The sequence below is a fragment of the Nycticebus coucang genome, chromosome 1, assembly GCF_027406575.1.
Source record: "Nycticebus coucang isolate mNycCou1 chromosome 1, mNycCou1.pri, whole genome shotgun sequence".
In the NCBI taxonomy this organism is placed as follows: Eukaryota; Metazoa; Chordata; class Mammalia; order Primates; family Lorisidae; genus Nycticebus; species Nycticebus coucang.
In genome coordinates, this window is record NC_069780.1 from 146,375,887 (window position 1) to 146,664,244 (window position 288,358).

The 288,358-nt window shown below is 40.0% G+C and overlaps 1 protein-coding gene, 1 non-coding gene and 1 pseudogene across 2 annotated transcripts; 1 reads left to right on the top strand and 2 right to left on the bottom strand.

The window, feature by feature from the left end:
* Positions 1–22,443: 22,443 nt before the first annotated feature.
* On the bottom strand, positions 22,444–235,382 carry ZSWIM6 (zinc finger SWIM-type containing 6). Its single transcript, XM_053590125.1, has 14 exons — positions 234,710–235,382; positions 102,509–102,865; positions 81,552–81,700; positions 77,009–77,159; positions 51,883–52,062; positions 47,198–47,374; positions 46,777–46,923; positions 38,168–38,314; positions 36,566–36,826; positions 32,520–32,655; positions 29,422–29,579; positions 28,575–28,738; positions 26,972–27,053; positions 22,444–25,169 (listed from the first exon to the last, which is right to left on the bottom strand). The coding sequence occupies exons 1-14, from the start codon at positions 235,365–235,367 to the stop codon at positions 24,307–24,309; spliced, it is 3,630 nt and encodes a 1,209-aa protein (XP_053446100.1). The 5' UTR covers positions 235,368–235,382; the 3' UTR covers positions 22,444–24,306.
* Positions 221,139–221,245, top strand: LOC128592128 (U6 spliceosomal RNA). Its single transcript, XR_008381774.1, has one exon. It is a non-coding gene; the product is annotated as a U6 spliceosomal RNA (small nuclear RNA).
* A 25,742-nt stretch (positions 235,383–261,124) lies between the features above and the next one.
* On the bottom strand, positions 261,125–264,394 carry LOC128591269 (small nuclear ribonucleoprotein G-like; annotated as a pseudogene).
* Between the last annotated feature and the right edge of the window lie 23,964 nt (positions 264,395–288,358).

Consider the following 288,358-nt stretch of genomic DNA (forward strand, 5'->3'; position numbering starts at 1 on the left):
TCTGCCCTGAGTTGGAGACTCCTAGGACAAAGGGGTCTCTGAGGAACCTCCTCGGTAGCCTTTTAACTCCCCAAGCTGAAGCAGCAAAGAAGCGTCAGTGGCTGAGTCTCCACAACATCTGGGCCATACAGGCACAAGCCATTGCCCACACACTCCCCAACTTCCCTTGGTTCCCAACAGGCTGGTGAGAATTTCTGTGGCTTTGCAGGGGCCCTTACTGTTGGGGCTCTGCTCCGCAGGAGGAAAGTACAGAGAGAAGGCCAGAGGCAGGGCAAGAGAGGAACCCTGTCCCAAGGTGGATTTCCCAAGGACAGAGATTAGAGTGCAACGTGTTAATTAGGGCACACTCGTGGGACAGATGCCTGTAGAAGGGACAGGAAAGGGTCAGAAGGGCAGAGAGTGAAGTTGTGCTGTGACACAATCTGAGCAGAGGCCTCAGCTGACCACACAGGAAGTCTTGGAGCTGGGGTGATCCTACAGAGTTGCCCCAAGTCGGGAAGGCAAGCCAGGCCTTCCCAGCTCCCCTGAGGATCAGCCATTGGATATGGGTTGCATTGAGAAGGGGTCCGGGCTCCCAGAAAGGGTCAGTCTTTGTCCTTGGATCCCAAAGGGAGCTGTGGGCAGCACATCACAGTGACCACCACAAGCCCCAGCAGGACCAACTCTTTCCTCATAAGCAGAAACATTTCTCACCACATTTGGGGAGCCAGAGATCTTTAAGGATTAGTAACAATTAAGAAAGGGAATTTCATTCCCAGGCCTATTCCTGCCATTCAAGCTGGAACTGTGCCCAGTCACCCACTGCACTAATAAACAGCAAGAAGATTTCATATCACAGAGTTGCAGAGTCAGAGAAAAATAGGGAGATCATCTGATCGAACTCTCACCCAGGTGAAGACCCCCACAGCTTCTCCACAGCATCCCCCACCTCTGCCTAAGTGTTCTGGTGCTGGGGCTGGGGGCAGTGGGAGGGGGGGATGCCTCTACCACATGCTTGACACGCTATTCATTAAACCTCTCAGGAAGAAAGATCACACTTGTAACCCACAATAAAAACCCCTCAGTTATAGATCATACTTCATCCATTAGAAGACAAATATTCTGTTCCTTTCCGTGGTCACCACCCACGTGCCTCCTGAACCTTCATTCATTCTTTGGACAAGCTTTGCCTTCTTACCTCTTCCTCCCAACCCCTTTCATGCACATTGAGTGATTCAATCTTCCTAAGAGTCTTTCCAAGGATAACATGGTCAGCATCGTTATCTGTGGTTCTTGCCCTCGGAAATTATGGAAGATTTTGCAGAAAAGGTCTACAGTGAGTTGGATATGGAAGCATGACTAGGAAGAGTCTCACCCTAGAGGAAATGGCATTCCAGGCTGGGGAAGGACTTAGACACACCTGGAGCACCAGAGAGCTTAGCAGGTTTGGGGAAAGCTTTGGATGTAGCTAAAGCAGTGGTTCTCAACTGGGGTCAGTTGCTCCCTGGAGACATTTTTGTCATGACTTTGGGTGTGTACTACTGGCATCTGGTAGGTGGAGGCCAGTACTACTGCTAAGCAACCTAAAATTCACATGACAGTCCCCCCCTGCCCCCCACCACACACACACACACACACACACACACACAAATTAATCCAGTCAAACATTTCAGTAGTGCTGAGGGTGAAGAATTCTGAGCTGGATCATTCGAGAAGGGCAGGAATGGTGAACAGGTAAATAGGAACGAGATTCTGAAGGGCCAAGTTAGGTCAGCAGGGTTTTAAAGCCTGGATTTAGTAAGACCACTGAAGCATAATTTCGAGCATGCTGAGTCAGAAATCGGGGAGGCTCTGGAAGGAGGAGGCTATTGGCACTGTCCATTCATTCATTCTTTTGCATTAATGAGCGTCTATTATATACTAGTCTCTGTGCTAGTCCCTAGGATGTAATGATGAGTAAAACAGACCCAGTCCATGCCTTTGGGGGGTTTATAGTGAGGAAGAGAAATACTATTTTCATAAGCCCACAAATATGTCACCACATGGTGGCAGATGAAATGAGGCAACAGGACCAATCAAGGAAGTTTCCAAAGAAGACAGGTTGCAGCCACTGTCAGAAAGATGAAGAATCCAGGCCAGAGGTCAGGTGAGTCTTTATGGGCAGAACGAAAGAAAGGATGAGCCGATTCAATATAAATTTTAGAGGCAGAATCCATGGGACTCTGTTGGCGTGCTGTCATAGGTGAGTCAGGGGAAATCAGGGCCCTGCCTGGTGCTGGATTCAGGGGGTGAACGTGTTGAGGGGGAGTGCTCATCCAGGTGAGAAACACAGAAGAAGGAACTGGGGGCTCAGAGTGGCACTGTCCACCTCGCATAGACAACTTTCCAGCACATGGTGGTTCCTGGCAGCCTTTGGAGCCTGTAACACACTGAAATAGTCCAGTGACAAGCCACTTGTCAGAGCTGGTGCCTTTTCTCACTCCCATTTATTTCATTTCAACCTTGTTGCTTCTGGAAGAGCCCTTGGAGATGAAACCCAACTCCATTTTACAAATGAAGCCCTGAGGCCAGAGGGGCTGAGGGGCAACCACAAGGTCCCCGAGCCTCCCAGTGACTAAAGCTAGTTTAAATCCCAGCCCTGAACACAGCACAGGGAAGGCAGAGACCTGCCTTCCGCCCCCCACATTTCATGTTTCCCAGACTGAGATGCCCCAACCAATCGGGCTCAACTGATTCAAGAAGCATTTCAGTACCGTGATGCCTCTGTCCCAAAAGGGGGGGTCATAACAAGAGAATGCAGAACTCACAGAAAGGCTGAAGTCCACCCAAAAAGCAAAGAGAACCTCTGAATGAGGCCCAGGCCTCTCACCAGGGAGAGGGTGCGGACAGGTAGCCCACGCTGCCCTGTAGGCCAGCCAGCACCCCTGGGATGAGAGTCTCTGTGGATACTCCTCATCTAACCAGCCGTTCAACAGGCCCCTTCCAATCTCCAAGGGCTTTCCAAGGCCCCCAAACCAAGAACAATGGGTGCTTAATCCCCACCACCCAGAGGGAGATGTTGGATTGTCTAGCAAATAGCCTTCTCTTACCCTGGTCTAGAAGGGGGGTGGCGGGGCAAGTCTGAAGAACCAGCTGCAGTCTGAGTTCAGGAGTGTGAGGAAGCTGGTAGAAGGATTTCTTCAGAGGGGCTGAACTGTGTCAGAAACTGTCTCCTGGGCATGGGAGACAGAGGGAAGGTCCTCAAGGAAACCATAGTCTGACTGGTGCCTCCTGTACTATGGTGAGACCATGTCACTTCTAAATGGGCCCAAGAATCCCTGCAGAAAGCCTGAGAGGGTTAGGAAGGGATGGGTTTCTGGACCCCAGGAGAAGAAGGTGTTGCCCAAGCAAGTCACTACAAATGGGAGCCTCCCCAGAAAGGAGTAAGTCTCCAAAGAACCCACAGAAGCACCCACATGTGGGCCCCCTGCAGGCCCAACCTCAGATTACAACCTCATCACCTGGACTCTGTGCACTTTGCCTCTTCTCTCCTCAGACTGGACCCCAGAGGGCCAAATAAACAGCCTTGTGGGGAGTGAGAAGGAATGTGAACACAGAAGAGAGATCTTCCCACTGATCAGGGGAATCAATGCATGTGTATGTGAATGGGTGTGCATGTGTGTGGCATGTGTATAATGTGTGGGTGTGCATGCACATGTGTGTATGTAGGTGTGCACGTGTACACATGTATGTGTGAATAGTGTGTGGGCATGTATACGTGCAGGCATGTGTGGAGTGTGTACACACATATGTGTATGCATGTGCATGTGTGTGCACACATATGCATGCAAGAGTGTACACAGTGTGGGTGTGTGTGTGCGCGTGCATGCACTGTATGCATCTACAAATATTGTGTTCATGTGTGCATGTATGTGTGTACATGTGTGCATGCATCCTTGTGTGTGTGTGCAGTTGTGAGAGTCAGGCAGCACTGAAGATTTGAAATATATGAGTGATAGAGCTTTAATTTAGATGCATTGCATTTTTAATATTTGTGGAAAATTAAACTACTTCAGATGATGAAACAGCTTGAGTGGAAAAGTCCTGTGACCGTCACAGATATGGACAGAAGAATCAGACCGCAGCACCCCAAAGGCACCTCAGACAATAAACTGTAAGCACTGTGGCAGGGGCAAGGGAAGGCCCACCAGCGTCAGCAGGGACAGGCCTAGTCCTAGACACATCGTGGCCTCTACAAGTACCAGGGAGCCTGCCCAGAAATCTGAGCCTTTGGGAATGAGGTTGAGACGAAAGGGCTGGGCTTGCTAAAAAGGAAATTCCAGGCCTCAGAACTAAGCCTGTAGCCCCATGGGCCCCTGTGGCCACAGCTGGGTCCAGCCCACCAGGAGCGTCTCTCCAGAAGAGCTCAGTCCTGGCCGGGATGTTTGTCCTTTCCCCGGTCCCTCCCATATGGAGGCAGTGGAAATGGCCTTGCTTCCCCGTGCTGGCTGTGAGCTGCTGCAGGTGCATTTCCTTCCTGGAAGCTGCTGCTGTCACAAAGGAAGCCCCTGTCCCCCCATCTCGCCCTTATCACTGAGGGCAGAGCTGCCGTCTCTCCTCACTGAGACCTGTCCTTGCTGGCACTGTGAGAACAATGCCTGGGTCTGTAGGAACTGGTCCGCTTAGTGCCCAGGGAAGGGACGGGCAGGAGTGGAGAGGGCCCCGGCTCTCAGGGATACCACCGTGTGACTCCAGGAAGGACTTGGACTGGGGAGGCTGAGAGTATGGAGGGAGGGTCAGGACCTGCGATCTGACAAGCCCAGGTCTTGGGCGGCATCCTCTACTGAATGCCACAAGTAAGTCTCTTGGTATAACCAGCAGAGTGAATCACCAGGAGTGGTCACCAGGAGAGGTGACCTCATGTTGTGAACCCCAATCTCTTCAACTCTGAAGTGGGGACAATAATGTGAAACACAGTGGATTTGGGGGGACGATTAAATAAGGAGAAACATGGAAAGGGCCAAGAGGACAGCAGCAAGCAGAAGGAGGCAGCCAGTGTGCAGCTTATTACCCTGGTCACCCCACCTTGTGTCAGCAGCAGGGGATTCTGGGACAAGCACCTGGCAGCCCCAGGGCTGGACCCTGTCCCGCCAGATTCACAACAACCTTCTCGCATAGTCTTAGCAACCTCCTGGGGAGGAGACTTAACCCAAGGCCAGCCACATATGGCCCACGGCTAAGCCGGCCTGCAGATGTAGTGATACCAAGGGGTGGGGCAGGAGGAAGAGGCAACTCCTTTCCAAAGTTTGGGGGACTCCTGGGCACTCTGCCCAGGACTGTGATGTCCCCAATCATGAGCTCTCTGTCCTCCAGTCAGGGGGACCACGCTGCCCTTTCTGCCCATTTTTCTGAGTTCCGCTGCAGATTAGACCGCTTTGTGCTTTCATCAAACGTGTGACTATCACAGATTTTGTGCCATTATGAAGTCCATGTTTCTATGGGCTGGGACAGATGTCAGTATCCCTGCATTGTGAGCTGGTTTACTTGGTTTGCCACTTGCAGCCTCCAATGGCAGAGTAACCAAGAGTCCTGCTTGTGGCCCCAGCCTCCCAAAGCCTAGGATCAGCCAAGGCCTAGGATCGGTCCCACTGGATCTATGCAGACACCTCCAGTGACCAGAAGGTGCAGTGAGGGCCTCTGCCCTGCACAGGACAGTAGCAGCATAGCCATCTAAAGAAATGCACACCTCTGGTCTCTTCTGCAACATTACCCCACACCTGCCATAGCTGAGGGGAGATAAACGGGCAACTCAGAGTGAGAATTTGGGGGACCAGGGAGCAGCTGCTGAGAATTAAAAGGATGTAAAGATGAGAGTTTAGATCAGAAGCTGCTCAGGGTGGAAAAGGTTCACTTGAAGCCAGGTTATCTGGCTGAACTCTACTGCTGGAAACAAAACATGCATCTGCCTAACTGCGGTGACAGTCCAATTCTGGGCCAGGGGGGCATCCACATGTCTTCATTGTTCAATCCACGGGGTTTCCCCAGGTGGATCAACAGGCTTTGGGGCTGGGGACAGGATATAGCATAGGCCAAGGCCACTGCTTAGCACAGAAAACTCAATGAGCAAGGCTGTGTCCCCTTCAGGTGCTACCAACATGGTAGTCCTCAGAGGTGACTAGTCAGGAGGGCTCCTCCCTCAGGAATGAAATTAAGGGCCCTCATAAAAGGGACTGATGGAGGGTGTTCTCTTTGGCTCTTCTGCTTCCCACCATGTGAGGACACAGCCTCCCACTGGAGGAGGCAGCATTCAAGGAGCACCTTGGAGGCAGAGACCAGACCCTCACCAAGCAATGAAGCTGCAGTGCCTTGATCTTGGACTTCCCAGCCTCCAGAACTGCTCTTTATAAATTTCTTTATCTCAGATATTCTATTACAATAGTACAAAATAGGCTAAACAGGTGTGGTTCTCCAAGCAGAAGTGAGGGTGGTGATACATAGCATTCCTGACAGCTCAAGAGCTCTAGAGTTAGTGCATAAACTATCCCCAGGGGAGAACGCTGACTTGGGGCTCACTGTAACCCAAAGCCTACTCAGGCTGATCAAAGGGGCCTGTGCAAAGAGACTCAGGGAGAAGTAGGAAGAGGGGGGAAGACTGGAGAAGCCCAGAGCCACATTAGAGAGGAAAAGTGGTCTATGAGTTACAGCAAACCTAGCAAACTTCTAGTTCCAGCCAGGGTGGATCCCTAAATAAGCAGTATTTTCTGAGGTACCAAGATATGTCTGTGTTTCTGGATATGGCAGAAGCATTTCATTCAACTATCTCCAGCCAAAGCAGCAGCTGAAGGCTGAGAACTCTCTGAGCACGTGGTAGCTTTTTGTGGCTGTTGCACTGTGAGCTGTGCCCTTCGTTTGAGACTCCAGAGCCCCCATGTATTGAGCGAGCACCTCCTCCATTCCAGAAACTGAGAGGTAGGTTCCTGTTACACATGACATTATTCAATCCCCACAGAAACCAGGTAGGGTAAATACCACTAGCTCCATTTTATAGAAAAGAAAATAGTGTCAAAATGGCTTAAAGCAGTGATTTTCTACCAGTATGCCATGACATGAGGATCTTAGGTGTGCCATCAAAATGTTTAAAGATTTTTGAAAGAAGTTCAAAGCATAGTGAGTACATATTTTTTATTTACTTCTATTTTTTTATCAGCATAATTTAAGTGTGCCACAGGACCTTAACCATAGGTTCAAGTGTGGTGTCAGGTTAAAAAGATTGAAAAACAGGGCAGCACCTGTGGCTCAGTGGGTAGGGCACTGGCCCCATATACCAAGGGTGGTGCATTCAAATCCGGCCCCAGCCAAACTGCAACAAAAAATAGCTGGGCGTTGTGGCAGGTGCCTGTAGTCCCAGCTACTCGGGAGGCTGAAGCAATAGAATCACCTAAGCCCAGAAGTTGGAGGTTGCTGTGAGCTGTGTGACGCCACGGCACCCTACCAAGGGCAAGGGGATAAACTGAGACTCTGTTTCTACCCAAAAAAAAAAAAAAGAAAGAAAGAAAGAAAGAAAAGGTTGAAAAACACTGGTCTGAGAAATAAAACTCTATGACTGCAACCCTCATGCATGACTACTAGGAATGGAAAATGGTACACTTTGGAAAATGATATGATGGTTCCTCAAAATGTCAAACATAGAGATGTAACCCAGAAATTCCCCTCCTAGGTGTATGGATGAAAGAATCTAAAACATATATTCACACAAAATTTATACGTGAATGTTCATATCACCATTATTCATAATAGCAGAAGTGAAAAACCAAAGTCTACCAACTAATGAATGGATCAACAGAACATGGGTTATCCATACAGTGGAATATTATTTAGCAAAAAAAGTAATAAAATATTGATACATGTTACAACATGGATGAACTTGAAGATATAATGCTAAGCAAAAAACGCTCGACACCAAAGACCACATTTGATTCCCTTTATATGAAATGTCCAGAATAGGCAAAATCTATAGAGACGAAAAGTAGATTAGTGGTTACCTATGGCAGAGGATGGGAATAAATGTAAAATGACTGTTCATTATCATAGTTTCTTTCCGTAGTAATGAAAATGTTCTAAAATGAGATACTAATGATTGGTTGCATGATTCTGTAAAATATACTTATTAATAAAAGGTATGGAACTGCATAACCTAAACAGAGGTATCTTAGAGCCAAAAATTATTTCTCAATAAAACTGTTTTAAAAAATAACTTCACATGGCTGGTTAAACCCTGTGGATACCTGTGCCTACAAAGTAACCTTTGATTTTAGTGTTTAAAACTGCTTTTCAAAGGAGAGCGAAAACAGGGTTATCCGTGTGTTATGGTAGAAGGCGCAGAGCTCCAATGACAGCCAGATCTGAACTGTGTGACCACAAGTAAGTGATTTAGTCTCTCTGTGCCAATTTCTAAGACTTTTATGAGGATAAAATGAGATCACATCTGTGACAAACTCCTGTATATGTTACTTATAACCCTCCCATTTCCTAGGAGGGCAACTCAGAATAACAAGCCAGAGTCTCAGCCCTGCCGAGGGAAGAGGCCATGAGTCATGGGACCACAACAAGAATTCAGGAGCAGAAATAAAGCTGAAGCTCATCATAACTCCTGGGGCCTAAGAAGAGGATCCAGGCTCAGTCATGACTCTGAAATTGAGACTTGGGTCTGACAACCAAGCAGTGATACTACTGAGCCTTGGGCTGGTAGAAGCTAGCACACACCTTTCTTCTCTGGTTAAGCGTGGTTCTGCCATTTCTGGGAGACCTGAGGAGGGTATGCAAGCCACAGAGGTAGGGTGTGGAAGACATCAGAAACAAAGATAGAAGGTGGACATTTTCAAAGAAAGCAATAGGAGACGTGAGTTATCTCGGTCCTTTAAAGATTTTCCACCTCCCAAATAGCCATTTAAATCTATGAAGACCTATTTTGTTCTTGCAAAATAGTAAAAAAAAAACAAAAAAACAAAAAACATCCAGATAGGTAGAGATAGTGGTCCTACTGAGATTATCTATAGATTCAAACTTCTCATTCATTTACTCCTAGAATCCCATTCCCGAATCCAAATTCTAAGCCAATGGCCCCAGAACACTCCTTGTCCCCCAGGCCATAAAAGGACAAAAAAGGAAGCATCTCTCTGTTCAGTCAACAGGCTCTGCTGATTCTTCTGTCTTCTTTAGCAGCTTTAGCACTTGTCTTTTTTTTTTTTTTTTTTTTTTTAGAGAAACTGGGAAAGCAGAGGAAAAAAAATGTGTGTATGGTTAAAACCTCAGCTCCTGATTTTGAATTCAGTCAGCCCACTTAAGATTCAAGAATAGTACCGTGCTCAGTGATGTCAGAGCTAGAAATACAGATAATAATAAGTACCTCATAGGATTACTGTGGAGACGGAATAAGATGGTGACCCAGGTGAAAAAAGGGCAGATTCAGAGTCAGGCTGAAACAGGCCTATGTCTAAAACTTCTTTAAACTTCAGATATCAGCCTCAAAAGGCTGTTGGGAAAGATCAGTTACAACTGTCCCGTGTAGCACCTGACGTTACTAGGCCTTGGTGAGCAGGAGGAAGTGGGAAGCACTTTGCACTGTGGTGGGGACAGCCAGGGGTCTTGGGGACAACAGGATGTGAGTGAGAGGAGAGCTAGAAGTCTCACTCTGGAAGAGCCAAAGGAAGACCTGCCGGACAGGCTGGTGCCCGGGGTGTGCTTCAGGAAGGAGCCAGGCACTGCATCACAGAAACTGGGCAACCTGGTGGAGGAGAGGGGCTGGGGTCAGAGGAGGGCGCGTCCTGACACGTGCATTTACAAATATGAGAGCGTATTTCTAACCATGATCTGTAGTATTTGCCCCCACTTGGTGGCAGCTACTCTATCCAGCCCATTCACAAAGTCCAGAATTCTGCAAGACCCATAGAGACGCAGCGGTTTGGAAGAGTTCCCCACCCAACTCTTCTGCTATCTCAGTCTGAAGCTTCTATTGAGCTCTTAGATTCGCTAATAAAGAAAGAGGCCACTGCTTACATCCCGAGCCTTTTGTGGGTACTGTCTCTGCCTCAGTGGGTTGCGGGTTTTCTGCAGAGAAAAAAGACAGCCACTTCTATTAAGCCTCTTTGTGGTCCTCAGCTTTGTCCCCAACCTTCTTGATGACAAGCTTCTCTCCCCCTAGTCACGCACCTTCATCTCAGAAGCCAGAGTGGAGAGGTTTCCATATCAAGGCAAAGGATTCCTGGGAAGAGGCTATAGGTGAGGTGGTGGGCTGGGGTAACGCTGAGGACTCGGGAGGATATCCTTTTAACAAAAGGTGATTCTCACTAGGGCATTAAAGAGTGTATGATGAGAGGGAAATGGTGCGTATTTCTTCAGGTGGACGTAAGATGCTAATCTGGAGGCAAAGGGAGCTCAGAGCCAAGTTCAATAAGCCAGAGAAGCCAGAAGATGGAGCAACCCAAAGAAATGGTTAAAGAAAAAAAGTGGTGTAAACCTGAGGCTCTTAAAGATGTATCAGAGCTTGGGTTAAAAAAAAAAAATTAGTTGATCTAAGTTCATGGTATAGAACATTAAAGATACAAGTGAAAAGTCTCCTTCTAACCCTGTATCTGAACCAAGCAGATCCCTTAACTAGATTAACAATTTCTTGTTATTTCTTGCCGTTATTAACAATTTCTTGTAAAGTCTTTGAGAGATAATCTACACGTCTGTAAGAAAATATTATGTATAGAATATGTATTATTTATATAGAGAGATTCTTCTCCAGTCCACAAACAGAAGTCCACTGTGTGTCTTGTTCTGACTTCCTTTTTCTCCATTTAACAATGTATCTAGGAAACTATCTAATATCACTAATTATTTACAGTTAAATATATCTATACTATTGTCATTTGACCTCCAGCTGTAAATATTTGGAAATCATTACATTTGCTTTTTTCTTTTTCCTTTCAGAACCTTATATCTTGCTCAAAAATATTATTTCTACACAGAAATGGCATATGACACTGAACACCCACAATTTCTGCAAGTGTTTTAATTCTTAATCCTGCAAGTGAATGGATTCAAAGCTCACCATCTCTCCTTTTGCCAAAATATCTCCATTGATCTCTTGGTTGAAAAGGTTTGCTATTTTCGGGTGGCGCCTGTGGCTCAGTCGGTAGGGCGCCGGCCCCATATGCAGAGGGTGGCGGGTTCAAACCCGGCCCCGGCCAAACTGCAACCAAAAGCCGGGCATTGTGGCGGGCGCCTGTGGTCCCAGCTGCTCGGGAGGCTGAGGCAGGAGAATCGCTTAAGCCCAGGAGTTGGAGGTTGCTGTGAGCTGTGTGAGGCCACGGCACTCTGCCGAGGGCCATAAAGTAAGACTCTGTCTCTACAAAAAAAAAAAAAAGAAAAGAAAAGGTTTGCTATTTTCAAAAAGAAGTTCTGTCCACAGAGCTATTGGTCCCGTCTCAACAGGTTTCCTGGGTATAAAATTCTTGGACCTCTCATTTTCTTTTCATGATTTGGAAAAGTATTGAGTATTGTTGAGGAGAAGTTTAACATCAACCTGTTTTTTCCTGTATAGGCGACTTTTCCTCTTTTTTAAGATGCTCTCAGGATTCTTTACCTTTGAATTCTCGTTACTTTTCCATGATTCACGCAGTGTGTCAATTTCTTTGGAACCTGCTATGTCATCGTAGTGCAAACTCAAGTCTTCTTTTATTTCTGTAATGAGTCTTCAGTCCTAACTTCGCGTACTCTCTGCTTGCTTCACTCTTTCCTATAGGATACCGTCTGGATCTCATTGAACTGACGTCCTTATCCATTATTTTCACATTATTCTTGCCAGACTGTTGTTCATTTCCAACTCATGTTCTTTGCTTTCGATCCTTCCCGTCCTTGTATTTTCATCCGTGTTCATTCCCTTGTGTGCCTGCTCCCCTGTGGGCTTCATTCTCTCTGTCTTCTCCCAGGGTTCCCCTGGCTCCTTGGCAGTATAGGGTTAAAAGTGAGAGCTCCACAGTCAGGGTTACCAGAACCCTGGTACTTCACCTTTCAGTACTTCATCTTTAAAATGAATAAATTGAGAGCACCTACCCACCAGGGCTGAAGTGAGAACTGAGGAGTTAATACGTAAAAGCATTTTGAACCATGGGTATATTTTAAGGTCTGTTTGTGAGTAAATAAAAGGAGATAATAATGGTAAAACATAATAATAGCTCGTTCTTTCTTGAGCACACATATCTCTGCTTAGAGATCCTAGATTGATACCCTGTTTCCCCGAAAATAAGACAGTGTCTTACATTAATTTTTGCTCCCAAAGATGCGCTAGGTCTTATTTTCAAGGGATGTCTTATTTTTCCATGAAGAAGAATACGGTACACATTTATTGTTAAAGGAAAATAAAGGAAATTTATTACCTGTATACGGTACGGTAGTACGGTAGCTGTCAACACAAACCAGACAAAACGTGAGTCCTACCTTCAGTCATCATGAGGGCGGCCGCGAGCAGCAGGCAGTGTCACCAGAGACAGACCAGCACTCACCACGTTCTCAGGTCCCGTCTGCTCTGATCCTCCTGTTCTTCTACAGGCACCTGCGAAAGTCTCCTCCTCTCTCCCACCCCACGCTCACGGCTCACTCCGACCTCCGCTCCGCCTCCACACAGCAGTGACGTCAGGACTCCGCTTAGGTCACTGGTTGCTAGACGCCAGTTGGGGCGGCCCTAGCAACCAGTTTATGGTAAATTAATTTTCATTCTGAGACAGAGCCTGGGGGGGCCTTATTTTCGGGAGGATGCCTTATATTGCACCCAGAAGGAAACCTGTAAGTAGATCTTAATTTTCGGAGGATGTTTTATTTTTCGGGGAAACACGGTATGTAATTTTTTTTTATATATTCCTTTTTTTAATGGAGTCAGGATTTTCACCTACTTGATGGCCACACTTTTATGGTTCCTATTCCTTTTCACCATTTTCTTTATTTACTCCTTTTTCTTGTGTTTCTCTTGTGGCACATTGGGCAGATCCTGTACTGATTCTTACCTTTCAGTGGGGCTAATTCTCCCTGGCCAGCCTTTTGCAGGACACTCGTATGGGACAGCCCAGCCTGGGTTGTAGGCCAGCAGAAGTTCTGTGTGGTCACCAAGTTGTGGATGTGAGTGAGTTATTTTATCCTTGATAGAAATCAGCAGTTACAAGGCTGTGCCTCATTTGGCATCTCTCCTCCCCATCCTCTCCAACAAATCGCCTCCTTCTGGGATGAGTCACATGTGCTCCTCACTTAGCCTCTTTATCTCTGCCCCTAACTAGTATCAAACAGGGGCCAGAGAAGATCCTGCCACCTGCTGATGAACCCCATTGCCACCGATTCCAAGAAAGGAGGCTGATGGTGCGCTTTGGGATGCGACATTGCTTCTTTATTTCCAGCAGGGTTGTGCCTTTCACAGCTTGTGAGAGGAGAAGGAGTGCCCAGCAATGCATTTGTCTTCAATAACGTTTGTGAAAAGCTGAGACCCCATAACACCCCCATGTGGAGGGAAGGAGGCTGCACAGGACTTACCAGGTGGTTGAAAGGTCTATGCCACCTGCCCCGTAGAGCAAAGCCCACCTCACTGTGGTTTTAATAATCAGTCAGAGACCCAGACCCTGCTGTGGGTGAAATAAAGCGTTTCTACCACGTCACACAATCTCCTTCCTTCACCTCTGTGCTTCACAGTCATTACAACCTCTGTCATAGCTTTAATTGGAGAATTGAGACAAGCCAATTTTGGCGATTTATTGTCGAAAGGTTGCATTCTCTCCCTGACTAACAGACATGGAGGCTTTCTCCCCTCAGAGTTCCCAGAACCAGAAGCACCAACTGACTGGGTAAAAGTCAGATGGGGATATTTTTAAATGTCTCCTTAATTAAAAACAAAAAGGCAGCGGCATCTGAGGGCTTGTCTAATTTGCTCTTCATTGCACTTGGGCAGGCCAGTCGGGGACTCCTGAGTGACCAAGTCAGCAAGGCAGAAAGTCATTTGTTACCTGGAGTGAGAACATGGTTGGAAAAGCCTTGAAAATACAGATGGTCCCTGACTGACCATGGGTCCACTGAGGACTCTGGAACTTGGTGACGGGGTGAAAGCAGTATGTATTCAGTAGAAACTTGCTGTGACCACCTATACCACCATCCGGCGGGTCTTTTTTTTTTTAGTTTCAAATTAATATGAGGGTACAAATGTTTAGGTTTCATTGTTTTCAGTTCTAAGATGAAGTTCAAGGTACAGTCAAGCCCTTCGCCCCTCACAGTGGGCACATTAGGTGAGACCCACCGATTGCCCTCGCTCCTCTCGCCGGTCGCCCCCTCTCCTCCCAACCATCCTGTTTTTTACTTTCAGCAGAAGATTCACTGAATTCCGTGAGATATTACACATTTTATAAAATGGACTTTGTGTTAGATGATTTTGCCAACTATAGGCTAATGTTAAGTGTTCTGAGCACGTTTAGGGTAAGCTATGATATTTGGATAGATGAGCAGTGTATTTTCAGTTTATGATATTTTCAATTTATGATGGGTTTTGGGGGGACATAACTCCATCATACATGGAGCAAGCCATCTGTGTAGGAAGCCACTTTTTTTTTTACTAAGGTGCTTGTGCATAGCAAGACCAAATCCCTTTAGAAAGAGGGAACAAACCACTGCTTCAGAGACCCTGACTTCCTAAAGTGTGGGGGGGGGACTTCAGGGCTGCCGGACCAGCTGCTCCTGCTCCGGGAGAGGCACTTGAGAAGGTCACCGAGACAGAAAGAGACACACCACCCCCACTTCAATTTCACCTGAACCACTGGCAGGATACTCACGAAAGCCCAGGGGGACCTGAAGGGCAACGAGACCTTGACTGTGCATTCTCTACCTCGCGGTTTAAAGAAATGTTTTCACACATCATCATCGGTTCCGAGCCCCTCCAATCTCCTCGAGTGACAGCAATCAAAATTGATTTGGGGAATTTCATCCACAAATTAGATTTCCTGGTTCTCAATATGGAAGCTCAGTGGCTTGGTCTCTACGCCAGTGAGGGAACCCGAGGGTCTGAGTGTCACACGTAAAGACAGAAAGGCGTCTGATAACCAGCCACAGCGGAGTGACTTCCAGGTGTGCGCGGGGGCAGCTGCAGCTCTGGGAGCGCCTGACCTGTGAGGGCCACTCATTCTGCATGTTTTCAGGGAGACTCATTCTCCCAAGCTGGCCCCCTGATATTCTCCAGGCTCACTTGTTCTCTTTAGGTACTGTGCACATGGGCTAATGGACTGCTTGCCACAGGAGGCCGGCCTTGTGTAAAATTTTGCTCCAAGAAAGCTCCTTCACTGAATGACCTGTCCTCAGGGTTCTCACGGAGAGGCGGCTCCGCCAGTGTCCAGCCTGTGGTGCTCTCTCTGTCCTGACTGTGCAGCGCACTCCCTGCCCGCGGCCGCACGTGCGGCTCCCCGGGTGGTAGATGGGGACTCACAGAGAAGCGTGGCTGTGAAGAGCTGCTGGCAGAGAAGAAGGCAGGGTTTGAGGCTGGGGGCTGCGATTTGGCTTTGCCCAGACCCCACCCTCCAAACTTGCTTTTCCAATTGCATATAATTAGCTTTTTTTTTTTTTGCTTTCCTGGTGGCTTTATTTACATGCAAGTAAATATGAACATTTGTTTTTACTTTTCACCCTTTTTTTTTTTTATTGTTGGGGATTCATTGAGGGTACAATAAGCCAGGTTACACTGATTGCAATTGTTAGGTAAAGTCCCTCTTGCAATCATGTCTTGCCCCCATAAAGTGTGACACACACCAAGGCCCCACCCCCTCCCTCCTTCCCTCTTTCTGTTTCCCCCCCCATAACCATAATTGTCATTAATTGTCCTCATATCAAAATTGAGTACATAGGATTCATGCTTCTCCATTCTTGTGATGCTTTACTAAGAATAATGTCTTCCACGTCCATCCAGGTTAATACGAAGGATGTAAAGTCTCCATTTTTTTTTATGGCTGAATAGTATTCCATGGTATACATATACCACAGCTTGTTAATCCATTCCTGGGTTGGTGGGCGTTTAGGCTGTTTCCACATTTTGGCGATTGTAAATTGAGCTGCAATAAACAGTCTAGTACAAGTGTCCTTATGATAAAAGGATTTCTTTCCTTCTGGGTAGATGCCCAGTAATGGGATTGTGGGATCAAATGGGAGGTCTAGCTTGAGTGCTTTGAGGTTTCTCCATACTTCCTTCCAGAAAGGTTGTACTAGTTTGCAGTCCCACCAGCAGTGTAAAAGTGTTCCCTTCTCTCCACATCCACGCCAGCATCTGCAGTTTTGAGATTTTGTGATGTGGGCCATTCTCACTGGGGTTAGATGATATCTCAGGGTGGTTTTGATTTGCATTTCTCTAATATATAGAGATGATGAACATTTTTTCATGTGTTTGTTAGCCATTCGTCTGTCATCTTTAGAGAAAGTTCTATTCATGTCTCTTGCCCATTGATATAAGGGATTGTTGGCTTTTTTCATGTGGATTAATTTGAGTTCTCTATAGATCCTAGTTATCAAGCTTTCGTCTGATTGAAAATATGCAAATATCCTTTCCCATTGTGTAGGTTGTCTCTTTGCTTTGGTTATTGTCTCCTTAGCTGTACAGAAGCTTTTCAGTTTAATGAAGTCCCATTTGTTTATTTTTGATGTTGTTGCAATTGCCATGGCAGTCTTCTTCATGAAGTCTTTCCCCAGGCCAATATCTTCCAGTGTTTTTCCTATGCTTTCTTGGAGGATTTTTATTGTTTCATGCCTTAAGTTTAAGTCCTTTATCCATCTTGAATCAATTTTTGTGAGTGGGGAAAGGTGTGGGTACCAATTGCATATAATTAGCTTTTTAAGTAACCCTTGGGGAGGTTGGATGTGAGGGAAAAATGAAAATGATCTTTAAAACTGTGTTGCTTATACAAATTTCTGCATTTCCTGCTAAGAGTCAAAAATCACTAGATCTGGGTTGGGAGCCCAGAATTAGCCTCGTCTGGACGTCCCTCAGCTGGTTCTGATGTAGGCAGCCCACAGACCAGGCTCAGACAAACACTGCTCTACTAGGGCCTCAAATATTATGTAGATTAAAAAGCTCATCAATGGGTTTGTATTCCCCTTCCACTACTGGCTGGTAACCAATGGCCAGAGAGCAGATGTGAAGACAGAATCTGGATGAGTCAACTCCGGCGCAGAGGTAGGAAAGGCAGGTGGGTCCTGGACCGCCCATCACTGCGCTGTGAGGTGAGCTATTAAGCTTCTATTTGACATCAAACACACACGTGTAGACAGACATTGCATAAAGTTGCGTTTCCTTGACTCCACTGAGAATTAAATTGATCATATTGTGTCATTCTATGGAGCAAAAATGTGAAAATTCAAATAGTTGTTCCATCCACCTTGCTTCATTCATTTTTAAATTAATTTTGGTAACTTTTCTTCAGGGTCAGAACTGTATCTTCTATTTCTTTGGATCCTCTGCAGTGTTTGAAAAGTAAAATAATTCCATGAGAAGCAGGAGAGCCTGACTGCTTATGCGTGCGACTCAGAGACAGTTTCTTGAGCTTAAATCTGCCGCCTATTTGCCCTGTGACTTTGGACAACCTTTTTGGGTCTCAGTTTCTTCACCGGTGAAATGAGGAAGACGATAATAATACATGCCTCAGAGGATGCTGTGAGGAACGAACGACTTAATCCATATAAAAGTGCATAGACACTGGGCCTGGTACACGGTGAGCGTGAAACGTGGCTGCCAAGATTATTGCGATGGTTATGACGGTGATAATAGTGAAAACCCTATTGGAGGACCAAAGTGTGGTCCCTGGTCCCTCCTGTCTTTTCAGAGTCTGTGGCTGTAATACAGTGTGCTGTTCTAAAACAGGAGCAATGTTCATACCATTCTGATGGCTGTTTCAGCTTTTCTATATTTTGTGTTACTCCAAGGAGCATATTCACAAGGCAACAGCCCATTTAAATACCAGAGAATGGCTTCCCATGGAGGAAAAACAAAATTCCTCTATAGTGCCTCTCTTTCAGGGTCTCACATTCTTTAAGTTAGAATTTATCAGTGGACCGAAAGAATTGTTTTTCCCTGAATGTTAATACATATAGTAATATAAAACCATTTCTTTCAAAAAGCAGATTTTCCCCCCCTCTTCACACTTCTACCTTGATAGGAAGGTGTTTCCATTTGGTTCTGACTGCACAGAGGAGAGAAAGGAGGCTGTCTTCTTCCTTTCCCGTTTGAGAACTGGGTTCTCCGTACAGGAGCGATTTACCTCATTATAGCCCAGACTTTTGCCCAGAGGGGTCTAGCGTCCAAGATGGACTCACCAGGCGTGTGAAACCAAAACACACCTCAAGGTTCACAGCGTATGTGGACATTGAGGAAGTCACATTTCTCATTTTGCTACCCTCTCAACTTTTCTGTATTTTAAAAAGTTTCAGAATAAAAAGTTAGGGAAAAGGGAAAAAAAAACAAGAAAAATTTAAAAATAACAGTACAGAAGAATAGGGATTATTGCTTTCTTATCTAACTTTAAGTCACCAAGATTCTCCAAAATGTAGAAAATATAAAATTCTTGCCAAATGACAGCACAGGGTAGGCGAAGTTCAAAATATTCATAACTCAGTTATATTTGTAAGGCTGCCCATCAGTAGGCTATTATTGTTCCTGGCATGGAAGACACAAAGTGATGATTACACAGCTGAAAATAAATCTCTTCCCTGGAATCCCATATCCCATTACATACAGGTGCCCTGCCTGGCCCCATTGCACCTTCCCAGGCCATGATGGGGTCTTCTTTGGAGTTTTCCAAACTAGGACGCAAGAGTAGACAGACCTTCTCTGGTGGAGAAGCAGTGAGATGTAAGGATCCAAAGCTTGTTTTCTATTCATGGAGAAACTATTTTAAGAGAATAAAGTCAGTATGCAGAGAATAAAGGTAAGAGCTCAGAGGACTGAGGGCTGGAACAAGCCACCAGTTAGAGGTCAGGGAGATGGAGGACTGGAAATGGTGTCTGTTCTGGGAGCCATTCAATCAGGGGAGTGATTTTCAGGGCTCTCTATTTTGAATTAAATTATCTTTATTCATTCCCTGTCTCCTGGTTATAAATAACATTTTAAATCTAAAGACTCCTGATGTTTAGATCTAGCCCTGAGCTTTTTCCTGAACTGACTCCTTTCTGACAGTCCCACTTGTGTGTCTTACAGGCATCTCAAATCTAAAATGCCCAAAACCGAACTCCCAGTCTTCCTCCAAAACATTCGCTACCCTTCTCCATTTCAGTTAATAGGAACTTTTCCTTCCAATGGTTCAAGTTTAAAACTCTGAAGTTGTTTTTGATGCCTCTCTTTCTCATGTGCCAAATCTGGTATTAGGAAATGGCTTGACTTTCCAGATATGCAGACTCTGGTCACCATCCCCATTGACACCACCAGGCCAAGAGCCACAATTCTATTTTTTTGCCTATTCTAATAAGGGTATAATTTGTCTCTCTGCTTTTTTCTTGCTGCCCTAACCATGCAGCAGCCAGAGAATGGCTTCTCATCTCACTTGTAAGTCAGATTGTGGGATGCCTCTACTTCGGATCCTTCAGAAACAAAGAAAAGTCCTTACTACGGTCCACAAGCCCCCAGGGGAGCTGCACCTTGCCTGTCTGGCTCTATCCTACTTCCTCTTCCCCTCTCGCCCTTCACCCTGTGTGGCTATGGTTCCTTTGCCGGTCGGTGTCAGGTGAGGCTAACACATTCCCACACCACACCTCTACTTTGGGGTGCCCTTGCCGTTCCTTCTGGCTCAAACACACATTTGCCAGACAGCAGCACAGCCAGCTCCCTCCCTTTCACTGCATTAGAGGTCCTTGAACTCAGAATCGCAGCCCTCTCCCTGCTTTTCCCTATCACAGATGTCACTAGGTAACACATTTCATGCCCTCCTCCTACTAGAATGCGTGCTCCCTGAGAACAGGCATTTTGTTTTGTTCATTACTTGTTCTCTTGGCAGTTGGCAACATGCTCACCACATGGTGGGCACAAAGAAAATGTTTGCTGAAGGCACCATTCAGAATCTAATACATTGCCTCTTTGGCCCAAGCTAGACTGAATTGGTCCACAAGCTGGTATAAAACAATTCGTCTCAAATTTTACTTCAGTCACACATTTTCTTAAATGTATCAGATTACTTAGTGTTTTTTCTTACATTGTACTGTGTGCTCACTATTTGTTCCTGAACCAGATGCAATTTAACAACTTTTTTAGCCATTTAGAAAAATCTCAGTTCTCTTTGGCTACTATGTTGTACTATTAGAATACTGTGACTGCTAGCCGGGCGTTGTGGCGGGCGCCTGTAGTCCCAGCTGCTTGAGAGGCTGAGGCAAGAGAATCGCGTAAGCCCAAGAGTTAGAGATTGCTGTGAGCCGTGTGATGCCACGGCACTCTACCCGAGGGCGGTACAGTGAGACTCTGTCTCTACAAAAAAAAAAAAAAGAATACTGTGACTGCAGTGACTTCAGTTAATTTTTATTCAACTGACTTATTAATATTTGAAAGCAATGAAACATTCATTTCCCCCCTGAAACTATAGCCCTTCTTCTCAAGTGAAATCACAAATCAAGAGTAGAGAAATGGAGAATTCCAGTCCAGGCCCCAAATTAGGAACAAATTCTCTTGCCTTTGAATCATCTAAGCTTGGCTTTCTGCTATTCCAATTTTAACTACCTCAGGACTTTCTCTAGCACTGACTCATTGGAAGGTAAGAAAACATGTCCATATCAAATCCATTTGTCTACTTGGCCACAATCAAAGGCTTGGTGGTTCCAGCATGTTGGCTACAATGGGGATGTGGAAGTCATCTGAGTTCATTTGTCTGTCAGCCTTGGTCTTCATTTCCATCTCAATTCTGAAGGTCCTCAGTAAGTGTAAGGCCTCGCTGCAAAAACAGCCAGTGAACACTGAATAATTTCCATAGGGAAACCTCAAAGTCCCGGCTATCAGGAGTCAACTTTCTTCTTCCTTTGACGGCACTCCTTCTGACTTTTTAGCAGTCCACTTCATCATGAAATACCCTAGCGCTTTAGTGGGCACACACAAATTTGTATTTGCCTTTGGGCAGCCTCAGCTTTCAAAAAACCACAAATAATCTTACAAAAACGAACCAACCCTCACACCATTTTATAATTTTTATTTTTATTTCTACCTGGCATTAATGGAATTTTAAATGTCACCGTGGATTTATTTATTTTAACTTTCACCTATTGACTTAACCTCTCGACGTTTGGAATTTGCTAAGACTAGATGTCAAAGAAAAAAAATATTTCCAAGGACTGAGTATTCTGAAAACTGTAGCTTTAAAAAAAGTTATTTGTTATTCTCACTTCTGGGTATATATCCACAAGAATTGAAAGCAGGTCTCACAGAGGTATTTCCATACCCATGTTCACAGCAGTATTAGTCACAATAGTCGAGAGGTGGGAGCAGCCCAAATTTTCATTGACGGATAAATAAACAAAATGTGATATGTGTAAACAAATACATACAAGGAAAAACTATGCAGTCTCATAAAGGAAGTCCTGTCACATGCGACAACATGGATGAACCTGGAGAATGCTGTTAATTGAAATAAGCATTAAAAAGACAAAGACTGTGTGATTCCACTTGTGTATCTACAGTCAATTCAGAGAAAGAGAAAATAGAGTGGTGGTGGTAACAGGGGCTGAGAAAGGGGAGAAAGGGCACTCATGTAATGGTAGAGAGCAGTGGTTCTCAACTTTCCCAAGGCCGCGCGGCCCTTTAATACAGTTCCTATGGGTTGTGACCCACAGGTTGAGAACTGCTGCTACAGGGAGTTTAGTTTTGCAAGATAATTCTGGAGATCTGTTTTAGAACAATGTAAATATACTTTACTGAACTATACACCCCAAAATAGTTATGTGATAGGGTTTTTTTACCACTCACTCACTCACACACACACACACAAATATTTGCATCATTTTGCATACAGATCTTTGATAGAGAAGGGGCGATCTACATGCCCCTCATGTACACATAGCATTTATCTCTAACGATGTGTTTTCTTTTGAAACCCCCCACACACAAACCCCTCACAAACTTAGCCTTTATTAAGTGTTTCAAGTATTGAGCATCCTACGTTATAGTTGATTGGCTAGGGAAGAATGACGGTGTGTATGGACTGGAAACAAGTAGGATATTCTGTCTCGTATTTTATCTTTGTGACTATCTAGCTCATGCTTACATTCTCCAGGAAGCAGACAGTAAGCTGCCAAGATCTGATTTTGTTCACCGTGCTTATTTCCTTGGAAAATGGCATGTAAATATTTACTGGATGAATGAATACAGTATTAAATGAATACAGTATTAAAATACAGTACTAAAACAGCCAGGTCCATGATCACCAACTCAAGTGTAACAAGAGATATACCATAAAGGAGGCAGAATCAACTTTCAAAAAACTAATTTTAATCAAAACAAAAATTGTTGATCATTAACAAGTTTATAAAACAGTGATTTAGTTACATAAATAAATTGATATCAGTGTATCAAATCTTAATTACTTTCAACTTCATGAGCATGTTTACATGGGTGATGAAGTACAACCTTTTTTTTTTCTTTTTACCTATTATAATAAATAAAATGGAGCGCATGAAATAGTTCTTCTAAACAAAAATACCTACAAACATACCTCTAGCATGTTCTCTAATGAAGGGAACAAGAGACACTGGACAACTTTTGCACCAAAACATAAAAATTGCTTTAAAAAGCACAAGGTTACAGAACCATCAGCTAAAGTAAAGACACTATACTGTAACCAAAGTTGGTATTTAATAATATAATGAACAGTTTGGTAGTTAGATCTCCAGTTTGGTTATTTTAAAGCATTAAGACAAGGCAAGATAGAAGGCTGCTTTTGTTTGAGTAATTCTAGAGAAAATAAAATATATTAAAAAAAAAAAAAAGAAAGAAAACTGAAAAGTAGAACAGTCATACCTACACAACTTTCTGTCCTGCACAAAGTCAAAATACCTATGCAGAATAGATATATAATATATATAATGTTATTTGTGCACAAAGGTTAGCTTATTATTAGCTCACTGCAAAGGCGTAATGTATCATATGTCAATTGTTTTGGAAAACATTTTGCGTTTTGTGTCAAGGATATTTCTTTTAAGTTTCCTAGGCTAGGAGGCACGAACCCCGATTCCGGCATATTGTATATTCTTAATGCTAAGGCTTGCTGCTCCGGCTGTGTACTTTGTTGTCCCTCTTCATTCTGGTGCCTGTTACGAGCATGTGTGGTGGAGTAGTTGTTGGTGTGTGTGTGTGTGTGTGTATACATATATATATGTATACATAAGTTGTATAAATATATATACATATATCATTCCTCCCCATAGATCTCAGTCCAACCGTGCAATCCAAACGGCGGCTCTGCACAGACGCCCAGCGTGGAGTCCACCGGCTGAGCCAACCCTGAAGCAAGGCGCACTTTTAGTCCTTCTGATAGGTTTTCTCTCAGTTTTTTTTTTTTTGTTGTTTGTTTAAAACCAAGCTACTGCAGCTTCAAGTATTTTGCATTACATAGAATATTTTTTATAAATTAGTTAATGTTATATTTTCAATATTCAGACATATACTATAATATATATACAGTACAATAAATGCTCTCATTCTTTTTTTAATTTTTTTTTTTTTTGGATAAATCCCTGAGAATGTATGTTGACAGTCGCTAAGTTTCCACATGCACAAGCATCGTGTGCCATGCTTCTGGACGAACAGCACTGCAAAGCCACATGGGTCAGCCTTTTACTATTAGTATTTCACTTTGTCGGTTTGTTTAAATATGCTGAGAATGTAAAGATGAGTTACAAAGGAGTAAAGCTGAATCCATTCGAGGTACTTATCACAGGATGGAGGTGTTTTGTTTGGTTTTTAAAGCCATTTCAATTATTTTTTTTTTTTTTGAGGCTGTGAACGTATACAGAAAACAGGAGAGCTATGTGGACTTTTGCCACTTGACAACATATACTCAGTGTAAACCAAACCTTTTTAACCTCTCTCTCATACGAAACCAAAAAAATAAAAAATAAAAATTTAAAAAAAGGAAAGAAAGAAAAAGGGAAAAAATTTAAAACACACAAACTTTCACAACATGACAATTTAGTCTGCAAACGCAATATAACTATACACATATAATACCGGTGTGGCTCTGTTCTTTAAGTTAAAAAGGGTACAAAGGCAGGCTCAAGTAAAAACAAACCATCCCTCCCACCCCACCCCCCACCCCATTCATACAAGTTCTATCAACCAAACCTCTCCCGAACCAACATCATCAGTTTCTTTTTGCCTTTGTAGATTTGTTTCAGGTTGTCAATAAACTGTGTAAACTGGATGTGTCCATCATGCGCCATTAAGAAGGTCTCTCGGGCCTTGCTGAGGAACTCTATGAACTCACTATAGTGCCGAGGACTGATGTGTGTGAGCCGTGAGTGCGTGGTGTTGATGTAGGCCCCAATCGTGGCATCCAAGAGTTGCCTCAAGGGCGCTTTGTCCAGTGACATGAGCTTACCAGAGTTCCTCCTTCCATGAAGTCCCACCATGCCAGGAGTGGTCAGAGTGCACCTGCGCAAAATGTCTGACAGTACCGTTGCACACTTGACACTCTTGACCACCAGAGGTATTATAGCTGCAAGCTCATTTTTACCAAGGGAGTGGCTGAGTGCACAGGCCCACAAAACGTCATTAATGGCAGGGTGTGTGTCCTGATTGTAGCTCAGGTTGAGATGGGTCATGGCCAGGGTGGCCAGCTTGTAGGCCCTCATGGGGTACCCGCGGTGCTCCATGTACCGTGCTATTGTGAAGAGCTGTGTGTAGCTCATGCCGGTTGTAGCAGCATCGAGAACAATTTGGTACGCCGTCTCGAAAGCTATGTGATCCTTTTCACAAAGGGTTAGCGCAGAGAGGGCACAGTTCTGTGGATCCTTCATGGCACACTGCAATGCGAGTGTCCGGGCACTGCTGGCCAGCTTTTCCTGCTGGTGGCAGTCCAGGTGGAGGCGGACAATGGTGCTGTTGGACATCACGGTAGTTGCAACTATGCTCGTGGCCTCAGTGGGAGTAAAGAGGGTAAACCAGCTCTGCATGATGCTATCCAGGGCATAAACACCTGCAAGGAACACAAACGGGCCCTATTACTGACAAGGAAGCTGCCCAGAGGTCTTGCCTTACTCCCACTTTTATCACCAGTGCTTACATGGTTGACTATCACGGGACATAAGCCAGGCCAGAAAATCCTGTAAGGTAATGTGCCTGGGAGCAACCCTTTGGAATAAGGTCATAACGGATTGTTATTCATCAAAATGCCTGTAACAAACATGAACTTCCTATAATAAAGGACTAAACCTCAGTAGCTGATATTTGTACTGTGCAGCTTGCCATTTCAGATGATGGCTGTTTGCTAATGAACTCTAGTTCACTGGAGCCCCCTGTCAGTTACCCACTACAGAATATGAGGAGGAAAAACTGCAGTCTTCACCATAACAAGAATTTTACATGTTGTGTATGTTTGTTTCTAAGTTTAAAGTACACATAATATAAAATTGTATGACACACAAAGAAGCAAGAAAACGTGGCCTGAAATCAAGAGAAAAAGTCGCTAGAAGCAGATCTATAGATGACTGTGATGTTGGAAATGGTTGGCCAATTCTCTAAAATAACCATTGTAAGCACCCAAATGCACCCCTTGTAGGAAAATTCTAAAAGTGAGTGATTTGAAAAGAAAAGTACCAAATCTCAGAAAGAAATTGGGTACAAGGATAAAAGAGTTGTGTGGCAATTCTTGTGTGTGTGTGTGTGGGGGGGGGCAATTCTTAAACTCGTATTGTCTTACCAAAGCATGACTTTAAGAATCTAAACATAATATTTACATTGAGACCAAGTTCCCGTTTTCCAAAACAATAAACCATTACCCATTAATAAAAGTAAAATAAGAAGAATGATTTTACAGTATCTGCTGTGTCAGTATCTAAATACTGAGATGGCAGTGTCTTCTCAGCAAGAGGTGTATATCCTTTTCTGATGCAAATAGGAAGAAAGAAAGATAGTTTAACCAACATTTATTTTAAATAGCCACCATTAGTTTCTGTTGGCATTCTTGCTGGAACTGTACAATTTGCTTTCTTATTGACCTATTGTCGCAGAGGGGAAATACTTGGCTGAAGGGCCTCGCAAATTACAGCTTATGGGGAACCAGAGGATATTCTTACGGATAACTGCAATTTCTCACACATATCAAAGCTAAACCATACCTACTGGACATCACTTCCCTGCTGGATACCATGATGTTTGGATAATGAAGAAAAAACTCAGTACAACAAGGCAACTTTATATGAACAGAATTAAATACTCAGTGATTTATACATTCATTTTTAATTTAATTTAATTTAATTTTTTGAGAAAGTCTCACTCTGTTGCCTTGGGTGGAGTGCCATGGTGTCGTCATAGTTCACAGCAACCTCAAATTTCTGGGCTCAAGTGATCCTCTTACCTCAGCCTCCCAAGTAGCTGGGACTTACAGGTTCTCACCACTACACCCAATTAGTTTTTCTATTTTTAGTAGAGATGGGGTCTTGCTCTTGCTCAGGCTGGTCTCAAACTCCTGAGCTCAAGCAATCCACCCACCTCGGCCTCCCAGAGTGCTAGGATTACAGGAGTGAGCCACCATGCCCAGCAACTTATTCCATTTTAAATAAGAGGTTAGAGCTCCACAAATGTGACAGTTTGTATGATAAACAATGCAAATGTGTAAAAGTGAAGGTTGTGGGTGGGAACGAAGAAAGCCCCATAGGTTGCTGGAAGGAACAGCCTTGGAGAAGTCAAGGTAAGAGAGTGAAAATGTTCTTGTATCTGTAAATGACAAGTTAGACCCTACTTTGAGGTGCCTGAGAAAGCTTCTCAGAATTTACCTACCCACTTCAGTAGCACACGTCACCAGCCACCTCACCATCTCCCGCCGGCGCCAATTTAAGGTTGACAGTGTCATTCGCATAACCTGTTAAGAAAGGGTAACAAAGTGTTTTGAAAAATTATCCTACGTCAATGGGAAAAAAGTCTATCCTAAGATAAAACTACTAGGAAGATGAAAAGCATCATTTAGCTTTATATATAAATTTGGGGTTGTCTATGGCTTCCTGAGGTGGCCTTTGTAGCCTGGGAGGCAAGAACTGCTGTCCTGCTGGGCCTGCTGACCAGATGTGGTGTACCGGGCAAGTCTTTCATCCCTTTTCTCATTCAACGGGCTAGACTCAAGCATTAAAGATGGTCCATGCCCTCTTCCCCTCTCCAGCTTTAACATTTCCCATGTCAGTTTCATCTTTGGTATCATTAGGGATCCGATTTTGTTTTTTTTAAATAAGAAGTCCCCAAACAAACTGATCTACCTTATCCTACTTCCCCCATGCTTTAAGATTCAAATGTCTGGGAAGTAACATTCCTGAAGCCTCAGAAAGGCCCTGTGGGATCCTTCTTAGGTTCTACAAAGAAAGACCCCGCCACTAAGGTCTGCTGTTTACCCAGAATTCCAAATAACCGGAAAGCTCATATTATGGTGCTACCTGCATCATAACTTTAAGATGAGGCAAAAGATAACAAAGGGAGCCAAATAACAAGAACTTATTTTTAAAAAGAAACTTCTAAACTGTCACTGTACAACTTAAAAGCACTATCTTATACTTTCTGCTTATCCAGTGCTCTCTGTCACAGTGGCAGGGACAGTTTCCACTTCTTTAAACTCTATGAATCACTATAAAGGAGAATATGTAACTAAAACAACCAGATGAATCACTGAACCCTGACATTCTGTTCCCCATCCTGTAGGGACTCAGGGTATAACAATTTCTTTCACTGCTTTTTAGTAGGAAAAAAAAGCAAATGTTCATAGAGACTCCAGGAGAAAAGCAGAAATGCTTTAGTTCCTGGTTTATAGGGTCATCTGTTCAGAGACGATACGGAAGCAAACACCTAACTGCATGACTAGCTCAAAATGCTCTTGGCATTGTGTTCTACTGAAATCCGAAATTCTGGCCCCACAGCCCTTCCTTTACTTAATTTTCCTTACTTTCCTTCCTTACTTTAATTTTCTCAGAGTTATAAAAAGGAGCTAGAACGGTCCATCCATTATGAAAATGCAAACATCAATAAAAATTCATACTTCCTCTAAAAATTTAATCCTAAAAATTCAATCTTTATTATAAGCACTAGCTTTATTTAAGTCTCTTGCTAGCAATAATTTTTCTCCATTCACTCCAGGGAGAAACAATGATGTTAAGGCTGTAATTCAGAAAATGATTTTTTGATTGAAAGACACAAATAAGGAAAGTCCCCTCCTCACACAACGGTCTGGTTCAGGGGGGAGAGACCACAGCTCTGAAACACAGTGCTGTCCCGCAGACTAACGGACATGTGCTCCTGAGTCATTTACCTGCACAAAAAAATCCAAACAAAGAAAAACAACCCTCAAAGGCAACTTCACTTAGCAGTCTTTGAGGCCCAGGAAAGACTGCCAGTTGCATACCTGCAGGCCCAGTTCCAGAGACACTTTCAAAAGGGTGATGTCTGGCAAACTGTCCATGAGAGTTGCTATTTTAAATGCATCTTGGGCAAGCTTGAAGATGTGTGACGAGGAGTGAATGTTTTTCTGGATGGATTCTAATACTGTTTCCAGCCTCCGAACATCGCCTGCAACGAACAAGGGAAAACCAAACCAAATAGAATCAACGCAACACAAATAGACCAATAAAAAAGAAAAGTGTGTGTGTGTATATATATGGATATGTATGTATGTGTGTGTATATATATATATATATATAAAACCATACACACACATACGCACAAAGAGAGGGAAAAAAGCAATCAAAACAAAATTTAAAAAGTGCAAGTTAACCTACCTAACATGCTCACAGACGGCACAGATGTTACAACTAAGGGTCCCATAGTTACTACAATGTCTATGAATCTCAGCTCCACACACCCTCCATGACCAAAAGCGGGTATGAACCAGAACCAACATAAGATAGTAAACAGTTCTTCTAGTTCTTATGTGTTGGTGAATATTTCAGGAAGAAAAAAATATAACCACATTATTTTCTCTGCTTCTCAATCTCAACCATTTCCATTTTCTTGGCACAACAGCTCATCTAAACTCTGTTGGCCGCAACTTTAAGGATGCGGGTAAGTGAGGAAAATGCCAGGCTCAAATTAGTAGCACCTGTTTTGCCTCATAAGCTAACATCTAAAGAAAAGGATCCCTTACAACCTGAAATTAACACCACTATCGAGAATTTGATAGAAAACATGACCCTTAAGAAGGCAAAAAAGGCAAACTAACCCAACAAGTAAGAGGCCCCAGGACAATATATTACCTTTGGCTGCAGTTAGCATGGTGGACGCCAGCTCACACTGCTGGGATTCGATGTGGCTTAGAGTGAACCAACGAGGGTAGCGGTTGGGAACAACTGATGCAATGTGGTGTGGGCGAGTGAGGTCTCCTGACGGAGCAGTAGATTCCAATACTAGTAACCTGCCATAAAAAGACAAGGAAGGTGGCCCCCAGTTATTACCTGTCCACTGCCTTGGCCACAAAGACTGGCCGGCAGAAGCCAGAGAAGGGGGTAGATGCTGGGAGAAACTGTCCAGGCTCCAGGTTCAGAAAGAGCTAGAATGGCTACACTCTGCTATCTGCATGCCGAACATCCGGATTATTTATTTCCTTTTAATAATAATTAATTGTTCATCATCCAAACCTTGTTAATTGCTTACCACCCAAACTCAGGAGATTTCCCTCCTTTCACATCATTCAGAAAGTAACAATATTGGGAGAAATCAAAATATGTAACAATTAAGCCTCTGAAACACAAGTCTTGATGTTTATCTACCATTTTTAAATCTTATCATTTAAAAATAAAAATCAACAGAAACCAATAGTGAACAGATATTTAAGACTGAGACTACACATTTCAGGGAGCAGGGGATAATTGAGACCAATACGCTTAACCTATTAAAAAATAAGAGGGGAAGTAAAACACAAATGACCTGCTTTCCATAAATTCATACTTCATGCAGAATCATTTCCTTAGGACTTCAAAAATTTGAAGTTAGTATGTGTTCTGCAATCATATTAGAAAAGATGAATGCAACTGATCCAAGCATCTGTCCCTTAACAGTTTTGCATAAATTCTGTGCAATTTCTCATTTTAATCAATCTATTTTTGATTAAGAATATCTTGACAAAAAACAATTCTTGAAAACAAAGTACATGCTTAGTGATCTCTTTTAAATATAAGTACCAAAGAGATAGGTAAAGTAGCTACAACAGAAATAATTCCTATACAATGATGAAAACACTGGCCTTTGTTCAAATACACATCAGTGTCAGGGACTGGGGACCAACAGGTGTTAGCAGGTCATGGAGTCATGCTGGCCTCCAGGCCCCACCCCAGAGCAGTCAGTACTCTAGTGAGCCAAATGACTCACCTTTCCCTTTTATCTAGGCAGAAAGAGATGTCAGCACTAGGGAGAGTGGCGAGGTAGGCAATTAAGTAATAAGAATAAATTGGCAGGCTTACTATTTTAGCTTTTTAAAAAACTCAGAACGTCCCTGTATTCACAGGCAGATCTTGCCAGAGATGCCCGTGGAGAAAACTAGTCAACGTACCTGGGAAAATGAGAAATGAGTGCCAAAGATGCCCTCGCTTGGCCTCCCCTTTCCAGAAGGACTAAGAAGCAAGAAAGCAAGCTACACCTCTCCTTTCCTTCTTACTGCCCCAGCTGCCTTGAAATGCTCTGGTAGGTCACACTGCCTCCATTCCATGGCAGGCCTTTGGCTGGGTTAGTGGTGGCAGGTGGAAGAGAAGGGTGGAAGAGAGTCCCCTGCACCCTGCTAGTATTCCCATCAAAAGCTGCCTTGGCAGCAACTAAGATCACGTGAGCTTCTGAACATCAGAAAAGCAGGCCTTTCTGCTCGGCACATACCCTTACATAAACCAAACCACACAGAAACCTTATTTTGTCCTTAAACATTGCCAGTGGCAGTAGCATCTGGCGGCATCATAACATTAACATCTTTCCTTCTAAGACAAGAGTAGAATTCCTTGGATTTGAGTCAGTATAGAGCTGAGCATATGTCTTCCTAAGACAACTTCCATGTTAGCTCCTAAAAATGGGAAAAGGAATCTACTTATTATAAAATAGTCCTCTAAAATACAAAGTGAGTGGTATGACACAATTTGTTGGGAACTCTTGCTTATGTTATTGATTTACTTTGGGGATTTTAAAAATAAGCACAAGAGTTTTTACAAGGATTCTCTAATAGGTTGGTAAGATTTCATGTTGCCACAGAAAGCGTTATCAAATTGAAGAACATGAGCCTTAACACACATGGACACACAAGTGTACACACGGACACACAAACTACCCCCCATCATTGCACACAGAGGCTTCCTGATAGATATAAACCATACTCAATACTTTCAGTGCAGAGTATGGGGACCACTGGTAATTTAAAGGGAAGGATTTGGTTTTGAGTTTATTCCACTGATTACAGAGATAGAATCTTTGATGAAAAGGTTCTTAGGAGGTCAAACTCAGCTTTTAGGTCAGTACGTGGCTTGTCTTTAGGTAACAATAAGGCTGTCAACCTGCAGTTTCTGTTAGAAATGTAGGAATGTGTTATCCTTTTTTTTTTTTTAAAGGAAAAATAGAAAAAGCTGACACTTCAAGAAAGGCAGATATTCCTTTTAGGTCCTTAAAATTTAAAGGTTACATAGAAGATTAAAAAATATAATCTTGAACTCAATAAAACACTCTTCCTTGGACAAATTTAGGATAAAAATAATTATTCGGTGAGTCAGCTTTAAAAAGGAATGGGCAAATAAAAAGGCGAGTGGCAAAGAACATCTTCCAGTTGTTATTACTGAAAAGGAGGCTCTGATGAAGAGCAGGAAGCAGTCAGAGCTGAGCCGGCAGATCTGAAGGCCCTTGAACAGTGAATCCTTCAACCCACACCCATCTGTTCTCAGCCCCCACAGACTACCCATGCGTCTTCTTGCACTGCTGCTGGAATGTGGGACTACAGCAGGCATGAAGGTCTCCCCTCAATTATTATACTCACTCAAATGTACTTACTATTTACCAGTTTCAAAAATCTAATTTTTTCAAAACAATTATTTTGAAAGGTTTCGATGGTTGCTGTCTCGTGATTCAATGTGGCCTAAAATTGTGCTCTATTCCCAATGCTAGCTTCAAGAAAAAGTAGAAAAAAGTAACACATGAGTTTGACAGCAGTCAAGGACACAATTCTTCCCTCACTTTAAAACAAAAGTAAAACAAGCAAACAAATCACCTTCACAACAATCCAGGAAGCGTAAATAGTTTCTTTAGATTTTCTGCTGCCCATAAGAAAGATGAATGAATGAGGAAATCAGTTGACAGCCATGCTTCCCAGTGGGCTGTGAGTACTTACCGCATTGCTCTCAGTGCAATTTTGTATGCCAATTCAGCATCATGAGGTAGGAGAGAGGTGAAGAGATACTTGGCAAATGTGTGCATTGGAACACTCTCCCGATGGATTATTTCGCCCAAACCACTATATGGTCCGGCTGTGGGAAGAGAGCACACACACTTTACATTACTGAAAAATGAACTAAGACCTCTTCTAAATTATACTTTAAATTTTTCATGTAAAGTTGTAATATATATAAGCTAATACATCATTACGAATTTAATCTAATTAACATAGTAGAAATTAATACAATTCTTAGTCAAAAAAGATTCTCTAGGGTATAATGTACAATACAGTCTTCATGAACCATCAATCTCCCAACTACCTCACAGCTAAAAGAGGCACAGCTTGTTCACAATACAGGTTTCCCAGAGAAAGGAACCCCGCCTGAAGCAGAAAACTTCATTGACTCTGAGAAAAGTCCTCTCTCAATGTGTCCAACATCTGGGCATCCAGATTTGCCAATGTCCAGATGATCCCACAGTGTAACTCCGGGACCCACCCCTGGGTGTGGGAGGATTCCCAACCACAGCTTTCAATACAAAGCCTTTGTACACTGTTGCTTCTAATAAGCAACATATAGATATCAATAAACAGAAATAGATATTAATTTCCAGAAAGTGACTGTTAACAAAAAGAATAGTCACCCATTTGATCCACACCACAGGCAAAATATGAGAATTAAACTAACTGGAAATTTACTACCCTTTGGGCTCTAGAAGGCCAATGTTAAAAGCAAAATTACATTTAAACTGTCAAAATTCACTTCTTAGTAAATTCTGACAGGCATGGTGGCAGAGCTGACTTCCCCTGTGTGCTCCTTGAGAGCTGCTCTGAGAAGGGCAACACAGACTTTTAAAATAAATTCTGAAAGGAAACCACAGTAGTTAGTTCAACCACTTTGCACTTAGGTACTTTGAGGTTTAGTTACCGAAAGGGTTTAATAAATTCATTTCCATGTCACCTTTGGGTAACATTTGTTTCACAATTTCTAGAACTATGAACCATGACACCACTGCTCAGAGGATATGCTATATTTGTTTTCCATGAGAAAAATGATTCTGGTGAACAGTTTAGAACGCAAGAAATGCAGTTCAGAAGAAATGGGAAGAGGAGTTCCTGAACTGAGTGCTGTGTGGGAGCAAGATACATTCTAGACTATTTTAATGGAAGTTATTTTGTAAAATCCTATTGGCTTTTTGGTTAGCATTTTTTAATTATTCAAGTATTTTAAAAGTCACATAAATTATTCATTTTTTACCTAGACAAATTAAAATTCGATCTAAATTTCTAATTTTACTAAATCCATTAATCCTTTCCTTTAAGACATTTTAAAATGTTTTGGTAATTTAATATTCTTTAAAAGTTGACATGACATTACACTTGCACCTCAGTTGACTCAGGAAGGCTACACTATTGGACTAAGTATGTGTGTCTACCCATGTGTTACACGTTGAAGCCCCAAGCTCTTAATGAGACTGTATCTGGAGAAAGGACCTTTCTGAAAGTAATGAAAGCTAAATGAGGTCATACGGATGGGGACCCTAATCCAACATAATTAGTGTCCTGATAAAAAGAGATACCAGACAATGTCTCTCTGTGTCATGTGAGGGGGCCCTTACTAGAAGCCAAATGGCCAGCACTATGATCTTCAACTTCTCATCCTCCAGAATTGTGAGAAATAAATTTCTGTTGTAACAATCACCCCGTTACAGTATTCTGTGATGGCAGCCCAAGCAGGCCAACACACCAATTATAGCAAATTTGTAGATTGCATTATTCACTTCTCTGTCTTTGTTTTTCAATGTTTCCCTTTAAAAAACCAAGTTACCTTTTTGCACTATTCAGGGTAAGCCAGGATACATAATCAACACTTTGCTACTATGCCTCCCAACAACCAAAATGTTCAGATGGGTATCACAGAATTATTTATGAATTAATAATTAGGATAATCCCTGAACTCTGGTGTACTGAATAATGAAAAACAGACATTTGCACTAAGTTTCCCCAGAAGTGGTTTTCTAAATAGCCCAATTGATTCATCCAATATTGTGGCCAGGAAAGATTAACATTCAGCAAAAATACTGTTTACTGCTTCTCCTTTTCAGATATCTGGGTCGGCTAACTAATCTGCCCCTGAAATTTTCAAACATTGTACACACAAGAACTTAGTGCCCCAGTGCAGTCAGCTTAATCACTGAGCTCTTCCTTCTGGGATTTACAGAAATGGTCCCTTAGCCTTCCCAGTTTGGGTGGCCTCCTGTCCTGTACCCAACCATTCTTCGTGGGCCTTGCAGGTTTGAGAAAAGACAGGAGGAAAAGATGAGGCAACACTGAGCTTCGGCTTCCTCGGTTTTCATAAAAATATTTGATGGGACAGATAGACTAATCAGAGACTCAGACAAAGTTCAAAAATATTCATGAGAAATGAACATGAAGACATACTTAGAAAGGTAAATTATAAGCAGAGATCACAGACTGTCAGCCTTGAAAGCCATATATCCTCTTCTGAAACTTCAGTATAATTGAAATCAAAAGTTAGTTAAAAGCCGGGCTTGGTGGTTCATGCCTGTAATCCCAGCACTTGGGAGGCCAAGGTGGATGGATTGCCTGAGCTCACAGGTTCGAGACCAGCCTGAACCAGAACGAGATCTTGTCTCTGTAAAAAAATAAAAAGTAGCTGGGCATTGTGGTGGGCGCCTGTGGTTCCAGCTGCTTGGGAGGCTGAGGCAAGAGAATCACTTGAGCCCAGGAGTTTGAGGTTGCTGTGAGCTGTGGCGTCACAGCACTCTACCGAGGGCAATATAGTGAGACTCTGTCTCAAAAAAATAAAAAATAAAATAAATAAATAAAAAAAATAAAATAAAATAAAATAAATTTTTCAAAGTCAGTTAACATGGCCAGACATTAAAAAAAAAATGCTTGTGGCCAATGAAATTGCTTATATATATTAAAAAAAATTACATAGAAGGAAACTACAGGAGAAAATAGTAATTAAACTAAACACAGGATCAATCTTGAAATTTGTCAAGATAGAATTTTTACCTTTAGGAAAAAATAAAAACTTCAGGAGAGTGATTCAAAAAATTGATCTTAGAAATTTTTACCAAAATTAAGAATGCTATTAAGGTTTCCTTTAATATATTTGAAGAAAATATTTTCTTTCAAATAGGTCTTTTGCTTTAGATAAATAAAAAAGGTTTTAAAATGCTATTTTCTCTAAATCCCTTCCCCCTATGGAGCAGTTCTGAATATCCGATGAAGATACCCCACTTATGACCTTATCCCAAAGAATCCCAGAATAACACACATGTACTTGAGAGACAGAAGGAATTTCATCAGACACCAACTTATTAATTTGCAAAATATTAGGCTACTATATTCATTATATTTATCCTTTTTGAGAAAAAAAATATGAAAAATAGTGTCAGCCAAAATTACTCAGGCCCTTCAACTCTTGACCTAATAAAAAGGAAAATGAGACTTTGCCTCAGAGATGCTATGAAGCTCGTCAGCACAGTGGAAACTCACTTCTGCAGCCTTCAGACTTGGGTCTGTGTGTGCACACGACATATTCAAAACCCAGATATCCTGGAGCAGCCATTTAACTCAAAGGAATGTCAACCAATTTCTATTTTGTCATTTAATTGATCAAACCAATAAGAACATGGCTAACAATAGTCACTATCAAAATTGCATTCACCTCAGGAAGAACACAGCCTAAATAAAAGTGGTCCCTTTCAAAGCTTTATGGCAATAAATGGGGCTGATTTCCAATAAGCTACCCTACGTAACCACCTAAATCAAATGATACAAATCTAAACATCCACACTTTTTCATTCAGCGACACTATGTTTTAGACAGTGAACATGTTTCTGACACTCCATGACCACATCAATCAGGATAACTACCATATTAAATGCATTCAGACAATACTCTTAATATAAGAAAAACTAGCCCCTAAATCAAATTGGCTAACTAAGTGGAAAACTTCTTTATCAAGCTACCTTCTAATAGGAAGACTGCTTGCTTGCGGAAGATTTTCACCAGTGTGTCATCCAATTCAATTTCCTGAAGCTTGGAAATGAGCTGCTCCTCGTTCCGGCAAACTTTCTCTTGTGTGTACAGCCCATCAGGCATGATACGCTGCTGTCCAAGCCCTATCAGGGCTACTTCCACAGCCAGCGTTAAATAGGACTCCCCTTCTTCTAAAAATTTGTGTGCAGATAAATGCTGGTATTCCAGAGACTTGCACTGTCCCATAGTCTCTGTAAAATGCCACAAAAAAAAAAAAAAAAACAGAGTTCAGAAACAACCTCTGCAGGTACTATGAAAGGTACGAATATTTCTTCTACCCAGTACTAGTAAATAAATTACTCACTTAGTGCTGAGAAAGCCTGGAAACCATGTTTTCTGTGTTTTGTTTTTTAGGTTAAAGTACATAGCTTTCCAATATCTTTTTTTAAAAAATGACCAGGAATAATTGAATATATATGTTTTTGGAGCTAAAATATTATAAATATTTTTCTCCCATTGAAAATGAATCAAAGGAGAAAACTATAAATCTGGAGAAACATGATACCAAGAATATTTATTTAAGAGAAAAAAATTTAATAATAGTAAAAATGATAATAGCAAAAAAAATACAATAATAAAATTGTAAGACAATTGTTATAGTTAACAATACCTTTAATACTGGTATTTATACATTTTCCATATTTTATTTTAATGTTGACATTTATAATGAAAACAGTAGAGAACACACCCCATGTGTAACCTGACTTGAAGGGCCTTTTTGTTATCCCAGAGTGATCAGTTACAAGAGGGGTGATTTTTTCAGCATTATCTTATCTCTATTAAGGTGCTTCTATTTGCAATTATAACTTCAACCATCAAACTCAGAAGGGCAACTGAATTCAGACTCGTACCTGATGGTTTGGGCCACCCATAATCCAGGAAGGCGACCACCACAGGGACAATTATGAAAGGGCCAAGATAATTAACCATCTGAGCTCACCCAAGTCATGGAAGCAATAAAGAGGCAACCCTTACTCCCTTCCTTATTAGGTCTACCCACTGCCCTTGGACAGTTTATTGAAGGACGATGCTTAAGTCTTAAAAGGCCAAAGAGAGAAATCCAAAAACACAGCTTTAAAGGAATGTGTGATGTAAAACTCTTTTAAATAGCATTTAAAATAGACTAAAAATTTTAATTGACAAGTCACTTTCAATGCAAAGACAAATTTAAAATACACCTGAACTAAATTTCCTAGTACTAACACATGCTATGATGCACAGCTCCATTTTATATCTTTACGCTTGAAAACAGTCATAAAGGAGATAATTCTTACACACAGAATCACTATTAGAATAGAATAAATATTTCTAAGGTTCACGACACATGCTGCCAACTGTTAACTCTGAGGTTTTCCCAATCTGTGGCGTCCTGCCTAAAACGCATCAGGGTGCCCATTTTCCTGCTTTCGTGCTGACCACACGTACTGTTAACTACACAGACCCATAAACCATACTGTAAGGAAAAACACAACCTAATGCCATTCAGCATTTAGAAAAAGAAAAACACATGAGACAAATGTCAATGGCTTTACCTGTAAAATCCGAGAGCCCAGAAAAGTTCTCATCATCAATGCGGCAGGCTTCCATAAGGCTGCTGAAGAGAGTACCCACAGGGTCCAGGGGGTGTCCGACCCAGCCCTCCAGATTGGTTATCGAGGTTATACTTTTGTGGGGTAGCTCTGTGTAAGAGAAGGGAATTCAGGCATAGGGAGTAGAAATATTTACGCTTTTCCCAATTATTCCATGAACTTCTTATTCCTACTTTTATGTTTCTTTGGCAAGTTTGTTTTGTTTTCAATTCTGTGATTTTGTTTTTTATTAAGGAGTATATTTTATTTTATTTTTTTTTTTATTTTTTTTTTATTTTTTTATTTTTTTTAATTTTTTTATTAAATCATAAGTGTATACAATGATATGATTATGGGGCATCATACACTCACTTCATAAACCATTTGACACATTTTTATCACAGTGGTTAACATAGCCTTTCCGGCGTTGTCTCAGTTACTGTGCCAAAACATTTATATTCTACATTTACCAAGTTTCGCAAATACCCCTGTAATATGCACCACAGGTGTGATCCCACCGATTCCCCTCCCTCTACCCACCCCCCCCTTTCCCACTTCCCCCTATTGTTAAGTTGTAGTTGGGTTATAGCTTTCATGTGAGAGTCCCAAATTAGTTTCATAGTAGGGCTGTGTACATTGGATATTTTTTCTTCCATTCTTGGGATACTTTACTAAGAAGAATATGTTCCAGCTCCATCCATGTAAACATGAAAGAGGTAAAGTCTCCATCTTTCTTTAAGGCTGCATAGTATTCCATGGTATACATATACCACAATTTATTAATCCATTCGTGGATCGATGGGCACTTCGGCTTTTTCCATGACTTAGCAATTATGAATTGGGCTGCAATAAACATTCTGGTACAAATATCTTTGTTATGTTGTGATTTTTGGTCTTCTGGGTATATGCCCAGCAGAGGAATTACAGGATTGAATGGCAGATCTATTTTTAGATCTCTGAGTGTTCTCCATATATCCCTCCAAAAGGAATGTATTAATTTGCATTCCCACCAGCAGTGCAGAAGTGTTCCCTTTTCTCCGCATCCACGCCAACATCTCTGGTCTTGAGATTTTGTGATATAGGCTAGTCTCATTGGAGTTAGATGATATCTCAAAGTAGTTTTGATTTGCATTTCTCTGATGATTAAAGATGATGAGCATTTTTTCATATGTCTGAAGGCCGTGCGCCTGTCTTCTTCAGAGAAGTTTCTCTTCAAATCCCTTGCCCAGCCTGCGATGGGATCCCTTGTTTTTTTCTTGCTGATGCGTTTGAGTTCTCTGTGGATTCTGGTTATTAAACCTTTGTCAGAGTTATACCCTGCAAATATTTTCTCCCATTCTGAGGGCTGTCTGCTTGCTCTGCTTACTGTGTTCTTAGCTGTGCAGAAGCTTTTTAGTTTGATCAAGTCCCAGTAGTGTATTTTTGAAGCTGCTTCAATTGCCCGGGGGGTTCTCCTCATGAAATACTCACCCAGACCAATTTCTTCAAGGGTTTTCCCTGCATTCTCCTCTAGTATTTTTATAGTTTCATGTCTTAAGTTTAAATCTTTAATCCAATGAGAGTCTATCTTAGTTAATGGTGAAAGGTGTGGGTCCAATTTCAGTCTTCTGCAGGTTGCCAGCCAGTTCACCCAGCACCATTTGTTAAATAGGGAATCTTTTCCCCACTGAATGTTTTTAATTGGCTTGTCAAAAATCAAATAGCGGTAAGTAGCTGGATTCATCTCTTGGTTCTCTATTCTATTCCAGATATCTACTTCTCTGTTTTTGTGCCAATACCATGCTGTTTTGATCACTATCGATTTGTAGTAAAGTCTGAGGTCTGGTAGTGTGATTCCTCCTGTTTTGTTTTTATTTCTGAGTAATGTCTTGGCTATTCGAGGTTTTTTCTGATTCCATATAAAACGAAGTAATGTTTTTTCAAGATCTTTAAAATATGACAGTGGAGCTTTAATAGGGAGTGCATTGAAAGTATATATTGCTTTGGGTAGTATGGACATTTTGATAATGTTGATTCTTCCTAGCCATGAGCATGGTATGTTTTTCCATTTGTTAACATTTTCAGCTATTTCTTTTCTTAGAGTTTCATAGTTCTCTTTATAGAGATCTTTCACGTCTTTTGTTAGGTAAATTCCCAAATATTTCATCTTCTTTGGCACTACTGTGAATGGGATAGAGTCCTTAACTGCTTTTTCAATTTGACTGTTGTTGGTGTATATAAAGGCTACCGATTTATGAATGTTGATTTTGTAACCTGAGACGCTGCTGTATTCCTTGATCACTTCTAGGAGTTTTGTAGTAGAGTCCCTAGTGTTTTCCAGATACACAATCATATCATCTGCGAAGAGCGAGAGTTTGATCTCTTCTGACCCTATATGGATACCCTTGATCGCCTTTTCTTCCCTAATTGCGGTGGCTAAAACTTCCATTACAATGTTGAAAAGCAATGGAGACAATGGGCAGCCTTGTCTGGTTCCTGATCTGAGTGGAAATGATTCCAATTTAACTCCATTCAATATGATATTGGCTGTGGGTTTGCTGTAGATAGCCTCTATCAGTTTAAGAAAAGTCCCTTCTAGACCAATTTTCTTGAGTGTTCTGATCATGAAGGGATGCTGGATATTATCAAAAGCTTTTTCTGCATCAATTGAGAGAATCATATGGTCTTTGTTTTTTAATTTGTTTATGTGCTGAATTACATTTATAGATTTACGTATATTGAACCAGCCTTGAGACCCTGGGATAAAACCAACTTGGTCATGATGTATAATTTGTTTGATGTGTTGCTGGATTCTGTTTGTTAGGATCTTGTTGAATATTTTTGCATCTATATTCATTAGTGATATTGGTCTATAATTTTCTTTTCTTGTTGGGTCTTTTCCTGGTTTGGGGATCAGGGTGATATTTGCTTCATAGAACGTGTTGGGTAGTCTTCCTTCTTTTTCTACATTTTGGAACAGGTTGAGTAATATAGGTACTAATTCCTCTTTAAAGGTTTGGTAGAATTCTGACGTGAAACCATCTGGTCCCGGGCTTTTCTTTTTAGGGAGGTTTTGTATAGTTGATGCTATTTCTGAACTTGTTATGGGTCTGTTCAACATTTCCACTTGATTCTGGTTAAGTCTTGGAAGGTGGCGTGCTTCCAAGTATCGGTCTATTTCCTTCAGATTTTCATATTTCTGAGAATAAAGTTTCTTGTAATATTCATTAAGGATTTTTTGGATTTCTGATGAGTCTGTGGTTATTTTGTCTTTGTTGTTTCTGATTGATGATATTAGAGATTTTACTCTTTTTTTCCTGATTAGGTTGGCCAGAGGTTTATCTATTTTATTGACCTTTTCAAAAAACCAGCTTTTTGATTTATTGATCTGTTGTATTATTCTTTTGTTTTCAATTTCATTTAATTCTGCTCTAATTTTGGTTATTTCTTTTCTTCTACTGGGTTTGGGGTTGGAATGTTCTTCCTTTTCCAGTTGCGTGAGATGTCCCATTAAGTTGTTAACTTCCTCTCTTTCCGTTCTCTTGAGGAAGGCTTGCAGTGCTATAAATTTCCCTCTTAGAACTGCCTTTGCAGTGTCCCAGAGGTTCTGATAGCTTGTGTCTTCATTGTCATTTTGTTCCAAAAAATTGGTGATTTCTTTCTTAATCTCATCTCTGACCCAGCTATCATTCAGCATAAGGTTATTTAACTTCCATGTTTTTGTATGGGTATGCAGATTCCTGTTGTTACTCAATTCAAGTTTTATTCCATGATGGTCCGAGAAGATGCATGGAATAATTTCTATTCCTTTAAATTTACTGAGGTTAGACTTGTGACCTAAAATGTGATCAATTTTGGAGTAAGTTCCGTGGGCTGATGAGAAGTATGTGTATTCAGTTTTGTTGGGATGAAATGTTCTGTAGATGTCTGCTAAATCTAAATACTGGATGGTTAGGTTTAAATCTAAGATTTCTTTGCTCAGCTTCTTTCTGGAGGATCGATCCAACACTGCCAAGGGAGTGTTGAAATCTCCAACGATTATGGAGCTGGAGGAAATCAAGTTACTCATGTCTGTTAGAGTTTCTCTTATAAATTGAGGTGCATTCTGGTTGGGTGCATAGATATTAATAATTGAGATCTCGTCATATTGAGTATTACCCTTAACAAATATGAAGTGACCATTCTTGTCCTTCCTTACTTTTGATGGTTTAAAGCCTACTGTATCTGCAAATAAAATTGCAACACCTGCTTTTTTCTGATTACCATTTGCCTGAAATATGGATGACCATCCTTTCACCCTGAGTCTGTATTTGTCTTTTAAGTTGAGATGTGACTCTTGTATGCAACAAATATCTGGCTTAAGTTTTTGTATCCAGTCAGCTAACCTATGCCTCTTTAGAGGACAGTTTAAGCCATTCACATTGATGGAGAGTAAGGATAAGTCTGGTGGAATTTTGGGTATCGAGTTTTTCAAAGGTCCAGTGGACATTTTTAATCCTTTCGCCAGTGTGGAAGTTGGAGTTTGATCCGAAGTTTCTGAGTGAGTTTACTTTTGTGGTATAGGATTGGGTTGGTCATTGTGGAGGATAGGTCTGAGAACATCCTGAAGAGCTGGTTTACTTATGGCAAATTTTTTCAACATATGAATGTCATTGAAGTATTTAATTTCTCCATCATAGATGAAACTCAGTTTAGCTGGATACAAGATCCTGGGTTGAAAGTTTTTTTGCTTTAGGAGATTAAAAGTTGATGACCAGCCTCTTCTTGCTTGAAAAGTTTCAGCAGAGAGATCTGCAGTTATTCTAATATTCTTACCTTTGTACGTTATAGTTTTCTTTCGCCGGGCTGCTTTGAGAATCTTCTCTTTCATGTTAACTTTAGTGAAGCTAATTATGATATGTCTGGGAGATGGCTTTTTGGGGTTGAATCGTGCTGGGGTTCTGAAGCTGTCTGCTATCTGAATTTCAGATTCTCTAGGCATGTCTGGAAAATTTTCTTTCATAATTTCATGTAGAAGGGCCTCTGTGCCCTTGGCTGCCACATCATCAGCCTCCGAAATTCCTATAACCCTTATGTTATGTTTTTTCGAATTATCTGAGAGCTCTCTGAGTGAGTGATCCGTTTTTGCTCTCCATTTCTCTTCCTCTTTGAGAGATTGGGAGCGTTCGAAGACTTTATCTTCAATGTCAGAAATCCTTTCTTCTGCTTGCTCCATTCTGTTACTGAGGGATTCTACTGTATTTTTCATATCTTTGAGGGCTGTAAGTTCTTGTTTCAGTGTGTCTAAGTCTTTGGTGGTTTTGTCTTTAAATTCGTTAAATTCTTGAGACAACTTTTGAATTTCTCCTCGAATTCCTAATTCCATTTTATTAATCTTGTCTGCAAACCAAATTCTGAATTCGACTTCTGACATCTCAGCCAGTTGTTTATGAATGGGATCTTCAATCACATCTGCCGTATCTTTTCTTGGGGGGGTTGATCTATTCTGGTTATTCATGTTACCAGAGTTTTTCCGCTGATTCCGCCCCATGGTTTACTCCCTTTGGTTTTTCCCCTGGGGTTTTATCGAGGGCCCGTACAGTGTTGTGGCCTGAGAAACTGGGGCCCTGTCTGGTGTGGTGGAGCAAAGTGGTTCTGTCTTGTTTTCAGCTGGTTTCTGTTCGATCCTATTGCAACTTCTACTCTGGCTTGAAGTCTCAGCTGTGTGAAAAAATCAGCAATTAAGTCACCCCGCCTGCCCACCTCTGGCCCCAGTTGGAAAAGGAGAATCAAACCTTCCTACAATCGCACACCCAGGGCACCACCTGAAAAGTCCTCAGTCTATTAGCCCAGTTCAAAAGGTCCGAATCAACTGTCTCAATCGGCACTTGTCTCGGGTGGAAGGGTTCAAGAGGTCTCTGGGAACTGGATCACAGGGGCCTGGTGACTCCTCTGAGACAGCTCACCCCAGTGCAGCGTGGAGTCAGGAGGAGCCACCCCGCAAACAGAGCAGTCTGGGAAGGTTGACGTCTCCTTCCCCACTTTGCCCCTCCGTCGGACCCAGTCACTGGTATCTCTGCAGATGGCTAACCCAGTTGCCTGCAGTGAACAGACACTCCAGGGGTTTGCACCTGCCTGAATCGCGAGGAAGTCTGCCAGGCCCCCGCAGACTGCCGCTATCTAGCAGGAGGAGATGGGGCCTGACATCTTTGAGTGTTTGATGCAGGTGTTGGGAAGGAGGTGTTCACTCAGGCTTAGCCCCGTCCCTGATGGATGCTGCTAACAGAACAGAACAGAACAGACAACTTTGTGAGGTTCTGTCTCTGTTCCTGTCATCGCCTACAGGAGACGGGCTGTTTTGAGTTCAAACGTCTTTGCTGCTGGAGAATTGCGTCTGAACACCTCTCTGGGTCGGCCCCGCCCTGGAGGCTTCTGGGTTTGTGAGCCGTGACACCGGTGGCCTCCTCTGGTTGCCCAGGGAGACAGGGGGTGTGGCCTCAGAATATCCAGAAGTGAGCGTTCTGCCGTTAAAGAAAAAACGGCTGTTGATCTACCTCCAGGGAACTGCTGCTCTGGTGTGGGCACTCAGGCGACCCTTTTCTCCTCTGTCCCGTGCACCAGAGTCAGCACTGAGCGGCTGCAGTTTGTGCTGGGTCCACACCCCTTAAGAGATCCCCCAAGAATCAGAACTCTTGGGGGATGGGCCCCCAGACCCGGATTGGGAGTGGGGCGGGGGGAAGCTAGAGTTTCATTCAGTTTCACGCAATACTACGGTCCGGGGAGGGCTCCTGCACTGCACCGCAGGGAAGTGCCGCCAAGGCTTGATTTCCCCTCAGCGGAGTGCCCTCTCCTTGCTCACGTGTCCCAGAGTCAGCGCTGACCTGACGCAGCTCAGGCACTGTGCACTCCCCTCGAGAAATCACCCAAGGAGCCGAACTCCGGAGGGATAGGCCCTCAGACCCCGAGTGAGAGTAGGGGCTCTCAGCTCTCAGCGGGGAGGCCAGAGTCTTATTCAGTCTTGTGCCCGGGGAGGGCTCCTGCACTGCACCGCAGGGAAGTGCCGCCAAGGCTTGATTTCCCCTCAGCGGAGTGCCCTCTCCTCGCTCACGTATCCCAGAGTCAGCGCTGACCTGACGCAGCTCAGGCACTGTGCACTCCCCTCGAGAAATCACCCAAGGAGCCGAACTCCTGGGGGATAGGCCCTCAGACCCCGAGTGAGAGTAGGGGTTCTCAGCTCTCAGCGGGGAGGCCAGAGTCTTATTCAGTGTTGGGCCCCGTATGCCCGGGGAGAGTTGGTGCACTGCACCGCAGGGAAGTGCCGCGAGGCGTGACTCCCCCTCAGCCCGGTGCCCTCTCCTTACTCGCGGGCCTCAGAGTCAATGCTACCAGTCGCAACTCGGGGACTGTCCACTCCCCTTGAGAAATCACCCAAGGATCCGAAGTCCTGGGGGACAGGCCTCCAGACCTCAGTGGGGGGGAGGGGGAGCGCCGGGGATTCAGGGTTGCCGGCAAAGGATTCCCAAAGTTTTATTCAGCCCTATGTCCGGCAGGAGAACGCCACGGCACCCCAGTAGGGGAGGTAGGTCCAGTTTTTAGAAGGTCTTTCCCGTGGAGTGTAGTGGGAGGGCCTTTAATTTCTGCCCGCTTGTTAAATTGTGGGGCTCCAGAGCCGGTCTCATGGGGGAGGGGGACTCCCGTCCGCTTGGTGGTGGATTTTGTACCTTTTGTTTGCGTCCTTGTGATCACAACTTGCCTCAGCGGTGTTGATGTGCGTTCTTCAGCCTTCTCTCTTGGTGAGGCTCAAGTCCACCAGGATACTTACTAAATTCCTGTCCCTTAACTCTCCTTCTGGACGGGAGCCTTTGTTGAAAGCTGGCTTCAGTCCGCCATCTTGTCTCCCTCCCCAGGAGTATATTTTAGTTGAGGGGTTTTGGTTTATTTTTAATATGCTGAGATAAAGAGAAGATAAATGTGTCCTGCCAGCTGAAAGCTCATCAAATGTCATTTTACAGAATCCAATAGTTCTCTTCTGGTCACTTTAAAATTTAAATAACACGTCCTAATGTACTTATTATTACAACTAAAAATTTTTAGAGTATATATACACATTGTGCCAGGCTTCATTTTAAGTGCTTTACAGAAATTAACTTGTTTAATCTCTTCAATAACTTAAGAGACAGGCCCTCTGCTGAGCGCCATTCTACAGAAAAGAACTCTAAACCACAGAGAAAGTCATTGCCTAAGGTCGCCCAGCTAGGAACCTATTGCTGGGATTGAAGCATGGGCAGCCTACCCCCAGTCCTTACCGTCAGAATGAAAGTGCACTTTCGCAAAATAAGGTATTTGACTAGCATGAATTTTAAATTATACTAAATAGTTATTAAAACATTAATAATTCTCTCCCTTAAAAGTTAACCAGCTTAAGAGATTAAAACAAAATCTTTTCTTAGAACATTCACACAGATCAGCTCTTAAGTATTTTTAAATGAGAGGTGAATAAAGCCATCTCTATAGGTCTAGTTTTGAAAGCCTCCTCTCCCTGAGAAGAACACAAAACTCAGTGATGTCGTCACCCAGAATCCCATTCGAATGGAAACAAACTCCTTCACATTCACCTTTTTTTTGAGTTCGGAACATTTCCAGCTGTTTCTGTTGCTGCCGTCTTAATGTATTAACAATAGCAATTGCGAGTCTCAGTGCTTCTCTGGGGTACCCATGAGAACGTAATGCATCCACTCTCGCACAGGCTGTAGGAACATGTTCTAAAACGCAAAGTTAAGGGAGCAAAGTTGCCACTGTTAAGATGTATCTTTAGAAAAAAGATTTACTAGTAAGGTGTTTCTCCCAAAATAATATTAAAAAGACACAAGAAATCATTTCAAAATCTGGACTTGAATGAAAAACTCAGCTCCTATTGCCAAGCATTCATCCATCTCCCATTGAATCCCTCAATTCTCCACCTCCCACTCCAATAATGCTATAGAAACTAAACAAAGAAGTAAGTCATGGAAATGTCTTTCCGGTTTGGCCACTTACCATGCCAGAGGGGCCACCCGCGGGAGTCAAACAGGGAGTTTTCAGTGTCGTCATGGTAACAGTAGTTGGTGTGTAGGTCACTGCTGATAATGTGCTGCAAGTGGCTGTCCTGCCAGTGGAGATCACATGCCTCGATGGCTCGGGTGAACACTGTCCGATGTGGCCTGTTCGATGAATCTGTTTTTTCCACAATTCAGAAAGCCGTGTCAGCTATTATTCACATGTGAATAAATCAGTCATCCCATTCTGTGGCCAGATGTTCATGAACACACCCACACACACTGTCCTGCACCCCTAAGCAGAAGGGTGAATACTCTCACATCCTAAGTTCTAGAAGGCAAGTCAGCCCAAAGAGCCACCATTCACTCACTTGTTTTTATCAAACACAAACATTCTGCAGCCATTAAAGCTAAGGTTAAAGGCATCCTGCAAAAAGAATCATCAAATCTAGTTTCCATGCCAAATACACTGAAAGGAGGCAATCGGCACAAAAAGATCACATGAAAACTCACTGCTCCCCACTTCTGAGGTGCTGTGGTGGGCTGCCCTGAGGGGATCAACAGCTCTCACAAACACTATGCAAGAGATGCGACACCAGCCATGGAACCTTTCAGGAATGTGCAGTCAGCCTTTAAAGATATGCATAAGGGTTGTGCTTTTGGTTGTATTTTTTAACTATATTGTGCGGTTTTGCACAATTAAAACTATTATGCTTCTTGGGATATAATGATTAAATGCCACTCTATATCCCAAAGGGCATAAATGCATATATTTAACATTTCACAAAGCCACACAACATAGCTACAAAACAAACCAGCGCACTTACCTTGCCCCTACAGGCTGCCTCCTGACTCCTGGGCAGGTTCCATGACTGGTGTGATGTCCCCAGCATAGTGTATGCCGGGGCATCACAAAAGAGCAGAGGCATACACTCCGAAGAGGGTTCAAGTTTCAGGACCTGACGGAGAAAAAAAATGTTTGGGGAATAAAGGATGTTCTCACCCCAACTCCTGGGATTATTCAATTCCTAAGGATAATATGGTTCACAATCTACCTGAACTCCCACCCCTTTGGTCCTTACTCCAAACTTACCTTCACAAACCTTAGTAAGCCTCAACTGGAAATCAAGGTAACGAACTATTTTTATTTATGTGTATCTAGCTCAAGCCTAATCCTTTACTTTTCTGAGACTTAATTAAATAAGAAGCAAAATCTGGAGCTTCCTTTGATGGTAAGGTTTCATCTTCCTGTCACTGGGCCTTTGGTTGAGCACAAACATACGGGAAAAAACAAAAATCAAAAAAAAACCAAACTGAGGAGACTGGAACATTCATTTTGTCCAACTCCTTTATTCTGCTGGTAGAACTGAAAAGCAAAGGAAGGCAAGTGACTTGCCATGGTCACACAACCAAGCGGTGGCAGTCGAGATCAAAACAGATATCCTTACTGCACATTCAGCTAATTCAGCTGCTCATAAAGGCTTTGGACAGGCCTTTAACAAAGAGACATTACTTTCGTCTGGTCCAGGTCAGCTTAGGTATCTGCATCTGAATGGCAGACATCTCAAAATGCATGTGTGACAGATAATCTGAGAAGCAGAATTCATGATGCATCTGTCACGGTTCCTGCCCAGACCGCTTGCTAGCAGTAGACGGGTGTAGAAACTGCAAATGGGAAAGGTGAGCCCTACACTTTAAGGACCTGTGAACCTATTAGGACTTTTTGGCTGAACTGAACATATATGCCCATACCCAGAAAGAAACTGGTTCCAAGACCTCTCATAGTCACTTGATGAAATGTTCCAAAGTCCAAGTCTCACCAAAGTATTTTCAAGTGGCTTTGTCATTCCATTTATTTTATTTAGCTCAGATCATAGAATCAAAATTTAAAACTATAACAAGACTTTACAAGAGCAACTCAGTATCGTGCACGTATTAATGAGTTAACTTCTGATGATCTGGCTCACTACCGGCAGGCACCAATAGTAACAGCAAGTGGTAGAATATGATTTAATTTTCACAAAATACAAACCTGAACTTCCCATGTGTGTATATGTGACTAAACAAGCAAAGAGAAATGTGGGGACACACACACACCAGGCTTTTAAAATTGGTTAGCTCTGAGAGACTAATAAAAGCAACGATAACAAAAGAAGTTAAGTATGCCGGAGTCATATTTAAATGAGAATGTAGGATGTAAAGCCCTATAATAACACGAGAAACACATGAAAACTGAGTATGCATTTAGACAATGACTAAAAAGACAAACAATTAAGAATCTGGTTTGACTAGGTATCAGACTCAGCATCAATTTTTTTTATCTTAGATGTCTATGGTTACTCAATGTTTGCAGTAAGATTGAAAAAAAAAAAACAAGACAAAACACTATTTGGACCAAAATTCTAAAATTATAAATATACAAATTTGTAAGAATGTTTGAAGTATGTGTAATATTAGTACACACTAATTAAAAAACACTTGGGAAATTCAGAAAAGTAGAAAGGGAGGAAATTCTTGGTTCTCTTGTCAAAAAAAGTTAAAATTAAAAATTTAGTTAGCATTCTGATATAGCCCCAAAAAACTAAATTACTCTTTCAAAGAATATAGATTTTAATGTTGTTGTTGTTGATTAATCCTAACCAATTATATCAGCAGAGGTGGGACCTGCTAAGCCCTTCACATTCACTGTAATGTGTGAGCACAGGGGTTGAGCTCCTGGTCTGTACCACATACACACTCAGTCCAGCTGCAACAGCACGGCTGCTGGATTCTGCTGGCCACCTCGGGCTCTCCTCTGCTTAGTGGGGGCTCTACAGGTAGATGCAACACATCCTTTCTACAAGGATGTCCCTTCTGACAACCCCTCTGAAGAATGTGGGGATATTCTGCTAAAAGCAGGCACCCTAGTGCCTATAGGCTTAAGAGCTATAAATGCTGCTAGGTTCTGATTCTTTGGCAAGTTTAATTTCAAAGGTCATAGAATATTAGTTGTCTAGGCCAGGCATGGTGGCTCACGCCTGTAATCGCCTGCACTCACGAGTTTGAGACTAGCCTGAGCAAAAGCAAGACCTGTTTCTAAAAAGAGCTGGGCGTTGTGGCAGGCACCTGTAGTCCCAGCTACTTAAGAAGCTGAGGCAAAAGAATTGCTTGAGTGCAGGAGTTTGAGGCTGCTGTGAGCTATGATGCCATGGTACTGTACCAAGGGTGTCAAAGTGAGACTCTGTCTCAAAAAAAAGGAGAATATTAGTCTCCAAACAATGGTAGCATAATGAATGGAATATAAAAAGCAAAAGTGTAAAACGTTAGGTGGCAGTCCCCCAAATCAGGGGGAGTGAAACAAAGAGAGACCTCCAAAGTACAAATAGAAGGATGTGGCCTATGTAGATGTAGGCATAAGAATAAATGTTGAAAAGCTAAATTTAATAATTCTAAGCATTTGAAAAAAATTGGGTATGAGGGGTATATTTATTTTCTTTGAAGCTACTAAATAAAATCATCATAGGCAATGAAGATAGGATAGATTTCAAATACTGAATTCCCAAGACAAATATCTCTACATAAAGCAGGGCCTGACAATCATCTTTCCCAAGTCCTGAAACTTCTTTTTGATTCAACGAGTCCCCGTGGGGTAACACATATCATTTTCTTTCTTTGTAGAGAATGAAAAAACGATGCTGTCATATTCAAACTCAGCACTGTTCTGCTCTTTCTGGGAGTACCAACTCCTATGTGGCCAGCACACAGAGAATGACAGTCTTTATTCTAGGTCTAGCTAATGTTAATCCCTGTATTGCTTCAATCACTACTTAAAAGTCTTTCAAATTTTCTCAAAAACAAACAAACAAAACCCCCACAAAATTGCGTAAAAAAAGTGGCACGAATTAGTGAATAAAATTTTTATTTGCAACAGTTAACTATTTAAAAAATATAGTTTTTTGAGAGAGTCAAATATTCTGCAATAGACAGGGGAATCCAAGGAAGGAATTTTTAAAACAATGTGAGGGACTTAAGCTAAACGAAGCTTCCCTTTGGATCCAAAAGGGAAGAAAAGCTTAAAAAAAACAGCATAGAGAGACAAAGTTTCTTTGGAAACATCTGGGAGTATTTCTTGGTTGTCCCAAAGCTTGGAGGGCATTATTAGCTTATACTAGGTGGGGATGAGTATGGTAGCCAATCATTCACAAATGAAGAATTTTCCCAGTCCAACAGCCTTCCATGCTCTTCAGTCAAGTCATAGTTTTGCTTTTAAAATGTAGTGACTGGTTAGATTACACAGAAGCTCAAATATGAACTGACCAACAAAGAGAAAAATCCCACAGCTCCTTAAGCCTCTCAATATGTTATTTTATAAAGTAATATATGTAGTATTACCCACTCTACACCATTATTTTTCTAATTAAAAAGGAAAATTAAAACTAAATTTTTAATAGGCTATTTTAACACATATGAATATAAATAATATTATATTCATCTGTATTCTGAGAATTATAAAAAAAAGTATACAAATATCTCAGGTAAAGTTAAAACACACACGCACATTCAAAATCAAAACATATCAAACCCTTGAGTAATAGGAAGTTCTAATGTAGGTAAAATCACTTTCCCACATACATTGTAAATAACCATTACAAACATATATGCACAATTAAGTAGACACAAATTGAGCGGAACATAACTGTGACTCACCTTGGTTGGCATTTGCACCCTGAGGCAGAGCGTTGGTTAGGTTGGGTAATTCACTGCCGTGATTGCCATCTTCCCATGGACAGACATCAACACTGTTCCACTTTTTCAGCTGTTTTAGCCAACTGGCCTTTTGCTCCAACTTGCAGTGGGGGTTTAAAACTATACACATCCACAGAGCACCTAATTTAAAGGGGGAGAAATAAGTAAAGTTTTTTAAATTACAAAAACATCCAATTCTAACAGCTAATAACATATTTTAAGCCATTTCAAAATAGACCAAACTATTTTTTTTTAATCTAACCTATAGTCTCATACAGAGTTCAATAGGAGAAGAGTAAACAAACCTCAAGTTTGAACCAAAGAACTAAATACTGTTACCATATGAAGCTGAAATATATTTCACAAATGCTAATTGTAATCACCTTCCTACAAACAGATTTGGTCCAATTTACAAACAGATTCTATGAATAGATGCTGCAATCTGTCACTCCAAATGATTCTCCACAAAAATTAAATTTACTTTCTAAGATTACTTTTTATAATAAAATCATAAAGACACATAATAGACATAAAGAAATAAATTCATAGTCTAAGAATTTCAAAATTTACTATATTTATTTATTACTATACACATCTATATGTGAATGAAGTGTGAAGAGTTTTGGGCAAAAGCCACTAAAACAGTTCTTTTCTTTTTTTTCTGAGACAAGAGTCTCACTCTGCTGCCCTTAGAAAAGTGCTGTGGCTCACAGCAACCTCAAACTCTTGGGCTTAAGCGATTCTCTTGCCTCAGCCTCCCAAGTAGCTGGGACCACAGGCACCTGCCACAATGCCTGGCTACTTTTTTGTTGTAATTGCCATTGTTGTTTAGCTGGCCCAGGCTGGGTTCAAACCCGCCAGCCTCAGTGTATGTGGCCAACACCGGTAACGACTGCTATGGGCGCTGAGCCTAAAATAGATCTTTTAAAAATAAAATTCACTTAAATATACCTCCCCAAATGATTTCATCAAGAATTAATCTTTATATTAAAAAGTCACCAGATTCATGTCTTTATAGGAATTAACATCACTAAATAGTAATCAAAATGTCAGTAGTTTTTCAAAGGAAAGGCAATAAAGGATTTAGAACAAAAGCATAACTTGTAATTTGAATTAAAGTACTGATAAACTCATTATTCTTTTCTCTATTCTTCAAAGAGGTGGCAAATACCCCACAAATTTTAAAAGTTCAAGTTCTACCTCACTCATTTCAAAAGAAAAGAGACACCAGTATTCCAAAGCCATGTGCAAGGCTTTTTCTTTGAAAAGGTGTGTGTGCATGTCTGTGTAAGAGTCATGTTAGCCAGGTGAAAAATAAAGGTAGGAATTATCACTGTTTGTCCAAAAGCAATGTTTTATATTCTTCCTTACTGAAAAATCAGAAAGCTTCTTCAATTAAAACATCAGTTATTTTAAATGATAAAGCCTTTAAATGATATATTTTAAATGATAATAACTTTTACCAACAGAAAATAAAAATGGCCTCAACTTACTAGGCAAATATTTAAAATCTACGTTTCTGTATTTTAAAATGCTAATTAAAACTAAAACATAGCTGGTCAAGATGGAGTAAGCTCACTATAGCATATCGCTGCCAATGATTACAATAAAAAATTCTGGACAAAATACAAAAAACACTCCCCTGAGTGTTTACTCTGAAAAGTAAACAATGGCAAGCAGATTGGGGAAGAAAAATAAAACTTTAAGAAGCAGCCCAGATGGGGATGATTTCCCCTTACTTTTTCTCCCAGGACTTTGACATAAAATTTGCTCCATTCTGAGAATTCTGTATAGGTCACATACTGCAAAAAGTTAAGCGAAACCTGGGGGAAAGGACCCCAAGCTGGAGAGAGGATTCTGTGTACAAACTGGCACACGTCCTGGCCCTATCTCATGTGCATGATACAGATCCACGGCAGCATAGTTTTGAAAGACTGACACTGGAACCATCACCCAAAGAAGGTGAATCAATTTATGGTCTAAATCTAAATCTATCTTGGTTGACTGCATTCTTCAAAAAAAAAAAAAAAAAAAATTTTTTTAACATCTCCAGAGGATTTCAATAGCACCCAGATTCTCACAATACAAAATTCAAAATGTCTAACATCCAAAAATACTTCACTTACAAAGAAACATTATAATATGATCAATTCTCAAAAGAAAAAAAGACAACATGCCAAGCAAGATAAACCAGATGTTAGAATCATCAGAGGCTTTACGGGGACTATGATGATTATGTTCCATGAAATGATGGTAAACACTATTGAAAGGAAAAGAAAGGCAGTTCTCCAAAGTTAAATATAAAGGATTAAAAAAAAACTAAACAGAAATTTTAGAATTGAAAATCAGTATGTGGAATAAAAAATTGACTACATGGGGTTAATTGCAGAATGGAAATGACAATGGGAAAAGTTTGGAGACAGAAATTACTTCATCTAGGTGGGTGCAGTGGCTCACGCCTGTAATTGTAGCACTTTGGAAGGCCAAGGAGAGTGAAGAGCTTGAGCTCACAAGTTTGAAACTAGCCTCTGCAAAAGTGAGAACCCGTCTCTGCTAAAAACAGAAAAACTGAGGCAAGAGGACCACTAGAGTCCACGAGTTTGAGGCTGCTGTGAGCTATGATGCCACAGCACTCTACCCAGGGCAACAGCTTGAGACTCTTAGTCTCAAAGAAAAAACAAACAAACAAACAAAAAAACTTCACCTGAAGAATGAGGAGAAAAGTAACTAAGTGGAAATGAGAGGTTTAACATTATGTCACTGGATTCCCAGAAGATGGGAAAGAGATATACAAAATACATGGAAGAAATATTGACTAAAACCCCCCCAATGTTGGAGACAGATATGAATTTACAGATCCAAGAAGCTTGGCCAACCTCAAAAAGGGTAAACTCAAATAAATCAGGTGTAAACATATCATAATCAAATCACTGAAAAGCAAAGATGAAGGAAAAAAATGAAATACCATATATAGAGATGAACAGTGACTCAAATTCAGATTTCTTGTCAGAAATCACACAGGATAGAATACATTATCTTTAATGTGCTAAAGAAACTGAAGTATCAATCAGAATTCTATATCCAGGAATGTGGTGATGTGTAAACATTCTCAGATCAGGGAAAACGTCTAGAAGAAATGAATGCTAAAGGAAATTCTTCAAGCTAAAGAAAATAATACCAGAGGGAAACTTGGAACTTTAGGAATAAAGAAGCAAAATAAATGGTAAATATTTTGAGTTAATAGACTCTTTTGCCCTTTTAAGTACATGAAAAATGACTTAAAAGGTGTGTTTACTGTAATACTGATAGCACAATTTCAATCAGTCTTTGCAATGTTTTTGTCAGTTCTGCTAGCTGTTGCCCACCTCTTCATCAGTTGATGCTTTCTCTTCCCTCAGAAAAATGTTTAAGCCATTTGTACACTGCTGTTTTCTTTATGCCATCATCCCCCTAAACTTGGACTATTATGTCTCTAATTTCACTTCACTCTTGCCAAGATTAACAAGAAATTTAATGTTTGTTCATTGCTACAATTCAAGCTCCGACGTTCTTGAGATGGCACACAAAAACAGTCAACAGTAATGAATGACACTCAGGAAAGCACCACCACATACTGACAGGAACACAGCTGTGAAACAATATACATCAAGGGAGTGAACCTTACAGAGTTATTTGTACAGTGCTGCCAATATAAGGACACAGTGGCAAGTTTATGAACTTGTCAGTCCTCCTAATGTATAAATGGTTTAAACATACCAATTAAAAGAGATGATCAAATTATATTTAAAAACAAGACTCAAATCTATGCTGTGTATAAGAAATCCACTGTAACACAGATTAAATGTAAAAGTATGGAAAATATACCCCATAAAACACTATCATAATAAATCTGAAGTAACTATATTAGTATCAAAGTAGACTTCAGAACAAGGAATACCATACAAGAGATGTGACATAATAAGAAAAGGGTCAGTTTTCCAAAAAGATGTAGCATTAAATGAATATGCTGTACCTAATAAGACTTCAAAATACAAGAAGCAAAACTGACAGAATTCAAAGGAGAAACAGACACATCCACAATTATATTTGGATACTTCAAAACCACTCTCTCAATAACTGAACAAGTAGACAGAAAACTGCAAATAACCTAAACAACATTGCTATAGTTTCAACATGTCCCCCAATGTTCATGTATTAGAAATTTAATATACAAGGCAACAGTGTTAAGAGATGGGACCTTTAAAAGATGATCAGGTCAGGTGGAGCCTGTGGCTCAGTGGGTGGGGCGCCAGCCCCATATACCAAGGGTGGCAGGTTCAAACCCGGCCCTGGCCAAACTGCAACAACAAGAAAAATAGCCAGGCGTTGTGGCGCACGCCTGTAGTTCCAGCTTCTTGGGAGGCTGACGCAAGAGAATCACCTAAGGAGTTGGAGGTTGCTGTGAGCTATGTAATGCCACGGCACTCTACCAAGGGCCATAAAAGTGAGACTCTGTCTCTTAAAAAAAAAAAAAAAAGATGCTGAGGTCACGAGGGCAGAGCCCTCCCACCCTCAAGAATGGATTAATGCCATTATGGCCAGAGTGGGTTAGTTGTTTCAGGAGTGAGTTCCTGATAAATGCATGACTTGGCCCCTACCCTTAATCTCTTTGTCTCATATGCTTTTCTCGTCCTTCCACTTTGTGCCATGGGATGATGCAACAAGAAGGTCCTTATCAGATGCAGATCCCTCAACTTTGGACTTCCCAGCCTCCTGAACTATAAAAACTGTATCTCTGCTCTTTACAGATTACCCAGTCTCAAGTATTCTGTTTTAGTAGGACAAAAAGGACTAAAACAAACATTGTCAACCAACTAAACCTAACTGACATTTACAGAACACTTCATCTAACATTAGTAGAAAAACACACCCTATTGTATGAAATATACATCAAGATTATGAACAAGACAATATACATCAAGATTATGAACCTTACCGAGTTATCTGTACAGTGAACAAAGAACATTTACCAAGACGGTCCATATTCACAAACACATACTTTGTGTCCATAGCACAAACTTTGACAAATTAAAAAAAAAACAACTGAAATCACACAAAGCATATTTTCTGACCTAATAGAATTAACCTAGAAATCAGGTGATAGAAAGATATTTGGAAAATATCTAGATATTAAATAACATACTTCTAAATAACTCATGAGTCAAAGAGGAATCAAATACAAAAGAAATCAGGATATATTTTGAAATGAATGAAAATGAAAATAAAATATACCAAAATTTGTAGTATATGGCTAAAAAGTGTTTAGAGGAAAATGTATAGTAGTAAATGCTTATACTGGAAAAGAAAGGATTGAAATCAAAAGTCTAAGTACCCATCTTAAGAAAATAGAGAAAGAATGAGAAAAGAAAGCCAAAGAAAACAGAAGGAAGTAACAGATCAGAAATCACTAAGACTGAAAACAGGCAAGGAAAAAAAAAAAAAACCAACAAAACCCACAGCCAGTTGGTTAATATGTCAATAAAATCAATAAAGCTATACCCAGGCTCACTGGGAAAAAAAACAAAAAAACAAAAACATCTATACACACACACACACACACACACACACACACACACACACACACACACTACCAGTATTAGGAATAAAAAGAAAGCACATCATTAGAAATTCTAGAGGTATTAAAAGGCTCATTAGAGAATACTGTGAACAACTTTATGCCCATAAATCCTACCACTAAGATGGAATTGAAAAATTCCTTGAAAGTCACAAACTAGCAAAGCTTGCTCAAGAAAAAATAACTTAAATAGTCGTAAATTTATTAAAGATACTACATTTTCAGTAAAAATCTTGAACAACATAGATCAATATGTTTCCCTGGGAAAGGCACCAGACATTTAAGAAAGAAATAATGCCAATTCTACACAAAATCTTCCAGGAAACAGAAGAGGAAGGAACGGTTCTCGCTCACTTTATTTTATATAGCCGACATTACTACCCTGATACTAAAAGCAGACAAAAACATTGCCAGTAAATATATACAGGTAAGTATCTCTCATGAACAAAGAAATAAAATGGCTCAACAAAATATTAACAACTCTAAGCAATATGGAAAAAGGAAAACACACTACAACTAGAGTTTACACCAGGAATGCAAGGTTGGTTCAAAATTCAAAAATCAATCAATGTAATTCACCATATTAACAGACTAATTAACAGAGGAAAAAGAAGCATTTGACAAAATTCAACCTCCCTTCATGATAAATAAAGCTCTCAGCAAACTAGAAATAGCAGAGACCTTCACCTGATAAAGGGCATCTGCATAAAAACCTCTGTGGTTAACATCAGAATCGCAAAACACTGAACACTCTTCCCATAAAATCAAAATGAGGCAAAGAAGTCTGTTCTTACCAGTGCTATTCAACATCACACTGAAAGCTCTAACTAGACCAATTAAATAAGAAAAAGAGTATTAAAGACATAGATTAGAAAGAATAAAACTAAAAAGCCTCTATTCACACACAACTAACCTACCAAAAAAGCTCCTAGAACTAATGATTAAGTTCAGTGAGGTCATATATATGTGTGCAACCTCAAATGCAAAATAACCCCTCAAAACAAACAAAAAACTGTAACTCTACATGCTAAATGAACAATTAGAAATCAAACCTTACCCAAAAGCTTTTGGTATTATGCACCAAAAAAACACGAAATACTTAGCTTAATAGTCTAACAAAATATGTGCAGTCTCTATGTGAAAAATTACAAAACACTGATTAAAAAGTCAAAGACGATCTTAAAAAGTAGAAAGTTACTATGTTCATGAATCGGAAAACTAAGTATTGTTAAGATGTCAATTCTCCCTAAATTGATGTACAAATTCAACACAACCTCAATCAAAACCGTAGATAATGTTTGTACATATATATTGACAAGAACAGAAATAGAAAAGCCAGGACAAATTAAAGAAGAATGGCAAAGCTGGAAGGACAAAGGTGGACTCAAGGGTATCTGAATTCAGTAAGCAAAATAGTACACAACTGGTGAGAAAGTAGGCACACAGATTAATGGAACAGAGAGTTCACAAGTATGGTCAATTCAAGGTTCAAAGTCAATTCAATGAAGAAAAAGTAAGTCTTTACAACATCTGGTGCTGGAACAATTAGACATTTATGTGAAAAAAGAAATGAACCAAAATCTATTCCACCTACCTTATTAAAAAATTAACTCAAAATGGACTATGAACTTAAGTTCAAAACTTAAAACCATAAAACTGCTAGAAAAAAATCTAGGAGAAAATCATTGTGACCTTAGATTAGGCAATGATAATGTTAGATATAGTACCAGAAACACAATCCAAAAAAGGTAACATTGGCAAAGTGGATTTCATCAAAACAAGAACTTGTGCTCTACAAAAGAGGCTATTTAACACAATGAAAGACAATTCAATTTTCCTTAAGACTGGGAAGAAATATTTGCAAATCATACATATGCCAAAAATCATGTGTCCTTCTGTATAAGTTTTATGCTTTAAAAAAGCTTATATCCAAACACGGAAAAACTTCTCAAAACTCACTAAGGAAATGAACAACCCAATAAAAGTAGCCCCGCCCCTCCCCAAAAAGAAGAGCTATCAAACCATGAGAAAACATGGGGGTAAACTTTAATGTCTATTACTAAATGGAATAGTCCAATTATATACAGTGTGGTTCCAACTACATGACATTCTAGAAAAGGCAAAACTGTGGAGACAGTAAAAAGATCAGTGGTTGCCAGGGATTAGGGGCAGAAAGGGATAAATGGGCAGGGAAGAGAGGATTTTAGGATAGTGAAACGACTCTGTTTGACACATAATAGTGGACACACTCATGTCATTACACATTTGTCCAAACACATCTAATGTTTGCCACTAAGAACCAACCTATGAGGTCAACTACGAACGCTGGGTGATAATGATGTCCATGTTCATCACTTCTAACACATATCTATCACTCTGGTAAGGATGCTGCTTATTAGGGGCTACATATGAGTGGGTACAGACAGTAGCTGTAACTCTCTGCTCAACTTTTCTGTAAACCTAAAACTGTCCTAAAAAAAATCGTCTATTTTTTTAGAAAAAGTCAAAAAAATTAGAAAAACCATTCACCAAAGAAGATACACAGATGGCAAATTGTAAACAAAAACATGCTTGACATCATTAATCATTTTAAAAATGCAAATTGAAACCAGAGTGAGATGCTACTATACACCTATTGTAATGGCTACCATTCAAAAAAAATTTTTAACTTGATAACAACTGCTGGCGAGGACGAGGAGCAACTGGAGTGCTCACAAATTGCTGCTGGAGGTGTAAAATAGTACAGCCACTCTGGAAGACAGTTTGGCAACTTCTCATGAAGTTAAATGTGTATTTACCGTATGACCCAGCAATCTCACCTCCAAGAAAAATAAAAACTTAAGTTCACACAAAAACGTGTACAAGAATTTTTCTAGCAGCTTTCTTTGTAAGTACGAAAGACAGGAAACACCCTGAATATCCTGAAATTGGTGAATGAATAAACAAACTGCAGTACATTCATATAAAACCACTCTGTATAATAACAACAAAAACTGCGTTGATATACATATAACATCTCAAATGCATTATACTAAGTGAAGGAAGCCCGAATCAAAAGGGCTCACATGCATACACACACACACTCTGTTTTTCAGTTTATGTGATATTTTGGAAGAGGCAAAATTAAAGGGATTGAGACCAGAACAGTGCTTGCTAGGGATGGGGAGCAGGGATAGCATGAGGGAATTTGGGGAAGGTGACAGAACTTTCTGCATCTTGATTATGGTGGTGATTACGTAACTGTATGCATTTGTCTAACCTCAAAAATGTACACAAGAATTTACAGTAAAGTAAGATGTGTATAACCTTAAAAATTAAATAATCTTATTACCATTAATCATCACCATTTATTAGGTGCCCACTACATGCCACAGGCACTGTGTTTAGGGCTGTGCAATCATTTCTCATTAACTCATTACTATCTCCATTTTAAAGATAAGTGTCTTAACCCATTTAAGCTGCTATAATACAAACACCACAAACTTGATAGTTCTTAACATTCATTCCCAGCATTTCTGGACGCTGGGGAGCCTAAGATCAAGGTGCCTGTAGATCTGGTGTCTGGGGAGAGCATGGTCTCCACAGATGGTAGCTTCTTACTGTGTCCTCACGTGGTAGGAGGGAGAGACAAGCTCCCTGGGCTTCTTCAGAAGGACATTTCCTAATCTCATTCACAAGGGCTCTGCCCTCATGATCTAATCACATCCCAAAAGTCTCACCTCCCAATACCGTCACCTTGCAGATTAGGATTTCAACATATAAATGTGGTAGTGGGGCCTGGGGAGACACAGACACTAAGACCATAGCAGTGAGGAAACTAAAAATCAGAATGCTGAGGTCCATAGAAGCAAGATCCTAAATAGTTTTAGAACTTTGAACAATGACATCTGTGACACAGAGGGAAAAAGAAATCCACAAAACTCAGATTTGCATGCTTACATTTCTCTAATTAGAAAATTTTCATTTTGCAGAATGAGAACACTTTTTTAAAGTCAAGCCTTTATTAATTTGCCTGTAACATTCTTTTACTGCTCACCTCCCTGAAGAGAGGTTTCATCCTGAAAGGATGTTCTTAATGTTAGATTCAAGTTCAGAGCTATAATAGATATGGTCTTTTATCTTAACAGTCATCACTACAAAAGCCGTAATTAGCCCTAATAACCAAGTTAACCAAATTGAGTAAGTCATTCTCCAAATTTTATTAATTCCAAATCCCACTTTGGCATTTATCTCCTTCCCCTTCAACATGCCCGAAACATTTGCAGTTTAAAAATAAAACTCTTTGAATGATTAAACACTTCATTCTGCTGTCCCTCTGAAATATTAACCATTTTAAGGACTCAGCCAAAAACAGGACAGAGAGCTCAGCATTTTCAGCACTTAGGAGAGAACCTAGCACCTAGTAAGGTAGGACTTACCTCCTTACTAGGTGCTAGGTACTACTGGTCCTTTCACAAAGGATGCTTAATTATTTGCTATGAATTACAATAAAAACAAATTCAATACTTTTAAATTGCTTTCCTAGCTGCAATGCCTCAAAGTATATAAAGGCAATTACCGAATCACTGTTGTGTGCATCATCAAGTTTCTGAATTATCTGTGGCACATACGAGCTTTTCTCCATTGCCTAGTATGCATTTACTCTCCAATACTCCACCTACTCCATACTCAAAGCTTTTAGCAAAAAGATGCACTATAAAATATGAGGTAAAGTAAAGAAAAACTAGGAAGGCAACTCCTCCAGGGAAGGAGGAGGGGCAAGCAGTTTTCACATAAGGTAAACGGCTCCAATCCACCTAGTGGGCTTACACTTATTTGCAGCCTATGCCTGACCAAATAGAGAACATGGCAGAATCTTGCTGAGGCAGAACCAACACAAATCACGGTGACAGCCTTTTGGTTACTTCTACATCCCACCAATAGCAAGTGCCAGTGTTTGAGAACCTATACTCTTGGCAAACGTGAGTATCAAGAATTAATTTTATTCTCCATAGGCCAATCAATCGTTTCCATCGAACATTTAGATGCACAAATTATCGCCACCATTTTGCCCCACTTCATACACTCATTGTTTTACATTTCCAACTAGAAGAATTTGTTTAAATCAACAAGCTCTGATCTAGAAAGGGCAAGAAATAGATCACCAGACATAAGACCCTGGGAAAGCATACTAAGTCTCTCCTGTGATGAGAGGTACCTCATAAACAGGGACAATAATTTCTACCTACACAGAGGGCTGTTTAGACTTGAATGTTTGTACTAACTGTTTAGTCCACCCAGGTCCAAAAGGTGCACTCTTGTGAACCACTGTGATAGGAGACTTCGATGTTGAGGAAATTGTGACTCAAAGGTTAAAACAGAAGTAGAGGGCTCAGATTGCAAGTGATATTATGAACAGCGTTGTAGTATTAAATTTTTATATTTAATTAAGTAAAACAATTAAGACAGCATATTAAATAAACAAAAATCAGTGACATTAAATACTTTTCTAAACTAGTCATAAGGAGTTCTCCTACAATTAATCTCACGTGCCATCCGAAGACATTTCAGTTTCAATAAAACCCTTTTAAATGTGTTGTCTTTTCCTATAAACATTATTCACTCTAGCCTCCCAGGCCTCTTACTCTGGACCCACGGGCAAAGATTCACTTAGAAGTTTAAGATGCTTTGGGTAGTTACATTTTTACCTACTCCTACAAGGAGGCATTTCTCAAAGTTATCCCCAACCCCAAAGGGTTATTTAACGTTTTCTCTGCTAAAGGATGGATAAAGGATGCAGAGCTTAAACCCTGAAGTGACTCTTCCTTCAGGCTCCCTCTCCCCGGGCCACCATCCTTCCCTGCAGCACCTTTGTTGAAACACTTCCAGTCTACCATCCACTCCGCCCCTCTTCTTAGTTTCAATGCCCAAGTTCCATTGTCTTCTATAGAAACTCAAAATTAAAAGTTATCAGAACTTATTATTATGAGGAGGAGGAGGTTAAACCAAGTGAAATCTGGCACAAGAATTTATGAAAAATAAAGATGAGTAATATTCTAAGACAGTGTTATATCATTTCCTATTTTATAGATTCAAATTGACAAACATCCAACTTGGTCCAATTCAAGGGATAAGTTTAACTAAAACAGGACTTCAGTTTCACACATTATATTTTACATTTCTGGGGACATGTGATTTTTACAGAATAAACATTCGAAGCATGAAGTATTGTCAGAATTGTATCTACTGTTCTAGTCGTTTATTAAAACTACCCTAAAATTTAGTGGCTTAAAACAACCATATGTCATTATATCTCATGATTCTGTGGGTCAGAAATTCTCTCTCCTCCCCACTTCTACCCTGCCCCAACATGGCCTCTCCACTCACAGCATGGGAGCCTCAGGGTAGCCAGACTTCTTTCACAGAAGCTCAGGGCTCCAAGATTGATCCTTTGAAGAAACAGACAGTAGATGCCTCGAGTCACTTAAGGCTTTGGCCCAGAAATTGGCCCTCTGCCATCTTCTGCTGGTCACACATTTATAAAAATCACCCAGATTCAAGAGGAGGGAACATAGACTTCCCATCTCAATAAGAGAGTAACAAAGAATCTGTGGCCATCTTTAATCTATCACAATTAGCAAGAAAGATTATAAATCTTCTAGATCACAAAATAGAAAAAACTAAATTATTTTCCAAAGAGTATGAGAATGCTGTTAGTTAAAATAATAAAGTTCAAATAGACCATTCACACATGAGAAGAGCTATTCAGTCAAGCCAAAAAAATAAAAAAGTCATTATAGAAACTTAATAGTATAAAAGGTATCCCGACACACACAGCAATATTAAGTGCTGGTTTGTATGCTAATTTTTATCCCTTGAAGGAAAATCGGAACAATATCCCAGGTAACACATGTTAGATTTCTAATTAGATTCTACATTTAAAGTTTTTAAATGTGTCTTTAGGGTACAAAGATTGCTCCAGTTAATTCAGCAAACATATTTCTAAAAGTAATGGCATCGACACTAGCCTCCTGACAGTAACTGTTGCCACTGATTGAATGCTTACCTCACACTAACCCTGTGCTAAATACTTTACATACATTATCATCACATTTCACCTGCACAGATAAACCCACTTCATAGATAAGGAAACTGAGGTTTAGAGAGAAGTAAAAAGGTTGTGCTGCTGCTAAAGAAGGGTGCCAGGGCCCACGTTACCCCAAAACCAATGTTCTTAATTTAAACACAATGCTATTTAAGCTTTCTATCCAGCTACGCAGTCAGAAAGCTTTTCTATAAATTAGGATTTATGTGTGCAGCTGAGCATATATGAATGCTTAGATAAATGATTTTAGTCTTCTGACAGAATCATCCTTCCATTCCTCATATTTGAGAAGTATAATACAAATAGTACATTATCTAAAATTATGGCATATCCTCAAATGTGTAGCTAATAGCCCCTGTAACTTAATTTAAACTAAGTGTTCATATGTACTTAGAACATGTCTCTCTAATATGTAAGAAAATATATCCAACAAAATCTTAACACAGGTCCATCTAAAATTAGAGCCTAATTAAACAAAAGAAAACTGTATTTTTCAGGACTGACAAGCATAGCAAATAAGTAATTTCATTGTAGATTAAAACAGCAGATAAATAATCAAAAGCTCAACTTATGATTCAAGATAGATTATTCAAGTCAGAAGAAATCTGTTTTCTCTGCAAACATTGTGATTAGGTCTGTTAGAGTCAAGCCCATGTCAGCATTTCTGGAATAATGCACATATATGTGACTGAATATGCTGGGTTGTGTTGTTAGATAGGGGATTATGATGTGTGACTGAATAAATCAGCTATCTATTACTTTTCCTCCACAGTCGATAAAACTTATTTATTGATAACTTGTTTTTAGAGTTTCTTCTCTTTCACGATTTTTTAATTAACATCAAATCAACTTAGTAATTAAAAGTGCATGTTTTGGTAGGGTTGTTTTTAAAAAATGAACTGATTAATTAATTAAAATAAATGCTATACATTTTCTGTAAAACATATCCTTGAAATTTCTGATAAATGTTGCTCTCCTCCATATTTCCCAGGAAGATAACTACATGTGAAATGCTACTGGAGAAAGTGAGGGGCAGAGGAATAGGACCACCAACACCGCCTTCTCTGAAGGTGAGCAAGAAAAGTAGTTGGTTTCCTTTTCCCTCTCAAATTCAGAAAAATGAAAGTTATTATAAATGGTTATTCCTATGAAGTAACAGCCTGCAAAGTAAAACAATCACTTTTGGTATTTCCCAGGCTCCCACAGTTATAAAACAATTCATAACGCTTATCATATTTATTTTTGTTCTCAGAGGCTATTAAAAGAGTCTAGAATTTCATGCGTGATACAATTAACTAATTATACTTATTTAGAGGCCATGAAATGCCTACTCGCAGTCACAAATAGGAGATCACTGGCATAATTAGTTGTGCTAGCAAAACTATAGTCACAAAATTTCTTGGGTCAAACTACACTAAAACTGTGCCCCTAATTACAGTACTGTTCTCAGTACAGCGCAGTCTTAATACATTAGTCACCTCATGTTTGGAAAGTAAGTAAGTAATGTAAATATATTCTCCTTCAAATTTGACAATTCTAGCTTCTATTCATTAAGACATTTCTGGGAAATTTTCAAAGCAAAATCTCAAAAATATTGTAAAGAGACTTTCTGAGATTGCTCAGGTCAATCAGGGATAACTTCTGCTAAATGGCACATAATCAGTTATCATTTAACCAGGCTCTGAGAAAATTCTTAAGTAAGATCACCATCTTTTTGTTGTCAAGAAAATAACCCAGGGATATTCCCAAACAATTAACTGGTATTCTGGTTAATGCTCCTACTCCTAACCTGTGGGCCTTATCTGATATGCAGTCTTCCCAAGCACTTCATTTGTCAGTGCTGTTACTCAAGAAGCAAGGTTCATCCAAAACAGCATTACCTCATTAGGAGCCAGCTCCTCCACCCTTCACCACGCTTCACTTTCTCAAGGAAGGGAGGGAGGGAGGAGAGGAAAGAAATAAATCAGAGAGGAGAAGAGAAAAAGGCACCAACGGCTGATGGGATGATTTATTTTGAAATACAAAAAGGGCAGTCACTGGGTGGTGAGGTTGAAGGAATGTGAACTTTGGTAACCTGCAAGAATATTTTCCATTTGTTCTGCACTCACTGGCTGCTTGACTAAGCCATCTTCCTGAACAGTTCTCCATGGTTCGTTCAACAGTCCTGACTCCAAGTCTATATAAATCTACTTCTGAAAAGATTCAACTGATACATAGCAGTGACTTACACTAATGACTTATTTCATTCTCTCACATGAACTATATTAGGTCTACGGTCAAAATTTTCCAAAACATGTCCTATATTATATAATCTCATTTCTGTAGTTGTCTTCTTATGCTGTCTTAGGTTGCTTCTCATTTTTTCTATTTCCTGATCAGACTTAAAGTTCTCAGTGACAGTGCCTACCACATGGCACTATGAACAGTAGGTTTTTATTCATTTATCTGCTATTTTGGTAAGGTACTCAGCTGTCCACCATCCATATGGAAACACAAATGCTTCCCTGAGCCATACTTTCATTTGCCATGGAGAACCGATTTAGGACAAAAGACAATCCAGAGCCCTACTGAAAAATAACAAATTTACCAATGGTTGTAATTATAGAGTGCCAGTTGTCAGGTAAACACATTAGCACTATACTTGTGTAAGAATCCCAAGAAAACAGGCTTGCAATATTCTGTAAGATCGGGACTGAAATTTTATTCATAAAAATAATTTCTTAATGCACTGACTTTTTTGTGGAGTTCAAAAAGAACCTATAATGGGTATTGGGTTTCTTGGAGAACAGAATGTTTCATTTTGCTCTAATTCATTCTATTACTGAATTAAACTTTGATGTATTGGTCTTGACAAGTGCTTCATGCTGACTGTATTGTGTATGATAGTATAATCACTCCCCATGCATTTCCCACTGGCTGGCTGATTAATGCAATAGATTACCTGCAGCACTGATGGCAAGGGGGAATCATTGCCCTCTGTACTCTAAACTGTTTGTATTTCAGTATGTGTGTGTATATGTATGTGCGGGTGTGTGTTTGTGCACACACAGGGGCCCATTAATATCACACATATGGGCTGGACAAGGCAGAGGAAGGGGAGCAAAAGAGAACTGGGGACTGAGTGAAGATCAATGCCTTTGAAGCATTGTTTTCAGTACACCAGAAACATTTAACTTTTAATGCTTCCAAACAGGGTTGAGCAGTATACTTCAATTATTCATTCATAAATATTTACTGAGCATCAACTATTTGTGGCACATTTTTTGCCTTAGAAGGCAAACATTAAAAATATGTTACTTTTGGTACTCTAATTAGTAAGAGGAAAGAGAAAAGGGGGTGAGATTATCAAATGTGCACCAATACAAAGAGTAAAAGAGGATTAAAAAAAGGACAGCTAAGAAATTAGTTTAAATGTACCAATACAACTTATAGCAAGCCTATTAAAAATACAATGAGTGGTTTAATGGCTTCAAAACAAATAAACCTCTAAGATTACTTGGTCTACAAAGACCTAATGTTTAGCAAAGAACATCTTCTAGTGCAGCGGTTCTCAATCTGTGGGTTGCGACCCCTTTGGGGGTCAAACGACCCTTTCACAGGGGTCACCTAACACCATCCTGCACATCAGATATTTACATTACGATTCATAACAGCAGCAAAATTACAGTTATGAAGTAGCAACAAAAATAATTTTATGGCTGGGGGTCACCACAACATGAGGAACTGTATTAAAGGGTCGCGGCATTAGGAAGGTTGAGAACCACTGTTCTAGTGTATGGTAAGTCCTGTTTTGGTGAATCAGCTGCTGGCTACAGTAATCACATCTTTGCTGTGGTAAGGGGAAGGGGAAGAAGACTTTCGTGCTCTTGGTGGCATTTGAAAGCATTCTTCCTAGCAGCCTTTTCTCTCAGTTCCAGGCTGTATTTGACCCAAGTGCCCTTGTTTGGGGATTGTCCCACCCAACTCTCAGCCCTTGCTCCAACCTAAGCCATTTCAAGGCCTCCATCTGATCCTGCACTCTCTTTTCCAGGTTTGCTGAAGTGAATTTTGAAATTTACTAACGTCCCCTAGGATGAAAGGGCCAGGATCAGGACCTAGAGGCAACAAGGTCCAGCTGGTCATAGCTCAAAATCACAGAGATTTGGTTTCTATTTCAAAGGTTATCTTTGTAGCAGAAAGCACAAAGAGTTGAGTGAGTTAGCCACGTTCTGGACAACTGCTATCACTACTCCTGGCCAGTCTGTGACCAGATCAAAGCCTGAGAACACAGCCCTAGGACCAGTTATTAACACACTTGAGCAAGTTATTGTCAGAGGCACTGGCACTTTACCATAGAAAGGCCATTCTTATTTCAATTTTGAAATTTTAAAATAAAACAATAACAAGCCACTATCACACAAGTTTAGAGCAGTCTCACAAAAATTCACTTGTTGCAAATCACTTCCCAGCTTCCTTTCTCCTAAAGTATTTAAGAGAATGTTAATATATAACATGTAAATAAAAGTCATTGGCTGAGTGCCCATAGCTCAGTGGTTAGGGTGCCGGCCAATGCTCCGGAGCTGCTGAGTTCGAACCTGGCCCAGGCCTGCTAAAATAAATAAATAAATAAATAAGTTAATAGTCATTCTTCATTAAACTTCTAACAACAGTGGCTATATAAAAGCCTATTAAAGATAGAATGTATTTTTAATATCAGAATCCTTTGTTCTAGAAAAATCTTAATGAAAAGCCTATATGAAATGTGGTGAAAGTCACACTGCTCTGATAGAGAGGGACTTTTCTTCCTCCCCCTTTCCCCCCAAGGGCTCTGCAGGGCAGTATCTGAACACCCCATCTGATTTCCTTGGGCTCTCCTCCCCCTCAGGAGCCGCCTCAGCTGGAATTAACTATGGTAACATTTGTAAAGCGCCTCACTTGGTGTTGGCACACGTGGACGCAGCCTAAGGAGCTGGCCCAGCCATCCCTCAGCTCCCACTTCTTTCATTCTAGCTCCTGGCATCTCTGATTCCCCATGAAGCCCCTGAGAATCCCAGATGGCTTAAAATGAGGCTTCTCAGACCTCGTTAATTTTTGTAAGCTGCCATTTCAGGGTAAAAAATGGTGAAAAAATTTTCCCTGGCTTGTCTTTCTTCATTTTCACTCTCCCTCCACCCTACCACTGATAGTACTCTCTAGATCGACAATTTAGCAAGGAGTCTTCTCCAGCCAGACTTCCTCTGATGGATGGTTCTTGAAGGCAAGTGCAGTCAGTACTGACTCTTAAGAAGCATGAAAAGTAGGGAGAGAACTTTCCTAAAAATTGTTACGAGGAAGACCTACTCCTGATGAACTTATGTTATAAACAGAAAGATAACATAAAAGAAAGTAACTGGAGCCCATTCTTAGTACAAATAATGCTGCCAGCACACAACATACCTATTACAGTAACGCGAAAGTGTACTGCAATACCCATAAGGCATCTTAACTTCCAATCAAATCTCTATGGTCTAATATTTAGAATAGGGTTTATATAATAAGACCGCACAATGGGGTGATCTTCAGGTATTGTCACAAATTATTAATTTCTGGCTCTATCCCTAAATAATTTAAACAATGCATACTATGTACTGTTAAGAATTTCTAATTGGTTAGATAAAAGGATCGAGTGACCCATAAGGACCTCTTTTAATCCTGAGAATCTACTATTTTCTATTAATGCATATTTTACATTTTTTCCCTTTATTTCACTCTTCTCCATACACGGTACTGAATGGATAATTAAACCCGAGCAGCTGTAGTCAGGAGAAGGATAGTTGCTAATATTACGCTGAAAGTATTTACCATAAGGTTTGCTCACTGTACAGAAATATGCATTCTCTATTTTGGTTAACTTCTAGCCCAAATTAGAAATTACTCTACCTACTTAAAGAAGCAGAGAATAAACCCCTCTTCCCACCCCCTACAACAGGGCAAAACTCAGAGGCCTCTTAACCCAAGAATATAGAGCTCTCAGTTTTAAGAGACAGAAAGCAGTAGGCCTGCACAGGCAAAGAAACCAGGCCCCAGTGATGAGGATCCAGAAGTGGACAGGCCTTCTGAGAACAGTGCTGGAGGGAAGTAAAGCCTCCTGAGCAACACAATTGACAAAACCTCTGTATTTAGAGGCTGCTGTGAACAATGCGGGCAGAAGCAGAACCAGACTGGAGTATACAACTGCTCTACAGAACCGGACAGCTCGTGTGGAGGAGGGGTCTGCAGAGCCTACAGACTACACGAGATAAATAAGTGTTGGCAACTGTGTTGTCATTACCAGGGCCTGGTACAGACCAGGGCAATGACAGTGAGCTAAGGGTCTTCACAGGCTCCTGATCATAAGGAACTGGAAAATAGGATCAAAATTCCATTGTATCCCATGTACAGCATGTAGTCTCTGTATTTATGAAAAGTTTAAGTTTATTGTACAATACAGTTCTCAGGCAATAGCATGTATTTGACTATTCCACATCAATGTGTTTTCTGAAGGAATCTAAAGTTAGTGAGTTGCTGTACACATGGGTGCAGATGGGTGACTGGACCAGGTCAGCTCAGCTGACTACTGCAGCCAGGACCACGACGCTGTGCATAGACAGCCCAGGCCAGGCAGCTGTCACAGGTGTATGGTCACCTACATGAGCGTCACTTTGCCCCTGCTCTACTCTGAGCAGAGAGACTGCCTGGGAGATAGGCATATAATAATCTTTTAAAATAAGCTGAGGAGGTTGCTTACTTTTGCGGTTAAGTTTTTGAAGTCACCGACACCTGGGATCAGATTCCTGCTCTCCTCCTGTCACCTGAGGCCGGTTATCAAGCTTCCTTAAGCCTCAGTTTTCTAGGCTGTAAAATTAGGGCTAATAAGTGTACCTATCTCACAGGGTCATTTTATGGATTAAATAAAGTAACACAAGCATTAAGTGCTTAGCACAGTGCCTGACAAGTAAACGTCAGCAACTGCGTTATCAGCAGGAGCTCGACCAAATGGGAAATAAAACGAGCACAAGTCTAGGTCCTAGGATGCTCATGTACCTCCCTTTTCCTCCCCTTTTAAGTAACAATAAAGAACTGCAAGGTTGGGTTGAAAATCTTAAAGACAACATTTTGTGACAATGAATTTGACTGTTGTAACTTATCATGTCTCCTCATGTTTGCATCTCTCTACTTTCTCCATAGCATCATTATTGTCACCAACACTAACACCAAATAACCTAATACGTCTGTTCCTCTGGACACAGCAAGTGCTTAATACAGCCTGATGGAGAGGCCTCAGTAAGACTTCCGGAAACAAAGCTAACAATACGGCACCACCAGCGGGATGAAGTGGCAGAGGTGCATTCTCCTGTGCCCAAGGAAGGCGAATTTCCAAGACAGCAAGCAGTCCCTGATACGTAATTCACTAGGACTACATTCCGTACTTACGACTCTCCAGGAGTTTTAAGTCTGTACTGACACCCTTTTGCTGCAGGAGAGCTCTGGGAATTTGTTTTCTCCATGGCACTAGCAAAGAGGTATGACTACTTCTATGGCAAACTATAGTATGCTTCCTACTTCTCAAAAAGAAGCAGTTACTCCTTAGCCATTCATTAATCACTGTTGACTTTAAAATGTGGCAAGCTTGAGTTAGTCTGACTTTACCACAGAAACTAAGTAAGGAGCTCAAAACAGTGAGGAGAGTTATTAAGCCAGTTGCTTTCAGAGATGTAGGATGGCATTCCCCAGAAATGTCTGCACAACTGCCTCCAGGGCAGATCCTTTAGAATCCGATTTCTGCGTACAAAGACCCAAAGGCTCTCCTAAATTACTAAGAGCTTCATTTTGAATATGTGACTTAAGCATATGTTTTTCTTCTTATTCGAAATAATGTGGAGGGTACAGAAGAATCACTATTTGTATCTGGGATGGGAGATGAGACAGCATCTGGGTCCATGGACTCAGGTAATTTTTAGTATTTTGTGGTAAACGTGGTCCAAATGGGTGGGATGAATTCTCTACTATTGAACATACTTAAATTTATCCTAATTCCAAGCACCCTGAATCTGTATACCATTCAATCCAGCAACCTACTACAGAACATTATAGCTATTGCTTAATAACAAGTGCTGAAAGTAACCTTACAGTAAAATGCAAACTAGAGAGAAGCATGGCTAGCTCTGGTCACATAGAGTTAGGTCCCCAAACAGGAAACTGTGGAAAGAACTCTAAGAGACACCACCTTGTTCTTGTCAACTGCGTAAGCAGAGCTCAGTGCAGCAAGGCTCTTGCAGTAGCAGCCTGCCCCCTCCCTGAGAAACAGGATTTACATCCTAGAAAGCATAGCACATGACTCAGCTCAGAAAGAAAGTGTTTAAAAGTTGGGGGGAAAAAGGTATTATGTAATACTTGAAAATGAAAATTTAAGAATTTTTCCCTGTGATAAAACTGTAATTAAACGTTATTTAACTGTTTCCTCTAATGACATCTATTTTAATTAGGTTTTAATAGACTGGCAGCCACAACCTATAGTTTTATGAAGCAAAGTAAAATTACAGTCTAGAAAGACATTTAAGGAAAAAGACCCATCAACACAGATGAAAGGTTACAACATGATCCTCTCATCCCTAAAGACCCCCACAGTAATTAAGTGTGCTGAACAGACAGCCATTAGGGCTAACGGTAGGTGTGCCCGCCGCCAATCAGCTCTGGGTTGTTCTTTGAAATCCAAGGGTTATTTCTGTGATCAGCTTTCCAGAAAATCTGCATGTCACTGAATAAAAAAAGCAATTGAAGAGGTATGTGTTCTACAGCTTCCATTAAACGTGTAGCCTCTATCAAATGTGCAACCCTTACATTCTGAGGGGGCTCTGTTTTAAGGTTTTCATATATACTTTTTCTCATAGCCGATTATGTTATGGCATCACTCATCTTGAGAACACTGCCTTATATTGGGAAAATGAGCATCATGGAGAGAAAGTAAAATTACTATTTGAAAAACTGACTTATGCACCAGATAAATGTGTCTGCAAATGAGATCACTAAACAGCATCTTAATAGTATGCATCTGTATCCAGTTTATACTACATTATGAAAATCAGGGAACAAATCACAAAAATTAACTCAGACCAAATGAATGTCCTAGGCACTCACAGTAGAAAAGAAAAACTGGGAATAACCAGCCCCATTGTTGGCTGGAAATGGGGTGGAGACAGTGGTACTGTTGCTACCACAAATAAGTTTTCATACATTTACTTGAAAGAGAGAAAAAGTTAAAATGAGTATCTTACTTTTGAAACTAATTCTAAAACATCAACACTGTTAAATTTTCATAAAGCACATGTAATCACAAAATTGTAAATCTTAGGGAGGGGGATATTTGGTCCTGTGAGAAAGATTTTGTAATCTTCTGGCTGACAATCTGATGGCTCCAAATCCCTCTGCCAAGAAGCAGAGTTACTTGGCGAAGATACTCTCCCTTGTACACTTTCATCAGATTAAGGCTTTCATGCCAGAATCTTTTTTTTTTTTTTCCTGGTGTATTAGCCACTGCCAGAAATGGACCCATCGAATCCACTGGTGCTAAGGAGTTAAGCATCTGAGATTTAATTTAACAGTTTCAGCTTTATTAAGCTGTCACAGAGCGGCCCCACTTTGATAACAGTAGCTGCTCCAATTATGGCTTGGTTTAGGGTTGACAAGTATAATGATTCATTCGTGGCACATGAGAAGCAATAAAAGGTTGTTTTGCATTACAGCTTTAAAAATGTGGGCACTTTTTTCATTTAATTTGTCACTTAGCTTTTGCTAAGAGGACATTTAAATTGCAGTAAAAGGCAAATGGGGCTTTTAGTTTAAATGTAATCCCCATATTTAAATGATCTGTAATGGCGCAGTGTTGGAGTGGGAACACTATTGTCTCACAGTGGGTCCTGATGGTGACATGTGACATTTGTATTCAGGTCCTGTATTATCCATGTGGCTAAAGGGCTTCCAATTTCATTTCACAGCCAGAAGCCTGCAGAAAACACCAATTAACTTGCAGATCCCATTTGCCGACAAAACTCAGCCTCTTCTCAATGTCTGGCATCTGGCAGTGCTCAGCATTTAATTCCAAAGCAGAGCCTTGAAGCAATGTGAGCCCTATGTAAGGGCACAAAGTCAAATTCCCCCATTTTATTAAGAAGCAAAAAAGCCTTTCCTTTTGTAGTCCAGAAGCAACTTTTAGTTAATTTTTTGGTGAATGAATATTAAGATGTGATAGTTACTATTACTTCTACATGAGATTCCTCACAGATCTTACAGCCCGTTAAAATGGCTAGTGATCTCTGATCAGATTGCCATCAGAGAACACAGGAGAATTTCTAGCAGTCTAGTAATGGGGCACAGAGCGGATAAAAAAAGAAACACAGGGCAAGAAGTTGTGCTCTTTACCCTAGACTTAAAAAAAAAAAAAAAACTTGTATAAAGCCTGGCCTTTAATTAGAAAGTAGCCTACCAGAGGGTACAACTAGTATCAGCTGGTGGAACCTTCCACCTAATGAGAAAATTTAGACTTTTGATTGAAGGTTAATGTCAAAACACACCTGGAAAAGTAAAATGTGGCTATGAATTAAACGCAAACACCACAAATTTTATTTGACTACATCACTCATGCTTTTTTGGTACCCCAAAAATTTAGTTGGTATTTTCATCCTAACCAATTATTTGTAATTCTAAGTTTCTCTAAGCACTAGAGCTATTTAAATTTTATTCATTTAAGGCCAGGTAAGGTGGCTCACACCTATAATCCTAGCATTCTGGGAGGGTGAAGTGGGAGGATTGCTTGTGCTCAGGAGTGCAAGACCAGCATGAGGAAGAAAGAGCAAGACCACATCTCTACAAAAATTAGCTGGGCTTTGTGGCAGACACCTGTAGTCCTAGCTACCCACGGGAGGCTGAGGCAAGAGGATTCCTTGAACTCAGGAGTTTGAGGTTGTTGTGAGCTAGGCTGATGCCACAGCACTCTAGCCTGGGCAAGAGAGTGAGACTGTATCGCTGAAAAAATAAAAAGTTTATTCATTTAATATTAATCCAATACTTTTTTCCTTAAATGATTCCCTTCATTATTGTTTTTTAATGCTAGTCCTTTTTACTTTCATAAGCTATTTAGTTAGTTCAATATGTACTACAGAGTTACAAAATAAAGAGGATTTACTTAAAAAGTAAACAATCCGGTATTCTATAAAAAATGTCTGAACTGTGCATTCCGCTGTTTTCCCTAATCACCACACTGTGCCCCAAGCATCATTCCAAACACACTGTAACTACCTACTGTAGCTTCACATTGGTTTCAATGTTGACTGAGAAAGACCCTAGAAAGGTACCAAGACCAAGGTATCACAACAAACTTAAGTAAAAATGCCAGAGAAAAGGGTTTAAGAAAGTCTAACAATTGTCAAAGAACAGGCAAACTTCTGAACTTATATCCTATTAATAGGAAAAAAAGAAACTTGTCAAATTCTTTACCAGCTTGCTTCATAACCTTGGATCACAAAATGTCATCTTGTAGAAGTCTTCTAAGCTCCTAATTTAAGTTTCTTTATGCCTAAAACAGTTAATCTCAAATGCCTTCCAATTATGATAGTGTGGTGTCCTCACAGACCAGAGCTCTGTTGATCTGGACTAGACGTGGAGCCAGTCAACATGACGTGGTCCATTACCAGTCAAAAAAAATTTCATCGACGCTAGGCTATTCTAGTAAATATAACCAACGTTTTCCTCTCCTAAAATTAATATAGGCACCGATATAATGCTTGTCAAAAACTTTGTTTCTTATAGATTTCTTAATAGAAAGATAAGATAGCAAATAGTTTATCTGTATTACTTCTCCAGCAATGAGCACTGTGTAATAAGATTCATCTCATCAAAAGTGCCAGTATCCTCTTAATGAACGTAACTAGTGGACTTCTCGTTTTTTCAAATACCTGTTATATTTCTACCTTTAACTAGCAGGGATATAGGATGTATCTTTTCCACTCCGAGGAACAACGGTTCATCTAAATCTATTAGCAGCCCAAAATAGTATAAATATCTAAACTACTTCTGGTAATTCCAATGTGGGGAGAAAGGAAAGACAGACTCCAAATTTTAGCTGAATTGATAACAAAAGTACTCTAGAAATAAGTAACCAGCTGCATAATACAAAACAGCTATTTTAAAGTACTACAGCTTTTTTCCTGAATATTTAAAATGCAGATTCTGTGCTTACTTTCCTCAAGATCAGACAATTCACCCAAATACGGGCTACAAGTTCCAGGTATGAGCCGTTCTCTCTTCAGCAATGCAATGGCCGTGTTCTCAAAACATTCAGCGAGGGTGTTTATCCACACACACACAACTCAAGGCCAGTGTCAGGAAGCGCTTACCCAGCTCATCCCAGAGTTGCCTATACTTGTCAGTCATTGCAGTGCCTTGTTGCCTCCAAAGTGACAGGCGAGGGTCAGCCATGAACTGCTCTGTTATCAAGGTCAACATGCGAGCCCCATTGGAGTCCCTCATCTTCAGCATTTCCCGCACCTATTAGGGAAAAACAGGACTTCAGAGAAGCATTCAAAACAAACAAACAAACAAAAAAAACCTCTCTGCCTAAAAGCCCACATAACACAAGAAGAGACTTTTTCTATTTCTTCCTGAGAGAATGGGGGTTAAGCGGTCACACCAGCACTCTGAAGCAAACAAAAGTATGTAAGTAAAAATCACTCTGTACTCTAAAAATAGCAATTTAGTCAAAGAAGCCACTATTCCTTATTTTTTAAGTTATGTTTTAAAATCCATACAAGGAAAAGATGTCTCCCTAGCCTCTTAATTCCAAAAAAAATTTGGATGGGTCTCAGTTATCTGATAAAGATAAGTAATTAAGACTTGTTTCATGTGTTCAGTTCAAACTTTTTTCTCTCTTTCTTTTTACACATACATGTGTTTATTAGGTTTCCATTTTTTGCCTGCACAAAATTAAAGAGGCTAAAAATTTAATAACAATAACAATGTTTAAGATAAGGACTAGAAACAAAAACCTCGTAAGGAATGAATGAACATTAATACGTTCAGAAAAGAAATCAAAATTGCTGCATCGAAATATTAAGCAATAATAATAATAATGCAAAGAAAATAACATTCACATTGTCAAATAAGAGTATGTCTATTATAGAATGCTTTGACTCTGAGATTCAGTGTAGAATCATGAGTTAACTTATTATTTTTTTTAAGTCTCAGAAAACAGACAACTAATATTTATAAATAAAAGTAAAGGATCGGGCGGCGCCTGTGGCTCAGCGGGTAGGCGCCGGCCCCATATGCCGAGGGTGGCGGGTTCAAACTCAGCCCCGGCCAAACTGCAACACAAAAATAGCAGGGTGTTGTGGCGGGCGCCTGTAGTCCCAGCTACTTGGGAGGCTGAGTCAAGAGAATCGCCTAGGCCCAGGAGTTGGAGGTTGCTGTGAGCTGTGTGACGCCAACGGCACTCTACCGAGGGCCATAAAGGGTCTCTACAAAAAAAAAAAAAGGTAAAAGATCATTTCAAAAAACAGATCATGCCAAATCTTATAGACAACAGAAAAAGAAGAAATACTTCAAAATCATTCTACTTGATCTGGGTACACCTGATATTAAAATTGGATAAAATATATTATTATAAAGGGAAAATTACAAACATATTTCACTTATAAATTGCAAACATTTTTTTGAGGTCTTCTTCAGAGTTATCTCTCTTATCTAAACCAAGTACACTTTGTGATATAAGATTATATTCCAAATAAAATGGAATAAAATAAAAGTAGGCATTTATGCTTCGACAAACTATAGAAGTGAAAATCTGGCGCTGGAAATAGGTATCTAACTTAACAAAACAGGTTTTAGCAAGGTGCTCCTGCTTCCTTGCATAAGATGAAATGCCATAACTTTGCTAGCCTAAAGAAATATAATACCTAAACAAATACAGCAAATAGGTTGGCACTCAAACTGATCGCAGTTACCACCAGAGAAGCAGGGCCTGAGTGGAGTCCATTGAGAACTCTTTAGAGATCTTCTAAATAGATTTGCTAAGAATAGCATCTATCTGTCCTTTGGTTTTTTAAAGAACAGTTTCATTGAGACATAATTCACAGACTATACAATTCACCAATTTAAACTGTACAATTCAATAGTTTTTAACATATTCATGGAGTTGTGTAAGTCCTTCAGTTTTCAGATAAATTGGTAATTTCACTAATTTCTCACTGAAATTTTTTTACATAAAGAACATCAGCATACTTCTATGCACTCGAATGGGATTGTTTTCACAATGGTAAAAGGAAACAGAGCGAGTTGTAAGTTCAAGGAATCTCTTGCTTTATATGAGTGATCCATGAAGCAGAATAACCACTGACCTAGTAAGTTAACTTGGCTTCTCAAGCTGGAACCTCAAGCTCTGTCCATTACTTTTGTGTTACATTTCCCAAATAAAAGAAAGGAGAAAAGAAACATAAACATAAGTCTTTGTGTTTCTAAGTGTCTTTGTAGGAAACCCTAAAGGAAACCATCCATTCTAAAAGTGGGTACTATGTATTCAACAAATGAGAATCTCAGCTGAATACCAGTTATCCGGTAGGAAATTACTGGAAGCAAGGTAATGGGGGGGTGGGGGGGGAACGTCCTTTTTCTAGGATACTCTCTAAGTGAAAGGCAAGGAAAGGAGAAAATGACCTTGAAGCAGCCCAAATGGAGGTCATCAGATCTTGCCTCAGACCTTTCCTCTGACAAGCAACAGCACTCCCTCGCCTGCTTTAGAATGTGAACTTTATCTAGAACTCAAAAGTACTTCCATCCAGAATCACAAAGGTTGTGTTTCCAGGAGGGTTATTTCAGTAATCCTACAAAGAAGTTTATTCCCAATACCGAAGCACTAAAAAGTCACGAGCAGGTGAAGACTGGGAGGAAGAAAAGGAGTTGCCATTATTGGATGTCATTGGGTTTTACATTTATATTTACGATCTAATCTTCACTACAATTATGTAAAGAAGGCCAGATTATAACCTCCATTTTATGAATTATAAAACCAAACATCACAGAAGTAAAGTAACTTGCCCAAAGGACAAGGGGGAACAGCTGGGATCAGAACCCTGATCTGTCTTAATTATGCTATTTTCAAAATTAGATGTTACTATTAACTCATATGGCATACATAGTGTGTACCTAAAATACAAGGATAAATACAGCAACTTCAGACCAGCGTAATAATACAACTTTCACATTGTTTCCCTAGTCACAGTATACTCTCAGCTAGAAATAGAATACATGAAATACTTCCTATGTGTCTAAATATACCAAACCTTTTACCGGTATATCAATAAATATTTACCTGATAGATTTCTAACCTACTACAAAGCAATAGCAATGAAAATAAATGCTTTACTACTAAGCATGTAAACTAGAACTCTATATCAACCAGCAATCAAGTATATCTATACCCTAACAGTAATTTATTCTCAAACTGTTGACTCTGAGGCATTACATGAGTTTCAAGTGCCTGTGAATTACCAAGGAATGATTAAATCACAAATAAAATAGTTTTAGAGTTATATGTATTTTATTATAATATAATTATTAGAAAATCGTCAATCTACAGAAGGTACAAGTGATAAAACTTTATTAATAGGGTATTGATTAATCAAAATAACTATTTTCTAACTACACCTAGTAACAGAGTTTATTCTAATTCTGGGTGTGGTGCCTCATGCCTGTAATCCTAACACTGTGGGAGGCTGTGGAGGGAGAAATGCTTGAGCTCAGGCATTCGAGACTTGCCTGGGTGAGAGTGAGACCCCGACTCATGGAAAAAATCGAAAAACCAGCTGGGCACAGCAGCAAGTGCCTGTAATCCCAGCAGCTTCTGGAGGCTGAGGCAGCGGGATGGACACAGCCCGAGTCTGAGGTACCAGTGAGCTGTGACGCCATTGCACTCTGCTCAGGGGCATAGGGTGGGACTCTGTCTCAATAACAACAACAAAAAAAGCAAAGAAATAAAAATAAAAAATAAGCAAGGAAATAAAAAAAATTAAAGAAGCTATTTAACAAAAGTATCAATTAACACAGTTATCTGCTCTCTTTAAACCACTTTAATACATTATCCATAATGGTGACTATACTCCCAATGAAAATATATTGATTTAATACTATTTAAAAGGCATTTATTCATTACTTACAAATGTGTTTATGGTATTCAAAGTTCGTTATAAAGCAACAGACACAGTTTCTGCTCACAAGCAACTTATAACCAAAATAATTTTAATTCTTGGGCCATCAATTTTTGGTGATACAAGTGAACAGCAAACACCATCATTTAAATTATCACAGCAACTTTAGGAGATATGTTACGATTAGCTAATTTTATAAAAGACGAGGACACAGACTTAAATAATTTGCTAATGTTCATAGAAAGATCAAGAATTTAAGACTTAAACTGAGAACTGTACAACTCTAACACCCACACTTTTGAAAATAACCAAAAGATACTGACATTATTAACCTAAATATACAGAGCCCATTCTGTGGATTATACTTAAAGCTATGCTCCTCTCGGGAAAATTTACTAGAAAAAGAAAAAAAACTGGGAAAGATGGCATTTTAAATAACACTATGACATTTTATTTCATTTTTACAATTGAAAGAACTTTTCCAAAATTGTATAAATTATCACTATTTTATTAACAGAAACCGAGAGACAAAAATGGTCTGCGTCTTGTGTTAAGGTCATCTAAGCAAATAAAAGCTTGCATTATAACATCAAAGTTTCTATCAGTCAATTAACTTAGACCCTGGTTCTTTAATTTTTTTTAAAAAAAATACTTTATCCTGTTGTAAACATGATCATATATAGGCAGTTCCTATAAATGTATATATTTAGAATATTTCTTTAAAAATAAATAATCATACCTTTGCAAAGAGTAAATTAAGCTGCTTCCCTGATCCGTGGTACCCGCCCTGGGAAAGGAACAGTTTAACCTGTTCTTGAACCTGCTCTTCATCTAAGTGCCAGCAGTTTTCATCATCTATACTAGCACCTGCTGTTGGATCAGGAGCACCTAGAAATAGAAAGAAAAAAAAAATAACACATATGCCAGATAAAAACTCTGTGCTAAAAGTATTCTGAAAATAACTTGACAATAATTATGATTCTCTATTGTTGCCTACACCTTTTAACCTGATCTCAACTTCAATTATACGTACAAACATATGACTGAAAATAAAAACAGGAAATCTCTCTTTTATTTCCAGGGCCTTTCCTAATTTATGCTAAGCCAAATGTGGATTACTTTAGAAGTGAGATATTTCCGTTTTTTTAGGATCAGAGACTCTATCTTCAGAGTTGAGTTTCTAAATTCCCTAAAGAATTAAAAAGTCATAAAGTGTTTCATTGTAAATACCGGATGTTTATAAAGCTCTACCAGGTAGGACAGGCTAGAAGAATGTTTTTAAAAAAGACATTAGAAAAACATGAAACAAGTAAACTTAGCACAGTATTTCTCTCTTTTCTATGTTAATTCAAGAAGTTTTCACCATTATGTGCCATATAAACTACGTGCTGACATAAGTCTTTAGTTGCAGAAAACCAAGGATTAAAAAGGGAAATCAAGCCTCCTGGGAACAGGCAACACAGCTGCTGTACTAACCAGGTTGTGTATCACCTTGCCAAACTGCATAAATATTTTATTGCTGAAGTACACACAAAAGATAACAGCTATATAATAAGCACTATGCGTGCGGACTACTTTGGAAATTCAAAAATTACAGATATTTAGGCAGGTAAAAATTAAGTTTCATTATTTGTTAACAAAATAAAATGGAATTTTAAGGTTTTAGATCCATAAGTAATACCAAATATTTTAAATCTAAAAACCATTCATCCCTAGTGTTTATCAACCCTTAAAAAAAAAATTGTAGGTGTGGTTTTGTATTATTTTCCCTGTCTTCTAATGATCTAATGCAGACTCAATTAACCAAGGAAATAATCACTAGCATCTGCTTAGAACCAGGGTCTACTAGTCCCTACTAGTTCCTGGATGGCAGGGGGTCTGTAACGTCCCTAACAGTGTGTTCATTCATTCAGCTACTCAGTGTATTTAATGAGGGCCTGCCTTGGTACCAGCCTCTCTGCCAGACTTGGGGGTACAATGGTATAAAAAATAGAGTTCCTGGCTTCGCCAAATGTACAGTTTAATTCAGAGGATTTCAAACTTTTCTAACCAAAAATCACAATAATAAATACATTTTATATAAACTTCAACACTTAAGTGACTAAGTGCTTATGTGATTAAAGCTATCTATTTACCTGCAGCAAAATTTTGATGATTAAAAAAAACCTTAATGGACAGTCAGGAGAGGCGGAGCAAGATGGTAGCCGAGTAACAGCTTCCTTGCATCTGCGCACCGTGAGTCTGGGGATATAGGACTCCAGGCATCTCTGGCTGGTGGGATCTGCCTATCATCACCCCTGAGAGGATACAGGGAGTCAGCGAGAGACTTCTGGACCCCAAGAGGAGGACTAAAACAGTGGAAAACCGGCAAGTGGTCGCGTGTGTTCAATCCGTCTAAAACCGCCCGCAACTTCCACAGGCACGAGAACTTAAAGAGCAAGAGGAAGTGAAAGGAAAATTAGGGCAAGGAAACAGATAAAAGAAATCACCCATGAGGAAGAATCAGCAGAAAACTCCAGGCAACATGAAGAACCAGTCCAGAACAACCCCGCCAAGGGACCATGAGGTAGCTACTGCAGAGGATTCCACCTATACAGAAATGTTAGGAATGACAGAAAGGGAATTCAGAATACACATGTTGAAAACAATGAAAGAAATGATGGAAACAATGAAGGAAACTGCTAATAAAGTGGAAAATAACCAAAGGGAAATCCAAAAACAGAATCAAATCAGAGATGAACGATATGAAGAATATAAAAAGGATATAGCAGAGCTGAAGGAAATGAAACAGTCAATCAGGGAACTTAAAGATGCAATGGAAAGTATCAGCAACAGGTTAGACCATGCAGAAGAAAGAATTTCAGATGCAGAAGACAAAGTTTTTGAGATAACTCAGATAGTAAAAGAGGCAGAAAAGAAGAGAGAGAAAGCAGAACGTTCGCTGTCAGAATTATGGGACTTTATGAAGCGTTCCAACATACGAGTTATAGGAATTCCAGAAGGGGAAGAAGAATGCCCCAGAGGAATGGAAGCCATACTAGAGAATATTATAAAAGAAAACTTCCCAAATATTACCAAAGATTCTGACACACTGCTTTCAGAGGGCTATCGGTCCCCAGGTCACCTCAACTCTAACCGAGCTTCTCCAAGACACATTGTGATGAGCCTGTCCAAAGTCAAGACAAAAGAAAAGATTCTGCAAGCTGCCAGGAGTAAGCGCCAGTTGAACTACAGGGGCAAATCCATCAGATTGACCACAAACTTCTCTAATGAAACTTTCCAAGCAAGAAGACAAGGGTCATCTACCTTTAATCTACTGAAACAAAACAATTTCCAGCCCAGAATTCTGTACCCTGCTAAGCTAAGCTTCAAAATTGATGGAGAAATCAAATCATTTACGGATATACAAACATTGAGGAAATTTGCCACAACAAGACCAGCTCTACAGGAAATACTTCAACCTGCTCTGCACACTGACCACCACAATGGATCAAGCAGCAAAGTAATAACTCAGAAATTAAAGGACAGAACCAAACCTCCACACTGATGCAAAAGATAAAACTAAGCAATGGACTCTCACAAAATAAGACGAATAGAATACTACCACACTTATCAATTATCCCAATAAATGTTAATGGCTTGAATTCCCCACTGAAGAGACATAGATTGGTTGACTGGATTAAAAAACACAAGCCACCCATTTGCTGTCTGCAAGAAACACACCTGGCTTCAAAAGACAAATTAAAGCTCCGAGTCAAGGGTTGGAAGACAATTTTTCAGGCAAATGGAATTCAGAAGAAAAGAGGAGTTGCAATCTTATTTTCAGATACATGTGGATTTAAAGCAACTAAAGTCAAAAAAGACAAAGATGGTCACTTTATATTGGTCAAGGGAAAAATACAACAAGAAGACATTTCAATTCTAAATATCTATGCACCCAATTTAAATGCTCCCAGATTCTTGAAACAGATCTTACTCAGTCTGAGCAATATGATATCTGATAATACCATAATAACAGGGGACCTTAACACTCCTCTTACAGAGCTGGACAGATCCTCTAAACAGAAATTAAACAAGGATATAAGAGACTTAAATGAGACCCTAGAACAACTGTGCTTGACAGACACATATAGAACACTCCATCCCAAAGATAAAGAATATACATTCTTCTCATCACCACATGGAACATTCTCCAAAATTGATCATATCCTGGGACACAAAACAAATATCAACAGAATCAAAAGAATTGAAATTTTACCTTGTATCTTCTCAGACCATAAGGCACTAAAGGTGGAACTCAACTCCAACAAAAATGCTCGACCCCACCCAAAGGCATGGAAACTAAACAATCTTCTGTTGAATAACAGATGGGTGCAGGAAGAAATAAAACAGGAAATCATTAACTTCCTTGAGCATAACAACAATGAAGACACAAGCTACCAAAACCTGTGGGATACTGCAAAAGCACTTTTGAGGAAAATTCATCGCTTTAGATGCCTACATTCGAAAAACAGAAAGAGAGCACATCAACAATCTCACAAGAGATCTTATGGAATTGGAAAAAGAAGAACAATCTAAGCCTAAACTCAGTAGAAGAAAAGAAATCTCCAAAATCAAATCAGAGATCAATGAAATTGAAAACAAAAGAATCATTCAGAAAATTAATGAAACAAGGAGTTGGTTTTTGGAAAAAATAAATAAAATAGATAAACCATTGGCCAGACTAACGAGGAATAGAAAAGTACAATCTCTAGTAACCTCAATCAGAAATGATAAAGGGGAAATAACAACTGATCCCACAGAGATACAAGAGATCATCTCTGAATACTACCAGAAACTCTATGCCCAGAAATTTGACAATGTGAAAGAAATGGATCAATATTTGGAATCACACCCTCTCCCTAGACTCAGCCAGGAAGAAATAGAGCTCCTGAACAGACCAATTTCAAGCACTGAGATCAAAGAAACAATAAAAAATCTTCCAACCAAAAAATGCCCTGGTCCAGATGGCTTTACTCCAGAATTCTATCAAACCTTCAAGGAAGAGCTTATTCCTGTACTGCAGAAATTATTCCAAAAAATTGAGGAAGAAGGAATCTTCCCCAACACATTCTATGAAGCAAACATCACCCTGATACCAAAACCAGGAAAAGACTCAAACAAAAAGGAGAATTTCAGACCAATCTCACTCATGAACATAGACACAAAAATTCTCAACAAAATCCTAGCCAATAGATTACAGCTTATCATCAAAAAAGTCATTCATCATGATCAAGTAGGCTTCATCCCAGGGATGCAAGGCTGGTTTAATATACGCAAGTCTATAACGTTATCCACCATATTAACAGAGGCAAAAATAAAGATCACATGATCCTCTCAATAGATGCAGAAAAAGCATTTGATAAAATCCAGCATCCTTTTCTAATTAGAACACTGAAGAGTATAGGCATAGGTGGCACATTTCTAAAACTGATTGAAGCTATCTATGACAAACCCACAGCCAATATTTTACTGAATGGAGTAAAACTGAAAGCTTTTCCTCTTAGAACTGGAACCAGACAAGGTTGTCCTGTCACCTTTACTATTCAACGTAGTGCTGGAAGTTCTAGCCAATACAATTAGGCAAGACAAGGAAATAAAGGGAATCCAAATGGGAGCAGAGGAGGTCAAACTCTCCCTCTTTGCTGACGACATGATCTTATACTTAAGAGAACCCCAAAGACTCAACCACAAGACTCCTAGAAGTCATCAAAAAATACAGTAATGTTTCAGGATATAAAATCAATGTCCACAAGTCAGTAGCCTTTGTGTACACCAATAACAGTCAAGATGAGAAGCTAATTAAGGACACAACTCCCTTCACCATAGTCTCAAAGAAAATGAAATACCTAGGAATATACCTAACGAAGGAGGTGAAGGACCTCTATAAAGAAAACTATGAAATCCTCAGAAGGGAAATAGCAGAGGATATTAACAAATGGAAGAACATACCATGCTCATGGATGGGAAGAATCAACATTGTTAAAATGTCTATACTTCCCAAAGCAATCTACCTATTCAATGCCATTCCTATCAAAATACCAACATCGTACTTTCAAGATTTGGAAAAAATGATTCTGCGTTTTGTATGGAACCGGAAAAAACCCCGTATAGCTAAGGCAGTTCTCTGTAACAAAAATAAAGCTGGGGGCATCAGCATACCAGATTTTAGTCTGTATTACAAAGCCATAGTGCTCAAGACAGCATGGTACTGGCACAAAAACAGAGACATAGACACTTGGAATCGAATTAGAAACCAAGAAATGAAACTAACATTTTACAACCACCTAATCTTTGATAAACCAAACAAGAACATACCTTGGGGGAAAGACTCCCTATTCAATAAATGGTGTTGGGAGAACCAGATGTCTACATGTAAAAGACTGAAACTGGACCCACACCTTTCCCCACTGACAAAAATTGATTCGAGATGGATAAAGGACTTAAACTTAAGGCATGAAACAATAAAAATCCTCCAAGAAAGCATAGGAAAAACACTGGAAGATATTGGCCTGGGGAAAGACCTCATGAAGAAGACTGCCATGGCAATTGCAACAACAACAAAAATAAACAAATGGGACTTCATTAAACTGAAAAGCTTCTGTACAGCTAAGGACACAATAACCAAAGCAAAGAGACAACCTATACAATGGGAAAGGATATTTGCATATTTTCAATCAGACAAAAGCTTGATAACTAGGATCTATAGAGAACTCAAATTAATCCACATGAAAAAAGCCAACAATCCCTTATATCAATGGGCAAGAGACATGAATAGAACTTTCTCTAAAGACGACAGATGAATGGCTAACAAACACATGAAAAAATGTTCATCATCTCTATATATTAGAGAAATGCAAATCAAAACAACCCTGAGATATCATCTAACCCCAGTGAGAATGGCCCACATCACAAAATCTCAAAACTGCAGATGCTGGCGTGGATGTGGAGAGAAGGGAACACTTTTACACTGCTGGTGGGACTGCAAACTAGTACAACCTTTCTGGAAGGAAGTATGGAGAAACCTCAAAGCACTCAAACTAGACCTCCCATTTGATCCTGCAATCCCATTACTGGGCATCTACCCAGAAGGAAAGAAATCCTTTTATCATAAGGACACTTGTACTAGACTGTTTATTGCAGCTCAATTTACAATCGCCAAAATGTGGAAACAGCCTAAATGCTCACCAACCCAGGAATGGATTAACAAACTGTGGTATATGTATACCATGGAATACTATTCGGCCATTAAAAAAAATGGAGACTTTACATCCTTCGTATTAACCTGGATGGACGTGGAAGACATTATTCTTAGTAAAGCATCACAAGAATGGAGAAGCATGAATCCTATGTACTCAATTTTGATATGAGGACAATTAATGACAATTATGGTTATGGGGGGGGAAACAGAAAGAGGGAAGGAGGGAGGTGGGTGGGGCCTTGGTGTGTGTCACACTTTATGGGGGCAAGACATGATTGCAAGAGGGACTTTACCTAACAATTGCAATCAGTGTAACCTGGCTTATTGTACCCTCAATGAATCCCCAACAATAAAAATAATAAATAAAAAATAAAAAAAAACCTTAATGGAAGAGAAGTCTGATATTTTCTATTCCATTTCATTTTTTAAAAGGGGCTTTGCACAAATTTTTAATACTAATTCCATAACTTATAATGGGTTTGCAACACACTATTTGAAAAACACAGTTTTAACTGTTTGAAATAAATATCAACCTAATAATCACACATAAAAATGTCTAATAGTAAGTGGTAATGATTACATTTAAGACAGAGTGCTAGAAAAGTCTACAGCAGAGAGAGCTCTGACTCGGCCGTGGATCACTAGTGTAAGCACACCTTGAGGAAATGGCACTGAGCCAAGATCTGCCTTAAGTAGATTAGAAGTTAATTAGAAGCTAACCAAAGGCAGAAAAGGAGGGGACGGGTCTGCATGTGAGAAGAAGAAAAGAACTTGGACAGAGGACTCAGGAACTCAGGAAGAAACACGGCACATGGAGGGAGCAAACAAAGATGGTCCAGGCAATCTAGACGGAGGATGAGGGGGAGAGCAGTTGAGACAATCTTGGAGAAAGACGCAGGGTCTGACTTCTCAGAGGGCCTTGGCTGAGGAGTTTTACCCCTAAGAGTAATGAACGGGAATTCACGACAAGAGTATCCAAAGGAGAAGAATGGACTTCTCTAGATAGTGGATGTTTTCTCCTGATGTGTATCACAATTTCAACATTCCTACCATTGACTATTATGCAGCCATAAAAAGAAATGTGGAGATTCTCTGGGTAGTATAATGGAAAAATGTCCAGGACATACTGTTGATCGAAAAAAATCAAGAAGGAAAGTTTACATAACCTATGACCTTTCTGGTAAATAACGAGGTTTTAAAAAGAGGTATGTGTATCTCCTTACATATGTATAAAACATCTTAGAAGGGCATTTAAAATGAGGATGGGTAACCTAGTTATATCCTCATGGGGGAAGGAGATTCTTCCTGGAATACTTTCTCATACTTTTAAAGATTTGCAACTATGTAAATTATGTATCTAAAAAATATCACTATCTGAAATGCAAAGGATGAATTATGGAGTAAAAATACATAGTAACAATATGCTATTTTGATGGTCTGCATCCAGGATGATGATGATAGCTTGAAAAACAGATTAAGACAAAAACAGAGAATCTGAAAGGATTTTAGGACACAAATGCAACAAGACTTGAAGAAGTGAGTACCTGACGGATGGAGGTCAGAGGTGGAGAGAGACATGGGTTTGGACAGAACACTGGGCATCTTGCTGACACTCAGACCACCAGGGAAGGACCAGGTTTGGGAACAGGAGGGGAGTATTGTCATGAGTTCTGTTTCAGACATGGTGAATAAGAAGTACATTTGAGACAGCAGAGAAGAGGGTTTCAAGTAGGAAGCTGGACAAACTATGGGAAGCTGTATTGGTTAAGAGCTTCTAGGACCAAGCCCTAAGGAAGGATGACCTTTAAAGGCTGGGGAAGTTAATGAGTTAGGATGACAATGGGAAGGAAAAGTCCTTAGGAAGAACTAGAGACCAGCTCTTTCAGTAGTAAGAAGGAAAAAGATGTTCCAAGCAGGGACTGGACAGCTAGGTACACGGAGCTTGCTTACCACTGTTTCCTAAGACACAGCCACTATCAAGTAATCAATTAATGGGAGGAAGTGGGGGAAAGAGGGGAGAGAGAAACACATTTTCCCCCCTAGAAAAATAATTCTTATTTAAATAGTTAAGAACCTCTATAGGAAAAGTTATGAAATACTGAGGTAAAAAAACTGTACAGGATGTAAACAGATGGAAAAATACACCATGCTCATGGATTGGCAGAATCAACACTGTTATAATGGCCATGCTGCCCAAAGTGATTTATAGATGCAATGCAATTCCCTTTAAAATACCAACACCATTTTTTGCAGACCTAGAAAAAGCAGTTCTAGGTGCCATATGGAACCAGAAAAGATTCCAAATAAACCAGACAATCTTACATAATGATACCAAAGCAGGAGACATCACTTTACTAGACTTCAAGCTATACTGTAAGGCTATAGGAACCAAAACAGCATGGTATTGGCACAAAAACAGAGATACAGGCCTATGAATCAGAACTGAGAACCCAGACATGAAATCATTCTTGACAAAATAAATAAAAACATACACCAGGGGAAGAATTCCTGTGCAATAAATGGTGTTGGAAAAAACTGTATAGCCACATGCAAAAGACTAAAATAGGATCCACATCTCTTACCACTGACAAAAATTCACTCATAATGGATAAACAAAGACTTAAACATAGGGCAGAAAACTATAAGAATCTTAGAAGAAAAGGTTGGAAAAACTCTTACAGATACTGGCCTAAGCAAAGAATTCATGAAGAAGACCCCAAAAGCAATTACAACAACAAAAACAAACAAATGAGACCTGATCAAATTTAAAAAAGCTTCTGTGCAGCCACAACATAATCAAAAGAGCAAACAGACAACCCACAGAATGGGAGGAAATACTTGCATGCTGTACATCTGATAAAATACTGATAACCAGAATCTATAAAGAACTTAAGCAAATCAGCAAGAAACAACCAAACAACCCCATTATAAAGTGGGCAAGGGTTGGGCATGGTGGCTCATGCCTGTAATCTTAGCACTTTGGGAGGCAGAGGTTGGAGGATAGCTTGGGCTCAAGAGTTCGAAATTAGCCTGAGCAAAAGCGAGACCCCATCTCTACTAAAAATAGAAAAACTAAGGCAAGAACATCACTTGAGCCCAAGAGGTGGAGGTTCCTATGAGCTATGATGCCACAGCATTCTACCCAGGGCACAACTTGAGACTCTGTCTTAAAAAAAAAAAAAAAAAAAAGTGGACAAAAGACATGAACCGCAACTTTTCAAATGAAGATACACTTATGGCCAATAAACTCACACAAAAAATGTTCAACATCTCTAATCATTAGGCAAATGCAAATCAAAACCACAATGAGATTATCACCTAACTCCAGTGAGAATGGCTCATATCAAAAAGTCATTTTATCAGATGTACACGCAAACAACAGATGCTGGTGTGGATGTGGAGAGAAAGGAACTCTTATACACTATTGGTAGGGCTGCAAACTAGTGCAATTTTTATGGAAAATTGAATGGAGATACTTCAAAGAATTTAAAAAAGACCTACCCTTTGATCCAGCAATTTCACTGCTGGGTATATACCCAAAGGAAAGAAAAGGTTGTTTTACAAAAAGGAAACCTGCACTCGAACATTTATAGCAGCATAACTCACAACTGCAAAGACGTGGAAACAACCCAGGTGTCCTCCCATACACAAATGGATTGGTGAAACGTGGCATAGGCATTCTATGGAGTACTACTTAGCCATAAAAAATGGTGAGCTAGTATCTTTTTGAACCACCTGGACAGAACTGGAAACCATTCTTCTAAGCAAAGCATCGGAATAATGGAGAAACAAACACATGTACTCAATACCAAATTGGAATAAATGGATCAGCACGGAAGTGCACATATGGAAGTAAATCTCAATGAAAATCACCCTGAAAGCAGAGAAGAGAGGATGGTACATTTACACCCATTGGCTACAGTGCATACCATCTGGAAGAAGGGCACACGTACACTGTAACTTTGACTCAATCTGTACAATAACAAAGTATGCAAACAAAATATGTGTACCCCCTCCTAACATTCTGAAATTACAAAAAAGAAAATATTACAGCTAACAGTGAATAAATATATAAGAAAAGGTCAAGCACACCATAAAGCATCCTCGCAGACATTATCTAATTTTCTCCTCCCAATGTCACCTGGAGGCAAATAGAGATCATGAGCCCCATTCAACAGGGGCTGTGACTCATTCACAGTCTCACTGCTAATCCAGCCTCCTGATTTCCTTCCTGCCACTGAACGCATCCCTGAACACCGGAACTAAAATTGAGCCCTGAGGTCACCAAGGCAGCAGCAAAGATGATTTTAAGTAAAAGTACTAGTAAATTTCTAGGCATTAGTTAGCATGTTTCTCTTTAACAAGAAGCTTTACAGACACACAATGCTATTAAAAGTTAACGACTAGGTCTGTACCTGTATGCCACAGAAATCCACAGCCCCAATCCAGCCCACCTCTTTCATTCTAGGGAAACACATGCACACAGACAGACACACACACACACACACACACCCTGCACAAAGACAGCTACGGATTCTTTACCTGATTGTATCAAGAGACTTTTCAAACAACTAAACTACAGGAGCCAGACTTGTTTTTAAGTTCTTCTCAATGTCCTCCTTGGAAATCTGACACCTCCATCCTTCCTTATCCTCTTCTTAAGGAAAATTCATTCATTTCCACTGTTCTGTTGATAAACTGAGCTAAATAAATGCAATTTCTATCTTCATGGTGGTTATTTCTCTCAATTTTTGTGATTTTTAAAGTTGTTGTCTGTTGGGCACTGAGGGCCAAAATCCGGAAGCTGTCTTTCTCTAGACTGCTTAGGTGGGGGCTGACTCCTGCAGCACGGCTGAAGGCACTCAGCTGCTTGCATCATTCACAGTGTGGGAGACTTTGGGCTTTTGTTTGCCACAAAAATTGCCAAACATTAAAATATTTAATTAGGATGTCAGTTGGACATCCTACGTAAAAGTAGATCTGAAAGTAAATTGGGAAAATCTCAGTCTTGCTCTATGACCTAAATTTGCAAAGAGGGCTACATTCGAATGCTCTCCAAAAACTTTATAATACGTTATATTTTTTCATGAAAAGGAGAAGTGATATAAAGAAGAATCCATAAATAATCTTTACTTGAATTATATATTTTTTCCTTTAAAATCTGGTTAAGTTTTAAACACACTATCTTTTTTAAAAAAATATGATAGATTTTGAAACTGCTATAATGAACCATTTAATTTACATACCTACAGATTTTGGTTGTCCAAGTGGAGAAATGCCTAACAGCAAATGTGTAAATAATGTGTAAATTATGTTTTCTCAAGTTTTTAAGGAAATTAAGTGCTATGATTTGAAAACTGCCCCCTCTAAAATTCATGTTGAAACTAAATCCCCAATGTGGCAGTTTTGAGAGGTGGGGCCATTACGAGGTGAGTGGATCATGAAGGCTCTGCCCTCGTGAAAGGATTAATCCATTCATAGATTATTGTATTAATGGCTTAAGAGATTAATGGGTTATCATGGGAGAGGAAGCGGCATCTTGAAGAAAAGGAGGGACCTGAGTTAGCATGTTACCGTGCTCAGCTTAAGGCTGTCACCAGATGTCACCCCTCAACCTTGGACTTTGCAGCCTCCATCACTGTAAGAAGTAAGTTCTTTTCTTTATGAAGTTATTCTCTTATAATCAACAGCAAACAGACTAATACATCAAGGTTTTGGTTTTGATTTTTTGTTTGTTTGCTTTTTGTAAGCTAGTCTTAGAATTAACTTACTTCTTCAGAGTACTGAGGAATGGAGGAAGGCATTGGAGAAGAAAATGTCCCGAAGTCTACACACAAGCTGGAAGGGTATGCAGAGAGCTCCTAACTTTGCATGAGAAACTCAGATTCTGGTTCTAAGGCACCATTTGGAGAAACTACACATCCTCCAGCGAATCACTTAAGCTCCTAAGGCCTCCATTTCCTCAATTCTAGAATTCTATAATGTAGGAATAAGAAATTAACTCAGGAAAAAGGAATAAGAAATCTGCTCATGTGATATAAAAAACTTCCTAACTTAGTATTAATAATGCAAGCAAAGATAACTAGTGGATAAATAAAACATAAATTTACTCTGTGTACAACTCAACATTCTAGAAATAAGACCATGTACACTATACATTGAAGACGAAAAAATTAAAATGTCTACACCAACAATAATAACCCTAAAGTAAAAAAGTCACATATTTAACTTTAATGCTGAGATTTAACTATTTAAATCCTAATGTTTTTACTACATGCATTTACAGTCTTGCCTAAGTCTCATTTAAAATGTAAGACTTGCCAAATTAATTTCTACTTGTTAATGGCTGTTTAAAATCAAAGACAAACCTCTCAGCATTTAGCTTTGGGAAGGGAATGAAAAAAGAAACATAATGCATGTATTCATACATTTGCTATTAGATATTCCCCACGGTGGGCAGGAACCAGAATCTGTATATTAAGTAAATTAAATGGTCCACTAAAATGTTTTAAAGCCAATCATGTTTTTTATCCTTATTTATATTTATAATTATAAAGGCTGTAATATTTACAACTGTATAATTAATCTTTGTGGATATTTTATTACAGAGGCTTAATTCTTCTGAGTTTCAAGCCTTCAGGGAAAGTGAAATTATTTGTTGAAAAAAAGCGAAAGTGTAATTGTTTCTTTTTCCTAGACATGATGTACAAGTCTGATTCACCTTCCTACCTTGATAATGTAATACCACAGAGAAAAGCAAAAGAGAATTCAGACATAAAGGGCCACCAAACAAGAGTCTATAGCTTTCCCTCTCCACTGTGTGATCTCATCTGGTTCTGAATTAGTTTTGATTTACCCCAACATCAAAACTCCTTACCCCAGAGCTAGTCATGGTGCCAAGTGACTGTAGTTCTAGCCACTGAGGAGGAACACTTGAGCCCAGGAGTTTAAGTCCAGCCTGGGCAACATAGCAAGACCCTATACTTTAAAAAAAAAATTCCTGAGGCATACGGTGAAAAATAGACACCGAGACACCACTTTGACCCCTTGAATCAAAGTATATTTCTGGGATACAAAATGAAAGTGGAAATTCTGTATTTGGAAACATGCTCACAACTGGCTTATACTGCGTCTGGGTTTGAATGGGAGGTTTAATTTTTTCTCTTCCCTTACTGTGCTGGAAAACAGATTCAAAACAAGAAAAGAGTAAAAGGCTCTACTTTACCTGGTTAATATTTTTATCTTGACTAGTACCTAACTACAGTAACTCTGTTGTCCAAATAATGCTTTTAATCATTTATTTTTATAACAGTGTCTCTTTTTGTTAAAATTAAATTATGAAATTCCGTCTGTTTAGGCAGAATACAGGCAGCAGATGTCTACACTGCAAAGGTGATTAATTTAGCCTCTTTTGTGGAACCTGCAGAAGAATGCCATCTCCTACAGTTGTAATGTTTGTTCAAGCTAGGAAACATTAACTTGGTGGCTTACAAAGCCAGTGGTATACCTGTCTTAGAAGACGAAAGCAAAACTATTGGCGATGAGAGGCAAAAAGAAAGACTTTAGCGATTCAGACTTTAACAAAAGTCTTTCTTTAGAGCAAAGAGGAAAAGAAGACTGCTGAAAAATAATAAACACTGAATAAACACTCTTCAGAAATACTTTAAATTTTATCCTTAACTAAATTCTCGTTTCGAGGTAGTGACTAATGTGTTCATTTCAATTTATAATCTTGCTGTAGTTGAAACAGCCAGACCCCTCGTCACAGTCTGTCCTCTATGGCCAGTCCATGTGATTCTACTGACATGATACGGTGGAGCGTCCTTGCAGAGAGCTGTAAGAGGACAACCTGTGTTCTTCCTGATGTGGGCAAATGGCAGAGGAAGCCCCGGCATGCACCATGTTCTGAGCCCCCAACAAACCACCTTCTTTCAGCTAAATGCCAAGGAAGTAAAGCAGCAGCACTGTCATCAGCATCCATCTCGGGGTACTCCAATAGACCGGTCAGGGTTTATGGCCCCTCCTGGATTATTTTCCTCTCTTCTGACTTTATTACTCATCTCTTATATCATTTAATTTACTTCAGGAGTTCAATAGTATACTTATTCATGTACAGAAATAATCATGTTTTTATATAGAAAAAAAAAAAAATCAATGAAGTACTTCTATATTCTCCAATGCTTATTAAAAAACGCAGAGTACAAAAGCACAGAGTGCAGAACAGGGAAGTCACTTTCCATGACTTACCTATTAAATGTATTAACGACTACTGGCTATACAAATGTAAATAATTAAATGGAAAGTTCGCAGAAAGTCTTATTTTTTCCATAATCAAAGTCTTCAGATTTATTGAAAGATAATCACTATATTTGTAGGCGCTAACAAATCATTTTAAAGGGCCTTTTATAAAACTTGTTCACAAATTATTTTCCTCAACTATTTACCACTGCCCTTGAAGACTCATAGCAAAACAGCAACTAACATTTTACTAATTTAACTGTCCTGACCTTAGGAAATAGGCAGTCTTTATTGCCCACATTTTACAATCAAGGAAACTGAGGCCTGAGGAGATTCAGTTACTTGTCTGTCGTAACAAAAGTGGCAGAGAAAGGGCCGGTACTCCAGCCTGGGCTGTCTAACTGTAAAGCCAGCACTCTTCTGTACAGGTGTATTCTCAAAGAAAAATTGCTCACAGAATATAAACCCTGCAGTCCAGTCAGCAATGGCTGCCTTGGGAAGGAAGGGTGCTGCTGGAGGCTAAAGGAGATACTGGGAATAATGGGGAACCAACAAAGACTTGCCCTTTTATATACTTCATATACATCTAAAATTTTCCCAATATGCATTATCTTTTTTTTTTAATTTCTCTAGGTTTTAGTATAGTTTGAATTCTCTCCATAGAATATATTTGCTAATAATAGTGACCATCAGGAGATTATACTTTTGTTTCACCAACTTTCAACACCAAAATGTTCTCCAATAGAAAGGATAAGCTTGTAATCAAGCATACTTGTAATTTAGGATACTTCCAAAAACTGGTTGCTAAAGCAAGCTCAACTATAGTGAACACAACCATCCACAGGGAAATAAAAGGAAGAGAGACGTGACATGCGGCCTCCATTAGATGACTCCCTCTGCGAGTCACGGGTAGATACAGGGTGTGTGTGTGCTCATGTCCTCGAAGAATAAAGCTCCAAGATTCTACTAAGAACAAAACAGAATGAAAGATGGCGGAGGGTAACTTTTTGTTTAACAAATATGAGTGCTTATTAGGTCTTAAGTACTGTGCTTTGGGAGGCTATCAAGATACACAGCCATAGTTTCAGCCCTGGTCGAACCTACAATCATATGGAAATTCAGAGCTGTGCAATGAAGATAGGACTGCTGAGTAGATTTGCTTATTTATTTGCAAATATCTGGGAAAGCCTGAACAGACTCCTATTACATAAGGTGGCTGGCATACAAAGGCATTGGGAAGCTAAGTTAAGCAGGACAGGCACGCATGAATGGTATTCCTGGTCTTAGTTTTCTAAAAACCACGCTCAAACAAATTGAAATGGAAGAATAACACCTCAATGTACAACCAGGGAGAAACTCTAAGGAGGTACCTACACCTTTGCAGTAGGGGTCCTAGGTTCCTCCTGTGTTTCTGCAGATGTACTAGCAAGGACACAGAGTCAGAGGTAGAAGAGATCTTAGATGCCAGGTGTGAACCCCCATCTGACGTGTGAATACATCCCTCTACATTTGGCTGAGATGGCATCTCTGGCCACATGAAAGGGAAGGAAGAGACGAGCCCAGCCTGCTCTGGGGATTGGCCCCGGCTGTGGGAGTAAAAGGATCACTGAAATGATCCCCCCTTACACTCCCCTCTGCTCCACACAGGAGCCAAGGCCGTAGTTTCCCCGCAATCTATGTCCCTTTACTGGAGGCTGCCGAGGATAAGCTAGCCCATAGGGAAATCAGGAAAAGAATAACAAGAGAGAAAACAGAGGAAGAGAAGTAAATAGGTGCCAGAAATTCAGGGGAAATCAAGACAACCTCCAACTCCAATACCGCCCATCCCTCAACTGGTCTTTGCTGTCTTCTTAACAGTGAGTACGTATGTGGATACCCAACATGAGGCAAGCTCATTTATCTTTTTTTATTATTACACCTGTATACCTCATTAAAATTCCCTCAACACTGTTAGAGAAGATTATGAGTATTTTAAATATAATAAATAATAAGTTCCATCCAAAGTCACACAAGTAAAACATAATAGAGACAACAATGGTGTTCAGACCTCCAGATTTAAAGTTCAATGTTCTGTCCCTACACCACAATTTACCAACCTTCATACATCTCCTTTAACAGGAACCATAAAAGACAAAAACAGATCAAGCTGACTAAGAGAGTACAGACTTTGAAATCAATAAATAGTATTAGTACTGGGCGGCACCGGCAGCTCAGTGGGTAGGGTGCCGGCCCCATATACCGATAAGGGTGGGTTCGAGCCCAGCCCCAGCCAAACTGCAACAAAAAAATGGCCAGGCATTGTGGTGTGCACCTGTAGTCCCAGCTACTAAGGAGGCTGAGGAAGGAGAATCGCCTAAGCCCAAGAATTGGAGGTTGCTATGAGCTGTGACGCCACAGCACTCTACGGAGGGCAATAAAGTGAGATTGTCTCTAAAAAAATCTTAAAAAAAAAAAAATAGCATTAGTACTTAGAAATCAATAAATCTCTAGGTTTAAGTACTTAGCAAAGATACCACCTTCTTTTTTAAGAATATGGAAGCTTTTAATTAGAATATACAAACTGAGAGCAAACAATTTTGCTAAAAAAAAAAAAAAAAACCCACAGAGCTATAACTGGCAATCTCCTTGGTGGGCCATTAACATGAACTGTCTTATAGCCATTTTTAGCATACAGTGGTTAATTTTATGATCTAATTACGATTATGTGGAAAATTTTATGAAAACACATTGCAATGTAAGAGGACTAGTGACAAGTACTAAACTATGACAATGACTAAGTCTATCTTCCAACAACCTTCACTGACTCTATGACCTTGGACAAGTCAGCAACCCATTCTGCCTAGTTTCTTCATGTACAATCTATCACAATTATAATTTGCAATATCTAGCTTACAAATAAATTGTGAGAAACAGTGTCCATGAATGAGACTTGAAAGAAAGCTTTCAATTCCTCAGGTCAAAATTCTTTAAAAAATAAAATATTTCAAGATAATAAGGAAAAGCAACTAATAGAACTTTAAGGAGCATTAGGATAAGTTCACAAGGAAAATGGAAAAAACAAAATTATCAACATAGTTTGTATTCACTTAAATTACATTACACCTTGTTCCAAAAATTATTCCAAAATGCGAACTAAACCTCACTTTATGATACCAACTAATCAAATCTAAATCATATCTTAACTCTATTTACCTAGCAAGGTAAAAGTGATGCTCTTCCTTAGAGAAAAATTAAATCCTTCCAATATTCAAGACATTTTTTTTCCAAAGAAAAACGTTATACCCAGAAAACCATACAAGTACTGCATTAGAAACGATTTAAAAAGAATGTTTTAGGAAGCAGGTGGGACCACAGAGTCAAACAACTGCAAAACATTTTTATTCCCACCTCCTACTAAGTCATTAATCTAACAATTAAAATAAGACCCTCCAGGGAACAGATTTCCCATTTCATCACTTAAGGTCATGGCCTGCTTCCTAACTCTTCTTTTTTACCCCTTGTCAAACTAGAATGGAAGGCAGAAAGCAGCTCATGTAATTGGCCCATTTCCAGGCAGGGAGCAAATCTGATGATAAATTAAGTGAAGAGAAATCTGGTGGGATAAACTGCTCAAGTTCACTGCTCTGATGAAGGCTGCTCTCATACATAAGTTATCTGAAAATTACATAGAGACTAAAGTTGATTTGCATTCTGTGCTTGATAGTCCCTTAGATATCTTTTCTATTTAATTTTCGAACCTATGAAAGAAATGTCATGTGAACATACAAGTTTATGCTCTCCCATACGAGTTTAGGGTACGTACATTGCTTCATTAGTTCCACATTTCAACACAGAAACAGACTTTGAAATCTTTTAATAAGGAACTTTTGGGGTCACTATTCTTAAAAAAAAAGCAAGACCAATGCAGAATAAGCAATCGATTATTGATGTAGGCCTTTGGTTAAACTAAAACTCAAAAGAACAAAGTAACCCTAATAGATTACATGACCCTGGTGAGGGTAGGAGAGAAAAAAAAAAAAGAATACATAAAAGTTTGAAGAAATGGTATATCCTATTCTTCTGCCTTCACTAAACAATTTAATAAGATGCCACAAATAGGCTCCTGAGAAATCTCTGGGATGATTGTTAGCTGGGCTGAATCTTCACAAGGCTGCAAGATTTGAGACAGATGGTGTAACAGAGAAGAAGCCTTCTTGAAAAGCTCTTGAATACATGTGCTTTTGGTGGCTTGAAGGTACTTCTGTGCCAGAGTTGTTTATACTCTTGTTATTTAACATTGGCAGACGCTATCAAGTCAAATACCTTATGATAGCTACTTTAATAAAGCTAAGTCTGATATGGGGAGCACTAGAAGAAATATAAATACATGGATTTTTCTCTGACATAAATACCACATTAAAAGTATCTCAAAGCTTCGAGAGACTTGTAAAAGAATGCTCAGAGCAGCTGTATTCAAGGCAAGGCCCACCAACAGGAGAGTGGACAGACAGTGGTGTTCTCACACCCTGCATACTCCAAGGCTGTGCTGTCCCATGCCACATATGGCTGTTAAGCACTCAAGCAGTATGGCTGTAGTATGAATTGAAATGAGTTGTATAGTATAAAACTGGAATTCAGACTTAATATAAAAAAATAAAAATATCAGTATTTTTCTTGAATAAAAATTTATGATTATTATTAAATCTATTAATGAATGTTAAATAAATTTTGAGGATATACTAAGTTAAAGAAAACATACTATCAAAATTAATTTTACTTGTTTCTTTTTACTTTTCAAAACATGTCTATTTAAAAAATGGTCTCAAACTTCTTTCTTTAAACATGTTTATTTGCTGTATCAATTAACGACCTTAAAGAAAACCTAAAAGAATAGGGTTGAATGATTTGTTCTCTATTCCAAATCAATATAACTAAAGAAGTGTAACAATCTTTGGTCCCTGAGCTGCACAGTCAAGACTGCATTACTTTCTTTTTTTTCTTTTGTAGAGACAGAGTCTTACTTTATCGCCCTCGATACAGTGCCATTGCATCACAGCTCACGGCAACCTCCAACTCTTGGGCTCAGGCGATTCTCTTGCCTCAGCCTCCCGAGTAGCTGCAACTACAGGCATCCACCACAATGACGGGCAATTTTTTTGTTGCAGTTTGACCGGGGCTGGGTTTGAACCCACCACCCTCGGTATATGGGGCTGGCGCCCTACTCACTAAGCCATAGGCGCCGCCCAAGACTGTATTAACTTTCTTCAACATATTTTTAAATATTTAAAACATCATGTCCCAGTATTTTAAAAGCACAAGCAACCTACATTTTAACAACATAGTTTATCCTCATTAACGTCCTATAGAAAATAAGTGGTGGGTATATTTCTAAAAAGTTGCACATACCAGGGGTGCCAAAAACTTAGAATATATATATATATGAGAAAGAAAAAAACTGTTAAATTTATAATACTTAGGTCGCATTTAACTTCCACAATTAGAGGTACTTAGCATGATTTGTATTCATCTTTTGTTACCAGTATATGTTATTAAATTTTAATATAGTATTTTCTTGCTTAAAATGTGTATACGTTTCTTTGGCACCCTCTGTACATACATTCTTGTGAGTTGATGTATTTGCACTGTATAAAACACTTGATAAATGTGTTTGTAAATAACTGAGATAACATATTCTATGTATAAAAATTTTAAAAGAAGTGTACATACCCTAAACTCGTATGGGAGAGCATAAACTTGTATGTTCACATGACATACAAGAAGTATTCTTTTGTGGTTTCTTATACAAAATAGTACATCTACAGTCTCTCTAAACAAGTAGTAGTATTTTTCTAAAAATATTTTTTTTCTTAATATGAGGCACCTGTACTGGAAAATTTTAAAAGAAAATGAAAAAATTCTGAATATGCCCAAGTCAGTTAAATGACTATACAAGTGTTTTGCATAACTAATACCTAGTTTTCAGTGAACTCTTACTAAATGTAAAGGAAGCTATAGAGTCTAGCTTTAACACGAGCAATTTTTCTGAGCACAAAAGGCTTGCCGCCTAGCATGAAGTAATTCTAAAGAAATATTTTAATATAACTAAATTTAAAAATCTCTTTCAACTACCTAAGAGCAGTGCGAAAGACCTATTTCACATTTAGTTCATTTCATGCAGAAGAACTAAATTTATAAATGAAAACAGATCCAGAGATGAAATGTATAAAGTCTATACTCACCGTGAACTTGGTTGATTTCTGAATTTTGGGAGAGAATTTCATCTGCTAATTTTTGAGCAGTTGGCAAAACTTCTGTGTGGTGCACTGTGATCAAATACTGTACAAACTTTTGTAGTTGGTCTCTATTCATTTGAAAGAGAGTCTCTGAAATGGGAAGATGCAGCTTGACCTGGTCTGGCTTGCGGATGCGGTATAAAGACAGTGCCACAACATGGGCACAATAAAATATGTCCTTGTTTCCACAGCTGCAGGTCACTGAGGTAATCTTGCAACGATCAAAGCTGATGGCCACGTTGCAAACAGTTTCTGGCTCCGATTGTATTGCAGGTTCTGTCACTGTGCCGCTCAAGTGGAAACCTATGTGAAAGAAAGGGAGAGTTCAGCTTCTGCCTTCAGATGCTATGAAATGCTCTAATTCTTTGAAACATGTGGAACTTGACAGCAGCAAAGAAAAGAATATGATGGGTTTTATTTTCAAGTACGAGCATTCAGGCCACTTCTCCAACCCCCCCACCCCCACTCCCATTACAGGTAAAATAAATGATATCCAACAGACATGCTAAATTATTTTATGCAACCACATGAGTGAGTATTGTCACACACCACTGCCACATACATAGGGAGCTGTTAGATCACAGCTATCGTCATTACTCTGCTCTGACTCTGTGGTATATAAGACAAAAATGGGCTACATCAGTGGGATCAGTGGGTTTTTTGTTTTTCCTTTTCTTTTTTAGAGTAGAATCAGCCAGCTCAGCTTATACATAGGGAGCTGTTAGATCACAGCTATCGTCATTACTCTGCTCTGACTCTGTGGTATATAAGACAAAAATGGGCTACATCAGTGGGATCAGTGGGTTTTTTGTTTTTCCTTTTCTTTTTTAGAGTAGAATCAGCCAGCTCAGCTTTCTTCTCAGGCCACCCCCCAAGAAAAATAACCACCACCCTCCTTTCCCTCCACCTTTATTCCAGGCAGCCACCAGCGGGCTCCGCCACACTGCATCTCTGAGAGGCTTCCTTTCACAAACTTTGACCAGGGAGTAGCACACACAACACACGCCCCAATATAGCAGTTTCTATGAGGAATGGTTGTGGAGAGAGCTGAAGAGCCCACCAAATTCTCATACACACCACAGCCCAAGTCAGTCAGTGATTATTATTATTATTTATTTATTTTGCAGTTTCTGGCCCGGGGCTGGGTTTGAACCCGCCATCTGCGGCATATGGGGTCGGCGCCTTACCCCTTTGAGCCACAGGTGCTGCCCATCAGTGATTATTTTCTTTCACATCACACAGAGGAATGCTGGTATAAATGTAAGGTTGCTAGACACACATGCACTCTCTTAAAAACATGGTATAAAATCATCAAGGGAGAAAGGACTTCAGAGGCCTTGTACCTTAAACACAGACCCACACAGCAGTCCTCTATAAGCTCCATAACCAATGGCCATTTGGCTACTTTTTTTAATGGCCCAGAGATAAGATGCTCACCCCGCCTGGGCAGCCATTCACCACTGGACAGCAATAGCTACAGCTATAGGCAACTGAAAACTGCCTCTCACCACCACTGCCGACCAGTCAGTCCTGGCCTACTTGGCCAGAGGACAAATCCTCCACATTCCTTTTCCCTAAATGCTTAGGGAGGTTATCCTGAATTGTTGGGGTTGGGGATGCACCCATGAAGCGGCCTGAAGGTTATGGGAAGGGAATCCAACCTCCAAGACTCAGATTTACCTCAGGATTTCAGGTGTCTGGCAGAAATCTGAATGACACTGAAGCCCTGGGCCCACTCTCAGCCTTCCACTCTCTCCACTATGTTAGCACAACTCACCCATCTCTGACCTCCAAGATCCCCTTCAGAATCTTTACCATGTGGAGACTTTGGGAGACATGGAGCTGCAGAGATGAGACTGAAAGTGACAGATGATGCCAAGGATTCACATATGGGGCATTCAAACCAACTTACTGAAAAGTCGGAAAAATCACAGCTCACAAGAAATCTTTCAGAGTAATGTAATTCATAACGAGCAACACTTAGTGTAAAGGAGAAAAGTACTGTAATAATTTTAACCAAATGAATAAATTAAAAGAGAGCATTCCCTAAAAACAAGTCACTATAAATGCTTTATGATAAGAAATTTGAGAACTGTCATGATAGATAACCTTTGGTTTTCTTCCTGAAATACTATGCTTGTTTCAGAATGGATATTCCAGTCTCCTCTTTTTTTTTTTATTTTTTATTTTTGGCTGGGGCTGGGTTTGAACCCGCCACCTCCGGCATATGGGACCAGCGCCCTACTCCTTGAGCCATAGGCGCCGCCCTGGTCTCCTCTTTTTTTAACAAGAACTTTTTTCTAGAAAACCACATTTAAAGAAAGAATACATAGTAAAGAATAAATTTTTAAATGTCTGTTTTCCCATGAAGAAAAAGTAAACATCCCAGCAAATCTTAAAAATGAAGAATAAAAGCAGTCTTGCCTAATAGGGGCACTAGAAAGTTGCAACAATTAAAAGTCCACAGGACAAGCACAGATCAAGACAAAGAAATATCAATGGATCACAAGAAAGAGTCCAGAAAGTTTCCAAGTACATTCAATTCAAGGCAAACTCTTTTCCACCTGTCACATATATGCTTACATGGGGAAAGGAGTTATCATAATAGGAAAACAGTTATCATCTCTTCCCACTTAACACAGTCCTAGCTCTCCTTGCTTGCCAACTCAAATGTCTTTGTCTCTCCAATAGAATTCTTCTAATCACAGGCAAAGCCAAAACAATTTAGGATCCAAAAGAGTTAGACTAGTTAGTATTTAAAGATTCTAAAAGGAGATTACATAATAGGTGCTTCAAAAGACTCATTTACCTATCAAAGAAGAGGCCATTATGAAAACCGATGAAGCCCTTAGTTTTTGCAAAATTGACCTCCTTTATTCATGTGAGTTATGCTGTATGATTCAGAAAAAAATAAGTATGTTGAATCCTGATATCATACAATATGCTGGGAGAAAATTCCACATATTCTCTAATTTTATTAGTGAACACTTACTATTCTTGTAAGGATTTTTACAAAGCAAACTACAAAATATTGGGACTGCCAAAACAACTTATTCCAAGAGATATGTGAGGACACAAATGAATACAGATATGTCTAACAGAGCAACACTTCATTAACCTGATATCAGCAAAGATTAAGGTATTTCATGAGTGTTCATTTTCCAAGTAACTCTAAATTATCTTTCAAGTACCCACACTCCTTTACAAATTCCAACCATTTTTGACTGAAATAATGATGTGAATTCTACCCCTCCACCCTAATCAGCCAATCATGTAGGGTGTTACCAAGTGAGCTAGGAAAAGCAGGCCCTAGACCAGACAACCCCAAGTGGCAGTATTTTTAAAGTAGGCTATTTCAGGCGGCGCCTGTGGCTCAAGGAGTAGGGCGCCGGTCCCATATGCCAGAGGTGGTGGGTTCAAACCTAGCCCTGGCCAAAATGCAAAAAAATAAATAAATAAATAAAGTAGGCTGTTTCTGTTACTTTTGTCCACTACCAGATGACTTCTCTCCTCCACTGTCAGCCTTTCCTGTAGAAATTTCCCTGCTCTCAGGTCAGCTGCATGTCTAATTCGATTAGCTTTGTGGCAGCTACTTAATACTCAGAGGCCTATTTGTTCTGTGGGGAAGGGACTTCCCCTTACTTTTAGGTGGGAATGCTAGAGGTGAGAGACTTTACCTTCAACACAGGAAAATTACATACACGCACAATAGGCAGCTGGCACATGTGTATTACTTTCTAAGACCAAACAATACTGAGTCGATATGTAACCATTCCACCAGGCCTTACTTCAGGACTATACAGTGGTCCTGTGCTGTGGACCCTCCAATTTCAGAAACCTTCTTGGAAATTCCACCTCACTCTCTGTGGGTCCTAGTCATACCAGAGCACCCGCAAGAAAAGCAAGGAGAATACTCGGCCCCCAACAATACGAAGAAGGTCGTAAGACATCACACACACACACACACACACACACACACACACACCCTCACCGCCCCTATCCCCTAACTGGTCTTATCTCTTAGGTTTTGTTTCATAACAAAACAGTGCTCCTGAGAAAGGATTTTGCCTTTCTGGAGTGCTGACAAATTATGATAACCACCTGTTTTAGGACCACAAATGGAGAATTTTCTGGGACAGGTAGCTGTGTAACAGAACTACGCAAACAAAAAGGGACAATCCCCACTCAGGAGTAAAACACGGATCATTAACTGCAGAATTAAAACTGAAGAAATTATAAACCCTTTTCTTAAAAAATATTTATTTCACTTTATAAAATATAATCTGTGAAAGACAGTTACTCCCACAAGAGCAAACCTCACAAATTGTTTTATCATGACGCTGTCACGGAACCCAGTAAAATGTTAATATCCACATTCTCAATCTGGACGAACTGAAGAATAACAAAATTGAAACCAAGCCCTGGCGGCGTCCTACAGTCAGGTCAGGTTCTGCCACTTAAATGCTGTGTGCCTTGTACATGTTAAATATTTAACCTCTCTGAATCGGACTTATTTGTGTGCAAAAGGTGGCTAGAAATACCTCCTAGGGTTGTTTTGGGAATTAAAACAAAATAACGTATGTAAAGCACCTAGCACATAGTAAAAGTGCTCATTAAATTTTATTTCCCTTTCCTTCCCTTCTCTGCTGGAGAAACAAGGGAGGGTGTCCAACACATTCCCTTCCATCCATAACACTTCCTTTTTCTCAGCTCCTGGAATCTTGAGTGGAAGAGGTCTAAGTCCTGAGATGGTGTGCTGAGAATGTCTGAGGGCAACCCTACAAGAATCACTGCCATTTGATGGCAAAACAAAAAAACTTCAGTTATTTACACTTTTTGACTAACCCAACCGTCTTTCCCCATTTTCTGATTAAGTTCTGCCAACTCACAAGTAGTTAATTTTGCGAAAGAGTATTACTTTCACACACACAGACAGTAGAAAATATTAGGAAAGAGATTTTCTTAATAATCATATACATTTCTTTTTTTTTCTTTTTTTTTTTTTTTGTAGAGACAGAGTTTCACTTTATGGCCCTTGGTAGAGTGCCGTGGCCTCACACAGCTCACAGCAACCTCCAACTCCTGGGCTTAAGCGATTCTCTTGCCTCAGCCTCCCGAGTAGCTGGGACTACAGGCGCCCAGGATTTCTAAAATGTTATAATGCAATGATTCCCAAAGTATGGTCCTGAGACCCTAACCACCAGGTTCCCAAGTGCCTTTCAGAGAGTCTACAAGATAAATTTTTTTTCATAATTCTATCTAGACATTGACCCTTTAAAATCTCTTTCATGAGTGTACATTTAGTTTTCCAGAGGCCACTGGATGTGTGATACTGTAACAAACCGAAAACAGAGACAGACAGGAAAAACCAGCCCTCTTCAATTAAGGTAGACATTAAAGGAAATTTGCAAAAAATGTACAACAATATCACTTTTCACTAACTTATTTTTATTTGGGGGACTATAGTTGTTTTATTCATAAAGGTATATTATTTATGTTAGCATGAATTTATTATTGTTATTTAATAAACATATTCTTATTTATTTATTTAAGACAGAGTCTCACTATGTCGCCCTCAGTAAGAGTCGTGGCGTCACAGCTCACACCAACCTCAAACTCTTGGGCTTAAGTGATTCTTTTGCCTCAGTCTACCAGTCACTGGGACTACAGGCGCCCACCACAGGCACCCGCCACAATGCCCAGCTATTTTTGTTGTTGTTGTTGTTGTTTAGCAGGCCCAGGCCAGGTTCAAACCCCTGATCCCAGTGTATGTGGCCGGTGCCCTAGCTGCTGAGCTACAGGCACCGAGCCAACATATTTTATTTTATTATTATTTCTTTTTTTTTGTAGAGACAGAGTCTCACTGTACCGCCCTCGGGTAGAGTGCCGTGGCGTCACACGGCTCACAGCAACCCCTAACTCTTGGGCTTCAGCGATTCTCTTGCCTCAGCCTCCCGAGCAGCTGGGACTACAGGCACCCGCCACAATGCCCGGCTATTCTTTTGTTGCAGTTTGGCCGGGGCTGGGTTTGAACCCGCCACCCTCGGCATATGGGGCCGGCGCCCTACTCACTGAGCCACAGGCGCCGCCCCCAACATATTTTATTTTTTTCTTAGTTTTCATTCCATACACAGTAAATATCAGTCAATGGATATAATCCTCATAAGTAAAAGTGCTCTGGGATGCTCCATTACTAAAAGTGAGACCAGAAAAAAGGTGAAGAACTGCCATTACAATGCACTGCCAAGACGGATTAGAAATAACTCCTCTCAATTGTCTTTGACGTGGCATTATTTGCACGTGGATTTATAGTAGGCCAATAGTTAACAAGACTCAACACTGACCTCCTTTACACTGAAGGAGCGAATTTCTCACAAGTGAACAAGATTCAAATCATCTACATTAATTTCACATTAACAAAGATTAAGGTTTCTAAGAAGCAAGTATTTAATTCTTCACTAATATTCCAAATTAAGCTTTTCTTGGAATTTTTATTTTTCATATCTTAGGTTAAACTTTCGTTGAATTTTAAAGGAAACAAAGAGACTGAAGCTATCAGACTGGAGAGAAAACTACTCTAAAATACACAAAGAATTTCTAAAGGTTGGCCATTTTGTGCATATATGTATATATGCTCAGTTAACTGAAATATGGTTATAAACTCAAAGCATTAAAAAATTTCTAAGCTAAAATAAACTGGCAGACATGAAATAAACATACACAGTAAAAACCATTGCTTTCATGGCACATTCTTTTTAGAAAAATATGCGCTCTGTGCATGAGGCCGTCAAGTAACATATTCTTTGTTGAAAGAGAATTTAACAGAAGCACTGGTGTAGTGCTTACACAAATACATCTTTCACCCTTTTCCTAAATAAAAAGAACCCTCAGGGAAATTAAAGGCAGAAACCAAGGCAATGTAATGTTATGGCTGAAAGGGTGGCAAGGGCTGTGAGAGGTTTTTCTGTAATTTTTTAAAGCCAAGTCTAAAAATGCAAAAGTGTTAACAATGAACACTCTTGTGACAATGTATTCATTGGTTAACTAAACCCCACTATCTTGGCTAAATGTATAGTAACTAATGCTTGATTATTTGGCCCTGGTAAAATAGATAGGTTAATCATTGCCCAAAAAACCCTACCTTTTACCTTTCCTAACTCTGAAAACTATTGCACACAATCCAACATCCCACACATTGCAATGGTCAATGTTAAGAACAAAAATTTTTAATTCAAATAATACACAACGTCCACATCAGCACTACAGATAATGTAAGGGCCCAAGATGGAGGCAATAAAGGCAATTTGAAACCGAGTTGTCTGAAATATAATATTCCTTTTTCAACTTCATAATTTTCTCAAAAGGAAATCCTAAATTAAAGAGACTGCATCCTGTGAACTGGCTGATTAAATCTTCTAGCCCTAATTTCTAATACTAAGTTTAAACAGCTTATAGAAAGACATTGGGAGATTTTGCCAGCAATCACTAATGAAGTGGTTTCCATCTTTTGGAAAGATTATATTTTAAAGGAAAAGCTTTAAGTCCACCTTAAAAAAAGCCTATTTGGAATAGAATCACTCCCACACTTCATTAATATTTGAGAGAAAGACAATGGCAAATTAATGCAAAGGCCAGACTGTAAACCACAGCACACCATATAAACAACATAAAAATTTACGGAGCATACATTGGATGGGCCCGAGCACAAGTTCCCAGCGGCATTCTGTTCAGTATCAGTTTTGCTTTCTAGTTAATGTAGATTCTTACACTATTTCACACAAGGTTCCATATGATCAGAATACCTGTGTTGGATATAAGCAGCATTAGTGCAGTAGATAATCTAAAATTAACTTTGAAAATAGGACACTTATCTCCTAATTTGACTATCTGCAATGGATACCTAGTTGCAGCCTTAGTTTAAGGGCAAAGCATCTGATTAATAAAAAAAAAGTCATCACTCCATGTCATCCCAAATCCTGAAGGACATAATGGCTCCCCCACCCCCATCACCATCAACTAATTTTCTCCCACGTATGTGTATTGTAACATGCATGTTTGAGGGAAAGAATCATTGCCCAAGCCTCAGACTCTGGATCTGGAGAGAGGAGGTAATAAAAAATTTGTTTTCTTCCTCTTCTTTACAAGTCAGTGTTCACTAAAAAGCATGGAAAAAAAAATTTGACTTGTTTTCATCTCACAAAATGCTTAGGAATATAAATTATTCGCCCCATTCTTCTAAATTTAAGCTGCTTTCTCTGATACCAACCTTTCCTAATATAAGCAAAGCAGCTCTGGTCCTCCACTCACCTTAAAGGCCAGCACTGCCCTGTGCCCTTAACCCTCTTAGCTTGCAGCCCATTGCATCCCACTGCCCCACCCCCTTGCCTCTGTGCAGTTCAGTGCTCCCTCCTTTCCCCCTCACTTTAGCCTCTCACTTGGGCCCCCAACTTCTGAAGTGCAGATGAAGTTTATCAGAGCCCTTTGGTGCCCAAATTTATATACGCCTTTGTCTTGCCTCCCAGGGCCCAGGTCTAAATGAAAAAGTGACAAAAGATCCTTTTACCTATTTACTTCCTGTTGTTGCTCTCAGCAAAACAACCTTGGGAAGTGCTTGGTTGCTAGCTTTAGGAGCAGTGGTGAAGGGGAAACTGGAGAAGAGTTATGTTTACTAAACAGAGCCAAGAGGTAGAAAGTGTGGGCAGACCTGCAAGGGCAGGATGCAGGCCTCAGTAGCCAATCTTCCACCACACCCTGGAGCCTGAACCCTCACCCTAATATGAGCCCCCACATTTTGGTCCTAACTAATCCTAATGCCTTGTTCCAGGCCCAGGCTCTAAACCACTTAATTCTCACAACCATCCTGCAAAGTAGACATCTTCTGTAAGCTGATGGATCCAGCACAGCTCTTTGAATACTCCAGGCCCCTGAAAGTATATCCAATGGAACTCAAGGGGTTCCCCCAAGCAATGCCCATCCTGCATTGTAAAAGTCACAAGTTAACTAAATGCTCTGGCCCTAAGCCCAGGGTACTTCAGTCTATCTCTAAGAGTCCACTCCTCCCTTAAAATACAATTAAAGTGGAAGTTCCGCGATCGCCATAGCAGGGGTCTGTGGCATCCTGTCACAAAAGACTATCGGGAGGAGGAACTCAAAATGAATTTGTTAAGATGAAACACACAAACACTCTTGGCATATGGAACATATAGACTGGTGGTTCTCAAACCGGAATATGCATCAGAATCACCTGGAGGGCTTATAACACAGATTGCTGGGTCCCCCAGGTACAGTTTCTGATTCATCCCAGGTGATGCCGATACTAGGGATTCAGAGATCACAGTCTGTGAACAAATGACCTAGATAATCAGAATTAACAAAGCTTTTCTAGTCAAAATATTTTTAGGTAAACACACTTGGAAAATAAGAAAATTTATGTATAAAATTTCTAGCTTATTACCTAAATGTGCTCATTCTAAAAAGTCACGTGCGGGATATTAAATTGCTCTAAGCATTACAAAGATAAAATTAGTATTTTATAGTAACAAAAACTATCCCTATCAAATTGTTAATACTTATAGCTATGCCATCCATTTAAAGTAAAACCTTCATTAAAAAAAATCTAAAAGATTTTTAAATGGTCAATCAGAGAGTAATTATTTTTGCAAAGACATTGTTTTACAACATTCCTGGGATTCCTCAAAATGCATGGTTTTGGGTGTATTAGAAACAATACAAATAAAAACCTGGCAATTATTTTATTACCACATTTTTTGCTTGAGGCAAAATTGTACCCTACATAAGGAAGTCAGCAGCCAATAGAATGCACACGGTGGAGAAGGAGCTTAGAATAGGAACCTTCTAAAACAAGATCAGTCTTCCTTCAAGCTCCATCACTATCTCAGTTAAATGACGTTTAAAAAGTAATTAGCCTTAGCCTTGATTTTTTTCATCTATAAAAGGGCTAATAATACCTAACTTGCAGGGTTGCTACAAGCATGAGAACTGTCTATAACGTCAACCACCACCACGATTCCTTTTACAGAATGCCTGCTGTCATCTTCATTGTAATAGAAATGGCACATGCTCTGGGAAGCCTGGCATTTACCATGTGCTAAAACCCTAGCCTGTTAGCGTGCGTGCACAGGCTGCTGGAAATGCCAAGCTCCAAAGAGCACGCTGGCATTCTATTACAATAACGGACAAGAGTTTGTTGTTGTACTAATCTATATTCTAATACATTCATACTTCCAAACTAATGGAACTGCTATCATTTTTTCTTTTGTTCCTACTTCGCATAGCACATTTTAAAAATGTGATTTGCTTCCCAACAGAAAAAAAAGGAGATTTAGAAGACTTAATTTTGCTTCAAAATAACTTTTAGTTTAAGTAAGACAAGTTTTCACTCTTCACTTTAAAAATCACTCTACTAAAACATAAAACATCCTTTTTATCCCTAAGGTTCACCTTCCACACAAGGTATGTAAAATTACTTTCATGGCTCACGTCCTTCTCATCACTGAGCTAAAGACTAACTTAAGGTTGGATGCAACAGTAAGGGGACCTGCAATTCTTGTTGTGGGAAGAAAAAGTGACCACAGCTTTTCATTTTCAGTAATTTATGGCCTGACAAGAAAATGAAGTCAGAGCTCCTGTTCTCCTCAAAGAAGCCCAACACACTGGCTTGAGGCAGGGCCCTAAGTTATTTCGATTTTCCTGACTGTGAAGATCAAGCTGAGAAGAAAATCCTCCCTGGCCTGCGTATATGCCCTTTAGGAGCAGGGAGGCAAGTGTACTTATACCTTATCTAAATGGTACACTGTTTTTTTAAGTACATTAGTGATAATCAAAGACACGGCTCCATCTATTCAAAACATAAATAAAATTTACTATGTCATTCCCACCTATAACTTAGAGCAGTGCAATTATAAATGATTTTTTATTTTCCTTGTTTTAGTTGATGTGCGGGAAATGTTTTTGTCCTAAAATTTCTACAGTGAACACATATTATGTGTAAGAAAAAAAAAAAGTGCTTTCGCGAACATTGACAAATGTGCTCCACGTCTTCCTGAGTAAAGAATTTGACATATAAACGACTTCCAGCACATGTTCTCGGAACCTGGTTATTAAGGACACCCCTAGTACAAACACTGGTGGTCATCAATGCAGCTTTACCTTCCTGACTGGTCCAGCCTACTATGGCAAGAGGACGTGCCCAGCCTCTCCATACCCACTGGGTGCCACAGTCTAAAAAAAGGGCTACACAATTCAAACCCAAGGCACAGAGAAACGGGGCTCTTGGTGCTAATTTCAGCCATTATGTAATTTTAGCCCTATGAGCAAATTACTTAATATCTATTCTTGTTCCCTCTTCTTTTCTCATTTATTAAATAAGGAATAAAGATGTTAGATGATTTCTAGGAAATTATGGAAGTAAGCAGCAATAATGGAGAGCCGCTCATGAGAAGATGGGGATGGCAGTTGACACACTCACTCATCTAACCAATGAGACTTTTGACCTGCCCTGGCTACTCAAGAGGGTTGAATGACCTGGGAGCTTTGGCTCAGAAAAGGGAAGAAACAAAGAATAAATACTGCTATAATTGAAACCACATTTATGTCACTGGCATTAGAGGAAATTTTGTAAAGCTTTTAAATTCAGTATGAAAACAAGTAAACATTTAGTTTTCATCTACATAATTTTTACCAACTGCCTAAAACTGAGATTCTTAGGGCATTTTATCTTTTTTTTTTTTTTATTGTTGGGGATTCATTGAGGGTACAATAAGCCAGGTTACACTGATTGCAATTGTTAGGTAAGGTCCCTCTTGCAATCATGTCTTGCCCCCATAAAGTGTGACACACACCAAGGCCTTTTGTTGTATTCTACATAGCTGATTAAATGTCCAGGTGTATAAAAAAAATTCCATTACATAAATGTAGGTAAGACTTGGATATGTAAAACATAAAATATATAATAATATAGAAACATAAAAGAAACCCCATTTAAAAATAGAATAAAACCAACAGATCATCTTGCCTGCCTATCCACCTAAAAGGATGAATTCTTTCTCACACTATCCATTATACACTGTGGATATGAGTGGCCACACCACTCAACAACCACTTCCCTAATCCCCTACTTGGTAAGAGGAAATGTACAAATCTCCAGGGAAACCTCCATGAATAACACAGGATTCTGGTTCTGAGAATTCACCGGATTATTAAACACTTTTGAGTTAAAAAGTCAGATTGGAATTGAATTCAGAAATAAATAAGAGATAATACCTAATACAATGTAAAACTTAAAAAAATTAAAAGAGAAACAGAGTACAGACCCCGTTCTCCAAACTGTGTTTTATTATGGTTAACAAGAGGAGAGGGTTCCCAAGGTCATATAAATTTGGATTAAGTTGCATCTAGCACCACACTTTCAAAGATTCAGAAAACACATGAAAATGGTGACTGCTTTAAGAACTCACACAATAATGGAACTCCTCCTGAACTTGATTTACTAGAACTTTAAAGAAGATCGTAGTCAAAGGTCTAGAATAGCAACTGTACTAAATAAGAAAGAAAACACAGCTCATGATAAGCACTAGAGTTGATGAACGGGACTATGGGTTCAACTTAAGAGTTTAGAGATCATTAATCAGCATGAGTCAACTGGCAAGCTTTAGTGATTTTTCTCTAGGAGTTCTCCTGAACATGATTGACTTAAAGGCTAGAGATATCTCATCATCAATATGTCCCATCTATCATGGAAAAACCAATTTATTGGGAAGAATAAGCCTGTTGTTGAAAGTCAATCTTCTTATAATACAATACAAAAGAAAATACACCATTGTTGTTCTTGGCACCACAACTATAGTCAAAAGTTCATCGGGCATACTCTCAACTAGAAATATGAATTAATACTTGATTAAACAAAATACCATACACTCTCTATCCACATGGTTGATACAAGTGTTAACAATATTTTATATCCAAATCCTTGAAACTTGAGTGGCAACACTCAAATATCTCTGTGGCAGGACCTGAGAGAGTCTAACGTGCAAATGCTGCGTTAGATTTTATTTTACGATACAATGAGAGAAATACATGGCCCTGTGAAAAAAGAACTGCTAAGATCTGGTGGCACTTAAAAGTACCTAGAACAATGTTTAATATAAAATACATACCCCATATTTATTAAGTGAATAAATGAGTGAACGGATCAGTAAAATTTTTATTTAACAAGAGGTTAAATGAAATCTGAAATACTATAGCAGATTGTGGGAAGCTGCAAGAGAGCAGAGACTGAAAACACGTGACCTACAAGTCTTACCCAGGAAGCATACGTGAAGAAGCAGTTACTGAGAACTAAATCCTTATTGTAGACGATATCCCTAAATGAAAGGACTTTTTCAAAATCAGATGAAAACACCACTAATACTGTATGTCATACTACTATACACATATAGGAATTCGTTTTCATTTATTTCTTCTGAAGGTATAGCATTATAAAGTAGATGAACATACATATCACATGTTACCCTCAAAGAGCATTTCTATTGTACATTGGTGATAAAAACGCCAAAGGAAAGAATCAGAAACATTCAGCTATTGGCCCAGATAATCACAATTTTCCCTTCCATATCAAACAATTATTAAATAAAGCTATTTTTGAATATTGATGATCTTACGTTGCTAAACTTTTGAATTTAAAAAAATTTACCGTGGACAGTAGACGCCCTGTGCCAAATTTTTGACTATTGTTCTTTTTTAACAAGAAATGTAAACCCAAATGGCTTTAAATGTGTTAATTAAGTAACAATTATGTACATATTGGCTTAGGTTTCAGAATCAAAATATGTCTGAGGAGGGGCAGTACAAATGGAATGAGAAGTGACCTGGGAAAGAGACTTGAGTTTTAATCTCAGCTCTGGTCCTAATTAGCTGTTTAACCTTGAGTCTTTAGCCTCATTTTCATACCTGTAAAAGGCAACTAAAGGACTACATCAGTGGTCCCTTACCTTCTTTTGCCAGATGAGAGGGTAGTCATAGATCCCTGGAGAATCTGAAAAAGGGCAGTAGATGCTCCTCCCAAAATGCACAAAACTATGTGGAGTATCTCAGGTTTTAGGATCTCTGTTATCTACTCATTTATTTAGGTTAAGGGCATCCTTGTAGATCTCTCTGCAAACTCTAAAACTCCAAAAGTTTTAGATTCTAAGTAAGTCAAAAGAAGCCAAAATACACACAGTCACATTTAAAATATACAGTGAAAATTAATTTTTCTTTCATTTATAATGAACTGAAGATATTTAAAAAAATTTTATTGTATTTAAAATGTACTTTCAATATATTTCCAAATGTCATTGAGAGGCAACTGGAATACTTATCTGAGTATCCATATTCTTGAAGGCAAATATACTTATCCAAGCTCAAAAGGGACTGTATTATCCAATCTTAAGAATAAAGGACTTATTTAAATAGAGTCCACATAATATGCAGCATCAAATGGTAAAAACAAGAAAAATTCTAGAACAGGCTTTGAATGGGAAGTAAAGGGGAAGAAATGAGAAATAACGGACAGAATATATGTGATTCAATGATGGATTACTATCCTGTTCCATCATAAAACTAAAAAAAAAAAACATATCAAATACACACAGAAATATAGTACTTCAAAATAAGATAGCAGTCAAAAGATACATGGGCCACTTCTTCAATCACAATTGTTATGTTAGTAAATCTCCTTTAATTCCCTAAAATATAAAGGTATTGAATATATGATTAGGAAAAATTCATAGTTAAACCCAAAACAAAACAAAAACTGCCTGAGAACTGAATGAACCATGTGGCTAGTTTTCAAATTCTGGAATTATGAGGAAAGGCAAATGGCCATATATTTATAAATCAAACATATTAGTTCAACAAATGTTTCGTAATAGTTCAAACTAATTTCTTTGGCAGAGTATAAACTCTGCTACTTGAGGTTGAAATAAATTTGCTGCTGCTTCTCTCTGAGGTAGAAAAGTAGTCATACTGAAAAGGTCCAATCTCCAATAGCAATTTATTTCCCTGCTTCAGAAACCTATAAATGCTGGGATTGTAAAATCTGACAGAAGAGGAGTGAAGACGTAATAAATGACAGCTACAGCAGTTATCTTACTGGTCTGTTTCTTGTTTCATTTCTCTCTCTTTCTCCTAATATTTGTTCTTCCAAATTCTTTTTTACAATTTCAACCTGGGCTAAACACTTTTGTACCTTGCCCCTTTCCCTTATCCTTCGCTCCACTATCACAGTTACCTTTACAATATGCACAGCAGGAGGAAATCCATTTGAAAAGGCTGAGAGAATCTGTTCTTGGAAGAGCTTTATTCCGTAGTAACATCTGCAGTTATTCAAAAAATAAAGTTTTTATCTTTGAGGGCAGCTCTGCAGGTCTACTCAAAAGACAGGCCCAAATTTACAAATATTTATTTTATATATCAAAATTCAGCATATTGTTAAAAAAAGAAAGTAAAAACTCTAACCAGAAAAATATTAGCCTTAAAATATTTTCTAAGAAACTAGGGAATCCCACTTTATTCTCTTTGATGACCCTCCTGAAACAAATTTTGATTTTTGTAAATAAATATACATGTTAAAAATTACAAATTCTTTTTGAGAAAGCCTCTGATACATAAAATCTTTTCTGTGAAATTTAATTCTCCTGATATAACAACGACAACCCTGCTAATGATTAATTTTTAAAGGAGAAAATCTAAAATTTATACCTTAAAGGAAGATAATGCTAACATAATGAGATTAAATGAGGATCCAAATTTCAAGTTCACGACTTCACCAGTAGTACCAAAAACACAAAAACTTTGGTTCTCAATAACTGTGAAGAATACAAGGTTCACACTGCATAACTAAGGAAACTGAGGGAAGGTTTGTTCTTGAAACCACCATTTTCATTTTACCAGGGATTGATGAAAGTCTTCTGAAATTAGTTTCCTAAAAAGTATTCAAAAACAGGGCAGTGCCTGTGGCTCAAAGAAGTAGGGCATCAGCCCCATATGCCAGAGGTGGAGGGTTCAAACCCAGCCCCGGCCAAAAACTGCAAAGAAAAAAAAAAAAAAAAAACAGTTGTTTTGATGGCTCAAGGTTATCAACATGAACACATTTTTCATATGAGGTCCTCTCAGTAATACCTTCACACTCGCTCAGCTGGGTTACTGGCCCTGTCCTCAGAGCTCTGCCCCTTCTCTGCCACCTAAACGCCTGGTCTCTGCTCTCTTTCTCTCCCCTTTCTTGCAGAAGTCAGGTGCCCTTTCTCACTGTGGACATTTTGCTTGGTAGATGAATTCCCTCTGAGACTTCTAGAATGCTGGTTTAAATCTTGCAGGAATTTGGACACTAGATAACCTTAGTTTTTAGAGCTGTGTATAAGAGTAAAAGAGGTCTGAGATTTCCATCTGAGTTAAGACTTGAGCTCTAGTGTGGGGGTATTGGTGAATTTAGCTTGGCAGCTTCACAGGCCCTTCCTCTGTCCTTGTTTCATTGTTCTCAATTGTATCCCAGATAGAAAATAATCATTAGAGAAAAAAATACTGTTTTTCAGGTTTTCCATGAAAGTGCCATGAACTTGAAAAGGTAAAATCTAACATTACTTTTCATTACTAGAAACATACAATGTAGTACATGTCTTTATTCACTACCGGCTCTATATTAACAAGAAAGAAAACTAATTTTCCTATCTGTCACCATATGAATTTCACTTTTCTCTCAGAAAAAAATGGCTTTGAGGAAAAACCATTTAAGCCTAACATAAGAAAGTTAAACGTTTTTTTCCTCAAGACAAACCTATATTTAAAAAACAAACATGCCCAGGTCTTAGTTACTAAATACCATTCACCAATAAAAGGAACTAAGGCTCCTTGGAGAAATGGCTGGTTCCAAGGCTAGGACAAAGAAAATACAAAATGAGCCTGGAAAGTCTAATACTGCCAGAAAGGAAGTGCTTAAAAATTCTTAGGGAATTGTCCCAACCTGCAACAACTCCTGATGGCCCTGCAAATATTTGAGCAACAAAATAAATAATGACAGTATTGGATTATAACTCGAAGCAAAAAATAATTATCTATGGGTCTATATTCATATAAAGTATTGAGTAATAAACAGATGAGGGAGAAGAGACACAGCTTCCTTAAAGAAGAATTCCAATTAATAAATGTAGAAGGAATGAGGGAAAGAAAAATCATCATCAGAACACAACAGTAGGCCAAGCTCAGTGGCTCACAGCTATTATCCTAGCACTTTGGGAGGTGGAGGCAGGAGGACTGCTTGAGACCACAAGGTAGACATCTGTCTGAGCAAAAGCAAGACTCTGTCTCTGCAAAAAAAATAGAAAAATTAACCAGGCGTGGTGGCAAGCACCTGCACTCCCAACTACTCTGGAAGTCAAAGCTGTTCAGGGTCGCCTGAGCTGAGGCTGCTGTGAGCTAAGATGATGCCACTTGCTCTGTAGCAGGCACTAGAGTAAGACTTTGTCAAATAAATAAATAAAGGACACCATAGTAATGACTGCTGCAGAGAAGATACGCTGATAAACAATAAAATTAGTGGGTGAAGCCTTAAAGAAAACAGTATTTATATAGCGTCGAAGTATTTCCCTTCCAAATATTTAATAATAACTATGGTAATCAGGATTCTATTTTTAAGGTGAATAGAGGGTACGTAAGTGTTCCTTTTATCATCATTTTGCTTTACAATCCACAAACACATTGATTTATATATTTTTTAATATTTAAAAGGAAAAGGGAGGCAGTTCACTTTTAACATATAGCACATCCTCCCAAATAAAAATCGCTTCAAACTAAAAAGTTTACACTTATCTTTCTTGAATGTATGTAGATAATAGCCATTGCTAAAAACCACTACAGAAAAGTGTGGCACATCCATTCAGAGTCTATGACTTAAAGCAAGTTTAACTCATTAATGAAGTTATAGCAAATTGGGAAATCTGCCCTCTCCTGTTTAAAGGGAAGAACCATTTCCCTTTCTTTACTCTCATCCTAGAATAAAGTATTTTCCCTCCACAAAAACAAGAAGTTTGTGAGTTTGTGTACGTTGGGAAAGATAACAAAGAGAAATTCATTTGAACTGCCTCACGTAATTCTGAATGCCCTTACATCCCTTATAGACCAAAGGTAACTCAGTATTCAAAGTAAAATGTCTTTGGATTTTAAAGTAGTTTGTGCATTTCATTTTCAAAAGCCTTCAGAAGTTATTCATCAAAAGCCTTCAAAATTTAATATCAAATATTAGGATTTTTCTTTTTTTTTAACATTTATAAAGTAACTGTTAGTTATCGCATATGGGTATAAAAATGCATTAAAACATCAAGGTAAGGGTGTTTGCTATGTAACTTTTTAAATATCTCCATGATCAATAATAATTAAACCAGTAGGTTTGCCCTAAATACGAAACAATAAAGTAGCCTTTGGCTTCAAACTCACTTAAGTATAAGTTAAGCTTTCTTTCTCAAGAAAGCTGATTGGCTAAAATTGATCATTATGATAAGATCAAAATGACAAGACATTAAAAGTGTTCTTATAAAGTGCTAACTTTGGTTAGCATTAAACAGAAGTTAACTCACTCTAGGTTTCCTATATCCTTGCTCATTGAGAAATACTTCATTCTGCAAGAAGATAATAGTTCACCTGATGATTTCCAGTCAAATTCTAATTTCAGAGAAAAAATTTCAATCACCCACAGGGCATAAAAGTAAAGCTTAAAGCTATATTTTCTTTAATGGGGGGAATTCATACTCCATTGGGAAATAAGGCTTTTGAAAAACTATAAAATTGAGGAATAAAGGCTACTGAAGAAATTAAAAAAAAATTAAAACTCATAAACGGTTTTACTACTTCCTACAGGCCTCTTAAAATATGAATAATAAACTTCTAAATAATGTATTTAAATATGATAATTATTAAAAGCACAATTTGGATTTTAAAAAACAAATACTCTAGTTATTTTGTCAATCTAAATTACTCTGACATTTGTACCCTGACTTCCTGAATCCAACTAAAACATTCCTGCTATGATGCCAGCATCCTAGTCAGGCTTTCTGAAAGGTCTAAAGAAGCTCAAGTTCTCCTGGCTGAACAGGAGCCAAAACATAAACCACTGCCTCTTCTGTGCAGTTGTAAGCAGAATAAATCACTCATAAATCAAAGCAGTCTTTATTGATCATAATGACAACAACCACACTAGCCAGACGGTCAATCTTCAGGAGTCAGGACATACTTTTAAGGTAACAGGAGCTTCAAACTATAGACTCTGGAAACAGACTTCTTGGAACCATATTATCTTTAAATAAATAAACCTCAATTGAATAACATAAAATTACAAATAGCCCTAAGAAATACACTTGACTACTCAAGTGTCCCCAAAATGACCACAGCAAATGTTCCTAGGGTTCCTCTTAGCTGTCCTCATTTATTTCTCCCTTGAGTGTAGGCTTATCCCTACCCCAAGCTTTACCTTCATAATTTACTCTGCTTAGTCACAGAGGTAATAGTCTTTGCTATGTATATAGCTTGCTGATTTGGAGTCCTGTAAATATTTAGTAACAACAATGATAATCAACTGATTATATAAATGAAGCATTCACAGGTCACAGAAGTGCAAACCATTCACCACCAGGAAGTGATGTTTTAAAAATCACCCTTTGACTAGCCTACCTCCTATCAGAAGACTTATTAACCCACTTTAGGGAAAATGTGGTAATGTGGCAATTCAGTAATTCAGTGGAGTATATACTTTTTAGCAGCCCTTAGTTGGTATAGTTGTTACAGCAATTATTACTTTTTTTAACAGATCACACAAATGAGACATCATTTAAAGCCGAGAGTACATGAATGCACTCCCATTTGGTCCCTGCCCTTCCCTTTCCCAGCAGAATGGGAAGGCTGATGAGTCACTATTAAACCACCCACAGACACTCGTTTTCACTGCCTTAGGCAATACCCATTTCAAGTATGAGGCAAAGAAGAATTTGAACAAATCACCATTCTTCCTCCCACCTTCCTACTATAGTTGGAGGACAAAATGAGTGGAAAAGATCAACAAAAACAGACCAGAAAAAGGGACTGAGGATGTCCAAAGGCTCAAGAGACTCCTGCACTGCTTTTTTTTTTTTTTTGTAGAGACAGAGTCTCACTTTATCACCCTCGGTAGAGTGCCGTGGCGTCACACAGCTCACAGTAACCTCAAACTCCTGGGCTTAAGTGATTCTCCTGCCTCAGCCTCCCGAGTAGCTGGGACTACAGGCGCCTGCCACAACGCCCAGCTATTTTTTGGTTTGCAGTTCAGCCGGGGCCGGGTTTGAACCCGCCACCCTCGGTATATGGGGCCGGCGCCCTACCGACTGAGCCACAGGCGCCACCCATCCTGCACTGCTTTTATAGTCACAGTTTCTACTAAGGGGGAAGAGGGACAAGGGGGACAGTACACATCCACGTGGAACACAGGGAGGGGGAAGGAGAGTGGGGAGGGGAGCAGTAGTGTGCTCCCACTTAATGGGCACAACGTAAGGGTGTATGGCACACCTCTTGGGTCCAGGACACAACTACAAGAGGGACTCTACCTAACAAATGCAAACATTGTAATCTATAGTTGTTTGTACCCTCACATAAAGCTGAGATTTAAAAAAATAAAATAAAAAGGAAGCTGTTCTTTCATTTCACTGAGGTACTGGGTTTAGCAGGGTCAGTCCAAACTGTTCAGCACCTCATCCCACCTCTGCGTGTCTTTCTGAGTAAGCTGGCAGTGAGGTTGACTCATTGTTCATACTTACAGTCAACCTTCCTTTTTAACTACTGCCTGATCACACCTGGAGATGGATCAGTCAGGAACATGTGTTTCACTCAAACCGCCTTTCCATCTGCTTCAACCCTGTTCCTGCCCTAACGTACTCACACTTACAAACAGAAAGAAAAAGAGTAGGAAAGGAATGGAGTGAGTCCCCTGCGAAGCTTTCTACAGTCAGCATTACAGTACACTGTCAATCCCATCAATGCTGGACATGTGACTTCTAAAACTATTATAGCAAATCCCAGTAGAGCCAAAGTAGTAAACACCTTTTGAGGTGTAAAATGATATAATTTTACCAGAGGAGAATTGTAAGCTAGCATATATGGCCTGATTCAAATGTCACCTGTTAACAATCAAAAAAGTACTGCCAGGCACAGTGGCACAAGCCTGTAGTCCCAGCCACTCAGGAGGCTGCAGCAGGTGAGCTTGAGCCCAGAAATTGAGGCCGGCCTGAGCAACATGGTCGAGACTTTGTCTCTAAAAGATAAAATAAAATAAATAAAAAATAAAAAGTAATTAAATCTCTGGCAACCCAAAGAACTAAAATTTTAAAAATAGATTGCTATAAAGTTGTATAATCCTAATAAAGAATACTTTATTACACATCTTTCAGAATTTAAAACATGGAGGTCAATGTGTAACCTGTTTAAGCAAAAAACTGAGCCTAGAACTCAAAAAAAAATAAATGGTTTTCTCTCACTAAACTCAACTTGAGAGAATTAAAATAAGAAACCAACATGACTATAAAAAGAGAGGGCATACCCTACTGATGTCAGCACTATATTCTAAATTACCACTCTACTCCATCATTATGACTAATACAGGACTACACAAAATACCATCAGTCAACATTCTTATATGTAAATATCAAACAGCAATTTTACTGGATGCCCCAGGGGTATTAAAGGGGGAAAGGAGATGATTTGGTTATAAATTATACCAGGCTGATGATACTGCTACCATCTTGTGAGGTATCCCCAAATGTTCCCCCATACAAGTGGCACGTCAAGTAAATAATGTCAAAATCTGGTGTATACCACCATTACTCTCTTCCTCCTGGCCCTGTGATTCTCTCAGACTACTTTACTGTTTCTAGTCAAAGCTAGTCTTAATTTCCACACCCAGCTATGGCCTTATCTTTCCTCTTCATTCCTAAAATATGCTCAATTTTGACTTCTACATAGCAAAAAACTTTCTCACCATACTCTCATGTATTTTGTGGTTCAGTGTTTTTATTTTACTATCTCTATGTGCATTGGATTATTAGGACCACTATGTTTCAGGATGAAAATCCCTTGAATAATTTTTTAGAATTCCTAGCAACACCACTATCCTCTCCTCTCCCCCAAAGAGAAAAATTTTATGATCACATACACTATCACTTACTAGAATCCCGTGGGATTTAGTAAAATAAAAATTAACTTTCTAAATTACAGCGAAGCACAACTCAATAAAACACATTATTTTTCCACTTTTTATAGACAGGGAGAAGGAAACTCAGGTCTAGATCTGGATGTCAATGTGCTATTAAGTGGCAGTTCATCTGACTCGACTATACCATGTTGCCTCCAACAAAAAAAGGTAAGTTTTCTAAACCATAACTACATAAATATAGGAAGCCTGGCCTGTGACACACTCAAACCCTGGGCATACAAAAACCATGAGTCTTAACTACATTAAAAAACCTGAGCCTGGGCAGTTAGTAAACCGAATCCTTATACCATTTTATCTCCATCCAGCCCCAGACTGCAGATGATTGTGTGACCTTGAACAAGTCATTTAATCGATTAGGCCTTAGTTTCCTACACATAAAATGTAGGAGGTTGATGAGATCGTTTTTATGGTAATGTCTGCCACTATTGTATTTCTCTCTGATAATAATATTCAAATGTATAGGTTTAATTTTTTTTTTTTTTACAACTGCAGAGGTTGGGGGACAAAAATCAATACCCTAAGAAAGCAAAGACCATGTTTATTAAGATTCTCCTTAGATACTCCTGAACAGATAATTTAATAAGTAGCTCTGAAAGATGAAAGATGAATGACTGGAGTCTCACCATAAAGCTACCCTCACATTCAGGAGGGGCCCAACTTGATTCTGTATATTACCAAACTCTGGCTGAGAGAAGTAATGTGCATTTGGGTGATTAAAAAAAAAAAGGAAAGGCTATCAAATTCAGTTCAAATTTGAACTGCCTAAACTACCATGACATTTTAACTTTTACACATAATGTAATTTCCTGTAGATTATCTGTAATCTAAACGAATATAAACCCATTAGCTCATGCAATTTTCTCTACCAAATAGACCCCTTCTCTTCTCTAAGTCCCTGTCACCTGTGTGATCTATTTCAAATCCATTCCTCGACACAGTGAAAGGCCAAACCTCACCAGCCCCTGTACACAAAAACGTATTCTTTCCTTTGTGCACCAAAGTGCTTTCTGCAGACTGTTATTATATCGCTTAGCACACAATGCTATAGTGAATTGTCTTAGATGCCCGCCTGTTCCATTGGACTATGAGATGTTTTATTCATCTTTGTGTTCCTAGTATCTAGCAGGACCAGGCACATGGCTGGCATGCATTAAATGTTCACTGAATTGAAATGAGTAAAACAGAAAATTTCCCATTCACTCAACCAACATAGCTTTGGGCCTGAACACCCCAAACATTCATGCTCAGGGATGTTTTAGGTGGCAAAAGAAAACTGCAAGCACCCTGTAAATTCAGTTCTCAGACCAGTGGGGAAAAGTATCAAAAAAGCAGTTTTCAAAAATCTTTCATATTTTTTATGAATTTGGAAGCCAAGAAAAAGTAAGTTAAATGCCCCTGGTATTCTGAGTGCCCTGCCAATTATTCTAATATTCATGACATTATTTCTCCTGTCTGTGAAGCTAAGAGAAGTTGACTATGTGAAATATCCACTACCTCCGATTCCCCTACTATATGAAGGGTTAGTACTTTACCCTGAAGTTCAACAGTATCTTTTTTTTTTTTTTTTTTTAACACCAATGGATAGCTCTTAATAGACTGCCACTTTTCTATTTCACACAAAATCTGAAAAGAGATCTGGGCCTTATGCCAAATTGTTGTCAATTTTTCCAAAAAGATTACCCTACCAAATCAGTCATCTTTCTTCTTCCATTAGAAAAGAAATTAAAATAGAATTACACTTCAAAATGTGAGCTCAACATTTTAAAACCACTAAGCTTTTTGTATCCTTGATATACTCTAGCTTCCCCCCTCCCTTTTCTTCCTAGCATTAAATAAAACTGTGGCACAGTTTCCAATCTCAAAGATCTTTTCCATATTCCCATTCCTGATTTATCAGACTCTTTCAATTTCCAGAGTAAACTAATAAGTCATGATGTGGCATTTCAAGCATATTCCTGCCAATCTAAATTGGGTAGAAAGGACACTCCAACTACATGTTAGCTACATATAACTATTCCCACCACATTCTCGTAAGAAAACCAAATTCCGGGAGAAAATATATGACCTTTTATAAATGACCAATGTGAAAAGCCCTTGAAAAGCCTTTTAACGCTGGAATAATGACTTAGAACAATAGTTTGCCCTTATCTAGTAAAGCTAAAGAACAGATATTCTCTATGACACAAACATTCCTAGGTATATATTTCTAGTTTATGTACACATATATCAAGATACATAACCGAGGGCACTCTGAGCATCATTATTAATGATAGCCCCAAATTGGAAGCAATGATGTCCATCAACAGATAAACAAAGTATGGCTGCAATATAAAATAGGTTACTATATAGTAATAAGAATGCTACAAGCAACAGCTCAGATGAATAGCAAAGTGCTGAATGGAAGCAAACATAAAAATACAGAAAGTATAATCCCATTACTATCTGTTCAACTGCAGACATATGTTTTATGCACTGTTCTGCATGCATTTTATATTTCACAACAAAAGCAGTCTTTTAACTTAAAAACTCTCTCTCTACACATAAAATTTTTCAATTATAGGATTTATAATTCTGTCTTTTTACCAGACTACAAACTGCTTGAGGGTGGAGATTGGTTTTATTCATTTTGGCTCTCAGAACATCACGGCACACAGCAGATTCACAAAAAAATATTGAGACAGATGGATAGATGGGATAAATGAATTACGGACACAGAAATCTCAAACAGCAAAGGAATCTCCATGGGGTAGAAGAGTAAGTCATTCCCCTTTTGCTATATACACATAAAAACCAGTTTTTAAAAGTCAGCCTCCAATTTAACCACCTCACTACCTTCTCAAATCTCTTTTTCTAATAAATCACTCCATTTGGACACTGGATAGTTTTTTAGTATGCATTTTCCCAAAAGTGCAAGATATTCCTGAGCTTTAGTTCAGTCACCAAATTTTGCTTTTCCCTTCTGCAATATAGCTGCCAGACTCCTTGCTGTCCAACTGTATTAATAATTCCTTAATTTAAATACAAAAACACATGCACAACCCTCTTTACGAATTTACCCCCAAGAGTTATAAAATGTTTCTCCATTAAAAAGCACATCTCAGCAGATCCTGCTGTTCTTGGAGTTGGAAGGCTTTCCTCCTCTCAGTCCTCCATCAGTCTCCTATGGACCATAGGCCTGAAATTAGCTATTCATTACATGTGAAGGAGCGCTGGCTGCAGTGGAGCCCTGCAGAGAAACAGTGCCATTTTACATGTCAATTTCAGAACCAAAGCATCTGCTACCTTACTAATATGTATATTTAATGTCTCCGTATAACGTACAGAATTATATGCTGTTCATTGCCTGTTTGTTCTATTATTATATACTCTTAAGTAGCATTATTCTAAATTATTCTCTTTGAAAAACGTGGGACTTTTTATTAGATCTCGTAACAGAAGACACAAATGAACAGAATACAGAATGCCGAACAACAGAAAGATCATTAACTGGAGTCACATAACCAAATATGATAAGTTTCTCGATCTGCAATTATGGATGCGATTTACTTTGTGTTCCTTACTCCTGTATCTAGTTTTACATTAGATTGCCAAGAGGTAGAGGAATAAAAGCAGAAGAGGTATAAAATTTTCAAGTGCTGCTGGTAAATCCAGAATATTGAAATTGTTCTTTTTCTGGAAAATCTGTGTGCTTACATTAAATGTCATGTTTCTAGCGTATCTATCTTTAATCTTCAATTCATTCTATATTAAAGATGTAATTTGTCTATAAATTCTAACAATATATGCCACTGAATACACTTTTACATGGAGGGGAATGGGTAGCTGAATAGGGGTATTTGAGGAAAGAAAAAATATACAAAGCCAGGTTTAAGTTATAGTCCTCACAGAATAAATTCTAATTACTTTCGTTTACTAACCTTCATACTCAACAAGAAACTGAGTATGATCAATATTTAAGAACTACCCTGATTGGTAATATATTAGTTAGGCAAAAGTGATACTAGATTTACAATAAATAATTAAGGGATATGTTAAGTAAATTAAAAGTGCCACACTGGCACAATAATCTGGATTGATTCACTACAGTTTGTATTGCTGTGTTAATGACTTGTTCAGGTAAATAAGATTACTTTAGCTTTACAAACCATCCATATGTATAGTGAACATCCCCTTATATTTCTAGGAGGCAACTAATGGATTTTGTTTTCATATGTGGTCTGATACAGACATTGGCTTGTTGATGTGATGTGGACAAGCCGTCATCTCCAGTGACCACAGTGAATAACTGGCGTTCTACCATTGGCTTGTACTCACAAGTTCCAAAACATGAGGCCTCAAAATTCAGTAATAAACTTTAAAAAGGTTATTTTCCTCTCAGATACAGAAGTTTAGATTTCAGTAAAATTTATATTCCAAGTTTAGATTTTAAGAAAACAAATCTACAAGTGAATGTTCATCACCACCCACCCCACACTACATTTTACAAGCTCCCATGCAGTCCTTTGGCTGCTGATGCAAACTTAGTGCCTCCACCCCCACCCCCCGCACCCCCCGCCATGTTGTGTCTTTGCTTGGTTTCAGCGGGACTTCGTGCCAGCTAATGTAATTGAGAATGGGTGGCTTTTTAGGCAGATGCTAACACTCTCAGCTGGAGAAGGTAGCAAGGAAGAGAGTCTCTAAGTCAACAGGCAAAACACACGTTAGATGAAGGGCTGTGGAAATGACTGCGAGATGATAAAAGTAAAATCACTATAACCCGAAAGACAGACCAGTTACACTGTTTTTATATTGAGAAATAGAACCAACTCTTTCTGAGAACTATCAAAGTATCTCTACTTTCTGACACTTTATCACAACTGCAATTTTACATCTGTCATATATTTAATAACTTATTTTCCATTAGAAGGCATGCTTCAGAGAAGAAGAGTCACCTGCTTGTCCCAGTACAATGCCTAATACTGAATAATGATGACTCCAATATTTGTTGTAAAAACATGTGAGCATGCATGCTAGAAATAAGTAATCTCAGAGTTGATAGGAACTATCGTACAAACCCATGGAGGTGGACAGAACCCATCAGTAGACCAGAAAAGCTGGTAGTGATTAGGGCTTCACTGAATAACCACCTCATAGTCTACTGTCATTATCTACAGGGTGTATTAATAGGTTTACATATTTAATGAACTACATGGCATCTACACAGCAAAGATCTTACATAATCTATAGCAACAACATAATTAATTGGAGAAACTACGTTAAACTGGAGAAAATATTCTCCAAGACTTGTAATCTGTAATGTTTACAACTAAGATTACCACTACTGTGCTACTTTGTTAAAGCACAGGTCAGCTGATATCCAAGTTGCTACCAACAGCTCACTTGGTAAGGATTAGTAACTGAAGTTTTTAATATAATAAATAATTGCTTGTCTTAAATATCCATTGTTGACTAGAGGTCAGAAAATAATTATTAACTGCTGATATCCCACCTTCAATCAGGTTTCAAAAAATAAAAATTAAAACTGAGTTCTTCATCATTTAAAACAACTACCAAATAGCAACAACCTTAGAAAATATAATAAATCAGCTTCCTATTTAATCAACAATGATTTTTAAATGTAATTCTTAACAGTTGTTTAAAATATGCATAACTAGGTTTGGAATAGTTATCCTGATTTAAAGCAAAAGCACATCTGTTTATGAGTAAATAAATATAGTCAGACAGCAATTTGGAACATCTATCAGAAGGAATCAACTGCAAACTTAATAAGCATTATTTGTATTCTACATAATACTCTATTTGTTCTTTCTAGCCACTGCAGTAATAAAACACACTCAAACTCATTTAATGTGTACTAAATCCAAAGTACCTAGGCAAAACACTGAAAATTACATTTGGATGGTTCCCAGCCCATATAGCCCAACTTTTTAAAGTATTACTACCATCTGGTTACTAGTCTGTGTTTACCAAAACAGTAGCTGTGCACACATTTCTTAAACAGCTGTGGTCAAAAACTTTAAATCAATCCATTTGGCTAAATGAAAACTCTTCAAGGGAAAAACAAATAAAATATTTTGAATATACACTTAAAATAAATTCTATTACTGGCTTTAATATTCCCCAAAGACAAAAACGGTAAAATTTTAAGTGGTATTTGAGACAGCTTTGTATATTCAATCATTTATATCAAATAACGAAAGGTCCACAGAAGTCAAGTGAATTGCCCAAGGTCAAACTCTAGTTAGGAGCTAGGAGTCTGTACATAACATAGGTATTTCATCTCCTGGTTTCCAGTACAAGGGTCTTTTCACAAAACCATCTGAATACTAGGGTGCTGAGAGTTAATCTGTGTCAAGGGAATACAGAATTTAATAAATGCAGGTTAGGCCAGGTGTGGTGGCTCAGGCCTGTAATCCTAGCACTCTGGGAGGCTGAGACAGGTGGATTGCTTGAGCTCACAGGTTCGAGACCAGCCTGAGCAGGAGCTAGACCTCATCTCTAAAAATAGCCAGGTGCTGTGGTGGGCTCATGTAGCTCCAGCCACTCAGGACGCTGAGGCAAGGGAATCACTTGATCCCAAGAGTTTGAGGTTGCTGTGAGCTGTGACGCCAGGGTACTGACTCTACTGAGGACAACAAAGTGACACTCTTATCTCACAAAACAAAATAAAATAAAATATAAAATAAATTCAGGTTAAAGTATTTTAGGAGCATATGAAATTTTCATGAAATATTACAGGTCATTATAAATTACAAAACTTAACCTATATTTGTTTCAACATTGGAGCAAAGAGCTTAAAGCATCCTGTGAAAATTAAACATTTTCCTTTGTTTTCACTTTTTCCCCAACTCTTTTCATAAAAACTAAGTCTAGAAACCAATTTTATTTCTAGTCAAAAGGCTAAGCTATTACATATTTTAGATCCAAAGTTAATTTATTAGCTCCTACACATGCCATATGTTATATATAAGTACACTTTGCAAGCTTTGCAAGCTTTCTTATAAATAAAAATCATTTTTCTAATAAAAACTTTCAAATGACACTTTCCTCCTAAGAAACAAACTAATTCCCAAATATAAATCAACGTAGAAATGTTCTATGCTTTGTTTAGAAAGGGGGAATGAAAGGTAGTAAAGCCAAATGCATTCTAAATAAACTTTTTGTTGTTGTAGCACTAGAAATTTCTCTAATAAAACTTAAGAGAAACAAACTTTCAGGACCTATTATAAACTTATTTGTGTTAACAAGCCATTATCCTTCTTGCATAGACAAAAATGAATTCAGTTCCCTTCTTTCTTCCCTTACAATGATTCCTAAGAAGAAAAAGTAAAATAAAGTAACAACCCACAGAAACAAAGCACGTATTCCACCATTCCGCATGGAGTACTAAACTTCAGAGGAAATAAATGAACATTAAATTATTTTGAGGGAAGGGTACGGAGAGGTGGTTTATATTTACAGGTAAACTTGTGGGTTTTTGGCTTCCTGATTCCCAATCATTATTTTAGAACATGAAAACCCATGAAAAATCCAAACTCAAAATTTTTATCTACTTTCTTACATCATACCCAGGAAGAGAAAAGTCAGTGCCAGTAGATAAAATCTAGAACAAAGTGGGGGTAAGTGAATATCACAATTATTGAGGCAAAGGCACAAGAGGCACCGTTATCTCACAGATGCCTCAAAACAGTCTTATGAGGGCGGCGCCTGTGGCTCAGTCCGTAAGGCGCCGGCCCCATATGCCGAGGGTGGCGGGTTCCAACCCGGCCCGGCCAAACTGCAACCAAAAAATAGCCGGGCTCTGTGGCGGGCGCCTGTAGTCCCAGCTACTCGGGAGGCTGAGGCAAGAGAATCGCTTAAGCCCAGGAGTTGGAGGTTGCTGTGAGCTGTGTGAGGCCACGGCACTCTACCGAGGGCCATAAAGTGAGACTCTGTCTCTACAAAAAAACAAACAAAAAAAAAACCAGTCTTATAGAGTTGTTAGTGGGGCAGGATGAACAGTATTATTCTCCTCTGACATACAGAAATTCATGGAAGTTACACGATGCATCAGGACCCAAGGGTTACTAGTAAGCCAGCTGTGATAGTGTGTCCAGTAGCATTTCACAACACTGCCTCCGTTCTTTCACCAGTTTCAATTAATATGCAAAAATAGTAATACAAAGTTCACTCTGCTCACCTACTACTGTTAGTCTTTTTTTCTCTCTTCCTTTTAACACTCAATGAACTCCTGGCTCAGCTCACAAGCTGAATCCTACTCATTTTGCAAAGGTGGTCAGGATTCCATCTAACCACTGGTATATACAAAATTCTTTCTAAATTCAAATCTAGCACAGGCCGAAGTTTAATTTAATGTTTTAGAAAAGAGGGAAGCAAAATTGTTTCGAAATTCTCTGTGAAAAACAGCCTGTTGTATTAGAACAAACAGCAGCTTGTTCCTATCAGTCCTTTGTTTGACAAGTCTGGGCTGGCTAGAAAGGTCATTTATGCCTCAAAGCATCAAATTAACATTTGAAGACATGAATTTTAAAAATGGCTATTTGCTTCTATTCTGTGAATGGCTAATGTAGTTCACAAAAAAAAAAAAAAAAAAAACAGAAATGAGAAAAACCCACTACAGTCTTAGCCCAGTCCCAAAAAGATCAAAAAACAGTAACAGAAACAGAAAGAAGAAAACCTACAATTCTCCTTAGGCACACAGCGTTGATTTTTATGTCCTTGTTAACACACGCTTACTATGTCTTAATTAAGCCTCACCCAAGAATTAGGAGGATAGCTGAAGTAGTCAAACGTTTAACCAGTACAGGAAGAAAAAATGTCACAATTAAACTACCCTAAGATAACTTTTTGGCACAAAATAAAGACCATTCATTAAGTAAGTCTCTTCCCTCTCATCCATAACCCTGTGCCCAACACCAGTAATGACTATAGAGGATAACCTCCCTCCTTAGTACAGTCTTCAAACCAACACAACATTTTTTCCCCTAAGTTCTTATCTATTTTTTTTCTCAGCAAAAGTCTATGCCCTGATGTATCTGAATTATAAGCCATCATTACTGCAACCTTCAACTATATATAGTTAAATAGGGCCGGGCATGGTGGCTCATACCTGTAATCCTAGCACTCTGGGAGGCCGAGGTGCGTGGATAGCTTGAGCTCACAAGTTTGAGACCAGCCTGAGCAAAAGCAAGACCTTGTCTCTACTAAAAATATATATATATAAACATATATATATATATTTTTTTTTTTGTAAAGTAATGATCAGAAAATAGTTTGGTGTGATTGAAATGATCAAGATTTCTGAGGTCTTCATTCATTTTCATTAGAGATCATTTCTACAGACACATACTAGGAATAATTAGTTGTCCTTCGGTATAAGCAGGGATTGGGTCCAAAACACTACATGCACACTAAAGTCCACAGCTGGCCTTGTGGAATCTGCATATACTCCAGACACACAGGTTTTGCACCCACCAATACTATATTTTCGTTTTGCATTTGGATGGAAAAAATCTTGTAAGTGGACCTGCACTGTTCAAACCCCATGCTACATGGTTTGTGGCCCAGGGTGAATTGTACCACAAACAGCTTCTATAATATGGAAAATATAAGATGTAAGATTTAATATAATATAAACATAATAGGAAATAAAATTTGAGAATCTTACTAATTTCCCAAAATATTATAGAAAATGTTTGAACTGGGCGGCGCCTGTGGCTCAGTCGGTAGGGTGCCGGCCCCATATACCGAGGGTGGTGGGTTCAAACCCGGCCCCGGCCAAACTGCAACCAAAAAATAGTCGGGCGTTGTGGCGGGCGCCTGTAGTCCCAGCTACTCGGGAGGCTGAGGCAAGAGAATCGCTTCAGCCCAGGAGTTGGAGGTTGCTGTGAGCTGTGTGAGGCCACGGCACTCTACCGAGGGCTATAAAGTAAGACTCTGTCTCTACAAAAAAAAAAAAGAAAGAAAGAAAATGTTTGAACTATGAGAAAAATTATGAAACATCCACTATCAACTGTACAAAATAAACTCCAAAATGCAAAATTATTTTCACATAATTACCTTCTCTAGAAATGTTGTATGATGTCAAGTAGTTAATAAAATCATGTCTCAATAGTTCTGTTTCCTCCAGCCACTTCCCAGCTCTCTTCTCGCTGCTTAACCCTTTGCAGTCTGGCTTCCCTTTCAAACATCCTACTGACAGGATCATAAATGCAAAGCACAAAGGTTTCCTTTCAGGCTTCATCCTCCTTGACCCCTCTACACCCTAAAGCCCTTGACTAACCTTCTGCAACACTGCACTGTCATGATCCTCCACTGACCTCTCAGTACTTTTCACTTAACCATTCATGTAATCTAAATGAAAACGAAGTTTAAGTTCCCTCTCTGCAGAGCTGCAGACTGCACAAATCCTGGGGACACCATTCACATGGAAGACAATGTGACTGGTACTCTCAGGAGCTGAGCAATGAAAGGAATGGCCCTGTCCTTGGGTGGTCTTCATGTCTTACCACAGGTAAGGCTTCTTCTTCCTGGACAACAGCCTTCATCCCCACATCTTCCCCCACAACAAACACACGTACATGCATACCCGCACACTCTGGGCTGGCTCTCAAATCTGCATCTTCATTCCTATTTTTCTTCTGATCACCAGTCCTCCATGACCAAATATTTACTGGCTCTCTCCACGTAGACCATCCATATTTACATCCACTAGGACCTCACTCTAACATCTCACACTTGAAATGTACACAGCTAAATTTTATCTCCTGCCAAAACCTGCACCACTTTTACGTCATTATCCTGCTGGCCACAGTGGATCTTGCCCCTAAATTTTCTCTTTTCTATTGCCTCTTCATTCTCAATGTTCTGTATATCAGGCCTCACCTCTCACCTTAAGCAGATAAGCTCTCTGCTCTACCATCTTGCCCCCCAAATCTAGCAGTGCCATTAAAACACAGGTAAGAGCACAGTATTTCCCTGTGCTAAGACTAATGCTATACGCTCTGCCAAAGTTGGCACTATATTCTATAGGGCAATTTAAGATTCTGGCCCCACCTTTCTTCCAGCCCCCTTCCTCTTTATATATTCTACCTCAACCTCCACCTTCCCAACTCCTACCCCCATTTTATGCACGTTGTCACTATCTAGGTAACTCAACTAAGTAAAACTCAATAAATCTAAATAACTCGAACTCCCCTTGATTGAATCCCCCCATAAAGAATTGTAATAATCTGGTCATGTGTAACAGGTCATCTCCGATATGTGTATTATTAATTATCCACATCTCAGTGTACACATTTCCAATCAAAATCAGAACTGATTAGTTCAAATGTTTTTTCTAGATTTTTTAAAAATAAATTTTAGCACAAAACAAGATAAGCATTCCACCTGATTAAGGCAGGAAGTATACCATCCTTCTCTCTGTAACAAAACCTACCCCCTTTAGGGGAGAGCAGTGGTACTCACTAAATGTCTCAGAATATGAACCTCAAATGAGTGGCAATATTTTATTGTCCCTCCCACTCAGAACCAGAGGTTTTATTTTATTTTATTTAAAAAAAAAAAATTAAAAGAAAGACATAAGAAGATGGAAAGACTCAATTTCTTCCCAATGATGGTTTTTAGATGAGACATGGTAGACCTCTTGGAGGTGGAGTGGGGACCAGTGCTCCAAGATGAAGGGCAGTGACTCAGGGCCAGGGCATGGCCACAAAGCAGCTCCGGGTCTGTGACCCTGGCCCTGCCCCCAGGGCTCCCCTCCGTGGTGTGTGCATCCCTGTGCTCTCCTGCACCCTGGTCCTGGACAGAGGCAGCAGCACGTGATGCTTCAGAGGTTTTATTTTTAACTGAGGTTTCCTTGCCACTTCAAAACATAAAATAGTAAAGACATAATGGACCTAAAAAATTGAAGCAAATTTGTTTTATAAGAGCGACGGTCAGCTTGTGTTAATCATGCAGTGTTTCCTTTTCCCTTCTTTATGACTAAGAGTAACACAGGCAAGGTGATGGGCATAAACCACTGTCATTAAATAGCACAAAGCCACCCAGAAAGCAAGCATTTAAAGATCACTGAGAGCAAGAAAAAGAGAAAAAAAATTAAAGCAAAAAACTGAAAGCTGGAGCAACAGAAATTATTATAATAAAAGATATTTAATAAAACATCACCATACTTTCTATCATTCTAATATTTCTGGGATTCTTGTAATTTTTTTTTAAAATAAAACAGCTTAAAAGAACCACCAAAATAGCTTTTATTACTTTTTTTAATCATTATTTTTTTGAGACAAAGAGTCTCCTTTCTTGCCCCTGGTATGCCATGGTGTCACAGCTCACAGCAACCTCAAACTCTTGGGTTCAAGTGATCCTCTTAATCTCAGCCTCCCAAGTAGCTGGGACTACAGGCATCCGCCACAACACCCGGCTATTTTTTAGAGTGGGGGGTCTCACTCTTGCTCAGGCTGGTCTCAAACTCTCTGAGCTCACACAATCCATATGCCTCTGCCTCAACCTCCCAGAGTGCTGGAATTACAGATGTGAACCACCACGCCTGGCCACCAAAATGGCTTTTAAAGCTCATGAAAACTACTAGAACACTGACTTCAAAGAACCAAATCAGGCCAAGTGATTTAGTTCAGAGTAGCATTCACGCCTGTGTCTGTCTTCTATTTGTAAATAAGATTTCTTAACACTGGAGTCAAAACAAATGTCCTTCTTGCTAGAAACTAAAAGATTAGTAAAGTTCTGTATAAATCAGAGCTCCCTCAAGTACTGCCCACTATAGACATAAAATCTGTGGTTCTCTCAGTAGGTAAAGGTGAAATGTAGCAGGCTCATATCCAACCTGTCCAGGACCCACCACCAAGGTGCACAGGAACTAAGGAAGCCATCTTCAGTAGCTGGGAAAGGGGTTCTCCACATGGAAGAGGTGGTATGTAAAATTAAATTCCACATTTATGGATTGGGTCAGAAAGAATCATGTTAAATATAAGAAATTTGACATTTAATATACAAATTTTATTAAAAAGCAGTTATTTGATTACCACCAAACATCAATAGAAGTGGGGGGGAAACTTGATGAAAACCAAGATATTTTCAGATCTTGAAGTTTGTTTCCCTAGGGAAATAAACATAATAGTAACTGCACAGTGAAGAAGTTGGAAAACACTGGGTGATAATCACAATTAATACTACTAAGGGGCAAATGGATTTCGGGCGCCTCCATATATGACAGAGATCCTGAGGACACATGACTTATGTAGTATGTGGGCAGGGAATGCATAACCTGAACCTACTCATGAGACAAAGCATCAGCGAAACCCCAAATAATGAATTTTCTATTAGGAAAAGGTAGGAATTCTATTCTTTAAAATGTCAACTGTCAAGAAAGACAGTCTGTGGAAATACTCCGGAGTAAAGGAGGCTAAAGAGACATGAGGACTAAATGTAATACCTGATCTAGACTGTTACTGAAGAAGGAAAAAATATATAAAGAAGATTATTGGGTCAACTGACAAAACTGGAACATGGCCAGTAGATTAGTTAGAATTTTTTATCCATGTAAAATTTACTGACGGCAACAGCTATACTGCCTTTGCTGTGATTTAGAAGAAAATATACCTATAAAAACTTACTCTCAAATGATTCAGGAAAAAAAATTGCTTGTGCATGTAAATGTATGTGTGTGTGTGTGTAGAGAAAGAAAAAGAGTTATCAAGTGATAAAGAAAATGGGGTAAAATATGAACTGTAAGTTAATGGAGATAAAAAGTTTACAGGTATTCCTTGTATTAGTATTCTCACTTCTATAAATTTGAAATTATTATCAAATAAAAATTTGTAATACCATAATGCTTCAGTATTTTGCTACTTAATTTGGCAAATATAGTGTTTGTATTTAAATAGCATTGTGAAAATAAAACTTCATCATATTATCATCTTATAACTTACAAATCATACAATGGCCTGAAATGCCTCACTGTTGTCAGACAAGTGTTTAACTGTGTCATAGGTTTAAAAAGCAGCCTCCAGATTTCCATAGCTGAGTATAAAAGAGCAAATCCCGCTTCCACAAGGCTTAATCGTCTAATAACCAAACAGAAGGAAAGAAGAGCTCTCCTGCTCACGTCGCGCCCCACCCCCTTCCTCAGTTATCCACTTATTTCTCACTAGACAGAATAGGAAATTCAAACTCCCTGACTTGACTTACAAGACCCTTCACAAGCTGGGGAGCTTACTTCTTCAGATGTATCTGCTACCATCACCACATACACATACCTGAAACCTTCCAGTCATGCTTCTCTAAGCCTGATGCTCTTCTGTCCCTTGGGCCCGCACAGTCCTTCTCTGATGGCCCTCTCTTTCTGGTGAGCCCTTTGTTAGGTCTCCTGATTAAGCCTCAGTGGCACTGCCTCTCTGATACTTCTTCTGACTCCCCTGAAAAAGCTACTCTTTACACTCTCTGCCCTTAAAGAATCGTATCATTTTTCTTTTTGAGTGGTACACAAAGCAATAGTGTATCTTACAATCGATGGTCTTGGTTTGATAAAATACAGTATTATTCTCTCACATTTAAAGATGAAGAAACTGAGGCACAAAAGATTGTAATTAACTAGATGTTAACACCGAAGAGCCAACATTCATTCCTACAGGCACAGAAGCTCCAGAACCCACACTCTTAAACTACCTGTTACAGTATTTTCCCCACCAAGAGATGCAGCATGGCCACGCTTAACGGCACTAGAGAGGGGAGAGTCTAAAAATGAAGCTTGCACTTTGAGGTTTACAACATCTTAGGAAATAACCTGTATGAAGTCCATGATTAGATAGATGCAGGAACTAAAACGGACCTTGACGTAGCCAAGGAAAAAAGCCAAGATCCTCTGTCAGCATCTGATGTCTGAGTCCTGGCTTCATCTCTGTCTCCTACCTCAGGATATCTTCTCTATATCTTTATTATCTCCCTTATTTTTGACCTTAAGTTCCTAATAAATATAATTATAATTCTCTCAGAGCTAGTAACCCAAAAAATGACCTAATTGCACCCTGTGCCTTATTTCTTAATCCCTGTAACATCATCTCTCATAAGAAGTTATCTTGCCTCAGCTCAAACACTTAAGCAGTTCCTTTTATTTTTAGAAAGATGGAAAAAGATAGTCCTTATTTTAAAGTCCATCTCCCTCGAACTTCTCTTATGTCTGCTCTCAAAGCCCATACAGCAAGTTTTAATTCCTCTTCCTCATAACAGTCCTTGTCCTTCTTCAAGAACTGTACTGAGAGATAGCAGCCCACAGGCACCCACCCTGCTTGCTTCAAACATTGGCCATCCAGACACAGTGGCTCATGCCTGTAATCCCAGCACGCTGGTAGGCCAAGACAGGTGGACCCCTGAGCTCAGGAGTTTGAGACAAGCCTGAGCAAGAGTGAGACTCCATCTCTACTAAAAATACAAAAACTAGCCTAGCGTCATGGCAGGCACCTGTAGTCCCAGCTACTCAGGAGGCTGAGACAAGAGAAATCACTGCAGTCCAAAAGACTGAGGTTGCTGTGATCTATGATGACCTCACTGCACTCTACCTAGGATAATGGAGACTGTATCTCAAAACAAAACAAAGACAAACAACCAAAAAAAAAAAAAAAACTCTGGCCATCAACTGAGATGATGGAGGCAAAGACGACTGGCAATAACAAAGTCTCATACAAGCAAACGGCTAAGGAAAACAGCAAGGTTCATAGAAGAGGTGACTTTGGAGGGATAAGATGTAGTCAGCCAGTGCGAAAATTCAGTATTATACGAGGGAAAAAAGATTAATGAAAATGAAAAGCTGAACTATTCAACGTATGAAATCTTTTTGTTTCCAACATTCTTGCTTTCATTTTATGACTCTGGGCAGAAGGCTCATTGGCTTGTACAATTTGTGCAGTGCTAAATGCACAGATAACCATCCTACTGACAGGGGAATGTAGTGTTGGAATAAACAAAGAGAAACTTACCATCTGGGTGGTACCATCTGATCTACAGCAGTATGACTTGCTGAAAAATTCTATGTGTATTCTATACTAACAAAAGGTTGCCTCAGTTATTTCTATTCCTCTAAGGCAGTGTTTTTCAACTTTTAAAATCTCACGGCACACTTGCACCTATAGTTAAACTTCCACGGCACACTTAAATTATGTTGATCATAAAAAACAGAAGAATATATGTAACTGTACTTTGAACTTTTGGAAATAAGTAATGATCTTTAAGAGTTTTCGTGGCACACCTAAGATTTTTAGGTTCATTTCATTTTATGTAAACATTGCAGATTTAACAACTTAATGCTACATTCCATAATTTTCACTATGATATTTGAGAAAGCCACAATTCACTTGTCAATAAGAGGGTGGGGTGGCCTACGGACTGGCTGACAGGGGAGTTAGCAGGGTAGAGAGAGACTTGATCAGTTCATGGACAAGGTGAGTTACAGCTTCTATATTTGGTGACAGCAGAGTTATCAGGATAGAGAGAGTTGATCAGTTCATGGGACAAGGTGAGTTGCAGCTTCTATATTTGGTCGTACATTGTTTGAAATATAACTATTGTACAAACATTCTCATGATACTTGTAAATAATGAAAATATAATAATTAATGGGAGAATTGTTATTCAACCATATATAGGATGGTTACAGTGATAGATTTCAACTAAGGTAGATTTAAACTAGCCCAAGAAATGGCAGTGCTTATAGTGAGCAGTACAGGACTATTAATCAAATGTCTTACATCCTGGCACTTTAGATGGTAATGAACTCCATTAAACTGATAGGTGATCACAGCTACCAGAAAGTAACTACAGTTTTACCTACATAGCACACACGTACTTGTTTTATGTTCAGGTTAAAATATATTAGCAACATTGAATAAAAACTAAAATATAACAACATAGAAATCGCCCCTGCCCTGACCCCTTCCTCACATACACACCTGTATGTTGACCGTATTTTCAAATTGTGTGTCATGGAAAATGCCCAAGATGGTAAAGGTTCTTGAACTTAAGTATAAAGAATCTTCTTGTTCCCCCATTTTTATTTTCTTTCTCAGCATACTTCACAGACAGGCTATAATACAGAGGAGTAGGCATTGCAGAAGAAATGATCCAGAAAATCAGTGTTCTAAGGTAAGAAACTAGCACAAATGCAACCTCTGTAATTGCTTCTTAATAATCAGTGACCAAATTCCACCAGTCCAGTGCTCCCCGCCTCACACAGCCCCCATGCCCACTACCCAGAAACCTCTGCAAATTGGCAGAGTAAACCTGGATAATGCATAATGTCATTCCCCAATTCAATGTGAGAACAGAAAAAAGTAGTTTTTTTATTTTGGTAAAAATACTACAAACTTCTGCATGGAGAACATTTGGTAACTTGTTTATAAGTGATCTCTCTTCCCATCTGATGTTAAATGAGTCACCTACTGGTCTAAGAGCAAGTAAAATACCTACAATATTTTAAAACTTTCAGATATAAGAATCTGCACTGGTAGCATTTTGTAGGCCTTTAACATGGTCCAAAACCTAACCCTATACTGGCATTAGAAAGTTTGCTGCTCTCCAGAACATGTGTCAAACGTGCTTCTCTGTATGATACTCTTCTGGTCCTTTTTTTTTTTTTTTCTGCAGTTTTTGGCCAGGGCTGGATTTGAACCCTCCACCTCCGGCATATGGGGCCAGTGCCCTACTCCTTGAGCCACAGGCACAGTTCAGTATGCTGCTTTCCAGTTTAAAGATTACTTCTGTAAATTAAAATTGTTGCTGTTCCCACAATAACCATAAAAGTATCTAAATAGATGTTACAATTTATAAAGCACTTCCTAATATATAGTATTTGATACTCAAAACAATCTTGTGAGATATGCTACTCATTTTAAAAGTGAAAAAAACTAAAGTTCAAAGATGTCAAAAGGTTTGACAACTAATAAGGGGCAAGTTCCAGGACTTTTCTATTGATAAAACCATGGCTGCATCTAACCCAGTGCATACCTAACTCTAGCCTAGACCAACCCATTATCTGTTGTGTATCCTCTTTTTGAAATTAATACAATTAGAGGCAATGGCCGCATATTACCATTGTATTGTAGGGCAACGCTCTTGGGAGGGATATGCCTTTCAGAGAGGCTTAACATAGCATGGGCAGACATATTCTAGACCAGCACCGTCTAATAGAACTTTCTACAATGATAGAAATATTCTATACCTGAGTATTTGATACATTAATTACCAGCCACATATAACTACCTAGCATGTGAAATGCGTAACTGAGGAACTGAGAGTGTTCAGTGTTACTTAATTTTAATTAATTTAAATGTAAATAGCCACATGTGGCTAGTGGCTACCTTACTGGACAGCGGCTCTAGACCTTAAAGAGTAAAACAGAGCTTAATATTGAGCCTAGAGCACAACTCTGGCTTGCTCAGTGGTTCCTGCAAATTGGAATGAATTTGATACAATGGTAACACAATCAGTTAGATAACGGTAGAATTATCTTTCAATCTTTGAGAAATCTCTTTGGTTAGCCAAATCTAAGAAGAGACTACGAAGCCAGTGCCTTCGAGTACGTAGAGCAAAGAACTTCATTCTACAGGCTACAGCAGCTTTCCTGGGAGAAAATCCATTGCTCTACAGAGAAACTAACCCAACTAGGTTATAAATAGGAGCTGATGGATATAAAAAACAAAGTGGCTTATTAATTAGACATTATTTCTCTAACAATAACACGTTAGCCCTGCAATAAAGAATTTAAAGAAGCATCTTAATGACCATCACCTTGTCTCTGTCCTCACAGCACCACATCCACATCCCTATCGCCATCTACTCCACTTCCCTCCAAAACATTTGTTCCTGAGTCTCACTTGTTTAACTAGTCACTAGGAGGCTTCATTTAAAAAACAATGGATGAGTTCTGCATTAAATCCCTGTTTGTTTTAAAATAAACCTAAAGAGGTTTTGTAAATCCTATGAACAGCAGTTGTCATTTATTTCTTCTTTCCCATGATCTACATTCAGAGCACCCAACTGGCCTGGACTGTACCCAAGTGAAGGCTACTTTAGGAACCTAGATCTATTTATACTTTTAAAAAAATCCACTTTGAAACTGAACTTGATAATTTTAGTTGACATTTAATTGGCATAGTTGAGTAATTTTAGTTTAGTAAGTTTCTAAACCTATTCAATGTAGATAATAAATATTGAGGCAGGATTCTCTAGCAGAGATAGACAGTAACTCCTTATGAACTATTCGTTCCATTTCATTTCTACACCTATAGCTCCAACCTAATTTCGCATAGTCCATAGGCAAATACTACCAAAGGTACACCCTGTCTTTTTGTCTATCCTTCTTGTTCCTTCTCTTCATACATGTCCACTTCCCTCAACTTCTGTTCTTCCGCATAAGCTTTGTTGTTTTTCCAACTTATTTTTGTCCATCCATCTTTTCCATTCTGTCATGCGATCCAATGGTGGTGGCTGGCAAGGCAGCTGGCTAGGGCTAGTGGACTATGTGAAGCCAAAGAAAGGGACAGGAGGTGGCACAGCTAAACTAAACCATGCACAGAGGGATAGACTGATAGGGATCAAACTCTTGATTCATCTCCCTGGCATGAGCTCCTAATCACCTAGCTAAAAGGCCTACCTGCTGGTCACTCATCACTTCTGAGAGAATCAAGAAACAGGACGCTATCACACCCCAGGAGGAGATCAGAGGTGTATAAGCTCTAACAGGTATATAATCAGCTAGGAGAAAGATCAAAAGCAGCAGGGTAACAGAAGCTGTGGCTCCTGGAAATTACTGCTGAAGATTCTGAAATTCTTTTTAAAATTTTCAAGAAGTCTCATGGTTTTAGGGCAAGAGGAGGAGGGAGATGAAGCTATATAAAAAGATAATGAAGAAAGATTTCATTGGTAGGGACATCCCAAGGGTTACTAGAATTGACTCATCTTAAGAAGGCCTCAGTAAGTTATCAATAGGTAGAACAGCACTGTGAGAACCAAACCCTTCTGCCTCCTTGCTCTATTTCAGAATCTTCAGTAGGATTTAATGCAGAACTAGTCTATTGTTTTTGGATTAACTGAGCAACAAAATAATTCCTTTTGTTCTACATCAGTGGTTCTCAACCTTCCTAATGTTGTGGCCCTTTAATACAGTTCCTGTGGGTCGTGACCCACAGGTTGAGAACCACTGTTCTACAAGTTCATGTGCATAAAGAATACTTCCAGCTGTCCCTTTCCGTCTCCAGTAATTCCTAGGATCTGCATACTTCTCTACCTAACCCACATGTAAGGAGGTTAGATTTAGATTATGATCTGTGCTTTTGGTTTTATAGTAAAATCAGACTGCTGGTGTTCCAAGCCCTGATAAGCTTATCATGAACAACTTAAGCTCCCATTACCTTTCACTGGTAAATTTTTTATGACGACTTTTGCCCTTAAAGTTCTCAGTTGTTTAAAACAAACAAATAAAAAATAAATAAAAACCACGCAGCTTTAAAGCCCTAACTATTCCTTTTCAGGTAGAATGCAGTATCTATACAATTGAGTCACACTCCAGTAACAGATACTAAAGTTGGCTTATAAGTGACTGCCGATGCTACATTCTATCTGTGAGCTTTGTTTTGTTTTGTTCTTTGCAATTTTTGGCCAGGGCTCGGTTTGAACCCGCACCTCCGGTATATGGGGCCGGCGCCCTATTCCTTTGAGCCACAGGCACTAACCCTATCTGTGAGCTTTGTGAAATGGGGCCCAGAACCATTCTATGGCTAATCACAGTTCTCATTTTCATATTCATCTCAACACACATACATAGTCTCACATAGGATCAGTTAAGTTTCCCTACCCTAAATATTCCATACCGAATACATTAAAATAATAACTTCTTTGTAACATGAAGCGCCTCTGGATTACTTCATGGGCTCTACTTCATTAATTTCCATTCCTAAATGAACAAGCAAAAGCCTCCTTGAGCTCTACCACATTACTCCAGAAAAGCCTGCAGAAACACAGAACTGTTGGTTCTGTGTCACAGCCACAGAGAACAGCAATTGGGAGCACCAGTTTCATAGCCGATCAAATCTGTGTTCAGGTCTCAACTCTTGTTAGCTCTGTAAACTGGAGCAAGTCATAACACATTTTCCTCATCTATAAAGAGAAGATTCAAGTGCCATCTGAGGATTAATGTTTAGATAAAATAATGCAAAAGAAGAGGTTGGGTAGCACAAGGAACACAGTGTTTAATGTCTGCTGTACTTTTTATCACTTGGGTCACGTCTGGGTCCATCACTAGAGGTGTTTGGTTCTGTAACCCTACATGCCAGGCTCCCAGCTTCAACAAGTCTATTCTTGGACTGAACTCCACAATTCTAATCCAGTCTATATAATCAGGTAGCTAAGCTACTCAGAAAAAAGTGCCAAATGAAGCGTTATTTGTTGTTTTGGAGTCACAAATTTATTAGGTGGCTCCATCATGAACATGTAAATGGTTTTAAGAAGAATCACATGAGAATACCTAGATCTATTAGTATCAGGAAACAAATCAATGACAGGCCTACTTACATCAATGGCATCAAAAATAGATGTGAAAAGTAACAGTATAAAATACCAACTTTTCACCTATCTCATATAGAAATGTACTAATGTTGGAACAAAGTCTTGATTTAATAATGTTCTGATTGTAGCCTCTGTTAACAAAAACACAGCTGTACACTATACATATTTTAATTTTTATACACTATTCAATTCATAAATATCTATTTTTTCTATTTCTACTTTATTATTTTATTGTATTATGCCTTTTTCTTTAAATAAGCAACCTAGAATCTCTTAGGGAAAAAGAACCTAAAAAATAAGCAAAGAAAACTTAAAAATCAATTAATCAAAAGAGGTACTGGATGCTCATATATAATTTTATTTGGTTTGAAACATATATAATTTTATTTGGTTTGCCTCCCAATCATATTTATTAAGCACAGTAGAGAACACGTACGCTGAGTCCCTCAGTTTGGAGGTTTCCTTGTTGGGCTTATCACCATTATTTCCCTTTCCACAGAGGAGACATGTGTAAAGTATTTTAGTCTGTTAAAATCCTCTACCTTCACATTTAAAAAGCATAACTCATTCTACGGTGCCAAAGAAGAAGGACTTCAGCCATGCTATCTACCTGTCCTCTCTGTTAAATAGCTCAAACTTAGGCTCACAACTTCTGATTTGTCACATCCCAAAACTGTTCCTTTCTCCACCATTCCCTCCAATAAAGCAGAAATTTAGACATCACCTTGGATTTTTTTCTTCCTTTTCCCCCACCTTCTCCAGTTCATCACTAAGGTAATAATGAACTAGGCAGCTTTTTCACTGTGCTCGTTGCTTCAACTCTTGCCCCTGGCAATGTATTCTCTACACAGCAGCCAGAGGGTGGCCCTCCACTACACTTGAAAGAAAAGTCATTTCCTTCCCGGGCCCTGGAATGCCCTCACACGATCACCCTGCCCTGGCCATTTCTCCCACCCCATCTGTTGTCATTCTGCCCTCTTTTTCTTCTGCTCTACTACTCACACAGGGTTCCTTTCTTCTTTGAACATATCAAGTCGCTCTCCCCCTACCCAGGAGCTTTCTTCACATCCACTTTAACATCATTCATTTCCATTAGACTGCAAGCTCCACAGAGAAGGACAATGTACCCAACAACAAATATAAAACCTGGTACACAGTAGTTTTGCATAGTTATTTTTAAAAACTGACAAAAGAATAAATGAATGACAACAGAAAATAAATTTTTGATGACAAACACCTTCAACAATAAAATGGAAAACAATACAAGAGAACAGCCCCGGAGAGGAAATTCTCAATAAACCATTTTAAATTAATATTCAAGATGGACACTCCTAAAAATACAGATTCTTCAGCAGTGCTCTTAGGAACCAATACAGAGAATAAATGAAGAGTCTTGAAAACTGAGCACAATGTACCTCTTTTCTTTTGACAATTTGTTTTTATTGCTTAACTTATTTTTTTCAATTCCATCTCTATGAAAGCCAAGCAGCAGCCAGTAAAAGGGATAGGCAAATAGTTAAAACACTAAACAAAACTAAAGACACAAATGTGCTAAGCTTTCCCAAATATCAAACAATAAATGTCTTTGCATCACCAATTCCTGATATATAAGGAAATTGGAAGAAAAGATCTAACCTCCAGCCTTGAAATATACTAAAACCACAACAGCCTGAGCTGTCAGCCTTCATGAGAACAAACTGAGGATGCTGGTTCTCCTCCCACCCTGTTTCCCCAATAAACAAGATGCCAGATCTGAAGTTTGACAGCTACATTTCTGACTTATCCAAGCATTCTGTTCCTACATGAAAAGCAGCTCAATTTTCTCCTGTGTTATGAGGTCTCAGTATAGGGGTCCCAGACTCAATTCCTAATAATTCATTCCAAGTAATAATAAGACATATACATGCTTTGTCCAAAATTTCAAACCATCTAATAGAAATTATAGATTTACTAGGGACTACTTATAAGGCTAACAAACATAAATGTCTTATTTCTTGTGTGCTGAAATTAAATCAATTCAATGTAGTTATACTGGCTATTTGAGGCCATTCAGCATGGGCAGCTATACTGTGTATGGTTAATTTTCTAATAATTGAACAAATAATAATTACAAATGAAAATGTATGCTATGGTCTGAATGTTTATATTCCCTATACAATTCATATGTTGAAATCCTTACTTGCAAGGTGACCACATTAGAAGGTGGAGCCTCTGGGAAGTAATTAGGTCATGAGGGTGGAACCCTCATGAATGGGGTTAATACCCTAACAAAAGAGGCCAAATAGAGACCCTTCACCTCTTCCTTCCACATATGAGGACACAGCAAGAAGGCGCTATCAGGAAATAGGCCCTCACCAGATGCAAAATCTGGTGGAACCTTGGTCTGTCCAGTACTGTGAGAAATACATTTTGGTTTTTTATAAGCCATTCAGTTAAAGATATTTTTGTATACTAAAACCACAACAGCCTGAACAGATTAAGACAACATAGAAAATACCTTTCAAACATGTTAACTAAACAAAAGTAATTTTAAAAGGTTCTTATCAAAGACAGATCTGAAACTCTCTAAAATATGGTCTAGTTTCCCAGCAGCAAAGCTATACTTTATCATTGGGCAGAAGTTTCCAGTTAGGTGGTTCCTTTCTCATTAACATCAAGACTGGTGGGCGCAATTTTTGCCACGTTCCCATCTTTTATAACCCAAAATGTGAAGTAACCCAACTTACCTCTGTTGGCATTATGTAAAGTTTAAAAACTAGATTAACTAGGTCACACTTTTCTCTAATGAAGTCCATAGATTCATCCAATGAGGCATAAGTATTCACTTTATATTTTGAGGGAACTGTGTCTTAGAAGAATTGATAATTACAAAAGCAAAAAGGAAAGAAAACCTAATTCTAAACACACTCAAAGCACTCGATGCTCCAGTTTAGTGCACAGGTCTCTTCACAAGGGAGGACTTCACAGCAGTGGCATGGAGACGCTTCAGACAAAATGGGGATAGTCAGCATCGGCATCAGATTTTCATTTCTTCTGCTGCCCTATTTCTAACACGACAACATAGTACATTATTAATCAGAATACTCTTCTGTTTTAATAACAGCCCTTTTTTTTTGCCTTAAGTCTTATTATGGGGGAACTAATTAAAAGCATTTTATCCTGGAGAAACCAAGACACAGTACGATTAAAAGTGAGCAAAATCATGTAATTGGTGACTAGGCAAACTAAGAATTCATACCTCAATCTTAATTTAATGTTCAATTTACTAAATATTCCTGTTAGATATTCCATGTATTAAGTGAAATGACCTTAATATTTGAGCTCAAAGTAGCAGAATAGTTTATAACTCTTTATACTCTTAATGTTATTCTACATGAAGTATACTACCATTGAAAGGTTCTAAGTGAAAAATACAAGTTCTTAATACCCAGTCTGATGCTTTAAAAAGAAAATACACCAATTATTATTGCAATTGTCAACTTAGGGGTGAGCACTCAAACATTTGGGTAATTTGGAGCTAAACAAGTTGCCTTTAACAAAGAAAGTCCTAGGTCTTCACTGTTTTGTTTCTTGCTGGTCTGTAGGCTAACTTCACCTTAGGTGGGCTGCTCTATGCAGATGAAATCACATGATTAAGATCATATAGAAGAAGCTTGTTAATAAGAAGGACAAATAAGCATAAGGCCTCTTCTCATGAAATGGAAAAAACAACCTCCATCAAAAGTCAAAATAAGACTTTTACAAAAAAGTCCTGAAACAATTACTCAAACCCAACCAATTAAATTAACTATATCAGATACCTTCAGAAGTGAGTCTTCTTTATTGGTCTGGTAAAGTTACAAAGTTTTCCATAAGTTTAAAGGCTCTTTCTAGGACCTTGTCTATGAATTTGTGTTGTTTACCACCCATACCTCTCAACAACATACATATCCCTCTCCACAAAAAGCTAATAAACTTGCATTCCTGACTGTGACTCAACATTAACTAAGACCTAGAAGAGGAAAGAAAGACTAGGAAAAAAAGCCCACATTTTTCTTTCAAAGCTGAAAAATCAGCAATAATAACCGAAAGCCATCATGCCCCAAGCAGGTTTTAATAAAGATGTATTCAATTTTGGCAGTTTTCCCCGTAATTTTTCTACTTTTTGTCCTTCTGTTTTACTAAATTGCACTAGAGAGCTTTTACAGTTTCTTTCCGGTACTAATTCTGAAATATACATGGGCTGTAGTTAAGAAAAATTAAGAACCTCGGTACCCAGTAAAAAATCACCTCACTAGCCCTTCCCCTGTTAAAAAGCACCAAAATATTTGCTGCTTCTCCCCCACATCTGAAACAAAAAAAAAGAGGGCCCTTGAAATTTGACATTTGATTCATGCGCATCCTTATTACTTAAAACAAAAGCAATTCAGGGCGGCGCCTGTGGCTCAGTGAGGAGGGCGCCGGCCCCATATGCCGAGGGTGGCGGGTTCAAACCCAACCCTGGCCAAACTGCAACAAAAAAAATAGCCGGGCGTTGTGGCGGACGCCTGTAGTCCCAGCTGCTCGGGAAGCTGAGGCAAGAGAATTGCGTAAGCCCAAGAGTTAGAGGTTGCTGTGAGCCGTGTGACGCCACGGCACTCTTCCCGAGGGCGGTACAGTGAGACTCTGTCTCTCCAAAAAAAAAAAAAAAAAAAAACAAAAGCAATTCAGAGTCCTAGCTTTCAAAAACAAAAATAACTTTCCCTTCATTACAAAGAAAATCTAGAAACAGAAATCAGCAGAGTTCAGGAAGGAAACGCGCACTCCCGTGCCGCCCCGCCTCGAACTGTCAGTCAAACATACGCCGCTCCACCCCGTGCTATCAATCACGCGTACGCCCCGCCCCTTCCCGCCCCCACCGCTCTCTCAGTCCTGGGCTCTGGCCCGCGGCTGAACCGGCGGCGCTGACGTCAGCTGGCGACCGCGGCCGCATTCCTGAACAGTTCAGACCAACCCACTGGTGGGAAGCTTCGAAAGCCCTCAGCTGTAGTGAGGAAAGCAAAGGCTTGGCTGGCAGCCAGACTCCTGAGCTCAGCATTTTGTAATGCACTTCCTTTTTATTTAACAGCTTGCATAATGCCCTTAACCCTTCCTTCACCTGCATCACACCTTTAACCCCTTCTTTTCCTGGTCGAACTCAAAACAAACTTAGGAACTCGAGTCTCCCATAGGGTTTTAATATATTCCTTACCAATTTACAACTGACTGCTTTTTAATACCGCTTAAGAGGCAATTTTATTAAACACATATGCCCCCCAAACTGCCCACTTTTTCCCCCTTAAAGCAATGTTAACTTTCAAACAAGGAAACTAAAACATTTTATGAAAATAATACATCTTAATGTTAATTTTTAAGACCCTTCCTTCATAATTTATCTTTCGGAAATTATTTTTTAGAGAAACCTTCAAACGGTCCAAAACAAAAGTATACAGTGACAAAATCTCCCTCCTACCGTGTCCCTCAGTCGTCAGTCAGTCTTGCCCCATCTTCAACTGCTATCTCCCTTGTGGTCACCCAGAAGTACATGAGTTATACACAAGGATATACAATATACCATATATTGTTTTCTCCCTTTTTTACAAAGATGCCAAACACTATACATGCTATTTCCCACGTTACTTCTATATTATTTTTTAGAACTGCAGCATGGAATTCCACCACAACTTACCAGTCTCCTATAGATACATGAATTTAAGTAATTTCCAATCTTTTTGCTATTATAAATAATGCTTCCATGAAAATCTTACATGACTATTTCTCTAGAATAAATCCCTAACAATGGAATTGAAGGTCAAAGTAAAAGCATATATTTGTAATTTGAAGGGGTAGCAGCAAGCTGTCCTCTACTAAGGTAGTATCTTTTCCCTTCTACCAGCATTGCACAAGGATGCCTACTTTCCTCAAGCAACTCAGGCTATCCCTGAAGTAGAGGCTCTGTCCCAAGCGTTTTTATTTTTGGAAAACGGATCTGTGAAAAATGGTATCTCAGTGTAGTTTTAATTTACATTTCCCATATCATGAATAAAGTTGAGTGTCTTTTTATACATCCAGGATCCATTTTTATTTCTCTGTGAAATGTTAAATCTTACCACTTTTTCTCATTTTTCTATTTTTTCATTTCCTTTCTGCTTTGCAGGAGCTTTTTATGCTTTGGGAAAAGTAGCCATTTGTGATTAGACTTTAAGATCTTTTTACATATTAAGGAAATTAGATCTTTGTGGTATGATTTGCAAAAAAAAAAAAAAAAAAAAAAATTCCAGGTCAGTAAATTAGTTTGCTTCTGGTGATTTCTACCATACAAAAATTTAGGTATTTTTATATAGCTGGATTGTCATCAATCTATTCTTTCACGGCTTTTGGTTACATCAGACACAGCCATTCTCCACGCATTGTATAAAAATTTTTCTGTGGTTTCTTCTAATATTTTTGTTTTCAGGTTTACATTTCAATATTTGGAGTCTGTACCTTCTTATTTTTTCCTAGGTAGATACCCACTAGTCCCAACATTGAATAACCTACTTTCCCTCACTAATTTTAAATGCTACCTTTGTATATTTAATAACTTCTCTTATGTAAAAGTAGAGCTCAGAAGGTTTTTATCTTGCACTTATATTACTGATCATTTTAAAATCTGATAGAAAATAAGATATGTTTTCCAAGGACAGTAAGGTCTAGTTTCAATAAATAAGACTTTGGATTTCAGAAATTTAATTTTATATTTTTTATGAAACCAAATCTTTTTAAAGATTTCTGGAGTAGAAGCCAGCCAGAGTGGTTCACATCTATAATCCTAGTCCTTCCAGGCTAAGGCAAGAGGATCACTTGAACCCAGGAATTTGAGGTTGCTGTGAGCTAGGCTAAAATCATGCTAGCCTGGGGCAACAGAATGAGATTCTGTCTCAAGAAAAAAGACTTCTGGGATAAACTGAGGCATAGATAGCATAACCAGGCTATGTTTAAAGACCTGTAGCTTTTTGAAAATAAATATCCATTTAAAAATACTACTTCTGACCAATTACGGCAAGCACTTTTTAGTCTTCATAAAGACTTTAGATAATTACCAGGAAGATTTAAAATATTGACAACATTGTTAAAGCAAAATTTTGATCCTGACTATAAACAACTTTGCTTTTCAATCTATGAAGTCTAACAAGTTTGTGAACTCATCCTAGAAAAAGTCCTATATACCTCACTGCTGAATATCCCTATGGTCACCTTCGAAGTACTCCCCCTTGGGAAACCATGCACAGACACCAGCACCTAGTCAACCATTCAAAGAAATTTTGGAACTCTTTTTCCAGAATGACCATCAGAGCCATCATCATACAGTACACAAAAACACGTAACAACACTAATGAATGTCACTCAGCAAGACACTGCCACACGTTGACATGAACACAACTGTGAGACACTGATACACTAAAGTTATGAAACCTCACTGAGCTGTCTGTACAGAGCTGTCTGTAAGTGCATGCTGGAAAGTTCACAAAGTTAATTGTCACACCTCATATTCTTTAAAGACGATTCTTTCTAAAAAAAAAATGAGCGAGGAATGAGGATACATTAATCCTTTCAACTAACGTTTACCCTTCTTTCAATATCTATTAGGGATTACTACACAAGGTTTCCTAGGTTTTACATGAATGTAAACCATGATATTTATAATGTAAGTATTTATTATATTAAGTATACAAATTACTAAGTTCACAAGTGTTTCAGCTTTAAGTAGATGTAATAGACAGTGACATGCAATATCAATCAGTTGTGGAAAACAGCAAAACCCACTGTTCTGAACAGAACTTCAAAAGGTTAAGCAGATGGGTTCCCTAAAGGGATAGCAAAATGACACAGACCTTCAGACATAAGGTTCCAAGTATTTATGTGTTAATGAGGGAGAGGAGACTGGGGGGGAGGAGGACTTCTGCTGAAGCAGGAAGAAACCTTAAACCCTGAGATGCAGAAGAGCCTAATGCAGTTCTGGATGTCCCCTGAATGTCCAGGCTGTCCTTTATTTCACAATAGTCCTCAAATCCCAGGCCTCACAAGGCCACTGTATGTCAAGAGAAAGCCTTTAAAGGTATTTTCCTTGGGTAATACAGACCCTGGCACATGGGTATTTTTTAAAATTCTGGAATATAACTCAAAAGACTTTAATCTTCTAAATAAGATGTTGTACTACAATTGTAAGATCGTTGTTTTAAACTCTGAGCCCATTTCTCTACAGAAACTATGACACATGGAATAAAGTCCAAACACAAATGACTTTAAAGCTCTTGACACTCTGTCCCTGATCTACTTTTCTACTCTTATATTTCACAGAGCCTACACTTTGGCCCCATGGGAGTAAGGCCTGCTGATTTTCAAACATGCCTGTTGACTTTGCTCACATTTTCCTACATCTGGAATATCCTCCCAGCAACAGAAAATACCAATCTCTAAACTCAGAACTTCCCTCTCTTGTAAAGGCTCTGCTCAACTGCTCCCTCCTCCATAATTGCTTCCTCCTCTGAGGAGTCAGCCCCTCTGAACTCATTAGCCTCTCCTCAGTGATAATGATAATGGTGAAGAATGTTACAGAGAATGTCATAAAATTAAGTTTAAGCCAGGTGAGGTGGTGTGCACCTGCAGTCTTAGCTCTTTTGGAGGCTGAGGTGAGAGGATTACTTGAGCCCAGGACTCTTTTTTTTGAGACAGAGTCTTACTATGTCACCCTGGGTAGAGTGCCATGGCGTCACAGCTCACAGCAACCTCAAACGCTTGGGCTTAAGCGATTCTCTTGCCTCAGCCTCCCAAGTAGCTGGGACTATAAGGACCCACCAGAACGCCCAGCTATGCCCAGAACTCTTGAGTCTGGCCTTGGTATCATAGCAAGACCTTTGCCTCTTAAAAAAAATTTTTTAATTCTGCTATTAATACAGAAATGAAAGAAACTAATGAAATACTATACTCCATCAGATGGATCATTATGAAGAAGAAAATTATAGATCTTATTTATTAAAAAAACTCAGATATCCCATTTATGTAAACAAAGTATACATTTTTTCCTCATCTCATCTTTTGGGGTAGGGAGTTATCAGCTTATCTTCTCTACATCTTCAGACAGAGTTTTCATGAACAGAATTCTTAAAAAGAGATGGGGTCTCACTCTGTCACTCAGGCTGGAGTATAGCAGCATGATACAGCTCACTGCAATCTTAAATGGGTAGGCTCAAGTGATCTTCCTTCCTCACCCTCCAGAGGAGCTGGGACTACTCAGAAGTGTACCACCGCACCTGGCTAATTTCTTTTAAAAAAGAAAAAAAAAAAAACATTTTTTTTTGGTAGAGAATGGGAAGGAGGGTCTCTACTCTTGCTCAGGCTGGTCTCAAACTCCTAGTCTCAAGTGATCTTCTGGCCTCAGCCTCCCAAAATGCTGAATTACAGGTGTGAGACACCGCACCAAAGAAATATAAAAGAGGATAAAAATGAATACACCTTAAATATGCTATTACAGAAACTTAGCCCCACAATAGGATGATAACAGGTAAGTTCAACTGCTCTCTCACTCCTGTTAAGTTCAGGGACTCCTACTACCTGTGGCCCTATCTGTCATGTTGAAATGTGTCCATTTCAGCTTCTGGTGATTTCTACAACTTAGGACCTCAACTCCAAAGGCTAGGATGAGATGTATCCCATAATTTTCAAATCTAATTAAGTATCAAAATCCCCTGCATAACTCAAGAAATACATAGATTTGAGGGTACAAGCTCAGACTTCTTGAAGTATAATAGCTGACAGTGGAGCCCAGAGAGCTATTTTGTTAATACAACAACGGCCATCCTTGGATGATCAATATGTCTGGAAACAAACAGGATGGAAAACAAGACTATGGGGCAGGGCCACGAAAGGGGAAAGAAGGCTAAAGAATCACTAAAGAAGGCTAAACAGGCAAGAATCCCTCTCCTTTCTCGGATTTACCTTAGCTCTCCCACATTTCTCCCCCAAACAGAAGAGGCATCACTGGAAGAAAAGAACAGCAACATCAAGAGCTTTAGAAATAGTGGCTATAGAAGTGTTCTCTTTAAGGCCCCTCAGCCGTCCTCTACTATAAGTTCTGCTTTCCACCAATAAATGTGAACCAGAGAGAGTAAAACAAGAATGGGAGTTCCAGCTCGGTGCCTGTAGCTCAAGTGGCTAAGGCACCGGCCACACACACCAGAGCTGACAGGTTCAAATCCAGCCCCCGTCTGCCAAACAACAATGACAACTACAACCAAAACATAGCCAGGTGTTGTGGCAGGTGCCTGTAGTCCCAGCTACTTGAGAGGCTGAGGCAAAAGAATCTCTTAAGCCCAGGAGTTGGAGGTTGCTGTGAGCTGTGATGCCATGGCACTCTACCCAGAAGACTCTTTGTCTCAAAAAAAAAAAAAAAAAAAAAAGAAAGAAAAAATGGGAGTTCCCCTTGTTGGCTTGTTGGATGGTAGCTATGACTTAGAAGAGCTGGAGACAGTATGAACTTCAGGAGGATGAGTGATGTCAGCCATTTGAAGTTTTCCATCTGCCTTATCTTATGCCACTCTTTGTCTGAATATTGGAAAGTAAATACAATTTAAACATTGGGAGCAAGAAAAAAAATGTAATCATTTCAAGAATTCAAACGAGAAAATGGGGAGGAAAAGTTTTCCTGTGGTACAAAAAATACTTTCTGAAACCTCCCAGGATAGCACTTTAACAAAGACCTCAGGAGGACACCTAATTCATCTCTGGGCAGACAAGACTATAGTCAACTATCCAGGGAAAGATACTCAAAAATATACTTTAGGGGTTGAGTATCCACATAATTTAATTTCCTCACTGTCAAAACTATCATTTTTTTTCTTTTCACTAGCACTTCTTTTGTTATTATTATCATTAACTTAATATGAGGGTACACATTTTTAGGTTACAGTGCTCTCATTTCCAAGGTAAAGTTCAAGTTTTACTTGAGCCCTTCCCCCAGGGAGCATGCCGAATACCTCACATTGTATACAGCAGCTGAGATCCTCCCAATAGCCCTCCCTTCTCCCTCCAATATAATTCTCACCCACCCCATCCCTTTCCCTCCTCTTCCTTCCCCCTTGCTAGACTATACTTATGTTTTATCATTCGTGTGGATGTGCAATTTGTTTATGTATTGGTTTCATATTAGTATTGAGTACACTGGGTACTACTGTTCCATTCTTGAGATACTTTACTAAGAGGAATGTGTTTCAACTCCATTCGGGTAAACATAAAAAATGTAAAATCTTCAACTTTTCTTGTGGCTGCATAGTACTCCATGGTATACATATGCCACAGTTTGTTGATCCATTCAAGGGCTGATGGGCATTTGGGTCGCTTATACAACTTGGCAATTATGAATTGAGCTGCAATAAACATGCCGGTGCAAATGTCTTTGTGGTAAAATGATTTCTGTTCTTCTGGGTATATACCTAGTAATGGAATTGCATGATCAATGGAAAGGTTGACTTCGAGTTCTTTTAAGAAATCTCCATACCCCTTTCCAAAAAAGTTGTATTAGTTTGCAATCCCACCAGCAGTGCAGAAATGTTCCCTTCTCTACACAACCATGAAAGCATCTGCAATTTGAGGACTTTGTGGTGTGGGCTAATCTTACTGGAGTTAGGTAGTATCTGAAAGTGGTTCTGATTTGCATTTCTCTAATGATTAACAATGATAAGCATTTTTTCATATGTTTGTTGGCCATTCGTCTATAATCTTCAGAGAAGCTTCTGTTCAAGTCTCTTGCCCAGTCATTAATGGTACTGTTTACTCTATTTGTTTTTTTGTTTGTTTGTTTTTTTGTAGAGACAGAGTCTCACTTTATGGCCCTCGGTAGAGTGCCATGGCCTCACACAGCTCACAGCAACCTCCAACTCCTGGGCTTAAGCGATTCTCTTGCCTCAGCCTCCCAAGTAGCTGGCACTACAGGCGCTCGCCACAATGCCCAGCTATTTTTTTTTGTTGCAGTTTGGCCGGGGCTGGGTTTGAACCCACCACCCTCGGCATATGGGGCTGGCGCCCTACCGACTGAGCCACAGGCGCTGCCCTACTCTTTACTTGTTGATAAATTCAAGTTCTCTTGTAGATTCTAGTTATCTGCCTTTTGTCAGATTCATAACATGCAATAATCTTTTCCCGTTACAAAGGCTGTTTGCCTTGACTGTGGGGACTCTTTAACTGTGCAGAAGCTTTTTAGCTTAATCAAATCCCACTTATTTTTGGTGTTGCAATTGCTGGGGAGAGGAGGATCTTCCTCATTAAGTCTTTTCCTGGGCCAAAATCTTCAAGCATTTTCCCTACACTCTATTCTAGGGTTTTTATTGTTTCATGTCTTAAATTTAAATCTTTTATCCAACAAGAATCAATTTTTGTCAGCGGTGAGAAGTCTGGGTTCAGTTTCAGTCTTCTACATGTGGCTAACCAGTTCTCCCAGCACCATTTATTAAATAAGTATTCTTTTCCCCATTCCATGTTTTTGTTTGGTTTAACAAGGATCAAATGGCAATATGTGGCTGGATTCATCTCTAGATTTTCTATTCTATTCCATAGCTCTATATCTCTATTTTTGTGCCAATATGATGCCGTTTTGATAACTACAGACTTGTAGTATAACCTGAAGTCTAGTAACATAACGCTGCATTTTTTTTTTATTTCTAAGAATTAAATTTGCTATTTGGGTTTTTTTCTGATTCCATATGAAGCAAAAGACTATTTTTTCAAGTTCTTCAAAGTATGACATTGGTGCTTTGATGGGTATTACATTAAATCTGTAGATTGCTTTGGGTAGAACAGATATTTTAATGATATTGATTCTTCCCAACCATAAGCATGGATGTTTTTTCCATTTGTTAACATCTTCCTCTGTTTCCTTTCTCAGGGTTTCATGGTTCTCTTCATAGGGATTTTTCACATCCTTTGTTAGATCAATTCTGAAATGAGTCTTTTATTCTCAGATTGACTGTTACTGATTTGTGGGTGTTGAATTTGTATCCTGAGATGCTGCTATATTCCTTGATAACTTCTATGAGCTTTGTAATTGTGTCCCTGGGGCTTTTCAGATAGACGATCATGTCATCCGCAAAGAGTCAGAGTCTGACCTCCTCTGTTCCCATCTGAATACCCTTGAAATCCTTCTCTTACCTGATTGCAATGGCTAGAACTTCTAGTACCATGTTGAATAGCAGTGGCAACAGTGGGTATCCTTGTCTAGTTCCAGTTGTGAGTGGAAATGCTTTCAGTTTTACTCTATTCACTATGATACTAGCTGCGGGTTTGCTGAAAATGGCCTCTTATCAGTTTAAAAAATGTCCCACCTAAGCCTATTTTCTTAAGTGTTCTAATCAAGAAAAGGATATTGGATATTGTCAAAATCTTTTTCTGCATCAATTGAGAGAATCATGTGGTCTTTGTTTTTTATTTTATTTATGCGATGAATTGCATTTATGGATTTACTTATGTTGAACCAGCCTTGCATCCCTGGGATAAAACCAACTTGATTGTTGTGTATAACTCTTTTAAAGTGTCCCCATATTCTGCTTGCTAAGATCTTAGTGAATATTTCTGCATCAATATTCATTAATGATATTGGCCTATAATTTTCTTTTTTTGTTGGATACTTTTCTGGTTTGGGAATGAAGGTGATATTTGCTTCATGGAACATGCTGAAAAGGATTCCTTCTTTCTCTATGTTTTGAAATAACTTATGTAATACAGGAATAGTTCCTCTTTGAAGGTTTGATAAAATTCTGGTGTGAAACCATCTGGTCCAGGGCTTTTCTTGTATGAAAGATTTTGTATAGCTGATGCTCTTTCAATGCTTGGTATAAGTCTATTCAAAATTTCTAATTCCTTCTGGTTGAGTGTAGAAAGGTGTCGTGATTCCAGGTATTGGTCCATCTCCTCTACATTTTCATATTTGGGGGCACAGAGTTTTTTATAATCATTAAGGATCTTTTGTTATTTCTATGGTATCTGTTGTTATTTCCCCTTTATCATTTCTGATTGAAGTTATTAGTGATCTTAATTTTCTGTTTCTGGGTAGTCTGGCCAAAGGTTTATCAATTTTATTAATCTTTCCAAAGAATGAATTTTTTGTTTTGCTGATTTTCTGAATGATTCTTCTGTTTTCAATTTCATGTAATTCTGCTCTAATTTTAGTTATTTCTTTTCTTTTGCTGGGTTTGAAGTTAGTTTGTTCTTCCTTATCCAGCTGCTTGAAATGCCCCATTAGGTTACTGACTTGATCTCTTTTTATTTTCTTAATGAAAGTATCTGATGCTATAAATTTCCTTCCTAGGACCACCTTTGTAGTATCCCATAGGTTTTGACAGCTTGTGGCGTCATTATCATTTTGTTCAAGAAATCTAATGATTTCCTTCTTAATCTCACCTTTGACCTGTCATTCAGCATGACTTTATTTGAGTCTGAAGATTTCTGCTACTGCTGAGTTCAACTTTTATTCCATGATGGTTCAAGAAGATACAAGGAATAAGTTCTAATTTTTTAGTTTGTTAAGGTTAGACTTGTTTCTTAAGACATGATTAATTTTGGAGGATGATCCATGGTCTAATAAGAAGAATGTGTATTCAGTTTTGTTGGGATGAAAAGTTCTGTATATGTCTGTGAAGTCCATTTGTTCTAGGGTCACTTTAAGTCTATTCTTTTTTTATGTGGTTTCTGCTGGAGGACCTATCCAATATTGTCCAGGGGGTGTTAAAATCTCCAACTATTATAGTGGAGGAAGATATTATATTATGCAGATCATTTAGAGTTTGTTTAATGAATCGGGAACATTCAAATACAGTGCATAAATGTTAATTATTAAAATCTCTTCGTGTTGTATATTTCCTTTGACAAGTATGTAACGTCCATCCATGCCTTTCCTTATTTTTGTTGGTCTAAATCCAATTGTATCTGCAAATAACATCACATTCCTGCTTTTTTCTGATTTCCATTTGCCTGAATTATTGTCTTCCATCCCTTCACCTTGAGTTTTTTTTTTTTTTTATCCTTTGAGGTTAAGTGTGTTTCTTGCAGACAATAGATTTCAGGCCTGAGCTTTTGTATCCTGTCAGACTATGCCTCTTTAGGGAATTCAAGCCATTCATATTTATTTAAAGAATTGATAGGTATGGTGGAATTTTGATCCTCTCGTTTTTCAGAGGCCTAGAGCTTATTTTTTTCCTAGCACTACTGTGGAGGCTAGGTTTTGTTCTCTCATTTCTGGGTGTGTTTACCAGCCAGATGGCTGCTCATTATGATGAACGGGTCTGAGTATTTCCTATAAAACTGGTCTAGTTTTCGGCAAATTTCCTCAACATTTACACATTGGTAAAATATTTAATTTCTCCATCACAAATGAAACTCAGTTTAGCAGGATATAGGATTCTGGGCTGCAAGTTGTTTTAAGAAGGTTAAAGGCCAATGACCATCCTCTTCTGTCTTGAAAAGTTTCTGCCAAAAGATCTGTAATCATCCTAATATTTTTCCCTTTGTAGGTAAGACTTTTCTTGCATCTAGCTGCTTGCAGGATTTTTCCCTTCATATTAGTTTTGGCAAAGTTAATTACAATGTGTCTAGGAGATGCTTTGTTAGGACTGAGTCATTCTAGAGTTCTGAAACTTCTATCTGAATTTCTTTGTCTCCCTCACAATGCTTGGGAAATTCTCTGCCATAATGTCTCAGAGTAGAGCATCAGTGCCTTTAGGACCATATTCTCCTTCAGAGAGAATGATTTATATGTTTGATCTTTTGGAATGATCCCATAATCCTCTCAGTGGATATTCTAATTTGTTCTCCTTCTTCCTGCCTCATTGAATGCTCTGTAAAACATCTCATCTTCAATTTCTGAGATTCTCTCTTCTCCATATTCAACTCTATTACTGAGGATCTCTACTGAGTTTTAGTAGAGATCTCTAAAGATCTCTGAATTTTAGTTGATCTCTCAACTGTCTCTTTCAGTTCCCTAACTTCTGCTATATCTTTCCTCATCATGTCAATTTCCTTGATGACTTTCTGTTTCAAGTCACTAATTCCCTGAAATAACTTTTGGCCTATATTTTGAATTTCTATTTCCATCTTCTTCTCCATTCCAATCACCTTATTTGCCACAGTATTCTAAATTCTATTTCTGACATTTCACCAATTTCTCTATAGGTGGTATTCTCTGCTGTATCTCCTTTGTAATCTCTTGTGGGAGTTGCTCTGCTCTGACTTTTCACTTTGCCAAAATTCTTCTGCTGACTCCTCCCCACGAGTATTTGTGGCTCTTTTTAATAATATATCATACTTTTTTTACGTGGAAAGATATCTATTGTCCCCAAAATAGATATTGAGAGATAACCTAGATTGGGACCCTTAGGAAACACTGTACAGAAATAATTGGCAATTAGAACTGGGAAGGGGATGAGATCGGATTGGAAGGCCCCAGGAACTAGAGCTAACTGCCCCTTCCCAAATTAGCTGGAGCTTGCACTTGTGGCCTTTCTTCAACAGCCTCACAAAACACCCATTTAGGGTTTCCGAGTGCCAACTTAGCTAGTCAGCAAAGCCTGGTTCTATCCTGGAATCAGCTTGCCTTCCACCCAATCCCAAGGTGTTGCAACACTTAGCTGGAATCTCCACTGAACCAAGAACCCCACACCTGTGGCCCCACCCTCCACCCCCACCAGCAATAGCTGGAGTAGAATCTGCAAATAGACTCACGGAATCTGTCCCTTCCTATTCCAACCTCCTTCAATGCAGCATAAACAAAGTCAAACAGTGGTTGGCAGAAGAGCAAGAATCTGTGGCCCACTTAGATTTCTAGCCAAGCTCACCCAGGCAGCTCAAGCAAGGAGCAGTTAGAGATGAAGTCCTTCCTTGGGAAAGGGAGGCAGCTGTGACCACACTTTTCCACACCTAAGTTATGACTGCAGCACCACTGTTTCGACCCCAGCAACCCACACAATGGATCAGCCTCTGAAGAGGGCAGTCTGCCAGGCAACGAGATAGAGGGGAAGGGTAAACTGTGGCCCAGAACTGCAGAGACAAAATTTGTTCTCTTTTGCACCAGGCAGGATGGGGACTGGGCTCAGAGCTGGAACTTCCCAGAAGTAGGAGAACCAGGAACTAGCAACTCTCTGCTGCAGACTGAGATCAGAGGTCTTTTGTTCCTTGCTTGCTTGAGAAAAGCCCACTTCACAGGCCTCTCAGTTAGGGGAGGGGTCTCCTATCCCCTTGACAACAAGAGCCTTCCCTGTAGTTGTTCACTACCTGTATTCTGTTAACTTTCTAATCTCTTTCTCAGCCTCGAAATTTGTCTCAGTGGGGATGGTCTGACTTCACATTCTTCTCCTTGTGCTCAACTCCCCACCTTTGGCTTATCCACTCCCTCTGCATAGCCAAAATTGTCATTTAATTATTAAGAAGTTTGCAAGATTGGAAACTAAGATCAGTGCATTAAAAATTGCTTCCTTTTGTGACAAAAGAAAATCTACATTGGCCAAAAAAGTTTTCAACTCCCATGTAAAGAGTTTTAGCAACTTTTGTACAACTCCAGAATCTTGTTTACATGCCTGGATTTTATTCAGAAGACTCTCTTTTCTTTTTCAAGTGTAGTTTCTAAGTCTAAAGACAAAGTGTTCCTTTTCTCTGGCTCCATCTTCCCTGGCCTCCATGCGATGAAGCACCCATGCGAAAATAAAAGAGCTATAGGCCTTACTTGTTAGTCTGTGAAAGAGTGAAGCTGCCAGCTGCATATGGATTAGAATTTCCCTGTTTACAATGGCTCCCTGCTCTATATCAAGAGGAATGGGACTGACCACAGGTCACAGGCTTCCATTTTTTACATTTTTGTTTTATTCTAAACCACACGGCTTTAAGGGCTCAGGAGTTCTGAACCCCCAAAAAACAGTGGCCCACAGAATAATTACTCAATCTTAAATGACTGCCCTGACTGGGAGGTTTTAAAATAAATCCTACTAACACTTTCAAGATAGTCTTCTAGGACTAGAAAGATAATCTAAGATGTGCCCTCAAATAAGTCTGAAATCTTTGTTTCTTCTAAATCAGACATTAAACTTGGCAAGTGACATTATATAATAAACAGTGCATTCTTCCTGCTGCAATGCACAATTACTCTCTTAATTTTATCCTGGGGTCCAGAGTTATACTACGTATACATGCATTCATCCCACATTACCGAAGTGTACAATTATAAGAACAGAAATTCTTTTTTTTAAATATAAAATTTTTTAAGTCTCTCATTCTTTTATTTTAAGGTTTTTTTTCCATGTATACATTAATGCATTTATGGGGTACAATGTGCTGATTTCATATAGAATTAGGAACACTTACATCACACTGGTTAATATACACCTCATCTTGTTTACTTAGTTATCATGTTAAGACATTTATACTCTATACTAATAGACCCAACATACGAATAAACCCAACCCTTGCATTCTGCACCATAGGTGTGATCCCACCATTCACCCTCCCTCCATCTGATCGTCCCCCTCCCTTCCCAACCCCCCTCCTCCCTCCTTCATCTTGGGCCATAGTTGTGATTTGTTCTTCATATGAAAGTGTGAGTGATTGTAAACTGGTTTCATAATAGTACTGAATACATGGGATATTTTTTCTTCCATTCTTGAGATACTTTACTGAGAAGGGTATGTTCCAGCTCCATCCATGTAAATGTAAAAGAAGTAAAGTCTTCACCTTTTTTTAAGGCTGCATAACATGGTATGGATAATACTCAGGGATCTAAAAGTAGACCTGCCATTTGATCCTGCAATTCCTCTACTAGGTGTATAGGCAAAAGACCAAAAATCACTTTATATATTTGCACCAGATTGTTCACTGCAGCTCAATTCATAATAGCCAAGTCATGGAAGAAGCCCAAGTACCCATCAACCCATGAATGGATTAATAAATTGTGGTATATGTATACCATGGAGAACAAAAATTCTTGTTTGATTTGTTCATTTCTGCATCTCCAGGCCTACCTCATATTATCTGTGCAAATCATTTTAATCAATGCGTGCTACTCAATTAAAGTATTTTTAAAAAGAAGTTGATTTATCTCTTTCATTTAGATGTAAGATTCAACCATATATATATTGAAATCATCAGATGTTATGCCCCACAATGCAAATTATAGATCTTCCAATTGGAACAAAATAAAAGCCATTGTGGGAATAACCTAAGGGGGAGGCAACTGGATACTTAACTAAGGTGCAAAACCTTACGTATTTAACAAAATCAAATCCCTTTAGTTTTGATTTCCATAGACAGCCCTTGAGCACTATAATCTAGAAACCATATAGTATCTTGTTCTCTAAAGAAAACTACTCATTACAAACACCTTCATTCACAGTTTCTAAACATAGTATTTCCTGTACCTTTCTTACTAGAAAAAAAGTAGAATCATTGGAACCCATGTTGCAAAAGTTTTAAGTCTGTATTTCAAACAATAAAGTTTTTACATAGATTGGCAGACAAAGCTAATTAAAGTAAAATTCCAAATATAATGAGTAATAAAATGGCATGGTAGTTTTTTTTTAAAAAAGCTGTATTATAAAAATTATACTAAAATTTCAAGCATTTATGGATACATCTTCTAACTCATTCTTCCCAGCAAATCCTTTCTTTCCCACAATGTACTTAGAATAGTTACAGTCATCTTTCCTTTTTTTTTTTTTTTTTTTTGAGACTGAGTTTCACTCTGTCACCCTGGGTAGAGGAGGTCATCATACTTCAAACTCTTGGGCTCAAATGATCCTCCTGCCTCAACCTCCCACTTAGCTGGGACTAAAGGTGTGTATGACGTATAGCTAGTTTTTACATGTTTAATAGAGACAGGATCTCACTGCAGCTTAGGCTGGAAATGGAACTGCTAAGCTCAAACCATCTAACCGCCTCCACTTCCCAGAGTGCTGGGATTACAGCTACTGTGCCCAGCCACAGCAGCCTTTCTAAACCTCACTAATAAGGCCCTTTTAGTCTACAGAGTTTGTGATCTATTACTGCTTGATACTTTACAGTAAAGGGCATTCCAAACACAGACATAGCTACTATTACCACAACTCCAGACATACATATTTCATAAAGGACATTTTAAGAATGACAAAAATAATATGAAATAGTTCCTTGAGTTTTGTCCCATATTTAAAGAATTGTGGCATTTGTTTTTCAAATTCTTTTACCTCTGGAGCTGGGGTTAAAAAAAGGATAATAGATATGTCAGCGTGGCTAGGTACTTAAGCACATAGACATGTATGTAGTTGGGGTGTTGGAGGAAAGGACAAAAGAAGTGTTAGCAAAGAGAGAAGAGACTGGTCTTGCTGATTCATAAAATGCTTGGTTCAATAGTGCATTCGGGCAGTGATATTATTTTGAAAACATTTATGCTAAAGCTTCTTTGGTATAACACATCAAACTAAAAAAAGGTTGTATAGAATGATGTAACTAAGGAAATTCTAAGTATATACAGAGTACAGATTACAAAATATAAATGTCTATGTGGCCTACTCTATGTAACTATCTCCATGTCAAACTCTGGCACCTCTCTTCAAACACATATCAATAAAGAGAACTTAGGTACTATTTCCAATGCAGTATTATCCCATGATACACTTTTGACTGATGTTTCTACTAGCTATTTACCAAGTAAATTTCTTTAATATTTTTAACCTATTTCCTCAGTTCCCATACATCTTTTATTTTCCAAAAGGTAATTTTTCAACATACAGGATCCCTCAAAATATCTGAAATAAGACTTAAGTATGTTTCTCCTCATAAATTGGCATTTTAAACTTTACAGCGCCACAGAATATATTTGTCTCAAGTTACGGTCTTTTGAAAAACTTTGGCATGTACCTTTTTCCAGTGGTATCGCTTGAAAAAGACTAAGCACCTTCCTAATTTAAGCAATTTATTCCTTCTGTTGGTCCACCACCCCCTTTTAACGATCAGTATTAAGCACTCCAGATGTCAGGAAATCGTGGGGAGACTGTGAATGCAAAAAAAAAGGTGGGGTAGCAATATTGATAGAGATCACTGAAACAAAAGCTAACTAACTAGAACACAATCATTGTGAGGGGAAAAGAAAAGCTAACACCAGTAGTCCCAATGTATACAAGAATAAAAAACAATTTTCAACATAAATGTAATAAACTACTGAGAAAACAAATTGAGTTCAAGGTCACAAAACAAGATAAATTATATCAAACCATGACTAAAAATACATTGTCAATAGGAGCCTGGAACCACGGTCAGGATTCACCGCCCATCAAGTGAAAAGGCAGGAGACCCCCAGCAGTCTGCCACAAGAGCCTCTGCTTGACTTTGCCATGGTCATCATGTTCCTCAACAACCAACCAGAATGAGAAGACAGCAACCTGAGGAATCACTAATACCCTGAGCAAATGGAAGGTTCAGAAAGATTCACCAGGCCATATCAAGGAACAGATATTTAAAATCTACAAAGAAGAAAAAAAAACATAAAGCACTGCTCAAGCACTAAAAGCATAAGCTGCTCATCTAAATAACATGAGGTCTTGCTTATGAGCAATTATGTTAAAGAAAACATCAGGAATGTTACAGACAGATGCTGTCTATAAAACAAACCAACAAAAATCAACTTGGGCTGGTTTTAAACCTTCTTTGCATGCCCTGTGCTGCTTACATCTTGTATGCTTTTCTAACAACCACATTTTAAAAGTAGCAATGAAAAAAATAAAATAAAATAAAAGTAGCAATGAAAACCAGAACATTTCAGGAAAGCCAGCATGATTGTCAATAGTCTGAAATCACATCAAAGAGAGAGATAAGTCAAGGCAGGTGGCTCACACCTAATAATCTCAGTACTTCGGGAGGTTGAGGCAAGGACTGCCTACAGCTGGGATTTTGAGATTAGCTTGGGCAACATGATGAAATCCCTCCCATCTCTACAGAATCTTTCTTTAAAAAAAATCAGCCAGTTACAGTGGCACACATCTGTAGTTCCAGCTTCTTAGAGACTGAGACAGAAGGACTGCTTGAGTACAGGAGTTTGAGGCTGCAGTGAGCTATGATCACACCACTGTTCCAGCCTGACTCTAAAAAGGTAAGATGGAGAATAGACAGAGGTTTAGCAGTACAACTAGAAAAAATAAACATGGCTCTTGTCCAATATCTGAAAATTGGTCTTATAAAAGATAGGAAAGATAGAATTAGGACAATAAAGCATGTTGTTTTTCCCACAACATGAAAAGCTACCAAATATTCTGTTGCTCAAAACTACCTTAAAAACCAAAAGTTTCCCATGTCTACAGTGAAAGTCAGGCCAAGGTTAATGAAATAGCTGAATGGCTATGGAATGACAATCTGCCAAGGATGCTTCAAAGAGGACATCCACGCTCTTAAGGAAGGTCACAAAAAGCTACTTCCAGCCCTATGCGTTCATAACTCTGGAGATCATCTACAGCCCCTGAGTTTACAGAGCTAAGAAAACTGAAGCCAGACCTGAGAACCAACTCATTCATCTATCACAATCACAAAATAGCAAAACCAGAACCAGAGGTCCATTTTCTGGGCACCCACCCCTACACTCTTTATTCTGTTCCATCTTTTCATTCCAAGTATCAGGCCACATTGATCAGGCCACCCATAGAGAAGGCATTCTCAGTTCTGAAAAAGTTTGTTCAGACTTAGCAAGTAGGAATTAAGGAACCAATTACCTTGTTTAGCACAAGAGATTTTGTTTGTTTTTCATTTCTTTCTGTAATGTTCAAAATTACTCAGCCAAGAAATAGCAACCCTTAATGTCTGCTGATATTGTACAAGTTTCTCCACTAAGAATTTGGCTCTCAGAGTTTTATACCAGAGGAGTCAGGCCCCTCAGGCTCATCAAGAGGAAGGCCTCACTGTGCTCAAACCTTTCACCCAACTCAGTACGTGTTGATATATTCTGGAAAAGGCAAAAGAGGATCTTACTTTTTTCCCTCAGTCAAAAAGACAGACATGGCATCTGCACTGAAAAAGAATGAGTAGATTTCAGCGTATAAGAGAAACTAGAATGCCAGTGTCAGTAATTTTCTCAGTCCAGTCCTGTGTAAGGATTTAATCCATAACCAGACATGCTCTGTGTTTTCAATCAAAATACATTTTCAGATGACAGGCCCTGATTGTATTTTTAGAAAACCACACACAACTCCCTCTCCTTCTGCCCCGTGAACTATCATTCAGCCATAAACTCAAGGTCATCTTTCCCGCTCTAACAAGCCCTATAATGACACCAGTATACAAATTCAGTTTCTTCCCTAACTCAAAATTATTCTCAGAATTGAAATTACATAATGCTTACTTTAATCCTAAAAACCACAATCATAATGAACCTCTGCTGGGGCTGACCAGGGTCCATGAGACTGTGCAGAGCACTTCATAAGCCTGTTGGTAAGGTAAATAGTATTCCCATTTACAGATGGCGAAAACAAGCCTCCAAGAGATTAAGTTACTTGCTCACGGTCAAGAGCTACTACATGTGGGAACCAAGATTCAAAAGCAGAACTTCAGGCCCCAAGATCTTAACCACAACACCATTACCTGCCTAGTTGTTCACGGAAAGTGGCGCCATAAGGCTCCGAGCAACAGCTGGAACCACAGCAAGGAAGCGGGGCCCACGTTCACGCCAGAGTTTCACAGGTCCCAGCTGAAGAAGTACCATTCTCTGAAATCAGTGTTGACATACTGTTTTGTAACCAGAGACATAAGTAGCAGCAGGTGGGACTAAATGTAGACTTAAAAACTGCATTCCTTTGTTTTGAGGGTAAACTGGGAAGCCTCTCATATTTACGTTAGTAACAGCTAAATTTTATTTCTTTCTGTTTGCTAGATCCAAACTCCTTCTCTTTCCCCTCTCAATGTGAATTATGTGATTTGGACCCAAGAGCTCATTCTCTACACTTGGAGTTAGTAAACCAAACAGGCAAGAAGGACTCCATCCCCTTCAGAAGCTCCTGCTCACAACAGCTTGGCTGTCACTGATGGGTGGCACGTGCGACAGTCTCTGGAGGACCCCACTGCAGGGCTGATGATTCACAGCACATGCAGACCAACAAAAACAAACTGCCATTTTTCTCCTGAAATGAGGATTTACAGTTACAACTGCCACCCTCTGGGGCATTTCACTGACTCCCTAAGGTGACACTCAAGGTGGATTTGATTAAGATCAAATTTGTCAGTGGTAAATCCAATGTATTTAAATTTTAAAAACTCACTTTGATAAGTGTTCTGTATTGTATGTGTACAAAAACATTTTTATAAGATATTAAGATATATATAGTATTACACCTAACTAGGATGTTTCTTTTGGAGGGTGCATTCTGTGCTAATTTAATATATTTTAGATTATGTCGAAATCAATGGCCAGATCTGAATAACCTGATCAGTTTGCACCACAAACTGAGGCAGATTTTGACAATGAGGCAGTAAATCAGAAGACCTGGGTTTTAATTCTAGGTCTGTTCTTACTACTGACTATTGGGGCAATCATGGGCAAATCATGAGTTCTCTGAGAAGCAGTTCTCTACCTACAAACTGATAACCATCACTTGAAGCTCTGCAAGAGCAAGTAAATTTATGGGTATTATGTTTATAACACTCCTAAGAGATTATCTTCAGTTAAACAATTCAATAAGAAATATATGGAAAATACTAGAAGGATAGCTCGTTTAACCTCTCAGTCCCCTCCCCCAAAATCTTGTTTCCTGAATATGGGTACTTTTACTCAGCAACAATTAAAAATTAAAGCAGAAAGAGGGACGGAGGGAGGGGGTGGGGCCTTGGTGTGTGTCACACTTTATGGGGGCAAGACATGATTGCAAGAGGGACTTTACCTAACAATTGCAATCAGTGTAACCTGGCTTATTGTACCCTCAATGAATCCCCAACAATAAAAAAAAAAAAAATTTTAACCAGAAACATAATTTTAAAATGTTTAGTTAATTTATAAATGTAGATTTTTGCCCTTTGTTCTTTAAACTATTTAAACCAAGTTAATTTGATTAAAGTTAAAATATTATGCCTTATGCCATACCACTCAAAAAAAAAACTCTGCCACCAACACTGCCGTCATACATTTGTTCGGCATTTTGCAAACTAAATAAAATGCTTATTCACATCTGAATGAAAACATTTAATTCTCACAACATATATATCCAATCAGGATGGTTATGTCCTGTTGGAGAAATTTTACAAATGAGTAATACATCCAAAGCACACAGCCAGAAGGAGTGAACGTGTAGTGGAAGCCAACCTCAGCTTCTTGTCTGCCCATGATCATGTCTGCCTCCAAACGCCAGACTGGACTTTCTGACCCTGGCACACATATAGACTTATAAAGGAACACAAACTTTCCAGATTGTTTATAGTTTCTAAGCAATATACGAATTTAGAAAATTTTAAATCAACACCTCCCCCCTCAAAAAAAACACGTAAAGCTTAATAAGATATTCAAAGTCAACAACCCACTGACCTATCACTTAGTAAGCAATTTTCTTTATCTGAATAATTTTATAGAGAAATAATCCTCTGAGAACACTTTAATACCAGATTACTAATGTTGTTCAAGGCCTATTGTGTCTTACTTATAAAACTTTGCTTAAAAGGTCAAGTGAATAAAATGTCTTAATTTATAAATTAGAAATTCTAAATCTTCATCTTCCCCAGTACATCAGAAAGCACAGAATTTTTTTTTTTTTTTTTGTAGAGACAGAGTTTCACTTTATTGCCCTCAGTAGAGTGCCGTGGCGTCACACAGCTCACAGCAACCTCCAACTCCTGGGCTTAGGCAATTCTCCTGCCTCAGCCTCCCGAGTAGCTGGGACTACAGGCGCCCACCACAACGCCCAGCTATTTTTTTGTTGCAGTTTGGCCGGGGCTGGGTTTGAACCCACCACCCTCGGTATATGGGACTGGCGTCCTGCTCACTGAGCCACAGACGCCTCCCAGAAAGCACAGAATTTTTTTAACCAAGTGTTTTTCAATTGTTGAAATCCATTTTGTTGTAAACTCAGGTTTAAAAAAAAAAAAAAATCAATGACCATGTGTCTAGCCCTGTGCTCGTCAAATCAATTAAACCATTGATTTTTATCTTAACTCTGATATTGCTTAACTCAGTATTCAAAGATGACACCCTGACAGATCCATATCTGTGTGCGGGTATGAATGGGGAAAAGCCTTTCTTCCCCCACACAATGACTGTTTTTACTCTTTATTTACCCTGCTGTCTGTCCTTTCTTGGGCTGTCAGGCAAGATTGTGTAAGGACACACACTCTGTACCCCTCCAGACACCTATCCCCTTTGCAGATTAGACTACCTGCAGAACAGTCTTCTAAGCAGTGAAGAGTTACACAATCTGTCTGAGATGGTGTTTCTTTTACTAAAGGATTCTTTCTCTTCACCTTTTAGGCCATGATAGCATTGCTGAGAAGAAGAGTGGCATTATAAATGTACTCCCTTTGGTACTAATGCTTAGCACGACCCCTAACTTATAAATAGGATTTTATTGCTCCCTGAAATGAGCACAATGGGCTTTCATTTGTTCATCATGACTGTGCCCATAAATCAAGGATATGGGGCTAATTAAAGTCTTGTAATGGTACCCCACTGTCCCCAGAGGATCAAGTCCAACCTCATCACAGCACACAATGTCTACTATGGTCTGGCCATCTCCTTTCCTGCCACCACTCTCCTCTAACACTCAGTGCTGTCCATGTGCAGAATATAAATCAGAAAAGGGGCTAACTGCTTCACACCTCCATACTCTTACACAAGATTTGCTTGCTTGCTACTAGAATGTCTTTCCATACCACCTCCGCCTCTGGCCAACCACTTCCCCAACAGATTTGCCTGGCCAAGTCCTCCAACTTGCCACTACTGAATCCAAGTGTCCCCTTCTCTTTTGAAAGCCTTCACAGAACTCCAAGAAACTGATAACTCCCCCCCTCATATACATCACTCAGAGGGTATGGAATATGCTGTCAATCAAACTACATGCTGTGACGCCTTCTTACTTTCCACCCAGTAAGCCCCAAGAAGATGGAGAAGGGATTTGTGTCAGCTTCAGAACTCATCGATTGATGACACAAATCAGTCAATAATGGGGAAAGGACTAATATTTCTCAGCAACCCAGAGAACTCTTCCCATGCTCAGGGCCCAGAGACAAAGGCACATTCTCCCCCAAATGAGCGTAACAGTTGGGTATGCCAGCCAGGGAAGGAGTGAGGAGGCTCACCAGCTCGTCCTGGGGTGGGAGCACCTCAACCTGAGGGAGGGGAATTGTCTTTTAATTAGAAAAGGCTTGTCTTTTATCTCAGTTCATATGGCCTGGTCTCTTACATTCATCAGTAAATTACTACTTTGTAAGAGAAATAATTTAATCCAGCAGAGCTTCAACATAAAATAATATCCCCCAAAATAAAACAAAACAAGTCCTTATCTATGCAAAATTCAACCAGCCAACTATTTTCCTATCCCACCCCTATCACTGGAACACTCCAGATTGTGACTTGGGGACTGCCTTTTATTTTATAGTAAAGTTCATTATCTTGTTTCAAAGCTCCCTATGCGTTAAAAGCAGCACATTTGAAAGAAAAGATAAGAAAGAAGACAAAAAAGCATTAAAAATAAAACCAGACCCAAGAAACTTAAAGTCCAGGAATCCAGAAATTTTGGCCATAGACATCTGGATATAGGAAACAAACCTAAAAGGGCACAATTCAGATTCTTAAAGAGACAAATTCATCATCCTTCCGGGAATGTTTTCACAATACAAGATTGTATCTTTCTCAATATATTGCCACAGTTAAACTGTAATTATATTTGAAATAAAATTGGCGGCACCTGTGGCTCAGTGAGTCGGGCGCTGGCCCCATATACAGAGGGTGGTGGGTTCAAACCTGGTCCCGGCCAAAACTGCAATTAAAAAACAAATTATATAGGGGCGGCGCCTGTGGCTCAGTGAGTAGGCGCCGGCCCCATATGCCGAGGGTGGCGGGTTCAAACCCAGCCCCGGCCAAACTGCAACAAAAAAATAGCCGGGCGTTGTGGTGGGCGCCTGTAGTCCCAGCTGCTCGGGAGGCTGAGGCAAGAGAATCGCGTAAGCCCAGGAGTTAGAGGTTGCTGTGAGCAGTGTGACGCCACGGCACTCTACCAAGGGCGGTACAGTGAGACTCTGTCTCTACAAAAAAAAAAAAAAAAAAAAAAAAACAACAAATTATATAAGCAATTCCACTTACAGAAATTTGCTCCCAAAATGTAAGTGGGTAAGATCAATAAGCCTAGGAGCTCAGTGTAAAATTGTTCACAATAGTGAAAAACTGAAAAGTAAATACCTACTACAAAGACACTGCAAGACAGATTATGATGTATGTAGGAAATGCAACGCAACTCAAGCCACTTTAGAAGATGATATTCATTAGCCCAGGCAGATGGCCACAGCAAAGTACTGGGTGAAAAAATAAAAGCGGGTAAACGGCATGGGAAGTTACAGAACTTCACTCACATGACATCACGAGAGTGACAGGCACAGGAAGACAATGGTATGTGCGTGTGGCTACACATACATGAGATCACCACATTGTTAACAGTGATTTCTGCTTCTTCACAATTTCCTATGTTGCCTGAACTCCCTTCAGAAACATAACATTTTCACGTAATCAATAAAAATTATTTTTAAAAAGTATATTCCACCACGAGCACATCCATCCACCTCAAACATCATTTTACAGGACAAAAGATACAGGAGAAAAAGACAAGCAGATGGAAGTACGTAGCCAGTCTAGACACAGCTATCACGTTTTGCTCTCCATCTATCTGCCAGAATAAAGAAATCAGCAGAAAGCTATAGACTCCTAACTACACACTCATCAATACTACTAGAAAACATAACTCGAAAGCTAGAATATCTGTATATAAAGACAGCTGAATAAACTATCAATTACAAAATACTTCATCCAGTTTTCAATGTTAAAATACACAGGCAGAGGGAGGCGCCTGTGGCTCAAAGGAGTAGGGCGCCCGCCCCATATTCCAGAGGTGACGGGTTCAAACCCAGCCCCGGCCAAAAACTGCAAAAACAAACAAAAACCACACACACACACACAGCCATGATGTATGAGGAATCTATGAGGAAAATGTATGCAAAACAAAGGTAGACATATAAAAAGCCTAAGCCCACAGGATGGCAAAGAGAAATCTTGGCTCAGGATGATTCGAAAATACTGTTTTTGAGATTGCTACTCAACTGACAGTGTTCATTCGTAAGTATTTTATCATTTGTGTGCTCTCTAAAGCAAGAGGCCAATTTGGGGTGAGGGGCCTGAGAGGAAAATAGCACAAGGAAATAAGAACCTACATTTTCACTTGAAATAAATTTTGGAAAACACTAAAAATACTCAAATTTAATAATGGAGGAATAAGGTACCTAAAGATAATCTCATCAAAAAAATTATGATTTGGGTTTAATGCTAGTCATATTATTCCTGGATTCTATAATAGTAATTTTCTTCCCTATAAAAGACATAACAGGATTTAAAAAGTATGTTAATTACAGTAACCTTCATAGTCAAAATAAATGGGGGGCTTTTAGAAACAAATATAGAAAAGCGCTCTGAAATACCACACTATGTGATAGGAGACGAGCTACCCTTGAGTATGTCTAATAAGGTGGGATGTAGGCAGGCAGGCCGACAGAGTCAAGGAAAGGCGATACTACGTACAGAAGGAAGATGAGAAAAAAGAGGAGCTCTGTAACAAGTAAGATGGAAGAAAGGAAAAGTCTATTCTGCCTCACACCGCAGATGCCCTCGGGAAATGTTTTTAATGGCACGTTCTCATTACAGAAATTCTCCAGACTTTTTTGTTTTTGTTTTTTTTAGTTCCCAGATCAAAAACTACAGGTACCCTTTTGTACCTCAGGACTAATGTATATACAACACCTGGCTAAGAAATTATTCTCTGCCTTGCATGTCTTCGTGGAGATACATCTGCGGTTGCTATAACCTGTACTGAAAACAATGACAGTTGCACAGGAAGACCAACACAAAGACAGAGAGCAAACAGACACAGAGTAGATTTTAATCTGTCAAAACGGTATTCCGACACTCCTAAACTGGGTTTTTCTCCCTCCACGTGGTTGTTTCCAAATGCTTTGAGACCTTGAATCGCTGCAGACTTTTCTCCTTCCCCAGCTTCTCTATTCAGCTGCAGAGTTCTTAAAGCTTCGCGAGAAGTACAGTACATTTGTTCTTCTGTATACAGGTGTGGTAGCATGAAAACAAGGTTCTGGCGAAGGGAAACTTTCCTTCGTAAAGAAATAAGCCCTGGGGGGCGCCTGTGGCTCAAGGAGTAGGGCGCCGGTCCCATATGCCGGAGGTGGTGGGTTCGAACCCAGCCCCGGCCAAAAAAAAAAAAAAAAGAAAGAAGCCCCAACTAGGTGAGAGGAGCCACAGAGAGTGCCTCCAAGGTGGAAAGACAGAGCAGGACTCCACTGACAGGTGTTAACTCTCACTTTGCCTCTCTTCTCTCATAGCTTCCCCCAAATGAGTTTTAAGGACCTGTTCCACTACACCAAATGCATTTACAGATCTTTAAGTCACAAAGAATAAAAATACACTGACCCAGAATGAGTCAAAAAAAAAAAAAAGTTAAAGGCATTCTTTCTGATGACCAAGAACCAAGTTCAAAATTTCACAATTTTGTCAAATTGTCAAATTTCACAATTATTCCTACTTCTGTGTAATTGGTATGGATTTGTTTTAAGATTTCCTGGCAAGAAAATGCCCAAAGTAACAATTCCAACCCAAGAAAACTCAAAGCTTCTCAGTCACTAAACAACAAAGTAGTTAAGAACACAGATATTCTTAATGAATATTACAAGAAACTTTATTCTCAGAAATATGAAAATCTGAAGAAAATTGACCAATACTTGGAAGCACGTCACCTTCCAAGACTTAGCCAGAATCAAGTGGAAATGTTGAACAGGCCCATATCAAGTTCGGAAATAGCATCAACCATACAAAACCTCCCTAAAAAGAAAAGCCCAGGACCAGATGGTTTCACGTCTGAATTCTACCAAACCTTTAAAGAGGAATTAGTACCTATATTACTTAACCTGTTCCAAAAGGTAGAAAAGGTAGAAAAAGAAGGAAGACTAACCAACACGTTCTATGAAGCAAACATCACCCTGATCCCCAAACCAGGGAAAGACCCAACAAGAAAAGAAAATTACAGACCGATATCACTAATGAATATAGATGCAAAAATATTCAACAAGATCCTAACAAACAGAATCCAGCAACACATCAAATTATACATCATGACCAAGTCAGTTTTATCCCAGGATCTCAAGGCTGCTTCAATATACGTAAATCTATAAATGTAATCCAGCACATAAACAAATTAAAAAACAAAGACCATATGATTCTCTCAATTGATGCAGAAAAAGCTTTTGATAATATCCAGCATCCCTTCATGATCAGAACACTTAAGAAAATCGGTATAGAAGGGACATTTCTTAAACTGATAGAGACCATCTACAGCAAACCCACAGCCAATATCATATTGAATGGAGTTAAATTGGAATCATTTCCACTCAGATCAGGAACCAGACAAGGCTGCCCATTGTCTCCATTGCTTTTTAACCTTGTAATGGAAGTTTTAGCCACTGCAATTAGGGAAGAAAAGGCGATCAAGGGTGTCCATACAGGGTCAGAAGAGATCAAACTTTAACTCTTCGCGGATGATATGATAGTATATCTGGAAAACACTAGGGACTCTACTACAAAACTCTTAGAAGTGATCAAGGAATACAGCAGCGTCTCAGGTTACAAAATCAACATTCATATATCGGTAGCCTTTATATATACCAACAACAGTCAAGTTGAAAAAACAGTTAAGGACTCTATCCCATTCACAGTAGTGCCAAAGAAGATGAAATATTTGTGAATTTATCTAACAAAGGACGTGAAAGATCTCTATAAAGAGAACTATGAAACTCTAAGAAAAGAAATAGCTGAAAATATTAACAAATGGAAAAACATACCATGCTCATGGCTGGGAAGAATCAACATAGTTAAAATGTCTATACTACCCAAAGCAATATATAATTTCAATGCAATCCCTATTAAAGCTCCACTGTCATACTTTAAAGATCTTGAAAAAATAATACTTCGTTTTATATTGAATCAGAAAAAAACTCAAATAGCCAAGACATTACTCAGAAATAAAAACAAAGCAGGAAGAATTATGCTACCAGACCTCAGACTATACTACAAATCAACAGTGATCAAAACAGCATGGTATTGGCACAAAAACAGAGAGGTAAATGTCTGGAATAGAATAGAGAATCAAGAGATGAATCCAGCTACTTACCGTTATTTAATCTTTGACAAGCCAATTAAAAACATTCAGTGGGGAAAAGATTCCCTATTTAACAAATGGTGCTGGGTGAACTGGCTGGCAACCTGTAAAAGACTGAAAGTGGACCCACACCTTTCACCATTAACTAAGATAGACTCTCACTGGATCAAAGATTTAAACTTAAGACATGAAACTATAAAAATACTAGAGGAGAGTGCAGGGAAAACCCTTGAAGAGATCGGGATGGGCGAGTATTTTATGAGGAGGACCCCCCGCCAGGCAATTGAAGCAGCTTCAAAAATACACTACTGGGACTTGATCAAACTATAAAGCTTCTGCACAGCCAAGAACACAGTAAGTAAAGCAAGCAAACAGCCCTCAGAATGGGAGAAGATATTTGCAGGTTATGTCTCCGACAAAGGTTTAATAACCAGAATCCACAGAGAACTCAAACGCATTATCAAGAATAGAACAAGGGATCCTATCACAGGCTGGGCAAGGGATCTGAAGAGAAACTTCTCTGAAGAAGACAGGCGTGCGGCCTTCAGACATATGAAAAAATGCTCATCATCTTTAATCATCAGAGAAATGCAAATCAAAACTACTTTGAGACACCATCTAACTCCAGTGAGACTAGCCTATATCACAAAATCCCAAGACCAGAGATGTTGGCGCGGATGTGGAGAAAAGGGAACACTTTTGCACTGCTGGTGGGAATGCAAATTAATACATTCCTTTTGGAAAGAGATATGGAGAACACTTAGAGATCTAAAAATAGATCTGCCATTCAATCCTGTAATTCCTCTGCTGGGCATATACCCAGAAGACCAAAAATCACGTCATAACAAAGATATTTGTACCAGAATGTTTATTGCAGCCCAATTCATAATTGCTAAGTCATGGAAGAAGCCCAGGTGCCCATCGATCCACGAATGGATTAATAAATTGTGGTATATGTACACCATGGAATATTATGCAGCCTTAAAGAAAGATGGAGACTTTACCTCTTTCATGTTTACATGGATGGAGCTGGAACATATTCTTCTTAGTAAAGTGTCTCAAGAATGGAAGAGAAAGTACCCAATGTACTCAGCCCCACTATGAGACTAATTTAGGGTTTTCACATGAAAGCTATAACCCAGTTACAACCTAAGAATAGGGGGAAGGGGGAAAGGGAGGGGAGGGAGGGGGGAGGTGGGTAGAGGGAAGGGGATTGGTGGGATTACACCAGCGGTGCATCTTACAAGGGTATATGTGAAACTTGGTAAACGGTCTGTGAAGCTAGTGAATGATGCCCCATGATCATATCAATGTACACAGCTATGATTTAATAAAAGAAAAAAAAAAAAGAACACAGATATTTTTGAGACACTGTGTGCTCAAATGCCAGCTCTGCCATTTACCAGCAGTGTGACCAGGGGCAAATTACTTAACATCTGCTCTTAAGTTTCATGATCTGTCTCACTGAGTTGTGGGAAGTTTTAAATAAACTAATATATGTAAAGCCTTTAGAACAGTTATGATGTGGCACTTGCTGTAATACAGAGTGTCCCTAAAGTCACCATACACAGAGAAAATGGAAAATTGTAGCTAAATGTACCCTTTTTTTTTGAGACAGAGCCTCAAGCTGTCGCCCTGGGTAGAGTGCTGTGGCATCATAGCTCACAGCAACCTCCAACTCCTGGGTTCAAGCGGTTCTCCTGCCTCCGCCTCCCAAGTAGCTGGAACTATAGACGCCTGCCACAACATCTGGCTATTTTTTGGTTGCAGCTGTCATTGTTGTTTGGTGGGCCCCGGCTGGATTTGAACCTGCCAGCTCAGGTATATGTGGCTGGCACCTTAGCCGCTTGAGCCAGAGTCGCCCAGCCAAATGGACTTTTTTTTTCTTTTTGAGACAGAGTCTCACTGTGTTGCCCTCAGTAGAATGCCATGGCTTCACAGTTCACAGCAATCTCAAACTCTTGGGCTTAAGCGATCCTCTTGCCTCAGCCTCCCAAGTAGTTGACACCCACCACAACACCTGGCCATTTGTTGTTGTTGTCGTTGTTTAGCAGGCCCCGCCTGGGTTCAAACCCACCAGCCCCGGTGCACAAGGCCAGCACTGTAACCACTGTGCTACGGGCTGCAAAGCAAATGTACCTTTATTTACAAAATATTCATCACAAAATTTTACAAAGTAGTTATAAAATATTTTCTATGTGTTAGGTGCCACTTTGTACAATTTTGTGATGAATATTTTGTAAATAAAGATACATTCGGCTACAATTTCCCATTTCCCCTATGTACGGTGACTTTAGGAATGCCTTTTGGGACCCCTGCATTAATGACTATTTTCAAGGTTTTCTTCATGAAGTTACGCTTATTAAGCAAAGTTGAAATATGAACGGTTCCATCTTCCATCTTTCAAAGAGAAAAAAGAGATGGTATTGTAGATTTTTTGTTTGTTTTGTTTTTCAAAGTGTAGCTTTGACAGTCCATTAATACAAACTAATTTTAAATACTTTTAGAGTATTCAACGTAAGTGCCTAAGTCTCACAGTTCTAGAGCATAGATTGTTACAGGCACCCCATTAATTAAAAAAGCAGCACTTTCCTACTACCTACTTTTTCACGCAGGTGTTTTTTTACCCTTTCTATTTTCTACATTTAAAATAGCCCCTTATTTTTTCTAGTCTGGCAGGGGACATGGAGGAGAACATGGACTGGATGCAACTCTGGCGTTCATATAACCGATGTAAATATGCTGCTTTGCTGAGGCAGCAGATTTACTGTATCTTACTACTAATATCACCCATTTGCTGATTTGGAGAAAGTGTAGGTTTCTTCCAAAAGCAGATGGTCAATCTACTGTGAAAAGCTGTTTTCAGACACAAGCAACTACCACGGGAGAAGTAAACTCTCAATAATCAGAACAAGCCCCTTTGAACTCCACGTAGTGCTCATTATCAATATCATAAATAACACAATAAAAGGCAAATGCGCCCTTGAAAAAGGGTCTTAGTAACTAAAGATAAAGGAACCCGCTGCCCATAAACAAGTGAGCTGGATACAGGGTATCTGGCAGGAGCACACAGATAAAGAGCCTCAAAAATAAAATGAGACAGTATAAACTGTTCAAAGGTATGAAAAACATCTTTAAACCCTTAACAAAGGCATTTTTAAAACAGGAAAATCTATTAACCCACAAGTTGTTGGGTTATTTTTCTTAAGTACACACGTTTTGGAAACTGCAGAATCTCAAAATATATTCCTGATTAGCAACACTCGAGTTTCCAGCTGCCTTTACATTTGTTCACTCTGTCAAAGCCCTAATTCTCCCAAAGTTCTTTGTCCTACGCAAATGCCAGCTCAGCTCACCTTACTAGAAAGGCTCTTCTGGTTTTGTCAGCTGTGCCTATGATCAGCAGCTGGGAAGTATGGAAAAACCATTAACTACTGACTGAAAAAGAGTGGAGACGTGGAGGTTCACCATTTGTTGCATAGAGGTTATAAAAAATGTAAATAAAAAAATGAAATTAAAAAGACTATTCATTGCCCCACACCTGCTCAGAAAAGCTTTACAATCACCAACCCATATAAAACAGCTACAGCTCAACTAAAGGACATATTAATCCTTGTTTAAACAGAGACAAAAAAACTGCCAAGGCACAAAAGAAAGGCGAATCACTCAGAAGCAGGAAGAGAAATGTTCACTGATGCAGTGGAGATAAACCAAAGGTCTCTGGGAGGGCTCGTTCCCCTGATGTAGTAGTACTCTAAACAAACGGCATAACCAGGACAGATGGACATCAGTTTGGAATGTAGGCAAGAGAGCTTTTCACAACTTCAAAGCATAAAAATGTGTTCCTAATTAGCATATAATATATAAAAGCCAAATGCAAACCAGGCCTCAAATATTTCCCATCGTTAGCAATGTACAATTGCTGGGCCGCTGTTCCCATTAAGTCCCATGCCTACCCGTGCCCACTGCTCTAAGAAGTGTGGCTGGATAGAGAGGGCTCTCCACTGAGCCTGCACAAGAACCCCCAGTGAAATCCCCTACATCCAACACTGGCCATAAATCAAATCCAACCAGGCACCAACAGTCTGGGGTAGTTGCTTCTACTCAAAAGACAGAGTCTAGTAGTTGCTCTGTAATACCCAGGCAAGTGGGCATGATCACCATAATTAGCAAGATTATGCACACCTCACTGCCCCTGGGACACAGGAGTTAAGAAGAGACTCCCCCAAGAACTGAGTTTCAGGTGGATTTTCAAGTATACTACTCTGCCTGGTTATGTGACACAAGGTGTGCTATACAGAATATGTGCATTCCATCATGAAACAATGAGAGAGAGAAAAGCATTAGCATTAATAGAATGCCTATGCAGGGGCATAGATACTAGACATCAATTATCTCAATTAAGGCAACTAAGGCCCAGAAGAATTAAATAACCATCCCCAGGTCACAACAGTTGTAAGGGTGAGAACCAGAATCCAAATCCAGATCTGCCTAAGTACAAATTAAGTTTTCTTTCCATCAAATTGATAGCTTTCATCGTTTTTCTATCTACTCACTCTGCCCTGAAATAGTAAAGCTTCAACTATGAGCACCTATAAAAGCGGTTCAGAACTGAAGACGGAGCCAACCATTTCCCTGATAATCCAGGAGTTGCACACTGAATTGGGAGAACTCCTTTAAAAGATGTTTATCTTGTAATACTTGTGATGAAAATCTTTTTCAAATATTTAATTCCCTTAGTGAACAGAATATATTGTTAACACTATTAACTACTAAACACGTTGCCCATGACTGTGGTGTTCTACAATTTGGGATGAGAGAATGCACAGCACCCCAGAGATCTCAGGACTGCAGGAGTTTCCTCCCTAAGACTAAGTTATAGAGGGAAAGTGTTAAAAATATAAAAAATAAAGCCATTTACATGTGGCCCAATGGATCTAAAATGGATTTAAGCAGATTTGGGGACACAAAGTTTCCAACAGCCCATCTAAATTCAAAGTCACTCCACCAGCACTTCAGTTAATGTGCTGCTACAGCCAAATTGGTAACCAATCAATCTTAACATTTCTTTTCTTTCTTTTTTTGCTTTGACACCCAGACTGGAGGGTAGGAGCCTCATCAAGCCTCATGATAGCTCACTGCAACCTCAAACTCCTGGGCTCAAGCGATTCTCCCATCTCAGCCTGCTGAGTAGCTGGGACGGCATGCATGTGCCACCATGCCAGGCTAATTTTTGCTATTTTTTGTAAAGACAAGGTCTCCTTCTTACTCAGGCCAGTCTCAATCTCTTCACTTCCTTGGCAAGGAGGAGGCCAGGAAACTATTCAAGGAGGAGAGTATCCTTGGCAAGTAATACTCCTGCCTCAGCCTCCCTAAATGCTAGGATTACAGGCATGAGCCACTGTACCTGGCCCAATCTTAACATTTTCTAAACCCCATAATCTCAAATATTTAGATTCAGCTGCATAATATTAAAACAATTGTTCATAAGGCTTTATGAGTGGTGGTTTATTTTGTCGTTGTGAATCTCATTTCTGCCCTGCCCCAAATCACTAGACTATTATGTATACTTTTCACTACCATGCTTGTTCTAAAAAGTTTTATTCCATTTGGATGCCTTCTCATCCATAAAGATGCAAAGGGAACAACTTTCTCTTGGTGGATTTTTTTTTAGGTGTAACATAGCAGTTTTTCTCAAAAATATTATGGACTTTAGCATCATTTTCTGAAATAAGATGTTCTTTTACTTAAACCAATCCCAAAAGGAATTAGCAATAAAATTTCTGTAAGGTGACCACCCAAAAGAACTGTAACAAACTGGTCAACACACAGAGGTGATCAACATAAGGAACTAGGCCTACTGTACTGATATGTACATGTGGTGTATGCCCAGTCTATGAAAATCAGGTCAACTTAAGGAGGTGGTCTGGGTAGGAAGGCGGTCAACTATGGAGGTTCTATTGTAAAAGATAATTATTATACAGTATTAGGTACTAAAATAATATTGTTACACCAATCTATCCAGGTCTTCACTGTCTCAAAATAAGATGAAGATTTCAATCACAACTATAGCCAGCTGCTGGAGTGAAGAGACAGCCAGCCAGCGACAAGAGTCCTCCACTCCCATCACCTGCCTTTCCTTATCCTCCCACCTCCAGGCTGCCCAGATCCTTAACCCAGCAGGAACGGGGGCTGCTTGTCAGCTGCCTGGTCTTTCTGTTGACTATACAAAGATGTTTTAGCACCATGCCTGAAACTCAAAAGGAAAAGAAATCCCAAAGAGAAGCAAAAATAAGGTGTCTGAAATTTCAAAAAACCTAGGATAAACATTTTAAACACTATTTAAACTACATTTTCAGGCCAGATGCAGTGGCTCACGTCTATAATCCTAGCATGCTGGAAAGCCGAGGCAGAAGGATCACTTAATGTCAGGAGTTTGAAACCAGCCTGAAAGAGAAAGATCCTGTCTTTACTAAAAATACAAAAAATGAGCTGGGCATGGTGGCACACGTCCATAATGCCAGCTACTCCGGAGGTTGAGACAGGTGAATAACTTGATCCCAGAAGTCTGAGTTTGCAGTGAACTATGATGAGGCTACTGCATTCTAGCTAGAATGGCAGAGTGATACTAGAGGAAGAAAATAGGGGAGGAGGAGAAAGAGAGAAAGTAAGGAAAGAAAGAAGAGAGAAAGAGAGAGGGAGGGAGGGAGAAAGGGGGAGAAGGGGAGGGTGGGTAGGAAAGAAATCGGAGGAACTTCACCTAGAAAGGTTTTGGCGGGTTAAAGAAAACTTACTAAGGCTGAGAATGGTAGTTCATGCCTATAATCCTAGCACTCTTGGAGGCCGAGGCCTGAGGATGGCCTGAGCTCAGGGGTTTGACCCCAGACTGAGCAAGAGCGAGATACAATTTCTACTAAAAATACAAAAACTAGCCAGGCACTGTGGTGGTGCCTATAGTCCCAGCTACTTGGGAGGCCGAGGGTTTGAGGTTGCTGTGAGCTATGACCCCACAGCACTCTACCCAGAGCAACAGAGTAAAACTGTTTAAAAAACAAGAAAGCAAGCAAGCTATACTGAGCATGTTCTGTGAAAGAAAAACTAACATACTGTTTAAAACTAGTTTACCCTATGTTTCCTGACTTTGTGGACTCTGTATCTTAATCCATCACAAATGAGTTCCCTAAATTTCCTACCTACTTCCCCATATGCTCCAAACACCAAATTTATTCTTTGTATACATAAAGCATCATGCTTTACTGCCATATGGTAGTGCTTTAAGGAACTAAAGAAACTATTTAGAACTGTTGGCACCATTAGAGTCTCATTAATTGTATTATTCATTGCTGTGTAACTCCAGGTGAGCTCCTGATCATGAATACATGTCTCAAGATTACAAATGTTGATGGGACTGCCAAGACACGAGGCAAGTAGAATGCTCAGTTTCTGTGAGAAAATATCAGAGAAAGGATGAAAAGAATCACCTGTTTTCACTCCAAAATATTGAAGATGTGTATTCTGGTTATTTTATCACCAAATGACAGACAGCTGTGTGTGGAGAGCGAGCACGCCTGACAGCGCACGCAGGACCAGCCACAGTCAGCCACGCTTGTCATCTGGAAAGGACCAGCTTTTGGCCTGCATTCCAGGTCTCATTTTTCTCACATATCAGTATCCCTCTACTGCCTGTCCCTCAACAAACAACAAAACGTTTAGCAGGTGGACCTTTAGTAGTGTAACACATGTTGGTTACAACTAACTTCATCTGTTATATCAGGAAAGAAAACCACATTCCACTTCCGCGTGAAAAGCCTTAGTAAATTTTATGTTTGTTTTGAATGGATCGTATTACGTGTATCCACACAGTAAACTACTACATAATGCACTCCGATAGGGAGATCTATTCACTCCACACTGCATGAATATCTCAATTACTAAAGGGAAAAACAGCCCTTCTTGCGGCATTCAAAAGGTTGACTCTAAGGAGTTCCAGCTGAAGAGGGAAAAAATATATCATTCTGATGATCAAAGAAGTAATACACTGTACTGTAGTTTTCTACAGCCAAGGGACTACATGCCACAGACTAGACCCAAAAACAAAAATTAAAAAACTACAGACAACTGCTCACCACTGAGGCATTTATTATGTACCTTTCTTCATACTTTAAGATGAAGCCATAATGGGTATCACAATGTTCATTACTTTGAGCTTTGCCCAGAACAGATGTACTTTGCTTTAAGTAAATTCAATAGCCAAAAAACAAACACAAATGGAGATGATTTTCATGTTAAAAAAAAGTTTGTATGGTATTCTTTAAAAATAAGTCCTAGAATGATTCATTCTACAAATATATTTATTACATACTATAAGGAACAGTAAGTGTTTACGAACACATGGATGAGTTTATGCTTGCTATAACCATTCAAACCAGGGCTTAGTCACTGGCACAAACACCACAGTAGGGGACATCACTGAAGACGACTTGATGGCCAGTGCACACTAGTATGATCTCTCTTGGCTGCAATCACCATTTCCCAATAAGCAAATGTTTCTTGAGGACCTACGTATGCCAGACAATTCAGCTAGATCAGCATTTCCTGCACCTCCATCTCCTTACTCTCAGTCGGTACATGAATGCTGACCCCAGGGCAATATGCTCAGTTCTGTCAAGATCTAAAAGTTCTATGCGCTATGAGTGAGTGTTCTATTACTACTAGTACTTAAAAAAACCTAGATTTCAGTCTAAAGAGAAAACCAATCTACAGATGTTAATTGTTAGGAAAACTATCTAGGGCTTTAATACTACAAGAGAGTACTTCTTACTGTCTAAATTCTGAGAATAATTTAAAGCCATACAAAATCTAAAGTGTAAAGACAAATAGAACAAAATAGCTCCAAGGCTATTCAAAGTCATAAAGAATATGCAAAGCCATTTTCTCATCTTAAATATCGCACAAACAAGCTTAACATTTTGCTTACTGTCTATCAGATATAATTTGGTATTTGCATTGCTAATAGTCCTTTTTCAAAGTGTGCTCACACTTCCAATTCCTTTTGAACAGCAATAACTGGATCTCCTACCTACCCTAGGATTTTGACATGCTAATAATGTCAAACTGCAGATAAGCATACTTTCACGTTCAGTGTATTATCATAGTACACTTTTTTTTTTTGGAGGGACATGTTTATTTTCTTGGGAAGACATTGCACAGGAAAGTTCATACTGCTTTTTTCTAGTTTTCATTTGATAATCTTCGAAAGTTGAGTCCAAATGTAGTTTATCCCTCATGAAAGACATGTCTCACAAGACAAAAACCAATGGAAATGAAAAATCCCTTAAAGAGCTGTTTTCTGATATGCACTAGAAAAAAGGGGCTTCGCTTTTTTATGATACTAAATTCCTTGTCTTCACACTGTTATCAACTCAAAACTAGTCATCGAAGACCCTCTGGAAAAATGAAACTGTAAAAAGCAACGGATTACTCAACCACAAGTAAATCCCTACAATTTTAAGATGACAGTATACTTCTGTGCAGGCGTTTAGACAATAAAGATTTAAAGGAAAAGAGAGGCAATAAAACACACTCCACAAATCCAAAAGATGGCTCCCAGGATAAAAGAACAATCCCCTCCATAAAGTTTAGCCATGAAATTGCAGTAAGAAATAAAAACACTTCTGAATTAATAAACTGAAGATACAGACTTGATGCTAACTTCCAATCTACGCTTTATTTATGTCTTTAATTTTATTTAATTTTTAAACCTGTAAAAGTATGAAAGGGTATCCTTGTCCACCAGTCTGTCTTCAAGGCAACTTAAAGTTATCATTTTCTTGTGAATCCTCTCAAAGATATTGCATGCATGTACATATAAGCAACATATAACTGTTACATATTTATTTTCTCCTCTCTACTCAAATGGCAGCATTAACACCCACTATTCTATACCTTTTTTATAATTTAACAAATACCTACACATCATTCCTCATCAGTAGTTTCTTCATTCTTTCTTTATAACTGCATAGTATTCCATCTTGAGTGGACAATAATTTATTTAACCACTCTTCCATAATGAACATTTAGGTTGTTTCCAATGTTTTGCTACCATAAACAATGTTTAAATAAACTTTGAGCATTTAAGTTTAGCACAAGATAAATTTTTCTGGATGTGGAATTGTTGGGTCAGAGGTCTGTGCATTTATAATTCTGACAGATTCTATCAAGTTATCCTCCATAAAGACTGTCCCAACATGTTCCCAGCAGCAATGTATATGAGCCTGTCTCTTTGCTCAGGCTAACAACTTCTTAAGTTTTTATTTTATTTTACCAATGTGATAGGTTTTGTTAAAAATGGCATCATCTAGTGTAGTTGAGAAATTTTCATTTCTCTTATAAATCAAGTAAAGCACTTTATCTTCTCATGACGGAGAGCCATTTATGTATCATTTTTGTAAAATCTCCATATATATCCTTTATTCATCTTTCCAGTGAACTGTAGGTCTTTTGCTTATTAATTTGTAGAAATTGTTCATACATTAAGAAAATTTACCTATTATCTTTGGTAAGCTGTTTGTTCAGCTTGTGTCTTGACTTTGCTTGTGGTAATTATCAATATGCAAAAACTTTTATTTTTGTGTAGCCTAACTTATGAACTCGTTTTTTTGCTTTAGGATCTTATGTCAAACCCTCCCTTCATTCTAAATTATAAAAATTTCTCCTCCTTTACTTCCATTTCTTAAGTCTGATCCATTTAAAATTCATTCTGATAGAGATATGAACTTTAGATCCAACTTTATTTGTCTCCAGATCGTTACCCAGTTACCCCAACACCATTTACTGAATAAATTTCATCACTAATTCAGTGGCTACTTTTATCAAGTCCTGTGTGTTTTGGGGTCTCTTTCAGGTCATCATATTTTATTCCATTGATAAAGATCTATGTATATGTCTTCATCACACAGTTTTAATTATTATAGCTTAGTATTTTTTAGTATCTTATAGAGTTGGTCCCACCTTTCTTCCTTTTCTTCTTTTTATAATGTTCCTATTAGTGTAGGCTCATTTCTACATTAATTTTAGCATTATCTGTCAAGCCAAAAATAAATTCTGTTAGCATTTTCATTGGAGTAAGCTCCAATTTATAGACAAATTTAGTCAGCTTACTTATCTTTAAGAAACAACCCTCATATCTGGTAATTTTGCTTTACCAAGTACAAATGTTTTCGTAGCTTCTCTAGAATATTCATATTTCATGTCTGTGATATCTCCCATCTCAAGACGATGGTCTTCCTCACATATAATAGTGGTGTTTCTCATTGCACTCCCTACTTCAGACACCAGGGCTGCACTAAAAAATGTATGAATGTCAAAAGGAATGTTGAAAAAGCATATTCCCTGAGTTTATCCATACATTAAATATAAATAGGAAACTACTCTATGGTCACCAGATCTGTCTTAAAATGAAAGCTGAAGACACAGGCATAAAGAACAGAAAGACCTCTGCAGATGATCCAGACAAGTTCTCAGCAACCTCTCCTTCTGAACACATCACACCTATCATAATGGTTTGTTTTATGGAGTGCTTCCTAATTTTCTACTCAAAGGTACTCCAAATTGGAAAATCATGTCCATTCTACTCCAACATTCCTACAAAATTACTACCACATGTATAACATCTTCTATTATCATACAGATGAAAGAAAAGGAATGACAGATAAGAGCCAACAATAAGGAGAAATAATATTCTATATTAATATTTTAGTTTGTCAACACTTTAATAAAAACTATCTCATTTGAAACATGTGCATAAACTAAGCTACCTAATTATGAATACATAAAAGTGGTAATTTTTATAAGCAATATTTTTAAACTTTAATTTTTACTGCATCCTATAATTTCAATGCTAAAAGTCTTGGCTATCAAAACAGAAACATATTCTCTGTTAAACAGTGGAGGGGAGCAAGATATGAGATTAAAAATTTAAGCAGGGCCAGATCACGAAAAGCCTTGTAGGCAACAGTAAGAATTTTACTTTTTGGCCTTACAAATGGTAAAAAAATATATTAGTGAGAGACTTTAAGCAAGGAAAGAACTTGAATGTAACTGAGTTTTAAAGGTCATTTGAGGGTGGTGCCTGTGACTCAAAGGAGTAGGGTGCCGGCCCCATATGCCAGAGGTGGCAGGTTCAAACCCAGCCCCCAGCCAAAAACTGCAAAAAAAAAAAAAAAAAAAAAGTCATTTGCATACAGTGTAGAACTGTGGTCCTCTATCCCCCAGTCCCCAGCCTGTTAGGAACCTGGCCGCACAGCATCACCACCTAAGCTCCACACCCTATCCCCTCCTCTCCCTCGTTCTGTGGAAAAACTGTCTTCTATGGGGCGGCACTTGTGGCTCAAAAGGGTAGGGCGCCAGCCCCATATGCCAGAGGTGGTGGGTTCAAACCCAGCCCCAGCCAGAAACTGCAAAAAATAAAAAAATAAACTGTCTTCCATGAAACCAGTCCCTGATTGCAAAAAGGTTGGGGATCGCTGGTGTAGAATATGGGTCAGGTGTAGGTTAGTAAGGGTAGATATATAGAGAAGTTACTGCAGTGAACCAGACATGATTGCTAGACTTAGGATAATAGCAGTGTTAGGAAGAAAGGATTCATGTAAGAGATACTGAGGAGGAAGAAATGATTAAACATAATTTTCTGGTTTGAACAACGGTGGATGGTGTTATCATTTACAGAACAAACAAGAAAAGAAAAGTTTGGAAGAAAAACAGTTAAGCCTGAGGCACAAAACTATAGTCGGACTCAGGAATATGGAGTTCAGGAGAAGTAAACATTTGAACCTGGGGTGTTTTGAGCATAGATGAGAGTTAAGAGAAGGGCCCAGGAAAGTGGGGAGAAGAGGGTGGCCTCACTAAGATTACTGGAGTTCCCAGAAAAGTAAGCAAAAAAGCAGGAAAGCTTGGATTTATAAAAGTCAAGCAAGGACTTACAGGAAAGAGTGGCCAAGACACATTGAGCGCTACTGAGCTGTCAAGATAAAGAAGAAGAGTCCCGTGAATTAGCAGCACAGGCACCTTCAGCAAGTTCATGGAGTGATGAGGCAGAGACCAAAGCAGGGGCTTGAAGAGTTAAATGGAAGGTGAAGAAATTTGTATATGAAATACAGCTCTAATAAGGAAAGGCTTAGAAAGGTTCAGTGTCAAAGAGGGGCTTTTTTTTTTTAAGGTAGATGCGATTTCTCCATATCCACATGGAATTTATGTATGACAGTAGAAAGGGAAAAAATAATTCCTCCTTTCAATAATGCCCTAAAATTAATATAAGAAACAAATTAGAAGGCTGCTCATATCTGTGTTAATAATAGTGAAAAATCTCAGCCATTCATAAATGGAATTTATTAACCCCAAAAGATAATAAAGCAACAAAAAACACCTTCTGCAGACATAAAAAAGTTCATAAGGGAGATCTGCTTACTTTTAAATCATAAGGGAACTTTTAGAAAACTCACATCAAAGTGGAAAATGGTATTTAAAGTTCTTCCTAATGCAGAATCAGTAATCCATACAAATTCTAAAATATGCTTTTTCAAAATAATCAGCTGAGAGAAAATAATCTGTGACTCTTAACAAGTCAACTTTCTCTGATTCTTCCACAGATTAAAGGTTTTACAGATGCTTTGGAAGCAAAGAAAACTGATGACTACATGAATGGTTTGGTTATTTATACCCTCAGAGGCTCATACACAGCACACCTAATGGTTTTGCCTCGAGGCAAAAGATTTAACAGATTGCCCACCTAATTGCTCCCTGGACACTCTGCACACAAGGCCACACGATCGTGAGGTACACATTCCTATATAAAACTCACCTTAAAAAAAAATCAAAGATAAATATCCCACCAACTTCTTCTGAACAAATAAAACTGTTTACAATGCCCAAAACCTAACAAATCACCATGTCAAACACTAGCTTACATACCTATTAAATTCTGACCTGCTTCTCTTTAAAATAAAACCAATTTAAGTAAAGACATTAACAAATTATTTAAACAGCATCGTTACCTAGTAAGTTCTGAACACTTAGTTGTACTATAAGACCAAGTGCCAATTTTAGAATTTCAAAAGCAAGAAATACCATTGCTATCTTCATAATAAGCACAGACAGTTGGAAAGTCAATCTTAAGAATTTTAAATATAAAATAATATCTAGAGTAAGGATATAAAAATTTTCTAAACTTGAAGAAACATAAAATCTTCAGGGATTAAAGGATTAAAAATCTCGAAAGGTAAGGAAATTTTGGGATTTTGTTCTAAATTTAGAAATCACAATGGAAAACAATTTTGAATTCATAAAAATAAAAAATCTTCTCCTCTGTCTCCAGGAGAATCTAAATTCCCCGCTCCTGGGTGCAGAGCCAAGAGAGTGTCTGCAGAGCTCGTGCTGTCCACCACTGTGGCCCTCTGCTGCCTTTACCAAGATATGAAGAGAAGGACAGAAATAAAGCTCACAATAAAAGAAGTGTAACAAATAAGCAAAATAATTTAACTTCCTGAATTATCTTAAATTTCCACATTAAAACAACAGATTAAGTGGCCAGGAGCAGTGGCTCATGTCTATAATACTAGCACTCTGGGAGGCTGAGGCAGGTGGATTGCCTGAGCTCACGGGTTCAAGACGAGCCTGAGCCAGAGTGAGACCTCGTCTCTAAAAAATAGCCAGGCGTTGTGGCGGGCGCCTGTAGTCCCAGCTACTCAGGAGGCTGAGGCAAGAGAATTGCTTAAGCCCAAGAGTTGGGGGCTGCTGTCAGCTAAGATGCCACCACACTCTAGGGCAACAAAGTGGGACTCTGTCTCAAAAAAACAAAAAAAGCAGGTTAACTTGTTTTTCATTATTAAATTGACAAAAATATAAAACTATGGTAATACATAGTAACTGGTATTAGTGCTGGTAATTGGTGTGTGAAACTGGTAGGCAATTTAGTAATATATATAAAGAGCCATAAAAAAATCCAACATGCCCTTTGATCCACTACTTCCTCTTTTAAGGGGAAAAATTAAAATATGAACAAAGGGCAGTGCTTACTGCACACACACATAGATGCTCATCTGAGACTTATGCATAAAATGAAGACTTGGAAACAACCAAAAGGCCAAAAACAAGACAATGGCAAAATGAAATACGACAAATCAACTGGTACAATCAGTAAAAATAATTACAGAATGTATACAATATGAGAATGTTTCTCATATAGTGTCAAACCAAAAGGAGCTAGATGGAAAAATTTATAGGTGATGAAACCCTTTTTTACTGCACAGGAAAACAAAATAAATAAAAACACTAAAACAGTGACTATGGTTGGTTAATGCATGGTATAGAATCATTTTTTTCCCCACTATCTTGCAAATAAACATGTTTTCATTACCTCCATTGTTTTAACACAGCTTTTTAAAATGGAGGGGCCAGAGTATTTGCAAATTTAAAATGTAAGAATATATAAGAGCATTTGAGTGTCCTTTGAAACTTATTTCCAAAAATGAAAAATAATAGTACAACAATAAAGGTTCCTCAGGTAATTCATCCTATGTGGTCCAAGTTCCATTGTACAATGGATTCAAAAGAAAAAATGGCTGTGAGCTCATTTAGGGCCTTAAAAGTTATCTCCAAAGTTATCTAATTCTAAATGAAACTGGAAAGACATTTGAGTTTTAAATTGGAACATTCCATAATCTCATTTATGCTATAGCTTCCATTCTCTAGCTTACTTTTTGGTAAAATCTGGCATCCTAAATACTCAGCAAAATCTTGGCTAGAAAAGGAAGAACAATTTATACCATCTGACTCTGGATCAAGCCAAAAAACATCATTACATAAAAAATCATTTTTAATAATATTCCAAATCTTAACATCTCCCCTACCTGACAGTTCCTGAGGGAGGGCAGAGGAGGTATGCAAAGGGAAAAACTTATGCCCCAGAAGTCTGGATAATCACAAACCACCACTCGAGTAAGCAGACATACAGAGGGTCATCCAAGTCTAAAGAAACCTCTGTAAGATATTTAAATATTTCTGAGAACAGGTGGGCTACTCAAAGCACCAAACCAAAAGGTCCAGCCAAGCCCCCAAGTCAATGGGAATACTCAATTCTAGCCAACCATCAAGTATACATTTATTATGATGGATTTTGAGAATTCAGTCTTTGGTTTATTGTATAAAATGGTAGTTAACACAGAATGCTTATTTATTGGGACATATGGAAAGAATATACCTGAGTGGGCGGCGCCTGTGGCTCAGTCGGTAAGGCGCCGGCCCCATATACCGAGGGTGACGGGTTCAAACCCGGCCCCGGCCAAACTGCAACCAAAAAATAGTCGGGCGTTGTGGCGGGCACCTGTAGTCCCAGCTACTTGGGAGGCTGAGACAAGAGAATCGCTTAATTAAGCCCAGGAGTTGGAGGTTGCTGTGAGCTGTGTGAGGCCACGGCACTCTACTGAGGTCCATAAAGTGAGACTCTGTCTCTACAAAAAAAAAAAAAAAAAAGAATATACCTGAGTTTGATCCAATGACTAAATTACATGGCTGATTCTATAACAGTAACTTGGTTTTCACTTACCCATGCTCAGAAACCATTTTGATTAAATTAAAGTTACAGGAGATAAATTCTCAAATAGGGAACAGAGCATTTAGTGCACCAGGGCTGCCACATTTGCTATTAAAGTCACCAGGTCTTCAGGTCTTAGATCACCACAAAAGAAAGAAGCTTGCAATCTACATGAGGTACCCAGAGGAGTGATGTGTATCATTAAAAGCATCAATGAACATGTGTATGAAACACTTTACACAGCTTAAAAAGGGCATCACGTATAAAACATTAATTGAAAACTGAAATGTATCTAAATATTTCCTACAGCTTTTAACCTGCTTCTTTCACACACTATATGCCGCTTCACATGCAAACAAGCCTTTTTAATTAAGCAAAGCAGGTATATCACCTCATCATAAATGTAGTAAATGGTAAGCTAAGGTGACTAGCAAAAGTTCATACAGTGGCCAAAAGTCACTGCGTAAACTACACTTTGGGGGTGAGGGACACTCATTTGCTCCACTCCCATGTAAGATCTCTAGAGAGCAGACCAACTTGCCTGTTGGGCAGGCAACATGACATCCCAGACACGCGTCCTTTCTTGATATCTGAGCAGCAGTAAGAGTAGCTTCATCTACTAACAAACATAATAGGAAACCCAAAAATTTTTACCCAAAAGGTAAACTGATAATTAAAAAGGTAAGCCTCCTACTGAGCTGAAGACCAGTCTTTAAAAACAAAATTATTTAAAAGTTCCAGGACTAACATCATGGAAAAAAAAAAAAAAAAGGCAGATTTCTCAGGGGGGTTCCCCCCACTTTGTCTGTAATTTACATCAAATAAGAGATCTCAATAATGATTATGCCAATTATCTAAACTTATTTTAATTAATGATGACCCTTTTTAAGGCATCACTTTCAAAATATTTCAACTGAATAAAATGTCTCTAGAATTTAAAATATCTTTTTTCAACCCTGCTCATCTTATTTATTTTTATTTTTGAGACTGAGTCTCACTTTCTTACCGCTGGTAGAATGACGTCATTGCTCACAGCAACCTCAAACTCTGAGGCTCTAGTAATCCTATTGCCTGCCACAGCCTCCTAAGTAGCTGGGACTATAGCCGCCAGCCACAATGCCCAGCTATTGTTCAGAGATGAGGTCTTGTTCTTGCTCAGGCTGGTCTTGAACTTGTGAGCTCAAGAGATCCACCCGCCTCAGCCTCCCAAAGTGCTGGCATTACAGGTGTGAGACACTGCGCCCAGCCCCTGCATAATCTTTTTAAATACAGAATTATATCAACTATGATTTGTCAAGTGTGAATCATTAATAATTATATTTTATATAAAACATAGTAGCTAACATGTCTGAGTTTTTACCATGTTCTTGGCACTGGGCTATTTATATACAAAATCTCACCAAATCCTTACAATCCTATGGTGTAGGTACAAATGACTTACAAAACTACTTCATAAACGTGGAAACAGACGCACTAAACATTAGTTAAAAATCAGAAGATAAAAGAACTGGGATCAGAAGCCAGAAACTCTAGCCGGCACACTACATGGCCTCTGTGCTCTTGAGATGAAAGTAGGCTCAAGAATCGGACTACCTGAGCTATTTAATGAATCTTGGGAAAGGTACAGGAAATGTCTCGTTCTTCTCAACAACGAAAGGCACAGAAGAGCTGATATAAGACTTTCTGAATCAGGAAATGTTTTGAGGAGAAAATGTAATGCTTACAGGGACTGGCTCACGCTAAGGGTTCAAAAAATCTTCTGTCAGCAATATGACAATTATTCCTCAGGGGATCAAGAGGTGTTTGGGGCTGTAGTCCCACAACAAATGACCTTGCTGAGTTCTCAGATGCTTTTTTATCTTTTCTTACAGTTTTATTTTCTCATGCAATCACTTAATCAAGACAGCACTCCGGCTGCTGACACGCCTGTGTGTAGGGCATCCCCTTCTCCTCTGCCCACTTCTAGGTCCTTCTCAGACACAATGTAAACTAGAAAGCTAAATAGTTAATCCTTTTTTTTTTTTTTTTTAAAGACAGAGTCTCAGTCTGTCACACTGGATATAGTGCTGTGGCATCATAGCTCACAGCAACCTCAAATTCTTGGGCTCATGTGATCCTCTTGCCTCAGCCTCCCGAGTAGCTGGGACTACAAGTACCCGCCACAATGCCTGGCTAGTTTTTTTCTACTTTTAGTAAAGACAGGGTCTCCCCCTTGCTCAGGCTGGTCTCCAACTCCTGAGTTCAGATGATCCACCCACCTCAGCCTCCTAGAGGGCTGGGATTACAGACATGAGCCACTGGCAATAGTTAGGGTTTTCTAAAACCATTTCTAATTAAGAATATTGAGTCTGAGCAACAGTTTGATGAGAATATTTCAGATTGTATATGAAACTAGCACACTGTACCCCTTGATTGCACTAATGTACGCAGCTATGATTTAACAATTAAAAAAATAAATAAATAAATACTGAGTCTGAAGGAGGATTTTGGATCTTATAATTAGTTAAGAGAAAAACTAAGTGTGCAGATATTTTAACATACTGTTTTGGCTTTTCAGAGTTCATTTTTGCTTATTTAGCTTCTCTGCAGGGTTTGAAGAGTATTAAGGATACCATACTAGTATATTTATCTGCTACGTAACTAACTTGGCCTTGGAGCGCACTAAAATGTGGCACTGATACTATCCTGAGAAACCAAAGAAAAGAAAGGGGCTGCAGGCCAATCTACTGGATTGCTCAATAAAGTATAAACAACCCTTCCAGGATTAAGGGTTAAAAGAGATTAAAAGTGACAACTAATACAAGACAGGTTTGAATTCTGAGGTGCTATACAGAAAAGAAACTTAAGTATTGGGCAGAAGTCCTCATTTTAGCCGAACTTTCTGCGAAGAACAGGTTTGACAGACCTTTTCTGCACACTATGCCAACCCAATGCTATTTGCACACACAGCTTAGTAAGTCAGCAAAGGGAACTGACTGCACCTTTCAGACCAATGTGAGTACTGAAAACCACCGAGTCTTAGGAGAGAGAATAATCACAGTCTACTGTGAGACAAAGGCAATCTTCACCAGATTAAAATAAAAGCACACGAGGCGGAGCAAGATGGCAGCCGAGTAACAGCTTCCTTGCATCTGGGCACCGTGAGTCTGGGGAGATAGGACTCCAGGCATCTCTGGCTAGTGGGATCTGCCTATCATCACCCCTGTGAGGATACAGGGAGTCAGCGAGAGACTTCTGGACCCCAAGAGGAGGACTAAAACAGTGGAAAAACAGCAAGTGGTCGCATGTGTTCAATCCGTCTAAACCCACCTGCAACTTCCACAGGCACGAGAACTTAAAGAGCAAGAGGAAGTGAAAGGAAAATTAGGGCAAGGAAACAGATAAAAGAAATCACTCATGAGGAAAAATCAGCAGAAAACTCCAGGCAACATGAAGAACCAGTCCAGAACAACCCCGCCAAGGGACCATGAGGTAGCTACTGCAGAGGATTCCACCTATAAAGAAATGTTAGGAATGACAGAAAGGGAATTTAGAATATACATTGTTGAAAACAATGAAAGAAATGATGGAAACAATGAAGGAAACTGCTAATAAAGTGGAAAATAACCAAAAGGAAATCCAAAAACAGAATCAAATCAGAGATGAACGATATGAAGAATATAAAAAGGATATAGCAGAGCTGAAGGAAATGAAACAATCAGGGAACTTAAAGATGCAATGGAAAGTATCAGCAACAGGTTAGACCATGCAGAAGAAAGAATTTCAGAGGTAGAAGACAAAGTTCTTGAGATAACTCAGATAGTAAAAGAGGCAGAAAAGAAGAGAGAGAAAGCAGAACGTTCACTGTCAGAATTATGGGACTTTATGAAGCATTCCAACATACGAGTTATAGGAATCCCAAAAGGGGAAGAAGAATGCCCCAGAGGAATGGAAGCCATACTAGAGAATATTATCAAAGAAAAGCACACAAGGGAGGGTGAAATGGAGGTGATCATACAAGATGTATTCGAGATGCCTGAAAAATAAAAGCTGTCAAATCTGAAATGAAGTTTGGAATGTTCCTCTCTTAGTACAGCACATTAAGCACTGCCGTATTTCTGTGTCACAGCCTTTTAACAGCCATTCCAATATTTTTCAAAATTCAGCAAGTTGTCTATTCCATATCCAAGAAGCTGGTCTACAGAATACACACAGAAGAGCAAATTCAATGTTTATACGCTCCAAATTCTCCATACTTTCTATCTTTATGACCATGATATCCCATATTGGAACTCTTTAAAATAATCAAGTTCACTGATAGAACTGATTAAACGTATTACATTCCAAAGGCTGTGAACCCTGTAGGCCAGAGGTCAGCAATTTTTCTTTTTAATAAAGAACCAGATGGTAACTTTTGTAGGCTTTGCAGCCATAAAGTTTCTGTATCAACTACTCAACTCTGCCATTAGTCCATGAAAGCACTCATAGACAAACACACACTGCTATGGTTTGAATGTTTTAATCCCTACAAAACTCCTGGGTTGAAACCTAACCACCAGTGTGATGGTGCTAGGAGGTAGAACCTTGGGGAGGTGATTAGGTCCTGTGAGCAGAGCCATCAAGAGTGGGATGAGTGCCCTTCGACAGAGGCACAAGAGAGACTCCTCATTTGTTCCACCATGTGAGGACAGAGCAAAACGGCACTATCTATAAATTAGGAATTTATAGACACTAAATTTGCCAGCACTTTGGTCTTGGTCTTGCTCAGCTTCCACAACTATAAGAAACAAATTTCCATTGTTTATAAGCCACCTAATTAATGCTATTTTGTTACAGCAGCCTGAAAAAATTGAGGCATAAATTAATGAACACAGATGTGTTATAATGCAAAATTTTATTTATGGACTCTAAAATATAAATTTCATACAATTTTCATGTCATGAAACATTCTTTTTTATTTGTATAAATTTATGAAGGAAAGTGTAATTTTGTCACACGGACACATTACCAAGTGGTGAGGTAAGGGCTTTTAGGGTATCCATCACTTACGTGATCTCTCATCATCTACCCACCTTCCACCCATCCCAACCCTTCTTTCTCTCCACTACCATTCCACATTCTAGATCCATCCATCTGTACATATTATTAAGCTACAACTTACATGTAAGTGAGAATATGCCATTATTTAATCTTTCTATGCTGAGTTGTTTCACTTAAGATAATGGACTCCAATTCCATCTATGTTGCTGCAAAAGAACTTGTTTCATTCTTTTTACGGTTGAATGGTACTACATCGTGTACAGACACTATATTTTCTTTATCCAGTACCTATTAACGAACACTTAGGTTGATTTCGTTTCTTTGCTATTGGGAACGTGCTGCAATAAACATACAAATTTTGGCATCTTTTCAATATAATTTCTTTTCCTTTGGGTAGACAATTAAATGGTAGTTGTATTTTTCTATGAAAAATCTCCATATTGGGGCAGCACCTGTGGCTCAGTGGATAGGGCGCCGGCCCCACATACCAAGGGTGGCGGGTTCAAACCCGGCCCAGGCTAAATTGCAACAAAGAAAATAGCCAGACATTGTGGCAGGTGCCTGTAGTCCCAGCTATTCGGGAGGCTGAGCCAAGAGACCAGCCCAACTCACCTAAGCCCAGGAGTTGGAGGTTGCTGTAAGCTGTGTGATGCCACGGCACTCTACCCAGGGCAATCAAGTGAGACTCTGCCTCTACAAAAAAAAAAAAAAAAATCTCCATACTGTTTTTTTTGTTTGTTTTGTTTTGTTTTGAGACAAGAGTCTCACTATGTCACCCTCAGTAGAATGCCCGGGAGTCACAACTCACAGCAACCTCAAACTCCTTGGCTTATGCAATTCTCTTGCCTCAGCCTCCCAAGTAGCTGGGACTACAGGCGCTCACCACAACCCCCAGCTACTCTTTTTTGTTGTTGTAGTAGTAGTAGTAGTCATTGTTGTTTGGCAGGCCCGGGCCGAGTTCGAACCCGCCAGCCCTGGTGTATGTGGCCAGGGCCCTGGCCCGAGGTACAGGCGTCGAGCCCTCCATACCGTTTTCTCATAGAGGTCATACTAATTAATAGTTCCACCAACAGTGTATAAGCATTCCCTTTTCTCTGCATCCTCGGCAACATGTTATGTTTTGTGTTTTCATTAATAGCTATTCTGATTGACATCTTATGATTTTAATTTGTATTTCCCTGATGATTAGTGATACTGAGTATTTTTTCATATGCATGTTGGTCATTCATATGTCTTTTTTTGAAAAATGTCTTTTGTGTCCCTTGCACACATTTTACAGGGAATATATTTGGGATTTTTTCGGTTGAGATCCTTGTAAATTCTGGGTCAGTCCCTGTCACAGATTCATAGTTTGAAAATATTTTCTTCCATTTTCCAGGTTGTCTGTTCACCCTGTTATTTCTTTTGCTGTGCAGAACTTTAAATCCGGTCCTATTCGCCTATTTTTGGTTTAGTGCCTATGATTTTGAGGTCTTAGTTATGAATTCTTTACCTAGACCAGTATCTTTCCCGTAGGTTTTCTTCTAGTATTTATAGTTTCACGTCTTAAATTTCAGTCTTTAATCTATTTTGAGTTGATTTTTTATATATGTAATGAGAAGGAAGTCTGGTTTCATTCATTACATATGGCCATATGATTTTCCAAGTGCCATTTATGAAATGTGTGTCTTTTGCCCCATACGTCTGTCAACTTTTGTCCCAGATCAGGTGGCAAATATGTGGCTTTATTTCTGAGTTCTTTATTCTGTTCCATGTGTCTACTTTTGTACCAGTACCATACTGTTTGGGTTACTACAGCCTTGTAGTATAATTTGATGTCAGATAAAGTGATGCCTCTAGCTTTGTTCTTTTTGCTTATGATTGCTTTGGCCCATTTGGGCTCCTTTTTGGTTCCATATAAATTTTAAGATTTTTTTCTAATTGTTATTTTTATTTATATTGCTATAAGCAGTGTAGTCGTCTTAATAATATTAATTCTTCCGATCTATGAGCATGCAATGTTTTTCCATTTGTGTCATCTACAATTTCTTTCATCCATATTTTTTTTCAGACAGCATCTTACTATGTCGCCCTGGGCAGAGTGCCGTGGCATCACCGCTCACAGCAACCTGCAACTCTTGGGCTTAAGCAATTCTCTTGCCTCAGCCTCCTAAATAGCTGGGACTACAGGTGCCCACCACAACACCCGGCTATGTTTTGGTTGTAGTTGTCATTGTTGTTTGGGGAGCCTGGGCTGGTTCTAACTCGCCAGTTCTGGTGTATGTGGCTGGTGTCCCAGCCGCTGAGCTACAGGTGCTGAGCCTCATCCATATTTTTTGTTTTGTAGTTTTCCTTGTTTACCTCCTTGGTTAAATATATTCCTAGGTGTATTTTTGTAGCTGTAGTAAGTGGGATTATCTCATTGATTTTGGTTTTCAGCTAGATCAATAATGGGCATAGAAACACTGCTGATTTTTGTACATTGATTTTGCACTCTGATAAATTTCATTTATCAAATCTAAGAGTTTTTTGGTGGAGACTTTAGTGTTTTCTAGATATAAGATCATATTATCAGTGAACAGGGATAACCTGACTTCCTCTTTTCCAATTTAGATGGCTTATCTTTCTTTCTTTTGCTAGACAACTCTAGCAAGGACTCCCAGTAGTGGTAAAGGTGGGCAGACATGTCTCATTCCAGTTCTTAAAGATGATGCTTTCCACTTTTCCCTACTCAGTATGATGTTGGCTGTGGGTATGTCATATATGGACTTTATTATTTTAAGGTATGTTCCTTCTATACCTAGAAAAAATTTTTATTTTTTCTGCCAACCACTAAGAAAGTATAAAAATCATTCTTAGTTTTCAGGCTATATAAAAATAGGTGGCAGGCCTAATTTGGGTAGTAGGTCATAATTTTCTGGTTCTTGATGGCCTACTATTGAAAAAGAGAAATGCTACAATCTGAGCTATTTGTTCAGGAAAGACAAAATATTAGAAGTAAAGAGAAATTTAAAAAACATACCATGAGATTGGGTTACTTTTTAATATAAAGAAGGTAGTATATTATTGGGTTTTCTGAAACAAAAACCATGCTATACAGACCATTAAAAAATCTTGGCTGCTAAAGTTAGTTAACAAAATGTTAAATAAGAGATTGTGTTTATGTGTGTGTTTTAATAACCTTTAAACATATTTTAACTTCCCTCAGGTATGACTTATAAAGGAGTTCTCTTATCAGCAAACAATTTTCAGGTCCATTCTTGGATAGCCTGAGTCTCTCCCTAACCCCTACCCCTCAAGTAAACTGCCCTTAACTCATTATGCCAACTGGAAAGCTTTAAGAGATAAAGCTATTTCCTGAAGCTTCATTAGAATAAATTTTGTGTTGCTTCTAAAATAAATATGAAAACACTACGGGATCAAAGAGGACGCTGTTGGGAAACTGGGATTAGTCAACCTTCTGTGAACTCAGCAGAAGTGTACAAGGTAAGTACCTATAAAATCTTATAGGGAGCTGTTACAAACACACTCAAAATTGGTTCCATGTGTTAGGAGATGAGAAGGTATTCCTACCAATTCTATATAACAAACGATTCTGAATAACATAACCAAAAGTTTGCTCTGATTTCACAGTCACTCTCTCCAGGAGTTGATGGGATCTTTCTTATATGGGGATAGCCTTTAAACCAGTGTTGTTAGCCTATACTGAACCTTTTCCTTTTGGTTAGCCTTCATGGCCTCTGCTTAACCACTCCCCTGCCCCACACTACCCCTTGTGGGGCGGGGAGAGGAGGACACAGTTGCAAATAGAGAAAGGAAGTTTCCTCATTTTGGCAACTTTGTTCAAGCAGATGTCAAAGATCTAACCAGGTGGTAAAGGAAACATAGCTTTTCATCTTGAATCTCAGGAGAATAAAGAGACAAACTGAAACCAGACTAAGACTAACTTACCCCAGGTATCTGAAAATTAAGTGTTTTATCCCCTATTCTGACACATACTTCGTCTTGGGATACTGAATTATTATAAGTCAGCATTTGGGCATTTAAATTGGGGCCTAGAATACTGATTGGTTTCATTTTAAAATCTTTAAAAATTATATGTAATTTCATTTATCCAGATCTTGCTCAGACAGGGAAAAAGCAAAAATGTGATTTCTTAGAAAAGTCATCAGCTTGTGGTTAAATCATCAGTGACCTAGATAAGACAAAGTCCAGGAAATGCTGGCTTCTTGGTTCCTTGCTTTTCCCTGTATCATGTCATGACTTCTTTCATTTTATAATTACATACTGCACTCTAAATAGTCATGGTCTCCCAATACACGAGCAGTCTTCCCACAAACTAAATACCTCTAAAACATCTATAGTGGCTCAAGAATAATGATTTTCAAACAGTGGGACGTGATCCACTAAGAAGGGGCAAATTCATGCTATGGGTCATACAGAGCATTTTTTAATGGAAATGAAACACCATTAATCATGGCATGTTTTAAAGTTAAGTCTTGCCTTGTGAAAGTCTTTGTTTCTGTTATTTATAGTAATGTACATGTGGACGGGATTATGATGTAAAGTTTCTTACTTTAGAGGGAAGTGGCAGTCTAAAAATGGTTTGAAATGCCTGCTGGACCAATGCAGATGTAAAAGATAAGTAAGCAATCAGGAGAGAAGGCAGATTTGGAAATAAAAATTGCAGAGTCATCATTGGATGGCACTGAAAGCTTTGGGATGGTTGGCACCATCTAAAAACAGGCATCAGGTAAAGAAAAGAACCTAAGCCTCAAACCCTACACACATCAAGGTGTGGACAGAAGATGGACACAAATAACCACCCAAACCAAGTGAAGGAGTGGGCACAGAGGTGGGAGGAAAACCAAAGCCAGGAGAGCTAAAGTTTAAAAGGAGGCATATTCCTGTCAATTGCTCATTTTTGAAAAATAAGGTGTGAATGAGGGAAGGGTTAGAGAAAGTTTATGAGGTAAAAAAAAAGGGTTAAAAAGAATCTACAGAGCCTGGAAATTTACTTACTTTACTGATGCATATCTAAGAATACTTGCTTGGCATTTTATGATGAGTACTGCACACCAGAGGAGGTTGATGTCCATTTAAACAATCTATTTGCATGTTGGAAGACATGGGAGAATAACATAATGGTTAATTTTAGGGTTGTCTGTTGGCTCTCTAAAGGTGTCAAACCACATCACAGTGAACCTTGTCCTTGAAATATATTTTCCACTATCCTCTTGCAAATTTCACACTAAATTTCCTGCGAGGAAAGGAGAATTCTTAATAACCTGGAAGCAAACGTTCTCAACAGAAAGTATAATGGAATTAACAAGGTTGTCCTTTGTTATAGGCTAGAGTTGTCCCAAAGCTATTATCCAGAGCCCCTGTGAATAAAAGCCACAGCTTCCAAAGTGTTCGGGCAGCAGTGTCATTTGGACGTAATGGGACGCCCTTGAAATGTAGGTGAAGATCTGTCATCAAGACTACTCTAAATGTCTTTGCCCTAGTTTATAACTTCTCACAAATGCCACGTTAGTACTCTGGGTCTTAATAAAACAGAACATGTCCTAAAGTAGAATGGTAACTCCCTCTTTCAATATTTACTTAGAAAAGCAATTATTGCTCAGGACAATCAATATGTTATAGAATCAGGATGACAGAACTAGAACAGGCCTTAAAAATTATCTTGCCGACTTCTCTCATTTAACAGGGAAGAGACTGGGGGCTTTCCCTGGGCAGTCCAGAGTAAAGAGCCTGGCTGGCCATCACGGCCAGGCAGACTAGGGTTTCAGTTCTACTATTTGCTTATCACAGTTTCCTCATCCACCTCATTCAGGAGTATGGTGTAAAGCACTGAGCAGCGCTGAGTGAGTCCCTCTCCTTCAGTCTCCATTCTCTTTTCCTGCTTGCCTAAAGCAGAGCCCAAACTGGGACCCTACTCCTCTATGACTTTACCACACACACAAAAAGGAAAAAGGCCACAAGAATATATATATGTACGTAATGTTTTATTGGTCCCTGATTTAAATATGAAATTAACATTAAGTAGCTTCTTATATCTAATCTTAACTTAATCCAAGAGATGGGAAGAGAAAGAAGAAAACCAAGGAGTCTCAGTGAGATGCGGGGAAAATAAAGCAAGTCTAGCATCACAGAGGTCAAGGCTGGAATTCCATATAAATGGGTATGGGCATCAAAACCCAGGCAAAGTTCAAGGAAAAATAGCAATTGAAATAATACATTGTATTGGCTATAAAATCGGTGGTAATCCTGGAGAGAGAAGGATTCAGAGGTGAGGGTGAAAAACCAAAGCCAGTAACAACAGAAATAAAAATAAGTGCTAGATAAGCAAACTCAATGGAACTCATGTGAAGTGTTCAGCCATAAGAAGACAAATCAATAACCATTTATGGAGACAGATGAAAGAACAGGAGCTGAGAGCACAGACTGAGACCAGACTGCCTGGACTCACACCCCAGCTCTACCAGGTGGAACCCGTGTGACCTCAGGAGAATCACTTACCTTCTCAGCGCCTCAGTTTCCACATCTGTAAAGAAAGCTTAAAAACAGCACCCTGAATGCCAGTTATTTCTCTGTTGGTTCTCATCTCTTCTCTGTGTTACATGGGGCTGGAAGTCTATAAACCACATTTTCCAAAATCCTGTGTCAAGTGGCTTCCAGTTGGGCTCTGCCCATGGGAAGTACTGGCAGGAGACTGCAAAGTGAGAGAGAAAGAAAATGTCTATTTTCCTTTTTCTAGTGGTATCTCCAACAGTAGCAATGGATAACTGCAGACTCCAGCATCCTCAGTGGTGGTTTCAAAGCAGCAAATGAAGATCTCCAGCAAACCTGTAGAGCGTGCAGTTTACAGAGCAGCTGATACATGTATTTGATAACATCCTTTTCTCCTTTTCTGCTCCTTCAACATTCACTCACACACACACACACACCATACACACACCCCTACCTTTTGCCCTTCTGTTCCAACTTCACTGTGCCAATACACACCTTTTCCTTTCTGTTCCTCCAGCCTCTTCGACACCACTATAACCAATTCCCTGCATTAAATTCTTTCTGCTCAAAACAATTAGTGGTTTTATTCTTTTTCATCACTGAACACTAACTGATAACACCTATTTCTTATAGTTGTTTTCAGAATAAAATGAGTTTAAAAAGTAAAAGACTTCAGATCACTGCCTGGTCCCTAGAAAGCACTTTATAAGTATCAATTGTTGCTCTGCAAGCATCTTTAAAAACACATATCCCAAATCAAGCCCCTACAGAGACTCTAACTCTGAAAATTATCCTTCATCCTTTCCTTCACCCAGGCTCCAAGTCTGAGTTACTGTTCTTCACATTAATGAGCAAAATAAGCGGGTTCCCTCCTCAGTGAGTCTTCCTGTCTCCATTCATCAGGTGTAAGCCTTTATTACCTCTTAACAAGCCTGGATTAACGTCGTCCCCTCTCCAGGATTCTCTGCTGCAGGCTCCAGTTCATTCCACAATGCCCCAGGAGGATTTGAAAGGGAGTAGTTGGATGTCTGATCATACCACTCTCTGAATAAAAACTACCAGTGGCCCAAGGTCATGAGCCCATTTGTCCACATAGAGACTTTCCTGAAAGTAATCCCTGCCTACTTCTCACCATACTGCTTCCTATCTGCATCCACGAGTCTGACACCCAACCACATCAGAAATCTTTTTTTTTTGGAATCAGAGTCTCACTTCATGACCCTCGGTAGAGTGCCATGGAGTCACAGCTCACAGCAACCTCCAACTCCTGGGCTTGGGCGATTCTCTTGCCTCAGCCTCTAAGTAGCTGGGACTACAGGTGCCTGCCACAATGCCCAGCCATTTTTGCCGCAGTTTGGCCAGGGCTGGGTTTGAACCCACCACCCTCAGTATATGGGGCCAGCGCCCTATCCACTGAGCCACAGGCACCGCCCGCCAGAAATCTTTTTTTTTTTTTGAGACAGAGTCTCCACTATGTCACCCTCGGTAGAGTGCCATAGCATCACAGCTCACAACAACCTCAAACTCTTGGCTCAAGCGATCCTCTGGCCTCAGGTTTTCATTTTTAGTAGGGATGGGGGGGTCTCACTCATGCTCAGGCTAGTCTCAAACTTGTGAGCTCAAGCGATCCACCCGCCTCAGCCTCCTAGAATGCAAGGATTATAGGCAGCATCAGAAATCTTCAGCATTTCCCCAAACTCTTTGCCCACTGGTCCGTTATGTTTGCATGAGATGATTCTTATGGACAGAATGCCCTGTGCTCCACACTCACTACAAAACCTTTGTTAGATCACTCCCCACCTCAATCAGAACTAACCACTCATATTCTTTCCTAGTGTATCACCACCGTATATAAGTGTCAAGTGTTCACGTCCTGATGAGACTGAGATTCGTTACTCCATAAATGTCCTCCATTCAGCCGAACTTCCCAATATGAAAGAAGAAGTTGCAAGACACTGACAGCTCAGCTCTTGAGCCAGCCAGGTGGGGCTGCCAGCCCCCAAGGCCAGGGGTGTCTACCCACCTGCCTGCTAGCAGCTTGTCTACAGTTAGAAATCATCTCCTATCACAGTGTGTACAAATTATTGTTTTCTGTGTGCTATGAAGGGCACCGCTCTATAGCATCTGTCTCAGCAACTCACACACAAAAGCTCTCTCCATTGGAGCTCAAAAAATAGAATTCCTTCTCCACTTCCAAACTTTTATTTGGAAGCACTCCCTTACACATGTAAAAACTTACAAGTAAAATAAAATCCATACCAGTTCCTCACCTATCTACGACTTTTTGATTTTTGGAATTTGGATACAAAAAAATTAATAAATGAAGTACAGACCTTTTAAATATAAAAATATATATTCCAGATTTGTTTGCATTTGTAAATACTAGATTTTATTTGGGGCCATTAAATAACATAATTGGATTATAACACAGTCGACTGGAATTCATACCACAGTCCCCATTCAAGAGGGAAAATTGTGTGGTTACCTTCTTAGGCGTCAGTTTCTTATAAACTGTTTAAAACAATATTACTTCAAATCATAGCAACTAAATAATACTAGTGTCTGGGGAAAACAGACTAATTTAAAAGAACGAGGGAACAGCATGACTTTTTGCAGAAATTTTAGGGGGATCTTCAGGACTCTTTTCAAAGGCTTAAAAGGTTAAAGACATCATTTCTAACTTTGACGATCTATAAGCTGTATTTTCCTTGTTACCAGCTTATCATTATAATTACCCTTTGATCAGCTATAGTATGATTGCAACTGAAACAAAAAGGGAAAAAGATAACACTGGAAAATTAAATAGGGGAAGTAAATACTGGAGGCAACAAGGACATATAAAATGGCAGAACTTAGGTTTAAGCAATAAATTAAAGGGCTCATGTGAAAAGTATCAAGATATTTCAGAAAAGTCAGAAATTAAGGCAAGTTACCCACATCTGCCACAAGATGACGCTAACAACCAAACACAGCTTGGTAACTCCTCAATTAAGAGGAGGGTCAAAATAGGTCCTGGAGTAGACAGGCAATAAAGTCTTTCAAATATACAGGGTAATATTTCCCAAATTCACACATTGGTCCTTGAAAAGTTTTCCCTGGTCAACGGTAAAATGACAAAATGACAAAAGGACAGTTGTTTTCAGAAGGCTAAATTTATTCCATTAAGACTGCCTTCTCTATGCTCAAGATTATTTTATAGCACTAACATGCCTCTAAAATCTTTTAATTATATTACAAATATTGTTTTTTCCTAAAGTGCAATTTCTAACTGAGCCAGTTCTGGGCCTGTTTGTCCACAAATCTACCCTTTGAGGGAGCTTTTTATCTCAGAGAGTCATCACAGCCAGACATCATTTCTCAGGCTTTTAGATCAGCTGGCTTATCTCTGGGTTCAGCCTATGAGAGGCACTGGTGGAAAAGTGGCAGGTGGGAAGAAGAAAAGAGCCAAGATGTTTCTCTTCCTACTCTTCTACTTCAGGAAGTGTTCCCAACGACAGCTGCATTTCTTCCATGGCTCCAGCTTCTATCAGCCCCTACCAGGAGGTCCCAATCTCCTCACATGGACCTTGGCTCCTAAACTCCCATAACCCTATCCTAATGGATGCATTACCTTCCCTCTGCTTGCTGTTCATCTTCAGGTTGCCTCACCTATCTTGCTGTCTCTGCCCTTCCATCACCTGCATAGTCAACTCCCAGGACTGAATTCCTGTCTTAAAAATTTGAGTGATGGGCGGCACCTCAAAGCGGTAGGGCACCAGCCCCATATATGGGAGGTGGCGGGTTCAAACCCAGCCCCAGCCAAAAACTGGGGAAAAAAAAAAAAATTGAGTGGTTTCTCTTTTCCTGGGTAGACCTGGATCAGTGGTCCATATATTAGGCCATGGTTCTACAGATATCAGAATCCCTGGCTTATTAAAACCCAAATGTTGGTTCCAATCTCCAAATTCCCAGGCGAGGATGATACTATGAATGACAAAGAACTGGCCATCTTATGTTGGTCTTTTTTATTTTTGGATAGTAAAAGTTAAAAAAAAAAACAAAAAATTTAACTCCAAAAAACCTATCTTCGGTCTTCATACAAAAAAAAATAAAAAGCCTGTAAGATAGCTTCCTTATATTACTATAGAAACCAATTACGTTTTAAGGAATGAGTTTTAAAAGTAAATATAATTTTAGTATTCACCATATATTTTAACTAGAACAATCCACTGAAATTTTATGGAAAATAAGACAAATTTAAACTCTTACAATTATTGGAAATAACTTAGCCAATGAAGTCTCACATCTTCAAGGTCTTCTACCTTACACATTTAAGACGAAAAACTGTCTCAAATAACTTGAAGGTCAACTAAAAAATGTCTTGAGTGTTTAGATTTGTGTTGGTAAAAAGTTAAAAATCAAGTAAGGCATGGTGCTGCATGCACACCTGCAGTCCCAGCTACTCAGGAGGCTGAGGTGGGAGGATCACTTGAGCACAGGAATTTGAGGCCAGCCTGAGCAACGTACCAAAAAAAATTATTAAAAAGTAAAAATCGGCTGGGCACAGTGGCTCACACCTGTAATCCTAGCATTCTGGGAGGCCGAGGTGGGTGGACTGCCTAAGCTCACAGGTTTGAGACTAGCCTGACCTTGTCTCTAAGAAATGGCCAGGCATTGTGGCAGGCACCTGTAGTCCCAGCTACGTGGAAGGCCAAGACAACATAATCACTTAAGCCCAAGAGTTTGAGGTTGCTGTGAGCTATGATGCCATAGCAGTCTACCCAGGGCACCAAAGTGAGACTCTGTCTAAATAAATAAATTAAATAAATAAATAGTAAAAATCTAGCATGTAACCAAATCACAACTGAATTGTGTATATATTAAAAAAAAAAAACTTATTATAAGACCAAAGGGCATTTAAAGCAACACTAGTAAGTATGAGCCATATATGTAATTTTAAATTCCCAATTAGCCACGTTTTAAAAAGTAAAAAGAAACAAGTAAAATTAATTTTAATTTAACACAAAATACGTTAAATATTATTCCAACAAATTACTCATAACTTGTTTTACATTCTCTTTATTACAGTACGTCTTCAAAATCTGTGCACAGTACACTTCCAGCACGTCATAATTCTGGCCTGCCACATGCTCAATAGTTACATGTGGCTACTACATCAGACAGCAAAACTATAAATGAATAGAAATTTGTCAGTTTTTTTTTAATGAACACATTAATAACCTAACAGAATGACAGTATCCTACTATGATTTTTCCACAAATTACTTGTGAATTGTATTTTCCTAAAGAATTTAACAGAGTTGGCCAGGCACAGTGGCTCATGCCTATAATCCTAGCACTCTGGGAGGTGCAAGTGGGAGGACTTCTTGAGCTCAGGAGTTTGAGACCAGCCTGAGCAAGAGCAAGATTCCTGTCTCTACTATTAAAAAAAAAAGAAGAAAAGAAAAATTAGCCAGCATCGTGGCAGGTACCTGTAGTACCAGCTACTAGGCAGACTGAGGCAGGAAGATGACGTAACCCAGGAGTTTGAGGTTGCTGTGAGCGAGGCTGACACCACAGCACTCTAGCTTCTGTCACCAATCCTCCCTCCCCCACCCAAAAGAATTTAAAGCCTTAAATGTGTGTACTGTACTCCAATACTAAGTTACAAAGGTGAGTGAACACTTTGGTTTCTGCCACCTAATACTGCATTTAAAAAAAGCCTGTCAAGAGAATCATATTGTAAATAAGTAAGCTTCCATCACCACTACTTTACTGGAGTCCCAAAGCCACGAGATAGCTCAACTTTACTTTCTCTAGCCCAAGGGAAAATTTAGCAACCATTAGGGACCTCCACTGGTGCCGGACTAAGGAATTCTCATCTTCTAGGCTGTGAACAAGGACTTAAGTCATAAATACAAACCTATCTCCAAGCTGCAGTATCTGGTCCTTTGACAGGGGAAACTGACATAACCTGATCACTTTACATTATTCAATAGCAGCACAGTTAACTCATTTAATGAAGCATGTAAAATTGTGATAAACAAGTATCAGTCACATTTTTAATGATATTGGAATACTGAATTAAAAGTAGAAAGGACAAGTAAGCGTGAGGTACTACCTGTAATTCTTCACAATCTGTAAAATGAGATCAGATGGGCTAAAAAATTAAAAATCTACGTAGACTCCCAAAATAGTTCTTACTTTCAATAGAAAACCAAAGTACAGCACATATTGCCTAAAGTAAGGCAAGCGATGACCAAAATACACTAGAGTCTAGGAATGGAGTACAGAACAAGTCACTGAGCACAAACGATGGATCCCAAGTATGGGGCCCTAAGAAACTCCCCAACTATCCTTAACATTTGAAATCCAGAGTATGATCCTGGTTTACTCTAGAATCCAGTGATGTATGAATTTAAATTAGGCCCTAAAGAAACCAGAGGGACTAGAATGGTACCTCTAACATCAAAACACCTCTCAGCTCTTCAAAAATAAGGCACTGTTCTTTCACTTATCAGAAAGTGAATTTGCTTTTGCAGGTAAAACTCTTGCCATAAGCATAAATGTACTTGAGCGTATGTGCAAGAATAGTGAAATAATTACATACCTTTGGGGCTTAAATACATCTGGTGTCACATCACACCTTTGCCATGTGGTTACTTCATTTTGAACTATTCACTCTAGAGAGTAATTACTCATCCCATAATTTGGTCATAAAACACAGAGCTTACTCAGTATTTCAGCAATTGTATAGCATAGGTGGATTTTTATATGGTACTTTTATAAACCAGATAATCAAAACATATACCTTAATAAGTCAAAGTGCTACAATTATGACAAGTTATATAGACTTCCTAAGCTTTTAACTTGTGAGCAGTCTACACAGAAAACTGCAAATGCTGCAGACAGACCCTGCTTTGGAACTCAGGATCAACGTGTAAGTAGTTCACTAATTTGAGGAGGGGTATGGTGGCAGCAGGAATGTAGTCACATGTACCAAAGCTTCCAAAAGACCTGGGATGTTGCCTGGAAAGACACACCTAATATTTCCTTGCCAGTAAACAGAGCAGTTTCCTAAAAATAAACATGGGAAAGAAAATTTTAAGGCTTGCTGTAAGAGACAGGTCTTCAGGCTGTAGCAATCTGCTGAATCTATCAATCAGGCTGCTAACACGGCAGTCAAAGCACGGCCTTCCAGTAACGGCTGTGTGTGCCTCCACTGCCTCACACACTATCCACTATGCTAAACCTCTCTTTGAAGTATCTTCCTACATACATTGCCTCCAAGTCTCCCACAAAAATCAAGGAACTGATGACAGAGAAAACCATAATTGTTTCAAGCTGAACTATTAATGTCACTAAATGCTGTAACTGAAACTATTTTTTTAAAAGTCCAGCAAAAAAAAAAAAAAAAAAGTCATCCTCAACTCAGTGCATTACCAGCTCCAAAAAGCAAGATAGTACAACATCATGGATGGGTCACATATCCTTTTCTACTATTAAAGAGAATAAAATAAAACATAGCACATGTAGTAAATAGTGGAACACTGTTCAAAAGTCAGACAGCTGAATTTGAGTGGTGTCACAGACCGAGGAATACTCTGAATGGTTTTCTTTATGTACCTGTAAGTCACTTCTGGCAACACCTATTAAAGAAGGTGGTACAGAGAAAAGACCTAACTTGAGAGTTGGAAGGTCCAGGTATCCAGGGGTACAACACACCAGCTGGGTGTTCCTGCACGAGTGACAAAGCCTTGTGTCTGTTTCCTCCGCCATGGAATGAATGGGAAGAAGGCCTTCTCCTTAAAGTTAAGGACTGTAAGTACAGAAGTGGTATTCAAAGAGTGGTAGATATTATAAGCTGCAACTATGGTAAGTACAAGTTCCAAGTTCGAGCTGACTCCAATCCTCACCCCAAAAAAAGATACTGAAAAAACTTTTTTTTAGGACCGGTCAAGGTGGATCATCACACCTGTAATCCTAGCAAGCACTCTGCGAGGCTGAGGAAGGTGGACTGCCTGAGCTCACAGGTTTAAGACCAGCCTGAGCCAACGTGAAACCTCATCTCTAAAAATAGCCAGGCATTGTGGCAGGCACCTGGAGTCCCAGTTACTCAGGAGGCTGAAGCAAGAGAATCGCTTGAACTCAGGACTTTGAGATTGCTATGATCTATGACACCACAGCAGAGGGGGAACAGAGTGAGACTCGGTCTCAAAAAAAAAAGGGAGTTTCTTGTAGACAGTACATATTGAGGCTTTTTTTAAAATCCATTCTAATAATTTATGCTTTTTTATTGGTATGCTTGGGTCATTACCATTTGACATAATTATTGCTGTACGGATTTAGGTCATCATTTTATTGTTTATTTACTGTTTGGTATTTAGTTTTTTGTTTTCCCCTTTCCTCTCTTCTTTTGATTATTTAAGTAATTATTAACATTCCTATCTCTAGAGTTTTTCACCATATATTGTCACATAATCTTTCGAGTGGCTGTGCTAGGAACTGCAATATATGTACAGGGTGGACATAAAGTTCATGTGGAATTTAAATTAGTTTACTATTTAAATTTAATATTTATATTAATAAACAAATTACTATTTATTAATAGTAATTTACTATTATAAATAGTAAATAGTAAATTTAAATAGTCAACTAATTTAAATTCCACATGAACTTTATATTAGCTTACTATTTATATTAAATAGTATTTAATATATTATTAATACATTATTATAATAGTATTTATATTAAATAGTAAACTAATTTACATTCCACATGAACTGAGGCCAGGTGCAGTGGCTCATGCCTATAATCCCAGCACTCTGGGAGGCCGAGTCAGATGGATTGTCTAAGTTCACAGGTTCGAGACCAGCCTTAGCAAGACCAACACCCTGTCTCTAAAATAGCCGAGCATTGTGGCGAGCGCCTGTAGTCACAGGTACTTGGGAGGCTGAGGCAAGAGTACAGCTTGAGCTCAAGAATTTGCGGTTGCTTTCAGCTATGACACCACACCACTCTACCAAGGACGACAAAGTAAGACTTTGTCTCAAAAAAAAAAAAAAAAAAAAGAAAAAAGAAAAAACTTTTTTTTCCAAGACCACTTTAATAAGATTAGAAATGTTTATATGGCAGATACTTGATTGGAATTTTTTACATGCATCATTGCAGCCTGTCACTTTTCAGTTTAATTAACTTAAGACTAAAATACAAAAAATAAAATTGAAAAAGAAAAGCTCAAGCACAAGCAGAAATGCACAGAATAAGTGGTAGGGAAAAAATGTTCCACATAAGACTACACCCTGCACATGGGCTATGTCCATGACCAAACACAGCTGCTCAACCCAGAGAAATGACAGAAAGTGGTAAAGAACTGACTTTACGTGTGGGCACAAGAAAGCCTCCTGCTCTATCCACATACCTGTCATACTCTCACAGCCTCTGGCTGCAGACTCAGGGCTCAATCTTCCAGTAATACATGCCAAACTGAGTTTCTCAGTCCGTGTCATATAAATGCACATCCCAGGAGAACTACCTTGATAAGGTACTTACTGTAAACAGAACAGCGTAGAGTTTCTCAAACTCTCCTAAGAAAATCCATCTAACCATAGATGTGAATGCAAATGTACCTTTGGGAAATCTGTGAAGGTCCTAGGTGGCTACAAACACGAAACAAGGCTATTTGTCAAATTCGCAAATTCTTTTTGTGATAGATGTGGGGTAGGAGATACATGGAACCACTTAATGCAGGCAGTGCCTCTCTCCTGGAGAATATGAAGAATTCCCAAAGTAAAACACCAATTCCTTCATCCATTTATGCAACAAACTTTTATTGAGAGACATCTATGTGCAAATGGTTGTACTGGGACCATGGATACAAACAGGTACACGTACATATACATACACATATACAGTTTCTGCTCTCCCAGAGCTTACAGTCTAATTGAGAAGGTAATTTAAAAAACAAAAATCACATAGGAAACTATAACTAGGGTTACAAAGGAGAAAATGTTATGCCAGAATATTTCTCTGAGCCAAGATGACAATTAGGGAACGAAGCAGGCACAGAAGAGCATTGCAGGCAGAAAAAAGAACATAGGCAAAGGCAGGTGGCCAGGCAGCTTAGACGCAGCTGCAGGGCAAGGGAGGACAATGCAGGAGGCAGATGAGGGTCAGGGCTGGACCATGCTGGGCCTTGTACACTCACCAATAACTTTAGTTCTCTGGGCAAAGGGAAGCCACTGAAGGTTCTGCACAGGGCAGGACATCATCATCCTGGCTGCAATATAGGTTGTTCTAAAAGCCGATACCTGCCCGTCTTAAGATCAACACTCTATGAATACATGAAGTACATGCTTACAAACACACGGGTGTACACACATAAACAACATGTAAGATTTTTTAAAAATAGCTTTATAGTACAAATTAGAAGTTGAGAAAGGCCATTAACAGGTAAGAAAAGTGAAAGATGCATGATGTGATAGCTAATCTGGTCTAAACTTCACTGAAGACATTAAACTTTGGATAACAGGGGAAAAAAAACATACAACAGGTAGTCTGGATCATACTACCACAGCTTTCCAAGGCAAAGACGTGAGAAAACACCCAGAAATAGAACTGAAAAAATATACAAAAAATTCAGTTCATATTAAGATCTTAAATTTCACTTGGAACTATTTTTCTAAATACTTTATTTTTAACCCTTTAAATCAGGGGGGAAATGTTAATCAACTCTTCATTTACTGATGCATGTCTCCAGAAGAAGGTAGTATAGATCTCAGTACAATTGTATGATTTAAGGAATTCTGAAACTGAGAATTTTATGTTTTCTTCCATCCTCTACTTGCCATGCTAGAAATTCAGGGAAGCCGAGGAATTAAACCTCAAGAGACAAGGTTAATCCACAAACTGTCCATTCTATTCATGAATACCACAGAACTGATTTTAGCGATCTCCCTTTTCATGTTCAGAAGAATTGTAGAATTTCAAGAGAAAAAAAACCTCGTCCATCATTAGGGTCAACAGTAAAGGAAATATTAAGATATTAAGGCATGGGATACCTTGTTGAATAATATATGCTCTGTTCGTTTACACTAGACCAGGCAACAATTATAATCATAATAAACCATTAACAAAAATAAATCTGTGGATAGTGAAGTTAGTATTTTAATGGTAATAAGACTTTTTTAAAAACAATGTTTTCCTTCTCTAATTACAAAATCAACCTACAGTGTTTTGGAAAATACAGAAAACTAGAAGAAAATAACAATAAATGGAAGAAATCAGGTGAAACTGGAACACTGCCTTACAATAACATACTGCCCTTTGGTATAACAATTATATTTAGAATTCAAATACTTTCATGTATTCCCATGTGGACATCTCAGCAGCCTCAAGATAGAGGTAAAGGTATAATTATTCCCATTTACATGGACTCCATGTTCAGAGCCAGTACTGAGAGCTATCTAGGGACAAACAAGTAGTAAGACAAGTCCCAGCAAAGAGGATTCTACTCTCCTGATGGCTCAGGCACCTTCTCCATGCTCATGACCAGGATATATTCATGTAAGTGGCTAACTGCAGAAGTATCTAAAATAGCAGTACTTGTGAACACCAACCTAAGAAAATGTGCAAACAGAAATCAATACAAACATAGGATCATACAATTCAACTTCAAATAGGAGCATGAAAATTTACATTATCTTAAAACTGTAAAAAAGATGAGGGGGAAAGAGGTGGGATACATCAAACCCACAGAGACTGAGACTGTCTTAACTGCAGTCCAAACAAGAACTCAGACAGAAATCATGTACTTCCTATTTCAAAGAGACTGAAGGGGGGTGGAGATGAGAGATAAGCCAAAGGTCTCCCTTCGGTCCCAAACAACTCCTCCTTGCCTCTCTCTGCTCCTCTCTCCCCACACACACAAGGGCACAGAGAGTATCATTTTAAACTGACTTATTTCTTCCATTTCTTCTGGGAAACATGACATATGGCCAGGGTAACCACTCACTTTATCATCCAAACTGAAAGGAATACTTCAGAGAGTCAAATAAGTGACTATCTAGGAAAAGAGGCATAAACCGAGATTGGGCAAACTGGGAACTAGTGGTCACCCAGTAAGTGGATAACACATCTCTCTCAGGAGCCAAGCATTTAACACCTCCGTCGTTAAACTACTGTATTAAAAAAAAAACTACTTTGGTGTACCCCACTTTATATTACACTGAAATCTCAAGAAAATTCTACCTCAGGGAAAGCCATCATCATTTTATAATCCAGTTTAATAAACCACTCCTATTAATTAGCCAATGTCTTTTCCTAACATTTAAGATCTTGCAAGATGTTTTGAAGTCATAGGTGCTTTTGCAAGTCATCTGGGGGAGGAAATTTTTTAAAACTAAATTTAGTTGTACCAATTTCTTTAAAAAGTAAAATAACCAAATAGAAGGAAAAAGCAATCTCTTAAAAAAACCAAAAGTACTATTCCGCAGGGGGGAAATACCCAAATTATTTCCTGTTTAGAAACAGGAATCATCTTATAAATGAATTGCTTTTACAATAGCTTTTAAGCTGATGCTATTGTTAACAAGTTAACAAACTTGAAGAAAAAGACTTCGAATGAGAAAAAGAAGAAAACGTACACAACACCCACAGAAACAGACTGATGATAAAGCCAGTCCTAAAGCAGCTACCTAACTAGCGGTCATGTTCCTACTCCCCCCTTACAGCAATTCAGACTCAGAAACTCAACTAATTAAAAATTGAAGCTTTGTTTTCAACTGAGTGAATTTTATACAGACACCCACAGGACTGGCATATAATCTAAGACTATCACTCATTCAAGTGACAATTCGATGTCTACTGTGCATATGATATACCAGCACTATTAATATAGTAGTGGGTTGCTCTGGATTTAAAATTTGCCCATATTTTTTTTCCAACTAGCAGATTTATCTTTCACACCAAAAAGGAACTTTGTATTTAAATGCTTTATAATTTTCATTGCATCCTGCCCCAAAAAAGACTAGAAATATCTACTCAACAATGGGAAACTCAAAATGACAACCCCCCAACGGTGTAGAGCAGAATATTTTTACATTTATTTAGTAACACTGCATATTTTGAGTCAATTTGGTTTAACCAACTGATGCTCCCTCTATCAGATGCTTAGAAATCTGTGATTCTACAAGATCTGTTTTGATATTCTGATTTCTAAGAAAAAACAGTTCCTTATTTCCTTCAAGTTTTACATTTCACAGTTGTATTCTCAAATTTGGAAATAACTACGAGTCAGACCAGAGTCAGGTTCTAAAACAACCCTATTGGAATTTCAGAAGGTCTACCTGCTTTTTACCAGAGAGACAGGAACTGCCCCTTGATCTAATAAGGAAACCAGATTAACTAAATAGATCTGGTCTACTACTACAGATTTTTTTTTTTTTAAGTTATGAATCTAAGACATGGAATGTTCTAGATTTAATAAATAAGGCTTCTTGAAAGTATCAGGTTCAAAGCTCAATTCTAAAAAGACAATGAAAAAGGAGAAAATTAATTGTTCCACAATTGTAAAGGACCAAAGAGGAAAACAGCAACTCAGGAAGTAAATTTTTAAAACAAGCCATTTAGAAATGTGATAGTTAATGTATCTCTAAAATCACTGATGATCAGACTGTTATTATACACTGAACTTTTACATTCTTAATTATAGTGTCTATTTTTAAGTATGAAGGGGGACAATCAAGAAGTAAAAAACAAGTTTTTAATGTGACATTAAATAAACAGCCCAGGCTTGGCACCCGTAGCACAGTGGTTACAGCACCAGCCACATACACTGAGGCTGGCAGGTTCGAAGGCCAGCTAAACAACGATAACTGCAACAAAAAATAGCCAGGCGTTGTGGCGGGTGCCTATAGTCCCAGCTACTTGGGAGGCTGAGGCAAGAGAATCGCCTAAGCCCAAGAGTTGGAGGTTGCTGTGAGCACTCTACCACAGCACTCTACCAAGGATGACATAGTGTGACTGTCTCGAAAAATAAATTAAATAAATAAATAAAAATAAGCAGCCCTAAAAAGTATAAATTCTTGACGGAAGATCAGAGGGAGAGCTCTCTATATTTGAATAGGCCACTTGAATTTCTTGTGCTTTTCTTAACTCACCACCACAAAGCCCCCATCACACACACGTGCACACACACATTTTGTTAAAAAAAAATACAAACCATGCTCGCTTCAGCAGCACATATACTAAAATTGGAAGGATACAGAGAAGATTAGCATGGCCCCTGCGCAAGGATGACACGCAAATTCGTGAAGCGTTCCATATTTTTATACGGACTGATGGGCAAAAAAAAATACAAACCATACTCCTTTGTGTTAAGAAATAAATTTCACTGAAAAGCTAAAGAACTAAGTTTCATAATTTATCAAAATTAAAAGACAAGCCACTGCTAAGCTATGAGCTACTAAAACAAATTCAGTCCTAATTACATTTTGAATAAACCCATAGTCAGTTGCTCTTATATCACTGGTGGTGATATAAGACATCTAAAATTATTAGAAACAAAATAAAATTTTTAATAAACAGTGAAAAATTAAGTGAATCTTAAATCTACAGAAACAAGAAATGCTTTTAAAAATCCATCCATTTTAACTCGGGAGGCTGAGGCAAGAGAATCACATAAGCCCAAGAGTTAGAGGTTGCTGTGAGCCGTGTGACGCCACGGCACTCTACCTGAGGGCGGTACAGTGAGACTCTATCTCTACCAAAAAAAAAAAAAAAAAAATCCATCCATTTTAAAATAAAAATATGTTGCTACCAATTGTTAAAATGAATACAGTTTTTTACCCCCACTATACCAGTCCATATTGAAAGCAAAATGCAATACCATGCAGGCCTTTGGAATTTCTTGCTATTTATGAAAGAGCTTAATGTATTTTACTAGGTCGGTAGGAGAGATCCAATGCAGAATATCATTTGAGCATTTTGCTTCTAACAGCACTAGTAGAACTACCGACTAGGCTTTGTTTTTCATCAAGCTTGTTAAGCTAGAGCTGACATCACAGATATAGCTTACCTAAGTAAAATATAAATTACATTAAGGGTCCATAAGATAGTCACTTAACCTACTACTATCCAGTCTATTACAATGTTCTGGGCATCATATTAAATTACATAGAGACACTTAGATCAAACAAACTATCTCTAAGCCACTTTAGAAATACCTATCATAACCTCCAACTGCAGAAAGACTATACAATATAATTACTATACTATGGCATACAGTAGTTTAATGTGCTTGATATTCTATTCCTGAGATACTATAGTTATATTTCCTAATAAAATTTTTGTTTTCACCTTAAGTAAAAGAGATAAAATATTCTTTGATTAACATCAGCAAACTGCCCAAATTCCTCTTATCCAAAATATTTTTAAGATGTAAAAATGTAAATATACTTCTGTAGGCTATTACACCAGCAATGTGCCTTTCACTAAATCTCTCAACTTAACCTTTCTTATTTTCACAAAAGTGAATCCAGGAAAATTTAGCCAATAACTACCTTAAGAACAAAGGGAAGATGAAATCTACTTGATTCTATTCCTACTTATTTTGGCCAATTATTTTGTGCTACCTTAAGAAGGGTGAAAGACCAATGAACTAAATAAACATTATCCTGTCATCCAACCAATCTAAGAACATTATACCACTATTCCTTATAAACAAGGGAACAATCACCCACGTTTTTATTTGTATTCAGTATAATCCACAGTACAAGATAAATCATCCCTTAACATACCCTCAGGTTTTCTATATGCTATTACAGAAAAAGCAGAAACAATATTTTTCTCATCAAAGTCCCTTCGAAAGACACAAATTCATACTATAACTTTTTTTACTTCTTTCTAAAATTATTCAAGAACAAATATACAGGGGTGTCCTAAGGGTTGCTACACATAGGAAAAACTAAAAAACTCTTACTATGTTTTGTATTTTTATATTTATGTCAACACGTAGAGAAATATTTTGTAAGTATTGTGTAAAATTTTGTGGTATTTTGTAAATAAAGGTACATTCCGCTACAATTTCTATTTTTCCCTATGTGTGTATGTATGGCGACCTTTGGGACACTGTATTTTTCATTTTGTAGGATACAAATCATTAAGTTCTTGAATTCACATATGCATCCCAAAGTCTAAAACTGACTTTGCAGATAAAATCTACATAATACTGGCTCTAGAGCATGAAGAACCTAGACTCGGATAATGATATTTCAATCAAAACCCAGCTGTTCCCTACAATAGCTAGATTTTTTAAAACATACTGCTAGGGCATTAACCAAATCTAAGCACACACAAAGATGTTAGCAAAGAGAACGCTGACAACTGTAGAAAAAACAGTATTGTGTTTTTTTAAAGGTCTGATGGCACCTATAATTACAGAAACCATTTCAGACTCCACCACTTCAACAGCAATGGGAATTTGAAAGATGCCTGAGGCATAGTAAATAAATCAGGCAAATTTCACACTTCTTGGTGTCACCACAAAACCAAGGTATTGAGATGGATTTATGTCTGACCTGCTAAAGCAATTCTTTAAATCTTTCTCCTAACATAAACTACATGTTACATGTTTCAAGACTTATCATTTATGATGACTACTATTAAAAATCCATATCTAAACGACATGCACATCCTATTTCACAAAAGTATAGCTAAAAAGAGTACCATAGCAAGTGTCTGAAACTTAGTTCAGTTTGATAACTGAAAAGTTAAATTTCTGACATTTGCCAGCAGTCGCACAACATGCTGGCTCTGAGCCATCATGGCCTGGTGCCAGCCTGCTGTAGGGCCCGGCTAAAAATAGCAGCTAAGCAGCAGCTGGAACACATAGGTCCCTCTGACCTCAGCCTCATTTCCCTAAATCAGGAAGCGGGGAGGTCAGAGGAAGGAGGGAGACAACTGCAGGGAAAGAAGGAAATGTCTTGGGAGGTACTGCTTACCTCTTTGAATTTGTCTTTTCTTCTACCACACCTTCTTACTCCTCACTTCCCTCACCCCATCTCCAGAAGAAAAGAAAGGAGAGGAAGAGAAAAAAAGCAAAGAGGAAAGGAAGGAAAAGAAGAAACTGGAGCTCTGACGTAGGCTAGATTCAGAGCCTTCCCCATCTCCTGTACCCTCAATTCTCCTTTGCTTCTACCATCATCACAAAGCAATCTTTACCACTGCCTACAGAAGTATATACATAAACCACAATCTTGAAAAGACTGGCCAAGTTATTGGGCTGAAGCTCTAGCAGACAAAAATCACACAAGCGATATCTGGAGGAAGAAGGAAGAATTGTAAGACGGCATCAAGATACAAAATCCTAAGTGTTAAGGAAACTTGAAGAACACTAAAAAACAAAGTCCTAAAGGAACAGAGCTAACGTACTAAAAAGAATGCTCACATACAACCACCAACTTACAAACTTCTGGTATTTGAATTTTAAAATTTTATTTTAAGGCAAATATCTATAATCATGACCACCTTCTTCTTAGAAATGAGTTAATGGGAAGGGGTAGTAGGTAGCAGGATGCAAAAATTCAACGGGAACTAAATACAGAGAGAGCTGCCTTCATCTTCTGTCAGCCTTTACCAAGAAAGACCAACAGCAAACCCAGCAGAGACTCCAGGCATACTCTTCATATGTGAATTACAGAACACCTATATAGTACTCCATTCATAAAAATGCTGGCCACTGCCAGCAAACTTTTAACACATACAACTTGGCATACACAAAATTCAAAATTATTAAGAAAACTTAAATCCTGCTTCTGTAGACTCATTCTATATTCCATCTTCATATGTATCTTTTCTATATGTCTTCCAACATTAGAGATGTGACACCAATTAACAATGAAAAAATACATAAAGTGTGAAATAAGGTAGCTAGTCACCTGAATTTTAAGCAATTGAGTCAGTAAGTGAACTTTATCTGATCAGCTTATTTCATCAGAGTTTAAATGTAGTGACAGGTTCTACTGCATCCTTATAATTAATATCAGGGTTCAGCAATGGCACAGATAAAATTATCTTTCATAGCCGGGCGTTGTGGCAGATGCCTGTAGTCCCAGCTATTTAGAAGGCTGAGACAAGAGAATCACTTGAGCCCCAGAGTTTGAGGTTGCTGTGAGCTATGATGCAATAGCACTCTACTAAAGGCAACAAAGTGAGACTGTTTCAAAAAAAAAAAAAAAAAATTACTTTTCAGGCTGGGCACCTGTAGCACAGTGCTTATAGCACCAGCCACGTACACCGAAGTTGGCGAGTTCAAACCCAACCCAGGCCAACCAACAATGACAACTGCAACAAAAATAGCCAGGCATTGTGGTGGGTGCCTGTAGTCCCAGCTACTTGGAAGGCTAAGGCAAGAGAAACACTTAAGCCCAAGAGTCTGAGGTTGCTGTGAGCTGTGACGCCACAGCACTCTACCCAGGGTGACAGCTTGAGATTCTGTCTGTCTCAAAAAAAAAAAAAAAATGAAGAGTCTCATCATAAATTACATCCAGCTAATTCAATGAAAAACTGTCCCAGATCATACAAAAACGACTTTAAAGGTTAAAGAGTACTGCAGTTTAGAGACCACATCATTTACGTTAAAGAAGTATAAGGTTATGTATATACCACTGGCAAAAAGAAAAGCAGCACATTAACAACAACAGTAAATTACACACAAAACAGGTCAAATACAGATAAAACTGTACCAGTTTTCATATGCATACACACTAAATTCTGAGCAAACTTCTACTGTCCTATAGAAGCACTTTAAACTTTCGGTAAATTCCACATTACATTAGTGTATGTGTACCTTCATGTACAGTAAATCCTCACTTAGAAACATAATGAAACCAATTTTATCACTCATTGATACAAAAAAGAATTAGGTTCCTATAGCCTGTTTCTGGTCATAAAAACATGACCAAACTTCTAATTAAGGACCCAAAACACTTCTAATACTAAACATTGAAATAAATGTGAATGATCCATATACTTAAGATTCAAAAAAACAAAAGCAAGGTAATTATTCACCCAATTATTCTAGCTCACGGTTGTGGGTAGCCAGAGCCTGTCCTGGCAGCTCAGGGCACAAAGCAGGAACCAGCTCCGATCAGCCTGCACACACACACCCACACTCACTAGAGACTGGGACAACGTAGACATGCCAATTCATCTAACAGGCACATCTTTGGGATATGGGAGGAAACCAGCGTACCCAGAGAAAAACCACATGGATGTTGGGAGACCATGCAAACTCCACTGAGACAGTAGCCCCAGCCAGCAATCACTTTTTCCCCCTCACCAACATTATAATAAAACGTTATTCAGGACCTGCTGTATATTTGTACAGTAAGCAATCATAACTAATTTTTCCAGGACTTTAATCTCATAACATTATTTCAATTTCCAAATATCTACAAATGTTTTATACACTAGCAAGTATTTGGTATGCTAGTACCACTGCTGAACTAAAACCATTAGAATTTAGCCTGAAACTAAAATCCTATCTAGAAATACTTTCATAACATTCAATAAAATGTTAGCCAAATAACCTCTCCAACAGTCTAATTTACATTCAAGAACATGCTTGTTCTGATTTCTTAGACTACCAAACATTCCTAGCAAACTAAGAGACAGCCAAAACAGTAGGAAAAAGATTCAACACTTTGCCAAATTAGCTGTGCCATTTACTATGCCACTCTAGACAATGACTCAACATGTTTGGGCCTCTATTTTCTCATCAACGAAATGGGGAAAGCTGGAATTAATGTCATCTTTTCATCTCTCAAATCACTATAGGTCTACTAGTATATAACAATTATAATGCAACAGTATTTTAGGAAGAAATGGAACAGTGAATCCAGTGAATCTGCATGAAGGGGTCATTAGAACATGGTAGGAGTAACGATATTCAAATTATACCTGGGTTTAGTGTCTCCTTTTCTGCTCACTTGGGAACATGTATAGATATATATATCTGTAAGCTTATCTATATACGCATAGATAAGTTTGCACAAACAAAACTAGTTATCACTTCAGAATTCCACAGATATAAAACATTTAGTGTGGGCGACGCCTGTGGCTCAGTTGGTAGGGCGCCGGCCCCATATACCAAGGGTGGTGGGTTCAAGCCTGGCTCCGGCCAAAACTGCAACAAAAAAATAGCCGGGCGTTGTGGCGGGCGCCTGTAGTCCCAGCTACTCGGAAGGCTGAGGCAGGAGAATCACCTAAGCCCAGGAGTTGGAGGTTGCTGTGAGCTGTGTGAGGCCATGGCACTCTACCGAGGGCCATAAAGTGAGATTCTGTCTCTACAAAAAAAAAAAAAAAAAAAAAATTTAGTGTACCCTTAGCAACAGTTTACTTAACTGTCAGCTTAAAGTCAATCGTTCAATAAGATGAAAGTTCAAAATGATAGGCAATTTTGCACCGCATTCTCTCTAAAGCTTGCTTTAACTATCTTTTCTAGTTGAAAAAATTTAAAGAAGCATCCTATTTTTAAAGAACTGAAAACTATGTACACAGCATATTCTTAAAGGAACACAGCATTGAAAGCAAAAACTAAAGTCATCCAGGTTTTTTTTTTTCTTTTTCTTTTTGTAGTTTTTGGCCGGGGCTGGGTTTGAACCCGCCACCTCCGGCATATGGGGTCAGTGCCCCACTTCTTTGAGCCACAGGCGCCACCCGACATCCAGGTTTTTTAAACACATCTATTATATTTTATTTTTGAGAATTGGGTAGGACTAGGAAAGAAGACTCTTTTCATGAAACAAAAGTAGGTAACAAATTTTTCCAAATTATGATTTAATATTGATTTCTCAGAAGGAGATGCATTTAAAGGAGGAAGAAAGCTCATGTTTTCGAATTTACAGTAATCCCCAAACATTTACTTGCCCCAAAATTAATAAACTAAGAAAACTAAATTAGACTTTTTATGGTGAGAAAGCACCATTTTTTAAATTACACCACAGTAATCTCAAAGGCAAATAAAAACAGCTTTGGGGTTTCATGTAATTTATCACATTTTTAAAAATACTTACCAATAATCTGCTTTCATTTCTAGGATATTTGTACTCTCAAACACAGTTTTAAAGTCAATGGCAACTTTGCCCCTGCAAAAATTCCTAACACTAAGTGAGTTTGCTTTAGCATATGTACATGTATGCTTCTTAAAAATAAAGGTACCAAATTCATCTTACCTCATTGAAGAAAATTTACAGTCTTAACAGAAAAATATAAAGCACGTAACATGGAAATAGTACAGGTCCAATCATGTCGTTTTTCGTAAGGACAGCCCTCTTAAAAGAAAACACGTCACATTCCTTCTCCTGCCATACTCTTCACTGAACATACTATTAGCTGAAATCACACATTTTTAACTAAACCCTTAATATGAGCATGAGCAGAGAAAAGATCCAGGCCTTTATCTTTCTATATGAAACATTTAGTTAGAACTGAGATAGCAACTGATAACCCATTGTGAAAAGAAGCCCAAGGTAAACATTTTAAAAAATCAGAGAGGACAAGGATGTGCATAACACCAATAACAATATGAGCTGGGCACAGTGGCTCATACCTATAACCCCAGGACGCTGGGATCACTTGAGACCAGGAATTCCAAACTAGCCTGGCCAATATGGCAAGACCCCATCCCTAAAAAAAATTAAAAAATTAGCCATGCATGGTGACACACATGTAGTCCCAGCAACTTGGGAGGCCGATGGGAGGATTGCCCAAGCCCAGGAGTTTGAAGCTACAGCGAGAAAACAGGCGATATGGCTGATACTTGTAATCCTAGCACTCTGGGAGGCCAAGATGGGTGGATTAGTTGAGCTCAAGGGTTCAAGACCTCACTCACCAAGAGTGAGACCCTGTCTATATTTTTTTAAAAAATAGAAAAACTTGGGCGGCACCTATGGCTCAGTGGGTAGGGCGCTGGCCCCATATACCGAGGGTGGTGCGTTTGAACCCGACCCCAGCCAAACTGCAACAAAAAAATAGCTGAGTGTTGTGGCGGGTGCCTGTAGTCCCAGCTACTCAGGAGGTTGAGGCAAGAGAATAGCCTAATCCCAAGAACTGGAGGTTGCACTGAGCTGTGACGCCACGGCACTCTACTGAGGGCGACAAAGTGAGACTCTGTCTCTTAAAAAAAAAAGAAAGAAAGAAAAATAGAAAAACTAGCTAGACATGGTGGTACACATCTGTAGTCCCAGATGCTCGGGAAGCTGAGGCAAGAAGATCAATTGAGCCCAAGAGTTTGAGGTTGCTGTGAGCTATGACGCCGCCAACACTCTAGCCAGGGGCAACACAGTAAGACTCAGTCTCAAAAGACACAAAAAGGTGCAGTGAGGTACAATCACATCACAGCACTCCAGACTGGGCAACAGAACAAGATCTCACCTCCCCAAAAAAAAAGAAAATGATTTGAATTTTTCAATTAATTGCAATAATTCTTCTATAAAGGACATGCTCCACAGGCATCCATAGATTTCCAAAAATGTCACATCTGTGAAATGAATAAAATTCAATGCAAAGTGGAAAAAAAAAAATAGGAATGACCTTTTAATCCAAGGGTATACTCACAATACAATGGGTAGCAAGGAATTAAGGACTAAAGAAAGAGCAGAAATGTTTGCTTTAATCCAAATCAGCTATTCCACCTTTCCATTGTTGTTATAATTTTGGACTACGAAAAAAATATTTTGTCTTCTAAACAGGTTAAATTTCTTCACTGGACATTACCAACCATCAGAGAACCAAATATCAACAAATTCCAAGTACTCTTCACCTAATATTGGAAATTTAACTTTCCTCAGAACAATGCTGAGGACATATTAGATACTGAAATAAAAAAAAATTATAAACAAATCAAACATCTCAATCTGCACAAAAGAATAAGAAACACATATATGACTGGTTTCAAAATTTCTTATTTAATTTCATCAATCAAAAGACAGAAAACAGTGTAAGATTTGACAAGAGTATTTTTCTACATTATTAACTTTGAAAATGCATTCAATGAAATGAATGCACCATCAATAAACAAGCATCCAAATCTGAAAGTGCATTTACAATCACATCTTTATACAGTAACGTCTGGATTGTTAAAAAATATAATCAAATCAAAATACTCAGACTAATAAACTATCTGATTGAAATCTGTATTCACCTTAATTCTAATAATGATCCCCTTTACCACCTTGCCACCACCTAAACACAAAATTTTAAGTTATGAATATGAAAAGACCATAAGAATATGTTCACCCAAGTATTAACAGATTTCTGGGTAATAGTCTTTTCTCTCAAAGTAGCAAAAAAAGAGAAAGAAAACTCCTTTTAAAAACTGACTCCTTCCTTCAGACAGGAGAAACATTCTCACACACTCAAGCACACACAAACATGTGCAAACACAACAAAACAAAAAATAGAAATTAAAAACTCAAGGATAATTTTCATAAGTTTCTTTATTATAAAAATAGATGCTTCTAGTTTTAAGAACAATCCAAGTTAAGAAAAACCCAACCACAAGATAGGCATAATATAAAAAGCAAAATTCCCCCCAAGACTTGACCATTCACTTGACTCCCCTTTTCCAATACCCACTATTGCTTTCGTAGCATTACAACAAACATTTAAATGTATCTACATACAAATCTCTTTTTTACTTTTAAACACAAATCCTGGCATACAACATGAAGTTTCTGACTTGTTTTTAAATGAAGTATTTCCTCAGCAGTACTGTGTATGTAACTCTTGTTTGTGGTTGTATAGTATTCCACTGAGTACTTCTTAACCAGTTCCCCTCTGAGAGGAATTTACATTGATTGCAGCTTTCAGTCTTGCAAACCATACTGCAATGAGCATCCTTACCAGACCATCTTTACACGCTAACATCGTCTATAGAATTCTTAGAAATGACAAAAAAAAATATTGGGCCCAGCAGCAGAATAAGCAGCATCCTTTTCTCTTACCCTTTTAGTCTTTGCCAGTGTGACAGTGTAAAGGACATTCTTTACTCGCTTCTCTTTATATGAGTAAAGACAAATGTTTATTAATCATTTGCACCTCTTTGTGTCTGAAATGTGTTCCCCATTTCCCTACTGGGTTATTCATCTTTGTTTTGATGTTTAGGAGTTTTCTACCAGCCTTTGGTCAAATGTGCATTAAATATTTGTCAGTTAGCTGCTTAACTTGGTTCATAGGTGTTTTTAGCTCTATGGTTTGTTGTTGTCACTGTTGTTGTTTTTTAAAGACAAGGTTTCTCTCTGTTGCCCAGGCTATCAAGCTAGAGTATAGTTATATCACCACAGCTCCCTGGACTCCACTGAACCACAGCTCAGTGAACTCCGGGGCTAAAACGATCCTCCCTCAGTCTCCCGACTACAAGCTTACGTAACACAATATCTGGCTAATTTTTTAACTTTTTTGGAGTAATAGGGTTCCCTAGGCTGGTCTCAAACTCCCAGCCTAAGCAAACCTCTCCCCTTGGTCTCCCAAAGCGCTAGGATTATAGGCATGCGCACTTAAATTTGTAGATTTTCCAATGAAATGTATCTGTCTTTTCCCCCAACTTGAATTTCAGGTCATATTAGGGAAGCTCTTTCCCAAACAAAAATTTAGGAAAATCGTTTTACATTACTTCTAAACTATTAGTTAAATGATGTCATTAATATTTACATATTAGGACCTTCAGAGACGGCTCCCTTCCAATATCAATTATTTAACAAAAATAAGACAACTACACTTTCTCTAATATTTTCCTATCATCAATTGATGGGCACCTCTATAACAATTAAATATTGCTCACAACTATTATGCTAAATGTTTAATTTTTTTCTCTTTAAATTTCTTCTTAAAATACAGGAGCTGAAAAATAATAACTACCTATAAGTTTAATTTCTGGCAAGCCGCATTCTATGTCCCTCAATTCTTAGATAATCTCCAACAGTATAAGTGTAAATAAAAAGTCCAAAACCTAGATTTTCCCTGTGGTAGTTATAATTTAGTCTTCTCTACAAAAGTGAATAAATACTTCCTGTGTAAACAAACTTGTAATTTTGCAATACCAGAAAATTGCTTTATGGTGCTATCAACATAGTATTCTTTTCTTTTCCACCTCAGGTTCTGAAGCAAGAAAGGCTTCTACCTCAAATCAGAATTACAAAATACACCTCTTGAGTTAGTATACCATTTCAAACCACCACTTAAAGCTAAATTAGATGGTTAGTCTAGCCACCCTCTCTCTGTTCCCCATAAAGGGGGCAAAAAAAACCCTTGATCATAAGTTTTCTATCTCACAGTGCCAGCTGCCAGGCATTTAACAGCCTTCCATCTCTAAGCTGACTGGCCCGACAAGTAACATAACTTGGAAGTTAAGGCAAGTGGCAGAACTCAGGGAGCAGAAAAACAGTATTTTCCACAATTTGTATAGCACTTGTTTAGCATGTATGTGTTTCCGAAGTGGTGGTCAACTCTTCAAACTACACTAGAAGCATCATAACACTTCACATCAACTACTGCCAATTCCATTCACTGGCCTCCTTCCCCTTTGGGGACTATTCAAAAACTTACTATTTTCTTTTACAACTACTCACCCAGGCCTCTTCCACTGATGAAAGCAGGCAAAGCCCACGCTGTGTGTCTGTCTCCTAGAGAAGATTGCATCTTTTATTTATCGCCCCTTGGCTTTATTTTCACAGTGAATTCCTGGCTTAAACGCAATCAGCCAAGAAACCCTCCCTATGTGCTCTCCTGTCATTCCTCATTGCTTGCAAGCAGAGTCAAGCACAGGGAAAGGAAAAAAAACCTTCCACACTGCCAGCCAAGCCATAAAAATTCGCAGACTCCAGTTTGCTATAGTGAGAAACCATAGATATACTTCAACTCGGCAGGAAACAAACACCCACAAAAAAAAGGTATAATGTGAAAGAATGTTAATTAGATTTTTTAAGGGGGTGGGAGGGAGGACAGATGGATAACCTCAAAAGCTAAACCCCCCCTCTAGACAGAAGGAAAGGGTGCCCAGCATAGAAAAGGCAACGCTGGGGGTTGCCTTTGGAAATAAATGACCATGCAGAAAATCACGTTTACAGATTGCATTAGAATTCAAATTAACCAGACAGGATTAAAACAAATCTTAATTCTCTCTTGGGGCCCCTATCTAGACCCTCACCCACTCCCAAAGAAGAGAAGGATAAAAGGAACTGACTAAAGAAAAAGATAAAAGATTAAGTTAGAAAATCAAAGAGCTCGAGATGCTTCCAAATCTATCCCCATTCATTCAGTACCAGGTTTATCACACTACAATTTCAAGTAGATATAAAACTAGAAGGGGGTAGAAAATATACCATTTGCAACCAGGAGGAAAAAAATAGGTAGTTTCACTATAGCATTGTTCCTTTCAGTCCGGCTCAAACATTCCCATCGCTATGGCTGAAAGAGATATCTGGACAGGGAAAAAAAAAAAAATTGGGGGAGGAGGGGGAACAGGGGACGCTTTTAAACTAAGCTATTTTAGAAAACTCTCATGGTCTGTCAAAGAAAGGAGGGTTGTTCAGCTTTAAATCACAAGTCCTTCTCTGGCCTTTGTCAAATATCTTCTACTTTACGAGCCCTGAAAAGAAATAAAGAGACTCTTTTGTTTGGTTTCCCCTTTTCGGAGGATGACAGAAAACGGAAAGGGGCACAAATAAACCTGAAAATGAGAACAAAGTGTTGGGTCGTGCCGGCCGGGCGGCCGCGCCGGGGAGCACGGGAGCGGTGGCCCGGCCCCTCCGCCTCGCGCTCCCGCAGCCCCGCTGCGAGCCGCACCTCCCTAACTGCTCACCGCGGCTCCCCCGGGGCACCACGACCTGCCCCCAGCACAAACGAAACTCAGGCGGCAGGACACCCGGGCTCCGCCGCCGCCGCCTCACAGGGGCGTCTGGGGCCGGCCGCGCGGACCAGGGAATCGCGAGCGGTCCTGCTCAGGCTCGAGCCGTTTAATAAGAGGGCGTCCTCGGGGCGAGGCCCCTACGCGGACGGGGTCCAGCCTGCCCCGCCACCCGCTCTGTCCTGCGCTACTCCGAGACGGGGAAGCGTGGACGGGAAGACATTTAAATATGGGGCGGCCGGGGGGTTCGCTTGGGCCAGACGCCTCAACTACCCCAGAGCGCCGCGGTCGGTCGCCCGTCGGAGTCCCGAGATGAGCGGCCGGCGAGTGGCGTTGAATGTATTCCCTCCCCTCAAATCGCGGGGGACCGGGCGGAGGGGAAAAAGAAAGAGGAGCGAGCGACAGACAGGGCGAGAGGGGGGAGCGCGCAGAGCGGCCGGGCCCCGGCTCGCCCCGGCCGGCATTGTCTGTGCGGCCCGCGCCCCCTCCCCCGCCCCGCACGGCCCCGCCAGACACACACCCTCGCGGGAGCCGGGCCGTCCGCCCGCGCCTTTGTCCACGTCCACCCCCCGAAAGAAGCGAGCAGTCCTCCAGGATGTGGTCCCCGGGAGGAGGACGGACCGAGGAGCACGGGCTGGGGGCGCCAACCCCGCGGAGGGGCGCGTCCTGCTGATTCATTTCCCACTCGCGCTGGCCCGTCCGGGGAGACGAGGGGCGGGGAGGGGCGGGAGGAAATAGGCGCTCCGCTCGAGAAGACCATCCGAGCCGCAGAGGATACCAGGCGGGGTGAGGGAGCGCTCGGGCTGGGGGCTTCCCGCAGGGAAGGAACGCCCCCCCCCCACGGGACTGACGGACGGACAGACGGCCCGCAGCTGCCCCGTGACTCACCGACTTGCAGGACGTTGTCTACGCAGCCGCTTTCCAGCAGCGCTATGCCCCGGCGGAAGGGCAGCCGCGTCTCGTCGCCGCCGTCCGCCGCCCCGGCGGCCCCCACCGACGGGGCCCCGGCCCCCGCGGCGGCGGCGGCGGCGGCGGCGGCAGCGGCGGCGGCAGGCGAGGTGGCGGCCGGGGAGGACGAGGAGCCGCCGCCGCTCGCGCCGCCCGCGCCGCCGCCCGCGCCGCCGGGGCCGCCGCTGTCGTCGCCGGGGCCGCCCGCGGCGCCGCCGCCGGTGTTGAAGGACGAGTACATGCAGATCTCCCGCTCGCTGCGGGGGAAGGACCAGTAGACTATGCGGCGCTGCACCGGCTCCGGGATGCGCTCGAAGCGCTCCTCCACGCGCTGGAACGGCCACTTCTCCGCCACCCTGCGCGCCGCGATGTCCAGCAGAGACTCGGGGCTCTGGGTCTTGCCCGGCGGCAGCAGCCCCAGCGCCGCGCCGCCCCCGCACGCCGCCGCCACCGCGCCGCCGGTCCGCTGGCCCGGCCGACAGGCAGAGCTGTAGCCGCCACCCGCACCGCCGCCGCTGCTGCCCCCGCCACCGCCGCCGCCGCCCGGCCGGCAGCAGAGCCGTTTCGCGGGAGGAGGCTGCTGTCCGCGCTCCGCCATGACCGCGCCGCTTCTAACCCGACAGCGGAAGTGCCGGGACCCTATAAACGGCACAAGGAAGCGCGACACGCACACGCCGTCGCGACGCCACGCTGCCATCTAGGGCCCGCCGCTCCTTGTACGGGCACTAAAGGTGGGGCCTCTGCCATGACGTAAGACTGAGGCGGGGCTCCGGTAGGGAGAACCTAGGGCCGGGGGAGGAGCCTATGTAAATCGCTGAGCTGAAACATAAATAGAGCACTCAGCGGACACGGGGGTGGCGGGGGCAGGCGGGTTGGGTGCCGGGTGGGTTGAGAGAATGTCAGGCTGCTGTGACGCGGGGGGCGGGGCTCAGGCGGGGTTCCCGCGGGAGGGGCCGTGCTGTCCAGCCTGGTCTAAGGTAGGTGGGTCTCTGCGCCCCCTGTATACTCAACTTTCCCCTCCAGTTCCTTGCCTCCCTTTGAAGTCGGACAAGTGAGGACCCGCCTCGTGGGTCGCAGCGGGGAGGAAGAAGGACATGAGGAGAGTGCTAACAGGAGCGGTCCGGGCTAAATGGGGGGCGGGGCCTCGGAGCCGATGCCCCACCCCCCCGTCAGCCTGCCCTCCCGGGGAAAAGCCTCAGAGCGGAGGAGGCGCTTTCAAAACAAAGAAATGCGGCATGGGGCCCGGGGGACGCGGGTGGAGAGGAAGGCGGAGGAGGTGCGGCCGAGGCCTCCCGGCTACCCGCTTCCCCTCCAGCCTGTCCGGGGGAGCTCCCCCTCCAACAACCGAGGCTGCGGCGCTGGGGAAGGGGGAGGAGGGTTGCATTCAGCGGCTATTTTCCATTTCACTTTTGCAGACCCAGGTGGAGAAGAAGAGCGCTCATTCCTCTGCCTCGGCGCAGGTCTAGCGCACCCAGCCCCTTGCCCGGTATCTTTTCAGTCTTGGCGGCCGGGCTGGGGGCCGAGCCAGCCAAGTGACGGAAAAAGCGCAGAGCGCTAGGAACCTGCCTGGCAGCCGCGCGACCTGCGGCTGTCCCGCCCTCGCGCTCCCTAAGCCCCTCGGGGCAGGAAGCCAGCCCACCGTTTGGAGTCTCGCAGCTGAACCGCCCTTGTCGCCCCCGCGGCCGCACCGCCGAGACCCAGCTCCAAGGCCGCGGTTCTCCCACTCGGGGTGGAATCCACAGTGGACTGTGGATTTAGCAAACACACCTTTGTGAGTACACACGCCGCGGAGGCTCGCGCAAACCCCACGGGCGCGCGCTCACCGCCCACCCGGCAGCGGACGGCGCGCCAGGCGGGGGACGGCTCCTGCCGGCGCTAAGTGCGCGCTCGGATCTCCGGCCCGGCTCCCACCCCGGCGCCCGGCTCCGCCGACTCCAGGCGCTCGGGACGCGCGCCGCGCTCTCTGCAGCCCAGGCGGCGCCCGGACTGCTGGTCCAGCGGGCCAGAGCAGCGTGGGGGTGGGCGAGGGAGAGCGAGCGAAGAGCACAGCTCGTTGGGGAGCGGGCGCCAGCTGAGGCGGAGAAACGAGCCTAGGTCTGATCCTCGAGCCCTGTGGACATTGTTCTTTGCGCTCAGCAGAGCTTGGTCTAATCTGCGTCCAAGCCGCAGACTTAATTAGAACGTCAGAAACGTCTTCACTTCTTGCCCCGCCTTCTGTTTTTACTGTAAACAGTTTTACTGATACTATCCTATTGTTGAAGATAAACTGTATCTCTTTTGACACTTTCGCATCTTTAAGGTTGCGGGCTGCTGCCCGCCCGCCTGCCTCGCAGGGATATAAAGGAATAGAGCGCTTCAGCATTTTAAAGGAAATCGCCCTTTCAGGGCCAAGGCCCCTGAGACTTCGAGCTACACTTGGGGCCTTAACAAGCCCCAGGCTACAGGTCCATGGGGTCGGGACACTGGCCGACTTTCCATAGCTGCCTTACTTGTAAGGGAAATTTTGGTGACATTACGTTTTTTGTACACCTGCTCCGTATTTTTCTGGGCACCTCCTCAATGCCTAGGAAAAGGCCTGGACAACAAGCCGGAAGATCTTTATGGGAAAATTAATTAAAAATTTTTAAAACGTGGGTGGTGGAAGAAAGTTAGGAAGTAAAATATAATTTGAGCTCTAGTCCTCAAAATAGTCATGATAATAAGATTTAGGCTTGTATAATGTGTAGATTAGCAAACATTTCCACATACAGCTGAACTGCAACGTTAAAGATGACAAAACTGGAGCCCCCGAACAGGGTAGGTGACTCATTCAGGGTCATACAGGGTGTTCGTGGAAGAGATTAATGCACATCAGACAGGAAAACAGATACTTTTGGAGATTCCCAAATTAAGAGTTATTTTGAAAATATAATGAACCAAGGAGACTGGATTTAAGTCACCATCCTTTGCTGGAGAGATTTAGTTTTATACTCTGTGATTCAAAGACAAATCAAGAGCCTGAACCAGCTTTCATCTCTGTGGCTTCTGACATTGTGATCACTCTTTCTCTCCTGAACTGTCCTTCTCCCTGGGTTTTCCTGACCCTCTGCCATCCCTCCAGTGTCTGATTTCTCTACCTTATCTCTGAGTTTCTTTTCCTTCAAACTGTTTAATGTACACCCTGCCCTACAAACAGCCCTTCATGCTCCTCATCTCCGTTTTTGATGACCCACCCCTGGGACAGTTTCCCAAAGTATTGTTCTCCCCTTCAGCTCACCAAGATGCCCAGGACCACCTCAAACGCAAGGTACCACCTTTCTGCAGAATCCGGGTTCTCTTCCTTCTGGGGTATTTTTATTATTGTTGCCACCTGTTCCTAGGCCCCAAGCTTTTTACTTTGTCTCTGCCTTTTGCCTGCAACTCCTACAGTTTACTTGCTGTGTTGTCTGTCCCAGCCCCTCTAGCTGCTCACAGTCAATTATTCCTCCTCTTCACTCAGCAAGAGCTGCTTCAGTGGTGTGTCTGTATAGCCTTTCCTCCTCCACATCATCCTCCACCCTGCTGCTGTGCTTCCTAAAGTACATTTCTGATGGTGTCACCCTCCCGCTCAAGTCTCTTTAAATGGCTCTCTGCTGCCTACTGGAAAAGGTCCAAATTCAGATCTGATCTTGACCAAACCCAACTTTCCAGCCTTGTCTCCTGCTAAAACCCAACAGAATTCTCCCAGTCCCCCAACAGGAATTGTTATGTCCCAAGAGGACTTCTCCATTTCACACATTTGTTCAAGATGTTCCTGCTGCCTGAAATGTCTCTCTTTTCTCTAGCAACTTGTCAAATTCCTACCCTTCCTTCAAGGATTTGCTCCAAATGCCACTTCCTCTCAGAAAACCCACCTGGATGTGTGATCTCTCTCTAATAAAGCCCCTCTAACACTTTCTATCTTTTTTGTGACATTTATACCATCCTGCCTAGCATCACAGCTATGTTTACACTTGCCTGAACCATTGTCTTCTCTCTCTTCCCTGCTTAGAAATTCTCTGAGGGTTAGCTTTAGGCCTTGTCCATCTCTGTAGTCCCAGAATGCCCAGCTCTGTACTGCAAGGCTTCTGTCTCCGGAGAGCTTAGCTACACCCATAAGCCAAGTGAGAAGTGAGTGATGGTATGTCATCTTTGGCTGGTACTAGTGCCACCTCTCATTTTTTTGCTATTTATAGTGTTTTTTCTGGTGCTCATAGAAATTGTTACTAAATTACTTATAATTGCCTTTTCCAGCAGGCCTCTACCCCAGGGACTAAATCAAGGGTAAAGCCCTCTCTAATGTTTACCATTAGGCAATGATAGGAAATCGAAGTACAGAAAGTTTACAGATTACTACATGCAGTGATTCATCATATCACATCACATCATACCACATCAGCCACTCTGGTCAGGAGCTAGGCTCCCTGGCCAACTTTATAAACAGCACTCCTGGTAGCTAAACTAATGAACACAAGGAAGAAAGAACTCCCCAGTGCCACCCAAGCACCATATCCCCCATCCAGCCCATTGCAGTCACATGCGTAGATAGCTGGATGGACAAGTAGATGGCTAAGGAATTTATTTGAGAAAGATAGTGGATTCCTAGCCAGAGATATATCATAGCTCTTCTACCCTCCTTTAATTTAAAAATGAAAAATTTGGACCCAAAACAATGACATGCCTATAGTCCCAACCACATGGGAAACTGAGGCAGGAGGATTACTTGGGCCCAGAAGTTTGAGACGAGGCTAGGTAACATTGCCTTTAGAAGCTCTGTCTCTAAAAATAATAATGGGCAGCGCCTGTGGCTCAGTGAGTAGGGCACCGGCCCCATATACCAAGGGTGGCCGGTTCAAACTTGGCCCTAGCCAAGCTGCAACAAAAAAATAGCCGGGCATTGTGGCCAGTGCCTATAGTCCCAGCTACTTGGGAGGCTGAGGCAAGAGAAATCGCCTAAGCCCAAGAGCTGGAAGTTGCTGTGATCTGTGACACCACAGCATTCTACCCAGGGTGACAAAGTAAGATTCTGTCTCTAAAAAATAATAATAAAATTAAATTAAAACTTTGAATTAAATTCAGTAGCAGCTTATCAAATTCCTAGAGCAGCAGTTTTCAAAGTGAGACCCCTAGAGTGTCCCAGAGCAAAATGCACACAACTTTGGAGCTGAGAACCAGAAATTAACACATGTAGCAAGCTCCCCACATGAGTCTTCTTTACACTGAAGTTTGAAAACTACCCTTTGGTGACAAGAACTTCACACACAGTCCCAGGGCTTAAGAGGAGGCCTGCAGAAAGAGAAAAATGATATTGGCTCATCATTATTGCTAGTCATCTCAGCTAATTAAGATAATAATTTGCCATTAGTCGGAAGATTCCAAGACATGAAAATTGAATTAGGTATAAGGAACTTCAAGGCATTCAAAGACGGACGCAGTTATACTCATTTCCATTCTTTTTTTCATACTTGGATCTTTAAAGTCTTGTAAACAAAGCACTTATATTCCATGAAATATAATTAAATAGTTTAGAGAAGAATAAAAGCCAAAAACAGCAAAATTGACCTATAAACCAGAAATTATTTTTTTCTCCAGTAGAATGACAGAAAATTCTACACTATATGGCTAAAAAGGCTCAAAAATGGTATATTAGAGATAACCTTTTATCATTGAAAAATGCTCACTAACAGAGAAAAGTTCCAAAAGAGTGTTCCTGGTCAGTTATTTCCATCAAATAGATTCTTGGGCAAAAGGAGAAGTGGGCAGGGAATGATCAACCTGGAAACGATCAATTGAAAACAATTGCTTCATCTTTGAAGCGTGAAAAAATTTGCTCCATTTTAACTTTGTTAAATCCTGGAGAATCGAGCCACTGATACTTTACTTTAATATTTTTTGTTGTTTTTTTGTGTTAATATTTTTTAAAGAGTGGATGTAGACACAGTGCTTAAGTCCTTTACAGTTACTCATTCGATGCCCCAGCCCCCAACTCAAGAAACAAATGAAGAAACTGAGGCTCAAGGAAATTTGCTAAGTGTCCTAGCAGGAATTCAAATTCAGTCTCTCTAACTCCAAAGTGAGAACTTTTTCCATTATCCAATATTTCCCAAACTTGTAAGAATCGCCCTGAGCACTTTTTAAAATATACATTTTCTTTACCTCTCACCTGGAGATTCTGATTCAGCAGGGCTGGGGTGAGGCTTGGAATCTTTTTAACCCAGGGCCTGTATGATTCTTCAGCATACACAAAATTGAGAAACATATTCCACACCACATCGTCACTCAATAACTCACACAATTTCACTCCTTAAAATGTGCTCTTTTAAAATTTGCTGTAATTATAGGAAAGTGTATTCAGGCATGGATCAATGAACCAATCTTTCTACCCTACCTCTAAGAACTGTTTAGATCAGTGGTTCTCAACCTTTCTAATTCCACAACCCTTTAATACAGTTCCTCATGTTGTGGTGACCCCCAATCATAAAATAATTTTGTTGCTAAAAGCATGAAGAACTGTATGTATTAAAGGGTCGCAGCATTAGGAAGGTTGAGAACCACTGGTTTAGATGAAAGCCTTTAAAGTTACAATCTGGAATTCTGAAAATTAAATCATTGCATCTCAACACATACCAAAAAAACCAGATTGGCAATTTTCTTACAAATAAATTTGCTTCAAATTTTGTAATTTGAACAATTCCACCCTCAAGAAGCAAAAGATACTTCTCTTTTTAAATACTAGATAATCTAGTCTTGTTAATTTTTAAGGAAAAAATTTAGCATAAATACAGTCTGTGTACAATTTAAGTATTGGGAAAAGTGATCAGATTGTTGTTATTCTATTAATATTTACTCCAATCCAAAGTGCAATGGTGGAAGTGTTATGAAACAAAAACATCTCCAAATTGGAATGTTTCATTACACCTCAGAACAAGCTTAGACCCTAGTGATAACCAAAAGAAATAGGAAATGCCACAATTATAACTTATAGTCTTTCCTTTTGTTTTAATAACTAACTTTTTATTATGTACAGGGTATTTTGTTACAATTGTCATAAGATAGACTAAAGAATATTTAATTGGATGATGTAAAGATACTTACTTTAGTATTTATTTACCTGTGTCAACGGGGAGGAAAACTCCCACTTTTAAACACTGAAAACAGTGGTACTACAGAAAAATAATTTAGAAAATTAATGATTTCTTCAAAATTGTGTAAACCTTATCAGTTTACTCTTTTCCTGACATCTGTGATATGTGGGGTACAAGGAAAACACATTTAAGACATTAACTACAGTATGAACATTTCTCTAGAGAGACAAAAAAATGTTCTGACATGTATAAAGAATGTTTGCAGAAAATAATGTCATTCCAAAAGGCATTTCATAAGCATGAACGTTTTCCAAAGTGATAAACAATATTTCATTTATTCTCGTCCCTATATGGAGAAGTAGAGATGTAGAATTTTGACAACCAGGTAACTTTAGGGGGAAACTTACACCTACATAAAGACTATTTACATTTACAAAACAAACTTGGAAAATTAAGTGTAAAATGTGATTGCTAAAATTTAAACTGGATTTATTAAAGGCATTTTATTACCTACAATATTTTTATATATTCAAGTACCCACTCCCCATCAACTATAGCACCATGACAATTCAAACGTGAAAAGTATCACCTCCAACGATTTTGTTCAAACCTGGTATTCAGAAGCTTGTGAAACTGAAGAGGTTTCAGCAAAAAGATGGTATATCAGACACTTTCTAATTGAAATCTATATTAACTGACATTCCCATGGAACCATACTTACTACGGTAAAACCATGGTTATATAGAATCTTTGTGAAACCCTCCCGGCACCGACATGTTTCCCAAAGAGCAGAAGATACATTTTTAAGTACAAAAACGCTTTTTAAAAACTAAACTTGGTCAGGGATGATGAAATCCCAAGATTGTGAGAGGCTGAGGTGGAGGATTGCTTGAAGCCAGAAGTTTGAGACCAGCCTGAGCAACATAGCAAGACCTTGTCTCTAAAGAAAAAAATGAAAAAAATCAACCAAGCATGGTGGCATACACCAATGGTCCCCCCTACTCAAGATGCTGAGGTGAAAGGATCACTGGAGCCCAGGAGTTTGAGGTTGCAGTGAGCTATGATTGTGCCACCGCACTCCAAGCCTGGGAAACAGAGCAAGACCCTGTCTCTTTAAAAAAAAAAAAAAATTGTTTTTAAAGTGTTAAAAAGTTATAAACACAATAATACCCTTAAAATCTACTAAAGTATGCAAGGTTGTTCATATCTAAAAGACTTGGTTGCCTATCTTTTTTATTTTTCAGTTTTTATGTTCTTTTTTCTAGTTTTTTTTAATCTCCTTCTTTATAGTAGTGCTGTCTCCTATTACTTCTGATTATTGTCATATAAGTACCCATAATGTCCCTGCTCTCTTTCTGAGTTATTGCTCCCTCTCTGCTATGGCCTCAGAATCCAGAGAACCTGCTTCTTAAAATTGCGTGCAAAATAAAAATCAATCAAGTATTTAACGAAGATCTTCCCTCTGCTTCATATATGCATGACCTTTGTCACATTTATTTTGGCTTCTTGCAGACTTCCTGGGTCCCAGTTGGGTCCCAGTTGGGTCCCAGATAATAAACGGGGGAAGGAGGCATTAGATGGCCAAACTCTAGTTTCTGAGGGGCTAATATATAATAATTGAAATTCATGACGATGACTTTGAGGTGACCACTGAATCATAATACAAAAGATAATATTTATTGAATATGACTTAGGTTTAAAGTATTTTATGAAATTAGAACCACTGGAACTTGGTGGTTCACTTCTGGAATCCTGGCAGAATCCCTGCTGTTCCTATGTCATACACAAGAACTGTCTGCCATGCATTCCCGGAGTGGGGAGGGTTAGGGACCTAATTCTTAACAAACCCGCCCTGCAAGACTCAAGACCACGCATTAGGAATGACCTGGTCCCTACCCTCCTCTCCACTGGCCTTGTACCAAGTTCATTATCTTTGCTCTCTGGGGCTGTGCCAACACAGGCTGCTCATGCCTGCTTTCAGTTCCTTGAACACTCACTTCCTCCAGAGGGCCTTTGCCCAAGAGTTCCCGCTGCCTGGAATGCTCTCCTTCCCCTGGCCTGCTTGGTTTCCTCCCACTCAGCTTAATCACACTTCCTTAGGAAAGCCTGGCCACCCTGGCAGGTCAGTTCTGCCTATTACACACTCTGGCTGTTGCATGTACTTCCCCTAGGAGCTCTTATCTGAGTTGTAATTTTTCATTTAGTTGTATGTAGGACAGATTACCTGTAAAATAGTAGGTGCTCAATAAATATTTGTTCACTCCACAGAAGGAAGGGAACAAGGGCACTTCATTCAGACTGGCCTCCTCATTGTGGTTAACACCACGGTGTGCCAGGAGAGCAATTTCTAACAGCTAACATTCACTTGATTGCTGCCAAGGCCCGTGGGTCTTTCCTTTCCTTTCCAGAAAAGAATAAAATCTACTTGATGAACATTCAGCAGCATAGTGTGAAGCTATTACTGCTGCATTCTGGAAATCATTACATTATTCCAAGCAAAGAAATAAGAAAATCTTCCCAAACAAATGTCAAAAACTTTACCACACTGTCATACATGCTGCCTGTAACATTTGTCTTTTGTTAATTTTTTTTTCCTGGCTTTCATCTCAAGTGTCTCTCAAGTTTTGGCAATTTCAGTCATCTAGTTACCATGGAAATAGGAAACAATGGTTTTTTCAGATATTGAGAGGGGGAAGATACCTACTATATTGGGGTTCTAGCATTTTCTTCTTTGATAGTATTTGTGAATTGAGAGATTGTTGATTTGAAGGTTGTACTTCCTTGTCATCAACAAATATTTATTTTTCTGCCTATGATCTGCCTGGTACTGTTCTCTTCCAGGAATGCCGCCACCTCTAAACTGCCACGTTAAAGATAAACATGCTCTCCAAGATGTGGGGCTCTCAGATTTATTCTTGAGTGAAGTTCAAGTTGCTGAGCATGAACTATTATCTCTAAGTGAGAACCTTTGCCTTTTCCCTGTAGGCACCCTCACGATACTTCAGATATTTTATAAAGCTCTTTTGGACCCACTGGAAACTTGAGTCACAAAGAACATACATTGTCAATTTTTTTTGTGTTATTCTCTAATTCACAGATAGATAAAAATGTCTTAATTTCCAGAGCAAGAAATATACATTTGATGTTGCTTTCTTTTGTTGTTCTATAATCTTAATAGTTACTTATATCCAAGGAAACTTAAATAACTTAAAATGTTGAAAATCTTGAACAGGAAGACAATAGTTTACTTATCTTTTTAATAGTCCAATGTCCACAATTATACATCCTCTCAGAATGGCTTAATTTCTTTCAAACTTTGAAGCTAGAATCTCTATGCATGTATATGACTATGTAAGATTTGATTTTTTGTTTTTTTTTTTTTTGGAGACAGAGTCTCACTTTGTCGCCCTTGGTAGAGTGCTGTGGCATCATAGCTTACAGCAACCTCAAACTCTTGAGCTTAAGCAATTCTCTTGCCTCAGCCTTCCAAGTAGCTGGGACTACAGGCACCCTCCACAACGCCCATTTATTTTTTTAGAGATGGAGTCTGGCTCTGGCTCAGGCTGGTCTCGAACCTGTGAGCTCAGGCAAACCACCGCCTTGGCTTCCCAGAGTGCTAGGATAACAAGTGTGAGCCACCGTGCCTGGCCTCTAAGAGTTGTTTTTTAACACATTAAATAATATACTGTTTTATCATATTCCATATCTCATGCCACCAGAAAGTTTCCAAGTTCCCTGCGGGGCAGATAAGGACAATTCTAAAACCAATTCCAACCTTGTTGCTGTGTGGAAGTTCAGTCTCCCTCTCCACTTAAGGGCTCCTCTTCCTGTGGAGGCATCCACCTGACAGGTTATTTCCCACTGCAACCCACTCTCCTCACCCAGACTATGTTTTCTTGCCTGTAATTTGACCTTTGGAATACCCAGAAGTGGTCTCTACAAAAAAAAGTATGTTTGATGAAGGCCAAGTCTCCAGACTAAAGATATTCTCCCAATTTACAATTCAACCATTAGGGACTTCATTCTTCTGCACCTTCATAAGCTCCCTTTGAAAAATATTAATATGCCCTTAGGGCTTAGACTTGAAGTCATTATCAATATTCTCCCAAGGGGTTTTTTACTGACTGAGTGCCAAACCCTGGTGGAAAATTAAATTCAGGACAGTCCCTGGAGGGTGGTGCTAGTAAGGGGCAACCATTGGAACTTTACTAATTTCACCTGGGACTTCACACTATTCAAGTCATGAGGTGTCCTTACCGTCCCTTTTTCCTTTCCCCCCCCTTGTTCCACTTTTGTTCCTCTTGCCTAAGTTTGCCTGTGTGGGGGACTGTGTGTGACATTATGCCTGTATATGGGAACGTCTGTGTCTATATTCCCAACTCTGCCTTTGTTCTGACACTGGCTAGCCCAGCAGTGGTAACCATAATAAGTTAATTCAGATCACTTGTTGGGTGATTTAGGTATTTTCAGCTTCATTAACAGCTAATCACTGTACAATGGATTACTCAACCAGGGTTTGAAATATACCTTGAAGGAAGCTTGACTAACTGGAATGGTCAAGCCGGGGGACCTCAGCAGTGTATGGGACACACACAGCTATTATGTCTTTTGTGGGAACATGCTTTTGCCTATGAACTGTCTGTGCATGTTTTTGGCAGGTGCCCTTTCTTGTTCTCCATTCCCTGCCCCACCCCAGCCTCTGCCAGGTCTGCCTTCAGGTCCCTCAATCACACAGCCTCCCAGAGAGGGGTAAGGACTTATTCAAGTCCACGGCACCCTGGGAAGACTGTTCCTAGCTAGTACGCCTGCGGGTGCGGCAGGCCAGCCAACTGCACCCCAACAGGGTTCATTCAGCGGGAGGTGAAAGATGTGTAGCCAGAAGTCTTGGAAAGGTGCCACTGGGGACACAGCCAGGTACCTTGCCACCCTCAGAACATGCTCCTCTTGCCATACCCTGAGGAACAAAGTGGAACCAGTGAGAGAAGTATGACCCTGGAGCCAAAGTCTTCCGGGAACACTTTTCTCCCATCGCTGAAAATAGTCTGGGGGAGGCGGGGGGAGGTGTAGGAAATGAGTTCCGCCCCCACAACTCCCACCATAGATCTCCCCTAGCTCCAACACTGGCTTTGACCAACAAAAGTCAGGTTAGCCAAAGGAGCACATTGGAGTAGTGTGCTGGGCGCCAGACTCTGTGTCCACGTCAAGTTTCTGTTTCTGCAGGTCTGACACAAACCACTAACTCCTCCGGCCACCCAGACTGCTCTGTGGGGAGGACTAGCCCTGTTTGCCCTTGACAGGGACCATTTTCAGGGGCCAGCTGGGTTTGTCAGGGGTTTTCTCTTAACATTTATCAATGACCATTGTCAGGTGTTGCTAGGGTTGCAGGAGAAAGGGTTCACTTGATTGGCTAAGCAACTGTATTCCTTAACCAATCCAAACGCTCTGCCTGGGGGATGGGCAGGCTTAACAAGATAGAACAATATCAAGCACAAGCAGACGCATTCCGTGTACTAATAAGGCGTCTGGAAAAATGGAATTATAGAGTGCAGGAATCCCATGCCCTGTACAGCTCCAGCCATGGTGGAGTTGCTGTTCAAAATGTTACAGCATAAGTTTAAGTCATTCCCACTGATTGGAGGATATCACGATTTCAAAACAGGGGAGTAGCATTTGTAAAGAGGAAGTAAAACTCCTTGCTCATTGTGTTTTACCGCCTTCCTTAGTAAAACTGCTGAATTGTAATTTAAAATATTCCACCCTTTCAAATAAATTAAGCGCAGCCCTTAAAAACAGGAAATGAGAAAGGCGCGCACACATATTGTCAACTAAACATTCACAGTCCTTGTGCCACAAAGCAAAGTTAAAAATCAGAGAATAGTCTTATGAATTTATTTTAGAACAATGACAACAAGGGTCACCACCAAGGGAAGTATTATGCCTCTGGCAGCGCACTCTTGGGCTGAAACCCTGAATGCTAATTAGGAAACAAATGAAAGACAAACAGCAGCTTCAAGGGAAATTTGGATCTTGCAAGATCATAGATACTCAGACTCAGATAAACCTTATGGTAGGAAGGACAGTAAGAGCTATGGAAGCAATGGCTGGACCCTCCCTTCAGAAAACACAACTGCTTGTGTGCCAGGTGTTCCTGCCCAACTCTGGTAATATGTCAAAGCAAACGGAGCTGCCCTGCCTAAAAAAATTAGTCAAGCTTATGAATAGTACTGATTTCCCATTCAGTTATCAACATAATTACCAAATGCCGCATTTTTTTTTTTTTGAGACAGAGTCTCACTACGTCACCCTTGGTAGAGTGCTGTGACATCACAGATCACAGCAACCTCAAAGTCTTGGGCTTAAGCAGATTCTCTTGCCTCAGCCTCCCAAGCAGCTGGGACTACAGGCACTGGCCACAACGCCCAGCTATTTTTTTTTTTTTTTTGTCATTGTTGTAGTTGTCATCATTGTTTTCAGGCCCAGGTCAGGTTCAAACCTGCCAGCCCCAGTGCATGTGGCTGGTGCCCTAACCACTGAGCTGCGGGCGCAGACCCAAATTCCAGCATTTTTATTGGCAGTTTTTATTTAGTCACAAGAAGAGTTCCTTAGTCTTCCTTGCCATGCCTCACCCTCTGCCCTCAGACCTGCGCCTTAGAAAGATGGAGCTGCCACTCAAGAATACTAGTGCAAAGGAGGGAGGGACATGAGAAATGAGGGCAGAATAGAGAAAGGAAGGGAGGAAGGAAAGGAAGGCAGGGAGGGAGGATCGGTGTGGTTTTCTGTGTTACCAACCCCCATTATGGGTTTCCCCATCCAACCCAGACCCCACAGTCAAGCTAATGACTTGAGGAGCTTGAGCCTCATTTCAGGCTGAAATGTTTTGGGGGGGTTCTGCACCTTACTTTCATGTACATTCTCAAGTAGCTCACAATGAGAGAAAGGATAAAAAAATTCAAGACTGAATTTTGGATCGTTTCCCCTCCCACCTCCCTTGGTATAAAGAAGAATATTCATGAGCAGAAAATGATTTTTGAGGAGAGCTGGCAACAGGCCTCTCCAAGAGTTGCACAGAAAGTAGAGCTTCACATTCTCCCCCACCAAAATCGGGTACCCACTTACTGCTATCTACACTGCAGGCCAGGGGGGCCTATCTTGATAAGACTTTGCCCTGCATTCTCCAGCAACTTCATGGAGGAATGATAACAGCAGGAATTATTATTCCAAAGGGGGAGAAACTTGGAGAGTCTGTTTGGTTAATTCTTTGGTTGCTTGTGATGCTAAATGCAGAGATATTTGTGCTGTTGGCAACAACTTAGGAAATGATTTAACCCACTTGCACAGCCAGGCATAATTTGTCATGAGGCCCTGTGATTTAAGCCCTTTTAGGCCCAATCATTTCTCCTTTTGATTACTTCCATCATGTTTGTGTATTAATTACTTAGGTCACATCTTTATTTCAGGGGCCCTGAAGTATTAGTTGATATTTCCAATTCAGAATCTAGGCTTTTCCCGTCCTGGTCTTATCTTCTTTGTTCAGGAACAGATCTGGGAGGCCAGAAAATTCACCACCCACCTCTAATCTTCCTACACAAGCAATTGGACCTGAAGCAGTTGGTTATGAAACTCGTCATTACCCTAGTTCCTTTCCCAGCCTGGAAGGCACACCCACATAGCCATCAGTGAGCATTCTCTAGGGTTAGAACTGCCCAGGGCTTTGCGAATTGGTATTCTCTCTATATATTTCATATTTCGAGGTAACTAACAGTGAGAATTATATAGTTAGTTTGGTTTATAAAAGTCTACCAGATCAAAAACTTGACCTCTAATTTCAATCTGCAATCAAAGAGTAATGTTCATCCATTTAAGTTTTAACTTTTCTTTTCCTGAATCATGGTCTGTAATAAAGGGAGGGAATTTTTAATGATAAAAAGTAGAAAACTGAAAAAGAGGCCTGAGGTGGCCCACAAGTAAAGAAACGGATTAGTGAACATTAGTGACCACTGGGAGAAAATGGAATCAGAAAAGGAGAGACTCAAGGGAGTTTGCGTGAAAGTTTGAAAGACTACATTCAGCCCGCACCCTCAAGAAAGTGTCGAAGAGAAAGTAGGCCAAAACAACAATGAAGTTAGGGTGAAAAAGATGTGAGTTTAGTTTTCAAAATGTCATGTCTGTATTGAGTGTCCCTTTGGTTCAAACAAGAAACAAAGGGAGAAATCAAACAGCTTCACTGACAAGCAGAGCAGTTGGCAAAGGGTCTGGGTTAAAATCTTGGAAAAGGCTTCCATGTGAAGCTTAAAAACGGGTCAGAAGAATCACTACGTCCTTTCAGCTGACCTCTGTCTTCCCACATTCTCCTCTTCCCATAGCAAACTATGACCATTTTTAATCTGCTCTTGATTTTGCTTCATGCCATCATTGACACCTGGGTCTTTCTGTGGATTTCTTTCTTTTAATTATTTAAGACTGTTTTTGGAGAGTCTGTTTTTTATTCACTCATGTTTCACGTGATTATTATTATTATTATTTTGAGACAGAGTCTCACTACGTCACCCTCGGTAGAGTGCTGTGGTGTCACAGTTCACAGCAACCTCAAACTCTTGGGCTTAAGCGATTCTCTTGCCTCAGCTTCCCAAGTAGCTGGGTCTACAGGTGCCCGCCACAATGCCCAGCTATTTTTTTGTTTGTTTCAGTTGTCATTGTTATTTAGCTGGCCCAGGCCGGTTTTGAACCCACCAGCCTGGGTGTGTGTGGCTGGTGCCCACTGAGCCGCCATGCTTTACATTAATTATTTAAATATGATCTCTCAAAGATATGTTTAATTTATACAAACCCACTTATTGCCAGGTGTCATGGCTCACACCTATAATCCTAGCATTTGGGGAGGCAGAGACAGAAGGATCCCTTGAGGCAGGGAGTATGAGATCACCCTGCACCACATAATGAGACCTCCCCACCCCACCATCTCTACAGAAAATTTTAAAAGTTAGCCAAGTGTGATGGCACACACTCGTAGTCCCAGCTACTTGGGAGGCTGAGGCAGGAGGATGGCTTAAGCCCAGGAATTTGCAGTTATAGTAAGCTATGATCATGCCACTGCATTTTACCCTGGGCAACAGAGTGAGACCTCCATCTCTAAATAAATAAATAAATAAAAATTTTAAAGCCCCCATTTAGTCTCATAAATATAAAGGAAGGCAGACTTGATTCCCTACCAAGGCCATGGTCGAGTGTTTTTATTATGGAGACTCTTTCCATCCGTCAAAACCGAAGTTTTCTTATAAAACAAAGTGAAAAGGAAGGTCTAGGCCTGGCTTTTTCTCTGGGCTGCTTTTGAGAGTGTTTTACAGACCAGCTGTCCTCCTCAGTTGTCCCCAATATGCACATAGCTGGATGTTTCTAAAGAAACAAATGCTTCTATTACAGGGAACACAGCAAAGCTTTGAATTTTCTCGAACCTAGGACAGATTTTCATAACACCACTTATTAAGACCCAGGCGCTTTACTTAGTCACTGAAAGCAATAACCAAAAAAGAAAAAATGGATACATCAGATTTTACTTTTAAAAAAACTTCTCATGAAAAGAAACCATTAAAAAATGAACAGGCAAGACATGAACTGGAAGAAAATATTTGTAAAACATAACCTTAGCAGAGAACTGACGCCCAGAATATGTATTATTTCTCCTTCTTAATAAGGAGAAAAAAGTATTTGAATGAACAGAAGATTTGAACAGACACGTCACAAAAGAAGATGTGTGAATGTCAGATAAGTGCATAATAATATGCTGACTATCCTTAGTCATCAGAAAAACTCAAATTAAAACCACAGTGAGATACCACTACATATCCACAGGACGGTTTAAAATGAAAAGACCAATACCACCAATGTCATCAAGGACGTGGAGCAACTAGAACTCTCGTGCCATTGTTCATGGTACATCCAATTTGGAAAAAGGAATAGCAGTTTCTTTAAAAAAAAAAGAAAAACTAAACATACACCAGCTATGATCCAGCAATTACACAACAAGGTCTTTTCCTAAGGGGAATGAAAACATAAGTCTATCAAAATGCTGGTCTAAGAATGGGCACAGAAGCTTTATTCACAATAGGCAAAAATTGGATTCAACCTAGCTGTCCATCCAGAGGACGGTGGATGTGCACGCTGTGTTCTAGGCATTCAATGGAATATGTGCTGAGTGAAAGAAGTCTTACCTGTCTGCTCATCCTATTTGATCTATTCATGTGAAATTCCAGAATAACAAAACTGATCTGTGGTGAAAAGAAATCCAAGCAGTGGTTGCCTCTGGGTTTAGGAAAGGGAATTAGGGCAAGGATTGACAGGAAGAAAGTACAAGGGAACATTCCAGGGTGAGGGCAACATTGTTCTCAACCGTAATAGGAGTCTGAATACACAGTGATAGATTTGTCAAAGCTCCGAAACTGTACACTTGATTTTTACATTTCAATGTATATATATTTTGTATTTCAGCTTAGTGCACTTTTTTTTTTTGAGACAGAGCCTCAAGCCGTTGCCCTGGGTAGAGTGCCGTAGCATCACAGCTCACAGCAACCTCCAACTCCTGGGCTCAAGCAATTTTCCTGCCGCTGCCTCCCAAGTATCTGGGACTACAGGCGCCTGCCACAATGCCTGACTATTTTTGGGTTGCAGCTGTCATTGTTGTTTGGCGGGCCCGGGCTGGATTTGAACCTGCCAGCTCAGGTGTATGTGGCTGGAGCCTTAGCCGCCTGAGCCACAGGTGCCGAGCCTGCTTAATGCACATTTTAAAACACATTTTAAAAGTAAAGAGGTCAGGAGCGGTGGCTCATGCCTATAATTCTAGCACTCTGGGAGGCCAAGGTGGGTAGATTGCCTAAGCTCGGGAGTTCAAAACCAGTCTGAGCAAGAATAAGACCCTGTCTCTAAAAATAGCCAGGCCTTGTGGCAGGCACCTGTAGTCCCAGCTACTTGAGAGGGTGAAGCAAGAGGATCACTTGAGCCCAAAAGTTTGAAGTTGCTGTGAGCTATGATGCTAAGGCACTCTATAAGAGCAACAAAGTAAAACCCCGTCTGTAAATAAATAAATAAATAAAACAAAAATAAAAACATAGCAAAGTGCAAGTGCTGGCTGGGGGGTAATCAATGTGCTATTCTTTTTTTTTTTTTTTTGTAGAGACAGAGTCTCACTGTACCGCCCTCGGGTAGAGTGCCGTGGCGTCACACGGCTCACAGCAACCTCTAACTCTTGGGCTTATGCGATTCTCTTGCCTCAGCCTCCCGAGCAGCTGGGACTACAGGTGCGCGCCACAATGCCCAGCTATTTTTCTGTTGCAGTTTGGCTGGGGCTGGGTCCGAACCCGCCATCCTCAGCATGTGGGGCCGGCGCCCTACTCACTGAGCCACAGGCGCCGCCCCTCAATGTGCTATTCTAATGCATGGATCCTCTTCAGTTGTTTGTTAGATTTACGTGTTCTATTTTTGTTTTTTTTCCAGACACAGTCTCACTCTTTCGCCCTGGCCAAAGTTAGGTATCATCATCATAGCTCGCTAGCACTCAAACTCCTGGTCTCAAGCAATCCTCCTGCCTCAGCCTCTGGAGTATCTGGGACTAACAGGCACTTACTAATTTTTCTGGGTTTTTTTTAGAGATAGGGTCTCACTCTTACTCAGGCTGGTCTTGAACGCCTCAAGCAATCCTCCTGCCTTGGCTTCCCGGAGTGCTGGAATTATAGGCATGAGCCACTGAGCTCAGCCTGAATGCTCTATTTTTTAATGTTATCTTTGCAGATTATGAATAGGGAAGATGAAGGCTGGGATTGGAAGAATCTCATATATCTGACTTCTTTTTCTTTACAAATCTAGTCTTTCATATCTTTTTACTTTAGCAAACAAAAGAAGCCAGGAAATGGTTATTAGAAAGGAAGGGAGAGGGAGAAACCCATAACCTTAAAAAACAACAACAACAAAAAAAATCTCCTACTATAAAATATTGAATATCAAGAGCAGGCATGCACTCCAGACTTGTAGAATCAAGAAATTAATGAAAACACCAAGACTGCATCCTCAGAACCACTGAGGAATGATAATTACAGACAGTATTTCTGGAGCAGACATATAACCCTGATTCCCAGGATACCCCCTAAAGCACTCTAATGGTATGCTATTTGTGGAAGGTTTTTCCACCTTTAATAACAGAGAAATAACGTTAGAAGGAAAGAAATCCCTTATTTAGCCACTGGGGTGTCATTATTGAGCCCCAGGTGAAGGCCTCCTTAAAAGCATCCATATGGTAAAAGAACATGTTTCCCCACGAAATCAAAATTGAGTACATCTGAGACTTTTGAACATCTTTTTCCTTGGATCTTAAAATGGATTTGTGCGTATTTGTGAAAAAAAATTTTTATGATGTGCTATCTTCCAAAGTGAATGGTTATTTATAATTCATAAAAGACCTGAGCACAGGAAAAATTTTCCCTTTTATTAGTCCTGTAAAGTTAGACCAGCTGATCTTTTAGTACACATTATAGACATCGAATTCTCTGTATGGTTGAAGTTTCTCTCTTCAGCCTAAATGCAAAGAAGCTCTGCTTCTGAATCTGTTGTTCAAAAGCTGGTGGGGCCCAGATCTCTTTTGATTAAATGTTAAATAAACAAAACATCACTTTCAGAGCCAGTCTCTAAAGACACAGAAGGGAAAATACTTGGAATGCTAAACATACTTTTTAAATCTTGCACAGCCTTTGTAAAGCACAGCATTCTTTTCACTTTCTACCATTGATACAGACTTTGGACACAGTTGCCACATCATTTCCCTTCAGCTGCTGCTGGCCACTTGTGAGTCACAGTTCTGATACCATGAGCAGGGTGACATGGGTTGAAGAGTATGGGCACCAGGGACTTGGACACAGGACAGGATCCCCGCTGCCAAGGGCTCCTGTCCAGCTGCACCTGCACCTCCCCCGCCAGTCATGATATCACAGAAAGTTATTTCCTTCCAAGAAGCCAGCTTTCTTAGCTCACCCTGCCAGGGTTACATCCACCCTGTTTATTGGTGTGCTACGTACCCACATAACAGAGTCTCAGAGAATTTTTAGAGATCTACGTTAAATCTGAAAATAGCATGTTTTTCTTTCTTCAAAGTTCCCTACTTTGTCATATTCCAGATGCGCCTTGTAAGCTCTATCATAGAAGTATGTGAAGTTAGACGCCGCATCCTGACTTTTAAATAAATGCTTTGGCTTAACTCTGGGAGGCTCTCTTGAGCTCAGGAGTTTAAGACCAGCCTGAGTAAGAGTGAGACCCTGTCTCTATTAAAATCAGAAAAATTAACCAGGCATTGTGTCTGGTACCTATAGTTCCAGGTACTCAGGAGGCTGAGGCAAGAGGTTCACTTGAGCCCAGGAGTTTAAGGTGCCTGATGCCAGGGCACTCTAGCCTGGGCAACACAGTGGTACTCTGTTTCAAAAAAAAAAAAAAATTGCCTTGCCTTAAAATGTAGATCACTAACTGCCAAAAAGCTAGCTCAATTATAGAACAGGATCCTTGGCCAGAACTAATTGCCTCATTTTCTATTCTATACCTTATTCCTCACCCTGCCACTGCCCACAATCAATGATTTTCAACCAGTTCTAAAGTTCCTGCTGAACTGAGTGATTCTTTGATCTTAGAAACTGGTTAAAGAGACATTATAGAGCTAAAACCAATGTAAAGTTCCTTCTGAGAGATGAGAAGCCCTATCAACACTGGTTGGCAAAAGAAGACAGTAAAGACGAAGTTATGGAGGCGACCATTTGGTGGGCAAACCACACTGCAGGCTCTCCTTGGGAAGACTGATTTTTTGACAGTTCAGTTCTCTCTTTTCCCACTGACTAGCTGTTAGGCTTTCAGTTGCAAGAGAGGATTGTAAATGCAGGCACGAGGGATGGAATGTTCGAGTGCTTTTTGAGCTAGTTTCGCACCATCGTGTGCTGCCTGACCCCAGCCTCTTGACGATCTGCCAGAAGCACTGCGTGGTCCCAACAGCGGGAATGGAAAAGGCAACATTTAGTCCACCAGCCCTGACAACATCATCATTAAGTCATTTGTCCACTCCTAAGTGATTTGCATTTTACAAGCTCCAGTGAGAGGCTCCATGAGCTTTACTAGGTAATTTTTCCCTCTCCACCCTTGCCCTTATTCAACATATCTAAACACTGTTTGGAAAAAATTAGATGGATCTCAAAACCAAATATGCAATACGCTATTACATTAGTTTTAGTTTAACACAGCCAGAATTTATTTTCCTGTCACAAAAGGAAATCCTTCAAGCCCTCCCTCTTCATCATCGACCACTCCAAACATGAAACTGCAATATAACACAAATGTTAAACAAGTAACTGCGGGGTGTTGCCTCCATCCGTCTGTCCATCCATACTATAAACATTCTGAGTACTCGGTGTGTGCCAGGCCCTGTGGTGGACATACAGAGGTGAACAAGCTTTCAGGAGCTCACAGGCTTGCAGACAATACTCTCATCTGTGTTTCCTATGCCCTCACTGAACGCCGTCAACTTTCTGCTGTTACTACACCAGGAGGAGAAAGCAGGGACAGTGACTTTGACTTCCAGGCGTCCTCAAACTTTTTAAACAGGGGGCCAATTCACTGGCCCTCAGACCGTTGGAGGGCCAGAGTATAGTTAAAAAAAAACTATGAACAAATTCCTATGCACACTGCACATATCTTATTTTGAAGTAAAAAAAAACAAAACAGGAACAAATACAATCACACCGCCTCATGTGGCCCGCAGGCCGCAGTTTGAGGACCCCTGCCTTAGACGATGCTTCCGGGTCCCTGAACTTTGCCTACTCTATTTTCTTGGCTTGCCACCCACCCTGTCCACAGAAACCTGATACACAATCAATCAAGAGAAAAAACTAATGTTTACTGCAGTGGGAGAAAATTCGGGACATAGCTCAAACACAGAATAATGTCCCATATTCACATGGTAATTTTAAAATCAAAACGGCCATTTCCAAGTACAATATATTTGATTTTCTCTTCTCCCTTCTCCTCCAAAACCAGGCCTTGGGGTTACAGTTCATCTGGCTAATTCACCTGTTCCACACTTCAGTACAATCATCTTCCAGGTCTCTAGAGACAAAGCAGGAGGTTCTTTATTTGGGGTGAGGGGACCACACCCTAAGTGTGGCTTCTTTATCCAGCATCCAGTGAGCCACGTTTGGGCTGGGGGTGGGAGTGGTGGAGGGTAGAATTGAACTGGGAAGAACCTGGGCTGGAGACAGGAAGCCAAGCAGGCCCCCAAGACTTCCCTTCATCCTTCATCCAGCCAAGCCTCTGACTAACGCTAGGGAAATAGGTCAGACAGTGCCTGTAGCCCTTACTTTCTTTTTCTTTTTTGAGACAGAGTCTCACTTTGTTCCCCATGGTGTCATAGCTCACAGCAATCTCAAACTCTTGGGCTCAAGTGATCCTCTTGCCTCAGCCTCTGGAGTAGCTGGGACTACAGGTGCCCGCCACATCGCCCAACTAGTTTTTTTAGACACAGGATCTTGCTCTTGCTCAGGCTGGTCTCGAACTCGTGAGCTCAGGCAATCCACCTGCCCTAGCCTCCTAGAGTGCTGGGATTACAGACATGAGTCACTCAGCTGACTGGTCCATACTTTTTTTTTTTTTTGGTCCATACTTCTTGAAGAAGTTTCCATCTTCTCCAGGACAGGTCAAAGCTTTCTGCTACAGTTTACCGTGGCTGTGGCTGGGTTACAGGTATGCAAATACATTATAGGCGAGTCAAGATAAGGATCTTCTCAGCCCCAAAGCTGTTGGGCCAGGGCCTGAGGCGTTGGAGCAGCACCTGTTAAAGGCAGGGCAGCTCCGCCCAGCCTTTTATCAGTAGGCTGATAAGAAGTGACTGAAGGCAGCCCCTATTTACTTAGGGGCTGGAAACTCTAGTTTGCCATCAGTCTTAGCCACTTGCTGGACCCTTGGCATGAAGGCTGGCTCCAGTCCAGGAGTTTCCCTCTCTTCCTCCAGACCTTCTCCCTCGACCTTTCCTTTCTTCTATTCCTGCACTGAAGGTGAGCATTTCTGGCTGCTCTTCTGTTCTCTGTGTGTGGCCTTCACCAGGTGTCCCACTGGACCTCCGTTTCTTTCCCTTGGGTCCCCTTAGCCCAGCAGGTTTAATAGAAATATCATGCCAGCCAGTTAGGTAATTTTCTATCTCCTAGTAGTCATATTTTTAAATTGCTTTAAAAAGGTGGTGGGGGGGATTTTTTGCATCCAGATTTATTGATTTTAAACAGCTTTATTGAAATATATAAATAATAATTAACATGCTACACTATTCCCATTTGAAGTGGACAATTCCGTATACTCACAGAGTTGCACAACCAGCACTTTATCAGCCCGTAAAGAAACTGCATACCATTAGCACTCCCCAAATTCCTCCAACCCCTCACCCCTAGGCAACCACTAATGTCCCTAATCCTTGGCCTGTTGGCCATTTTGTATAAATGGAATCAGGCAATGTGTGGCCTTTTGTGTTGGCTGCTTTCATTTCACATGTTCCCTTTTAACATGTTCTTCCATGGTACAGCACTAATTTTAATCATATTATTTTATTTAGCTCGATCTATTCAAAATACATCATTTCAACATGTAGTCAAAATGAAAAATGATTACTAATATATTTTACTTTTTTCATACCACATCTTTGAATTTTGGGGTGTATTTTACATGGATAGTACATCTCAGCCAGACCAGCTGCCTTTCAAATGTTCAATAGCCACATGTGGTTAGTGGCTGCTGTATTGGACAGCACAGCCCTAGCCAGAGTCTTTTCTGTTACTCTTTTAAAAACAACTCCCATACTCCTGAGCACTTCATTTGCAGGGACCATGATTCACAGGTGGCTTGAGGATTTTTAAGGCAGTCTCTACATAGTGCTGCTCAATTCTCCCTTCTCGTCCCTCCTAGAGGGCCCTGAGCTCCTACTTCTCTGGCTTGGCCACTGCACCTGAGAGGGAGCCTGTGCGCGAGCAAGCTCACCCTGCCAGCTCACCATGCTTCCCCAGGCGCCATGGTTGGAAGATGCATCTTGCTGAAGTGAAATTCTCTGCTTCCCTTTGTGAGGACCTGCTATGAAAGTTTGATGAAAAGAAGCTCTTCTCTTACTTTCAAAAAACAAGTCTGTCATTTCTTCGTTTTCTCCCTGGTCCACTTTCCATCCATTGTTTTGCTAATAATAGCTCCAAGCACACAAATAAAGCTCACTGGTCGTGGTAGATTTGGGAAATTGCTACTCATTTCCTCAGCCTCAGCCTGTTCCTATCAGGCATTTCTCCCATCAGTGCAAGGGTGCATCTTATTAGTCTGGCTCCTCAGCCACTCCTTCCAGGCTCAAGAGAAGACCGAAACCTCCAGTGCCACCCTTGACTGCCTGGGACACGGGGATCTCAATGAGAAGCAGCAGCCCCTTCAGGAACAAAGCTCACTATTTGTCTCAGGATGGCTCTCTCTAGACGGTAACGTGGAAGTTATTTCTAAACATTTGTGACTCTTAAGATTGGCATATGGAAATGTTTGTGAAATTACCTTTTAGAAGAAAAAGCTTACAAAATTGGGGGTTATTTAGTCCATGAATTATGTGCTCAAAAGATCAAGGGCAAGTTTAATAGAGATGTAAGAAAAGCAATATCAGCATTTTTCCTGTTTCTTCTCAGAGCAGGAAGGGAAAGAATGAGCTAAAGTTGCTGGGGAAGGAATTTGGGGTTGGCTTTAGGAATGACGTGCTGAAGAACCTCAGAGAAGGAGCTTGGGGGTTCAGTCAAGATTCATTTCATTTCACTGAGCACGCTTCTGCAGACTTGTTGGTTTGCCTCAAATTCTCTCCCACAGCTGAATTGGGAAGATTTCACCCAAATTGTTTTCCCAGAATCTGTTTTTTCTAACTTAAAGCATCACTGCCTCCTTTTTCAAACTTAACTTTTCTCTTTATTCTCAGCTACCTGTGAAGGTTCTCTGGGCCCACAGTCCTAAAGCCTGCCCTCCCATAAAAAAGAACTTTAAAAATTAAGAATTATTCTAACAGTAGGATGGGTGCAGTGGCTTACGCCTGTAATCCTAGCACTCTGGGAGGCCGAGGCGGATGGATAGCCTGAGCTCACAGTTCAGGACCAGCCTGAGCAAGAGCAAGACCTCATCTCTAAAAACAGCTGGGCGTTGTGGCGGGCACCTGTAGTCCCAGCTACTTGGGAGGCTGAGGCAAGAGAATCATTTGAGCCCAAGAGTTTGAGGTTACTGTGAGCTGTGACACCATAGCACTCTACCGAGGGTGACAAAGTGAAACTCCATCTCAAAATAAAAGAATAATTCTAACAGTAGAAAATTTGACCCACTACACAGTGGAAATTCTTCAGCCTCTTGATCAAACAGCTGTTCCTAAGGCAATGGCATTTTGGGAAAAGAAGCAGCCGTGATAGTCACCTCACAGGTTTGGGGACATCCTGTGAACTTGTTTATATTACCCATCTTCTTTTATTCCACTGAAACTTTCTTTTCTACAGAAAATGGCAGCTCCATTACCATTCTAGGATTCCCTGTGTTAGGCCTCGCCCATCCACTGCTTGGCTGTCTGTGCAGAACAGTGGAAATATCCAGAGCCCCAGGGAACGTCATAAAGTTTTACCACATTTAGCGACTGACACCCTATTCAATGAGTTGTAGGGAACCAAGTTTTCTTGTGAGCACCTGACTACGATCTCTGATACATGATGTCTGTTTGGAGTATTTTCCTGCTGTAATTAATCTTTCCTTCTGTTACCCGTATTCGTGAGATGGAGATACCTGACCTCTCTTAGGGATGCATGTCTGGTTCCACAGAACTCTGAAATTTTTCCAGTTGTTTACATGGCAACCTTATGTGATCCAGGAGACTCTACTACTGCTGTCATTTTGAAACGTTTGAAACATCTTAGTAATCCCATTTTTTTCTTCTTTTCCTCTTGCTTACTTCCAAATGGAAGGAATTCTTATGAGGTAATAGGGTAGTGGGTAGGGAGCTGGTTGCTGCAGCTCCTGCTAGTTATTCTGTGTTATTCCTGAACGGGTTATTTGCATCTGGTCTCTATTTGCTAACATCAGTGGGCTATGTTTGCATAACTAGATTGAATTATGAAAGGACTTCCATTCTGAATGGTTAACTCTCAACATACACACACACCCACCAACCAAGCTCCAAGAGACCAGTCTCAGGAAACCAGTGCTGGAAGATGAAACGATTCCCTTAAAGTTCATCACTAAGCCATTCTGGTTTCAATTTCCCCACTCTTTTTGAAATAAGATCCAGTATCTCCAGCCCTCCACCTAGAGTGAAGTTACTGGGACTTGGCAGGAAGTGGCGTGGCAGACCACCCATGAACAGGGCTGTCCGCTGTCGAAGAGAGAAGTTAAATGAAAATCTGAAAATGATGTCAAATAGCTGACTCAAGCTGCCGTTTCTCTCCAGTGAAGTTCCCCGTGCCGGAGTGTTGCGTTGCCCAGCTAGACAGGACTGGGCCACACCCCTTTAGTTCCTCCCTCAGCCTTCAAGCAGTGCACACACAACCAAGCCGGGGAAGACCTCCCATTCTCTAAACCCCTCAGGCTGTCTTCTGTCTTGTCTCTTACTTTTAGCACACATTATCTGATTACTATGGATATGCATTTTGTCCCTTCCATTAAACTGTGAAGTTCCTAAGGCCAAAGAATAGGCTTTGTTCCCTTAAGGTGCTGGTGGCACCTCCAAGCCAATACCCGAGGCAGGAGAGTTACTCAACCCACCTGCGGCTGCTTCCACTAGGTGTTTTATCATCAGTCTGGATCAGAGTTCTGTCTTCCACATTGTAAGATTTAGGAGGAGCAGGACTTCAGAGAAAAGTGCGAATGATCCCTGAGTGACTTTCTGCTAGAAAAGGAAAAGGAAGCAGCCTGGGATGTGTGACTGTGAGGGGCTTGGAAGCTCCTTCCACCCTCACCTTCTGAAATCCCCCCAGGTGACACTTTTTCACTTTTGGCTTTGATCCTTGTTAAAATACAAATTCCTCTGGGCTCAATAACATGATACTGTTATCTAAGGCTTAGAGCAGATAAAGGAAAGATACTGAGTATGGTAAAAGGAAGCTGATATGATCAGAAAGGTGGAAGGGGAAATTTGAATGTCAATTGGCCCCAGTGCACCAAAGTCTTTTCAATAGTGTGCGATGGTGTTGATAGGAAGAATTACTCTCCACGGGGAGGCCCCAGCTGACTCCTTGTGTGTTGACTAGAATATGCAAGGGAGTACTTACTGTGTGCCAGACGCTGCTCTGACCACTTAAAAATCACCAGGCCCTTAGCCCCCACAACTCCCAATTATTATTCTGACTTTACAGGTGAGAAAACTGTGGCTGAGAGGGTCCGCAAGTCACATAGACAGAAGGTGACAGACCTAGAAAAAGAGTAAGAATTATTGACACTTTAACAGAATGAAGCTCACCTTCCCTCTCAAGCTTCCCACATTCACCCCATGATGTTCATCCTCCTCCCACCCTTGTCAAGGCTTATCTTAGACAACACCAGTGAATTCTAAATGTGGGAAACACACCAGCAACTTGGAAAGCAGACGCAGCAGGCATACAGGGGCCCTTCTAGAAAGGAGAATTTTCAAGAAATGGCAACAAATTCTCTGTCATTGACAGCACTTTGAAATATAGTAACTGTGATCCAGGGCTGTGAAAGTACCCAGGGATCCCTCTAAATTGCAATAAGCCCATTGAGGCGGTTCCCCCGCCCACACACACACACACACACTCACTCACTATTGACTAAACAGAGATTATAACTGTGGCAACCTTCCCATCACTTGACACACGCATGTGGAGCCCAGCCTTCTGTCGGGGAGGGGACTGCCCGATGTGCGTGCAGCATTTGCTCCTTATAAAACATGTATCAACAGACAGGCACGTGACGCAGCCAGCAACTTTTCCTTAAAGAGCAAGAGTTGAGAAAGTTCACTTTGTAGTTTGGACTAGGGAAGATAGACTTCTTATTTAATAGTTACTTTGGAAAAATGTAAAAAGCATTGGCGGTCTAGAATCAAAGTAATTGCCCAATAAATAGGAGGAGACTAAGCTAAAGAAAAAAAGCGGGGCAAGTGCCAGGGGGCATCATACTTCGTTCCCTGTTGCTGCTCAATTCACGTTTGTAAGGTTTCCTTAAAGGCGATGGTATGATATTAGAAATGCTTTAAGAAAACCCTGATCGCTGGGCAAGCGTGACTGAGAGATGACTGGGGCACCCAGGTGCCTGCCTACTGCAGTCAGCAGTTCCCAGCTCTGCCTGCAAGGGGGGTGGGGGGTGGGGCAGCAAGGTGTGGCAAAGCTGAGCCACTCTATCTGCTGGCTGATGTTTGCCTACTAGAGCTGCACTGCTCCAAGGTCCTGCTGGGTCCTTCCTGGGACTGGATCCTTCCCAGCCAGCGTTGGAAGTCAGCACAGACACCAACAGCTGGGTTTTCCCTCTAAGCGCTGCAGCTTTCCTTCTGAGCTTGGGGGTGGGGGGGTTTATTAATGCATGCAGTGTGACTTTACAATTTTTTAATGCTCTTCACACAATTCATATAAAAGAAATAGCTCTTTGAAGTAAACTGCTTAAAACTTTAAACATTGTCTTTGTAATTTAGGGGCTTTGGGTTAGTTAATCTCTATAATAAACAATGCAAGAAAATTTACCATATTTATCTTTTCCTTTCATTATTATCACCAGAGGCCACGTTTTATATTCTGTACACAGGTAATGTAGGTTCGATTTGTTGAGGTTTTTGGAAGTTTATCACTACCGATAAAGCATTGATAATTATTATGCTCTACTCTTGCACTTGTAAAATACAAGTAGTATATTTTTCATTTTAAAATAAATTTTTCAGGCGGTGCCTGTGGCTCAAAGGAGTAGGGTGCCGGCCCCATATACTGATTCAAACCCAGCCCTGGCCAAAAACTGCAAAAAAATAAAAAATAAATGTTTCACTTTCCTGACAACCTTGGTTTGCAGCAATATCCAATCCTACAAAAACAAGTGATAACTCCTCATGTTGGGCTTGCTCTACTTTCTCTCAACCGTAGTTAAAATTCAAGACACAACAAAAATTCTACCCAGCCATGATATATTTGCAGTTAACAAAACTTAAAGGGGTTCTTTTGATATTATGTTTTTGACTATTAGAAAAGTTTATTTAACAAAAAGTGGAATGTGAAAATGTACATGACCCAGCTTTGAGGTCATAGTAAAATAGGCTCATTGGAGAGGGGAGCGGATTTCTCTGCTGGCCTGCCACTATTGATACTCTTTCCAAGGCTTCTAACTTGCTGATACCGTTTCCTCATATTACCCCCATTCTAATGTTGTTCTGTTGTCCACTGGTTGCCATCTCCACACATTCATCTATTACAAGATTCACAGAGGGATCAAATCCCTGCGATATACCTTGGACATGTCTGCCACCATTTAATTTCAATGATAACTTCTTGTCCATAAGTTTTTCAACTCAGGTAGGTGGGCTTTGCTTATGGTAACCACTCCACCAATCAAAGATGATTAGAAATGTAATTTGCGGCCTCCAGCATGCTCCCATGAGAAGCCAGCTGTCTTGCGTCTGAAGGGTTCTTTTTAATTCTGGAAGGAAAAGTTTTTTTTGTTTTTTTTTGAGAATGACTGAACCCACCCTTGGAAATAGCACATTAGATAATACTTTCAGATATCCACCTTCAGTTTCTTCTTGAAGAACTGGTAGTCACCCTTAACCAAAGGCATGAGGGAAATCTAACTGCACCTGCTCTGGAGAACGTGCGAACATGCCATGGAGCCTTATTATGAGGTCTGCATTGGAACGTCAGTTTCTTTCTTCAGGATGTTTAACTAGTAATTTATTTATTTTTTAAAGCATTGTGTTGAGGTACTGAGTCCTGATAAGCTTATCCCCAGGGAAGGCTGTGTGTCCCTCTAATGTAGCTTTGCTGAGTGACCCTGCAACACCAGTCCCCTGATGAGACCAGAGCTCACTCTGAGCACCGTGGCAAATGTAGGGACATTTAAAAACCCCTGTATAATGTGACCAATTTCTTCTCACTTAGAATTTGAACCTAAACAATCCTTTATTGGAAGATTATGAATACGATCATTAACTAGCCCTTGGTTATCACCCAAGGTATTGCTGTTTGAATACTTTGTGGTCAATATAACCTTAAGTACCTAAGTACCCAAGGTCTTGAGGAAACTCTTACATATCAAGGTAGTACAGATGAGGCAGGTGGACCATCCAGGTCATTTGGCCTCGAGTTCAGAGGGGCTTTAGATAAATTAACTTCATTAAACCATCGGCTCTCACAGTACTTGCATGAGAAAGGCCAGATCCAGGAGTAAAGAGCATCAAGAATTGCGGGCTTTCCAGTGTTTTCTGAGTCTCTTGGACAACCCACACACCTGTTGATGCGGTAACACTTTGCCGATTCCTACAGCCGTGACTGCATAGAATTTTGTTATATCAGCTGTCGTCAGTCAATAAACCTCTCTCTTGTTGGGAAGGTATGTCAAAGGCCATGCCAATACCTGGGATGACTATGAAATGTCCCAGCAGTAAAAGGAAGGACCTGTCACCCACATTACTGCCCCTTGGTAAGAAACAGGTATATGAAGAAGTGGCACTGGCTGGAAAGAGAGGGGCAGCCAGATGAGAAACAGCCAATCCCTGGCAGAGCCGTGCCCTCCGGGGACAACCAAGCTCTGGCTCTCAGGATTACTGCCCTCTGCACTTGCAAGCAGAGGCAGGGCACGCAGGAGGAGCCCTGGGAGGCGGGGAGAATGCTCAGCAAACATGAAACTCCAGGCCTGAAAGCTAATCCCCAAATCCAAATATGCTGTTACGCAAAGCGCCGGTAGATTGGCTGGTGTTTGATTATCGTATGAGGTTACTTGTTGGCATGTGTTGAGTAATTCTCTGGCATGCCCATGGCTTGTCAGTGGCATTCCTTCTTGAGTCACCACTGGACCAACAGCCAGCCAGGGGAGGGTCAGGGAGGAGGGTCCAGCGCTGTCCAAGAGGCTATCCTTTTAGATGATACTGAAAGCCCATCGCCCTGATTTGCTGCTGTCACCATACGCACTTTCCATCTTAAAAGATGAGCTGGTAGGCATTGCCAATGCTCCCGGAAACATCCTGGGGGTTGTACCTAACTGTTGAAGTGATGAATATTTGTCTGTCGGCTGGAGGAGAGGAGTTAAAACCCCTGCCAGAACTTCGGAGGGCTAGCGAGATGGCATCTCCCATGGGAGCAGCATTAGGCCAATTACAATGCTCAGCATTTTCCCAACACTCTTGGTTCCAAGCTCTTTGCAATCAGTTTGTTTCTTTCGCTGAGTTTCTTAAACACACGCCACCCCTTGTGGTGCTCTCTGGGCCTCCACCCAAAAGCTAAAGGATATAAAGAGGAAGAAGAAAAGACTCTATCCAAAGAGAGAAACCAAGCCAAAGTTTCAGCATTTCATTATTCTCCAAAAGCCTGTCAATACTACAAAGGGGGGCAACTAGGAACAGCCAAAATGTGCAGCAACAGAAGGCTGACTGCATACATTCGGGAAAAACAAGCCATCATTAAAATCGTGCTATAGATTAGAAGAAACTTTAATGGCATGGAAAAATATAAACAATGTATTGTTAAGTGAAGAAAGTTATAAAACAGTATGGACAATGTGGTCATATTTTGTGAATATATATGTATGTTTTCATGTGATACACGCGTATAGAAAAAAGACTGAAAGGATATAAATTAAAATGGAGTTCAAACCCGGCCCTGGCTGAACTGCAATCAAAAAATAGCTGGGCGTTGTGGCGGGCGCCTGTGGTCCCAGCTACTCGGGAGGCTGAGGCAAGAGAATCGCTTAAGCCCAGGAGTTGGAGGTTGCTGTGAGCTGTGTGATGCCATGGCACTCTACTGAGGGCCATAAAGTGAGACTCTGTCTCTACAAAAAAAAAAAAAAAATGCTAATGGCAGTATTTCTAGGTTGAGAAGGATTGTAAATGACTTTTCTTTTTCTTCTTCCAAATTGTCTATAATGATTTATTTATTTATTAATTAATTAATTAATTTATTTTTTAGAGAAAGTCTTGCTCTGTCACCCTAGGTAGAGTGTAGTGGTGTCATTATAGCTCTCTGCAACCTCAGACTCCTTGGTTCAAGTGATCCTCCCACCTCAGCTGGGACTACAGGCATGTACCACCACACTTGGCTAATTCTTCTATTTTTAGTAGAGATAGGATCTCGCTCCTCCTCAGGCTGTTTTCAAACTCTTGAGCTCAAGCAATCATCCTTTTGCCTTGGCCTCCTAGAGTGTAAGGATTATAGGTATGAACCACCCCAGCCGGCACACTGTTTTTATATCTTTATTATTATTTTGATAATCAAATAAAATATGCTTACAGAATAAGGTTCAAATAATACAGAAGTGTGAAAAATCTAAAGTAAAATTTCTGGGTTTTTTTTTTTGAGTCAAATTCTCACTCTGTCACCCTGGGTAGAGTGCCATGTTGTCATCATAGCTCACAGCAACCTCAAACTCTTGGGCTTGCCTCAGCCTCCTGAGTAGCTGGGACTACAGGCACCCACCAGAACACCTGGCTAGTTTTTCTGTTTTTAGTAGAGATAAGGTTCTCACTCTTGCTGATGCTGATCTCAAACTCCTGAGCTCAAGCAATATACCCGCCTCAGCCTCCCAGGATGCTAAGATTACAGGTGTGCGCCACCACACCCAGCATAAAATTTCTCTTAATCTTCCACAAGATACAGTTCCTACATAGACAAATCTATATTTTGAAGAGTATTATGGAATGTTTATATGTTAGATTTATGTATAGTTTTTTTTTGTTTGTTTTTGGCCAGGGCCAGGTTTGAACCTGCCACCTCCAGTATATGGGGCTGGCGCCCTACTCCTTGAGCCACAGGTACTGCCCAATGTATAGTTCTTCTTGAACTTTCCTCCCCTCCTCCCCCTTAAAGTATCTGGGATATCTTCCAAGTGTGTGTGAGTCATTTTCTTTCTTTACTTTTTTAAGACAATCACTAAGGTGTCTGGAGCCGGTGGTGAGTGCAGGGGGGTCTCTGGCTTTCCTGCTGCATGTAGATAGGGGAATAAATGGGCACTGGAGTCGTGGAATATCAGAGCTGGAAGGGACATCAAATGAGGCTTCATTTAACCCACTCATAAATGATGGAGAAATGAGGATTCAGAGATCAGAATCTAAGTCTTCTAACTTTCATCCAATGTTGTTTTTACCACGCCGCACTGCATACAATATAAAATAGATATTAAATTAATAAGTGCTTTTCAAAGAGCTTTCATCTCGCTAACATTTTGTTTCAGATGTGGCATCTCTTAAGTGAACTGGGGGATGTCCCCCATTTCACAGATAATACTGACTAACACTGATTAGGCTCTATGTGCCAGGTTCTAAGCTGAACTATTTCCCTGCAGTATCTCTCACATTCTCACATGAACTTTTTCTTTTATCGTTTTTTTTTTTTCTTATTGAGACAGGTTTTTACTTTATCGCCCTCGGTAGAGTGCCATGGCATCGCACAGCTCACAGCAACCTCCAACTCGTGGGCTTAGGAGATTCTCTTGCCTCAGCCTCCTGAGTAGCTGAGACTACAGGCGCCCGCCACAACGCCCAGCTATTTTTTTGTTGTTGTTGTTGCAGTTTGGCTGGGCCGGGTTCAAACCCTCCACCCTTGGTATATGGGGCTGGCACCCTACCCACTGAGCCACAGGCACCGCCCCTCACATGAACTCTTTACCCATTTTGCAGAAGTATAAAATTAAGGCTGAGAGAGTTTGAGTAACTTGCCAAAGGTCCCACGTGTGAGGCATGACAGGGCCAAGGCGCGGACCTGTGTCTAGTCCCAGAGTCCTCACTTTTAAACATTACATTCTATTTCCCGCAGGCCTAGTGCATAAGCTTTTCACATGAAACAAAATTTAATTACTATTTCCCTTTCCCCCTTGTTGATACACAGTCCTTCCCAAACAAAGTAAAACAAGAATGAGATTTGAAGATGCAATTTGGTGTCAGGCAGGGTTCAGGGGCCTCACTGGGTATAGAGGACTCTGCCAAACGCTGGGACAAAAACAGAACAAACAAAACACCACCAAGGCCAACCACAGCTATTCTCCCCGTTGGCAAAGGAGCCACCTGGCACCTCTCCTCTGCAGATTCAGCCTGTCCCATACAAGGAGGTGAACTGCTTGCTCCCCAGATGTTTTCATTTCTTATGTAATTGTGCCCTCCTTTCAACTCAGCCAGCACGTTAGCACTTGTAGGTAAAGCTGACACACAATTTCTCAATCAGACACACAATACACAGTGAGTCATGTGTAAAGGGCCTGTACAATGTTATTATTGTGAACCGAGCCCTGAGGGCCTCGTCTTACAATCCTCACGTGTGTGTCACCCTCGTGCAGGGAGGGCCTGCCTGGTGCTGCGAGGAGTGACCGTCAGCACACAGCAGCAGGAGGCCTGGGTGCTTGGCAAGCTGTCACCTCACTCACCCAATGCTGGTGCTCTGAACGCTGGTGCTCTGGGACTCCCCTGAAGGTTTGTGCTACAGCCTCTGGTAGGTCTGCCCGCCTTAGTTTTCCATCTGTCTTCGCTCCTTGTGTGCTGGAAAGCTGCACTGTCGCCATTATTGCTCCACAAAGCCCAGAGATGTTACCCTTCCTTCTCTTCCACCGTCTCCAGAGCCTCTCCTCTACTCCCACCCTGTCCCGCCCATGTCATTCTCTGCTCTCCAGACTCTCTTTGTCACTATTATATCCATTATCAACAAATAGGCTGGAATATTTGCAGCCTTAAAGAAAGATGGAGACTTTACCTCTGTCATGTTTACATGGATGGAGCTGGAACATATTCTTCTTAGTAAAGTATCTCAAGAATGGAAGAAAAAGTATCCAATGTACTCAGCCCTACTATGAAACTAATTTATGGCTTTCACTGAAGACTATAACCCAACTATAGCACAAGAATATGGGGAAAGGGCCAAGGGAAGGGAAGGGAGGAGGGAGGGTAATGGGTGGGGCCACACCTACAGTGCATCTTAGAATGGGTACGAGCGAAACTTACTAAATGCAGAATACAAATGACTACATATAATAACTAAGAAAATGCCATGAAGGCTATGTTAAACAGTTTGATGAAAATATTTCACATTGTATATGAAACCAGCACATTGTACCTCTTGGCTGCACTAATGTACACAGCTATGATTTAATAATAATAAAAAAAAAATAGGCTGGAGGCACCACCATGAATGGGGAGACTTCGTTCAGTGAAACAACTGGTAAACATCTCAGCCCTGCTATTTGCTAGTGAGGGAACCTTGAAAAAGTCACTTAGCCTCTCTAAATCTCATGTTCTCCACAAGTCAAAGGTGGATAATGAAATTTCCACATCTTAGAATTGTCATGAGCTATGTTAGGCCCAATAGCTCTGGGTTTTGGGCTCCAGACCTATATTACACCTTACAAGGTGTGTGATTTTTTTTTTTTTTTTCAACAGATTCTCACTCTGTCACTCTGTCACCCACACTAGAGTGCTGAGGTGTCAGCCTACCTCACAGCAATCTCAAACTGCGGGGCTCAAGTGATCCTCTTGCCTCAGTCTCCCAAGTAGCTGGGACTATATGCACCTGCCACAATACCAGCTAATTTTTTGTGTTTTTAGTAGAGACAGGATTTCACTTTTGCTCAGGGTGGTCTCAAACTCCTGAGCTCAAGGGATTCCTCCTGCCTTGGCTTCCAAGAATGCTGGATTAACAGGCCTGAGTCACTGCACTGGGCCGAGGTGGGTGATCTTTACTAAGATACTGAACTCTCTGTGTACTCACTTACAAAGCAAGAGTGACACTAATAGGACTCATTCTTTAAGTGTTTTGGGAAGGCTGAATTAGTGAAGAAAAAGTGCCTGGAATGGAGCCTGGCATGCAGGAACCTTCCCCAAACTTTGCCCATCTTGATGTTTGTTCATGAAGTTTCCTAGAATGGAGCTTGTCCAGAGGCACTCAAGAGGCGGTAGTCACCCACGTGCAAGAGATCCTGGTGCCTCCTGCTGTCCACTTCTCAGGGACCCCTTTCCTGGAAGCCTGATCATGACTGTTCCATCCAGGGTCTGTTTTCACTAGCATTCTACCCTGCACCAAGTGAAAACCAAGCCGTAGAGAAGCCTGACTCAGGGACAGACAAGTAAAGAAGTAAAACAGGAAGGGAATGACTGGACAGGCTTTCTACTACAGTTCACTCTGCTTCTGTCCTGCTGGGTAATTAGAACAATGGTGACCTCCTCAATAGTTCCGCAGAACACCTTCTGCATATCACATCATATTTAATTTCTCTCCTTAAAGGGGATAATGTGTACAGAGTGCTTCGAGCAGGGCTTGGGCTCCATAAATTTTAGTTCTTGTTTGTTGATTTTTGTGAGACTACCCTAGCCACATTGCAGAAAACATAGATGAGGAAGAAAAGGGGGGTGGGGAACCTTTTAATTCCACCTCCTAGGGCCATTTTGTGCTCTCATATTTTAATATGCTTAAGAGAACTCACATTTTAAGAATTTTACTGAGAATAATTTCAGAAAGTGAAGATTCTGTCATATATTATTAGGCTCTTCAAGATGGTAAGAAAAGGATGTGCCCAGATTCTCGTTGGTAATGTGAGGAATGCCCACAGTATCCTCTCCTCGAGTGATCTCCAGGGCAAACCTTCTCAGCATCCCTTGGAAGATGCTTTGAACTTGAACATCCTCAGCATTTATATTTTCCAAGAGAGAAAGTGCTGGAATTTATTAGTCATCAACCAACTCAAAGGGTAAAATATAGCACCAGATCACCCCAAAATGTTTGAGTTCACTTTTTTCAGAGGTGAGCGATGATTATGGGGTGCTACTAATACACGGATGAGAGTCAAGGCTCATAGGTCCCCTTTTTGTAAATGTCACAGTCCCCTGGGTCTACTTTCAGTGGGAACTCAGGTTTTCATACAGTGGGTTTCTTTTAAGTGTGGTATACCAGGATCTCTCCTCTGATTACAGAACCTTTATATCCTGAGCATTCACTGCCCCCTTTCTATCCACACTAAAATACCTTCGTATAAAGCCACTGAGAGATTTTATTTCAGAGGAAGAAAATATGAATATGATTAAGGAGAATTTTCAATTAAAAAATAATTTAAATCCCTTACAGTATAAGGTCCTAAAGGGCAGGAGAACTGTACAATTATCAGATTTAATAAGCCACATTTTTCATGGCTCTTTGGCATTTGCAAAGCATTTTTTGACAATCGTGATGTATTTACTTGTTCGTTTACTTATTCTTTCAATAGCACGAATGCAGTATGACTCTTGTGGGGTCCTAAGCACTGTTGTTTTCATGGTCCCTTTCCTCTATTAAGCAAAAAAAGAATAAATTAGTTTAATAGATATATGAGGGTCCTAAAAATTTCACTTTTTTCCAATGTGAGGAAAAATTAAAACATTTTCTTGTACCCTAACATTTTTTCGTTCTGATTTTAAAAGAAATTAAGACATTTAATTGGGCCTCTAGAAAGCATGTAGGCCCTGGCGTACCTCCTGGATGGGCCAGACCAGGTCTGTGCCAGGTATGGGTGAGGGGTTAGAAATACCTAGAGGTACATTCATAGCCCCAGCCGTAAGGAACTCAGCAGCCTGGGGGGGGGGGAAATGTGTGCAAATGAGCCATGGGGGGCGGGGACTGTAGTCAGACCTATGACTGAGGTCTGCCTGTCACCTGTCCTGTAAGAGCACAGAAGGGCCAGGTCCTAACTCCATAAAGTGTGGGATGAAGGTTTCATGAAGGGAGCATTACTGGTGTGGCTTTTTAAGCCAGCCTTTTTCAGCAAGTTTGTGGTGGTTGAGGCTTATTTTCAAATTTTAGAAATTTCCTGAGTAATTGAGAAGTGAACACTGGGTCAAAGAAGCAAGTTTCAGGGAATTGAAGAAATCACTGTTAATCTTAATTATAGAAAGACACATGATTTTGTATTCTCATCAATATGTAAAGCTTATTTTTTTTATTTATTATTTATTTTTGAGGCAGAGTCTCACTATTTCGCCCTCAGTAGAGTGCTATGGCATCACAGCTCACAGCAACCTCAAACTCTTGGGCTTAAGCAATTCTCTTGCCTCAGCCTCCCAAGTAGCTGGGACTACAGGTGCCTGCCACAATGTCTGGCTATTTTTTGTTGTTGTTGTTGCAGTTGTCATTGTTGTTTATCTGGCCCAGGCTGAGTTTGAACCCGCCAGCCTCGGTGTATGTGGCTGGTGCCATAACCACTGTGCTATGGACACCGAGCCTGTAAAGATACCATGACCTCAATGTCCTCGGACAATATCAAGATGGTTCTCGACTGGGGGGGAGACATGACTTGCTGAGAGTGAGGGGGAGAAGTTCAGAGCATGGAGCTGGTTCCAAAAGAAGACTGCATGTTCAATGGGGCACAAAACCTTTTCCTCCTAAATATATAAAAGACAGTGGCCAGGGCTGAATATAATTCTTCTCAATGCTGAAGAACAACCACATGAACAAGGTGATGATAACGTTTAGACTCATTTATGGGGGAAAAAACATATTTTAGACATTGGATCAAAATTCAGCAACACAGTTGCAAGATGTTCAAGATACACCATCCTGCCAAGCTACAGTGGTTGGTGTCTGTTACCCTCAGACAGTAATGTCCCAAAGACCATTCTAAGAGCTCTAGATGTGTGTTTAATCCTCATCACAGTCCTACTATGTGAGCATTACTATTATCCCTGTTTTAAAACAAGGAAACTGAGACTTAGAGACTTTTAAAAACCTGCAGAGTGGAATGGGAGCCCACTCATCCCCTGAGCAACCCAGACGTGCTTCCAGAAGTTACCATGGAAGTTTGAATGGATCGATCCCAAGACAGCTTCATGTAACCTCTCTGACAGTCCTACGAGGCCCAGCAGCCCATCACTAGTAGCACTGGCAGGGTTGCCACATAAAATCCAGGATGCACAGTTAACTTTGAACTTCAGACAAACAACAAAATTTTTTTTTTTTGAGACAAGTTCTTGCCCTGTGTCCAAGCTAGAGTGCAGTGGGCAATCACGGCTCACTGCAACATCATGATACTTCTGCCTTGATCTCCCGAAGTACTGGAACTATGGGTATGGACCACCATGCCTGACCCAAATAATTCTTTAATATAAGTATGTCCTAAATATTGTATAGTACATATAAAGTGTACAAAATTCCATGACACTTGTCCCAAATTCAAAGTTAACTGAGGCTTAGGGTGTGTATTTGCTGAGTACGACAGCCCTAAGCGGCATCCAGCTCCACGATGCATCTTGGTTCAGGCTCTCTGGGTTCCCTCCTTGCTAGGCTCCTGTCTCTCATCAGCTCCCTGGGCTTAAATGTGTAACAAAGGACTCACAGGGCAGCCTTTGCCTCCACAGCAGTTTTCTGGGAGCCCAGACTGTGATCCAGTTGGGCAAGGGTTGTTCTAGGCAGACAAGGTAGCTCTAGTGCTCACAGCCTTCCTGCCAGGCAGGCCTTGTTGTCATCAGCATGTCACCATGTTACAGATAAGGAGGCTGAGGTGCAGTGAGATCCACCCTACTGCTCCAGCCCCACCAGCCTCTTACTACCAAAGGGTTCTCCAGGCTGTTCTTGAGAGACATGTAAGCATTGCTGGAATTGACTTAGACAATCATTGATTCATCTAATAATTACCTCCATTAGTTGCAAGAAACTCTCAGCCTTGCAGTCAAAGGGATCCTGTGACATATGCATTGAGAGACTCCTCAAAGCAGCCCTAGCAGCCAGATGCTGGTAGCTCCTGTTTTATGCTAGTTGGAATGGACAAAGTTAAAACATGAAGTTTTTAACCTTGGGTCTTTACAATAAAATCAGCAGTTCATTATTATTTCTATATGTAACTAAATATAACGTGTTCACTGCAAAAGTGATGACTGGTTGCAAAAAGATAAATTCAGAAAGTCTTGAAATTACAATTGCCTTCAACCTATATCAGAAATATGTTTTTCTTTCCATTGCATTCACTTGTAGATTAGCCTCCTAAAACGCCAAAATAATATAAACTACCAGTTGGAAGAGTTACAGAACAATAGAAAACATTAGAAGCTGTGCCAAAGCACTTGCACCCCGTGGGTTTCCACAGGAATGAAACCTCCTTGCAAACTTTCAAGAACTAAGCCAAACCCTATTTATGCTGCAAATAAGCCTAAAATGAGAAAGAAACTCATTTGCTTCTGAGAAATGGGGAAAGCAGTACTTATCTACAAGGTGTTCTTTTCCATGTAAATGGTACGAATCTTCATTATGAAGGAAGGAAGTTATAAGGAATGAACCATCTTGTAGAGGCAAGATAATCTTTCTCCCCCGTGTTGCTGGATTTGCTCCTGGAATCAACCACCTCTCTCCAGTGAGGTTTTTCTCACAGCAGCCCATGGAAGCAGATGGAATAGATGGCTGGCTCTGGTTACTCATGGCTGCCTGCCCAGTCCCCTGGGCATTCCAACGCCCCACCTTCCACCTGGCCCATGACCTCTGACCTTGGCCCCGTGGCCAACAGGGATGCGGGGAAGGTGGGGAGGGGGTATAGGTATCAGGCTGCCTGGGCCCAGACCACAAATGAAAGAGTCAGTTGTTTCCATTCCTCATGCGCTTGTGAGGTCCTGGGAGCTGCAGAACTGGTATTTCTCCAAATCCTGGGCGCTCACGTGGCCGTGTAGACAAGCTTTACTTTCAGCTGTACATGTGTATGTGTGCTGCCAGGAGTCAGCAGTCTGGCTTCCAGGCCCAGCCCTGCCACCGACTTGCCCTGGGACTTCAAGCCCCTTTGCCTCTGTGGAGCCTGGGTTTTCTTACAGATGGATCCCTGTAGTGCTTGGGAATGGGGTGGGGAGTGGGGTCTAGGGTAGGCGGTGCTGAACAGGCAGATTCTTGCCATCCTCTGTGGTCCTCCTCGCTGCCACCCCAAAGTCAACGAAAACAACTCTACTTTCATCTATCTTGTATTTTGTATTTTCACTTAAGATTTTCTTTGAGGAAAGGTTCTATTGGCTTCCAAAAACCACTGGACTAGGCTGACCTTCCAAATTCATTGTTTCATAATTCCATGATTCCAAGAGAAAAGTTCACACTTAGCCTTTCAAAGGAGTATGTGCCTTTGGGAGGATAAGAAAAGGTAATGATGTTTTTGATATGCCCCTTACCCTGGGGACATATAAAGTTTCCAGAGTCCTAGCCCCCTCCTTTGTTACACCTGATAAAGGCCTACATGTTAATTATTTAGCCAGTGATGCTAACTGGAACACAGTCATGTGATGAAACTTCCTGGAAAACATTTCTGTGTGTAACATAAGGCTCTTGCAATTTAAACATATTTTTTCTTCTTTCATATCAGCAGTTATTTTATAGATTTGGGCTTAGACAGCTTAGCAACAAAGGGCACCGAATTGGTGAATTATTCATGTAATCTACATTTCCTGGCTGCTATGGATAATTGACAGGTGTCATGTCACCTTTTACAAACATCCTACAATTATGGACCATATATCAGGGTTTGACTTCGAAGTAATGTTCCCTTTCTAAGCCAGTTTCATATTTTATTTACAGCTTGGTGGCATTTTTGACTTGGCTGTCTATTTCTCTCACTTTTGATTCCAAGCCTTTTGGTTCACTTAATATAACTAGGAACATTTAAATAATAAGATTCTCCCTCAGTTTGCTAAAGGCAGTCATTCACTGCTACCGTGTTTTATTCATTCAGCCATTATGTTAGTCAGTTTCTTGATTTAAGAAACCTAGGATAAAACGCCACTGTAAGGAAACAATGATATAAATTTGTTTTTATGACTTGTTTTGTTCACAGGGAAAAAATTAAAAGCAAATCTTCTCGAGGTCTGACACAAACTGTAAACTGTGGGGAAAGTTAGCTAGTTAGAGAATATGACTGACTTAATAGGAACGATGGACTCCTTCGAATCTCCACCAGAGGTGGAAGGTTTATAGCATTAGAAATAAAATCAAGGTGAGTTCTATTTCAGCCTAGTGAGAAAATCAAGGAAGAAAACAAGACTGCAATCGATGACCCTGAAGACTGGTAAGAAAACATAGATAGCCATACGAGGTCTGACAATCAAGTTTGCGAACTCATCTTAGAAAAAGTGCTACGTACTTCCTGGCTGAAAATCACTATGACCGCCTTCCCAGTACTCCCTTGGGAAGCCATGCATCAATGCCAGTGCCCAGTTCACCCTTCAAACCATGTTTTCTAGGATGAGTTTATTAACTTGTCAGATCTCGTATCTTAAACATTCAGAGTAAAATGGAACCTTTGAAATCCTCTAGTCTGCCTTTCCACTTTACCTGGCAGGAAACTGAGGTCCAGGGCAGGCAAAGGCTTGTCCAGCATCCCCACCTGTTAGGGGAGACTCGGAAAGCCAGGCCAGGTGTCTCCTCGTGTGGCACTGTCACTGCTCCCCGGTGCCCTGGCATCCATCCAGCTCTCCCAGCACCAGCAGTCACTGACTGTTCCTTGGGGGGACTCCACCCTCCTCATTCTCAGCTTTGTGAATTGTGTGGCCTTATCTCACACCCACCCTTGGTGCGGGCATGACTGACATACTCCATTGTCAAATCCATTTCCCCAGATGGAATGGCTGCATGACCTACATCAGACCAGTGAGAGGAAGTGACTCCCAGCACTTGTATGGGAGCCGTTGGAAGAGATGGTCTGTCCCCCTAGGTTGGGTGATGCAAGTGCATGAGGCCTGGAGCAGCTACAGCTATCTTGCTCCTACATGGGAAGAGGCTGGAGGTCCAGGGAGAGAGTGGAAAACCTATCAGGTGGCACCTGAGGGTGAAGCCTGCCAACACAAAACAACTGGGCAGAGAGAGCAAAGCTGGGTTCAACACACATATCATTTATCTTCTAAACCAGGACAATTTTGAGAATAAAACAGGGCAGGGCAAATGCTAAGCCAGACAGGATGCTGGAACAGTAGGCAGAAAAAGAACGGATCCGTTCTGGGGCTGCACCATCCAAGCTGCTAGATTAAGCCTTGACTCTGGATTAAGCTTACGCTCTCCTTGGCCTTTTTAATCTAGATGACAGTGAACTCACTTCATTGTTGAAGCCAATTTGAGTTAGGAATTTTGTGACTTGCACATAGAATTTTAACAAGTACGGCCAGGCAGAGTGGCTCATGCCTGTAATCCTAGCACCTTGAGAGGCCAGGAGTTTGAGACCAGCCTGGTAATAGTAAGACCCCATCTCTACAAAAAATTGAAAAATTAGCTGTCCGTGCTGACATGTGCCTATAGTCCCAGCTACACAGGAGGCTGAGGCAACAGGATTGCTTGAGCCCTGGAGTTTAAGGTTGCTGTGAGCTATGATAATATCACTGTATGTTAGCGTAGGTGACAGAGCCAGACTCTGTCTCAGAAACAACAACAACAACAAAAGCTTACACAAATTCACTGCTTCCTCAGTGTGTGCTTTCTAAAACCTCTTCCTACATCATAGCAGATGCATGCAGTTAGAGTTGACCATGGTATATTTTAACTTTGATATGAAAACTTGATATTAACATTTTATTTTAATTAATACATGCTATCACTTGTAGAACCTTTACAATTTACAGAGAACTTCCAAGTTAATTATCTTATTTGCACTGGTAACCCTGTGAAATAGATGTCATCTAAGATTCAGAGAAGTTAAACATTGACCCAGGCTTACAAGGCTGATGTGGCAGAGATGCCCTGGTGGCTCTCAGGGGCTGGGTGGGGGGCACTCACAACACTCACTTTAATTATTTGCCAATTTCTGTGGTGTAACTACTCCAACAGTGAATGATTTCAACCTGACATCACCGAACACAGAGTTGGGAAGAGATGCTGGCTTTCACGAGCCAGCTCCGGTGCCTGGCTGTGTGCAACAAGCCTCCCAGCTCCATTTCTCCAGTTCTTCCCATCTGGGCGTGTTTAGTGTATAAGGCAGTCAGTTCTGAATTGTGCTCCAGATGTGCCCCAGAGCCATGGTGCTAGAGTGCTTCAAAAGAGATTTCACCAGAGCAGAACGGCAGTGACCACGCCGGTCAGCCTCGGCATTGCCCACCCTCACAGAACTGCATCTGGGCAGTAGTGTCCACTGTGCTCCCTGCTGGAGTATGGAGACTTCCATGTGCCCCACTTCTGCTCTGTTCTGTCCATCCCACCTGGTGTAGGTGACTGTCCAGTCACCCTGCTCTATCTCCAGAGCCACTACGTAGAATAGAAATAGTAGCGGTAATAGAGAAAGGGACTGTCTCTGTTTAACCAGAGAAGCAAGGCCTTGGAGCCCCTCTCCTCTGCAGGACAATGGCTGTCTTTGCTATGCACTGATCAGATCTAGGCCCCCCACAGAGAGGGGACACTTACAAAGCCCATTCACATTCATTATCTCATTTGAAGGTATTGACTGGATTGTGGGCTAAATGCTTTGCCTCAGCAGACAGGGCTTGGAGAACAGTTGAGTCATGTGAAAACCCTGGTGGCAGCAACCTAATTTGCAGTCCTGGGGCTTAGGGAAAATTAGCCAGTCTTAATAGGGCTCGCCTTACAAACTCAAACCTACAGCTTGTGAGCAAATGCCACAGCAGCCTTAATTGTCAAAAATCATGGAGCCGTTGAACGGCATAGTGAAAGTAATTTTGCATCTTTGACATGTAGAATATGTAAAAATTGAGAATGAGAAGGTCTTCTAGTTATAATTCAACTCAAATCTTCACAGACCACTTCTTAACAGTGACTGGTATTTCCTCCTGTGAGTTAGGAAGGACGGGAGTGATGGAGACACCGCGCTATTAATAATAGCTAATTCTACCGCGGTCAGTGCTCGCTTGTCCACTCTCAGAAGGTTAATGAAAAAAAATCATTCGAGTTTTATTTTGGAGTGGATTTTTATACTTATGCTTGAATATGAAAAATGTCAGAGCATCTGAGCATTCCCTTAGAAGGACTGAATACAGCATGTTTGTGAGGAACGGGGAAGCTGCCTTCTTTCTGGCTGCCCTCCTGTGATGTGGCTCCTGGGGAATAAGCATTCTCTGCCACAATTGTTGAAAGGTTTATTGTCCCCTCTCTAGCTTTTCTTTTTTCTTTTTTTTTTTTTTTTTTTGTAGAGACAGAGTTTCACTTTATTGCCCTCGGTAGAGTGCCGTGGCCTCACACAGCTCACAGCAACCTCCAACTCCTGGGCTTAGGCGATTCTCCTGCCTCAGCCTCCCGAGTAGCTGGGACTACAGGCGCCCGCCACAACGCCCGGCTATTTTTTTGTTGCAGTTTGGCCAGGGCTGGGTTTGAACCCACCACCCTCGGCATATGGGGCCGGCGCCCTGCTCACTGAGCCACAGGCGCCGCCCCCCTCTCTAGCTTTTCTTTTCTTTTCCCTTCTTTCCGCTCCTCTCCTCCCCTGTCTTTCCCCTCCCATCCTCTTTCCCCTTCCTTCCTTCCTTCCTTCCAAGCTAGAGTGCTATGGCATTAGTCTAGCTTACAGCAACCTTAGACTCCCGGATTCAGGTGATCCTCCTACCTCAGCCTTCTGAGTAGCTGGGATTACAAGTGCCTGCCACAACACCTGACTAATTTTTTCTATATTTAGTAGAGACAGGGTCTTGCTCAGGCTGGTCTCTAACTCCCAAGCTCAAGCAATCCTCCCAACTAGGCCTCCCAGAGTGCTAGGATTACAGGTGTGGACCCTGCCTGGCGTTTCCTACAGAAGATATGACGGTAACTGGGCCTCATATTGCTATTCTGCATGCCAAGAAAATAGAATTGAAGTGAATCAACCAAAACAGTTTTTTACATTAAGATGAATGTGTTCATGGAACCTAAAATCACAGCAAAGGCTGTGGTCCCTGTCCCATTTCAAAGCATGTGACTTGGCAGAGGCTGATCTAAACAGCAGGAAGCAAACTGTCTCAGCTTGTAATAAAGAGGTAAGTTGGTACAGGGGCTGAGGCTGTAAAAATTCAGAAGAAAGAGAGCAGCGAGGGCTGGAAAAGTCAGAAAAGAATTTGGAAAGGAGGGGAGACTTAAGCTGGGCCTTGAAAGGTGCACAGGAAAAGGAGGACATTCCAGCTAAGCAGAATGAGAGCATCCGGGGACACACAGAGGCACAGATGTCCAGGTGTTTCTGTGCCTGAGCACGCTTCACCCATAGTAAGTGGGATGGTAACAGAGCAAGCTCCTCAGCACAGGAGCTCAGAGCTGTTCATAAAGCCAAGGGTAAGTTGGTCCTGCCATGAAAGACAATGTGGCAAATCCAGCCACCACTAACTGGGAATTAACCACACTCAATGTGTTTGAGACTGGAATTCAGAATTGCATTCCTTGGAATCCCAGCATCCGCACATATTCAAGGAGAAAGGTCCTCTGATATTTTCAGCTGACCAATTGACCAATAGATTATGCACAGCTGATTTGATTTGCTGTATAGTCAATTTTGTCATTAAGGTGACCACAAAAGAAACTTGACACTGATAAATCCACGAATTATATAAAGTTATGGACTCCATGTAGCAGGTATTCTAAGCCCAAAGAACACAACAAAAGTAATGAAAACACAGGAGCATTACATATTTCTAGGGGCTTAAATGTTTGCATGTCTCTAAAAGCTTGAGACAGCTCTGAGAAATGAAGGACAGTGGCTAACAGGATGACCTAAGACATGTCATCATGGCAGAACCCTATGGGATCAGCATTTTTTTTAAGCTATCACCAGTCTTCCCTTGCAGGAGGTGGAATGACCAAAGTGCTGGATCTTGCTAGCACATTGTATCAGTCTGACCATGTGCCAAGTTTAAAGGTCGGCTTCCTCTCATACAGAAATGGGCTGATACTCTCCTCCCTTTCCTCCCCAGTTGGCCTCTAGTCTGGATACTGAACCCTGGAGAAGGAAGTCACTTGCCCAGGAATTACTCTAAATAGAGCAAAGAGGAATGTGTCAGCGAGAAGCCAAAAGCCAGAATTCTACCCAAACCAAGTAGAAAAAGAGGGGAAAGCTCAGCATGCTCACTACGTGCAAATATTAGATAATGCGGTTTCCGGGCTAATGAGTTCTACTACCCTGTTTCCTCGAAAATAAGACAGTGTCTTATTTTAACGTGTGCTCCCAAAGATGCGCTAGGTCTTATTTTCAGGGGACGTCTTATCTTTCCTGTAAGTAGGTCTTATTTTCGGAGGATGTCTTATTTTTGGGGAAACAGGGTATTTGTGAGAAAATCAAACTAGCCATCAAAAGAAGGTTAGGGACTCTCCTTCCACAAATATTTAGAAACTTTTAATCCAGTATTTATTTGGAGACAAGTAAATGGGAATAATTTTTTTTTCTGTTGGTTTCTACTAAACTTCTGCTCCCAAATATTTTTCTTATGAGACGATGATTTTTAAATCTTATTAGAAAAATGGAAAAGCCCAAAGTATCAAGTAAAATGTTTATAATTGAGTGGAAGTAGGAAGAAAGGAAAATTATTTGACACATGTTGAGATTCTTGGCTACAAAGAACAAAGACTGTCAGTTCACCTTGGAAAAATTGGAGAGTTACAAGAAGAATTTGTGGACTGGGCGCAGATGCAGAAGCCCCCAGAAACGGTGGTGGCTCTGGGCTGGCCGTTCCCCCATCTCTGCCTAGTGGGCTGCCCCAACTCCTTCTCCTCTCTCTCCTGACTGGTTTCTTGGCTTCCTCACAACTTCTGTTCTCTCGTGACCAGCTTACACATGATAATTTCAGTTTCAGCTCACCCCTACCAACTAGCATGATCTTGTCGCACTTGAATTCTCAGGAGAGTGAATCTGATTGGCCAGCTCACCTGTTGGGGCCAGGTTATATTACAGAGCATGTCTGGTTAATGCAATGGTTGGTCTGAGGTCAGATGCCTGCCACTGGTCCAATTACCAAAGCAAATAAGGGATAGGGGTAGGGGTGAGGGCATTTCTCATCAGAAAGGGCTGAGGCATGGGCAGGCTCTGATTTCTGTCTCTGATTCCTGTTACAATTGTAACTATTACCTTGTTTCAGAACCAGCAAAAGTGCTCTTAAACTGCAGCTTGAGAGCATGTTTTATTATTTTATTCCTTCAATCATTTATTCATTCTGACCTGTCTCCTACTACAAAAGATTGGAGGTGACTTAAAATCTGTACAGACAAGGATCATAGTTGAAAAATGTCAATACAAAAAAGAATAGAAAATTAACAAATAAAAAACCCAAGGACAAAATTAGCAGTATGTAGTATTCAACACTTGACTCTAGAAAGTTGCTAAAGATGTTATGGCCTGAATGTTGGTGTCCCTCCCAAAATTCACATGTTGAAACTTAATCCTTAATACAATAGTTGTTAAGAGGGGGTACCTTTAGGAGTTGATTGTATCACAAGAGCCTTCATGAATGGGATTAGTGACCTCAAAAAAGAGGTCTTTCACCACATGAGGAAGCAAGAAGGTGCCATCTTTGAAGCAGAGAACAGGGCATCACCAGACACTGAATATGCTGGTGCCTTGATCTTGGACCTCCCAGCTTCTAGAACCATGAGCAATAAATTTCTGTTGTTTATAAGTTACCCAGTCTAAGGTATTTTGTTATGGCAATGGGATGGGACTAAGATAGTGGGCCTTGAATTTATTTCTAAATCTGAGACCTGCCAGACTTAATAGCAATCAGCTATATACAAGGGGAAAGTCCTGGCAGAAAATGTCATTTATAGTAGAATAGGTTACTAGCCTAACCTGTGGAAGATCCTCCAAAGAGACAGGATCTTTTCCTTCTGTGTTGATTTGTGGGCTGCCTTGATGGGGAAGGAGACTCTAAATAAATTATGTCTCAAGACTTTTTCTGGTCTCGATTTCATAACAGTGATTGAGATTTCATTGACTGGGCCAGAAAACAAATCATTAAGAAGGCAAGATTTTATGTAGCTAAAACCAACCTCTAGCACAACTTCATTCCATTGAAGCCTTAGCCTCCAGCCCCCTCCAGAATTGGAGACATAGTTTGAAAGCCGAAAAAGCAGATCATAAATTTCTCATTTCTTTTTTATTGCTCATTGTAAGGCAAGAAGTACATAGGAAAGCTGGCTCAGTGATTTTTCCACCTCCAGTTTTTTGCCTGTAGCATTTCTGAGATTCTTAGATCTTCTGAGGCTTTTTATTTACTACTTTTTGGCTTCCTTTTGATGATAAAGCAGTAAAAAGTTCTGGAAAGCTTATCCTGGTGCATGACAATAGGAGACCTCTACCCTGGAGACCCAGACATGATATAGTCCATGAGACGCATTGTGAGAGCTCTGGAAAGCAAAACGGAATGTTCCCTCTCAGACCAGAATCGGGAATTCTTCTGTTTAAAAGGATAGCTGTTGTTTAATAGTCAGTGAGCAGCCACCATGTTCCAAGTGCCCTATCTAGTATATACATTATGTTACATTTGAAAAGAGGAGACTCGTTCATAGAGGAACGGGTTACCTCTGACACTTAATTTGATGATTGTGTGCGGTAAGGGGGAGAAGGGAGTCTTCCTGCTTTAACTTTTGCTGAGAAAAATGCTATGCGAATTGCCAAGATGGTGATCCTGAAAAACCATTTACAATATTCAATTAACAATAATTAAGGCACTCCATGGGAAGCTCCTCACTGACTCGCTAAATAGCAAAAATTGGTGCTTGGCATTCCCAGTGGATGAGAGAAAAGATAATAAGTACCCCAAATGTAAAGACAATCAAAATGAAACCAATTATGACCAAATTATATTAGGCAAATAGAAGCACGAGTTGAATCGGGAATATTTAAGTTTTTGACAAGAAATATTAAAAAGAGATATAATAACATTTTAGCCATTAATTGATCATCTAATTTAGTTTAGTTCTAGGAAGGGAGATGGTTTATAAACCTGTAAGTTTTACGTGTGTTGATAAGGGACCACAGTCTCTTATAACAACTTCATATTTTTAGAAGCTAGTGAAAGCTAATTTTCTGTTAATATAGTTAATGATGAACCACAATGGATTCTATTACCAATAGTCTTATTAAAAAGACAGCTAGTCATTTAGTCCATCTTTTCAAGATCACATATAAAATATGAATGCTCATTTTTTACTATATTGAACTTTAGTAATTTTAAACCATTCTCCACCAATTTTCTATAGCATTAAAATAAGTTTTTTTTTCTTTATTTGTATATAGCTTTTTCTCACCATTCTCTTACTGTCCTTCACTTCTCCATCAATTTTCCCTTCTCCATATATCTGAAATTATACAATCAATTCTAAACTTATAAAGATCCCCCAATTCCCAATTAAGGCGTAAGTCAAGGGTTGCCTGTGTGTGCTTGTAATGCAGTAAATTTACTTCACAGAAGGTTTGGTAGCTTTCATCTAACCCATCCTCCCCATTAGTAAGCAACCACGAATCATTTTTTTAAAAATTCATTATTATTTAAGTCTCTTCTTTAGAAAGATCAATTCTTTGATTTCTAGCAAAGAAAAAAACAGTGTGTTCATCATTGCAGTATTCATACGACAATCAATACCATTTCCCTCTCAAATCCTCTCCTCTATTCTTCCATGTGTCCAGATTTCTGTTAGCTCCACTAAGTCTTTACTTTTTTAAATTTTACAAATATATTTGAACAAAATCCTTCTATTTATTAACAGAAAGCCAAGCTCAACCAATTCTTTCATCTTAAGACAACTCTGGCAGGGCACACATCATAGCTATCATGTAGATGCAAACATATATACTTACATATGTGTGTATATTTATGTGTACATATAAACATACGTAATATATGTTTTTCAAAAATGATCATATTCTTGCCAATTTAATGGCTGCATAATAGCAGGGATATAGTTAACTCCTTTGATTTAATCCTGTGATGTTTAAAAGCTAGGCTCTTTTCAGTTTGCTTGTATATACATCTTTATATACTCATCTGTTCCCAGGGGATGAGTTTCTGCAGGTCATAAGTCTATATGTATACACACACACACACACGCACACACACACAATTTGCCCTCCAGAAAGGTGGTGTCATTTTTGTATTTGCCATGGGCAGCATATGAAGCATCAAATAACCACTCAGGACACTCTGGTTTTTCCTTGTCTGACAGATGAAAAGCAGCATCTGGCTATCGTTTGTATTCTTTGATTACTAATAACATACAAAAATGCTTTCATATGTTAAATAGTTATTTCTTTGTCAACTTTTCCATAGTAAGAATCTTGACCCTTTGTTGGTTATATCTCCAGTTTTGCAAATATTTTTTTTTTCATCTCTATTTGTCTTTTAAATTTGTTTTTTCTGGCTATTTTGCATGTTCATTTTTATTTATTTTATTTTATTTTTTTAGAGACAGGCTCTCACTCTATCACTGAAGCTACAGTGCAGTGGCCTGATCATAGCTCACTGTAACCTCAAACTCCTGGGCTCAAGCAATCCTCCCGCATTAGCCTCTCAAGTAGCTGGGACTACAGATGTACACCACTATGTCTGCCAATTTTTTAAATTTGAGTGTCATGGCATCACAGCTCACAGCAACCTCAAACTCTTGGGCTTAAGTGATTCTCCTGCCTCAGCCTCCCAAGTAGCTGGGACTACAGGCGCCCGCCACAACGCCCAGCTATTTTTTGTTGCAGTTGTCCTTGTTGTTTAGCTGGCCGGGGCTGGGTTCGAACCCGCCAGCCTCGGTATATGGCGCTGGCACCGTAACCACTGAGCTACGGGTGCTGAGCCAATTTTTAAATTTTTTTGTAGAGATGGAGGTCTTGCTATGTTGCCCAGGGTTGTCTCAAACTCCTGGCCTCGAGTGATCATTAGCCTCCCAACATGCTGAGATTGTAAGTGTGAGCCACCATGCCTGGCTGCATACTTGCTTTTTACAAAATAAATATTAGAAGGGCCAGGCGCAGTGGCTAACACCTATAATCCTAGCACTCTGGGAGGCCAGGTGCGTGGATTGCTTGAGCTCTCAAGTTTAAGACCAGCCTGAGCCAGAGGAGACCCCATCTCTAAAAATAGCTGGGTGTTGTGGCTGGCGCCTGTAGTTCCAGCTACTCAGGGGCTGAGGCAAGAGAATCACTTGAGCCTGGGAGTTTGGGTTGCTGTGAGCTTTGACACTTTACTGAGGGTGACAAAGTGAGACTCTGTCTCAAAAAAATAAAATAAATGTTAGAATTAGTTTAGAATTTTGAATTAGAATTTTGAAAATTAAAAAATAAAAAAACATGTGGGTCTCAAAGTGGTTTTGAAAAAAGAAAACAAAGTTTTTAAGTGGCTATACTTTTCAGTATGGACTCTGGAATACAGCAGCTCTCTGTAGTTCTTCATTGAAAAGCACCAAGCTAGGCATTGTGGGGATACTACCTTCAGAACTATGAAAAAAAAACAAAACTGCACACAGCAGAATATCAGTGAACATCGAAGGAAAGGATAGGAACAGCTTTGGAGGTCGGAGTTTGAGAAAAAATGGTTGCTGAGTAGGATGTGCAGGCAGATGGCATTTGTTGGTAGACCAGTTGGTTTGCTTCAGTGGCGTGACTGGTTTAACCTGGGGATTAGATGAATGTGCCACCTTCAATCACATCCCACGTCTCCTTCAGGGTATACATCTACTCGTACCTAGTAATGCCCTTGGGTTTGGGGTAAGGTATTAACTTGGTCCTACTAATCTTGACCATTGAGATGCCATATTTCTTCACTCGAATAAAAACAATGACCTGAGCTAACATGACTTTACTAGGGAGAACGTCTGCCGACCTCTAAGATTTCCATCAAAATCATAGTTTGCCAAGGTGTAAGCTGACCGCATCCTTTACAGGCGTGTGGACCAGCCAGCTGGCAAGCCCTGGCCACCGCTCTTCCCAGGCAATCAGCCAGCAAGCCAGCACTCTGAGGAAGATTCATTCTCACTGCAACGTTTATTTTACCTTATTTTTTGAGGTGTTAGTCACATTCTATTAATTGGGACCTTTTGCAGAGTCTTTCAGGCATTTTGAAGTGCTCATTCGCACATCAATTTCTAGAGAAAATGTATAGCCCTTTTCACATGTGTTTTCAGCAAGAAATCTGTAAAAAAGACTGAACTTGGTTCTTTTTTCTTTACCTAACTCAATGTAGCAGAAATGAGGCAGGGGAACTGTCAGTCATTTCCTAGGATGACAATTCTCACTGTTTGACAATCTGAAATCGAAAATTCCAGCATCTGATGATCTGCCTGTGTACAGCTCATCCCCAGATTCCATGCTAAGTGTGGAACAGCAGAGTTTAAGGGCCATTGCTTAGGCATGATAATTTAGGGAAATAGTTAGCTCATCAAAATTGGCTGAGTGCCCCGTTTTCATATTATCCAGACAGAAG

Excerpts from the sequence above, each read along its gene's own strand:
- ZSWIM6 (XM_053590125.1), bottom strand. The coding sequence starts at position 235,367 with ATGGCGGAGCGCGGACAGCAGCCTCCTCCCGCGAAACGGCTCTGCTGC. Across the intron at positions 81,701-102,508 it reads AGAAATCAACCAAGTTCACG|GTGCTCCTGATCCAACAGCA; the intron begins GTGAGTATAGAC and ends TTCTATTTCTAG. Across the intron at positions 77,160-81,551 it reads TTAATTTACTCTTTGCAAAG|GTGCGGGAAATGCTGAAGAT; the intron begins GTATGATTATTT and ends TTTCCCTAATAG.